We start from the raw sequence: 288,358 nt of genomic DNA, 5'->3' as shown, positions 1-288,358 counted from the left end.
CGCAAGAAGTTTCACCTCAACATGAGGAAGAACCTCTTTACATTGAGGCTGGCAGAGCACTGGCACAGGCTGCCCAGGGAGGTTGTAGAGTCTCCCTCTCAGAGACATTTAAAACCCACGTGGTCGCATTCCTATGTAACCTGCTCTAGGTGACCCTGCTTTGGCAGGGGGGGCTGGACTAGAAAATCTCTAGAGGTCCCTTCTAACTCTAAAAATTCTCTGATTCTAAAAAAATATATGTCTTGTGGAGCTACTCATAGCGATGGATGTACAATCAAAAAGGTGTGGAGACCACTGTCATAGATTGCACACATTTGCAAATGCAAAATAGCAAACCAATGCTTTAAAGTGACCCAATATAATTCAGAGGTAAACAAAAGACAAACTTGCTATTTCACACTGCTTCTACCGTTCTTACAGGATTATTCTTTATACAAGCACAGTCCTAGATAGTCCTTGGGGCTATTTAAAAACAACAGAAAAACTAAGTGTACTCATTTAATCTGAAAGATGTGCTTATTGTTATTAAATGTCTTTTCTACAGGAGTCCAATATAAAATCTATGTGTCATAAAAATTGCAGGGATGTGAAGCTGAGAGGATTTAAAAGGATCTCAGAAGAAATGCAGGAAGTTTAAGAACTATCTGCCTAAGTAGTCAAATTTCCCAAGTCAACATAAACTAGGAACTATACAGACTTGATTCTCAAGAAAGTAAACAGTGGCAAAAGTAATCATATTTCTGCTTAGACAATTTAGTTATATAATTCCATGTTTCAGTAACATCTATTCTTTCTTGAACACAATTTTACCATTGATAAACAGGCAACTACTTTGGGAAATCTGATTCTGAACTTTTATATTATTTGGGGGCCAGGCCCTGAATTCCTTGAAAGCAGTATGAGGAAGAGGTACTCGAATTAGATGAATTTTTTACAAGGACAAAAACTTGAAAAGGGAGTTTTGGAGGAAGTAAGATATTGTAAGAAATGAGATCAAACACAGCAAATATTCTTGGGTAAAAAAACTCAAATATTTTAATATGTTTGATTTCATTATGTCTTCATTATGTCTGGCGATTTAAAATAATGGATTTTTTTTCCAAAAGTGAATAATTTATGTATTAAATACCAAGTTTGGATTGGTTTTATTAGACCCAAGTATACCTAAATTCATATTATTAGAATTCTGCATGATAGCTTAAACCTTATTGCAAATTTCCTGCAAATTCTCAACATGGCCAAAATCACCTCTAATATAAAAAGAGACCCCCTAAAATTAATAATTAATCAGAGAAGTTAAATGGGCTATAAAAAAATTCAGCTTGCTGTTAGTTTTTCTGGGATCATACTCACCCACAAAATTGTTTGAGTGATCTTATGGGGTTGAAAAGAATCCTTCTTAATGAATAGCTGATTTTTGTTGGGATTAGTAATTGTAGAATTTAATGTATTTTATATGGGTTTTGAAAAATTCCTGAACAAAATCAGCCTCTTGAGAAGTTCACATATTAAATATAGAACAAGTTTCAAAAAAAATGAAGAAAGTGCAATTCCTACTTTCAAATGAAATATCTTCTGCCTTTTCTTATCCTTGACCATTTAAAAACCTTGGATTTTCATAGTTTCATGGCACAGATGAATACTACTGTCAGGATAAATGAGTCCTATCAACATAATGGAATTTATGGGAGTCTCAGATGAGTCCTTGAAGAAAAATTTTCTACAAGTGTAGTGGCTTTGAGAAAAGCAATTGCACACTGAGGCACCTTCAGCTACTTTCTCTTACCTGAAGGGCTTCCTGGAAATTCTTCCTTTCAACAATCCATCATACTCCATACATATATGAAACTCTAAAACAGATTTTAGTGATTTTTCTTTCTTCATATACTAGCACACTTTTGAGGGAAGGGGGGTGTTGTGCTGGATAAAGCATCTCAGTAGTTGTTATTAGCAGAATTGTCAAAATATTCATTGTAGTGTAGTTCTAGAGTACTTAACTTGGCCTAAACAGTATTAACCACAATCCTCAGTACAAGTTTGACCTACAAAGCAGCCTGGGGTAAAGAAAATTTGAAATACCCAACATTATCAATATTTTAAACCTACAAGGTATTAATGTTTTAACACATGCTCTAATGCTGTTTTTTTCACATGGACAAAAGCTATTCTGCATCATATATGTACATCACGAGACCTTAATGGTCTCGGGTGGGACCCACATGGAGGAAGGACATATTCCCTTGCAGCTCTTGCTTTTAAGTAAGCACAGAATGGGGACAGAAGCCCAGTATCAGGGAACAGAGAAATCCAGTCAACCATGAGCAAGGTGCCTACACTTATGGAAGCAAGACAGGCTGAGCCTCTCCAAAAGGCACTGCAATATGTCCAGTTTTGGAGAAGATTCTGGTTGTCTGCTGTAGCAGGAGGCAGCAATGGTGGTGGGAAAGAGCCTACAGAATGCAGCTGGATCTGTGGGGCATGAAATCTCACTATACTTACAGAGTATTAGAAGTATTTATTTTGTCTGTGTAAATTGCAAATAAAAGTAATTGAAAATAACAATGCTTAGGTTTTCCATTTAAGTTCATGGAAATCAAGCATGCTTCCAAAGTAAACAAATATCATAATCAGAGAACGTAAGTGGTTATAGGACTGAAGGCTGACCTTAAATGTCCTCTTTGATTTTCATTTATAGTTAAGTGATACAATAGTGATGTTATTCTGTGTAATTAGGAATCTGTTGCAAGAAATTAGGGGTGAAATTTCTAAGGAGTATTCAGTGGGATAAAAATAATCTCAAAATGTATGCTGACAAAAACTTATTGCTCTCTGTTGCAAATTCATTAAATATCTCTAAAGGCACATTAGTAAAAATAGAGAAAAAATGTGTTCAGGAAGGTGATAAAGGAGGATATGGTAGTGGGGGTGAGAAGATCATGCAGTTTCCTTTTTTTGTATTGAATAAGAACATGTAAGAAAAATTTTTCTGAAATCTGTGAAAGTGTAGGGAGGGTCAGAAGGTCAAGGACCACTGTGATAATCCTGAGTCACTTATCAACTCAGATTTCCCAAAGAACCACTGGTTTTCGGCTATCATTAAGTCTGATGTGGTGTCCTATGATTGAGATTTATCTCTCCAAAGTCACAAAGATTTTGTCTTATTTTGCCTATCAATATCAGGATTGTACTATTGGGATTGCATCTAAACATTTTAAAAGTTAGTATGGAGCAAAGTCACAGTCTTTAAAAATGCTACAAGATAATACCTCTACCACAGTCTGGGATGTAGCTCTTCAGAAATGTACTGAAATGACAGAAATAGTTCATCAATATGGAATTAGAAGGCCAGGTTGAGTTGTGTAGGAACGCTATGAAACTGGAGGAATAACAGACACATTAGAAATTAAAAATCATAAAATTGCATAACTGCTTCCATTTGTTTATTTGAAAACAAGTTTTATCAAATATGGCTCATTGTTTTCCATCCATGAAATTAATTTCTACTTGAAAAGAAGACACTTCTGCTTTTTCTATCATGGCTACAGAGTATATTCTCCTCTTGTTTTATATTTAAAAACATTATTAATCTTAACTATGTAAATGTCGTATGACTTCAATGCATCCCTTACTAAAATAATGTATTTTCTCAAAGTGACCTTTACACCTTGAATGAATACTCAGATTTCGGCTATAAGATAAAGTAAGCTACAGAAACAACATGTTCTCTGGAAAAAAATAAATCATGGCCTTAAATACTGACCTTTAATCCTTAGGTAAAACACTTCAGTACAGAAAAAAAACGCAGGCACAACTTAGTACTCCTCTGTCAGGATAAAAGTCAAGAGTAATCAGCAGAATAATATGAATCCTGGGGCTATATAGAAGAGTGGCCTCTAACTGAAATATTAAGTCTAAAAAATATGTTTTATTACACATTTTGGGGCATTTCATTAAAAAGGTGCTAATCAGCTACTTTAGATTGACTCAACTCCACTCCAAACTTTGTCTTGAAAAGCAGAGGAAAATGCTATCTATTCCTCCAGGAGCCCTTCCATTTCGTCATTGACTGTCACCCCAGCCTCCAACATCAAAGTTCAACAAGTACAAAAAATGTGATGCTGACAGATTACATGAAATTGAATAAGTAAAATGGACCAGAAAACAAATAATATACTGACTGCCTTTTCAAAAATCACCTTGACCCATGACTTCTGCCTAATTGAGCCATTAAGCATAGTCATGCCCCTTCCTGTGAAAAGAAAACAAATACTTTACTTAAAATTACTTTTAACTGCATCTTTCTTCAAGTGCAATACACATTAAGTTTTCTTCTACACATGCACAAGAGGGACACTTCACCATATATGTTGCATCAAATATTACCAACAGCCTTCCTTGTCTATTGTAGAAAGATGCAATGGAGCTCATGCTGCAACAATACTGATACAAAATACTCAATTTCACCTAGCCTCATAAAGCAGAAGTGAGTGACACAAAAAAAATTACACTATTACACTGACCACAGGTATTGCATTATGTCCCCAGTCATTAAACACATAGTATGCGTTCCTATTATTGACAAAAAAATTAGTATCTCTATGTATCAGGAAATGGTTCACACACCAGAATTTTATAAAAAAGAAACATTTTTCAGAAAAAGTTTCTCTTATGCAGATATCTCCTCTCCTCAACATGGATTTTACTGGATTATTTTAACAATGCCATCATTTGGTCACTAGAAGTTTCATGCCTTTGAGTGTATCCAAAGAAAATTATCTGAGGAAAACAGGAGAAACCAATGCACTCTTCCACAAGAGCAAGGAGACAAAACTTCAAAATTACAGCTAAATTAAGGATAGTATTGTAACAACAGCTAAACCAATGCAGCAATCTAAGCCAGTTTAAGTGTTCTATTATGCAAAACTACAGCCATTATTAAAGAGAAATCAAAAAATGTTTTTCACACAGTTAAGCTGTGGTTCTGTCATATCAGAAAATAGTGATACATGAGCAGTTTTCAAATTATGTCAGTCAGGTTAATTTAAAGTATCTAGCACTAGGACTGTAGAGACAAAGGCCCTGATCCCAAACTGCTTGACGTATTTCTCAACAGCATCTTTCAGACTCCATTCTATGCACTATGTGCCTGATGCAGCAAAATACCCACTTCATTTCAAACATGTGGCCATCTTCCCTGCAGTCAACAGACTGCTTACTTCACAAGTGCTTTTCTAAATCAGTCCTGGAGGATTGGGCCTTTGCCTGAATGCTCTGAATATTCCCTGAATAGTTTCTTACTAGTCAAGCAAATCTCTGCTCACTTTTGCGGTAAACATTCCACTTACAAAATGGCATAGTATCAAGGATGTAATTTTCACTGCATTGTCTGATTCCATAGCTTTTGTCCTTTGTATCACTGGTCACCTGTACATGCTCTGTAATTATGATAAAATGCTTTTTCATTTGCATATAAGAAAGTAGAATTGTAACCTATATAGTTCATTGCTTTAAGTGAAATGAATATCAGATCTTTAAAATGGAGCAGATTAAATATTTTAAGATTAAAATTTTTGAATTTATACAGTATTTTTCCAATTCTGTTTTCTTTTTAAAAGAAGCAGAAAAACTACTGTGATTTCCCCAATAACTTGAATAATTGCATAAAGATGATTTTGTAGGATATCCAATGTTGAATGCACTGTGAATGGACAAGATGCCTGTCAGAAATGGAGAGCATTGAAAGTACAATCATAACATCTGAATTTCAGTTTTACATTTGTGATTCTTAATTACTTATTTCCTCCATGCAGTTCCTAGTCCTGCCCAACCCCACCCCTTTCTTTACAGTCCAGAAAGGGTTTAAATGTAGTAAAAGGATAAGATAAGAAGACAGTGCTATTTTCTTCTTAGAAATCTTCAGGCATTCTGTAAAGGACAGCTTCCTGATCTTACTGTTTCATCAAATTATTCAAAATTCACATACAGTTTGGAGGCTGGATTCATATATATTATCATTTTATTTAGGGATCAAACTTTGACCATTCCTAAGGTGACCTTCTGGTTTGTGGTATCATGGGCATCAAATAAGACTATGAACCTTCACAGCAGATTACTCTGGAACAAAGACAGTGATACTATGTTTCCTCTTAAGCATGTGTTCTGAAAAGATTGACAATACATGACATCCAAAAAAAAATATCTGTGTCAGACACACAGCAGCTAACAGGGGAACAGCTAACTAAAGCTGAACATTATGAGATGCATAAAAATGAAGCTTATAATTTTATCAATTTTGTCTTTCATCTTTGATGCGCTTAAAGGTTTTATTTTCATCCTGACTCCATGGCATATTAGCATCCAGTCAACATCAAAAAAAAAAAGCTTGTCATTAAATATTAAATTCCTTAAGGGGTAAATCTGTAAGTCTTTAATTTCTTTTTATTTTTTCCAGCTGAAGCTGGCACCACTCAAGGCTGGAGAAGCACTTGGAATCCATAAATTGAGATGAAACTAATGAGAGTTGAAAAATTTGAAAAAGGACTGTTTAAATAAAGCCCTGAGGAAGAAATTGCATGAATATGCCTACATTAGACAACACAGTATTATTCATAATGAACTGGATTTTACACCAGATGAAAATCATAGAAACATATCATGGTTTGGGTTAGAAGGGATCTTCAAAGATCATCTAGTCTAGCCCCACCTGTTATGAGCAGGATCATCTTTCACCAGATTAAAAAACTTTTACTTGGACAGTATTGCAGACATCACTTCATCTGCAGTCTGCCTCATCATGTGCCTATCAATCCATCTGGGAAAATACACTAAACATTTTCAGAACTATTTGAAGGTTGAAACATTTTATAGAGCTTAAGAAAATAGCCCAAGCATCAAGCAATATTGACTGCACAGATGTCATTTTAAAGTTTTGCACTCCAGTGGATTCTTAGCTTTTGAAAAAGACTTTACATGGCTTAAAAGCAAGTTCTTGCCATAGGCCTTTCTTTGCATTATATAGATTGATGTAACTTCTGTGCACAGTGAGCCAGAATGTGACAACTTCTTTCTTTTTTCTTCCTAAGGTACTGGACTACAAGTCTCTTCCCTTATAATACTAGAACACCTTTACTTCAGTTTATTTTAAACACTGTGTCAATGGGGACTAGCCTAATTTTCTCAACATAGCATAATTTCTAGCATAATTTTCTCATTATTTTCTCAATCAATTTTTTCAATATGATAGCTGATCTGGACATCCTTGTAAACAAGGCAGAAAGTAACCTTTTGTGTAACAATTTTTGAAGCAGTTTGTCAGAAATGAGCAGGAGAAAGGCACAGGTTGTAATTACAGCAGTATTTAATGTGATGAGATTGAAAGTTCTCAATAATATTGTAGTGGGTCAATAATTTTGCTACTGGTCATCAATTGCTGTACGAGACCCAAGGATCCTATTTAGTTTCAGCAACAGAGAAGCTGTGCCATCTGGAGACACCTCTGTAACTTTCTGAGTTTCCAATAAACATACTGTATCTAGAAAGTGAGAGTATATGTCACAGAGTGCAGATATCTACTACTGCAGGCAATGAAAAGCAAATTTCCTAGGGTGATGTTATGATGCTTGTATTCCCATACGTGTGTTCTGTTTATGCTGAATATCATGTTCTGTGCCTTCAAGACTGGCTCTGAAGAGTGAATGTTTTGTTTTGGTTTTGCTATCAGCCACTCCCCCACGGCTGGTGGGACACAGAGACAGGGCAGTACATGGTGCTGCTTTTGCTTTTTGCTTGCCTTTTTGCTTTGCTCTTGCTTCTGCTTTGCTCCTGCTTTGCTCTTGCTTTTTGCTTCTGCTCATTAGTTAGTAGCTAAGCAGTCTGAATTTTTTCCTGGACTGTTTCTCCTTTCCCATTTTTTGGACCTACTGGAACCTGCTCCGGACTGGGACCTAGGAACACAGAGAGTTTGCACCCTGTGGCTGCAGCAGCTACCCCAGCACAGGACGGACCAATAACAGAGTGACCACCCCCAAGAGAAACTTTCTGAATTTTTCATCTTTTTCAGAGCGGTGAAAGAGTGTTGTCATCTGGTATTGTTCATTTTGTGTGCTGGGGGGTGCTGTGCTTGTTAAATAAACAGGTTCTTTCCACTTCTCTCTGAGGAATCCTTCCTGAACCGATTGTGGGGAGGGGCTGTGCGGGTTTGCTTTCTGGAGGGGTCCCTTTTGGAGGTTTTCTCCCAAATTTGCCCTAAACCAGGACACTGTTTCATGGTATCTTTTTCAGAAAACACAACCTTTCACAAAGTATGAGGCTGAGAAATACTCATCTACAATCTCATGTAAAGGTATACTCAGGCCCAGGTTAGCAAGCAGCTGCTAAATGAAACAGAAGTATAGTTTTAAAAGGAATCAGACTAAGCTCATGGAATTATTTAAGAGCCAAAGCACAACTAAATGTTGTCAATTATAAGTTTAAACTTCAGTTTTAACACTGAAGTTTACACACCTCCACTGATTTTCACTCTTGTTATCAGTGACTTTTAAAGGGAAGACCAATAGCGCCTTCTAAATAACAATACAATGTAATTTGCATTATATTGTTACAATGCAGTGACAGTGCTTGCATACCATAGCTGAAACATCTCTTTGCAGAGATGAGAGGATTTTGACCAGGACATAGCATTTGAGTTTGTGAAAGGCCTTAAACCAATGTATTTCTAAAAAAATGAGTACCACTAGTGTTTCCAGCATAGAAAAATCTTGAAAAGTCTTGGGATCACCAATTACTTCAGTCCTATAAGGAGAAACAAAAGATGAAGACTAAGGCTTTACTGTCTTCCTATCTGTTGGTAGATAAATCCCACCTATATAACTTAATAAACACATTACAGAAATGCAAAGGTAGATATCATCTTCATGCATTTTAAATGAAAGAGTTGTTGAATAAATAGATAATGACTTAGTGGAAAAAGCAAGGAGAAACCAATTCCTCTTTTGTAGGAAACCACCGGCCAAAAAAAACCCCACTTACTGGCTCAACAGCTTTCTACTTCTTCCACAGCCTTGGTAGAACAAAAGTCTACCTAGTTAAGCTAGACCCAAAACTCTCACCATGCTGCATGAAAATGCAACCACCTCCCCCAAAAATTTGATGCACTGCCTCTCTTTGGCCCTGCTTTTGTATGAAAGTTCTATTTTGCACTAACTCCAAACTTAGTGTTTCTCCAAACTGATCTGAAAACTGGAACCCTTTAAGTATAGTACTGTCAAGAATACTGTACCTAAGTACTTTCCAGATCAAGAATGGGTACAAGCAAGAGCTAGGAATGAGGAAGACTAACACAGCTTCTGTGGACAGCCACAATGAGTGAGTATGAAGGAACCTTGCTGATTAAAATGGAGGCAGTTGCAAAATTAAGAGGAAATTTTGGTAACTTCTGTGCTTAAGGGTTTATACCTAACACTTCCATGTTCATTTGAAAATGCTAGTTAGAGAATTTCAGCCCACAGTATCTCAATTCACTTAGAATTTTCACTGAATTATGTACAGTTACACCAGATGTACTACTATAGGGATAGCATCCTAGTGTATGTACTATAAAAAATTGCCAAGAGTTTCTCTGTTCTACTTTCATCAGAATCTGAAATTTCTTATTCATTTCTCTTTTGACAGATGCTTTTTCTTTTCAGAAAATGCACTGCAAGAATTCAACTTCAAATGGCAGAAAGAGGAAATTGTTACTGGGTAGCAATAGTCATAGCAGTACACTACTAGTAACATCTTTTCTCAATAAATAGATTGCATATATTTAAATGTCCATGCATATCCACACAGTCATACCACTTACATAATTAGTCATGTCTTTGTGTTACTTTTCCTTAAAAATTGCTTTTGATATTGTGTCAATAAGTGACTAATTATTAGTCATAAGTACTCTGTCCGCTCAAGATATTATTGTTTACTAACATGATCATCTTGCTAGGAAGACACAAACCATGGTTTGTATGGTTGGTCATTATATGATAATTGACATTGAAGGTCAAAACTGAACTAAAATTCTAGAGGGTGAAAAGTCTGCCTTGATCATTAATTTAAGATATAATCTGGGAACAGTAAATTATGTTATTTATGCTCAGCTTCCCTATCCGCAAAGCCAGGATACTAACACTGCTAAAACCTGTCAAAGTTCCTCCAATTCATGTTAACAAGGACCTGAAAAGTCAACCATCTGTCAGGAATCAAAAATTTACAACTAATTATGACTTCAGTAATACCATCAACAGCACATAAGTGCTACAAGTAGGTCACACAGATAATAGCCAATGTGGCACAAACTCTCAAAGACTATATGCAGTATAACTCTATTTAAGTTACAAAAGGATTCAGCAAAGAAGCAGATCAAGGCTACACAGTAATGCAGCGATTATAGGCATAAGACCAGCAGTGACAAAACAGGAGCCCACAAGCAGAGCAAGACTGGAGACAGTAAGAGCTTAAGTAAGAGTATAGTAATTGATTGCTGTAATTTCTTCTACATGTTAACTCCAGGATGCAATCAAGAAAAAAAGAAAAAAAAATCTTATCCTTGATATAGACATGCAGCTATTCATAGAAGCATAACCAGAAGGGATTGTTGTAGTCTGAGGATAATAGGAACTAAATTAATATCTCTTTCATGTTAAATGTTCTTGCTGCAGATTTATAAGCTTTCATAAAAAGCTCTAAGCATTGTCTTAAAACATAACAGTGATTAATATGTGATCCAGAAAGCATAAAAATCTAAACATGTGCTGATCACTTTGTAAGCACATTAGCTGTTTTAGTGACATTGTTAATGTTATGATGGCTATGCGCGAGCATCACTTCATGGTCATAACAGGTGATGCATTGAAATAACCGTATACTGTTCCTTCATTATTCTTTCTCCAGTACTCACAAAATCTCTATACCTGGAAAAACCTTTCCAAATTTTCTTCTGCAAAATTATAAATATTTAAGAATCTATTTTTGTCTGTATTCTCTTTTTCACTGATGAAAAATAAAATGTAAAATCTTTTGCGGTGTATGTATAATGAAAAAAAATACAGACATTGGGCATTACTTGGATATTTTCCCTACAAAAATATATATTTTTTCAATGCAGAAGTTTTAATATTAAGAAGATTTTACCATGAAAAAGGTAATTTCTTTTGGAAACTTCTTTCAAAACAAACTTACTGTAGAGTAATTGTTAGGTAGAAATTAGTTGCTAGATTATGTTGGTTTTAGGCCCAGCCAGCCTACATGTGGGAAAACTTAGGAAAAATTAATTGAAAACTCAGAATTATTTTCAGGGTCCTTCCTTCTTTGACAATGTAATAAATACGGAATAGTTTTTAAAAACAGACCTCATTCTTGTATTTTCCATCTCTCTGGAACCTGCTCCCTCCAGCCGGCTGCAGTTGAAGTGTAATTCTGCATGATAGTTTATCACAGATGAACCTCAAAGAAGTTAGGAATTTGGTTCATATAAATTCAGATGCACTGCTGAAAATTCTGATCCAAAAACCAGGTTGATACTGCATTTCCTTCATGAGCTTTACAGCATATCCTGGATTTAAATGGCTTATAAGTTTCTACCAATGTATTTCCCACAGTCCTTGCAGACATGCAGCCTTTGTCCCTACACAGCTCAGGTAGGGTGTTTAGAGGCTGTACACAAAGTTTGAAGTGCACCTGTTGGACCTCAATACAAAAGATTGTGCCCTCCTAGAAGGCAGAAATGCACTTTTAATGAGCTCTGTCTCCAAATAGAATATGACAAAAATAATTTTCCACTGTGATTATTCAAAATTATCAGGTTGTAAAAAGATGAAAAGTTTACTCTTTAGAATAAGCAGTCAGGCCAGTTTTGAGGTCAAGACTTCGGGGAATTTTGGAAAGGGATTCAGCTTCCAAAATCATTGATACCTTCCTTTCTTTGAACTAAGCATTTGCTAAATAGTATAGGAGAGTTATTGTCCACTGGGGAGCATGTTAAGCTTGCCTAATTAATCTCCCTAGTAACCTAAACTAGATCTGGGTCCTTAGAGACACAAGGAAAGCAAAGTCAAACAACATGATTGCTCTCTTTCTTTGTCTCTCCGTATCCTTTTTTAGAGAAATTATTTAAATTATGAGAGACTATTTTAGGTCACTGATGGAAAGCTAAATTTGTTCTTCACGCTTAAGACTCCTTCTGTTAATCCCCTTTACAAAGCGTATTTTTAGCATGCCTCAATAAAAAAAAAGCCTCTAATTGCAAATGTTCTGCACTCTGAATTTGGTACAGATTTTGCTGTTACATGCTGGTCGACTTAAAGCTAGAAGCTTGGTAACTTTGTAAAAGAAAATGTGTTAAACTTTTTAACCTTCCAGTTGTCCTTTTTTTGTTGAGAGTAAAAATTTTTCATAAACAAACATGAAGTTTCCTTTCATCTGGAATTGAATACTGGTATTTCACTGGAAACTAAATCAAGGTTGGTTGTGGGATATTTTTGTTACTAGTGTGATACACTGATCTGTATGAAATACAGAAAAACAAAATTCAGTTAAGACTCTAACATGTTTGTAGCTCAAAACCATCATGTTTATGCTAAAGGCTAGATAATGCATAAAAAAAAAAAAAAAGAAAGAAAAAGAAAAGAAGGCTTTCTTGGACATTTGCAATTCTGCATAGCTGTTTCTATAGGCCCCTGTATTGTCCCAGGCAGATCTACCATCTGGCTGATTTGCCCAGATCAGGAGCAGGGGCACATTATATTCGCTTTGTAGGAAGAGTGGCGTCCCCAGAAAGTGATGCAGATGGAGAGTTGCCTAAGAAGAAGACCAGTTTATACACTGTATGCTTGGCTGCGTGTGCAATTGCAATTTAATTTTACATTAACAGAGAAAGAGATGAAATAGTAAAATTGTGTAATAAAAACTTATTTTGGAAAAATCTCTTGTCTGAACATCCAAGAGGCAATCCAGATGGACAAAGGAGTCCAGGAAAGCTAGTCATGCTTCCAGAAGGAAATCTAAAAGGCTGTCCCCACTTGCTGAAAGATGAGCTGTCAGAGAAGAAGACCAGCCAGGCTGAACAGATGAATTTGACTAGAACTCAGGGAAAGAAGGAGAAAAGAGAAGCCAGGAGGACTACAAAGATCTGTGAGCTATGAAAGGAGAAAACTGCTGCTAAAAAAAAAAAAATTATAAATATATCAGCAACAAAAAAAAAAGAAAGGAAAATGTCCACCCTTTAATGGAAGTGTGGGGAAAAGTAGTAATGAAGGATGAGCAAAAGGCTGATGTACTTAATGCCTTCATTGCCTCAGCCTTTCACAGCAAGACCAGTTGTCCTCAGGGCATCCAGTCTCCTGAGCCAGAAGACAGAAACAGGGAGCAAAATGAGGAACCAATATCCAAGGACAAATGGTCATTGACCTGCTACACCACTCAGACATGCACAGATCTGCAGGGCTGGATGGAGTCCACCCAAGGGTACTGAAGGACCTGACAGAAGAGCTCTGCAAGCCACTTTCACACATTTATCAGCACTCTTGGCTGACTGGGGAGGTCCCAGTAGCCTGGAGGTCAGCAAATGTGACACCCATCTACAAGAAGGCCTGGAAGGAAGATGTGGCAAGCAACTGCACGCCTGTCAGCCTGACCTGGGTGCCAGTGAAGGTTACGGAACAGATCATCTTGAGTGCCATCAAAAGACACTTGCAGACCAGTCAGGCCATCAGGCCCTGCTGGCGTGGGTTTGGGAAAGACAGGTCCTGCTTGACCAGCTTGAGCTTATTCTATGGCAAAGTGATCCATTAGTGGATAAGGGATCTGGACACACTAGATCAAAGTGTTGAGAAAAAGAGGGTGCAGTACAGAGAAGGCAGAGCCTCAGGAGTGTATTGAGAGAGCTGTTATGCTTTGTTGGTCTGAGTTTCATTTGGGGTTGGAAATAGCTAAACATCTGGAAATGGCAACTATTAAAAATGATTAATCAGGCTAGCTTTATTCTATCAATCATACTAATATGCAAAAACAACAATTCATTTTTACATAGCTCTGAGATCTGATTTTAAACATGTTAAAACATAAATTTGTCTCAGATTTCCCTCCAACAAATGGAGTAATTTGAGTTACAATTCTATTATTGGAATCAATAACAAAATTATGTTTCATTAATAATGTGTCAGGGAATTACCTGAGCCACCCTTCCCCATGAAAAGAGAAGACTCCCCTTGAAATCTTACAAATTTCTAGATAAAGTTGTGCTGCTACAAATTTATGAAAGAATTAATGTATACATAATCACTGCAGGTTAAAGCTCTTTTCTGGATCTCTATGAGTCTAAAACCCAAGGATTTTCAACCACAAAAAAAAAAAAAATCAACCTCCCATACAAGGGTCATGGTGCCAGGGGTCATGGACTAGCTGCTCAATGGGAATGAGGAAAAGACTCAAATCTTACCATGTTAGAAAAACTGTACCGGAAAAAATGTACCACAATTCACTAAGGACGAGAGTCTGTCCTCTGCAGGATATATAGCACATCCTCTTCAGAACACATAGCACAAGTTTTTGTGACAGTTCTGTAGCTCTATGGATCTCGTGACTCAGAAAATATGTACATCAACCATAATGAGTCTAGAGTGAACAGGAACAGCTGTGTTTGAGGAATGGCTGTGTATGAGAAAATGCTAGGAAACTGAAACTGTTTAGCCTAGAAGAGGTCTGATAAGTTCTCGAATTCATGCATTAAAGAACTGTAGTTCTTTTAGCCCTCTCCTCCAAAGCAACAGAGAAAAGTGTCATTTTATATGAGTATGGTGAGTAAAAGTGCAAGATGTTCTGATATTATGAAGACAGTTTATAACAGTGCACACAATGAAGCAATGGAATAAGCTCACTGTAGGGAGGGTATCCATCACTGTAGAAAAGCTTGGAAAAAAGTTTTCAGTGAGGAAAAGCTTAAGATACATACCATGATGATATAGGCATGCATTTAGGAAAATGAGTGATGGAGTTAGTAAGTTACCAGTAAACCTGAAGTTGAAAGTCTGAAAAGTCAACGAAAATATCACTGAAACTAACCAATCATCACAGTTTTCCTCAGGCCATCTCCAGACATTTTGTGAAAAGGATAGCTGACTCCTTCTAAATTGTCACTGGTGCTTTTGTAGACTGAGAAATTTCTATGATTTAGAATTTATTTAGGAAGAGTACAATTAGTTAAGATTGTATTTAACACAGAAGTAAATATAATGAAATTGGTGAGAAACTAATCAACACAAATTGAAGGATGAATCATGGCTACAGATACCTGTGGCTGTAAACGCAGCAGATACCGTATTACAATTCACAATTATGAAAGCCATGGCAGAAAGCAGTGAGGAGTCTGCTTATTCACAGATCCTGCACAATTCTCTGTATGACCTGACCTCTGATACCCTCTTCTTTAGTTTAACAACTTCCTTTTTTCAATCTTTTTTCCTGCTTCATGCAAGAATGCCTTAGTGGGCTTGCTATATAAAGATTATTAATTTAAGTAAATCACAGTGTACAGAGTCCTGCAGCTGGCTTCCTCAGAAACCCGACCTACTTAAGACTCATCAATTGTAAAGAGGAAATAATAAATGTGGAATGAAATGAAGAGGCATCTAGATCAAATGTCTGATTTATTGGGTATGAATGTCATATGTCTCTGTTTCTAAAATAATGCAACACTAGCACAGCAGCTTTAATGCCACTGATGGGATATAAAGCTCCATATATAAATATTATTTACCTGAGAATATTTGCATCCACACCTTCTCCATCCCTATTCAATCACTTACCTGATATTGCAAACTGGATTCCTAATTAAAGGCCTTAATCAAGATACCAGGGGACTATCTTTCTTCATTGGTGTTCCTCTCTATTTCACAAAAATATACACATAAAAGATCCTCTGATATATAATTTTGTCTGAAGAAACAGAAAACATTACTTTAAGGGAGTCTTGTACATTTCTAGGTCTACACTAGATGGACCTGGCTCACTTTATTTTGATTTTCTTTCTTTCATTAAATAAATTAAGCTCTCAGGAGCCACTTGTTTTCTCTCATTCTCAATTTAAATTGTCCATCCACATTTTCTCTTAATAAAAGGAGAGACAGCTACCAAGAATATAATTTATAATGTTGTCTTTGGCTGAACCAAGGCAGATTACTTGGTACAGCTGGTGATCCATCTGTACAATTAGTCATACAATATGAAATAAGTGATTAACATTTTAGGGAGAACAATGGTTTTAAGTCTTGCACCAGGATTGTTCTATGTGGAATGCACTCACCATCAGATGAAAAAGATCAAAGATGACAAAGGAAAAGGTTTGTGTGTTTTTCCTACATTCAGAATCTTCCTATGAATGAAAAAGAAACATACCTCATATATAAAGGCAAGAACATATTGCTAGTGTATTTGCAATCTTAGCAGTCCAATGAAATTATTAGTACTGATGGTAATAGCAGTATTGCAGGTCTAGTTATTGCAGGAAGTGAATATAGTCAGTTGTGTTGGCTTTGCACAGCCTGGTTTTGGTAGCAGGAGTCACAGAGGTGACTTCTGTGAGAAGCTGTTAGAAGCTTCCACGTTGTCCAGCAGAGTCGATCCCTGATGGGTCGATTAGAGATGTTGGTAATGCCTCTGTGATAACACATTTAAGAAGAAAATCAAAACAAAGCGGGGCACAGTTTTTTTCTAGTCAGAGAAGAGAAGGTGGTAAGAACATGTGAAGGACACAACATGGAGACACCAAGGTCAGTGAAGAAGGAGGGGGAGGAGGTGCTTCAGGCACTGGGGCCAAGATTCCTCTGGAGGCCATGGTGATTGATGATCATGGTGAAGCAGCTGTGTCCCCGCAGCCCATGGGGATCCACAGGCGATACAGAGATACTCACAGCCTGTGGGGGAGGTGCCCACACTTCCTGGGGAGGCTGTGATCCAGTGGGAGACCCGGTGGAGAGAGGACCCTTGTTTCCAGGCTGGAGCAACCTGTCCTTGGACGACTACAGCCTGTTGAAGAGTGACCCACACTGCAGCAGTTTTGGGAGGACTGCTGCTCATGTGAGAGAACTCACACTGGAGAAGTTTATGGAGAACTGCCTCCTACAGGACAGGAGCTCACAATGTAGCAAGGGAAGGACCCCTCTCCCACAGCAGCAGAAGAACTCAGGTGATGAACTGACCAAAACCCCCATGCCCTGTCTCCCTGTGCTGCTGGTGGGAAGGAGGGAGGGGTTGGGGGAAGAAAAGGTGGTTTTAAAAGCTTATTATTATTTAAAAGCTTCCTATTTTTAGTTCTCATTATCCTTCTCCGATTTTGTTAGTAAGTAACTCATTTTGTACCTTTAAGTTTAGCCTGTTTTGCCCTTGGAGTGTTTTCTCCAGGTCCTTATCTCAACTCATGAACCCCTCATTTAAATTTTTCTCTCCTCTGTCCAGCTGTGGCAGGGGAGGGTGAGTGAGCAACTTTAGTGGGTGCTTGATATTTGGCCAGCATCAAACCATGAGAACAATAATTAACAATATGACTATTCATTAAAATTATTAAAATTTTCAATCATAGTTTCATATCCACATTTAGTGTTTGTCCTTTTATTTAATGCCACTAAAATTAATAATCTGAACATAGCAAAGACTTCCCTGTTTTCTGCTTGCAAAGTCAAGGGCACTGGTCTGAGCAGAGTTGAAAGTGCTGTTTTGGTCTGTCTGAGCAGGGGAAGGGTTCCTCAAGTTGACAGCATGTCAAGTCCTTTGCTGGGGATGCTTATGGCTTCTTATTCCTCAACATAGAGTCTACTTAGGGTTGCTTTGAAATGTTTGGCAGCATGCTCTTACACCTTGCACTTTTTTAATTTGTAAGCTCACATCACACACAAATTTCCAATTCGTTATGCATTTTATGTCTTTTAAATGCCTCCATTCTGTTCTGTTTGGTACCCTTGAAACTGATTTTGCTCAGCTCCAAGTCTGCATTTCTTTCACAGACTACTGGAGACTTGTTTATAGCCATAAAGTTCATGATGTCAGCCTATGTCTCATTTCTTATAACTTCATCTCTGCCCTGCAGCTTGTATGTCTGCCTTTCAAGTCTTCAGCTCTCATACCACATTTCTCTACATTGCATGGTTATTCTAAAATCAATATCTCTGTGGACCTCTACCTCTTTGGGTCTACATTAAGGTTTCTGTGGGATAGGAAATCAGAGTATTTTACCATTTCAGTATTACAGGATAAAGAAAATAGTGATTAATTTAAGTGACAGGAATAATTGTTGCTAGTTTCTGCATTTACTGCAGAAAAATTTCTCTAGTTTCAGAAATAAACTAAATCTTGAGATAAATACAGTATATTCAGGAGTATTTCAGGTAATAATTTTTGATCTTTTGTATGTCTTGCAGAGGTTAACAGAAAGTAAAATGGCTGACTAATTCTTTTGAACAAGTCTGTAAGTGCAAATCCTGCAATAAAAGAAATCATTATTTTACCATTATTTACAAGCAACGTAGCAAATTTCTGCAAGGAAATCTACACAAACTGTCATTTTCAACAAACTTTGTGCAGTCCATTACTGCTAACAGCTTCCTCACAGCTTTTCTGTGTGCTGAATGTATTCAAGAACATATATTATGTCATCCTTTATGCCAGAGGTAAAAAAGGTTGGATTTTTTCTTTCCCTCCAGAACTTTTGAAGAACCAACTGCACAGGCATTTTTAACAAGAAATTTTTTGTTACAGAAGGAGAATCTTACTATGGTATCACCATTTATTTTCTAAAACAATGAGAGAAATATTTTCTATACATCACCTGAATGTCAAATTCATGAAGAAGGTGACTTTTGCACTGCATATATTTTCTACCTGTAAAAACACATCAAACCTCAGGAAAAAAAAAAAAATATTTTAAAAACCTACCTTGACAAATCTGAACATATACGCTCTATTAAAACAAAAACTAATTCTTTATTGCAATAACATACTGCCATTCATATTAGATTAATTGATTGACTTGGGCCCCCAGCAGTGCTGGGATTGGGCAGGATTCTTCTTTATATCGAAAAGGTTAGTCTCATTGTGTTTTAGGGATTTCTTGTAAGTCTAATATTTTCACATGCTTTCACAATTACCTTCACACTTCTCCATCCAAATATACCCTCATGAATATGTATTTATATTTATAAATATTCCAGTTCATGAAAGAAGACTAGGTGGAGGCAAGTTTATAAATAGGGAAAGGCGATAGAGATTTTCTAGAGAGTCCAAGGAGGTAGTCAGAGAACAATCAACTATAGGAATAGGACAACAATTGGAAACCTTGTGTAAAGACAGTAAAACAATTCATTTGTATGCTTACAATGGGAAAATGAAGAAAAATCTCAACTAATAAAAGACAGCAGAGAAGCAAAAAAGAGCAAAACTCCTTGAAAACCATATCTTTCAAAATATATTAAAAATAGAACTTGATTTTTGCCTTGGTGTTTGTCTGGGAACACTGACACAAAAGTTATGCATGCAAAAGATATTTGACTCTGGTATTTCAAATCTGATCATTTAGATGGCTTTCACAGTAAATCTTGATGAAAACATGTATCCTTGAGGCAAATTCATCACTAATACCCATTTTAGCTCACAAAAGTAATTTCATGACATATTGTGTTGCATGCCTGACTAATCCCAGGGGATGAATATTCATGGTGGTTATGAGATAGACTCTTTTAAATTCTTGGAGTTCCACGTTGGCATCAGGCATTATAGCAGCTTCACAGATCATTTTGTTCAGCTAGAAATAATCTGCTGTTATGTCTTCAAAGTAAGGTGGTTTTATTTTTATCACAAGGGTCACCATTCACTCTGTTGAAACCTAGCATTATTGCTCAGATAGAGACATATTTACCAAAGAAGTGCTAGAAATAGCAAAGTGTAACTGAACAAAACAGTCCTACCACTTCAGCTTCTCTGAAAGCCTAAAAACCTCTGTTCTTCAGTGGTGTGTCACTGAGCAGTAACATATTAACCAAGGGAGGATAAATCTATCACCTATAAAGTTTGTAGTCCTACACCAGTAGTATTAGTTTGGAAGTTGCAGTAACTTAAGATAGAATAGGATAAGCAAAATGAAAAACAGTAATTGGGAAGCAAAATAGATTAATTTGAGATTCCTTCACTACGGACCCAGAGGAGTCAGAGGTAGAAGGAGATTGTTAGATTTTGCATTCATTTCCTTCCTATATAACACTCTCTTAATGAATTCTCCAGCCAAAATGTTAATGAATATCCACAACTCTTCTACTTTTTCACATAGACAAAAAAAAATCATAATAGAAATTTTCAGCAGAAAATGGAACTTGTGATGCTGAAAAACTGAGTATATAGAATCAATCTAGGGTCAATTTGTTTATAAACCAAATAAGAGGACTTTCTAGAGCTTCATTCCTAACAATATATCTCAAGATCATCTGGGTACCCCCACAATACATGAAGAATGAAGAAAATATGTAGAAGAAAATGTACATGAAGAAAAATAGCTTTTGAATTTCTGTATCTTTACAAAAATTTACTGCTCTGCCTAGGTCTTACCTAGGTCTGCATCTGCATCTGTTCCTTAAACCAAAAACCACAAAGCAGTCATACCCTAAGTGATGCAACCCACCTAGGAAGTACAGAGAAGGATACAAGGGAATACTGGTATCAAACCTTTACTTTCACATAAAATATAATACATGATGGAAGACAAAAGATTTATAAAAATAAATGCAAGGATATTCTTAAAACCATAACAAGTAGGAGAGAATGGCAAACTGGCAGTCAACAGTCTATGGCAGATCCAATAAAGCCTGAATAGTATAGAAGAAATAAATTAATCTACATAGCATCTGAGAGACCATTACAAGTGACTGGTGAGGTGGAGGAGTGAAGAGAAGACAACAGTAATATATCTTACCTTCCTCAAAAAGCAGCATAGCATCAAGAAACATCAGGAAAGCACTAGAATTAAGAAGAAGGTTTAAGCTCTTCTACGACACTTAGGTTATGGTAGCAGGCATGCTTAATTGGTACATCTTGCAGCTGTTGACAACAAAGTCACTGTTGCTCTGATCATCCCTGAATGTAGCACATATTTCATTGTCAATCTCCATGAAGAGCAAACTACTGAGGAGATCAAATGTATTCCTTCAATACACCAGCTGAACTTGTGAGTGGGAGCACTGTCAATATGTGAGAGCCAAGAATTAAAGATTTTCTCTTCATCTGAGTGTCCTTTGGAAAATTCATAATATGAAGACATTTTTGCTTAAATTTCTTTTAATTTATGCTTCTCTTCATAAGATTAAAGATTTTGTGAAATATTGTAAGAATGATTATCCATTCAAAATAAATTTATTTGAATATTTTTATATTTTAAAACAATATTATGAATGCAAGTAAAAATTATTCAAATGACAACTTTTTAAAACATTTATAACTACAATAAAAGTAAATTTTTCACATTACCAAAATAATTTTTTTTTAATTCTTTTCCAAAAAATTTGTGCTATTCCAATTATTTAGTCAGATCCCTATTGGAAGATCCTGGCCCTGAGAATAGTTTCAATTGTGTAAATCTGATTATCAATATGGACTTTTTAATTTTTAGTTTCTTTTTCCCTTCTGTGTTCAGCAGTTATTCTGTGATTTGTGTGCCACCATCATGTTCTCTTGATCTTTGTAGGTTTGTTAATATTCTGAAAGATAAATATTCCATGTTAAATTTCCAAACACTATTCATAATTGCTAGATTTTCATTGTATTTATTCTTTGATAGGCAACATCAAGTTGCCAGACAAGGTTTTTCCGTTAAAAGAAAATATGCCTTGCACTCCCATTTAGCTTGAATGGTTTGATTCTCTAAAGGAAATCTTTGCCTCTACATTTTTTCACATACATATGGCTGAAATGGATATTTGAAGAACCAGATGTTAAAAACATGCATCTCCCATTAAACTGGCTTGATTCTTCTCTTTAAATTAATCATTAAAAACATATTTCAATTCTCTGTGGCATCTTGCTGTTTTGCATCCTGTTGCTGCAGTTTTCCATCCTGCTATTATCAATCCTTTGAATAATACCTAGCAGGAGTCATGACTGCACCAAGATGCAATGCAGAACATCAAGAATTAGTCTGGGAAATGAAAGATCGTAAATAAGCCTCTAAGCTAAGTTCCCTTTCCCTTGAAATGCTGGACCACGTGATCTTTTGGGGTTCTATCCCGCCTGGGCTGTTCTGTGATTCTATGACTCTATAATTACACAGTGTCTGGCATCATACAAAGCCGAGTTTCAACTGGTGTGCTTCCACTGACTTGCACTGGAGATAATGAGGCAAAGTAACCCCTTTGCGAGTCAGAAAGGCTTCATGTGTGGAGCAACTACAAGATTCTGCTCCATAACTGGACTCCCAGGCCCCAATTTCATGCAGACATGATTCATAGGAATCACTAATATTATTGTCATTATGTGAGAAGGGAGGGAAAATAAAAATGCATGTATGCTGTGAATAAGCATCTTCTTTTTATGTTGCCTGCATACCTTTAACTTATTATATGTTTTTATCATTCTAAAATCATTCAGAGTGCCAATTAGTTAAGTCTCTAGCATGAAGAGTAATTTTAACGCTTCAAAAATTGATTTTACTCATGTTTAAATCCCTGATAAAGCAGTTCTGTATCTATATGCAATTATACTTCCAATTTCTTCCCAATTAATTTTTAGCTGAATTTTGTATCTCCATTCAAACACACATATTTATACAATATAGTTGTCTTTGAATATGTTAATACATATTGAAACTAAAACTGATTGGTTAAACCAAAAAGATAAAGGCAATTTAGTGATTTCTTCCTTTTAAAATTTTCTTTATTTCTCCCTCCCAGTCTCCCCGATAAAGTTGAAGTTTAAAGTAGAACACATAGAAAAGCTTTTGAAAACATGTCAGAGCTTTTCAGATTTGGTTCTAATTTCAAAATAGGATTATGTTTTTAAACAAGGTCTGGTAGAAGTCTCCAGCTCTAAGGAAATCAAAATCACTAGCTTACTTTAAGCAGGAGTCAGCAGAGACTTGAGCAGTTAAAGGTTTAAAGCTCTGAACAAATTAAAATAAGTGCCATCTCACTGCAGAGAGGTATTTTTATTTAAATCATAGTTATTAGATTCAGTTTTCTGCTGTTTTTTCTGATATATGAAACTGGTCCATCTCTTGATAATTTAGAGTCAATAAGCAAGTGCATATCTGGGGGTACATCATTTAACCTACCTGACTAGGAAAAACATTTATTACCCTTAATCTGTTTTCTTCCTAGATAAAGGTGAACAAGTGCCTTGAGTGAGATCACACTGCAGTATTTCTTCTTTTTTTCTTGTCACAGTAACTGACAATTTGCTACAGTGAGTTTGCAGATTATCTAGAAATCGCTCGCTTTCCCTGCCCTCCCCCCTCACCAAATTAAAATTGGTCACATCAATCAAGATTATTTTTATTGGTTGGAATTAAGGCAGTAGCAGGTTAAAGAGCTTAAAAGAGACATAAATAGAAAAGAGTTTGGTGGTTGAAAAATGCTCCTCTCAATTTGGAGAGCGCATAGAAGGTTTTAACATGCGAAAACCCTCATACTGGAGGGTTGCAACATAACAGTTGTCTCAGAGTTCTGTTATTGTGCTCTTCAGAGAAAACACTAATAACTTATGCAAATAACCTAGGATAATATGATTTGGAATGCTCTTTACACTCCAAAATATGAAAATAATTCCAAAATTGATTTACTAGTGTTATTTAATGCCATTAAAATCCATACATCAGCCTAGTTTTATAATAGTCACTTTTCAGAATAGAAAACACTTTTTCATTTGGACTTGGGTTTAGTCTTTTAAAAAAATCTTTCTATATCCTTAATAAGCTTTTGATATTCATATTCATCTGTCATAGTCTTATGAGACGTAGTTGCTCTATTTTTTGCTGGTCTATATTCACTATACTTACTGCAATTTTTTGCCAATGGATGAAGTAAATTTTAGTGCATTATGCTATCATTTTTTTAATCTGATCTATGCTAGAAGTTGCCTAAACCAAAACTATGTTAAGCTGCTATAAGATTAAATAAGTAGACTAAGGGGTCATCAAGAGGTGACAGAAAAAATCTCATTCTTAGCAGTACTGATATGTTGAGCCATCATCCATCATTTTAATTCAGAGTGCTAGAACATGTGATTGTAGTAACTTATGATAAATAAACAGTTTTTTTAAAAATTGTTTTCAAGCCATATCCAATGTCTCTTGCTAATTGCAGCTGTCCAAGCCCCAAATACTTCAATTCATTGTTCCAGATCTCCCTCATACTTCTCTTGCCAACATCTAGTTCTACTGACATGCTTACCCATACCTCACTTCCAAATCACTCTTATCAGCATATTCTGTACTTGCTTCCATGTTAGCAGGAATAACTTTGTCCGTGTGTTACTGTTCAATACTGCAAAGAAAATAATCTAGTATTTTACAAATGTGTAAGCATAAAATTAATAATAATGTGGGAACATGTTTTTTACAAAACATGGGACATTCTTCCCTGTGGGAAAATATTGCGATGTTACGCTCAAAATATCGCGATGTTACACTCAGGCGGAACCCCTCCCCTTTAACCGTTACTTTACCGTTAACCCCTGCTATAAATGACCCAGTTCAACCATTAATAAACGCCATTTCACCATCCACCACATTGGTGTATGCGTGTGCTTGGTCCGTGGGGCAAAAGTGCTGCCACTGAGCCATCCTCCACCCGGGACGCCACGCCCCCAAGCGGTGGCAACACTTCCCTCCCATAAATAAATATTTAAATAAATAAATATCTAACCAAGTACAAAAATTTCACCTAGAAAAAGATGCTCCTTTTCCAACTTATATTGCACTTCAATGAATCAACTAGTATTGTCTCCACACAAGATTTTGGGCCCCATCAGAAACAAAAACCTAATTGTGTCCAAATATTCATAACAAGATGAGTCTAAAAAGAAGCTACTTAACATTAAACATATCATTGTGAAAAGGTATTTCACTTTTTGCTTTGGCTAATTGGCCAACAGCTGATAGAGATGGCAGTTGTCTCCTTTTAGAAGCTAGGTGAGGAAACCCGGTTCTTCCACAACTTGGAACTTATTGCTATAGATTCTGTAAGAGGACCAAAGTTCTAAAAAGACAGTGAGAAGTAATGCAGTAATGGATTCTCATCTGTTCAGTGTATTTCTTTTCTTACTCTTTCATTTGTTTGTTTTTATGGATCACAAAAATCAATGTATTCTTCAGAACCATCATACATAGTATATACTGAAATTTCTTGAAAACAAGGAGGGAAGAGGTTAATACTTGCTGTTGAAGTATGTAAACTTGCTTCTGAGGAGGTAATCTTTCTGAAAAAATCATTGTATCTAATCTAACATTGCCCCCTATCCTCCAGTTTTGATAAAATTTGTTCCTAGCCCACATAATCAATAGACTTGAATCATGAATGAATTCTAGGTATCTTGCCTGTATAACCTTTGAAATTTGAAAAATATGTTGATGTAAATTAGCTAAAAAAGTTCTTTTGCAATGTTGTTAGTTTGAATCATTAGGTGAAGCAGCAGGATGGCATTAAATGGGGGCAAAAAAGCAAAATTAGCACAAGGAAAAAAAAATTAAGACAGTGACAAGAAGAGACAAGCCTTTCCCAACAAGTCTTAAAATATCAATGTCATGTTTAACCAAACAGCACACAAAGGCAAACCAAACTCTCTTGCAAGTAATGCTTTTCTCAAACTTCCTTGTTAATGACTATTAGTCATTAACAGTAGCAATCAAGTAAAAATGCTCCCATTTTGTGAAGTGCAGTTCCTGAGCATCAAATGGATGTGTTTTTACTGCAATAGATAGTAGTATGAGCAGATGCCAGAAATGGAAATTTCAATCATATTTGCCATCAATGGTCACAAGCGAACATACTGAGATAGCTACGTTTCTTATAATAATTCTTCTGTAGTTGCTAACTGGCTTATGCCACAGCATAAATTAATGATTCATTAATATGAATCAGTGTGAGAATAATAAATTAAAAGGAAAACCAGTAAACTTAAAGGCTGCTTATGCAGAGACAGTTAGCCTTGCAGACTTTCTCAGGGCCATAACATGTACAGTTCAAAAGCACAAGAATTTGTGTAAAGGATAAAAAAAGAAATATAAGTTTGATATTACTGGAAAAAGGGAGAGTGGTGCTCTCTATATCCAGCTATATATCTTTTTCATTCAATAAACCATTTCAGCAGGCTCTGGCACAGCTTGCTTTAAGTAGGATTACACACATCTATATCTGCTGAGAACCTAGTTCCACTGGCTCTGAGCCTGCATTTTTATAAACTTTTGCATGTGGTTACTTTCAAAGAACTCATACTCATCTACAGAAGCAGCACTTTTCCAGCTCTCATCACCACCATTATAACTGTCCAACAATTTCCAAGGCTCTCTGAGATGTATTAGATGAGAAGGGACTGTAACATTGTGAAGTCTTACAGATCTGACCAGAGCAGATTAAGTAAAACCCCTTAGAGAACGAGAAAGATCTACTGTGTAATTAAAGGAGCACGATGATCTTATCAGAAGCATAAATGCAATGCCAGCATCTCTCTTGCAAGTGGTTTTTCTCTCTAGGCCCTAAACATTTTACACTGAATGACAGAATTGCCCTCTTTATTTTATACAGTGAGGCATAAAGAAATTACTTGTTCAAAATCAGCCAGCAGACGAATGGTGCGGCCGAGACTTTGAGGGTCACAATCCTTGGTTCAGAGTGATCCCAAAGAGCATTCAGTGAAGAGTAGCTTTGAACAGAAGTGGAAAGAAAGGAGATAGACATACACATCATATATAGACAATATATATTCATATGTATTTCCTACTCCTACATGTATTCCATCCATAGTCTTTGTGAAGTTTGTGTCTCACACCTTAAATATATTTGGTCATACCTTCTGGCAGTGGAGACAGACAATTTCCATTCAGGATTGTAATGAAAAAAATCCCTCAGAAATTAATTCTGAAACTGAGATGACTTAATTTAGCTTACAGAAAAATATTGTCATGACTCAAGACTACTAAAAGTAGTATTTTTTATCACGTATTTTTCTTTTTGGTACTCACTACATTTTGGAGGCAGGGAAGAGGATTCTAAGTGCAAAGACAAAAAGAGGCTGTAGGACAATTCTTTTTCCAGTTAATGGCATACCTATGACATTTTCTCCTGTTTCTCCTACTAGAATAAGAAGAAATAACAAGAAGTCACTTGGTTGTCTCTTCCAAAACATTTCCATATAAGAAAGGAATTATTGTCCACAGAGAAAAAAAGTTTTGGGTCGTTGTTGGTCGAGATCCCAAGGGGTCAGATCCTAGCATTTATTATTAGAATTATCTCATCTCAGTTGGTTCTACCAAAACAAAAGAATGTTTGAAGATAATATTTCTTCAAATATAACCATGGAAAAGGACCCCTTTTTCTTCTTCTAAAATTCCCCCTCTACCTCAAAAAGAAACAATAAAGTCTTCATATTGATAGGAAAACCCATGCATTTTGATGATTATTGGTAAAGATCTCACTGGAGATTTCTCTATGACAAGTTTGATTTCAGCAACTTGTGAAATCCCAAGTCAGGCAATTCCATATACTAGTAGTTAAAAAAATAATACTACTAATGATAAAAACCCCATCACAAATGGAAAACCCAACTAACCACACAAATACATACCCTACCACCAGCATACTGTTTGCAAACTTTTTGTTGCACATTAATCATGCTGCCTGTCTGAACTGTGGACAATTAAGACAGCAGCTCCTACTGTAAAGCAGATCAAATCCTCTTAAAGTTGCATATGGCCCTTTAATCTAAGTGCACTGTACAGAGGACTTAGTTCTAGTGCTCACCGCTCATGAATCAACTCGAACTCTGTAACTGACCTCATTTGGCATCTGTCAGAAACTAAAAGCAATAGCACCCAGCTGTTCACTTTATTAAAACATACAATTGCATAAATAAAATATAAAATCATAAATGAAACTCCAATATTTTGGAAACTCAATGCTACTCAGTGGTAAAAATTCAGTTGTTATTTTTTCTGTGATTTTTATACCTTCTGAACAAAACTTATCCTGTTCCAATTCCTGGCCCCAAGATTTTCTGCTGTGTTTTCTCATTCTGTAATAAGATTCAGTCACGGCACAGAGGATTCTTTTTTACCCTTTCTCAGGGTGAAAGAGCATCAGACAAAGGAACTATTTATTAGTCAATGTTGTTGGGATGTGAAAAAAAAAAAAGTAATTCATCATTGAGAAAAGCATTCAACAAGCTCTTTACCAGTGATTAGAAAAGGGATTTTAGCTTTTTATAGCATTTCTTAAAAGTTGTAGTTTCTCTAACCTCCCTTGCTTCTTACCAAGAACGATTCTCATCTTCATTTATTACCTGAAGCTGTGGTCAAAAAAGGAATTATTTAAGTGTCTACAATTATTTTCCTGCTACTGGATAGCTCACCTTTAGAAGGAGTCTTCATAATTTCAGCGAGTAGTCAGATATTTCCCTCTGTAAATAATGACAGTAGAATACATAATCAAAATTCAAATTTTGAAGCATCGGGAGAGAGGACTTTATCACAAGAAAAGAAAATATTGGGGGGAACATAGGGAGGACTGTAAAGATTATATAGGGGAAAAGAAAATGTAGAATCATTGAATATGCTGATGGAAGGCAATCATCAGGATCATCAAGTCCAGCTTGTGGCCAGGCGCAGGACACCCCAAGAGTCAAACTGTTTGCCTGAGAGCACTGTCCAAAAGCTCCCTGAACTCTGTCATGTTTTGTGCTGTCACCACTTTCCTGGGGAGCCTGTTCTAGTGCCCAGCCATGCTCTGGGATGAAAAACCTTTTCCCTGATATCTATACAAAACTTCCCCTGACTCATCATAACAGTATGATTACTGCTGAGGGAAGTCTGGGCCTTTCTCTGTGATGGCTGCACCTGACTGCTTCTGGCTGCAAAAGAATTACCCTCTCTGGTACCCAGCCAGATCCACAGAAGGAAGCCATGTATTTCTGACACTAGAAGAGGATGAATCATGTTGTACAGACAGGCTGGTGGTAAAAAAAGAAAAATAAGGGAATAGAGATGTGAATTTATGAAGAGGAAGCTACTAGTAAAAGAACAGGAGGAAAGTTACTGCTCCCAGGGGTCAGACACTAAGAGGGCAAGACAAATGATACTGCATGAAGCCAGTTACAAGGAACTGAAGTATTAAAAGAAAAGGAGGAAAATTACCAAAAACTGAAGTTTTAAAAGAAAAGGAGGAAAATTACCAAAGCCCTGAATGACAATTAAGAAGAAGAATAAGAATACACCAAACCTACAAAGTTGACTTTGAAAGGTAGATGGGATGAGGAGGCCAGTAGCAGGACAGAGGAAAGACTGAGGCAGAAAAGCACTTGGGAAGAAATATCAGAACAAATTCTATCCTTAAAAATATATATATATATAATTCATTATTCCCTCTTCAGTGCACAAAAAAAAAAAAATAATCATAAATTCCTCCTTCTAGCCACAGATCTCTCTGAAACCACTGGCAAAGTGTGCCGTTTACTGTTGGTCCCTATAGAGTATTTCTACTAGCTAGTGATAAACTCTTTATACTGAACTCAAGTAGTGAAAAAATTTTTATTCAGTTTAAGGTGCCAAGTCTTCCGAAGAACCATGAAGAAATCTCATCGGCAACATGTAATGGAGAAAGCATAATCTTGGATTGATTTTTTGCATTGTAGAAAATTGTATGCAATGAAAATTATGTACAAACAAGCATGCATCTTAAAGTACATTGAAAGTCCATAATCACAATTGTAGAGGGAAATATTTTTGAAGACTCTAAAATCTCTGTTGGCATTACATCAATACATGTCATATTTTTGCACAACATTCCTGCCATTGTATTGGTTAGAATGGGCTCCCTGACTCTTTGGAGACTGCTGGAATATCTTTTCACATTTAAAAGGTGGGGTCTTATTTTTTTATTTATGGAAATGTAAACACTTTTTTTTGCTAATAAGACAGTGCTACAGAAAAGTACAACATGATAAAATATTTTCTTTCCATATTCCAAGTTACATATACCTACAGCAGAAGCATCTTTGCAAGCAATTTCTGACATTATACACAAGTTTTTATACTTTTCTTCAGTGTCCCATGGGCAAATATCAAACAAAGTTTGGAATTAAATATGTGGGATAAACATAGATTATTTCCCTGGATTTGAATAAAATCAAACATAGAATCAAATTTGCTTGTAACTAAAATAGGAATGTTTTAGTTGTGAAATCCCCCCAAAATAATGAAGATAAATTGACATATTTAGTTTAATTCTGTTTACCTGTCCTGTTTTGATGTGATATTTTTAATGATGATATAGCTAACAAAATACAAAATATTCCATTATAATTGCATCATCAAATGAATTTGCAAAGGAATAGAGACACTGTGAAGATAGACACCCACAGAGTTGTTTCCCTAGAAACAGGAAGAAGGAATGTGCTGATAATTTCCATACCTTCATCAAATTACTGATGGCTCACCAACACAGTTCATATAGGAGATATCTATTGCACTTCAAAAATGGAATAATTTTAACTGTAGCTTATGTTTCTTTCCAGGCATATTTTCCTTCTCAAATCTTTAAGAAAACTTTCTTTGAGAAAGGTTGAATGTCTGGTTGAAGATGCTTCAAGGGGCAAAATATTTCAGAAAAATGCAGTGTTATTTACAGAAAGTTGGACCTTGTCTAAACTTCCAACTTGGCGCTCAAAAGTTATGGAATCACCATACATTTCTCACTGAGGTTCTTCATGGCAGAACACAGACAGATCTGAAAAGACTATACTTTGGCCACAATGGAGAACAAATGCATTTATTGCACAGAGCATGATGCCAAGACTAAAAAATAAAGTATTGTTCTAATATCAAATTTATTTGCTTGTCTTCTGTGACTCTTAAAGACAATTCCATAATTTTAAATCAGAGCTGGCTTGGAAGACACCAGACAGGAAGCCGTCTCACAAAGAAAATAATTTTGGATTTCTAAGGATCTTTTTGAATCATTGCAATGAATTTTCCCCTTTCTTTATATGTGTAAATCCAAAGGGGGAAACACTTCCTTCTGTGTTGATCTGTGGCTATCTATTAATTTACCAGTGTTACCATCACTGTTCCATGGGATGCCTCTCAACATCTCTAAGATCTAGAGAGGTCTTAACCTAAAGAATCTACAGAATCAACACAAAATGGGTATAGAAGCAAAGTACTGATCAGAAACAGCCACCTATAGTCAAACAATTTTGTGCTAGGAATACATAAAACTGACCTGTTGCATCTGCCGTGCATTCACATATATTACTGATTCTAAATGTGAAAAGCAAATTCCTTACAGCAGTATCATCTGAAAAAAACTTCTGCTAATCACTCAAGGATCTTTCCCTGAAACACCAACTGAGACCAAATTAACATGAGCTTTGATTTTGTAAAAACAGATAAAGTTTTGCTATTGGTTCATGAATTTATTACCTTCTACTTGCTGTTATAAAAACAGTTCTTTTAAATTATCACAGATATAAAAGGGAGGAAAGAGTGATGAAGCAAGACTGTTCTAAAACGTGACGTCATAGTTGTAAAGAATAAGCTTCTCTCTCCCTACATGGGCTCTACACTCCAATCTGAATTTGCTCCACCTAGGCTCCAGCATTTAAATCATAAATATTCCTTAGTTTCCTCTGCAATTGGTGGTAAGATGTGATATTCTGGTAATTTGAATTTTAGATGGGCTGAATCATCTTCTGGAGAGGTCTTTCCCTCCAAACCACGAGCAATCTTAGAGAGTGCCTCATATAGGCATATAGGTTCAATAGTTGCCTCCACCATTTCATGCCTTTCTAAACCTCCACAGAGCTAGAAATTAAGTAGCTCACACCATTTATGAAACTGGCAACTGTTGAATTGTTTGTGTTTGTGTCCTTTTCATGAGGGGCAGAAGAGAAAGCAATACAGGAGACAAGAGAACTGAGAATCCAATTTCTGTGTTGGAATCCTAATTTAGGTCTGGAATCTGTTACCTTCAAATTGGAAGCAGGTGGCATTAAAGGCAGTTATCCCATCAACATATTATGTGCTCTGATTTTGACAGGAACACAATGATGGCATTGCATTTGCAGACTGGTCTCAGGATGACAGATGGCGCCTCCATTGCATAGTAATGTCCCCAAAGAGATTTTAAAAACAACTGAGTAGTTTTCAAAGATAATGTTAAAGAATAAAATGCGATGATTGTTCATACAATTTAGACAATGTCCAGCTGCAGCCAATACAGTCAATATTCACTGGAGCTCAATCTCCATCCCTAAAATCCCTGAGGAACACCTTCATTTTAAAGCTGAATGACTGTGAGGAGCACCAGTATCAGTGCAGAAAATATGTGATGGAATAAGACCAGCAAATTGATATGTTTGCTCAGCCCCTTCTGCTCTCCAGGGAATCTGCACTGGCTGAAAGGCTTTTAAAATGTGTAGAAGCAGTATAAAGTATCTGACTCTAAAATTTCACCCACAAAAATATGGAGTATCCCCATCTTGTCTGAATAAATCCATGTATGGCAATTTGATAAATAAGATAAGAAAGATCCACTGAGACCCAACATCATGTTCAACAATTACTAATTGACAGAGTTGAAAAAAGCAATATGAAGGTCGTATAAGGGATCACACATGGAAAACACATAAGACTAAGCATTCTGTCTGCCAATCTAATTGTACTTATCTGTGGTGAAATATTCAGTTGTAATAAATTCTACTTTTTTGATTGTTTTGGTAAAAACTCAGTAAAAATCTTATATAGTAATTTTTTTGAAACTGTGCTGCATATTTCCTATGATTTTGAGCTGTTCCAGCATGATACAGAACACTAATCAACTAAACACAGATAGATAGAGCAGTCAACAACTTTGCCACACTTTTGAATGAAATGAGCTAGCTAGTTATCTCTGGGCAGTTCTGTGAGTATTAGTACACCATGAATTACTTTTTTCACATCTCAACAACATTATAATGACTAATAAATAATTCCTTTGTCTGATGAATACATTTTTAGCATTTTTGCTGAAGAAAATTCTCACCAGCATGAATTAGAGAATCACAATCTTGTCTCTAAAAAGTAAGTTGATTTTTCAGTGCTTTCATTCATTTTTAAATTGTGAGAAAGAAAGATCTAAAAGCAACTTATATCAGGAAAATTAAAGATGAAGTAATATCTTTCTACTTTATCAGCTCTTAAGATTCAATTATATTGGTATTTTAAGCTGCATATTTCCTAAATAACCAACAGGACTTCAATCAAGAAGCAACATTCTCATGTCAGCATCTACTCAGCGGACCTTTAAAGGGTTGGTATCTTTCAATATTGCCTCTCTAATGCTTTAGGAAAAACAGCAAAACATAAGAAAAGCTACTGGAGACACATATCTAAAAAATTATTATTAATTTTTTGAAGGAATTTTAAAAAATGCTTAACTAAACCTCATTGATGCAGAGTATCTACCTCTTTATTAAGCATCCATTCCTCTGTACATTCATGACTCTCCAGAATGAAATTGTCCCCCTTTTGTTCACTCATCCAAATGAGATCTCTTAATTAGAAATAGAGCCTGCTTTGATTCCCTTGACAGCTAGCAGTAAGACATATGCCCTTTGGCTGATACTGGATTTCGTTATTAAAAAACTTCACAAATTTAAAAATGTTTATCACAACCCTGTCTAATATAATTTTCTTAATTGTAAAGTAGCACTGATAATTTAAATTAGTTCAAAGCAACTTCAAAGCATATAATCTGGATTCTATGGACAAAATCCTTCTGTCTTTCAGACCAGCAAGTAATGTTCAATGAATGCAGCTTATACCCAACTCAGTAATGAAATGGAAAATCAGAAAAATTGGAGAACAACTGCATCAAGTTTTCAAATGAGGCAGCAGGGAAGGAATTATAATTCAAAGCAATCTTTTTCATTGATTAAGGAAACAACCTAAGAATACACCTTAACTCAGTCTTCATTTCCCCTCCTTTTTATCTTATTCTTACAAAACCTCACAAACACATCAACTGAATTCTCTGAGGTGCTTTAGCATCCTAGTAGTCAATAAGTGATGTCAAAGCCATTCAGATGAAAGTAGCAATAATCTAATGAAAATACATTTTCCTCGGGACATGATAAAAGTCCCATCCTAAAACTGATGGACTCCCCAAGGGTCTGAAGGAGCTCAACAGTAGGTAGCAGTGAGTACCTAATGAGACACTCACAGGAATGATGCTAAAAAGTATCACTACGGTTCCACAACCAGCTTTGAGTTATACGAATATATAAAAATTTAAAAATCCCATTGCTTCATTTTAGGATTATCCTACATCTCATTGTATTTGACAATATTAATAATGAAAAAAACAGAATGGTGGAAAAGCATCAGAAAACATAGCTGTGCTGTGTTGCTGTATTACTTAAGTATTCTCTGCTGAAGTGGCTATGAAGGCTTGGTGACTTTGAACCTCACCAGATGGGTTCCACAAGCCACCTAACATCCAGTAAAAATAAAATAGGACACATATCAGAGGAAGTGGATGGATGGATGGATGGATGGATGGATGGATGGATGGATGGATGGATGAAAGGATGGATGGAGTGATAACCCCTCTGTGTGTGTATACCTTGCCCATATTCCCAACAGCAGATGTTTCACCTAGAGCATCAAACTCATCTTTTCCCTAGGTTGAACGTCCTGTATTTTTAGACCATGATGATTATGTCTTCCCCATCAACTAAATTGAATACATAGTGAATATACAAAGTCCCATGTGGAGCTATACAAATGAAATTTCATGTGCATATTACTTTAATTCATAAGGTCCTGACATTACTATTTAAGTTCAGTGTACATGTAAATTAAAGGTACAAAAAGGGTTTGTGAAGCAGATCAAAAGAATCAGAGAAAATCAAATTACTTTCCCAGGCCACCTCATACCACAATCACTGCCTGAGAAACAACTAGGAAGATGTACATAATTATAAGTAGTTAGTGGGGTTTAGTGCAAGAGATGAAGACAAGAGGTTTATACAATATAATAAGAGCTGAAGATAAAAAGTAAAATGCTGTAAAAAACCAATGGTGGTCTAAAGACAGATTTTTTGTTTATGCACCTTGCAAAAGCAGGAGTAACACAGACCAGAAGTGATGCTGTTCTCAATCTTTCTTTAAGTCTTTTCAGGTTTTACTGAATTACAAAGAACACTCCTTATTAAAATACTGTGTAACCTTACTGCAATCAGTGGTGAACTGCTGCAGTCCATTTAAAACCACTGTAGAAACGATGGTGCTAGTTTTGCTTAATATTAAAGAGTGGCTGGATATTGTCTTTATTCAGAAAGGATGTAAAGCAGAGTCATTCTTTTTCATTTCAGTTTAAAGGAATGCTAACTGGCTGAGCAAGTATTTTTTAACATAGCATAAAGCCTTCTTTCCTTCCTGCCTCTCTCTCCAAAATATTGCAAAGAGAATAGTGAAATACTCAAATGACAAATGTTGAAATAATTCCTTTTTAAGCCATCTTCATTGAGTTTAACAAAGATTTTTCTCTTTTAAAATTTGGACAATAGCTCTACATTGAAAAATAATAAATTGTTATTAATTAGGATATGCTGTTTTAAGTCAAGCACAGATGAAATGGCCACTCTTACTTCTTTCTTTTAAGGTCTGCACAAGCATTTCTTTCCTGTCTTTTTTCTGGGCTACAAGTTTCCTTGTTTCCTTCCTACAGGTTGCATGATGAAAATCCATAACACCTGAAAATCCATAACACCTGATTTTGCACCAAAGATTTTGCATGTACAAGAGAGAAACGTGAAAATCAGCACATGAAGACCTTATCACATAATGTCTTTGTGGGATGTGCCAGGTGATGGACCTGCTGTATTTGTTTGCACAGTGTATTGTGAGTGAATTGTAAAATATCATTATTCAAAAGAATAGGGCTGAATATTCTCTTCTCTGAACAAGAGAGAAGATAGGTCTTTCTTAATGGTGTTTCAATAGAGTGGGAAGAAAAAACAGATGGCACTTCCTTAGAGAATGTACTCATTTGGAGAAGCATCTACACAGCAGACTGGGGCAGGCAGAAATGGCACATACAGTTTATCCAGGATGAATGCAGCCTGCAACTTTTCTGAGAGGAACAGAGCTTAAGTCTGTGAATGGACAGATATCTGAAACCTCCACCCATGTTTTCACTCGGTGACATGGAGCCCCACCACATGACATCACTGCAAGGCTTGGAGGAACAGGCAGAAGCACATGTGGCAAGTTACAGTCCCTGGCACAGCTCTCTCTCTGTCTCCTTCACGCATAGTGAGGCCTCATTATGTGTGACCTAAATAATAGCCATATTGACCTGGTCTTTAGAAATTGGAGCTACTCCTCTCTTGCCATATAGCTGCAATAGCTTTTACAACCAAAAAATCCCAAAGCCCTTGAGAAACCTGCCAAGCAAGAAAGAAAAACATAAGCTCCACAATGCATCCTTCCTGTCACTGATACCATAGCATGTACTGAAGGCATGGCATCCTTGGCAGGAAACTACCATAAAAAAATCCTCAAACCTGCTTGCACATTACATACAACACCCTTCCAACATGTAAACAATCCCACCAATTAATTTGAAGATGTTTAAATAGATAAACAGTTTAACTATTACCATGATCTTCCCTTATTTGTTACTCTGCTGCTACAAGGCATATGTAAAGACTCAGTAAACAAAGGAAAAGAACAACTCAAATATGTGTCTGATCATGTACATATACACATTCTCTTTAGCATAGTCCCCATTTATCATACACAGCATGACTATTTAACATTTAGCGATTACAAAAAAATGTATGGTTCTTGAAAGTGTTTAACTTTTTGTCACACTGTAGACTCCTCAGATTTATCTGTAACACAGTGGATTTTGGCAAAGTAAGTCAGAAGTAGAGGAAGAGACTGTATGGCTGCTTCATTGCTTTGAAGGGAGATGCAGAATCTACATGCTCCCATAAAAGTGACCTCCACGGCATATTTCAAATACAAGACTAATGCATAACTGCATACCAGACAGTTCATTATCCAAAATTACAGGCGTATCCTTAGAAAATGCATGGTGTTTAGTGTGAATAAGGACTGCATTGTAGAAGGAAATCACCTAATTCCCCCTTACTGTGCTTTGTTTCATATGACAACAGAAGCCCAGAGAGTGTGAATTAAACTGATTCCAGATGAAACCAAACCAGAGTGCATCTTATCATGCCAATGACAGGACATGCTTAGTCATTAGGGCCATATTTGAGTTAATGTGAAATCAAATCATTAAAATACACATAATGTGGATGTCAGATCTACAAGACAAGCTACTCCACATATTCATTCTGATTTTGCCTTACAACTTCTAACTATGTGTCCTGGTTCAGGGCAAATTTTGGAGAGAACCCCCAGAGGGGCTCCTCTAGGAAGGCAGATTCAATTGGCCCCTCCCCTCAACTGGTCCGCAAGAAAATACTTCCTTGGAGAAAAGTAGAAAAAAGCTGTTTATTAAACAATAAAACCTAAACAATAAGAATCAATAAACCCCTTGCTGCTCTAAAAGAGATGACAAACTCAGAAAGTCCCCTCCCCAGGTTGCCTCTCAGCTCACTCAGTCTCTTATCAGTCCCTCTGGCACTGGAAATGCTGCAGCCCAGGCCCAGCCCGGTGGGCCACAGGTGCCGAGCTGCCGGTGCTCCTCTGGGTGTTCAGTCCAGAGCAGGTTTAAACAGGTCCAAAGAAAAGGGAAAAATGAAAAAAAAACCAAAGTCCAGGGAACTTCTTTGCCTCAGATAGCTAAACTAGCTAAAAGCAAATGAGAGCTCTGTCTTGCTGTCTGTTCATCCGCAGACAACATAGTCCAGCAGCAGGAATGTGGAGGAGTGAGTGCAGTGTCTGAAAACAAACTGCACACTTCTTCTCTCCCCTTTCACTCTCTGGAACAAGTCTTAAAGGTGCAAAACTTATTAGTCAGCATAAACAGAACAGATGATTGAGGATAAAAGCATCATAAAGTCAACCTAGGACACCATGACACAGCCACAGATCACAAAGCCAATACTCATATATGGGTGTCATGGACTCATTTATCCATCAGTGTCGGTAGGAGTAGATCAACTTACATTGTAAATTCTGTGGGAGGAGAAACAAATTTGTCAGTCTTATTTCCTTGGTGTTCCAGTCTTTGGGGACCTATAAGCCTTGATGAAATTGTAACAATGAACAAAGATTGCAAGGATGAGCAGCAATAGTGTGAAATCTCCCCAAATAAAATATAGACCTGTTTCAATACACTTCTTCAATAAGACTTTCAAAAGGGATTAAAAACATAAACATGAAAACATTCTTACTTTCCCGGTTGTCCATATCTCTTTAAAGTAGAATTATGTGAAAAAGGCAATGCTACTACATATTCTTGAGACTCTATGGGAAAAAGGTCAGAAGAACAAAAAATATGGAGTTTTTACACTACAATAACAGACTCGTCAATTTCCACTTCCAGAGAAACAACTAGAACAAATCAAAAGTCTGTAGCCATCTTATGGATTGCAAAATGATGAGCAGCAAATTTATATGACTTTGTCAAGTACAATATTTATCATTCCTCCTGTGATAGGAAAAGTAATGTAACTCAAGCATCTTGCCTATTGTTATGGCTCTTAACTAACTTCATAGTACTTTGCATGAACAAAATAATGGAGTATTATAGAGCTTACAAAAGAGTACAAAAGTGGTTGAAAAACCTTACTTATAATGATTACTAGTCTCTATTACACTATAAATCCCTAAACCTGGCATGCCTTAGTATATCTCTTGAAAACTTTAATGATGAGAAAGACACTGTCTTTGTTAAAAGTGAATGGATGCTAAGCTAAGAAGTACTGTCAGGGACCTGAATGACAGGGTTATAAAATTTCATTCATAAACAGCAAAAATAAAAGTTGTGCAAAAAAATGTCTTCATATTCTTAAAATAAAGAACCTATTTTATTGAAAACAGTCAGGTAAAAAAGAGACAGGTGAGAGTTTTTCAGAGAAAAAGGAAGATATTATTTTTAATTGGAAGCTGAATAAGAACTAATCAATAATATATTACAAAATATGCTACAGAGTAAGGACAGTGATAAGTATAAGGATAGCATTTAATTCTTGTCCAGTTTCAAGGTGTTTAAGCCAGAGATTATTAAGGATGGGTTAGAAACTCCCTGTCAAATATGACAAAGATATCTTAGTGAGGTAAATAGTAGATGTTCAAATGGCTTTTCCTTATATAGCTATTATTATATTTCTTGGTTTTCTCCATTACTTGGCTGTTATTGTAAAAAAAACCCAAACTATGAACTTGAATTTTATTGATTTAAAAGCCATCTCTGATAGAAAATACTTTGTATTTTTAATTTGTAGCTAGAATTTTTTTCAGGAACTCATTTCAATATGCTCATTCTATAACTCTCTTTTAACCAACAACCTTTTTTAAATTGTTGCCAAATGTGTTTGGAAAATATCAAATTTATTTGATGTGGTTTCAAGTTATTTCAACTTTTTTCATTTTTTCATGTGACCATGTGTCTAGTATGGGTTTTTTTTTCCCCTGAGAAATATCAGATTTAGAATAAGCAGCAGCTTGATGCTGTCCTGGTATTTTTAAAGTACCATCTGATTTGGATCAGCAGTGATGACCAAAACTATTAGAAAGTTTCAAAACACTGAAAAATTCTAGTGGATTTTCCCCCCTCTCTGCTCATATCTTGATTTTAATGTAAGAACACCAGTTTTTTCTGGATATTAAATTCAACAGAACATTTTCTAGTGAATTCAGTGGGATAGTACAACATTCTACATGTATCTTACAATGCAATACATCCTCTACGAGTAAATTAAATTAAACTAAAAATTTACACAACTGACACAAACAATAACAGGCACAAATCATGAGGAAAGTTCTTAGCCAGAATGAAAGTGGAAAAGAAATTCTGTTTTAGAGAGAGCATGAATCTCTACTCTTGTAAGGTCAATGGAAAACCTTTAGCAGGCTTCAATCAGACCAGGATTAGCCCTCCTTTTTATGTTCTCAAAGGTGTTCTGAGTTCAGCTACCCTGAAGGTATCTTCTCCTCATTCAGTGTAGAAAGAGAAATAGAGCTTTTACTTTTCTATTTTTAATAAACTGAAACCTAAACTTAAATATCTGTCACTCATAAACTTATATTCTGCTGAATATAAACATTCAAATACTAAATTTTTTTCATTGTAGCTGTAGTTAGAAATAAACTCCCATAGTGATAAGATCACTGTGCAAAGCTTGAGTTCAGAGCCAATGCTGGGTTATGTACTTCCTTGGGATAAAAGATTTAAAATGGACATGCCAACAAAACTTTAAACTACTCTATCACTGTGTAACTCTATTGCTATAATAAGGCTTCATTTGATTTTTCTTGAGAGGCATAATAAGATTAAGGCATAATCATCATTTCCCCCATGACAAAAGATTAACTGCTTCTCATTGATCCCTCAGAAACCAGGCCAATCTTTGGATATTAAGTAGTCATTTGCAGCAGCTATAGGTATATTATCATTCCAATAACATACTGTCAATGCCATTCTGATTTTCAGAGACACATACTATAGTGGTCTCTTGAGAAGTCTGATTAAACTCCTGACCCAGACAACAGGGAATAACAAGAATTAACCAGTTGCTTGAAGGATATTTTATGGAACTTGTTTTCATTTGTATTGATTTATATAAACCCTCCCAACAGGCATACTGTTTTTTTTAAGTGGGTACCAAAGCTACATAGATTGGATTGAATGAGAACCTTTTTCTTTCTTCTTTTTTTTTTCCCCCTATTGCTATTGTGACATTTAGAGCAAGGTAAAAGTGCTTCAGGAGTCTTTTGTCATACCTTTCAATAAACTAATTAAATCCTTACTAATGCATTTACTGTACAGGCAGAGTATCTTTATAACTAGATTAGAGGAAAGATGTATAGTTATTATTGAGTATTATTGCTGAATATGCCATTCCAAACTGCCCTTGTCAAGTTGTTAGGATAATTTTTTATGTTTAGATATTGCTATTAAAATTCCAGTGGTGCTATTGAGCACAAATATAAAAACATGCACTACTTGTCAACCCATGTGCCAAGCATCTTATAACTGGAATATTCAGGAAAACAGACGTTTTCGAAGAATTTCTGCCCCCACTTGAGAAGAAAATCACAGTAATTAGCATGGGAAATGATTTAGAAGCAGTTGGTACAACTTCAGCTTTGACATTATTTGCAGTAATTTTTCATCCAAAACAACTTGCTAATGATCATACAGGAAGCTTAAGAAACCACCATAATTAACCACAAATTTTTATATCTCCTGGCAGCACTGTAATGACAAGAACATCTTCCACTGTTCTATCAGATAAGACCATATTCCCATCATAACATCAACTGACTGAGTACAACACCAAGAAACATGTATAATTCTATGAGATTGTATTAAAATTTCAGTGTAACAAAATCATGTGTAATTTCATTACTGTAATTCAAAAACTGACCTGCAAAAAGGCAGCCCTGAAAAGACAAGATTTCTTGGATCCTGCAGCCTTTATGTATTCAGAAGATATTACATACCACAACTTGGTTAAGAAACAGTAGAGATCTGGCTTTTAAATGTCAAACATGATGCTAGTCTTCTCCAAAGCAATCCACATCTAAAATATACAAAAATCACTTTTAAAATTCGTTTCAAAATGAAACTGCCCAGATGTATCAACTTTAAAAAAAAAAGCTTTGATCCAATCAAAATACCTTCTAAGACTAGTAGTAAGTGAATTGTCTGCTAATGGAGGGAAAACACTATCCTAAACACTGTGTGCAAATTATTTTCTTACTTCTTAAGCAGGATTTATTTCTTAAGTCAGATATGAACTCTCTTTAAAAATCTGTATGATGAGATCCACACAGGGAATTCTGTAACCTCTGTGAACCACATGTCCCAGTGCCTGACAAATCACACAGTACATTTTCCCCTTAGGTTTGAATGGAATTTTTTGCAATTCAAACTGTGCACATTGCCCCTTCCCCATCCACTGGATACTACTGAAAAGACCCTGTCTCTGCCTTCTTTACTTCCTCTCACAAGATATCAATCCACACTGATAAAATACCCCTTAAGCCTTCTCCTCTCCTGAAAAGTCCCAGTTCTCTCAGTCTCTCCTCATATTTCAGGTATTCCAGTCCTTTAATAATTTTTGTGGCACTTCAGTCAACTTAGTCCTTTAAGTCCATGTATCTCTGGTACTGTGAAGCCCAGAATTAGGTACAGTGACTTAGATGTGATCTCACCTGAGCTGAGTAATGGGGAAGAATAGTCTTCTTTGGCCAATGTCCTAGGTTGACTATATGATGCTTTTATCCCCAATTGTCTGTTCTGTTTATGCTGGACAATAAGTTTTGCACCCTTAACATTTGTTCCAGAGAGTGAAGGGGGGAGAGAAGCACACAGTTTATTTTCAGACACTGCACTCACTCCTCCACATTCCTGCTCCTAAACTGTTGTTGTTTGCAGATGGACAGACAGCAGGCCAGAGCTCTCCTTTGTTTTAGTTAGTTTTAGCTAGCTGAGGCAAAGTTCCCTAGACTGTAGGGTTTTTCTCCCTTTTCTTTGGACCTGTTTAAACCTGCTCTGGACTGAACACCCAGAAGAGCACTGACAGCTCACACCTGTAGCCCACTGGGTCAGGCCTCGGCCACGGCATTTCCAACACCAAAAAAACTAATATGAACTAAGTAATACAAGCTACAACCCAAAAAGAATACTTTTTACAAGTTTATCATCTCTTCTAAAGAGACAAAAAGTTTTATTATTTAATATTTTTTAAGTTTTATTGTTTAATAAACAATTTTTTTCTGATTTTCTCCAAAAAAGTATTTTTCCTGAACCAATTTTTAAAAAAGCCAAATTAAATCTGCTTTTCTAAAAAAAACTCTTTAAAAGTTCTCTCCCGAATTTGCCCTAAACCAGGACAACCTGCTAGCAGCAGTTTTTAAAGCTCAAGAGACCACTGACCTTCATTGGTGCAAGGGCATGTTACTGGCGGATGTTAAACCTGACATTCACTGAGACACAGTGGGCCTTTGCTGTAAGGCTGCCTTGCAGCATGTCAGTCCCCAGTGTGTGCCAATCTGAAACTATTCTGCCTCAGATACAGAGCTTTGCATTGCCTGTTCTTGAACTTCATGAGGTTACCACTGGACCATTACTTCAGCCTGCTGTGGTTCCTCTGGATGGCAACACAACCAGTGGCATATTGTAGTGTTACCTGATGCATCCCCCCAGGCTGAAAACAACTTATAAACTTGTTCAGGATTCTGTGTCTCCCATCAACCATGGGAGAAGTCATTAATGAAAATGTTAAGACAGCTTAATCCCCTTAATAACCCTGGGGTACACTACTATTGACCTGCCTCCAGACAGCTTGTCACAACCCTTTGAGTCCATTTTTCTCTCCACCTCTCTGCTTACTTACCTAGACAATGCTTTGTCTATGAGTATGTTATGGGATGCAGTGTCAAAAACCTTGCTAAAGTCAGGATAAACAATATCCACTCCTCTTCCCTCATTCATCTAGGTAGTCATTTCCTCATACAAGAGGCTTGAGTTGTTCAAGCACCATTTCACTAAAGCCACAACAACTATGCCCACTCACCTTCTTGTTCTTTATAAATTTGCAAAAGGTTTTTAGGTGTATTTGCTCTACCACTCCCCAGAATAAGGGGATTGAGCAGCCTGTAGTTCCTCAGATCCTCCTCGGTCTTCTTCAAGATAGGAGTCATATTTACTTTCTTCAAGCTCTCAGAAACCTTTCCTGATTGCCATGACCTGTCAAAGACAAATGAAAATGACATTGACCAGCACTCTTCATAACTATAGGTACATAATTATGTGTCCCAAATGTCCAGTTTTTTTAAATTTTCCATAGCTTAATTTTCTTTTACCCAGGCTGTCATATTGTTGCAGGCGCCTAGTATTCCTGAAGACAAATCCTGCTGGTAGAGACTGAGGCAAAGATAGCCTTGAGTAGCACAGTCTTCTCTATATACTCTGTCAGTAGGATTCCCATTGAGTTCAGTGCAGAAGCCATGTTTTCCCTAATGTGCTTTTTGCTGTCGGTGTACTTGTTCAAGCACATCCTATGGTGTGCTGTTCCCCTCCAGATTCAATTCCAGACGTGTTTTGGCTATCTTCACGCCATCTCTTCACACTTGAACAATGTTTCTGTATTTCCTCTCCGCACATTTACCTGAAGCAACTTCAACCTGTGTGTTTCTTCTTCAGTCTGAGTTTAGTTAGGACTTATTTGCTCAGCTACACAGGTCTTCTGCCATTCTACTGCATGTGAGGTTGGACAATTTTTTAATTTAGTAAAGGCTATCCTTGAAAACCTACAAGCTTTCTGAAATTCCTTTTTTCCTCCAGGATTGTCTCCCATGGCATACTTCCAAGTAGGTCCCTGAACAGACCAAGGCTTCTCCCTTGAAGTCAAAGTTTGCGATCCTGGGTTTTGCCTTAATACTTCACCTATGGGTCCTGAACTCCACTCCTGAACTCATAGTCTCTGCAGCCAGGACTTTCCTCAGGCTTCACGTCCCTGGTCAGTTGTTTTTTTTTTTTTTTTTTGCAAGAATAAGATACATCACAGCATCTCCTGCACTACTTCTCAACTTCTTAGTCACATGTGTCAGGAATTCAGCAGCAATGATCTCCAGAAACATCCTGAAATTCTTGTGCTGCCCTTCCATAAGATAATACTTGCTGTCTTCTCCAAGAGAGGAAGTGATTCAAATCTTTATCCTCACATCTTTTGTGGAGCTTTAAGGTAATTAATTATCTTGGAGGTATTTTTCACATCTTTCAAATTTTTTAAATTTCCCAAAGGCTTCATATTTTTAGGGCGAATTAAGGGAGTGACAGAAGTCTTATCTTCTTTTCCTTAAGAGATCAGATGGAAAATATTCTCAAACATGGTCCTATTACCATCACAAAAAATGGTTGCATGCATACGGGGGTTTATCAGTCAGAACAGTATTTTTATTTTTGCTTCCATACTTAACAAAAGGAGGTGTCATTTTGCCCCTAAGTGGTCATCAAAACTTCTTCCACTTCTGGTCTGTAAGCTCAGACCTGAAGAAGTACCCAGCAAGGCATTAGCTGCCTTCAGCAATTCCTTTAACCAGGAAAAAGGTCCAATTTCACTGAATTATCATATTATTATCATAGTGTACTCTAATGAGGTTAAAGGTGTGGAGTCCTTTAGCTCCTGCTAACATCCATCAGCACATGGTAGCCCAGTTGGCTACTGCTGATTGCAGCATCTTAAAATAATATTCCCATTTGCTGTTGAAGCTGAAGTCTGTTTCTCTGAACTGCTGTTGTTCTTTACATCTGAAAATTACAATGATTTTACTGATGGGAGAATCCTATTTGCTATCATACACTAAAAACCCTAGAGACAAAGAGACAAAGGTAGGATATATACAAACACCTGCCAAAGGTACCAAACTTACCTATGTGATAAGGGGCCATCAAGAAGCTATTCTCAAGAAATCATGTCTTTCAGGAATTGTGTTCTTGTTTCAAAATGGCAAAAAAAAAGTGTTCTGTACCAAAGACTGAATGTGTAGCAAAGACTGAGTAAGCATAACACTGACAAGAATTATATTATACACTAGGCATTTTTTTCTCTAAGGTTTCCATGAAAGAAAATACGCTTTCATAGGTTAAGATCTCAGACATTTTTTTTTTCATTTGTGTTAGTGGGAGCCACAAGAACATCTGAATTTGTTCCCAAATTTGGAAAAATATTTCCAATATTTCCCAATATTTCCCTCTTACCTGCTCCTAAGGTCCCTGACAAAAGGGAATATGAGAGAAGGCTTCTGTAACACAAATATTCAAAACATGCCAGGGGCATAACAAATAACTGGAGAATCATCAAACTTCAAAGACTCAAATTATAATTGTGAGCAGTAATGTACTATCTCAAAATTAAGAAAGAATTTCTCCCCCCTCCCTAAAATATGTGAGATCTAATACCTCATCATCTTATTTTAAGTAACACTCACTTTTCACAGTGTAATAAAAAAGGGAAGCACACAGTGTTTCTTCAGATTCTCACAGCTCTCACACCAAAGCTATATTTAAAGATAAGCAGAAAAGCAATTACATAGAAAAGTATGATAAAAAAACCAGACTAAAGTATCAGTTCATCTGGATGCCATGCAAGAGTACAAGAATGGGTCTTATGAAACACAATCAATATATATATTTACATTTGAAACCAGATGGTTTTGAAATTTTTTAATGTACTTTCTCAATGAAAAAAACTCCTGATATTCCTTATGATAGGCAGAGGATACATTTTTAAACTTCTTTGTAATTGCCTAAAAAAAAGAGCTTTGGATTTGATAAATGCGGATTCCCTGCTGTGTGCCTTACCTTGAGAGACAGATTGGAAATAAAACCAGGATCTGCCATGCAAGGCACATCAATCACATTTTTTTTGGGCATAGAACTAGAAAATGTTTTCTGTAGATTTGCCTTAATTTGGATTCAAAGCCATTGTTTTTCTTCAAGTCTCACTTAGAAAATATTAAGTAGTCTACTAACCACAGTTCACTATAGTTCATTTATCTAAAGAAAAAAAATGTAAATAGCTCCAGTATGTGGCTGCATGAAGTATACAATTGATTAAAAATACATTCTAATAAAATGTTTATCAAGATCTCTTCAGAGTTTTCAAGCAGCTTTCAAAGCAGTGGTGTGTGAGAGTTGATTAAATGCCTCTTATGTGCCACATATCCGTAGTATTAAGGTCAATCGAATTCTCCTCAGCAAAAGCTGGCAACTCAGATGAAATTCAGTGGGATTTAAGCAGCAGCTATTCGGGCACTGAAAGCTTACCAAATTCGGCTAGCTTTTTCCCTTGCTACAGGGATGTATAAATAGCAAGACGCAGTAAACAACCTGAACTAAAATCACCAAGCTTAACAGGCTTTAAACAGAAGGAGATGAATATGCAGGACCTATTCCTAAACAATACTTGTTAGGCTGAGATAACCAGTTAAAACCAACTGCATGGTACCAACTAGAGGATGCAATTCAAGCCAATGCAGAAATATACATTCATGTTAAAAAAAAAAATTAAAATCACTATGCACCAGCCTAGCAAGCTTTGTATCTGAGTGATTTTAGCAAGATTTTACAGCTCTGTGCCATTAGCACCTTTTTTCCGCTGCAGAACTCAGCAACGTCTTCTACTGCTCAGTCCCACCAGCCTTGTTGGTGCCAGCAGTCAGACTAGTTTCACTAGTCGCTGTGCTCAATACACATATCCAAAGTTTAGTACTTCTCCAAGGAAAGATTAGAAACACCAGCCTGATCCCTTTAAACAGCAGAGATGAGACTCAGGCCAATAATGGGATTTTTACTGATGAATACTCCTTTCAGCTTCAAAGGAAATGTCTGCTGAGGGGTTGCCAGAGTTTGTCATGATTTTTTCAACAATATAAGACAGACAGTAAGAGTAGAAGTGAATTAAAAATCCACACTGACATCTTGTGGACACAGAGCCAGCAAAGCATTTCAAAACACTTTCAGCACACCCCACTGGGTGTGTTGTTTAATCTAATAGATGAAATTGAATGGTAGGGTAAAAGGGCGATGGTTTCCTGACACTTGTTAAACTGGACTGGTACTGCAATGTACCAAGCTTGTGCAGAATGGTGTTTCATACAATAAATATGAGAACCTGGATATTCATAGAAAAATGTTCAAAACTTCATTTAATATTTTTATTCCCAAGGCTCAAGTTTAAAAATGAAACATAGTTGAAAGGAAAAAAAGAAAGTTAAAAACCCAAACAGCAGAACACTTTACAACATTTATGTGATTATACTAGAATACAAGCAGTGATTTAGATTTTTAATCTCAGCCTTCAGAAAAAGAAATGGTAATTCTCCCATTTCTTCCAGGACCTATCAATGTATCTCATTTTAAACAAGGTGGGCAGAGAATACAGAGATGAAAAGAAATCTTGAGCATGATGTTTTGCATCACACATCCTGAGAGATTTGCCTCAGAGAATTATTAACATAGACACCAGAATAAAGCCGCTAAAGGGAGGAAAACACACCTTGATATAGAATATGCTTCCAAGATAATTTTTAATGGATGGTGCCAAATATTGGGTCCAAAAAGTCCTCTAATATAACTCAGCCTCATAAGAACTGTCTTATTTGATGACTTTAGGGGCAAAAAGATTCTGAAGTAATTATTTTTTGCAGGAGCACATTCCAAGGGGCAACAAATTTTCAGCATCACCAAATGCTTCACTTCAAATGTTACAATTTAATTAACTTTAAGCAAAACATTTTGAAACAGTGTGGTTCCAGTAATATTCTTCTGAATCACATAAGATTGCTTTTTGCCAGATCTGTATCAAATGTAGGACTTGCCTTTTCCTTTTAAAGACACTTTCTCTATCTGGGTATTGCTCAGGAGATCCAAGACAAAACGGAATCACTGCTCATTTGCACCATATTTGGACTATGTTAATCCTGTGCTTTTCAGTTTCCTGCAGCATTCAGAAAGGATTCCTCCTTACAATCTCCCTTCAATGCATAATTTTGAGAATTATGGGGATTTGAAGAGGCTTTTCTGTGGAGATCATTCACAGAGAAAAGATTTTAAATGGTAAATCCATCAGAGACTTAATTGATAGATCAGGCTTATGATCCCAGTGTTGACCACATTTCATATCCAGAGTCTCCAATTTCCTTGCTATCCTATTGAAATCTGACCTTCCTTGTTCTATTTCTCTGGCATATTTCAAGGCTTGCTAGTCTTTCTGCTTGATTTTGAGCATTCTGTAGCTGCATTGTGTGAGGATATGAAGATGGAATGTTCTATGGATCCTACTTTATTAAAGCTCTATTGCTGCTACCAGTGTTCAACCAGAACTGGACTTCAGGTTCCTGTCAGCTCCTTGTGCCTGCATTGATAAGAATCTCATCTCTTCCCTCGATAAGCATCAGTTCACTTAGTGAACATTCCTGTTCACAGATGTGGCTTCTGCTGAAAAAAATTTAAGCCTCATCAAAAAAAACCCCAAACTTTGGGATTTAAACCTGTCAAAAGTGAAGAATGAGAAAAGATTTAGCTATGGGTTATTGAATAACTCATGGGGAAAATAAAATTTTACTATATTAAACATTGTAAACATTCACTCTCCACTGAGGAGAGATAATTTTGCATTTGTCTTCCACATACACCAATTCCACATGACAGGGATCTTCAGTCTGTGTCACATGAAAGGACAGATATAGCTTGCATGTATAAAAAACTACAAATGATTAATGAAGGTCCTAATTTATAAATTGATAAAATCACATTTTTGGTTTATAGCTATATAGAGAAAAATAAGATAACTTAGTTCTGCTTATAGTGATGCTTCTCTACACTTTAAAATGCAATGAAACAAATTTGAATTCAGCTTATCTCAGTTTTCAGTAACTTGAGACCTGTCCTGCAAATAATTAATCTTTTGTCTCAACAGTTTATATACATCAGTCTGGGAAATAATATGAAAGGTTTCCATGACCTTACGACTAAATCTTCACATTAAAATATATATTTATATTATATATTATATAATATAATTATATAATATATATATATATCACAGCTGGTTTTTCAGCCTCAAAAACACTTAATAAGAGATGCTGAGTTTCATATTTTTCCCTTTTGCATTCTGAATGCTCCATTTAAATTTCTAAATTACTTATTGTCTAAGTGCCATCTTGATCCTCTGAAAACATCACCATGCTTAAACTTACAGGACCCATTCCCATGGGGTTACTGCAGTGCTTACAGCTGGGTGTATGCTGAGAAATATATATATGAGAAAATTAATTGAAATTATGGAAACTGAAAGTAGCCATATTGGAAGTTCCAGTTAAACCCAAATATTACTTTCAAAAGCACATGACCAAAAAAAGGGAAGGCAGGACAAGGATAATCCTCAGTATAATATCCCATCTTTCTTCTACTGAAGTTCACTTACAGCATTACCTCCATTTGTTTCACTAGTCCAGGCATTCTAATTGTTTTAGTTCTTAATTTCAAAGGTAATTGTAGAAATGAATAATCTGGTTTCACTTCAGTTTTTAAGCAATCCATTACTGAAAGATAAAAGAATGTGTGCTGCCATCACTAGCTTTTTATGTGGTTTTTTTTTTGTAGTTCAATAAGGATAAACAGATGTATATACAAATTATATCAGAAATTTGGTGTTTCTCTAAATTTTCCTCTCTCCCAATTTTTAAATTTATTTCATAATGTTACATTTTTTCCATATTAAAAGAACCTATCTCCCACAAAGTTCATAGGCAAATACTAAAGCTTGAAATATTAGTTTCACATGTTATAGAAAGTACAAATGTATACTTTTCAAGACCTGCATACACTGAATGCACAGTATCATATCATATTTCTATATGCATATAGATATAATATTTCTATATGCATACTTTGTTATCTATATGTAAAGAAATTCTGCTTCATTCAACCATGATAACTGTGTGAGAGCAGTAAAAGGACACTGTGTTTCAGGTTTCAGAAAAGACCACTGACTGGCAGCCTCAGCCTTTCCCTAAACTTTAGTAGTTCTTTGGTCAAATCTCTTCCTTCACTGTGTTTGATTTTCTAAAGTTTAGATAAGGTTACAGGTTATTTGATAACTTATTTTTTAAAAGCCCTTATTTTAAGGGGATGTAAATCGTCAGAGACAGAGGATTGTATACAAGAAGGTCATGTAAGAAACATCAAGAAAACTGGAGAAGTGGTAGGTTTCCTCTGGCATTTTCAGTGCTCCTCCATTAATAATTGGATATGAAGCATTTCCATTAGAAAGGATATCTGTAAGTGCATAGACTAAAAAAACAGTTTTATCATGTTGCTTCACTAGGGCAACCATCCTACATGCAGAGAAATCCTTTTTTGGCCTGCTTGTGGTGGCAAAACAGCAGCAATGTGCTTCAGTTTGTGCATTTAAACTAAAATTCAGAAGTGATGGAGAACCAGAAGAGTTGCAAGACGTACCTGTAATCAAAGAGACAAGACTGAGGATTTCATTTGCTTAGTTAAGAAAGACTTGCAAAGATAGAAATGAGACCAGCAGCACTGAACTACTTGCTTTTCCCCATTTAAACATTATTTGGGATTTAACTAGCCTAAGGACCTTGGACTTCTGAGACCCTCCATGCCAGCTTTGAAGGCACTCTGCAAATATACTGGCCTACTGTTCCAAAGGTAGCATTTCAAGAGATATCAAAACTTTCAAAAATTAGGTATTCTTCAGTCATGCAGAACTCTGCATACAAGTGAGCAGGCATTTAGGCAGTGTTATCTCTTCTGCCAAAAACAAAACAACCTGTGAATTTCAATATACTTCACAGATTGTTACAAAAATGAATATGAATTATTTACAAAGAACTCCAGAAAGAGTTCTTGAACTCTTGAACTCAAAGAACACAAAGAAAGCTAGCAGATTTGCACACCAAACTGTGATTCTAGCATTACCATTTCAGAGATGACATAAAATGCTAAGATGTGATGTGAGCTGGCCTAACACTAAATCACAAGTCTCTACCTTCTTTGACAAGCAATGCATTGAATTAAATACTGCTACAAAATCAGCCATAAAATTTATACTGAATAAGTGGCAATTTAAGTAGTGGAAAATCTCCAGATACCCAAGTAAATATAAGTGAGCATATGAATACATCTCATCTCAAAAACCATAGACACCAAGGGGAAAAAACAAAAACCAAACAGAAAACACGTAAGAAAGCACCTACAAATTTAAAAGTGAAAAAAATTGTATCTGAGGTGTTATTTTGAAAACACTGAAAAAATCAGATTGAATGAATATTTAACATTGGATCTGTGAGGAGCAGTAATGGGGAAACATAATTTGTAAGGAAAAACTTTATTTTGCAAAATATGGCTTTTTTCTAAACTATGCTTTGGTGAGGAAAAGAAAATCTGTATCCTATTTTTTGCTTTTTATATAGTTTAATTTGGTAAAATTGAAACTGAAATTGAAAAATACGTAATGCAAGTCAGTCTCTCCTTTAAGTTTAAAAGAGAACAGTATGTATTAAAATTATTTCAGTGAGTTTTTACAGCTTATTAAAAGGTTACAATGAACAGTAGAGGCTGATTAGACTGTGAAATAACACGTTGATTTCTTTCAGAAAAGTCTATGTCTTAAACCTTTCCTTTCCTACAACATGTAAAATTTCACTTCAGTGACTTAAGGTAGGAGAAGCCCTGACTGAGATTTTAATGAGCCCTTTTTTTCTTTCAGCCTAATTCTGGTGTGTTTTATTTTTGACACATGCTAAGATATATTAAAGTCTCTCAGGAGTGAAATAGATATTAGCTACAAAAATACCAGGTTCAGCCTCCTGAGAAGAAACATTAAATTTTACATGAAAACATATACACTATAAATTTTATTCTATTGCTCATGTTTAAACTATGTTCATAGTTATTATTGCTGATATTCTCACTTCAAATGAGTCAGATGTTTAAGAACTGTAGAAATAGAACCTACAGGGCACATCCAAATGTGACCAGCAGATCACATTGGACAAATATTAATTTGAGACACATTTTCCAGCCTGTAAAATTATCCAGAGATTGATGTGGGCTAATGTCACTTGATTATTTCCAAAGGTATCTGTGAAAAACAATTTTAATACAATGTATTAATACTGAAGCTTTGGGCAGTGGAGTGTAAAAATCCTTCAATTAGAATATTTACATTCTCATGTCTTTCTGAGGCAAAGATATGCCTAGTGATCTTAGGGACTCCCTTGCCAACTCAGAACACACAGCAGGGTTTGGTGATATGGATTTATCTCCAAATCACCACATTTTTGTTGGGCAATTTTTAAATGTTATGCATACAAAGAGATGAAGTCTTCTGGCTTGGACTCCATTGGAGTGCCACTGTATCCTTTGTTTCCACAGCCCTGCCTCCCCTCTCTCTCATCCCATAAATGCTTTCTACTGCAAATCTGAAATCTGCCTGAAACTATCATAAGCCCTTTCCCTGATTTTCTCCCAGCTGCCCTTTGTCAGATCAGAAATTAAGCTCTTCTAATGCTAGTGTAATTTGCAGTAAGAATATCAGCCTTTCTCATATCTGTAAATAGCCCTTCTTATCCTGGATCCTTTGGTTTTATTCTTTCATCTCAGTACTTTACTTCCAAGACGGAAACACAGCGAGAAAAAGGAAGTGTACTCTAGATCCACATAAACTCTTAAAATAAGATCCTACCAGACATCAAGGTCTTTACTGCAGGAGTATGATCTAAAACACCTTCAGCCATCAGCCACGTAACATACAGTTGGTCCCTCTCCCTCCCTGCCTTCTCTAAGAAAAGAAGGTATTAAGCATTTGTTTCAGGGCATAGCTTAGTAACACAGGAGGAAATTCCTGGGCACAGCTCATCATTTAAGACTCTCTATAGCAGAGGCTTCCAAGACCAGTCTTGAATCAATGATATACAGCCACTCTGTGAAGGAAGAAAAAATTTCCAACAGGAAGCAAAAATCTCTTTAAATGTTTTCAAATTTAAGAAATAAACCAACCATTATTTTTAAAGCAGTCAAACAAGCAGTTATTATTATAATTATTTACTTTAGAAACATGCATTGCAGTTTGCATGTGGCATTAGCAACTTTGGGGGTAGCACACAAAATAAAATCTGTATGTTATCATCGCTTAGATTAAAACACCTAAAGCTCTTTCACTATGGAAGAGGGGAGCCTAGACAGCTACACTGAAGAGATAGCTTCTTATCTCAGAGCCAGGCACCTATTTTGATCTCACAGGCAGCTTTTATTATATTTTTTGCTTTAGCCTCACTTTTACCTTCTTCCTCTGACAAGAGACAATTTGGTCTTTGTTGTATATTGTTTACAGGGAGATCAAAATAGGAGGGGCAGGGGTTGGGAGGAAGGTCAGGAGGAGGGAGATCTTGGCAAAAGGAAAGTTTATGAAGGGTATTTAACTGATGTCCTGTCCTTTATGAATGAAACTAGCAGGGGCACATGCATGCACTCAAGTCTTTGAGACTGTTTTTGATGGAAGGGCATGACATGTGATGTGGATTATCCTACGTTTCATGGGCTGTCTGATGGGGCAGAGTGTGATGCATTGTTATACATACCCTGAAAGCATGAAGAAAACATGCTGGGGGGGGAAGGGGGTGGAGGGGAAGGAAAGGCATAGCTGTAGGTTCCTGTAGTTAAATTTTGTAACAATGGCTTTTCAGGCCATAAATCTCGGAGAAAGGCCAGGTAGGAATTTATGATAGAATTTGTTTTATTTTTAGGGTTGTGTTTTGTTCTAGGGGGGTTGGCAGTTGCATCTAACCCCTCCCCTTACTACGGGGTGCTGGGGCTGGTTGTAGCGGCGGTTGCAGGGTGTGGTTGACTAGTAAGTTTAGAGGTCTCCTTTGTGTCTTTGGTGCTCATTATGGTTTATTTAGAGGGGATGTTGGTAGTGTTTGTTTATTCAGTGTCACTGGCGATGGACCCCTATCCAGAAGCCTGGGGTAATTGGGGTGTTGTTGATTATGGTCTTGGGATAGGGTTGGTTGTGTTGGTGGGGCTTGCCATAGGGAGTTTTATAGAAGATATTTTTGTACAATTTTTTAGTTGAAGATATTTTTGTACAATTTTAATTTGTGTACCCATTGAAAACCTCGTAAGTCTGGACATAATGCCTTTAATAGCTATTATAAAGTAATGCATTGCCCCAGTGACAGACATTTCCCTCTCTCTGAGCTCATGACCAGTCTTCTCGGAGCCACCACTTGCCTGGAGCCACAGGGCTCCAATTTTACTTCATTCACCGGAAGTTTTGTCAAGAGTTTCATTTTTGACAGGTCTATGTTCCTAGACTTTATCTAATATTGAGACAAGTTTAAAGGATCTTGGCCTTACCTCATTATCCTTCACTCACTCATTACCATGCACTTAAGGTTTTACCTCTTCTTCAAATGAAATACTTTATCTGTGTTGAAGGAGGGTAAAATTAATCTAGTTTTCCTTTACATTTAACAGAACAGGACTGTAAGCATGGCCACCTATAGGATCCAATAAGACGGCATCAAAATGCTGACTGAGAGATGATAACTAGCATATGTAAAATGATACTAATCATTTAGTTACAGATTAGATCTATATACAGATCATTTAGTATTTAGTAATCAGATGTAAAATGATCACTAATATTCACCTGGCCATGACTTTATTGACATTGATGGTACGTGCACATTTATGCATGAGACTTTTGTTCCTACAGATTAATAAATCATGTCTATGCATAAGATACTGCCTCAGTGTTAAAGCTGGATAAATTCAAAAATGAGGGGAGTAAGTAAATCTAGGAAAAATCTGAAAGTCAGTCCCATTGCAGGTTAAGCAAGAAGATGATTGCAAAGAAGTTAGCATTTAGGTATAAGTCAATTATTCAGTTCTACAGGGAACAAAAAACAAATTTTAAAAAATGTTACATTTAATTGTGTTATTTTAATTAACTGCTACACATTTCATTAAAATAAATGGGAAAAGGAACACTTCTGTCCTGAGATAGAGGGAGAAGGCTGGAGGTGGGTATTCAAAATGTTCACAATATAGTTTATGCCAGCCTTGTAATTTAATATAAACAGACTTCAACAACTCAAGTAATAGAGCGTAGAAACTCAAACATTTAGTTTTGCTTATGGCTTGCAAAAAGAACACATAAATGAAATCACATACAATTGAAAGTATTCTTTGCAAAGTAAGGAGCTGCACTGCTGAATGATATTCCCTACTATGTGCTTACACCCTCAGGGGTCTAAGACTTCTGAAGGCTGGTTTTCCCTATAAAGACTTCAGTCTTTCCAACATTAACAAAGTGTTCTTGTCCGACCATTTAGGAGCCACTCTGCAAATCAAAATCATGCCACCTAAAAATTTCACTGATGGGACCCAAGCCATTTTGCAGTGGGCAGCTCCAGTGAGCCCATGGGTCCCCACTTGATTCCCACCAGACATCACATGCCCAGAGTCAGACAGGTTTCAAAAATATGTTCCTAGGACAGCTTTCCTGCCCGTGTGTCTACCAATGTGAGATTCTCCATTTGAGCTGTACAGCCCAGTCTGTATTGCCAGGCAGTTGACAGTCAACAGAGAAAAATACACATTTTTAAATTGCAATATTCTGCATCTGGTTTTGAGACATAATATAGTCAGGTGAGATTAACTTCACCTGGAACCAAGTGGTATCCATTAGGCTTAATTACTGTGCATGGGCACTCTGAAAATGTCAAATCACACAATGAAAATCTGTTGGCATTTTCAAGCACTATTGCACCTGCTGACAAGATATTTTCAGTGAAAAATTACATTCTGACTAAGGCCAAGAAAGCACTCTAGAACTGCAGTGCAAAATCACTAATCAATTTAATTTCACACTCTATTAACTTAAAGAAATGTCTTTATAAACTGAATCTGAAGAAGGAAATCTGCTCCATACGGGACACAACACAAGCATTTGTGATTTCTATACAGGAGCATGTTGCTACATCTACAAATAAAGAACTAAACCCTGTAGATCCTATCACCTGTAAGATAACCAAAACAAGAAAGACGGATGTTTCCTGAGGTTTATCTTCCGCATGAAGGTTACCACCGGATGCCAGTCTTACACCAGAGAAATAGTTACAAGAAGTTAACTTTGCCTTTTTTTTTCCAAAGTGGTAAATCTGAAAGCATGATAAACCAAATGTTGAATAAAAATTAGCAAATTATTCCAAAATATTTAAAGATTACTTCAAATGTGGGTTTGGGTTTTTGGTTTTTTCTTTTTACATTTTCTCTATTGCTATTACTCTGAAGGAAAATCTTTATTTAAAATGCATTATTTCTTTTAGTGTGTGTTATTGAACAGAATAAGGATTTTGTGGTTTAACGGCAAGGAAATATCTTAATTTAATCACTGGAATACTCAGAGGAGTTCCCAGTACTCACAAATCAAGTGGTCTGCCTGTGCTTCACAAGGCTCTCTCAAAGTCTCTTTGATTGAGCAGCTCTTGTTTATGCAAGTTGAAAGTCTAAATAGAAGGTATTAAAGACATCTTCCAGAAGATTCAGCTCCTCTTTAAATTTCATCTCCATGGCTCTTAATTCCTTAAAGCTCCATTCTTATGGGTGACTTTAACAAGCTATGATTTATGAAGATTCCTGTTCAATACACCACCAGAAACACTTGTTTTATGCATGTTCACAAAAATATACCATCATATTTATCTGCTTTAAAATAATTTCTTAGTCTCTCCAAACAAATAAAATGTCACAATTTATTGCTTTTCAGTGCTGTAGAGGAGATATTAAAAGGGTCTAGACAGTTAACTAGTCTAAAATCTGGAACAAGTGAAGATAAAGAGCCCAAAGTCTCTAATTTACATAACTGATTAAACTGCCAAAAATTAGGACATCAGATAAAAAAAAACACTATTCAACATCCAACTAAACCATTTAGTCTAAGTTAGTTCTTCTAGATCTGCTGTACGGTCAGGGAAGAAAGGCACCTTGACAGTGTGTTTCTCTTCTAAAATGAAAGACTTAGAAGAGATACATCACTGTGTGCACAGACACATTTTAGAATCACAGGGTCCTCCAATTGTTTGGGTTGGAAGGGATCTTCAAAAACCAGTGCTCCAGATCCCTGATCATCTTCATGGCCCTCCTCTGGATTAATTCCAAAAGTCCATGTTCTTATAGGGTCCTAGAGATGGAAGCAGGTGGTGTCTCATGAGAGCAGAGGGAGAGAGCCACATCCTTCAACCTGCTGGCCACAGTTCTTTTTGACGCAGCCAGGGATATAGTTGGCTTTCTGGGCTGCAAGTGCACATTGCCAGATCATGTCCAATTTACCATTCACCAACATCCTCAAATACTTCTCTACAGGGCTGCTCTCAATCTAGTCATCAACAAATATCATCACCTGTATTGATACTGAGGTTTGTCCTGGTCTAGCTGCAGCTTCTCCTTGTTTAACTTCATGATATTCATATGGAACCGGCCTGGCAAAGTCCCTCTGGATGTCATCCTTCCCTCCAGAGTATCAAGAACACCACTCAGCTGGTGTTGCCTGCAAACTTGCTGAGCTGGCAATCCCACTGTCTATGCTGTTGATAAAACTACTAAATAGTATTAGTTCCAGTACAGAGTCTTGAGGGATGCCACCCATTATTGTTTTTCCACTTGGACACTGACTCCTTGACTACTCCTCTTTGGTTGCAGCCATCCAACCAATTTTTTATCCACTGAATGGTCCATCCACCAAACCTATATTTTCCTGATATAATAACAAGAATGTTATGGGACACCATATCAAAAGACTTAGAGAAGTCTAGGTAGAGGGCATCCAAGCACTTCCCTTGTTGACTGATGTAGTTGTTTCATCACAGAAGGTCACTGGGTTAATCAAGCATGATTTGTATTTAGTGATGCCACGTAGGCTTTTGCTAATCACCTTCCTGTCATACATGTATTTTAACATATATTTCAGGGTGACCTCTTCCATGACTTGTTTCATTTTCCCTTCAATGATGACTGAAGAATTCTTGACATCCAGCCTTTAGGCTTGACATTTTACTTTTAGATGGCTAGAAATATAGCGAATTATTGCTATCAAAGTGTTCATTTAATGCCATGGGCTACTTTGCAACCAAGTGCTGACAAGACACTGAACACAACTTGCTCATCTGTCTAGATCTGAGGACTGAAACTGGTTTTACACAGCAAGAAACCTTTCCCAAATATATTAACAGTGTTCCAAATACATCTGCTTTTACTTTGTATGACCAGATCTCTGCAACATGTGGGATTTCTTTTTTCTTCAGTAGAACAGGGACAAATTTCTAGAAGCTAAAGAGGAATGAGAGGTGGTATCTGGAAGGGATTTGTTCTTACAGGACAGACCAGTGTGTATGAGGGGAAGTGGGGAAACTCTTGTGCCTTCTACATTTCTAGGCCCACCACTGCGTGGTCCCCCTGTTCACTGCAGCGGAACTAGCTATGAGACAAACCCAGCAGGGAGCTTCCCAGTGAGCCCACATCTGAGCTACCTGATTAACTTTTGTTAGTAATATTCTAATGCAGAGAACACCTTTATGTGCATTTAAACAATAATAGAATCAAGCCTACCTGAAATCTTAAAGCACTACATATGTCTAATGAATTTTTAAAGACACTTACTATTAGTTATCTAAATATAGATTTCAGTTAGAGACATACTAGGACACAAGAGCAGAATGTGATACTGGAAATTAACATAACTGAGCTTTGCTTGCAAAGTTGGATGTTTCCAACTTAGACTCCATATGCAGTCAAGAAATGCACAGACAGTTCGTCTGGGAAGCATTGCTTTGCACCCAAGCTTGAGTCAGGCTTCCAAGAATTCTTTGAAGCAGTTTTCCTTTCCTGTTTTTTTTTTTAATTTTTAAATTGTGCATAGAATGCCCAGATGCCTCACTAAAAAACTTTTAAGTTATGTTTGTCAAATGAGGTAATTAATTAAATTTGAATGTGGCTAGAGCAGCCAAAAAAGCCTGACAAACAGACTAGATATCAATTGTGGAATTCAACCACAACTCAATCTCCCTTATGAAGAGATCCATATTCTAGAAACCACATTAAAAAAAACTTAAAAACTTGAAACATGTGGGTTACATATCAGCTAAACACACTGAAACAGCTTTGTAATTGTAATACATTTCCTCCACATTATTCAAAATCTCTTTGCTTTATAAAAAAATATGAATGGTTTTTATGTAACAAAATTTATACAGCTGATATTGGACCCTGATTCATTAGGAAGTTTTGAAATAATCTCATTCAGCATAAAGAAACTGGCACAAAATATGCTGTGTTGTTAACCGGAAGAGTACTTTCACAACTTACTTTTTGAACTATATATTTCTTGTGGATTAATTTATCTCCCTGGGAAATTTAATTTATTATTTTCAAAATTGAAAGAGTTAAACAGATGTTTGTCAGGTCTTTTGGTTTTATTTTTTCATTTTATATGAGAAGTTATTATTTCAGTGAGTGAATTCAATTTTGGAGAAATTTCTAACTAAGAAATATAATATGAAGATGACTAGTGGAAAATGTTCATACAAGAATGTGTGTGGGCATAGCACATTTAATGAAAACTTGTTTGAAAACAGCTTGATACTTGATAGTTACGTGGTATTCTGTTAAATTACACAAACATCAAATGGTATCCATTTTTCTTTCCTCATTAACAAAAGTCATTGTTCTTGTGCCAGTTTCTGCTCAGGGGTCTTTTTTATGCTAACTATATACAGCATAATTATGTGATGTTACTATCAATCTAATTAAAATCAGACCTCATCAAACACACACATAAAAAAGTCCCTCAGACTTAATCCTTTATTTTTCATCAATCCAGTTGACTTATTCTAAGTTCCAAATTTTAATCACAGTTTGCTAGTTCACTCTGTGATGGGAGAGAGACTGTTAGTGTTGTCTTATTCCTGACTATATATATCTAGATATACACCTAAACAGTGATATATTTGAAACTCCTTCTTTAAGTACTAACTTAAACTCCTTCTTTAAGTACTCAACTTGCATAAATTGACCTCCAAGATGTAACAGTGTATGTTTTAAGTGCTAAAGCATAATTACAGAGAGAGAAAATAAATGCCCTCGATGAAGTAATATTTATGGACTTTTTTACCTAAAGTGCTGTTTGGCAGGCTAGCAGTTGTACTCTGTTCCTTTGTATTTTGAAATCACATGGTTATATTGCATGTGACAAGGTACAACACACAACAAATGAATCATAATATGAAAAATACATGCCATTTTGTCCAAAGCAATGTTGGATATTATTAAGTCATGAGTTACACTGAACAAAGCCAGGATATTTAGAGAAGGAAGGGACAAAATTTTAATTCCTTAGTCTTTGATCAACATAACTAGCTGTGTTTTGTGATATGCCTAAATGTTTGCAAATTTAGTCATGTAAAATGCAGTACAGTGAACAGGATTCATGAGTACCACTGATTAATGTAAACATGGTCACATTCTGGAGATTAATTTGACATCGTTCTGGTTGGGGAACAAGCTAGTGGGTAGTAACCTTCAGTAGCCCAGACATTTAATTATTGCTCTGTTTTATGCCTTCTATATTTAGTGATATTTCCAGACACACCACAGAAGCAAAATTTTGTCCAAGCCAAAACCATTCATTTGGGATCACATGTACACACAAATTAAAATTAAAAAAATCTCTAAACATCTAAGCATATTAATTGCACTTAGTATTTTCACCAAGCACTGGGACATTGTAGTATTTATAAAGCTCTAGAACATGCCACAGCTTAAGAACATTTCAAAAGTGGTTGGTGACAGAATTCCTATTGATTGCAGAGTAACCATCATACATAAAGCAACAGCAATCAGCAATAAAATGGAAGCAATTAATTTTGCAATTTTGCAAAAATGAAGAAACAGATACTAGAGGGAGGTATTGCAGTTTGCTTCCACTTAGCTATAACAGGTATAAAACAACCTCAAAAAAACTTATTAAATAATCAAAATATCTCCTGCTGGGAAAAAAATTAAAGAATAGCAAAAAGTCTTGAGCCACTCTAAAGTCACGTGCAATTATTCAGTTTATATTTTCTTTGTTTGTTATTCTATTGTTCAAATTCAATCATTTAGTAGATGAAAATTTTGCTTTTAATGACCAGAAAGAAAAGAAAATTGCAACTCTTCTTATTACGCATGTTAGAGTCAGCTGTAGCACAAGATAATTTGTTTCTCGTAAGCACTGGGGTGAATGGTGATAACTGACTCATATGTGATAATACCCTGAGCTCAGTTCATAATGTCTTGGGTGGCTTTATGTACATCAGTCCCTGCAGGAGCTCACTCTTGCAGACATGTGAACTGAGTCAAGCAAAGCTGCAGCAAGGGCTGGTGTTGCTGCAGTAGCAATGATCCTTCATCCAAAGAGGAACTTCCTTTGTCCTGCCTTTCAGCTTTCACCTTTCCTGCAATACAAATGTAGGTGCAAGAGGACATGAAAGGCCACCATACATATTTCTTAGAATGCTAAAATGAAACCAAAAAGATGTAATACATTATATTCCACAATATTTGGGGAAGGCTTGTATCAGTCCTGAATTGTTCTGTCAAGCTGAATGATCTAGCAGAGTGTTTTTTTGCCCGTAGATACAGATATGCTGTATTTCTCCCATAGCATGTATATTTTATGATCTTTGGTTTATCATTATGTATCTGTTCATTTACACCTACTATTTAACCTATCATTTAATTATTATGAGCACAATGAAAATAATACAAAATACTTAAATTAACCTCCCAGTACATAATATAAAATTCATATATAGTGTCATATTTTTGTTTCATTCTTAGCTGCCAGGGAATATTTCTTCTTTTTTTTTTATTTTTCTAGTAGAAATATTAAACATATAATCCTTTAACCCTGCATATCAATCTGGATTGTATAGGTGGACAACTCCCACGATTTGCCAATATTCAGATAACTAAAATACCCTGCTCTCATATATATCTCATTCTTCAACATTCAAGTTGACAAACAATACCAGGAGCAATACATTAACCTTTCAGAAGGCGATTTGGAATTACTTAATTAGTGACCACTAGAATATTTTATTCTGAAAATCTAAAAATACATGATAGCTGCATAATGCCTAAAGCATGAGACATCATTTCTACTGAAAATGTTCATCCTGTAATACATTGCTATATTAGTTTTGGAGTGCTACTCTATCAGTTTCATTTACACCAAAAATACACTCTAATTGCAACTCTTCCTCATAAGCCCCTTGCTCTTGCATTATACAGAAAGGTTGTGCAAGCTATAGGTCTAATTTTTAATTTTACTTTTATAATTCTAATTTTTAAAATTACTTTGTTTCTATTAATGCAGCTTATGTCCCTTTCAATTTTCCATATGTTACTGAGTGCATAATGGAATGAGATTTTATGGATGTCTAAATTTTGTATAATATGTCTGCTTTATCTTAGATCTTTGCTACATTTGAAGTTTTGAAAAAAGTTACATATTCTCAACTTTTAGCTTTAGCAAAAAAGGTATCTGGTACTCTGTCCAAATTTTACGTGGAAGAACTTCAAATGCTAACTGGGAAAACACAATTCTAATCTTTTTCTGCACCATCTTGGAGTTGAATTGAAGAGGTTTCAATGTAAGAGTGGTATCAAAGAAAACCAGTTCTGTTATAGCTGCCACATAATTCTTCGAGGTACTGATTTTAATAAGGTCTTTTCTTAAAGTTAGATAAATTGCATGTGTGAGGAAATCTTCAAATCTCTTACATCACCTATCTCATTGTATGATGAAAGTTGAACAATCAGTCTGTGCTACAACATTTTTCTCCCCCGAATAAATATTGTCTCTCTCATTAAAATAACCCAACATACTGAGATTTTACTGGAAATTTGTCAGTCTTCTCAGAACTACTTAAAGGAAAATCACTGCTGAGGTTGCTGAAGAACTCATCACCATGTGAATCTGTCATTAGGTCTATAATTGCCTCTTTAAATGGTAACACTGACAGGTCTGTGTCCTTTTCCCCTTCTGGATGCTAGCTGGAGTCAGGCAGAGTGACCCAGAGCACCTCAGATACTACAGCATTCCTGAGAGAAAATAACAGACCAGAACACTTTCTGCTTCTATACCGGTACACACATTTGGAAGCCAAAATGTTCTTATTAGCTTTCCTTTCATTACTTACTCATATTTATTAATAATTATGTCAATTTCATTCTCTTTTCAAGTAAGCTTACAAAAAATGAAAGAATACGTCTCTTTCAGGTAATTTGGTTTACTGCAGCTATTACAAATCTCTTTCTTTTTCCTTTTTTTTTTCCATGTGTTACATTTGAGGTCATTGGGGCTAAAAAATGTTGTGAGTTTTTGTTCCCTGACTTGTGAATATTTACAGTGTAAAAAAGGTAAACTACTTCTTCTTTGATTATAATTTTAATTTCATTAAGGTCATTGACAACATATAAAGTCAAAGGAAAATTTTTCGTCCTCTGCAACAGAGAGACAATATTCGTACTGTCTGATAATGTAAGAACAGATAAACGCTAGTTGGAGTGCAGTTGAAACATATTACTTTTACAAACATTTAAGAATCAAAAGGAAAAATACTAGGAGATGAAAATATTTGATGCCAGTTCATTTGCTAGTAAGTTTACAAATACAAAATACTGATGTGAAACCCACTGAACACAGGTTTTCATATCGGCAAATTCTGTCCTCAGCCTCTTGCAACTTCTAATACTATGAACCTTGAGTTATGTAGTTGTACATTACTCGAGGTTCATAGTATTAGAAGTTGCAAGAGGCTGAGAGCAAAATTTGCCTAACATTAATTGATTTCATTCATAGAGATTCTTTTTTTTTTCAGTAGACAGATCTGTTAATTCCTGTAGGGTAGAGAAAAAGGAGTATTTCCCACAGAAGTCAAAAAGACAGCAGTTCCTTTAAAAAGGCTATATTTATCAGCAGAGGAAAGTCACTGCTATGCAAAATGCAGATTATTTTTTTCTGTGCTCTGCTGGAGAAAGAGGAGATTAAAGCAATCAGAAGGAGAAAATTGAGATTAATTATTTTGAAATAACGGTCACAGACACTAGGTGGGGATAGATGTCAAAACAAAAATATTGCTTCCAAATGTACTTTTGCTGCAAAGAATCTAGGTCATACTATATGTAAGGAATGAGCTGGGGATGCTTCCTTTGATTTCCATTTTCTTTTGATATATGCCTAGAAATAGTCTAATGTGGGCTGGTAAAAAAACTACTTTTTTCCTCTTTTTTTTCAATTTACAGCCTCAATTTCATTCATCTGACACACAAAAGAAGAGGCTAAATAAAATATTCTTAGATTTTCACCAGCAATTCACCATCAAATTTAAACAGATGTCCTCCATTAGCCTTAGTCTTCTTTGCCTAGTACTGATACTTGAGGTTTTTCCTGCCTAGAGACAGTACTGTTCCAGGCCATCCTTTACACTTGAAATTTGAGGAAGTATCTTTAATGAAAGCAAACTAGAAAGCCATTATGGTGGCAGAATGAGACGCTTGCCACATGAAAGTAGGTATCCATTTACCTCTTCTTTTGAGAAATTCAAAGGGTATTTAAGGAAGAACTTTGAAACATGAGAATAGGCCAGCTCCTGTGATGGGGTTCTAGAGGCTTCTTTGTAGATGTTCTCCTTAGCGTCTCTGAAAATTTTGTGTTCACATTCTCACAAACAACCACAGCACAAGACCTGAGAGTTTCCCATTGCCAATGCAGTTCCAGGTGCTGGGGAAATCACCGATATGGCAGAGCTGCATGGTGAAAACGAAAAGAGGTGTCTCCCCATTTGGGAAAGGCCAAAGTGGAAAATTCAGGCACAAAGCACTGTAGAATCTTCCCTTCAGAAAAAAATCTGGACTTTGTGAACTGCAAAAAAAAAAAAAAACCCTTCCCCTCTGAGATCAAGTTTACTAGATTGAGGAAACATCTTTGAAGCCATAGAACTTTGATTTCTCAGCACACATAGTGTAGAAGTAACATCAAGAAAAATCTTGAAAAATCTTGAAAATCTAGGAAAATATACCTATATCCAGGCAGGTAGAATAGCTATCATAACATTAACCATTTGAAATTTAAAGACAATTTTTTCCATGCATTCATTGTGAACATGGTACTGACTAGCATTTGATATCCAATGGTCTGAAACAAAAGCAATGAAGAGAAATGAGCTAATTATTTGGATAAATTAATTCCCTAGTCTGATGTTCAGTACATCAGTGACTGCAATGTTGCCAGTGAGTCCTGACACATCCTATATAGAAAACATTTTGTCTTTTATGGAATGAGAAAAGACAAGACTTGAGGCACGTTAATAATTGCCAGAGTGCTTATTGTCATCTGTGCAGCAGATATTTTTCAGGTCATTGTCTGAAATAAATTCTTGGCAGTGGAAGCAGCCTGTGCAGCCTCTTCTCCCCCACACACCATCCATACTTCTCAGATGTGACAAAAAGCCAAGGTTACACAGAGAAGCTTGTTTAGATTAAAAATCACCTTGAGAAATACCCAGAGATGCTGTATTGCATAAATTAGCACTGTGTTCAAAAAAGTCAACATTTATTAAAGTCTGTGGGAAAAACTCAGGCTATGCTGTTATAAAAGATGTCAAACGTAAACAAAGATCACTAAAAACATTCTGGCACAACCACTTGAACAAAAAAAAAACCTTTAAATGTATTTTGTTGTTAAGAAGAGCAAAAAGACAGAAAAGCTGGCAGCTGCAGAGGCAGCAAAGTAGTTTGCCACAGCAGTATGGCTTAATTTTTCACACAGAAAATTGCAAGAGAGTGTCGACAAATTATTTGTCATAAACAGAGCACATCTAGATCATAGTGTGGAAAACTAGGCAAAAAAGGAGAGAAAGAGAAAGGAATTTTACTCTGTGATATGCCTTATCACTCACATAGCAGATTTCAACTTTTTTCTTATTTCATTCGGCTTGGTTTATTTTAAAGTTTACTTCTGCTTCCCAAGAAGAGATAAACCTCACAGAAAGGTGAAATATGTAAATATAGACTTTAATGGAAAATTAATAATTAAATAATAAAAATATTTAATTTAAAATAATATAAAAGAGAGTCAGTAGAAAGAGTACTCTTGTCTTAACTGTCTATATTAGAAAATGTTTTAACTTTTCCTCTTCATAGTTCTATTCACATTGTCATTCTTCCTATTGTTGCAGTCTAATATATTAATTAATGATTCAAATACATATGAATAGTATTTTTCCTGAATAGATGGATAGTGTTTTTTAAACCTGATAATTATTTTTTATTATTATTTTCTAAGGGAGATGGTATTCTCCATTGGCTGTTGTTAAAAATTACATTTTGACCCTTTGTATATAAATGCATATATGGGGACTGAGGTTGTCACTATGTCTTAAAAGATGGAGAGAATGAGCCGGCATAGAGCGTTAATAAATCCTGTCTGAATCCTACTCCAGGAGAAAAACAGCTAGAATTGTGAATTTATGATCATTCAGCATGAAAAGACTAACTCTTGGAGAGTTTTCATATATAACACTTCAGTTTTTCACAGCTTTAAACATCAACAAAGTAATTGTGACCTCAAATTGAAAGACATGATTTTATATCAAAGAGGAGTTATTGTTTTACTTGGGGCAATTTGCTTCTCCTCCCCCATGGAGGTCAGGATAACACTTGATTTTAATATTGGATATTTATTTTTATATTTTTATTTCTATTATCCAATATTTTCATATTGGATATTTATATTTATTTAATATTTAATATTTTAATCTATAACACTTGCTTAATAAATATTCCCTTTTGTTTGTATTTTTCAAAAGATGTTGGCACCATTGCATCAAGATGGAATGCACACTGGTAACCTCCAGTGACTGCACATGGCTGGAAGCAGCCTGCCATATTTTCAAACTTGTGGCTGATGTTGATTTAACATAGGTTCATTTCTCTGAGATTACAGTTTTCTGAAATCTGTATTTATGTATTTGCTGTTATTGCGAATGAATTAATTTTATCTCAAAAAAACAGACTGGTGTCTAAAACCTGCTCTTACATCCAAAGAACCAAGATATAACATGATTTCTTCCAGTTTCACAGATCTCATCTGATTTAGTCTTTCTTAAGAACAGTTGGCCAAGAAGCTGTTTTCACATTTTGAAACTTGGAGATTACTATTAAAAGAAAAAAAATCCATTCTATATTGAGACAATTTTGAAAACAGGGAAAAGACACAAACCTAGGAAAATCAACCAACCTAAGGATCCTTTTCTCTGATTTTGGACAGTTTCTACTCTAGAGCCAAGAATCCTTTCCTGATGAATATTTAATTACAAGATGGGAAGTTGATTCTAAAGCATTAAGAATAAATTACAGTATGAAAGAGACTCATCAGAGAACTTCTCTATCTAGTTCTCTTCCTAGAGAACTAGGAATATAGAAGTCATTCACTAGCAAATTTCTATTCTCAAATATGCTCACAGATGTCACTGCATCACTGATTTCCTGTCCTGCATTAAAAACCTGTGTTCCTTTGTCCTAAAGTTAATTATCATCACTGGCTACAGCAGCTTCAACAGCTGAACACTAATCAGTGAACAATTTAAATCTTGAGCTAATTTTTTTTTGCATTGCTACTATTCTTTTTTCTGCTTATTTTCTGGACTCCATGAAATGTATCTGTCTATTACACTACATTATAAAATTCTAAATTTTTATTTTTTACATTCAGATTATTTTTTTTTTTTTTTTTTACATCCAGGTGACCTCTCGGGAAGATGAGCACTTATAAATTATCTGACATTTTTGCAACACCAAGTGCAATGGTTGAGAGTATCGTACAAAGTGCCAAAAAAATCCAGGAAGATCATTTAAAATGAGACAGTATGAAGAGGTCTACTTCTTTTTGTGGGCACAGAAGTGGGAGTTGAGAGTAGTGGCAATGACACTCGGACAGTTCATGTAAAACTAATGAAGACTTGTAATCTTGATTTTTGGGTGGAAAAAAAAGCAAATAATAGCCAAGTATTTTGACTATTTTTTTCCAGACATTGTACAATGGCTGTTGTTAAACAGAGGAACAGCACTTCAGTCACAGATACAGACTGATTTGCATCTTGAGGATCTGGCTCAAATCACTCTGTGTATAACACACTGCAATTTTAAGCATTTTGCAGCTGTACTTTTGCTCAGAAAAATCTGACATCAGCTGTTTTCCAGCAGCTTTGGCATCTGCCCTTTACCATTTCCTCTGCCACTGAGGGCCAACTGCTCATAGTTCAAGGGAAAAACATTCAGGATCTAAAATTAGTGCATTTCTCCAAAGACAGCAGAGGCCTTTGAAATTATTTCCCCATAATAAGATGTGATGAAAAAATTATCCCAATTTAATTTGCTCTTCAACATTCATAATATACCATCTGGTATTTACTGCATGCCTTTGTAGAGTTCTTCACTGACTCCCCTGGTGTCTATTTCTATGCCTCCTACCTAGGCTAAGAGATGACTGCTGGCTCCAAACCTAACTCCTAATGTATATTAACAGCAGTTGAGTTACTCTGGGGAACTCTGAGGAACTTCAGCTCTGTTTTTAACCCAAACTGACTATTACTGATGGCTATTTTCTCAAAAACCATGTGGACAGTCTTTACTTCCAACATATTTTTTTTTCCTTAAGAGGCTACACAGGACTTAAGTAGAGAAGCTGGGTTTGTGGGATATTATCCAGATAGACAGGGCATCACAGACACCATGTTTTCCTATCTAAAAGAGATTTTTCCTCCAGAATTCGCAAATCCAGAAACCAGAAAATTATAAACCATAACCTATGAAGACTGCATCAACCAAAAATAAGACTAATAAAAAAATCCTCTGATTTAAAATTGAACAGTATTATTGAAGACAGCAGAACTGCAGATGTTTAAGTGAAAGCAGAACATGAAATTAATTAATTCTTAAAATTAAGAATTTTTGTGTGGAATTTTTTAACTGGGGTTTCTCTGCATTGCATTTGATTAACTGGTATCACATTTTTGTGTACAATCCTTGCAGTGCTTCTATAGAGAGCGATAAGGGGGTTTTTTAGGCTGCATTTGCTATGTGTTAATTAAGTCTGCAATAGCAATTAAAAGTTGTGATTCTGAACTCCTGTACTTTTGGCATTAACAATTATTTAGTAGTATTATTTTAAGTAGTATACTCTTCACTTCTAAATCCATTTTACCACTTCAAAATATTATTCTATAGAAAAATAAGCTCTGCTTCTTAGGAGATAGAAGGTCACAGATAGTGACCTCTATCTGTGTTTTACAGCTCAATACATTGAGGTTCAAAAATGCTAAAGATGTTCAAGGACGAGTCAAATTTTATTACAAGAGTTGACTTCCAAAATGCATAGCATAACAGGCATCATGGGCAATTCTGCAGATTTTCTCATGCTCTGGCACCCCCAGGCTGTAGAGCAGCTGATCACACAATGTTCCTCACTGTCTCACAGAAATGTGGTAGATCAGCACCAGACATGCATGCAGGTACGTCGGTGTGTAGGTATAGCATATGCATAATCCACTGTGTAAATTGGCACCAAGTTTTTGTAACATTACTACACCTGTTTTGCACATAACCATTTGCTTGTCTCAAGGGATATGCAACATTTTAAACCCAAGAGTTCATCTCCAAAACTCCTTTAGTCAGTATAAATCACACCCAATGTTGCCAATGGACTTGGGATTCATGCCCCACACCTCTTTCCAAGAGCCAGCCCTATAGGACCTGCCCCTAATGAAGCCTCAGGTCTCTTCTTCACCCTGATCCCAGTGCTGTCCATGATGGGTCCTAAAGCAGGAGGAAGGCCAGAATATCACACCATGGATGTGAAACAGGAGCCTAACATCAGAGGGCATCAGGTGTCAAAACCATGGGGACTGTGAAGGCAGCTGAGGATCTTTGTTCCTGCAGGCCCCTCCTGCACATTCACAAACCTATTCCCTGCCTGCCAGATTGCTTCTCAGGATATAAGTCAAGCTGCATGAGCAGAAAAGGACCACTTTGTGCTGTGAAGGATCTCTTTACAAAGGAATTGAGATGGTTTAGAGAGGCTCTGTAGGAAAGAAAAAAACAGTTGTTGCCCTAGTGTCCCTATTCTGCAAATATATCTAAGACTTCAAAGTCTACTTCAGTTCCCTGGCACCAATGTAAGGAGATTTTTTTTTTTTTATTTTTAATGAGCAAAACTCCAACCTTAGCAAGGTTGCACGACAGAAAATATGATGTGAATGTGAGACCCACCCCTGGAAACTTATCAATTAACAGAATATTTAAATCTGTCTTGGTTAAAGCTGTGGCACACATCCAAGGGCCTATTTAAAATTTTTTTTTTAAAAGCAACCAAACCCCTAAAAACCCTGAATACAAAGCTACCCCACCCAAAACCCAGATATTTTTCTTAAGCCTGATTCAAGACATTTGTGTTTACAAGTTCTAACAGATGTAAACACACATGCACGGGCAATCTGGATACCACTGCTTTATGTGCAAGGTAAGGACTGGATATGTATATGCTCTTGGTAAGTGAGGGGGGATTATTTCTCTGTCTTTGGCCAATTTCCCAAACACTTCATGTAGTCATAAGCACTGCCAGTGAGTTAAGAGCAAATTGTAGTTGATGAATTCCATACAGTGCAGTAAGTTGTACTGATTCATCTCTACTTCCACTCCATGGGCAATTTTTCACAGGAAGGGAAAGTGCCAGACTTTTTCACTCCCTTAAATGAAATATTAAAATTTTCTCAATTAAATCATCAAAGCATTTCACAGCTGCAGATAACATTTTGTTAGCTTGTTTTGTAAGAGAGCAGAGTAGCTAATCTTGTCTGGTGTTTTCGTTAGGGTTTTTTTTATGACAACCTTACCAGAAGCCACAGCATGTCACAATATGACCTGTTTCTTTTTCTTGGTGTTAAAAAGTAATATAAAGAATTCCATTACTTAAAGAATTAAAGATAGGTGTAGGCATGTGTTAATAAAAATTATTTTACTGCCTGTACATTTTAAATGCATTATGGTTAAGCAGCAAGCTGCTATTAGAAAAGTAAGATTTTCAAATACCATCTATAAAAATATTGATAAAAATCCTAGTCATGTTTATTAAAGAATATCAAGAAAAATCTTACTCGTGATGGCTTCCAATTTTCCAGGGATAATAAATTATAGAATGGTTATATTAACCTAAAACAATAAATTTTTCTCTATTTGGACATTACACAGAATTTATGTATTGCCCAGAACCAGATTTATAAATAGATTTTTAAAAATCCTCAAAAAACCACCAGTACTTAAACTCCTTAGAGATATATTGAAATCAAAATACTTCTGGGAAAAATATGGAGAAGAGAAATGTTAATTTTTTATTAATAGCAGGAAAAAGGGAAGTAAGAAAATATCCTTTCCACCGTATTATTTAGGTACAAATGCAAAAGTATAAATTGACATGCTTTCTATTACAGTATTATATGTGACTTTGACACATTATTTAACTCCTTACAAAAGTAAAAATATTTTTCAAAGATTTTTTCCTATCTAGGCCACAAGATAGTAATGTGTACATATATTACTATTCTGACACACACATAATATTTAGAAAGATAAATATTTGAAATACTGATATTTGATGAGTTGGGAGTACAAAAATGTGTTTATATGTCTGGTTTTGTCTGAAGAATATTCTTCCATGAAAGGGAGAAGTCGAGATCTACCTTTGAAGAGTCATGCTGCAGTCAGGGCAAGTAGCTCTAAGCCCAGAAGAAACAAAGAAATAGTAGTAAGTACATGAATGACTGATATTATAATGATAGCCAAGAGTAAATACAAAGCTGCTATACATCAGCATTCTTTGTTCATTACCTTCAAATTTATTGCCTACATTAGGAATGCAAGAAAATTAACCAAGTTGTAGATTATTCTTCAAGATGAGTAAAAAACGTAATTAAACATACAGGGTGAAAGATCAGCATATTATATTCAAAGGAGGCATTAAAAAGTCCATTCTTTTAGTTCTTTTGTTCTCCTAGATCTTCTGATTCTAATAATCAATTTGAAAAGAAAAAAAAATCTCTTTTTCTAGAAGTTTCTATAAATCAAGCTATTCAGACTCCACTAAAATTATTTCCCAAGACTGTAGAAAGAGTTGTTCCTGAATTCAGGCTGTACACTCAGGAACATCAGGCTTATTGTGGTGAATCTAATTCAATATGCTCAGTTGTAGAAGTTTTTCTTCTTTACTCTTGTGTTGCAAATCCTATGGACTCAATTGTAGAAATTCACTTTCTAGCTCCCCTTTCAACTGTATCAGCATTAATATGAGCATTAATTAATAAATCAACATTTATTGATTCTATCAGATGGAGAAAACAGTGTAATTTCACATTACTTTAAGTTTAAAAAAGTTGATTTACCCATGCTTTTCCAAAATATTTCTCTTTGGGAAAAGACCAGATCACTTTAAAAATGTCTAATGACATAGTAATAGACCCCAACTGCAACATTTTAGTAGTAGGAGTCGTAGCTGAAATTATGAATATTCATTACTAAATGAATGCAAAATTTTATTTTATGAATCCATGTACTCAGAGATCCTTCTGCAAATTATTGAATCTGAAGAAAACAACATTTCAACATCAATAATAAGAAAATTGGACTGAGGAGAAAAATTAATTAAGTTATGGAGTTAGAAATTTAGTTGGTCATATGACCAGGGTAAATACTGTATTCATACATGCAAAATATTGCTTAATGCTCAAGAACCCTAAAACATGCAAATAAGATGTACAATCTTGTGCTATAGCTGTGTATTAAATATGAAAGTGAGATGGGAAATGTTGGTTTTTTTCTTTAAACACCTCTTCAGGAAATCTAGATGAAATGCAGCATTTTGGTCAAGCGTCATTTAATATATGAAGAAAAAACCCAACACAACCCTCCAAACTCCCTGCTAGATATTTTTGATTTCGTTCATCCAGATACTTGTATTTTAAATGAAGAGCATGTATTAAACAAACGTTGAGGTGTGTCTAGATTTCTCACCAGCAAGAACATAAACAGGAAGAATACAAACACCAAGACATTAAACGTATTAATTTCTGCTGAAAGATGACAGAGTATAAAATCTACAAATGCCAACCCATTTCTTTGGAAGTATGGAGAAAAAGTAATAATACATATTAATTGCCTTTAGGTAAAGTTTCAGAAGGCTGAAGTACATTCAAGTTCCAAGAATTGCCAAGATTTAAAAAATAATTGGAAACTTGTAACGAGCACATGTCCTGGTGTTTTCCCCTTGGAAAATGGACCAGCCTTTTATTTTGCTCTTCCATGCAATACATGATATGACACAAGATTGCAAATACAAAAAGTCAGTGCCCTTTCACACTGGCTTATAACTTGGCCTGTGTTTCTCACAAGTCAGATATTCTTTTACTAGGGATAACAGTAGAATGCATTGCCACAGTACACTTATGGACTTACGTGTTTTTCTGAATTCCTCTGAGTGATCAAATGTTTTAAGATATTAACATACTAAAATATTAATTATGACTCAAAATTCACTAAAACACCCAACACATAAGATAATCAAGAATAAAAATTAAGATTCAAATATATTATTACAATTAATTTCACACTGCCAACACTCAAAGACAGCAGCAATAACAAAATCCAGCAATCCAATCTCCCAGCCTAAGTATTAGAACATACACAGTGTTCCAAATAATCAACATACAGTACAAGAGGAGAGATTCTACCAGTGACGGTAGTGTCAGTGTGCTTAGTCTGACAGATTAGATAGTGCTATAAATGTCATTTAATGCAAAGCCATGTTATACTGTCAAGATAAAAGGAAAATTTTGTCTCTACACAAAACAGGAAGTATAATCATGCCTATGATGCACATTAATTCTTATAGCAAATAGTCAATAACCTAGTTCTCACTAATGTTTATTAAAATGATTGCTACTTCTCTATGCAGGAGCGATTCTCTACACACAAAAATACACAGCACGTAGGAAAATACTACAAACAAACAAGTCTTTACTTTTCAAGTCAAGTAATGACAAAAAAGGTTCCAATTATATTTTCTGAACTATCCAACTACCTGTGCAGAAAGACATTGGTGCTTAGGAAATACATGTCCATGCTGGAAGAATTTAAAATGATGGTTTAGTTACTGTGCAACTAGAGTACTGTAATACCCATTCTATTCAAAAAATACATGAATGGGGTGAAAACGTTATCATACCTCTTGAGAAATACCCATGATGTATCTTCCCTGCTATAAGATTATGCAAGTTCCTGTTAGAAAACAATGAACAACATTTCAAGAAACATCAAATTTACACATAAATTGATAGATAGGCATTTCTAAGATTCTTCTGCAGGCCAAACATAATGTGTTATTTTTATTATTTTTGTGAAGTTTTGTGGATGCTCTAGAGGAGGATGTCTAATCTTTCATGATTCTAAAAAGACTTGTAGGCACAGTTTGTGGTAATTGGGAGTGGGGGCTGGGGCCAAGCCTCATCCCTAATGGGCTGTAACTGTTCAGGACAGCTGATCAGCATTGAAAGTAATGAGACATGGAGTGCTGAGGTGTACTGGCCAATGACAAAGGGGTACAAAGGGTGCACAGGTGTAAGCCATGTAAGATGAAGGGTATAAAAAGTTGTACTGAAGAACCATAAAGTGCTGATGCTTGAAGTCTTCTGGTGATACAGTGTTGCCTTGTGTGTCTGGCTGGCTCAACTGCAACAGCCACTCACTTTTCTGTGAGCTGCCTCCTGTGCCTCAAGCACAAAACATTTAAGTACCAACTTCCCCTTCTTGTCGTGTGGATGGAAATGAAAGGTCTAGTCTGAGATGGATCATTATGGTAAGGGAAATACACCACATGTACATTGCTGTCTGAATATATCCAAACTGCTTTAGGTTATGTGAAAACCTGTCCAATCATATAGTCTTTCTAGTCCTATAAACACTGTAACCTAATTTTGGACAACTTTAGTACTGGAAAATATCTTAGGTGTGGCTCTTTGTTCTTTAAAGCTAAAGCACAACATTATAGAAGACGGAGTATAAACAAAACAATTCCTGAGCCTTCCATATGAAGGAACATGTATTTCTGCTCCTGTTCTATCAGTAAGATTAACACAGTCCAACTATATTTTCAGGTAAGATTACAGAAAACTATGTTTCAGAAAGGCTAATTCAGCTTTATTATAATTTCTGAACAATGGCCTGAAGTGATAAAATTTGACTTTGAATAGTTCTCTCCTGAGGCAGGCAATACAGGCAGCTTGGTATTTAAGGACTAAAGTTCCAGGTCTGGGGAGAAGTCACCAGGAAAGTACCTCCTTTTTGGGGATGACAGTCCTGTTGCTTGAAGGAAACAGTGACTGTTACAAGAAGGTCATAGAGCTAGTTATCAATTTGGAAAAGAATAAAGAGGCAAATGTTGTGTTGCCATAGCTGTGATTCATATGTACTTTGTAATATTTCATTCTTTTTAATAACATATAATCTTCTGTGGTTCTGCAACAGTGAAAATTGACAGTCTCTTTTCCTTTCCTCTTTTCCTGTCTTTTTTTTTCCCTTCCTCTTTTCCTTTTCTTTTTCCCTTCCTCTTTTCTTTTCCTCTTTTCTTGGCTTTGAACAGAACCCATCAAAAAAATCTCCAACGGAAAACTGAGGGACAAGCAAAATCAAAATACGCTTTCTAAGCAATGTAAGAATGTTTTGTCTTTATAGATGGCATATATTGCTAAAAAAAAGAGCTGATCATTATAGGCAGACATTAAATTGATGTATACAAATCAAATGCATGGTTAGTGAAAATATTGTTTTCTTTGACATTCTCAAAGAGTGCCTTTTGGCTAGCAGACAATCAACTTTTTCGGTGTCACGGTTTGACGCTGGCACACTGCCAGTGCCCCCATGAAAATATATGCTCCCTGCTGTTTGCTGTGAGATGTGACCAGGAATAGAGCAAAGGGGGCTCCAACTTAGGTATAAAGAAGAAAAAACTTTATTAACCTGCAACTATATATAAAGAGAAACACACACAGAACTCAGAATGAAAATATTCCAAAATAATTCCTCGTCCCCCCAACAAATTTCCAATACATCCACCCCTCTAGATCATCAGCTCTCAGTCCATCGCCACCCTTTAGATAATCAATTCTCAGTTCATCAAGGAGAGAGAAGTCCTTCTTCCCCTGGAAACACAGTTGAGACCTCTTGTGTTTCCATGTCACCCGTGGCACCGCCTGGAGATCATTTGCCATCCTGACATCTTCCTTCCATGCCCAGTGCTCTCACCACTGTGCATGGACCAGAGCTGCTTCTAGGGTTCCCCTTTTAAGGATGCTTTGCCCAGTTCCAAAAAAAAGCACAGTCTCTCACTTTTGGGACACCTGTCCCCCCCAAAATTCACCCCCTGGAGCTGAGGGGTCTCGAGAACAGAGATCTTCTTCTTCTTCCCTGAAGACAGAAGGCACCACCACCCTCCTCACTGAACACCTATTGGTTTGACCACAGCATCCCATAAAACTCACTTCCTTTTCAAACCAGGACAAAAAAAAAAAAAAAAAAACAGTTTGCAAAACCCAAAACAGAAAAAAAATCCACTTTCTCTTGCAAAAGTTAGATAAATTAATTAGCATGTTATACAAATTAAAATAAGACATGGGGACATATTTGTTGAGCAAAATGATCAACCACTCAAACTGCTATCACTAGTAATATGCTGGAACTGAATAATGAGTTGTAGTAGTCCACTGTATACTGTCTTGTATACTCTGCTTTTCTTTCATGTTACGTAACAATAAATAAAGGGTTCAGACTATAACTCTATGATCACATCTATCAAAATCAGAAGAAACCCCATGCTCCCAAACATAATAAAGATAAAATTTAAATCTTCTTATCACGGGTCTTCCCATGGTCCACTGATGTTTGTAACCATCTTGGCATTTTTCCACCCAGAGGGACGTGGATCAACAGCCTATGAATTTGCACCATCTACTCCACTGCCTTCTTTTGAGCTCTCAACTCACTGGTGTGATAAGCACAGATTTTCGAAGAACCATTTAAAGCAAGTATTGTACACTTTGTTTGTCATGTTGTCAAAAGAGCTGAGAGCTCATTCCAAATACAGGATGAGGGAGAGGAGGTGGAAAAGAAAGATAATTGTTTCAGAGACACTTTAATCTAGTCACAAAAAAAAAAAAACCACCAACCCCCCCCCACCCCCAAAAAACCACCAACCAAAAAACAAAGGAAACAAAGGTAGTCACAAGGGATGAGATTAAGCAGACCATGTGTTTTGACGGCTGAAGAAAACTGGTCACAATGCCTATGTTTGATTTTAGCTGGGAGAAATTTGTGCCAGATAGTTTATACCATTGGCAAAACACTCACATGGCCACTGGGAGAGTGATAGTGATTAAATGCAAATAGAAGGTTCACAATAGTTCTACAGTGGCTTCTATTTCTGCATCTTTGACTTTCCTGGAAAGTTAACAGGAAAAAAAATTAAAACCTTGAAAGTCTTTAGCATGCCTCTTGCTATTTCCTCCCAGAGGAAGAAGTATTTGTTGGTTGCGTACAATATATTCTATACTAATGGGATTTTTCTAGGAATGCTATTGTGGGAAGAAGTGCCCTCCTTAAGATTTATTTTCTTGCTTTCTTTTCTTGTGTCTACCCAAAAAGACCAGATTTCTTATTATTTCAAATATAACTCACAATACCAGCACCATCATAGTCTAATTTATTGTTAAGTGTTTCCCCAATAAGCTGGGATATGATTTAAGAGCATATTACATGCTAGTAAACAACATTGCAAGTCCACTCTTTCAGCTCAGATACTGAATATTTGAATCACTATCACCTAAAAAACTGTTGTCCCTGAGTCCATCACCTGTCTTACATTTTATGTCAGAATTCAGTTTATTAGGTTTCCTTAAGGAGAAGCCTCGTCTGCCTGTATTTTCCACAGTCCAGGAACACATCATCAGAAAGAGTTAGGAAGCTAGAGGTTTTTGTATGTATATCCAAGAGTTAAGTCTAAAATACTTTGGCAGTACAATTGTGAGTATTAAAATTAAAGCTAATAATAACAACATTTTGGCTTACAAGTACAAAAATCTCTCAAATTCAGTCTCCTTAGTGGCTTGGTAAATCACCTTTAAAAGAAAATAGATTTTACTTCTTTTTAAAATTCTCTTTAGTGTTATATAGCCATATAATCACAAGAGCATTCTGTAAAATCATCAACACCCTAGTTGTCCATGCATTGCATATGAGCAGCAAAACCTTTAGACCTCTAGAAATCATCAGTTCCAGGATATTACCCTCATTAAAAAAAAAATCTTCATCATGTCCCTTTAATTACAAGATAGATAAGCATGAACTTTTTCCTACTTGAATACAACACTGCATGTTTTTTAATGATTCTGAAGCATTAGAAATGTACATTTTACAATACAGAAGAATGATTCAAATAATCTTGATACTGATTTGATCCAGGAACTTAAGGTTATTTGATAACAGTCCCAGTGTTTTGATGGTGTGTGGACATTAACATGTATAAATCAGTCCCATTGTACCATAGTCAGATGTAGTGTCTTCTTTTATTTTTGAACAAAAAACATTTTTGCGGTTATAATATTTGTATATATTTGCACAAGTGGATCAGAAATGAGGTTATTTCAATTCTGGCAGTAATTATGTGCATAGCTACAAGGCTTGACATACAGAAATTACAGCTCCTCTAAATTCAACTCTGCAATGCAAAGCCAGATGAAGTAAATCAGCTTTGCCTTTATTTGTGTGATGCTAAGCCTTTTTTTTTTTTTTGTCTTTGGGTAAAATGTTTTTGTCTTTGGACAAAAAAAGCTGCAGTTTATAACTTGCAAGTTTTAGTGTCTGTTTTAATCAATTGTGTCAGTTGGTTTCTTGAGGTAACATTCATAAGCATCTAAGATTTTGCTCCAAACATTCTGCTGCTGCTAATATTTGTGTTGAATTTTCATCATGTGGCTTAACCAAAGCACCCAGACCCCATTCTCAATCACTATGACAGATAGTACAAAAGTAGCATAGCACAACAGAAAATCTCCTCAAAACATCACACTCTGCTCTTTCTCCTACACCCCCAAAGTCGTACTCTGGTGGATATCATTATTTTCTGTCTGAAGGAAAAGCAAGACAATTCAAGGATTGCAAGTGATATCTTGGGCCACTTCAGGGTGACCATAACCAGCACCTACATGAGGGATCTGGGCAGATGAATGATCAGAGGTAGCTTGGTAAATGTCAGGATGTTGTTGCTGTTCACAAGACACTGCTGCATGAAGTTATCAATGCAAGGGGAAAGGAAAAAGACCATGACCAAGGCTCTCCTGCACAACACCAGACAGCTCTTTTAATTCATACTTGGTTGTCTGGGTTTTTCTTCCAGCTGTCTAAAACTGGAGTACCCAGCTAGAATGACATACTGTCTCTCTGATCTTTGTATCAACCTCTGGCAGAAAAGTGAGGTCCAAAACCAAAGATCATAACACCTGAATTCAAGAAACCTGGAGTTTCTTTTTCCAAGCCACTTGCCCATGTCTAAGGTCTGCCATTTTATCCTATATGATTAATATTAGTGATAATAAGAAGGAAGACTAAACCTCCCAAATGAGAGCACAGCAAATCAGAAACTCAGTGCAAACCCTGTAGTTCACAATGGGGCTTGATTGTAATGAACTAATGAACTCCACTCAAGGAGTGAAGAAGAAAACAGGAATATGGTTATTTCATTTAAATTTCTTCATTTTTCACGCTATGAGGAAGCTCAGTTCTTTGTTCTCCATGACAATTTAATCCCTCCACTAAACACTCCATTTTACCAAGAGCTCAAGGGCCCTCCAGCCATGTCAACTGAGCTGTATTCTGGACCCCATATTGTTACAAAGCTGAATACTACTGCCTTACAAGCAAGAAACCTTGAATTTCATTTCTTCTCACGGTGTGCTGACTTTGGCTAAATGCATTGGCAGTGCTATTTTCTTCCACTTGTAAAAACATAGAAGTTCTAGATGTTCAGACGCAATAACACTTTGATAGAATTTAGCAGCTGCCATCAGTTCTTTACGTTCATTTATTTGCATTATTATTTACATTTCATTTATTAACGTGTATTGGGTTTGTGTGGCCAGGTTTTGGTAGCAGGGAGGTTACAGTAGTGGCTTCTGTGAGAAACTGCTAAAAGTTTTCCCCGTGTCTGAAAGCCAACATCAACCAGCTCCAAGAGAATCCCACTGTTGGCCAAGGCTGGGCTAACCAGGAATGGCAGTAACACCTCTGTGATAACATATTTAAGAAGGAAAAAAATTTTTTGCACAGATAAAATTGTGGCCAAAGAAGAGCTGGGTGAGAACACATGAGAGGAACAATTCTGCAGACAACAAGGTCAGTAGAGAAGGAAGGAGTGGAGTTGCTTTGGTGCAAGGGAGCTGAGATTCCTGTGCAGTCCATGGCAAGGACCGTGGTGAAGCAGCTGTCCTTTGCAGCCCATGGAGGATCACAGGGATGCAGAGGTCAACCTGAGCCCATGGAGGAGACCCACGCTGGAGCAGGTGGATGCCTGAGAGGGGGTGAGAGGAGGTTGTGAACCTGTGGCAGGCCCATGCTGGAACAGGCTCCTGGCAGGGACCTGCAGTTCTTTGAAGAGAGGAGCTCATACTAGAGCAGGTTTCCTGGTAGGACCTGTAACCTTGTGGAGGCCTCATGCTGGAGCAAGTTGTGCCTGACAGACTGCACCCCATGGAGAAGGATGCACACTGGAGCAGTTAAAGAAGTTCACATCTGGTGGGAAGGACTCATGGTAGAGAAGTTCATGGAGGCTGTCTCCATGAATCCCACACTGGAGCAGGGGAAGGACTCCTATCCCTGAGCAGCAGCAGGAACGTGATGAACTGGCAATAATCCCTGTTCCATGTCTCCCTGTGCCACTGTGGTGAGGAGACAGAGCCTGGGAAGGAGGGAGAGGTGCCAGGCAGGTGTTTTTAAGATTTGTTTTATTTCTCATTATCTGCTTACTATTTATAAAATAAATTCAATTAGTTTCCCCAAGTCAGCTTTGTTTTTCCCATGGCAATAATCAGTGAGTTACCTCTCCCTGTCCTCATCTCAACACATGAACCTTTAATTATATTTTCTCTCCCCTGTCCACCTGTGGAGGGGAGTAATTAAGTGGCTTTGGTGGGTGCCTGACATCCAGCCAGGGTCAACCCACCTCAACATGGCCTTAAGTTTCAAATATATTTTGCTTGTCCCTTCACACACTGCTCCAAAGGAGGCATTACTTTTATAATTCTGTTTCTCATTCCACCCAGTTCATGATGCAGATATCATATCTGTGGGCAACATTCTACTCCTCCTGACTTTTCTAGTGTATTTACACCGCAGAAAATCTTTGACCCATAGAGCTCATTTACAAGGAGATCCTTGAGGGAACATCTTGCAAAAAACCAAACATAAACCTGTATTGTTGTGCTAATTACTGAGTTTAACATGAGAACTGCAGTGAGTGGAAAGCCACAGTGTGGGTGAGCCTCATTAAGATACAGCATTCCTGATTAATTGCTGAATTAATTGAATTTAGATGGAAGTATAGATCAGTTTCTTTGGCATAATTAAGAACTCCTAGGAATAAGTAGATTAAGTGGAAGAAAAATAGCATTAGTAGTTTTTTTACGTTCTGTCCTTATGCCTTTTATTTGTGTGTGCTCTTGGAAGGGCATTCAAGTGAACACTGTGATTAAGAAATTTTTACAGCTCACCAATAATCTGTTCTGCACCTCTCTCATATTAATACTATTATGCAAATCCAGCCAAATAAGAACAAGATTAAGTATAAATCGACACCAATTTTGGAAGTAGCACTTACCATGGACTACACATGAAAATTCAATTGTAAAAGTTTTTTCCTCAACTAACTTGTAGTTATGAACAAGCACAAAGGGTGAGTTGATCATAGACTGTACAAAACAACACAATAAAGATTTTCAATTTTATAAATTTTTGGATAACAGTTCAGTGCCTCACAGTCGAGTAGGATGCCTATGCCCTATAACTGAGAAAGAAACCAACATAATTCCAGTTGGGAGAGCTCTGGAGTAAATGCAATAATGAATAAGCAACATGGTGCCCTGATGGTATGTATTACTAGAGTCCCACTGGTTTTTGCTTTTATATCAACTTGATATAACTACTTCAGATATAAAGTATTAGTCATCTTTTCAACTAAAATTTATATTCAGACTTAGAGCTGAGTTTTCACACTATAGTAATTGAGAGATTTGCTACTAATGCCCATTTTATCCTACTGTAAAATTCAAAGTGCCTCTTCCACTTCAATTTTGATCAATTATAAGAAAATCAAGGACTTGCATTAAACAAAATTTGGAAAGAACACAAATGAGACAGCCAACTTTTCACCAGAATGGACCTGATTTGCTAGGTCAGCTTCTTCCATGAAACATAAAAAGATGTATTTTACCAGCCAACTTCCAATATGGCTTTTGGAATCCAAGGACTAAAAGTTGGAAGAAGGAATAAATACTTAGTGGAAAACAATTTAAATCTTAATGTAGTAGCGGTCTCAGACAAAAGTTATCCAAACCAACAATTCCAAAAGGAACCTTTAATTAAAGGATAGCCTCAAGTTTCGTGGAAGCATCAGAAAGCCACACCACTTAACAGTTTCCTCTCCCTCTTTAGAACCAGGCTGTATTAAGGAGGATGCAGGTTCTAATTCAATTTCCTCATTTCTGCATTATAACCATGTAATACTATCATTTGGAAACAAATTTTGTCTCTCATCTTGCCAGCTATGAAATAGCAAAGTAAGTTCTTTCTCTCAAAGTTTTTAACTCCTTCATAAATAACCAATATAGACCACATCTAATTGTGTTTTCCTTTGGTCTTAAAATATGGATAGTTATACAAGTAAGAAAAATAAGCAAAAACATTTCTGCTCTGTCCAATTCATAGTCTGGGTCTCTAAACATTACTTGGATGGAGTAAATGCTACACTACTTTTCTGGTCTCATAGAGAGTCCAGGAACCTCTTCAACCTCAAAATATAATTTGTATTACAGTCCCAAGAGATGGGACTGTAATACAAATACATAACTTTTGTGTTAGAACCTCTACAGTAATGTGAAGTTTTACACTAAAACAAATGAAAAACCATGTCAATATTCTGACAAGTGAAATTTCCATTTTTGTCACAGGGAGTATCCAAAAATGCTACATGATCTGTGCACCCTGGAAAGAACAAAATCTCTCACTAATTCATTTCACTGATACCACTGTCAGCTGCTTAGATCATGTTCTCAGCACCTCTGTGTTGAAATTCAGAAGATAGCACTGGCTATAGCTATTTGATCACCAGGAGAATCAAGTAGTTACACAATCATCACAAAAAAAACAGTCTGTTTTGCAACTAACTCTAACACTATAAATTCCTGACAAAGCTAAATACACTTTACAAATCTTTGTCAGAAAGGCCAAACTCCTCAAACTGGTTCTCAAATTGATCAGCAGGCCTTAGAAATAGGTGAGCCTCTATGGTGCCATAAACCGGTTCTTTAGAGATGCTGTGCTGTATAGAGACAACAGAAGTAGTCATATTCAAAGATGTTTTGGAATTACTATTATGGGCAAGTCACAACAGTACTGCTAAGAGTGTATGTGATATGTTAAGACACATTTAAGGGACTCCAAATACATTTGAAAAACCATGATTGCAAACGCTAATTGCTGGTCTGAACCTACAGAAACAACCACAAAGGGAGAATATAGATCCAAACCATGTCTCTCCTACTCTCAATTCTACTCAGATTCAGTTTCATGTGTCACCATACAAGACAAAGTAGCACATAGCAATTTTTCTCAGATCCACTTACCAAATTCAGTCAAGTGAGAAATGCAATAGTTAACTTCAAATTAATTTTTTGGGGGGCTGGGGGGGGGGGAGGGGGGGGGGTAAAGATTTTTTTTGCATTTAATGCTACTAGTTTTAATACACAGTTAAAAACTTAATATTTCTGAGTGACTGTAAATTTCAGATAGAAAAACATGACAGAATTAAGCCCCTCTAGCTGAAGTCTGAGTAATTTCACATGTGCATTTAACAATGCAAGAAAACTGATCTTTTAATTTGATTGTTAGGACAGTCATACAGAAGAGAAGAAACAAGTTAAAAATAATTTTTCTTTCTGACCTGACCTGTAGATGTAATTCTATACTTTCAACATCCAAAGTGTAATAATTCATTTCTCAATTGTGCCAAAACTTTTGGAGGGTCTTGATTTCATTCTAAATTCCTAGAATCCATTCTAAATGGCTGCATGTGTTCACTACCAGAACACATGCACCCATTCTGTACTTTTCTTTATCTTTTCTTACCACTTTTTTAGGTGCCAGCATGTAGGAAAATTGGAATATAGGCAAGACAGCGAATTGAATTCCTTCTCTTTGATTTTTTTACCAAAGTTCTGCACAAATAGCAAATTGTACTGCTTAAATGAATTCCACAGAATATTTTTCACTTATAAACAACGGTTTCTCCTGATGGATAAAATTTTCCCATCATCTTTAATGTCTGATTAGATAACAGTATTCTCTACATGACAGTATATTAAAAAGATTAGGCTTTTGCACTTGGCTCAGATATATTACACAAAACTATGCAATGCCTACAAATTGTAAAAGTAACTGCAGAAAATGGGTCACAAGTAAAGAGGAAGGAAAGCTAAGCTTCTCACTTACATTTTAAATGTAAAGTTCACTTCATAAGACAATATTCTAAACCACAAACTACTGCTAAAAACTCACAAGATATTGCACCAATTTAGCAACAAGTGAATGACCAAGAAAAAACAATAACCATAAAAAGAGCCTAAGAATTATATTTAGCTGCTCATTTTTTACAGTGAGATTAATTTCTGGGATTTGTGGCCCTGCAACCACAACATAGAAGGCAAAACCAAATAAACTACATGTAGTTTCTAATTAGGAAGAAGGGCTTTCACTTTTACTACCTCCAAGAAAGTTCAGTTTTATTGTACATGGGAATCTTTAGTTTAAAAAATAACCATTAAGTACTTCACAAATGTTCCATGCTTAAGACCCTACATTAAATTTCTCAATGTTCTTGCTGGTTGTGATAAATTGTTTGTGCTGGTACTGCTTACAGTAGGCCACCTATTTGTTGCTCTTGGCACTTGAAGAATGCAGCACGTATGCCATTTTATTGATCACTGTTTATTATTAGTTAGGAAAATGTACTTATTTATATACATTTTTTCATATCTAAGATGGAGAAATCTTAGAACAGAAGAATTGAATTGAAAGGGACCTACAATGACCTTTGACCCCAACTGCAGAACCACTTCCAGGCTGATCAAAACTTAAAGCACAGCTTAAGGTTGTTGCTCAAATACCTCTTTAACACTGACAGGCTTGGGGCATTGACCACTTCTCCAGGAAGGCTGTTCCTGGGTTTGATGACCATTGGTAAATAACAGTTCCTCAGTTCCTCCAAACTTCCCCTGACAGATACATCTTTGAGCCATTCTCACATGTCCTGGCACTGTGACCAGGGAGAAGAAATCATGACTGGCTTCTCTAACTCCTCTCTTCAGGAAGATGCAGGGAGCAGCGAGGTTGTCTCTCAGCCTCCTTTTCTTACACACTAAACAAGCCCAGTGTCCTCAACCACTCTCACAGGATATGCCTTCCACTCACTTCACCAGATTTGTCACCTTTCTTTGGATGAATTTAAGTATCTTCACGTTCCTTTTAAATGGTAGTGCCCAGAACCACACAAAGTGATGCCACAACAATTGTTAATGAGCAGAATAATCACACCTTTTTCCCAGCTGGTGAAGCTGTGTCTGATGCACTCCAGGATGCAGTTTGCCCTCTGGGTTGCCCAGGCACACTGTCTTGTTTTGAGCCTCCTGTCAGCCAGAACCCCCAGACCACTTCTGCAGGGCTGCTGTCCAGATACTGCTCTTACAGTTTAGATTTGTTCCCACTGTTAATCTGACCCAGATGATAAAACCAGCAGCTGGTCATTTTCAGTTTTGTGCTGTTGATGATTGCCAAGTGCTTCAAGATACAAATATCCCTCTACAAGCCTCTTGTCCCTCAAGAGTCAACAGCATCTCGCAGTTTGGTATCATTAGCAAACTTGGCAATGGTGCATTCAACTCCTGCACTCAGATCACTAATAAATATTTTAAATAGAACTGGCCCTAGAATTCATCCTTGATGAATGCCACTGGTGACTGGCCACCAGCCAGAGGTTGCCCCATTCTCTATAACCCTGGAGCTCTGTCCTTTAGCCAGTTCTTCAGAGAATCACAGAATTATTTATGTTGAAAAAGACCTCTGAGATCACTGAGTCTAATCTTTGATTTATCACCACCTGGTCAACTATATCATGGTACTAAGTTCCACATCCAGTAATTTCTTGAACACCTACAGTGATAGGGACTCTACCACCTCCCTGGGAAGTCTACTTCAATGTTTAACAACCCTTGCCTGAAGAAATTCCTTCTGATGTCCTAACACCATCAAGTTGCTCATGTCACAGCTGGACAACTTGTCCCAAAGGATTAAAACCCAGAAAAACTACATTCAGCAACCATCAGAAACATGACTTTACTGAAGGATCAAATTAGTTAAATAGGAATTTCCCTTTGTGAACTTACATTGACTGTCTGATTACTTCACTGTTCTTTAAAAGTCTTTCAGTAGTTCTCAGCATGATCTTCCCCATTATTCTCCCAGGTACTTCCAGGTGCTTCGCAGAGAGTTGCACACCAGTTTTACACCTCCACAGTAAAGGAACTGTTACAATAAATTAGGTGAGGTCTAATGATTCTGACAGATGTCACGGATCACTGCACTGGGTTTTGTGTTCAGTAGATTGTTTGCCATCATTCAAAATTATTGACCTGAAATCAAAAAACTCTGCTGATAAACAGCAAGCTTTAGTATCCCAGAAAAGCATATATTGGTGAAAACTTTTTTATATAAAGACTCTTTGTATAACAGTGAAATAGTACTTTTATTAAGAAATGCATTTTAGATTATATGAGCAGAGTTACAATCTGTGCTTTCAGTTAGTCTCCATTTATTTGACTAATTGAAATAAACAACATATATCTGTAAATCTAGAATGGAAATTTTTCCCCCAGAGCAGGCAAAGAAATTACCTAATATATCAAGCCTTTATACCCTCTGCTTCAATTGTTGTACTGAGTCATAAATCCTGTTAAGGCAGTAAAATCAGGCATTCAGAGGACAAACAGCATCACATCTTATTCTTACAGATATTCTCCATTTTTTTAGATTATTCTGTGTGATTCCATATGAGAGTGAAATGTGTTGTGTCAGATTAAACTGAAGTTTTGGATGCTAACATTGAATAAATTTTGATTTTTGTAAGTCACAGCTTGTTAGATTTGTAGAGACGCATGTCTCTGAAATCAAAAATTTTAATTTTGCAACCACCCCATTCCATAACTGCAATATATAATCCAACAAAGAAATAGATGAGTTCAATTCTACAGATGAGGAATTGTAAGGAAAAAAATGCTACACACATTTGTACCAAGAAAAATGTAAAGATGAATAAAGAGGATTTTCTTGCTTGAGTACTTAAGGATTACAGATTTTGATTTTCAATACAATTGACATTGATTTCTGTTATAATAGAATAATTTTCAAATTTCCAAATATAATGTAACTGATGCTAGAAAGTTGATGGTTTTCTCTTCCCTTAAGGGCATACAAAATATAGTTTAAACTAGATAAACACAGTTAAAACTAAACAAAACAGATGGAAACAGCTGAGAAATAGATAAACACAGTTCTCTACTACAGACAACACTAACACTCACTACTGCAATATTGATTTGCATTCATTGTCTTTTGCAGTCCCATATGCAAGAAGAATTTGTCCTTAGTGTCCACACCCTATAATGTCAGCAACCTGAAAATATGTCTCATTTTTTTATGGACAATATATTTAAAGAAAATCCAAGAGACGTACAATTTTTAAGACCAATACAGTTAAGCAATCTACTATGCATTATCATACAGGACCACAGCAACCTCTCTAGTAATTAGTAATTAACTAATTATCTGATAATGAAGGTTTTCTTTCATATATTCTTGCTTTATGTTTTCAAAGGAAATGCTGTTCAGTTCTCAGCTCCAGCTAAACTGCAGAGGAAAGGCAAGATCTCTGGATATTTCAAGATAAAGCTCTCAGCTTTGGTTTGTGCAGTGTAATAGTGCAGTGTAATCAACAGTGTCAAAGGAGAGGTTTTCTTTTTCAGAATTGCCGATCTGGTACCAGGAAAACTTCCGCATCTTGTTTAAGTGTAAATAATTAGTAACTCCAAAGTCTCTCTCAACAAGCATTCAGTGTAAAACCTGAGAAACTGAAAGTTAAAAATTGATATCTCATAATTTTCAGAACTTCTTGCAAGAAAACACCTGATCAAAGATGTGATCTTCTGTTCCCTGCAACTTAAAGAACAGAAAATAAGGACAGGCTGGCTTATGTCAATAGAAAGTGAGGGTAGTTTAATATTTATCTCTGGGTGTGCCATGAAGTAGGAGCTATGAGAAACAATGCAAGAGCTAAGCAGATTCAGATTTTTTCTTTTCCAATACAGTTGTCTACCAAATGGCAGCTCAAATGGGTACCAAGAATTAATTTCAGGCACATACATAGGTTTACTTTCTAGTCAGTGGAGTGAAATAAATCACCAAAGCCATACAGTTCACTCATTCCCGAAGTCTATCTTTGATTTTTAAAAAAATCATACTTAAATGAATTGAATAATTTTTCAAAATAATTGAATTTTCAAATGCAATATTGCCCATCTGCTGTGGGAAAGGTCACTGTACCTTTTCTAAGTTCAGTATCTGAATAATTCATTTGATACCCCTAGATTTTGTGCTGTAAAATGGCACCATTCCATGATTTTATACATATTATTATTTATTTTACAGAGTTCAATTTCTACTCCATTTTTACATTTCTTGTAAAATAGTCCTAAGGCATACAATGTCCTTTACAAAATGGAGTATAAACATCAGATCTATAGTACTAAAAATATAGGTGAATTATCAAATTTTTGGAGTGACATAATAACTTTTGCTTTTGTTTACTATTAAATATTAAGAACTGTCAAGAAAGCACATTTTGACTTCCACTGATTTTTAAGCTCATATATCTTCAATACCACAGAAAAAATTTATTATATGAAATGTAAGTTTTTCATATTGCTATTCAAAATAAAAAGCTCTCAAACTGTGGGTCTACTACTGGTGAACATCAGCCACTTTTATTTATATATCTCATTATATAATCTCATTACTTACCAACTAGAATTTTTAATTCTCTCTCAGTCCACCTTCCCAACAAACTATTCAAACAAGACAGCATAATCTTCAGATTTGATGTTGATTTTGCAGTGTGCTGTTAGTGTTTGAGTAGTTTGATAGCATGCAAAACGATTATCGTATCATTATACTCTTGTATACTCATTTGGGCTCTCCTGTTGATTAGAGAGAAATTGTTTGATGATTCCTGGTTGCCTATATTTTCATAGTGTGGGAAAGATAATGGCTCCATTTTTCATGTTTCTTTCTGTCATTAATACGATTTTAAAGTGAGTAATGAAAGAACAAACAGCAGTGATGGATAGTTTCTAAGCTAACTGAAATTGTTGCTTCAAGTGCTCCTTATTAGTTCTCTGAAAGGCTACTGTCAAACAAAAGAAGTAGAAACCAACTCTGAAGGCTGCTCAGAGATGTTTTGCTGTTTAGATCTTTATAAAGTATCCAAGGAGGTCCTGGTGCAACAAGCGAGTCTTGCTCATCCAGAGTGACCTACCAGGTGTGGCAAGGACAATTCTCGTTTCCAGCAATGAGAAATGTCCTGAGCCTACCATTTCCAAATGACACTTCTGTAAATCTGAAGCCAGATACAAGAAAACATTGGATAACAGAACTTTCAGGCTGTCCAAATATGGTCACTCCAAGGCCTACTAAAATATTTTCTGATTGGAAAACCACAACTACAGCTGGTCCAAAACTCAAAGACTAGAAACTCTTAAATTGAAGTCTTCCTGAATGATCATAAAAGTATTATTTCAAGATGGAAAATATAAGGTTGTTTCTTGCAGAGACAAATTCATTGATACATAAACCAGGAAAATAGTTGACCACTGGAGTGCATTAGAGAAGAAATTCAACTGCCTTTAGTGTTACACGAGTGCATTGTTATGGCTTTTAGTCTGGTTTAGAACCCTGCAGGGGAAGAGTCAAATTTTTGTTTAAAGCAGTAATGTTTAATACAGATTTCCACAGAATAAATTTTTAAATAAAGTGTTCCAAAAAGATTTTAAATTTCCACCTCTTCTAAATAGAAGGCATCTACATAATTTTGTTTTATATTCTTGTGAATGATCACAGGTCACACAATTTCATAATATAATTTCATCATATTATATTTATATTTAGCCCAATCAATTAATGAACTTACTTACCTAAAACTTGGCCCCAGAAAGCATCCAGTGTTGATTTGAAGATGTCAACAAAACCGCCAAAAAACTTGCAAGACAAATTCATATCAATTTAAAATTATAAGATAGATATAAATGCTATTTATCTTCTGAGTCACTTATGTGTATTAGGGAATATATTTCATTATGTTTTCTATTTCAAAAACTATTGAAAAAAAATCACATAAACTTGTTCACTCATCAAATTTGAGTTATTACTTGTGGCAAATGCTCAGACTATAGGTATGTTAATCCAGAGAAGGCTTTGAATTGCATATGTAAAACACACAGAAGGACTGTCAGCATCATAAAGTTGCATGCTTGTGCTGATTTTTATGGTGAACAGTTTGAATAAAACATTCAACTTGCCTAGTGGAATTCTTTTACATATTGAGACAGTTTCATTTTGCCTGACTTTTGCTAGTGAATTAGTAGCTTAGAAGTGAGGTAATAAATTAGTTAAGCAATATTTATTCCCATCTTGCCTTCTTCCTCTTACCTATGTTGTGCTTCTTTCTCTTTGATATCTATCTTGTAACTTATTTATTCTGTAACTATGTTTCATTTTTTTTTACATAAAATTTATCCTGATAAGCACAAAAGTTACTGGCACATTTTTCCTGACTATGTTGTCCACCAAAATCAGTCATTCTCATACATAAGGCCTTTTGAAGTTCCTTTTTTTTTTCCTGCTTTGTGACTTAAGACTCTTGTGCTTCAAACTTCTTGTGCTTCATACTACTCGTCGCAGAGAAGCATATGCCCTCAGTATGGCTGTCATTTTTATTAAAATGCATGGACAACATCTTTGCAGTCACCTTTTTTAACTATTCCCCTACTCAGTCATTTTGACATTTTCTTTGTTGTTCCATTCTAGGTCTATGCATCTATAGATGCAGAATAACTTTTAAACAATTACAGCAGTGATTCAGTACCTGCAGAGGTCTCATTACAATGATAAAGATTTCCCAGATGCTCTCAGAGAAAGATAAAAAACACTTTAAGCCACAGAAGCTAATTAGGATCGGAAAAAAAAATGTTGAAAAGTTTGAGTTGAGGCATTTAAGACCAGATTTAGAGTTTCCATAATTTAAAATTATCTCAGAACAAGATTACTGCCTTTTACTGTGGAACCTGTATGTGAATTTAGGTCTTCTAACTAAGCCAAAAAAATCCAATGTCTTATGTCTGCAGCCAAGCCCATTCATAAACAAGGTCTAGATTTAAAATGAGTTCAAGATGGCTCCTAAATTTTATACATATGTCTGAGTCTACAGTTAATCTATCAAAGTTACATCCATTATCTATTAAAAATTTACTTTGTACAAAATAACAAAAACATAGGTTGTTCAATAAAGAACACCTTGGCATCAGTTTAAAGGAAGTTTTCTTACAGAGATTAAAGTTTACAAGTCCAGCTTTAGGTAAAGCTTCAGCACCTTAAGTCTAGACAAAAAATTACCATTTTTATTGTGTTCAAAATACCCGCATGAATGATTGTTCGTGTTTAAGTTGGCTGCAGCTACCCATCTGAGAGCAGGGAGGTGTGTGGACAATTTCACAACTTGGTATTCACTAAATTGGTGTGCTAGTTGTTTAATCCCTAAATCAAGCAGAAATGGAAAAAGCTAAAATTCTCCTTATGTACATTGCCCCTTCATATGCAACATTTCACCTACCTATTCAGTATATCTCCCTATCTTTACATCCTTCAGAAGTATTTGATTTCTTGCCTCTAGGGCCCTCTTAGGAAATTCAGAATCTCATTATTCTGTTCCCAAACTATAATTATCAATGTTTCCTTTATACCCACTTTTCCTCTCCCATTATCAATGTTTAGTTTATAACCATTTTTCCTCATGATCACTCTCTTCCTTGAATTTTCCTCCTCCTGTTGGTTGCTTCCCAGATATATTAACACCCAGCTGTCACATCCTTTCTTCACAGACTTGCCAGACTAAATAACACACGTTCCTTTAGTTTCCCATCTCTTCCTTCATCTGATATTGGAACAGGCCATCTCTGTAAGTCCCCATTTTGCTTCTTTCTTGTTTGGGTCCCACTACAGCCACATGACTATAAACACTGAAAAGCCCCATGAATACACAACCAGAATACATTGCACTAGTATGCTCATGTGAAGCTGTATCAGGTAGAGGAAAATAATTGATCATCTCATTTCAAAAGAAATGCATCTTCTGCACAGATGTTGAAGAGAGAGAAAGGAAAACAGAATCTGATTTCTCTTCCTATTCCCAGAGCTGAAGCTAATGTCAAAATTCGAAATAACTTCATGTATCTAAGATACTGCTGAGGTGAGAACTCATTTCAGTGTGGAACTACACAGAGCTGGGGGATGTCAAGGGTATTCACATCCTAGTTTTGTTGTCTCTGAAAGAGTCCTACAAATATCTATCAGTTTGCACCCAGGACTTCTTTTTTTGTTGCAATTCAAATAGCAGGATTTTTATTCTAACAATTCACTGAAATTAAACTGTCTTCTCAGTGCTCCATCCTAAGTCATACATCAGACTGATGCAAGTGAGTATGAAAGCTGTGTTTTCCTACCTACTTACATTCAAAAAAAGAAACTTTGAGTGTCTTCAATAAAATCAAATTAATTCCTATGCAGAAACATTTTTAATGTCATATTTCCTGGCTGGAATGATTACTCCAGTGACACCAAACATTCTGTTTTCTGTCATAGGTTTTACATAGGTTAGGTTTAGTTCCTTAAATTTGTCCCAGCACTAATTTGCCATACCACTGTGGCACCTCATAAGGCCAGGGCACCTTGCTATAAATTTAAGCTGATTCAGCAGCATCCCTTCCTCCCCCCAGCTCTTGAAATGCTTAAAGGTTTTTGAGAGGGACAATGCCACAGGTGGCAGCAATCCTCCTTTGATATGGAAGCTGGACTAGGTGACCTCCAGAGCTCCCTTTCAAGAAGAATTTCTAACTTTAAATGAACCATTTGCCTCCCTGCACAATATAGCCACTATATAGCCACAATAGTAAGGCCACTCTAAGACGAGTATGTGCTCAAGTAAAGAGGAAAATAACCAAGATACATCTCTTATTAGTGTGTATTTTTCCATCATGGCCAAGAGCATGTCCAGTGTGGGTATAAGGCGGAATGGACAACTGATAGAATTACATCAGACAAGGTGCAACAAATACTCCCAATCTGGCCTGGATATTGCCTTGCAGCTTTCAAGAACCATACCGATGATTTGATGCAAGCTAAAGACATACCAGGGCCCTTCTCATAATTTAATAGTAGGCAGTGGGCCTGCAATAGGTTCTTCTTAGTATAAATGCACCGAGTCCAGATCCTTAAATAAATCTGAATAAATTTGTGCTGAGCTTCAAATATACCTTCTTTTGTACCTTGGGGCCAGAATTTACAATAAGCATAAACAAGTGTTTTATTTGTATTGGGAGTTTTCCTCTGAGCTTCACTGGCCAAATTTGTTTTCCAACCAAGCTGGAGCTATTTCTGTACAGTCCAGCACAATTACTCACAGTATTTTTGTATTCTTTCCCTGTCTCAGTGTGTTTCTTCCTTTGACATTTTCCATCTTCAGCTTGTCCTTAGCCTTCTGGGAAACAGAAGCAAATCATCTCTCTGAACTCAGACCACACAAACAGAAGGCTGAAAGCATTGCAGTGAAACATATCTCTGAGCAAAGGCTATTCAACATAAACATACCGCCATTTGGTTCCAGGCACAAAAACCCATAAATTCTCTTCCTCTTGCTCTTTTTCCTCTGACCTTTCATTCTCTTGGGAAAAAAAAAAGAAACAAACAAAGCAAAAAGAAACCCCAAGTAACACTGTTACTTCTGGGAAAAAACTAAAGAATATGTTTGAGTCCAAGACATAAGAACATGATTTCATCCAAAAGTCCGCACATTTGGGAAATACAAATTACAAATCACATTAGTGAACATAATGGAAATGCACATTCTATCAACATTACTAGTTAGGGACATGCAAACTGTAACACTTGAGTCCTTGTAGCTGAGCATCAACTGGTGTTAATTATCAAAGCTCCACCAGTCCAGTGGAGATCTGCCCACTCACAGCAGTTGAGACACCAGTCCTCAGCCACTGAGCTCCTACGCTGCGCATCCGCAACCTTGGATATGGCACTATAGAACCTACTGACCCTGACTTTGAAGTTACACACTCTTGGCTGATCTATACAGTCATGTGTTCTGGGGAAAGCAGCAAGCAAGGTAGAAGGGATATTGGCACCCAGTGACCTACATACAAATACTAAATTGGTCATAATTATAAGATGTAATTTCCCATAGCAAGATACTGGCCTTTGGAGATCAACTCACCATACTACTTACTCACACAGAATTTATGAGAAACACAGCACTACCACCAATGTGCTTAAACTCATGCAATTATCTTCTTTTCCCAAAGTCAGGAAAGACTTTCAACCAGGAGTTTTCAGAATGGGTCACGAATTTTTCTGCCATCAATCTTGGCTCAAAAATATGGTCTCAGTGCTTGAAGTGCAAACCAAAAATCCATGCTGCTTTGGTGAGCCGGTGGTGGTCAGCTGTTTTCATGCACCACACAATCTTTGTGGGTTATGTAAGTAATAATTACCGAGTAATACTAAGCAGAAAGATGAACTGCAGAAGAATAAACTTAGAGAAGACAAGAGTCTGGGCCATTGTCTGTGAGGGTAATCACCATAGGTGCTGTGCAATGAACCAGCCTTTCTGCAGGCTGAACAGAACAAGCCCAAATGTTCAGCACTTACAAGGGCAGGTTTGCAGTTGTTCTGTACTATCATGCCAGCTTCATCTAAGTGATGAGAACTACCTAGCATAATCTCAAGGATTACTAAAAGAACCCAACAGTTCCCCATTCACCAATCAGAGAGAAGAGAATTAATTTCACATATATCCTCGTCATAAAAATTCTCAAATTGAAGGCAAATACATTTTGAACTAAAATTCATAGGAGGTACCCCAACAGATACTTAAACATCTCCTTTAAATAAATATTTAAATAAACTTTAAATAAATATTTAAAATACTCTCATTTAAAAAAATCTGGCTAAAGGGCAAAATCTAAGAATTTCACTGGTAAACAACCCTCTCTCAATGTTTGTCCTGATACAAGACTTAAGAAACCTGCAGCCACAGGATGGCCACAATGATTCTATTACAATGAATATGGAAACTGCTCAAAATCTGTTATAGGGAAAACTGGCACTCAAAATCATGTCTTATAGGCCAAGAAAGATGAAAGTTGCTAAGGCAGGATGTGACCAGAGAAAAATAATAAGAATAGCCTCCATTCAAGCAGCAAGATTTATGAGAGACTAATGTATTATTGATGCAATACATTACCAATATGAGTATTAGTCATACTGGAACCTGTACAATGCAGAGAAGCAGATTCAAAGAATAAAAATCTTCACTATTAACCTTTTTATTTCCACACATGATCCACAGAATTAGGTTTTGCTTAACTCTATCAAAGGATTATGTACTGCAAACTCAGGTTTGCACACAGGGTACCTATAGTCACATCTCAAATAGCCATGGCATATGGCTACGTGCCAGACACAGTCAGAGCTGCTTCCAAATTGCATGCCTTAATGTATGCACTGAAGCCAGCACTAATCCCGAAGAGAAAAATCCACTTAACTTCTAATTGCTATCAATTCTCATGTTATAGAACTGATTCTTAAAAACACTTAGTTATGAACTCCCAGGTACAGAAGTCATCATACAGTTGATTGAACTTGTGCTGCAAAATATTTGGGGCTGTTTGCATTTTGCATTTTCTGTTTGTTTGTGGACAACTTTCCTCCCTCCTTTGATCTGGCTGTGTATTCCTTTGCCAAATTATTTTCTCTCAGAATAAAGTTCCATTAGTTTTGGTTCACAATCATGATCAAAGCTCTCGCCTTTTAGGAATCATCTGCAATTTTCATCACTTGACAAGACTATCAGATCTTAATATGCTCTTGAAACATTATCCCACATCCTCTGCTGGTATCACAAAGAACTGTATTTTGTTTCTGCACAGAAACCATCTGTCTGTTCTCCTGAATAGGAACTCAGCAGCTCAGTAAATATATGGACTTTGCAACAATGTGTTTATTCTTAAAATAATCTTTATTTATTTGTTTATTCTTATAATAATCTTCTTCTGAAACACTGGAAAATTTCCTTTCACAGATGTAGGTTTATAGTCTGCTGCGTGGTAGCTGACTATATCTAATGAGGTAATAGAGAGCTTGAGAAAGACCACAGGATGCTAATATATTCACCCAAGAAGAAAGAAAAATATTTGAAAAGTTTCTTTCATTGATTTTATTAACAAACCCCACTCTCCAGTATGAGAGTTTTCTATCCTCTTATACCGTGGATAGGATCTACATCATGTATTAGCATTTTAGAATATGGCTTTGAGGCAGAAAGGACAGAACAGTCAAATGTTGCATGTGAAAAGACTCAGGGAAACCTCAGGGAAAACTCAGGGAGTCAAACTAGAGAGTAAAAATGTTCAAATGAATTGGGAATTGGGCACTGATGGCTTGCTTTTCCTCTCAAGTAGTTATTTCACCAGCAGTCTAATGTTACCATGGTTTTGAGGAGTGCTTAGCTGCTCACCAGCCTCATGAATCTCAAAAGCCGCATGTGGGTCATGTCTAGGCTTTAGCACACTCAACATGGAATATTCTAGACTTGAGTAACAAAGAGTTGATATAAAACATGCCATTAAGAATTCCACCAAAAGAAAAGAAAAAAAAAAGAAGAAAAAAAGAAAGCATGCTTTCATCAAAGCTATGAAAACATGGGGTTTAGTCTCTACCTTATTGACAGACAGACAGATTTTAGTGATTCAATTAAGGTTCATGTTCTTACCGTGAAATTTCTCTTAACAGTATTGAAATGTAAAATGAGAGCCAATTTGTTTTCTTTGAAAAAAATCCATAAGACCGAAGAATATATTTAATCTTAAAATATACATGAAAATAAAATCCTGGGAGAAGGATATTGTTTACTTTAAAACCAATTTCTTTTCAAGAAATGCTTTCTGGAACTAATTTCCTAAAACAATGTGACATTCACTCATTTTTTTCCTTCTGGAAAAAAAATTCAAAAAGGAAAAATACGGTTGGCTGAACTAGGCAACAAGACCTGAGGATTAAAAGGACCAATATTCTCCAACATATTTTATGATGTCAAATATTTTCCAAGGCCTAAGACCAAAGTTAACCAAATCCAGTCCTTAGGTCTGTGCAGTAATCTATTGCCTCAAAACAATGATTGCAGAAAATTGAAGGTAGCTGGCTAACAGCTGAGGAAAAAATAATTTTAGTGCAAGCCTTTTGTTTGCCAACATTTCATAGTTTTCAAGCAAAGACACCATGAAAGGTTCATCTCCTTTTTAATAGAAATTAAAATATCTATTACTTTGATTTTAATGTTTTTATTTTAGATTAAAAAACCCAAACCCATAACAATGTAGTAGATTCTAAGCTGCTTCACACATACAGTTCAAGTTCCTCCTCACCCTTGGGATTAAACATTGACTCTTGTCTTCCAGTGTGGATGGTTTTGTTTTGATATTGTTGTGGTTTTTTTTTTCTCTTTGGGAATATGTCAAGACCTTGTCAAGCCTTTTCTGTTAAATTAAAGTTCACTTAAGTTCAAAAATCTCTTGGTGTACACAGATCCAAATATGTATTATTTTTTCTTCTTGACCAAAATAAATTGGGCTATAAGAACTATTTGTCACATGCCAAATTGATCCAGGCATTTTTTCCAGAACCCTTTTCACACTGAAGTATTTTTTGCCTTTTAGCTTCCTGAGATCCATTATGGCAAGACCTACATCTACAGAGATAACATACCTTCTTGTTCCTATTCAATAGCCCCCTTATTAGAACCACTGCTCTCCTTCCCTACAGCATAGTGTTGTTGTGTTTTACTCACTGCCTGAAGACAATTCTAGTGCATCTGGACTACTGGACTACACTACATGGATTTTTACCCTTTACACACAATCTTCATTCTTTTCTGTCCATTCAAGTAAAACTTTTTTTTTTTTTCAAATAGGCTAAATCGATGAAATGTCACAATCAGAATATTCTGTAAAAACACCCAGGTACAGAAGTAATTTCTCAGTATTTTCTGGCCTTTCTGTCTCTGGCAAATTTAACCACCCCTATATACAATTTATTGGCAAGAAAATATGTTAACTGTAAATCCATTTAACCAGTTCCTAATCAACTGATTGCAGTGCTATTTCAGTATCATATGATGTGACATTAAGTGCTCAGGAGAGGGTATCAATTTCTGTATTTCTTTCAAACAACAACAAACAAAATCTTGTTTGCTTGGCATGGTATATTGTCAATGAGTATTTAAATCTTCTATTACCATCCGGCAAGAGTGGGTTAATTAAGTCCCACACTGGCCTTTGTAGGATTTTGACCATTAATTATAATATGTAAAATCATTCTTCAGATCCTCTATTATTCTAAGTTGGCAAATTTCAAAACTGAAAAGTAGTTAATATCTGTAAAATATCAAATCCAATTTATGGGCTAAATTTTGACTTCTGGATTAAATATAACATCCATTTGACTTATTATAGTTACAAACCTTTTAAACTTTACCAACAATCTGAATTAAATTTACTTGATAGTATCAGGTTTCCTTACTGTTCTCAGTGAGAACACAGCTCTTTCTGCTCCTATTTGTAGTTCAGGGATTCCCACGATTCCCATCAAGCTTGCCTGTTAAAAATTGTTAATGAACTAGAATTATTTCGATGGATGGACCTTGTGGACAGAACAACTCTGAATAGCCAGAAAGCCCATTTTTTCCTCATCAGTTTTAGGCTGACATTGTATAACATTTCTTCAAGCATCTCTGAATTTTGAACAAGCCATCACAATTCTGTGATTCTCTAGCCATGTGTTATCATTCTCAATCTGAGACTCTTCCTTATTTTCCTGACTTTTTAAATGCTAACAGATCCCATTTGAAGTGTCATTTTCCCAAAGAACACTTCCTACCTTGCTGCAAGCCCAGGCAGTGCACTTTCATATGTATTCAAAGGTGAGGAACTTCACAAAGCTCTGCTTCATGCAGTGCATAAGTGCTACTTGAGAAATATCACATAAACAAAACAGCTTACATTATAATTTTTCCCCAACCAAAGAAAACAGTCAATGTTAACATAATACTGGATATCAAACACACAAACAAAATATACAGAAGCCACACACTGTTCAGTTTGTCTCAGTAATGTCCTATGTTGACACACAAATGTTTGGAGAATCTCATCATGATCTTCTATTCTGAAGGTCTGCATTATGTCAAGGCTGTCAAAACTAATTTTTCTGGTTAAATACTGGAAGTACTAATCACAACATACATGGTACTTGAGAAAACCATGTCTTCCATATACTCAATGCACATATAAACACACACATTCTTTAAGGCACAACTGACAGATCCCAACAAACACCAGACATACTAGTATCTTAAAGTTTTCTTTTCTTACAAGTAATGATTTCTTCTGCTATCAGTTTAAAGTGCAGGATAGTTCTGTAGCAAATGTCTTGAGTTTAAGTTTACAGCAACAACTCAAACTGAAATAGAAAGTGTGTATATTTTAGTTGTGTTACTGCTGAGCATTTAAAAATTGGTGTTCAAATACAAAAGAAAAAAATTACTATAATGAAAAATTACACAAATGGAAAACCTGAGGCTTAGAGCAGAATCTTGTCTTTTTAAAATAAATTCAGTCTTAGAAAGAGAATAAATAAACAGAAGATTTAATTTGAGGCTCTAAATTAATTGTATGACAAATAGATCATGCTTCATGCTGTGTACCTGAGGTACATAAACTCATATATTTGAGGTACATTGAGGGGAAAATGATGTCAGGAACTGGCAGTCATTTAGCTAAGAACAGGTTTTCCTGACATTTCAATGAAAACGTTATATTTCTGTCCTGATTTTAAAAGTAAGAAAGACTCTACACAACCATTACACCCCTCCAAAATATCTTTTTTTTGGTTAAATTCAAAATAGCAAACTGAAGTCTCAATCAGACAACCTCCAGACAATAAATAAATAAAGAGTCTAACCCTACCTATGAACAAAACTTCACGGAAGACTCCTGCTGTTTTCTTCAAATCAAACTCTTTATTCCACAGGTGAAAGATAAACTAGTTTGAAAACTAGTTAACTGCTCCATAGACACTACAGACCTGTTTGCAACTCCCAATTCGAATACAATTTATGTCCTGCAACTTTTCTTAAATTCAGACACCACTTCCAACTTCGGAGCTATCATGGGCACTGTTGGTAGACTGCAGACAGGTATGTGCAGACCTGCAGTCTGAACCATCTAGCAGTGTGATATAAACATAGTTTGAAGCCCAGAACCTGATCAGGTTCAGCACTGGTCTCAGCAAAAGTGTTCAGCTTTGTGACCTAGCTTCAGTTTGTGTGCCAAATTCCTCATGAGTTACACCTGTCAGCAAGGACTGACTCAGCATATATTTTGCAGGCTCTAAAATGTAGATTTGAACATTTTAAAGATAATTAAATCACCAACCTTTTTTGTATTGTTATAAATTATCAAATCAGTAGCCAAATTTATGAAATATTTAACAAAGATTTATTAGATCGATAACAAAAAATAGAATTTGGAAAAAGAACCACCACAGCCAAGACAGCGTCAGCCCCGGGTGCAGGTGCTGGGTGAACTAGGGTCCACTGACAAAGTGCCAGCATTTCTCCAGGAGTTCACCCCGTGTGCTTCTAGCGGCTAGCTTATATACAGTTTATTCTGACTGAGGCAGAGATGACCACATGTTTCTTTGTGTCTCTTCACATGTAGAGTGGGATCCATACATGTGCAGCAAGAGACAAAGACGAATCCGGAGACTCAGACAAATGTCTGAGTATCCAGGCAGAAGCTGTATTCACATGTAGTAGGGTGATACCAGTTCCTGAGTACCGCAGATGTAATCATACCCAGGTGCAGGTCTTGTGAGTTTCTTGAGACATTCCATTAATCATGGTCCAGGAAGGTCTAGATGCTATCTCCCAGGTACAGATGCCTGGGGAAACCATCTATGATGGTCCAGGACTGTCCCATTCATGTGATAACAGACCTGATATTATCTTAATGCTGTCCGGGAACTGGTTACAATGAGAATGGAACTCTGCTCCCAGCCAGAGTGGTCAAAGGCATAACTTTGGACCCTCACAATATTTTATACACACATATATCTATCTTTATAGTATGAAGTATCTCTACCATATATTACAGTATTGTCCTTAGTGAAACAGTGGTTAGAAAATAAATTTTTATTTTGAAAACAAAAAAGAAGAAAAAACTGACAGACTAGGATTTTAGAGAGAGGAAGATATTAAACATAATAATAATAATAATAATAATAATAATAATAATAATAATAATAATAATAATAATAATAATAATAATAATAATAATAATAATAATAATAATATTTCAGCATGGAAAACATTGATTTTTGACACCATGCATTATGGGAATCAAAACTAACAAATTAAAATTTTATGTAGATACCAACATTCCCAAACAACTGCACATTTCAAAGCATCCTTCTTTTAAGATTCTGATTTTTAAGCTAGGCACCAGTCAATGTAAATCATGCAAAAGGGATCTATAAGTACATTGTTTCTGTTGAAAATTAATTTGACCAGGGAGGATGTTAGAGGCAGCTGTTTTGTAGAGGATATTCTATCTATTGTTTAAAGCAGGTGTTCCTAGATGTCTTTGTTCAGAATATAAACAAAACTGAGACATTTAAAGTTCGCTGAAAACAATAATGAAAACCTGAATAAAATACAGAATGAGAAATGTTGTTTACTTAATGACTCCAAGTGCATACTTACAAACTGGCAAGAACCATTTCATTACATCATCTTGTGCTGGGTTTTCTTTCAATAGGATTCTGAGTTTTTGATAATATTAATTGTGCTTGAGTAGAAAACAAAACCATTCAGTCGCTACTTTGAGTAAAGGTGATTACAGGCACCTAGAAAATTGCAAGTTTCAATTTCATTGCGGTAATTTCATATCAGTATCTTGGTTGAAAGGAATTATTACTGCATAGTGGACTGAGAACAGACTTAGGGGTGTTGATGAACAAGCAATATGATCAGGTAATGTGCACTCACTCTCTCTACTCTGCTCTTGTGAGATCCTGTCTGAAGTGCTTCATCCAGCTTTGGGATCTCCTGCACAGGAAAGCCATGGACCTTTTCCAGCAATTCCAGAGAAGGGCTGCAGAGATGATCAGAGGGCTGGAGCACCTGGTAGTGTTGGGGTTGTTCGGCTTGAAGATGAGAAGTCTGGTGGGAGACCTTACAGTACTTCCAGTACCTAAAGGGGCTGCCAAGAGAGCTGGGTAGGGACCGTTTACAAGAATATGTAAAGGAGGAATGCTTCAAAATGGAAAAGAAAATCTTTAGATTAGGTACCAGGAAGAAATTCTTTGCTGTGAGGGTGATGTGACACTGGCACAGTTTGTTCAGCTCCATCCCTGGATGTGTTTCAGGTCAGGTTGGATGGATCTTTAAGCAACCTAGTCTAATGGAAGGTTTCTCTGCTCATGGCAAGAAGGTTGGGACTAGGTGATCACTAATGTCAATTCCAGCTCAAACCATTCTATGATTCTATGACACATTTTAAAATCTGATAATCACAGTTGATAGCATCTCCTATCATTCTAATCTTCAAGAAATAGAAAGATACTAAGTCAAAACTCATATTTTTCCACAAATAATAAAAAAGTCTGATACTTGCCTATACTTAAACTGTTTGACTAGAAAAAAAATTTACATGTGTATATATAATACCAACCTGCATGACACCTTTCAGTCAAAAAAACTTAAAATTAACCCATTCTTACCCTCAGGCTGAAAATTGCATCACTGGCAAACAATGACAGATACAGAGAAAAGTGTACTCTTATCAATATTATAGTTTTCCTAATTTCACTTACCAGCTTACAAAGTAGAGCAGCAATACAAAATAATTTGTTTCATAAAAAATCCCATAGAACATCCTGTAGCATCACAATGCAATTTAATATGATCTAGTCAAGTTCCTCACTTAGAGCAAGGCCAACTTAGATCTGTTATGAGGGACGTTATCCAAGTCAGTTGGAATTCTCCCAAGGCAGGAAATTTTGCAATCACTCTGGGAAATCTGCTCTAGCAGCTGATCACGCTCATGTTAGAAAAGCATTTTCTTAATATCTAAATATGCTTTCCAATGTTCCACCTTGCATCTGTTGCCTCTCCCCAGTCACTGTGCACCTTCAATAATAGTTTGTCTATTGTATTCCCTCCTAGCAGGAGTTGATGTCAGAAATTAAATCTCCCTTCAAGTCTGATCTAATCCAGTTCTCTCAGTTTCTCCTTATGTACTGTGTCCCCCTGCCCCCGTTTATGCTGGACTTCCTCCAGTATGTCACTGTCTGTCTAGTATGGGGAGTCAGAAACTAGACACAGTGCTCCAGATGTGGTGTTGCCAGTGCCAAACAGATGGGAAGAATCACTTCCTTGGACCTTCTGGCTACTCTATTAGAAACATCCACTGTTGTCTTTTTCTGCTGTCAGGCAACACTACTAGCTTACATTCAACTTGACCACTACAGCCCTGTGTCTTTTTCCCCTGAGAGTTACTTTCCAGCCAGATGGTCCCCAACTTGTTCCACTGCACAGGGTTTTTCCATAACAGCTTTAGGATTTTATTTGAGCCATTTTTGGACTTGATGAAGTTTCCCACAGGCCAGTCTTCAACCATGTTGAGGTTCCTTTGAGTAGCAACCCTGCCCTACATGTACTCAATGCATACTACCATGCAGTATGGGTACTAGAATCCTAAAATGTTCCAAAAAATTACTATTCACAGACATTGATGTACTTTACACACTCTTGCTTAAGGTAAGTAAGGAAGGAGGTAAGTAAGTAAGGTAAGTAAGTAAGAAATCCCACTGAAATGATTTGGTTTTGGTATTGATGCCCATGAGATGAGTATTTGTCTGGAGAATTTTGAACTCCCTGCACACATTGCATTGCAAGTGTGAAGCAGAGGAAGCTTAGGGATAAAAGTCAGATATGACAAATCTGAGAGTTTATTACTTAATAGAGCCAACTGTGCAATCCCAACCAGATATCATCCCTTTTCAGGATGAGGACAACATTCTCTTTCATATTTTATTTCCAATATGCTTTCCACAAGAAGTTGTTTTAGGACAGGCTTTGACAGATCTGAAGATTATATGTGTGTTTTATTCAGCCACCAGCTTTTCAGAACTTGCATGAAATTACAATTCCTTTGCTGAATCAACAAATGAATCATAAAGCAGATACTTTGGACCTTAACAGGGTTCAGATTCATGAAAAAACAAGTAGGTTATAAAATATTTGAAGAGGTTCAGAACTGTTTACAGAATCCTACAGGTCAGGAGGAACTACCTTCAACTCAAAAAGTGCCTGCAGCTTACTCATTTTTGTGTTTGGATAAAAGGTTTATTCTTTTTGGAAAAAGAGCTAAATCTGGCAAAAATAAGGACCAAAATCATTGTTATGATCAACAAATGAGTATCAATTCCTTGAGCATTTGCATGTCTCAAATAACAGTCCTGAATGAGAAAGAATATGCTAATTTCCCCAGTACTCATTAATTTTTAATCAAAAGCTAGATAAATAAATTTACATTTCTCCAGATTCATATCTGAAGAGTTTTTTTAAACAAACAAACAAAAATTGAATATTTATTCAAGCCTCTTTAGCTTGCTCAGAACCTAAAATACAGATATTTTCTATTTTTCTTAAGTGTTTCACTTTTTAAAATTCTAATTCTTTTTTATAAGAGTTCAGTAAAAGATGTTTGGGACAATCAAAAATATTCAATTTTAAAATAAAGGGAAGACCTACAGTTAGTTATCATATAACTAGAAAATTCAGTGCAACACATACAATTCCACAGAAGAGATCTTAGAATGTAAAGGAACTCTTGAAGAGAGAAAAAATATTGGAAATTATATGCCCTCAAAAATTCAAAACCTTAGTAGCAATGACATATTAGCTTCACAAAGAAAAACAAATATCCTAATAACAAACTTACTTCTGAAAAAATAAAATTACTAACATAAGTAGAATAATTAAGAATTAAGATGCCAAAACACCACTACAGATTAAAAACTGTTTAATATATATATATTGTTCTGTTTTGATTTTTATCAAAGAGAAGTTCTGAAATCCTAGTTTCAGTATAGGCGGTTTCATATTTCAACAATCCCATACAAAAGATGCTGAACTTAGTATACTAAGACTTGAGCAAGTGCTCAGCTTGGTCCTCCGGGAAGCATCTTCATCTCTGGGATGGATAAGGTAGATCAGCTTTTTTGGGAGGTCTCTGCAAGGCTGGTGAGCAGGAAAGGTATTACATTTGTAGATCATCAGAGAAGATCTTCCAGTATATTGGTAGAAGATAGTTAATTTCTTCCATTTCAGTTCTGGCTGTTTTGTTTCCATCAGATCAATTCACTGTACCTAATCCAAGTAAGTTAGTCTATCCTAGTTGATTAATAGAGATAAGCCTGCTGCTGTGGTGACAAAGCAAGAACCACATTGTGACAATAACAAGTTTTACAAAATTCTTAACAAAGCAAAATATAAGAGGAAACAGCACTGCTGTCTTGTCCTGGGAGTGAATATGAATGTAAATACAAATATACTGTAAAGACCTAAAGATGCTAAGTCCTTCAAATTCAAATTATCCCTGAATTCAAGATGCAGGGACACAAGATGTGTTCTATTGAGCAATCCTTTGTTCAGAGTTTATATACCATAGACTACATTTTATCTTGCATAGATAATCTAGAAAACTGTGTGCAGTTTATACATAAATTATGCGCAACAACTAGAAAAATGATCACATTTCATAAACTCTCCTGAAATCCCTTTTAATAAAAAATTCCAAATGGTTCACACCCTATCCAAAACAAACAGACAAAACAGAAATATTTCATACCTGTCTTACTATCTGGGCTGGTTTTGCATTGGAGCCACCAAAGAAGTGATTTTTTTGGGGGAGGAGCTGCTGAGAGTTTCCTCTGTGTCTGATAAAACCAATCAGTGACTCGTTTTGAATATTGACACTTTGTTAAACCACTAGAAAGCTGAGCACACCTCTGTGAACACATATATTAAAAACAAAGAAAGGCTGGGAAACACTCTCTTTTCCTTCTGGCCTTGAGCAGGTAACAAGGCTGGCCCAGCCTCCCCTCCTTGGCCGGGCTGGGCCGGGTGGTCCCCGGCATGGGGCTGGGCCCCTTTCTGGGGAGCACACCGGTCCCGTCCTGGCCAGGTCAGGCCCCAGCGGCTGCCAGGAAAAGGGAGGAGAGGCAATTGGCCACAGAGTCCTAGCCTGGCTGCTGAGATCCTGGCCCTCCACCAGCGTTGTCGCCAAAAGAAACCTGGAAGCGGCCCTGCAGCCCGCACATGCAGCCCTATGACTGATCCTGACAAAGCACCCAGTGCAGCTGCTGAAGAAATCTCCATCGTAAAACAGCTCCAGCCACAAGCTACCAAGGGACTGTCCTGGTACAGCAGGAGACTCTGGGACCCCTGAGATTCTGACCAGCTCCCAGTGCAGCCTGAAATCCATCGTGACTGCATTGGCCAGCACCCAGCAAGGATCATGTGACCATCTGCAGGCCCGAGCGAGATACTTTCTTTTTCAGTGCACAGATAAGACTTGTAGACCTTCAATCCTCCCTCAAGTGAGAGAAAAAGACAGAGTGAAGGCACATAGAGGAACATAAAGAACAAGGTCAGTAAAAATGTCAAGTCTCAGATGGGAGGGATGGGGAGATGCCTTTAGTTTTGAAATCCTCTTATAAAGCTATGGAGAAGAATGTAATTGATACATCAGACTCTTTTCCCCTGTAACTCATTGAAATTATGGGAGGATGAAGTGTTCAAATTGTAGATATCAGCAAAAGCCTCTATGGTAAAGTAAGCAAATGCTGAAGTAGCTGTAATCCCATGAAAAGCTTGAACAGAGAAAGAGAGAAGACCCTTTTCCCCAGCGAAAGAAGACCTCTGTTCTCAGAGATGAAGATGATCTCAGAGATTGGTCTTGAACAGCTAATCCTTAAAACAGTACCCCATAAGCTGACATGGCCCATAAACACTGCTGTGAGAAAGCTGCAAGAGATGGGAGGGACTTCATGATTGCAGATACCCAGGCAGCTGTTACTAGTGGAAATTAAAAACCATGAGAAAACTGTTTTCTTGTGGAGAAGTCTCCACAGTTGGAGAAGTCTCCAAATCGACAAGAGGGACTTCTCTCCCTAAGTGGAGAAAGACTATTCCAGAAGTGATAAACTGACTGATTTTTTTCTGTACTTTGTTAGTGGGAAAGAAAAGGTTGTAGGGGTGGAGGAGGAGTGTTCTAAAGGAGGAGTGTTCTACTGTTAATAAAGTTTTTTTTCTACCCTTTTAAAGTTTTGAGCCTGCTTTGGCTTCCTCCTAATTCTATCTCACAGCAGGAAATGAGTGGGCATATTCTAGTGGGTGCACTGGCGTTTAGCCAGCACCGAACCCACCACACTATCTTAGAGGTCACCCACCCACATCAGCAGGAAAAATAAAAATTAAAAAAGGCAACAACTTTTCTGACTGTGCAACTGTAAAAAAACTACTTTGGAAGTCTCTATGCAACCACTCTTTCTAAACAGTAGATGCCAAGCCCAGCAAAACCCACTACAGACCTAACCCTCACAGCCACTACTATGCAGCTTATCAGGACAGTTTTTTGGGCCTTCAGGCCCTCCATTTGGAAGGGCCTCCAGGTCTCTTCCTCATAAGGGATTTAAAAGCACATGATTGAGAAAGAGGATAGGGTATACTTTCTGTGTAATGCTGGTATAGCCACGATTTCTTGCTCTGATATTAATCTTAGTGCAATTTGAGGTTCTCTGCATGCTACAGTATTTATTATCAGACTTGACTAGAGGTAAGATTGCTAGGATTCTGAATCAAAATTAGCCAGTTATGTAGAGATGTCTTCTAGATGCTTATAATTTCTTCATGTCAAGACTGCTGGTTGTCTGAACTAGCACATAGGCAGTGTGGTTGCACGCTGCTATTTAAAGAGATGTCAATGGGAAGAAGTCACCTTTGAAGCACTGGTTCTCAAGATACTCAGTGTGATAATAATTAATTACATATTTATTGTTTATTCAAATCAAGAATTAACTGCACACTATTCTTTAGGCAGGTCCAGTTCTGTGTTTCTGGACTCAGGAAACTATTTCCTCACTAGCAAGCAAAGTGTAATCATTATCAGCAACTACATGTTATAACATAGAACCTGTTTTGGTTTTTTTCCCAGTGCTAAGGGTCCAACCCCTCATAATCCTGAGGTGACAAGAGGATTGACAAAGTCCTTTCGCTTCTGGAAAGGATGTGAGTGTCTCCATTTCTGAAATAATGATACTTTCCTGCTGATGACTCCAGTAAACAGACTATTTCAGCAGCACACATCTGAACTACATGAGAGATAACAGCACAGGACATCATGTTTCATCAGTTCCAGATGTAACTAGTGGTTCTGTACTACTTAAGTTTATTTCAGCAGAACTGGCGATGCAACATTTTGTCCTCTTCTTTTCCCAAATGTATACTGCAAAGTATTCTCATAACACTGTGTCCTTCCATCCATCCCAGGTTTTCCTGGGGAAGGTTGGTTGTCTGGTCTGTTCACTCAGTTTTCACAGCTTTGTGTCATTCTGCAATAGCCATGCTGTCTCTGCAATACCAAAACTCAATTTAAATAAACAATGAACATGTAATTGACTATTATCACAGTGGGTATCTTCAGAATCAGTGCTCCAAAGGTAACTTCTGCCCACTGACATCTCTTTGAAACAGCAGTGTGCAACCACACTGCCTGTGTGCAAGTTCAGACAGCCAGCAGTAGTCTTGACATGTCTGCATCACAGTTCAGAAAAAAGGAAGATAACAAATAAGGGGCTTTCAAATTTCTCTGGTATGTTGATATTATGGGTAAGAGTCCTGTTATGAGCAACTGCTGTACATTAGGCATAAGAAATGAAGAACAAAAAGTACACACTGTAGTAGCACCAATTTCCATAGAAACAGTAGTGAAACATCATACTTTTTCCAGTTTTGGAAAAATATTCCCAGTTTCCTCCCAGTCTGACAATGCCATTAGGAATGACAAAACACTTTCTCTATTTTGGTTTATTTTGTACAAACATTTCTTTTTAATCATAAGCAGATAGTGTCAAGACTGTCCTATTTGACAAGGTTAGTCTTGTGCTTGGCCTGAAGAAGCAAAACATAAAACTGTTTCAAAATTCACTGATCAGACAGACAAGATAAAACGTACTGTCATTCACAGTCCCTGCAACAGGTCATAAGAGACAATCATAACATTTTTTCATGATTTTCACAGACAGCATCTTGAAACTGATTTGTCTTGTTACACTGTACTAAATACATCCATTTGAAATTTTAAAAAGTGAAACTACACATATTATTTCATGTATGTCAAGGTTTAGGACTAGTACTCCCCAGTTTAGTGCTCCCACTGAGACTCCAAACCACATGCCACTCTCCCTCTCCTCATTCTCCCCTGTGAGGGAAAAAATGGAGGTAAAAAAGGGTAAAGATCACAGGCTGAGATAAGAACAATTTACTGGAATGACATAAGAAAACAAATAGTGATGGCAACAATATTATTAGCAAAAGTGTACAAAAGAGGGAGTGATTCTCATACAACATGCTCCCAGAAGAGCTCAACCCAACAGCAGTCACGCCATCTTGACTGCTCCCTCTGGGAATGGAATGGGCATTACCCAATCCCTTCCACAGTCTCAGAATCAGTGCCACCAGAACACTCCCTCCACCATGCTTTCCCAGTTAGAAGGAACCTCTTCTTCCTGGAAGAGACTCCCTTCCCCCTGTCCCCAGCAATGATGAGAGGTGGTGTACAATAACCTCCAGGTCATGGCCATGCCACTTCCTCTGCTTACTGCAGAAATAATTTTCTGTTGTGGCTGGGACCAGCACATTATCCACCCCTTATTCTATATCATCCATATCATGCCCAGATCCTATATATATATATATATACACAGACGAGCAATAAGCATCTTTTCCATAATCAATGGCCTTCCTTCCAAGTTGTCTGCTGAGTTCACTCAGTTCATGACTGTGACTTCCAACTGTTCTAGGTGTCTGCTAGGGCAGAGGGGCTGGTGTGCTGTTGGGCTGATGGGTGGTTGCAAGCTTCATCAGGACCTCATGACTGGTGTATCTGGAGCAGTCCATTCTCACTGTTCAAGGCAGTTATGACATACACTGGCAGTCATTCAGCAGCCAACATTATACAATTTAATATTACTGACTGTTCTCACCCCAAAAACAAATTCCCTTTGAGGTATACATCATGTTTCTCTGTCCCTCTGCTTTGCTCACCAAGTGCACACAGGTCCTTGAACAAAACCCCATGGATGTGTTTGCCTTTGCTTGAGGCAGGACTAATTCAAACTGTCGCTCCTACATATTTCTCATGCTCACCATGGGGACTTTATCCCCTTCTACAGTACATGGAGGATTTGATTGGGCAGGGCCAGCTCAGTTGGTAGAGTTCTAGTGTTAAACTAGCCCAGTGGCCTTCACTATATCCCAATGTTTGAAGGTCCCACCAACCATTGCTTTTAGTCTGTTTTTTCACAGTGCACTGTAATGTTCAGTTTTCCCAGAGGCTGGTGCATGGTACAGAATATGATACACCCACTCAATACTGTGCTCTGTGGCTCAGGTGTCTGTGAGGTTATTTTTGAAATGAGTCCCCTTGTCCTACTCGCTTCATTCTGGGGTGGCATTTCTCCACAGGACTTGCTTTTCAAGGCCCAGGATGCTGCTACAGGCATGGCATAAGGCACAGGGTACATCTCCAGCCATCTAGTGGTTGCCTCTGCCATTGTAAGCATGCTTAGAGATACACCAAAAATGCAGTTATTAATTAAAACTGCATTTAAAATTCACACACATAATAAATAAATCTTGTCATTCTCTGTACTGAAGATGCTGAACACAGGTGATGCTTTCCCAAGTGTTCTGTACCAGCACAACAATTCTGAGACAGGCTGAAAACTCTACTACGGGTCTATAAACAGTGATGGACAACATGTCCTTTGTAAAGCTCTAAATCCTAGAATTTCCTTTCTCACAGGTCTGAATACTACTAGAACTTGGGATGCGTCTATTAGTCAAGAAAATATTATGCAACTACAGTTCATATTTCCTTATTTTGTCTTCATAAGCTGTCTGCTTTTTCCATCTAAAGTTATACTGTTTATATTTTGCATGGGAAAGTTTACTACGCTTACTATAATCTTGACAAAAGTGTCACATTTCTTAGTAAACCAGAAAGAGCAATCTGTCAGGCAAAGAAACTTAGTTTAGTGCTCATTTTAATAAATCAGTATGCAGAGGCGACTCTGTATAATCAGGCTTGGATGAACAGTTTAGAAGTCACACACAGAAAAAAAAGTAATTTTTATGCCTCTTCAAAACTCAGGAATACATTGTTCAATCATGAGAAAGATATTTCCTGTAAAAATCTTTTATGTTTGCCAAGAACCAGAAGTCACACTGGGAATGTACACATGAAAAGCAGAAGTCAAGGGTTTGAGCTATTTTTCTCATTGTACCTGCAGTTAAGGTATACTCATGCTAACTATTTCACAAAAAAAAAATTACTTGTAACTTCTTAAGAGGGAAAAAATGCCTCAAAGATAAATTCTTGTGTGATCATCAAATTAGCTACTAAGCGTCATTATTTTGTTTTTATAAAGAATGGGCAATAAAGCAGAGATTTGAAGACTGTTAAATTGCCTAGACTTTTCATCAGAAATATGAGGTGTGAAAAATTGAATCAAGCTTTTTCAGAAAAAATGGTGTAGCTATGTGTTCTTCTACACTGATCATTGGAAAATTTTTTCAAAGGCAGTTTGAAAAAAGTTTTAACACTTTTGTTTCCTATGCACATAACCAAATAAAAGTAGGATAAAGGGTTCTAAGTCATACTGAACAGAGATTTTTATTCCTGTGGTCCCTATTATAGAAAGGAGAATAAAATCATACAAAAAGATCTCAAACTACAGCCAAAGGGATGCTTCCCTACAACTGGTAGTTGAAAACTGTGGGAAAATGAATAGTCTCCAGACATGGTGCCTTAGCTTATCCTCTTCCACTGTCCTCTCCAGGCTGCTCAACTCCAGAGGAGATTCTGGTCTCTTCAGGTAGTGGGGAAAATTCTAACTTTTGCAGAAATCCTGTGCCATTTCAGCTTTTCTGGACTAAAATATAAAATTAGAGCTACGCAACTGCATTAGAACTTCCTACTCATGAGAGAAGGAGATGTGAGAATGCTTTAAAAAGCACAAGGTATCCATATTTTAACTGAGTCATCTCAGATAAAATTCTTAGTGTAAAGATCTTTTCACGTGAGAAACAGATCTGGAATTTCAAAGCTGACTGTGTGGTTGTCAAAGGATGAGACAATTCAGAATTTTACTAATTTTGCACATTGAATTTACTGTCTAACCAGAGTATAGTTATTGTATAGTTATTCTGATATGAACCAGACTGAGACATCAGTGTACAGTTCTTTTGCTTTAATTTGACAGATTTAATGACCTCCATCCACAGAAGACCCCAGAATCAGCCAGGACCAACACAAAGCATCATGACACACATTCATTTCCCTGTTCTTCAGAAGTGATTTATCTTGAGATTACTGCCCTCTACTCCCCAAAGCACATTGCATGCCATTAATTGAAGTTCAGTATACAGAAGAACTGCAGGATTGATCTTGCCATATATATCCCCAGCTCAAACCCACATTAACATGTATAAACAACTCCAAGCACTATTTTACTTCTTGGTAACCTTTTCTAAGTGAGTTTATGTCTGAGAACAGAAGTTAACAAAGAAATGTGGCCTGCTGTATGTCTAAAGGGAACATTTTAGCACGCAATAACAATAACTTTGGACTTGCTGTCACTATCAATTCACAGCTGACTGTCAAGAGATCTCAAGGTTGCATTCTCCAATTACAACTGTCATTCTCTCAAATCAGCTTGACCAGTGAGAAGATATTCAACCACTAAGTATCACACCTTATTCAAAATTATTATTCAATCACACCTTATTCAAAATTACCGTAACCCATAAATGTCACATCCTGATGACTCCTTGTACAAAAGAGTTATATATTTGTTTATATACCTGTCCTACCAAAGAAACCCGGGGTTCAGTTGACAGCTTTGTATGCATTTTTTTTTTTGCAGGCTTTATTCTTGATTCTTTTCATCTGCATTAAAAGAGCAGCTTAACTCAAAGCACAGTTAAAAAATAAATAAATCTTCCTGTATCACAGTGATTAATTGTATCTTAGGATCTTATGCTAATGTGCTATTTCTCATAAGTTTTCTGAAGAATGTCACACTTCTACACAGGATTTCTCGGTCTGAGATGAGATCTTGTCAAGGTTCCTCCAGTGTTCCCCCTTGGTGTAAATGACCATAAATAAATGAAGGGAGGGGTTCTTCCCTAATGTGGACACTTTTTAATGCAAAACAAAACTCCTTTGAGATAAGTTTTTATTGTTTCACATTCTTTAAAAATAAAAAGTTGCCTTGCAGAGGAATCATAATCAAAACTAGCCACTGACAGCTGTGGCCATTGAAGGAGATTACCACTAAAGGTCCAACATTCATTAAAAATGCAGCACTCTCACACTCACAATGTCTTGACCTCTGTTTCAAAGCCAACAGAGCAACACTGATTAATAGATTACTGCCCATTAAGTTCAACTCCAATGCTTATGGAAGACATTGAAAAAAATTAAAAATGCATTTGGAAGGGAGAAACAGAAAGAAACTTCCATTCCTATTACTTTTATGGGGTAAGTAGAATCAGTCTTGAAAGCTGGCTCAGGCAAGATCAAACAAATTGTTACACAAATTAACATTACAGATATCATTATAGATGTTTTGGTCAGCCCTCAATGGGGAAAAAAAAGAAGTGAAATCTGCTTACTGTTTCACAGTTCACAATAGCTTTTAAAAGCAGGCAGAAATATGTATGAGATAAGCATGTTAATCCTACACTACTATAAATTCACTTAAACAATAAATTCCTTAGTTGTTCACAGCTGCTTGGTTTATGGGACAGTTATACAGGCTGTAAAAGAAAGACATACATAAATTAAGCATTAAGATATTTTCTTTGCTGAAATGTAAAAAAATCAAAACACAAATCCTAAAAAGTCATTTCAATACCCTGTACATGGAATACTGTAAGTACTGGCCCAAAGCACAAAATGTATGAATAGAGCAATTACTTCCAAATCCCATAGGTATTCACCAAGATTCAAAGCTACAAGATACAAGTAAATAGATATATGCTCTGTTATGAATCTCTGTCAGGCTGTAAAGTCTTTCAAGATCCTCAAATTCAGCTCATCTGGTGCAATCATCAGAAAAGTATCTTCACTGTCCTTGCCAGTATTTGGTGATTTTGTACCAAAATACAATGAAAGGTTGATTTTTTACCTGCACTGGGAGAGGCAGCTTCATTAAACCAAATCCTGTATTTTATTGCCTACCTAAAAAGCCTCCTCAATTCCAGCTTGGTTATTCTTCTGTTTTCTAGTTTTTCTTACACTAGATAAGATACTAATTTTTTTTAAACAATGCAAGAAATAAAGCATGCACACACATATTTCAGACAAGCTCCTTCGGCAGTAGAACATGAAAATCTGGATATAATTTAAAAGAAATAATTCTGTTTCCAGTTCATCTCAGAATGATTTTTTCAAGCAATGCAAAATGAAAACTGCATTTTTTTTCTGATAACTGTGTATTATAAAACACAGCACAATGTAAAATACAAGATAAAACATAATCTTTCATTAGTGCACCATCCTTAGGATTCCTTATGTCATCTTGCTTTCCAGGGCACATGTTTCACATTTAACAAGAGCAGACTGGAGTTTAACATATTCTTATCAGCTATTCCACACCTCATTTACCCTTACAAAGAGGCCCATCTTCTATATAAGCCAAACAACTCCTGTCTAACAACAGAATTATAGTCACAGTTATCTTTTGCAAGTATCTTAAAATAGTAAAAAAAACCAGAAAATAATTTCAACATAGCTAGGGTAACAAATATAGAAGCACGTGGCAACAACCAAAATTAGGTAATTATTTCTCATCAACCTTCTTGCCATCAAGTCACTTTCTCAGAATGACACTGCAGAGAGTCTGTAATTATGGCATGAATATTGCCCATAAATGCTCATCTTTTAAACTTTATTGTCATAGAGATTTGGAAAGGATGAAGCTGGGAGGCTGTTTCTGAGGTTTGATCAAATGTGTGGACTTGTAAAAAAAACCCAAAAAACCAAACAAATGCATCATTATGAGAACAAATGAGATACCATGTGTCATATATTCAAAATATTCATTGATGAGAAAATAAAATAGCAAGCATATTTATACTTCTTAATTTCAAGCAATTTGAGCAGCTACAGGGAGGCTCCAATTAAAATTCTTAACTCACACCTTTCAGAATCACTGTGATCACTAGGATTTTGGCTTCATGATGTAGGCAGTTTTAGTCATGCTTTCTGATAGTCAAAATCTAAATCATAAGACAAATTGATAATTTCTTTCAGTGATCATGCTTTCTCAATTACCATAGCCTTGCAAAGGCTATGGTACTTGTTAAACTAGCATCTCTTAGGTAGTATTTTATCACATAATAGTAAATGCAATTTCTTAAATGTGCATCAGACTGTGCACAATCAGAGCTTTGCCATGTAATAGTAGTCCTACAAATTTTGTCCTGTTTGGATAGGAAACATATGAAGCTGTGATTCTGACAAATAAGGCTTCTAGAAGTCATACTAGATGCTTTACAGATAACGTCTAATGTGGTACACGTATTTGCTGCTCGCCTAAAGATTATTTTGAAGTAATTCATGTCAAGGGGTGTAGCAATGGGGAACAAAGTGACACAGACCCCCTTGCCCCCTTGTGCACCCAAAGGAGATCCCTTTATTACAGAAATCGCCCCTTTTTTACACCTATAATCTCTACCTGACATAACTGAAACCAAGCCGAGGCTAAACAGAACTTAACAGAAAGTGGGCACCCATTGGCTGCTCAGCTGCAGTACTGCTGTCAACGCGTCCTGCCATCAATCAGCTTCCTGCTCATGCGCTGTCCACATGTTCCTCCAGCCAATCACAATCTCACTTTCAACTGTCTCCTCACTCCTAAGTACCTCTCAGTCCCAACCAACTCCCAGCCATCCAGCCGGCAGCTGTGCCTTTCCAACAGGGCCTTCTGGTGAGCATAAGCCATAACCATTTTAACAATTGTAACCCCATATCCCACAAAGGGGAATCATTAATACATTTTTATTGCTTGACACATGGAGTTTACTACTCCTAAATTGTCAGGGCCAATTTTCCTCCTGTCTTGAACAGCTTTGCACAGCCCTCGGTGCTCCTTCCCAGCAGCTAAACCTACACACTGCTTGAACCAGCAGGAATGCTCTGATTTGACTGGAACATTAAAAATTTATTATGATTTAGTTTCACAGAATGTTTCTAAACTGATTGTGGCACATAGACCAGTAGAAACTGCACCAAAGGTCTGACTGCCTGGCCAGAGAGTGTTCACTTCCAGCTATTCCTATAGAAGATGCTCACTTCACTGTTCTGGTGCAGGAGAAAAGCCAGTGTCAGGCTTTGTCATAAAACACTTACCAGTCTTTGTCATAACACATTTACCAGTCTCTGGTCAGATGTGCTGATCATGGGTTTAAGTTCTTGTGGAAGCAGTCTCAAAGATCTAGAACACTGATTTCATGCAAAATGCCAATGAAGAAAACCAGAGTAAATGGATGAATATATACATTCACTTTAAATTCTTCTGCGCCCAGAGCAACAGCATGATCTAAGGGGAAAAAACAGCTACTGTCAGAGCCCTCCCCACCACTTTCTTCTCTATTATAATATCAACATTCTGAAAATGTAACAATTTTAGAGCTTTTAAAAAATAAATTTCACATTTTACAACCTCAACCCAGACACTTGAAACATTGCAATTTCCTGAAATCTATTCAATTTAGCATAATATCCAGGCCTTGAAAGTGGCATCACATTTCTTGGCCTCTGTAGACGATTGTAATGCATGGCAGAGCTCTAGGTACTGCATAAGAATATGCAATATTGTCATGTTTTATGAGGTCATAACACAGTAAGCTATGTGGAGTAGTCTGTCCCACCAGGCAATGGGATTAGCGTCTCATAAAAGTTGCAATAATGGTATTACTTTTGTCCTTGTACGGCAAACATTTAAGATGAGGTTATAGTGAACTTTTTTCCTTGGTTAAAATTTTTTGTACTATTTTCCTTCAATATTTTTCTTTTTCAGAAGATTTCACAAAGGTTCTGTAAATGGACAGCTATGCAGGCAACAAGGAAGACAGTGTTCCAAAAGTTCTCTCTCTTGGCTTCACAATATTCTAATGTATATTATGAACCATGGACCTAAATTTCATAAATCTTTATTCATAAAATTCTCCCTAGTAGGGAGACCAGACTTCTAATTTCTGCAGAAGAGCTAAAATTTACCCCTATTTAATATCATATTAATCCCTCACAACTGGATTTGCTTATAGACACATAATTCTGACCCGTAAAAATTAGATGCACATGTTAATACAGTGACTTAGAGACTTAGATTCTTGGTTCTCCAATGCCATTAAACATATTCTGCTAGAAATTTTGACAGCATTTTCCTGTCACACAGTCTATACAAGTTTATTACATTTATCCTCCTCCTGTATTCAGTCAATAATTACTATTCACTGTAGTTATTGCACAATCAGAAGAACGAGTTGCATCAACATTGAGCAGACTCTAGCAAATCAATGAGGCTCAAGTTTTCTAAAGGTGTAGCTACATTATAAACCAGTGTGGTGCAATGAGAAAAGGATATACCTTCACAGTGTGTCTCAGCTGATAGTGAAATCACAGAATGATTGAGGCTGAAAGGGACCTCTGGAGGCCATCTGGTCCAACCCCTTTGCTTGAGAAGGACCACTTAGACCTGGTGGCCCAGGAACATGTCCAGATGGCTTTTAAATATCACAAAAAAGGGAAACTCCACATACTCCAAGGGTATGCTGGTGTTGGCAGAGATAGAGTTAATTTTGTAGTTACTTGTATGAGGCTATGGTTTGGATGGAATGATCCATTTGTTTTTCAGTTAGTGCAGTTCACCTCTTGTCCTGTCACTAGGAATCACCAAAGAGAGCACGGCTCCCTCTTTTTACTTCTGTTTTATACACACTGATAAGATCCATCCCACCAGCACCAAACATTCACTTCTCCAGGCTGAATGGTCCCAGCTCTTTCAGTCCTTGCCCACTGGAGAAATGCTCCAGTCCCTTCATCACCTTTGTGACTCTTCACTGGACTTTCTCCACTATGTCCATGTGTCTCTTGTACTGGGGGCCCAGAATACACTCCATGTGTGGCCTCACGAGGGCTGAGGAGAGGGGAAGGATTGGATCTCTCAGCCTGCTGAGGGACAGAAGGATACCATTAGCCCAGGATAACATTAGCCCAAGATACCATTAGCCTTTTTTGCTGTAACGGCACAATTGGCTCTGGTGTTAGTTGGTCAATACTGCCAAGCTGATTTCAAGCTGGGTGGCACCCAGCATACATTGGTGTATGGTGCTAAATTGCTGGTCCTAGCACCCTAGTGGTGCATAAATTGCTGTCCCTGGGCAGATACCCAGTGGCCTCAGCAGCACACTGCAGCACAACAGCAGCACAGCTCCAGCATACTGCTGGAGGGCTCTCTGTCCAGCCTGATGTGGGCAGCTACAAATGTGCCATGAAATAAAACGTCCGTTTTGGTTTCCAGGTTTTCCTTGGTTTTCTTTTTCCTCCTCCAGCAGGAGGGAAACCACATAAAGTGCCAAAGTGACCAGGCCAAAGGCATAACTGAAGACTCCAGGAAAAGATGCAAGGCAAATTAACAACAGAAAGCAGCTCTTTGGCAATCAAATCTCTAATGCAGGTGCACTACTAGAGCACCTGCATATTTCTCAGGTATAATTGACCTCTTACGGGTTAAGTGAAGATGGCCCATCCACCTCAGCCAAAATCCATAAAATGTTGGCCCAAATTGCTGTCACGCAAGACATTATAACATGATCTCATGATGTTGATGCAAAATTCCCACTGAAGTCCAAGTGCCATGATTGGTGTGGAATGGACTACAGCCAACCATCACCCACACCAGGGTCTGATATTGACACATGTCTCCATCCACTGGGACCAGCGCGGAGCCTTGTGGCAGCGGCACATCCAGGCCTGCCACTGACCAGCACAGAGGAATAAGCCCATTCCTCTGCAAGTCCTGTAAGCCTTGGCAGCACTGCCCTGCAAGCTGCTGTCAGAATGTACCCAGCTTTTCCACCCTATGGATAAAGGGCACTGGCAGCTCATGATGTGAGCACCATCTTTTCACCCAGGATACTATCAATGGGGTGGTGCCTCAACAGGGCAAGAGTCCATATCCTGCACTAAGCAGAGGTCAACTCAGGCACCCAGCAGTACCATGGGGAGTGTGGCCTCTGCAGCTGTGCACAGTTAGCAACACAGGGTCCCATTTTAAGAGAGTCAGATTCACTCTCCTACAGAAGTTCTGAGTATATTCCTGAGACTGACTCAGCAGTGATACTAGTGCTTTCACAGTTGCCTCTGTTCATTAGATGAGTGATTCAGTGCAACAAGAGCATGGCATAAAACAGGAGTTTAGAGATCCAGTTGTCTTTCAAAAAATGAACTATTTTTCCATTCTCACCTTTTCCCATGGGTCTGTGTACTAGTTCAAAGAAAAAAATTGAAGGTGTGATTGAGTTTGCACTACTGTTCAGTTTCCAACTGAGAAAGTCTGATGGCAGCTGTTCACTTCCAAATGATGAATACAAGAGAAAATTGTTTCAACTAAGAAAGCTCAGCATGACAACTAAATATGTACTGTAGCAATTTTAATAGAATCTCCCATTAGGATTTCAGAATGAAACAGAGAAACTTGCATAAAGTTTTCTTTGTCATTCAGTCATCATTCCATCTTCAAAGAATTGTACATAAACAATACATTTGCGTGTTCTGTTACATTTTAAAATCCTCTGTACATGCACCTGTTTATGACTCGTGTCATCTTTTAGCTGAGATGATTATTGACAGGAACAGAGATGCAGATTCTCCTTTGCACATAGAAATATTACTGTGCTGAAATGCCAATCATCTGAAGGCAAAAAACCCAAAAACGTTGTATCTCCAAAAGAGACAAAGGAGTACTAAGAAAGAAAATTTAATGATTTGAACTCTTTCATGTTCATCTTTCTCTAGAATGGAATTTTGTTTTACCCCAGCCTTTGACATCATCAGAAGAGAAACCAAAAAGTGTCTGAAATTCTACAGGGAAATCATCATAGTTCTGAAAATACTCAAGGTTTACAGTGATCTCAATTATTATGCAAAACTAGGTAATTATAATTATTAAACTAGTGCCTGTGTGTGCCAAGTTTAGAAACTTTCAATTTAACAGTACAATCAGAAAAAGGGAAATTAATTTGAAAAACACCTTACATTAAAAATAATCAACATTATTTTAAAATACATTAAAAATAATTTTCTCATTTCAAAATAATTATTGCCCTAGCAATCTAAGCCAAGGCATAAGCTGTCATCACTACTTCCAGCAATTCCAATAGAGAAAGACCTCCAGAGTCCACCACATTTCTGGTTTTATGTTGCAGACATCATCAGCATCATCCAATTACAACCTTACTACCAAATTCCAACCTGCCATATGCATTTGAAGACATGTTTGCAAAAAATTCCTCCATTACCTACATAATGCCCTCTACATTTTTATGACCTTAACAATTCCCCTTCACCCTCCTGCACTTTCTCCTGTTTCATCCTACACCACTAGTCTTCTGACAAGCACTTAAATATAAGGGCAACATACTCAACATAGTCTGACTTGTGGAGGACTCCTTACATTTCAGATAAATAAACAAACCCCAGGGGTTTATGCATTTGTAATGCAGGATTTAGACATCATCCCTGAAGTTCCACAGAAACAACTCTTCTTTTATCAGGAAAACTTTAATGAAACTTTAATTCATATATTCGTAGCACAACTTCTAATTATGTTCTTTCATTTTTTCACTTTATATTCCTCTCACCACTCACCTGAGACAGTTCATTATTTTATTCCTAAATAATGACCTAATCAACACTCTTAGTTAGCTAAAACTTTTCTTGACTGGATAATAGTAAGCCTTCTTGCTAACATCCTACCCTTACATGCCACACACTAAATTAGAGAGGCACCTGAATTCTTCTAAATTAATCTGTTTTAGTTTCCATGCTATAAGATCAGAATGAATACATCCGGGGCTTTTATCATACTACATTACCATAACATCAGGTTGTCTTATTTTTTTTCATTAATCTCAGGGGAAGATAAAGCAGCCTGCTTAGGGTTCAAGAAGACCTAGGTGCACTTTCCTTCCTAATTTACTCTCTGATGAGGATAGGTACTTTAGGATTTGATTCTTTAACAAAAAGTTATTTGGCCAAGATTTAACTTAGAGTAAACTTAAAACCTTGTCCATTTACCTTAGGTTTTGATGAAAAGCAGGTATTAAATATATTTCCTTTCATAATTACAATTTGCCAATATCCTCAAGAAAGTGCAAAATAAAATTGCCTATCTATATTTTATTCAAAGCAAAGTTGTAGCAGCTAATTTTAATGCATCCATTAGGATTGATTTTAGGAACTTGGAAAGCAGCAGAGAGGAAGCATACTGAGTAAGGCTCATTCATCTATTATGAATATCTCATTTTGTAAGGACTCTGTAGAAACAAATTTATGATGTTTTCATGTTCCAAATACCGAAGCAAAAAGTAGTTCTCATTTAAGTTGACCCTCAGGTTAATCACATATCATAGCCATTTTTCATTTCAGTCTCATAAAATTCTTATCAAAAGGATCATTTGATGTGTTATTGAATGGCAGAGAATGCAAAGAAGGCATTCTAAGAAGAAGACTTTATTCACCATTGCTTTCAGGCTGCTGCACCTCAGTTTCCAAACTGCTGCATGTGCAAATTTCAAATGCACAAGGAAATTGGCAGTATGAGGTACAGCTTCTAAAAAAGAAACTGGATATGATGAATATGGATATGAAAAGAAACTGGAAAATTTACCTTGACATTTTTAACTTGTCATAACATGTCAGAAAATAAGACAATTATAAAAAACAGTGGTTCCCAATACTTTCTACTAAAGCCTGAACAATTTAAGGAATCTTAATCATATTATAGACTTGTCAGAAAGTTTTAGTGCAGTGTTTTAAAAATCAAAATTTGTTTAAAAATAAATAAGAGTCAAGATCCAGGATAGCATGTCATCTGACACTATGATTCTTTAATCTGTTTCATGACAGCAAGTTTTTTAGAGTCAGGTGTTGTAAAAGCATAAACCAAAATAGTTCCAGACCTAAATGCAAAAGGCAGGCAGCCTTGCTTTTCTTTACACTTAGAAAAAAATGCCAGGAAAGCTAGGTCAAACTGCTCTAGTTCAAAACTCCTTGGAGAAAAATTCAATAGGCTTGGGTAAAGACAGAGATAATAAGACACTTCTACTATATATTTGAATCAACTGAAAATTAATGCTTATATATGAACCTTAATTTTTTGCATGATCTATAACCTTAACAGTATTGCTGAAAGCAAGATGCAAAAAATACTTATTTGCTATACAGTGCTAATATAGATTAAAAGGATTACAGGATCTACAGATCAAGACACCTTCTTCATCTACCACACTATTCTCCAAAAATTCTTCTCCCTGAGAAAGATAATCACAATATCAATGACAATCTGTAAGGCCATCTTTGCTCTTAGTGCATAGTACTGGCTCACAGTCAACTCAAGACCCCACCACAGCACACAAGTCCTTCTCTGCAAAGCTGTTCTCCAGCTTTTCCACCATGCTGAGGTCAACAGTATAAATGGTAACCTGAATTAATGCTAAATTTGCACCCAATTAAACTATCTTTACAGGGACTAATAATTCACATTATTGACTGTAAGTTATACTCTGAAAAACAATACAGCTCACAGTGAGGGAAGAGAGACCACTCAATCAGAATAGGATTTGACCAGAAATTTCATAAAGGATTTATTTCCTTTTAATTTTGTTTATATACAGGAGTAAAATGACTATGCAAATCTCTAAGACTCAACTCTTTCAATTCTGAAATAGTGTTAGAATGCATCATTGTCTTATTCTTTAATAGGAAAAATTGCCTGTCCAGGACCACATTTTTTAGGTCAAAATAAGTCTTTGTGGTAGATTTTCTTTCCAGTGTATAAAAAAAAGCAGTGAGTTGGGGGTTATGACAAGAGAGGATGTTATGCAGTTTGCATGAGGGAGCCAGAGCCAACATTGCAGGGAGAGAGAAGTTGGCTCTGCTTTCTCCCAGTTGGCTGCATGGGAAGGCAGGTGTGTTAGCTCAGGGAGAGTGGAGATTACCCAACATTCTCTTGACAAGAGAAATCAGTAATTGTCTGTCTGCCTGCAGCAATGCAGCAAATTGAACATGGTCCTGCAACTCAATTGAACAGAAAAAATGGCATCTTCCCAATGTTTGAGGAGTAGAAACATTTACTACAATGTGTAAAAGTACTGTTGCAAGTTCATTAGGGACTTCAGAGGTTCGAAACTAAACTGCTGTTAGGAGCTATATAGTATGAAATATTCCATCTGCTGAAAAAAAAAAATAGGAAGGAAAAGACAAATTTGTGGGAAGTGGCAAAAAAATGCATTTTTGGTCTGTCTGCTTGATAAGTATTAAATGAGCCAGACTTTCAGATATGTTGAATATATATTCTGAAACTACTATAGCTACAATCCTATAGTGCAGTTAAAAAAGAAGACAAGGAGAGATATAATTGTGGTTACTCGCTTGTTTAGACTTTGGCCAGAGTTTCAGGGTCCATAACCATGAATCTGAAGTAAAAGCCAAGCATATCTATTTGAGTGTGTGAAGCAAAGGGAAGTATCTGAGAGCAGATACCAAATCTTGGTTCATCCACACATAAAACTGATTTCAAACTATACCCAGGCTTGCCTTTAATATTGACCCTAATTTATAGCTGATAGGGTCTGGGGTTTTTTCAGGCACTTCCAGGCAGCCCTTTAAGCAACATCCAGAATTCAATATTTATGGTTGTACAGTCTCTCCACAATTAACTGCACATAAGATTGTTACAATTTTCCTCTCTGCTTCTGAGAAAAGTCACATGCCCTGTTCTTTTTCCTTCCCCTTTCTGTATGTAAGAAAACAGTTTTTCTTAGACACAAGTGTTGATAGTTGGAGCTGGTGATAAATTTTAAACACACCAAGCTACAAAAATTTCCCTTCTGCTGGTTAAATAAGCATATAAGAAAATGACACAGGTAAGTTGTCATATTATTTGTTGTACCCAAAAGCAAAAGAGTGTGCGTTGGAACCTGAAATGCAAGGAGCTCTCAGAACTTTGAGCCTATAAGTCAAAGCTTAGAATTAAACACAGGGTTTGATCTGAGACCTTGGAAAAGGCTTCCAAACTTAGGTGCTAGAAGTGAGATTGTGGCTTTATAGTTTAAAGCAGAGACATGTTTAGCTAAGTAAAGGAAAGTTTAGAGTTTTAGAGTTTAAGATATAGAAAAAGTAAAAGTAGCTACAGAGCTAAGCGAGGAGTTTACTGAAAGTTTGTGTGTCATAATATGATTGGCTAAGAAAGCTTACACTGTAGCATTAGTGCATAAGACGAAATATTTAAGGATTAGGTCAAAAACATAAATATCTTTGTTAGCAGTTTTTGATTGGTCAATAACTCCTTAAAAGGAGTAACTAAAGGTCTTGTGACCTTCTGAATCATGCTGTAATGATGTGAGCCACTTCCTACCTATGTAGAAGATAAGAAAAATACACCGCATAATCAAAAACAATTGTGAGGTCCCATCTCAAATTCCTTCCAAAATTCCCCACAAGTGAATTACCACAGTGTAGTTTGTTCCTATAACCCAATTTGGCTGCAAACATCCATGCAATTTAATGCTCTGACAAGTCAGAGAAATCACAGTTATTGCAAATTTTATTTGTACAATAGGACAGACATCGTATGTACTATTTGCCAGAGGGAAAGGGAAGTATGGGTTATAGATACTTCTGAAGATGCTACTTGGGACAGCCTCTATACTACATATGCATAAAGGTATATTTTGTAGAAAGATTTTAGATGCCAGGTAAGGAGCAGCATTTCCATGCATGGAAAACATTTTCTGGATTTTTAATATCCATCACTCTAAGACTGCTATCAGTGACATTCAAACCTCAGTACTTCTGCTGACAAGAGGACGTTATTTTAAACTTCAGCCTAAAAGCACAAATTAATTTATGGAAGATAGAAACAGAATCTGCAAACTATCCCTGTCTTCAGAAAGTCTCTGTGTTAAAATGCTGTTTTTAATTCTTGGAAGGAATTAGTAAGCCATGCAATCTTGGTGGAAAAACATGTATAGTTATGACAGGTATAATGATGTTCTCCTGGTATTTCACTGGATCAACAAGTAGGTGACATACATGGTGTCTCATTCTAAAGTGACTAGAAACTGCTGACAAAGGATTATCTATGACAGAAATAATTAATTACAGAACAGAAATTCATATATAAGTTAAACAAAATAAAACATGATAGTCTAGAAACTAGGTACACCTACAAAAGAAATCTTTGTTGATCTTTTAAGACAGATAAATGTCTTTGCAAGCTCCAACATTACTGTGGTATACAAATCCTGTAATTAAGGTCTTCCTGTTACCTGCAGCCCTCCTCAGGGTGCTGAGGCCAGCAGAATGACTCTGGGTAAATTCACAGGACAGAGAGAGCGCATCAAGAACAGAGGACTCGCTGCCTCAGTGAGAGAAGCTCAGGTTGCCCCAAGCCACGCACAGCCAATTCCAGCAGCCCCAGCACACCCCCTCAGCCCTTGAGCCCTTCAGTACCAAAAGACAAAACCCAGTATTAAAATGCAATCCATACTTGCATTTACCTTCATTAATGAAAATCTGTGGATAAAGATACCAAAAGCAGGTATTCTTTGGCCTATTTTTCTCATAAATCTGGCACTGAAATACTGTCAGAGGCTCTTAGGATGTCAAAGTAGAAAATCCAAAGATAAATATAATACAGAACTAGAATATTATCATATTACTGCACCATAGGTTAATAAGTCTAGCTAAAAATCCATTACATTATGATATTTAGCATTGCTGTTTCAGGAGAAGCTTCTTTGGTAACACCCACTGTGAATTTCTCTTGGTTGACATTTCATCACAGGGAAGAAAATGTCAAGAAATGGTCAATGGAGTAGCACAAATCAGCCTAAGAAAAGTTTGCAGCTAGTGATCTACAAGCAGCAAGAGAATACAATCAGGTAAAGACCTGAGACAGAATAGTACTGAGCAAAACAAGTTGCTCGTTTTCTGGAGGAGAAAAAGTGTTTTTTCTTTTAAACACTGTGTCATTGTTTGTTAATCCTGATAATCATGGCATCCTTTTTTAAAAAGGAAAGAGTGGTAGTGAAAATCTAAATGCAGCTCAACTTTTACAAGCTGTTTGAATTTCAGACCTTATTTCCAAATATTTTTCACCATATTTGGGACATTTAGAATTTTTTTTTTATTATTTTTACAGAAGCATCAGCAATTTTAGAAATTTTAATTCCTAGCAGTGGGAATGCTGCCAAGATGAAAAACAAATTCTTAAGCTGTATTAAGATTTAGAAATACAGCTACTTTTATTAAAGCACTCTGTAAAGCCGGAGCTTTCTGTGTTTCAAGACAAACCCACAAGTCTCAGATCTCTGCAAGGTTTAAAAGTTAAAACTTTGGTGAAATAAAATTGAAGTGATGGTTTGAGAGGATTACTCTCAGGTTAAAATCCTGGGAGAATGCTAGTATAGGAGAATATGCTTTCTAGGCAAGTGAAAAAAGTCACCTATGGTGAAGTCATTGTTTCTCCACAGCATGGGGTCTTACTAGTAAAAACAAAAAATACCAGAATCACAAAAGGGATTCTAGGACAAATAAATTACAAACTTTCTATAAGTAAAAAATGTACTAGAAGGAAAAGTATCAAACTGGAGAAAATCACATCAGCTGAATAATTCAATAGCTTGTTTTGAGATGAATGTTACCTACCATTTTCCCTAACAGCTCTGCCAAAATAAAGGGCAAGAACTAATTATATGCAAGTGAGAAATCACTGATAACACAGAAAAAGACGAGAGCAGTATAAGAATTAAAGGACTTGGAGGAGATGAGTAAGGCATACTGAATGTTCAATTTTATGAAATGCAAACCTTCTTATCAAGAGATTAGTATAAAGAGTCTTGCAAACAGTAACATTCAGGAAATAACTGCAGAGGACACGGATTTGCATTTATTGATAAGCCAAGGTAAAGTATAAGCTACCAGAATAAAGTAGTCATGAGAAAAGCAAATACTTGCTAGAATGCATCAGGTGAGGTTTTACTGCTAGCAGTAGGCATGCATTCACAGCCATAATCAAGGCTCCTCAGTTTTTCTGAAGGATGACTTATTTGGACAATGTCCTCAGGCATATGGTGATAATCTTGGGGTTTTGCTGTGGAGGCAACGGAGTGGACATCAACGATTCCTGTGTTTCCGTTCCAACTCAGGATATTTTATGATTCTATGATTCACTACTGCAGATAACTTCCAAGAAATTTCAGCATGCAACAAAATAAAACAAATATTCCTTGCCTTTTCTCAGAGTGAAAAGAGCATAATTCACTGTGATTTTGTAAAATTATGTGAATATAATTAATATATATCTAATGCCCTACTTTGAAAAAAACAGGAAAAAAATTAATGCCCCTTTTTGGAGAAAGCGGTGACATGCCTCAGGTGAAGCAAAAACCCACAGGCAGAGTTTTGCAGACACATTTATCTGCCCTCCTCTAACCTTTTAACTGTGTTCATCTGCAGTAATTTGCTACTATTTTTGTCATAGTAAAATTCACAAATGCTACAGCTCCTTGAGACCCCACTTTGTTATGCAAATGAAGAGCTCCTGAAACAAAACCATATAATAAAACATGACATGGTTCAGAGATAATCCCAATTTTTTTCTTGGAGTAAACACTTTTCAGCCGTGTCATTTCAGGTTAAAGTTCCTATTTAGAATGAAGCTTTGAGTAGTTTCAAGGCTTATTATCACCTCTAAATCTTAACTGGAGGTGCTCTTTCTACTTGTTAGTCATAAGCCATTTTCTCTGTTCAGGCTCAGAACATTCATTATCCGCTCCCCAAGTCTTATAAACTTTATAAACTTCACAAACAAGGATACCCTCTACTCCATAAATTTGCAGCTAATTTTAGGTCCTGGATTACAAATATATGGTCCCACTTACCATTATTAAAAATAGCACATAATCTGATGTTGTCCTAGAGACAACATGTCTGAAACACCATCTTTTTACACTCTTGCCTGCAATTCTAAAATCAGCATAATAATACATATGGGATTCTTTAGCCAGAAAAAAAGAGGCTTGGGGAGACCTGATCACTCTCTACAATTACTTGAAATGTGACTGTGGACAGGCGGGGGTCACTCTCTTCTCCCAGGCAACAACTGACAGAATGAGAGGACACAGTCTTAAGCTATGCCAGGGGAAGTTTAGGTTAGACATCAGGAAAAAATCCTTCTCTGGAAGAGTAATGGGACACTGGAATCGTCTGCCCAGGGAGGTGGTGGAGTCATCATCCCTGGACATGTTTAGAACAAGACTGGACATGCCACTCAGTGCTGTGGTTTGGTTGATGAGGAGGTGTTAGGTCACAGGTTGGACTAGATGATCTCAAAGGTCTGTTCCAACCTAGATTCCAGCCTCAATTCTGTGACAGCTCAGGGCCTTGACACAGTTTGATTTACAGGGTCCACAGCTTAGAGCAGCAGTTCCCAAAACTGCTCATAGTGCTCTTTCCTCTTGCCACTTTATCACCTCACTGGTCTCCACTCTGGTGGAGTGGTCTTTAAACCACTGCTTGTTCCTTTCTTTACCCAGAGACTGAAGCTTTTTCCTGCTTACTGCCTACACCATCCCTGCCTTCTTGTGCTCCTCCTCAAATGGTAACTCACTTTACCTCCCAGAACAACTTCATGACTGAGAAGTGCTCACGTTACTTAAATTTTATGTACTAGTATAAAACTTATGTATGTTATTCAAGCAACTAGTGACTTTAAACAGCTTTGCACAGCAGAAAAGGTTGTCCTTCATTTTACTTCAGAAGAGAAAAAAAGGAAAAAAAAAAACAAATAAAGCAAAAAAAAACCTAGCAGAGGTAATGCACTACGCTTTTATTCTTTACACTTTTTGTTTATATATCATTTATTTTATTTTATCTGTATATAAAAAGGACCAAGATGTTCTACTGAGTACTTCTACACTAGGATAAGAGATTCTTTTCAAATTAAATAAGTATTTTTCTGTTCCATACAAATGAGAAATGTTCTAAGAACAGATACATGTACAGTTTCTCATGCATGTAACATTTTTAAAGTCATTACTACATACACCATGAGGTATTTGATGCACAAATGTTAAAAATTCATAAAAGCAGAAAAAATATTTTCAGCAGCAGCCTAGTTCTATGATTTTTAACAGATCATGTACAATTACTATGTATTAATAATAGAATAGAAGTAGAATGTAATAACATGTATGCAGCAGCACTGCTAGATATTTTAGGACAGCCCTGAGACACCTCATGAGTAAGTGGAAAATGTGAAGTACTAACAAAATAAAGCAAAATTTAAAAAGAAAAGAAAAGTGTAAAAAAATAAGTTGCATTAAGATTTTCAAGTGGTTGATTGAACCAAAATATTTTCCTACATAATACATGAAATCGTCCTTCAGCTGCAGTCAAAAGGACAACCTGCTCAAAAACATTGCTCTCTTTGATGAGAAACCTGGAAGAAATTATTTCTACTTTTCATATTTCAAAAGAAAAATGCATTAGATCAGCAACAGGACTCTGAAAACTGCCTTCCATATCTTTTTAAGACACTTCTCTCAGCAAGCATACAGGAAGCAGAAAGGCTATTAACCTACAGGTGTATTTGTAAGATCTTGATTTAGCAAGGTGTTCTGCAGGAACAAGAAGCTTCCAAATAGTAGGGTATGTACTGGATAAGCCAGCATCATTAATAAATTCACATTTTTTTTTCCTTTCTGGTTTTGGACAACTGAATAAAGATTGCTTCTCATAGTGCTGAGCTGGCAGGTTAAACATCAAATCTATGCCAAAGGTGTCACAGAATACATTCAGTGCCTGTAGCTCAGTGTGCAGCTGCTGTGTGAGCTGCAGGTTGAGCTCTGGAGAGGCAGGAGCCTAAGCCTGAGGCAAGCGGCCATGACCTTCCAACCCTTTGCATGGGGGGGGCGGGGGGAACAGAGGGCCTGGGAACCTGTTGCCCAGCCAGGAGGCCAGATACAGCAGGTGCTGATGACTTCAGAATTTTAGAGGGTATAAAAGCCCAGGAGTTCCTTTGTGTGGGGTCCCTCCTCAGAGACACACAGCTTGAGCTGTTATTTTGTTATTGCTCCAAGATTTAATTGTTTTAAGGATCAGGATGTCTGAGACTGATAAGGGAAACCTGGAGTTAGCCAGTGAGGAAACCTGGTCTGACAGAGTGAGTGTGGGATGTGTAGCTGTGAAGGGGCCTCAGTCCCAGCTTAGATGGTGCAGGAGTGGCTCCTGGATGGTAGGACAGGGAAGTTTCCCTAACAATGGGAGAGTGGCGCGACTGACGCTACTAAAACTTCAGTATCATCCAGATGCACACTCAAATTAGTAAGATTATAGCTGTAATAGAAAACTTCACTGTAACCAAGTCAGTTACTGATCTGTCTTGTGGCACCATACCGCTTAGACTTTAGTGATGCTAGGGAAACTTGCCTGAATGACACTGGGGAGTCATTCTTGGAGTCCCACCCACACCACCCCAGGTTTACTGCTGGAACCCATGCACCTCTGCAGCAGGCAGCTCCAGTGAGCTACTCTAGTGCCCTGCTTGGTTCCCACTACACATAGTCAGACAAGTTTCCCTCACTGTTTCAGTCACAGATTTCCTGTAGCAGAGTCATAGAGGTCTGGTTCCTTTCAGGAATTTAACTGTGGTACAGCAATATGATTACAAATCAGGCTGGGTGCCTCCAGACTTTTGTACCCTTACAGTCTGAGCACATGATCCTCACACACACTTCATGCCCTTCATGTCCTTATGTTCCAATAGTGATTTTCGGCCTGGGATCTTCTCCTTGTTTATTTGGGTTCTACAGAGTCTCTGGGTGACTGGTTATCCAGCCTCACAAGTCCCTGTGCCCTTTGTTAGGCAAAGGGTTGGTGCCAGGTCACGGCTCATTGCTGGGGGCTCCAGCCATTTCCCCCCACCTCGGGCACAACCTGCAACTTGCACTGCAGCTGCTCATTGACTGAGGAATATGCCTGCACTGGGCATATTCCTCAGCAGTGAGTTCTAGAGATATTGGGTCCATCACATTTTTAAGTCTGAAAAAAAGCAACACAGCTATTTTATCAGAGCATGATAAAAAGCAGCCTTCTTCAACACAACTCATGCCACATTTTCTACTTATGCTCCACAGCTCCATCATTTTTTACCAATCCCAAAATTTGGTCTAAATCTTTCAAGGACTAGTCATAAATTCAGATTATGTGCACGATGCTGAAGTTGTAGTCTACCTTTACTATTTTCCGTTCAGTATAATCTCTAATTTTGTAGCCTAATTAAAATGATTCATGGTTCAAATATTCCTCACTAATTGTTTAATTCTCTAGATAGTTTCAAAAAACACATTATTTGTGACATTAACGTACAGTTTCATATATGATATTTAAACAGCATAAATTTAAAACGGTATTACAGTACTTGTATGTACAGTATACAGTACTTGTATAAGACAAGAATTCTGTAAGAATGACAAATATAGTAAAATAGATAATTTGTGGAGCCTCAAAATGAATTTAAGAAGTTCAGTTTGAATGTTAATCTGTTTGTCGGATTTTTTTCAAGCATATGAGTTTTGTATGATAAGGGATATTGCCTCTCTCCACAATTTGTTCTAATGCCAAGAGATCATGAGAACTCTAATTTAAAATTTTATTGTTTAAATACTCTCACAATTGCATAAAAACACCCATGTTTCAAAGAGATCTAGTTTAAGCAGCACTGGGTCCTGAAGCTTCCCAAACCATGGTTGCAGTGACCTAATTAAACTCTTCTACATTATCTGAGACTCTAAGCCTAGGCATTGGGAAATCTATTCCAGCTCCAATCTTCTACTTACATAACACCAATCTTCTACTTATGTAACAAGAAAATTTCATTGCTTCCAAGCAGGAAGACATGCATCCATTTCTGATAAACCAAACAACATTCTTTATTCCAGACTAAATTATTTTATCCAAATCCAGCATATGTCAAAGGGAAATTTTTCACTCCCTTAAAAAATTCAGAGGCTTCTCAAAATCATGTTCACTGGTGGAAAGCCAAGAGCATCTCACTGTCTGTCATTATAATTGTATATAAAATAAATACCAGCATTTGAAAAATGAAAATTTTGTTATTACTTCTACGAATGTTAGTACAACTAGACAAAGTAGGAGCAATGAGGACTTTCTTTCAAACTCTATCTCACTAACACATTACATGTTCCTGAAAATACTTCATTCATCTGTTAATTTTTATTAGTTATGATTAGGAACAAATGACTCACTTTACTAAATGAAAGCCACCTGCAGTTCCTCCTAGTAACCTCAAGCAATGGGCAGCAGTTTTTTACATTCCCCAAGTTTCATTCTGTTCTGTTTCATTAAAGCTATTTCAGTCCCTTTGCTACCAGAATTCCACAATTCAATAATGAAGGACAGACAAATTTTCTGTGTTTAAGGCCTGGGAAAAACTTATATTAAATAATTTTAAAATAATCTAGGGTAACTATTTCCATAATTTGAAGTATAGATATGAAAAATTGACTATGCAGTTTTAAATTAATGGAAGCCTGCCTTCCTCCTGAAAACTAACATTTTCCACCAAGTCTGTTGCAACATCACAGAAAATTAATGACAGAGTGAATGACACTAAGTTTAGAGTAACACTGTAAAACAAGGGCACTTAGTTCTCAGGGAGGATGTATCCAAGAAAGAACACGGAGTTACACTCAAAAGTATATGATCCATCAGTAGCCAGAAAGAGCTGCAAAGCTCCAGCCTTTTGAAATTGAACACCCATTTATCACAGAAACTGTCTTTACCATTGAACTAGGAAAGTAACCTTTCCTTCTCTTCCATTGCTGAATTCACCAAGAAAACCTCTGAAATGTTTTGCCATTTCTTGGGGTAGGAGTCAAAGGTCAGCAAAAATCTTTTACTCATAAATGTGAGCAAAAAACATTTTACCTCCAGGAAACTACGCTAGCAAGCTGTCAGATAGTGCCAGATGAGAGCATTAAAAATTTCTTATGATGGGATTAATTAATGATTTCTCATGCATTCCCACTGCATGATACAATATAGGAGAGTTAAGCAACAAGGCAAGTCTATCAGAGAGGCTTAGAGATTTCAGAGCACTTATCAATGCTCCTCCACCTGCATAGAACAAAGGAAATTATCAGGACAATCATATCACAGGTGTACTCTCTGTCCTTCCAGCAGTAAGAGTCTCAGACATTACAGCATGTAGATCTGGTGTTTTTCTGCAGTCACAGCACACAAGCACTAGGACTGATTGATGATGTCAAAAATACCATGCAAACTAGTTGCAAACTAGTGCTGGGACATTCTGTCAGGGAAGGGCAACTGTATATCCAAGAGATTCAAAGAAACATTGCAATTCTGCAGACCTCTGAAATTTCCAAGCAGAAACAGGCTTATCAAGTATTTTCTAGTTGCCTGGCAAAAACTGCTCACAATAAGAATTGGCTACCAAGAAAAAAGAATGACACTATGTAGTGTGTTTGTCATCCAAAAAATAAAGAAAAGTTCAAGTGGAACAGTCAGAACATTTGTACTAGTTCAAGATTTTTTCTGTCCCGGTTTTTGTATGTCTACTTCACCATCACCACCTGCCATCTGTCTGGATCTACTCTGGCAGTCCTCTGCTCACACCATAATTATCATCATTTTAGCAATCAGGAGTGCTCAAGATGTTCCCTTTATTTCACACCACCAGCTGGCCATTTTATATCACCTCAAGAAGAAAGCCTATTGTCAGGTTCCAGCCAGGAACGAGTTAATTTTTGTAGAGAGGCAACATGGCTAGGACCCAGAGGTTATTCTATACCACCTTGTATCATCAGCAGGGGCAGGAGAAGGGGTCCCTTCTAGTCCCATAGTGGAAGAAGGAGCCATCCAATATTGCCTATTGTCAGGGGGGTTTCCAGATAAACAGCTTCCTTCTTGTACCATCTGTCATTAGTATTGTTGCTGTATCTGTCATTGTTATTGTTGCTTCTTATCTCATTGCTGTTTCAAGTAAATTGTTCTCATCTCAACCCATGATCTTGGTCTTCTCTGCCTCCAGTTCTCCTCTCCAGCTGCCACAAAGGGGAGGGGCACCAAACAGCATGTGGTTTTAGTGATAGCATTAAATTGGAGAACACCATTCCTAAACCTCATCACCTATAAATTGAGTGGGGGGGCTTTCACTCCCTGAGTTCATGGTATCTATGGGCCAGTATCACTTTAGGGCTGAGGTGTGGAGTGAAGGCAAGAAGGTCTGGGTCCTGCTCATAGACTAGCTTAGTGCGGTAAATGCTGGGAAGCCAGCTTCAGGTAGCTCTAAAAAGAGAAAGGGCAGGCACATGTAAACTTGCAGGTTCTAGATTTTGTAATCCTGATTTAACAGAATCCAAAACGTAAGTGCCAGAGTGCGGGAACTCCAGATCACTGCAGGCTGGTTGCCCATGCAGAGGACACACAAATGAAACCTTAATGTATGAGGTGTCTGCACGAGGCTTTGTGAAAGAGAGCAAGTTCTGAAAGAGACTTGCTGAGAAAGTCCTCATGCCTCTTAATCACAGAGTTCTAATGAGTCCACACAAAGATGTTGAAACAACTGGCTAGCCTAGCTCTTACCTCATTACAAAGGCAAAAATACCCAGCCAAAAACAAGAAGGAAAAACATGAAAGACTTCAAACAGCAGTGGGTGGAACAATTGTTACCAATTTTGAAATTGATTATTATATCCATGTATTTCCATTGCTCTGTTGCTTTCTTTCTTTCTTGAAACATTCTCTCTTCATCCACTTCATGTGCTCACTGCAAATGAGCACAAGTAGAAATACTGGGGACTGGAGAATTTAGCTAATTTTTCCAGCTCTCATGGATTGGAATTTGATTTTTGATTTACTGCTGAGTCTTTCATCTACCTGGAATTAGAGTTCCATGTATGGAAGTCTGAATGTGAGAATTCAGGCTTAGGGTGGAGGTTGTTTTTATTTCTTTTATGTGTATGAGTCTTAAAAAGAAAAAAGTCCTGCTTTAATGTAATGTATTAAAATAGAAATGTGCCTTTCTCCCCCATTGATAAATATGAGGATTACTAGGAAGTTTTTTCTTCTTTTTAGCCTATAGCTAATATTTCTCACTTTTTCTTAATCAGAGGTATTTCTATAGTATTTCTCCCTACATTCAACTTTCATAGATCATGCACAATAAAAATTAGATGTGTTATGTTGCAAGTGAATTTTTACTCTTCATTAATATTAATTGGTTTTGGTATGTGTAAAGCTAGTTAGAGGATTACACTTCTCTTAACATAATTAGACAGCTCTATGATATTTCAGCCACCAACCGGTTCCATCACTGCCTCTGACTTCACTGAAATTTCAAGAAAAAAAGTTAACAGACAGTAATAGAAAAAAATAGAAAAGTATCTTGAAAACATTTTTAATATTTTCATTAATTTTTTGCTTTAAAAAAAAAAAAAAGCCATTCCCTTTTTTGTTAAAAAATAGCACTTTTAATGTTAAGGCAGGAAACTCATTGAAATGCCTTTTTTTCTGCACAAAATCCATGTGGTTGAATATACATTTCCCAATATCATCATCTGCAGGAAAGAAAAATTCTTTCCACATATTCTTTGCAGAGTCCTGTTTAAGTTGGATGACTAAGGAGTCCCAATTCCTTTCACCTTACTAATATAGAGAAACCGCCTGATATTATGACCTTTTTTACTGTTGTTGTCCTTAAGATCCTAACCAGTGTTTTATTGCAGCATCGCAGCTCCTTATGTGCTGAGTATATTTCCTTCAGGCTGCGACATAAGAATCCATTAAGTTTGCTTTGTTTCCTTCATTTTGGGACAGCTTTTGGCAGTAGCTTTAGTTAATAAAATAGCTGTATTTCAAGTGTACAAAAGCACTAGCTGATCAATGTGCATGTCTTCAACCATGTTTTGAAAACTAACAATCAGTGGACATTTTGAGTAACAAACATCCTGCAGCTGTATAAGAAAATGTTACAATTCTTACATCACTATATAGCCTACACCATCTATGAGTTATGTTGCTCAAGCATTTGTTATAAACAGAATCCCAAACTGAATATTTTCACTAGTCTTTCTAAGCTCAGAATATTCATAGGGATTACCCTTGGAGCAATTGTGTGAAGTGGACTTCTTCTGCCTTCATTATTTTCATCAGTCTACAATACAATGTTAATCAGTGTTTGGCAGGAAGCCATTTCTGTGGGCAGAAAAACAGTATTTTGAATCTCTCCCTTTCCAACAGTGAAACTTAACATCTTTTCAATTTTTAAACAAAAGGCAAAGATAACAAATAAAAGAATGGATGAAATTGAGATGTTTGCACACACATGTGGAGTGCTTCTCAGGAAATCATTGGACCTGAGAATGTATCTATCATCAGCATCTGCCTGTTTCGTTATTTCTCTAGATGTCCACCATTGTCAAACAGAATGTAGCACTGGATCTGGTCTCAGAAAAGCACTGTGCTCTGAAACAGTGACTGATAAATAAGCTATGACATTCATATAAGGCTAGCATTGCCGTGCCCAAATCCTACACTTCAAGCTAGTTATTCCACATCTGCAGGAAATGAGTACAAGAGTACTGTCAATTCTGGGACAAGTCTCACTCTTCCCTTTGAGATTGGAATATTACCCTGAGGCTAAGAAGCCACCCATTAGCTGCAACAGAATTAATTTCCCACATAATGTTCCAGTTTCATTGAAAAGTTCCTGTTCAAGTCTAGTGACAATACAACACTAAAGTGTAGTGGATGATGCATGAGTTGTACAGCAATTAGAGGTTCCATTTTTAGTTTATTCTGTTTGTATTTCTTTTCCTCCTCATATAAATTATAAATAATTTACATTTTCATTCAATAGCTTGAGTTAGTGTATTTTGAATATTACCAGCACCTTGGTATCATCTTGGTTCAAGAATCCTCTAACAATTCAGTCTCAAAAATTTGTTTTGTTTCAGGGAATTCTTTATTGGACAATACATACTTCTACTCCAAATGAAGTTAGAATGAAAAAGTAGTTCAAAAATCAACAATTTCCTAAAGTGTAAGAGTTATTAGACAGACATTCAGACAGAAGATTCTTACTGGGTATGTGCCTAATTATTAAAAACAAACAAACAAACAAACAAAAAACCAAAACAAAAAAATATTTTAAACCAAAAGAAGTCCTGTTTGCACTGATTGCTAATGAACACTGAAGCAATATTTGTTCTTTTTATTTATGTTTTTTTAAATGGTTAAGGTAGGATAATTTCACATTGCTTTATTATTGCCATATTGCAGGAAAGACTGTTATTTATATCCTGGTATTGATTTGTTCCAGCCCACTTTGACATCGTTCAAACTGAAACATGATAAGCTTGTTCTTAAGTCATCTGATTTGCTATAGAAAGGCAAAAACTTTTTTAAAAGTTATATGAAATGTGGGCTGTTTGAGAATTAACCTACACTATTGGGGGAAAATGAAGAAAAAACCTTAAGGTGATATTTCACCACTTACTATCACCTCAAGTTTGAAATGGGAAAGAATTGTTCTGCACATATTGCAAAGATAAGTGAAAGAAGATGAAAGGAAGGAGACCTTTCTTTTTAAGAGATGAAAATGCTCAAGACTTAGTTAATGATAAGCATTATCTTAGGTCAAGTGTCTGCAAAATGTCAATCACAGCCAAGATTCACTCAACTCATTGTGTGAGCTGAATTGTGGTTGAACACCTTAGAATACACTGTTTTAATTTTGCATTTGAGTACTCTTTACTCCTATTGTGTTTGAATTGTTTTAAATACATATATTATGAACTGTTTGTTTCCGGCTCCCTTTGACACACTGCATCTTATACTGCATAACCCTAGAAATCCCAGTTATGGAACTATATTCAGATTTTTTAATGTCTGCATGAGCAATTTAAATTACCAAAATGTGGAGTGATTGCAGGGCAGAAATTGCTAATAAACTGGTTGCCTGGAAAGAAATACACTCCTCAAAAGAAGGTGGAGGAAATGCGATGAAAGGCATTTGGGTTTGATTTTGGTACTTTTATTTTGTGCACAACACTATTAAAATCCATTATGAAAACTAGATGAGGCTGGTAGTAAAATGAGGAGAAGCATTCCTTCCCCTGTGTATGCTGGTAAGACAGATGGCCAAAGAGGTGATGGGGTGCAACAAGTCCAGAATTACAGTATAGATCTTGAAGCTGCAGTTCATGCAGAGAAAGGAACAATCTGTTGAATTGGTAAGAAGGTCCCAGACAGGCCTTCGAAAGGTCCAAAGAATAACTTTTTTGTGACTAAAGGAAACTAAGTTTAAGACACTGAATTGGCAGGAGGCAAATTCTGTCTTGCAAAAGCAAAGCCTACATGAAGTATCCCCACTCTCATTTGATAAATTTGGCATTCAGAAGTTTAAAAATCTTTTCTTTGTATCTCAATATAACAGTTCAGATAAAGTAAACTTAAGAGAGCAGACCAGCTTTTAGAAAGCGCATCGTGGGTTTCTTTCATATGCAGTTTATTCCAGTCTACAAACAAATCCTCCAGGCTTGGCTTTTACCACAGGCTAGTTGTTTTGAGCCTCAACTTGGAGTCAGACTGCATATCTGCTGGAGCAGGAAAGCACAAGGGTCCTGCATGCTTATGTGCTATCCTTCTGACATGGCCACAACATGCAGTTGACTGTAGTCCAAGGCATCAGAGACCAATGGACGAGGAGTGGAACTGTAGAGGTTGCCTGCAGGGACACACTTAAACAAGATAGCTCCACTTGTTTCGTATTAATATGAAATTAAATCACTTCTCCAGAGACAGTTGAAGGTGAACTTTAGAAGAAAAGTAAAATGATATTTGGGATGGGAAATTATCGTTTCCTCAGGACTGAATTTAAAAATAAAGGCAGTGAGTAATACGATGCTTAGGCACTGTTTATTTAGAAAATATACTCATGATGGGCATGAACACTGTGGCTAAGAGTTTGAGTGTTCACAAGTGCTTCATAGACAATGATCAAGAGGGTCATGATTCCTTTGCTCAAGCACTATCTTCAGCCAAAATAAACAAGACATCTAACCTTGTCTTTTACAAAGACATTTGCTGTGTCCTTAGGAAGTTCTTTTACTTGTCTACTCACTCATATCTGCTAGTAGGCTTAGTTCTCACTTTTTAAAAAAGCAATGAAAAACTGTGTTTTAGGAGACACAATCTCCCCAAAAGGCAAGTTATTACTACCCAGTACTAAAAAACTCAGAGACATCTGCATGTATTTGAAGAACAATTTGTGGTAACTTTGGTACTCGGCTTACAATACATCAAATTACTCACAGGCTTTAGGATGAGCAAACAAGTCACTTTAGAAGAAGAGGTGATTATAAATCAACATATTTATTCATTCATTCATGTTTGGGTTTTTGAAGCAAATAAATTACTTCATTCAACAAGTAATTCAGACCAAAAAACTTTCCTTCTGCAACTTAAAAATACATCTTTCAACAGACACTCTAAATTTCAACTGAAGCAATGAAGCTCATAAATTATCCCTATAAACAGGAATTCCAGAAGTCTCACTTCTTAGAAACTAGAGTCAATGTCATAGTTTTTCCACCCAAACACTTAGTAGTAAATGCCTATTTTGGATCAAATGCATCAAAACATAATCACAACTTTTTTCTTTTAAAGAGGAGGACAGAGTATCAACAAAATTATATCATGATGGAAGGCATTAAACCAAAATGGTTTAATAATAATGAAAAACTACATAATGAAATATTTTAAGTGCAGAAAACATTTAAATTAAGTCTATTTGAAGCACCTGCTGAAGTGTACAACTTAAGGCAGAACAGAACATGTACAGTTGAAATGAATCTCAAAGTTCACAGAATCATAGGACGCCTTATTAAGAAAAGAAGTTTACATACTTTAAAAAATTCATTATAGTCTTAATTATAGTCTTTATTATAATCTTATTAATTGTAATCTTTTATGAAAAAGTTCATTATAGTGTTGTTATTTTAACTTACAAATAATAGGAATTTTAACTCAGATACCAATAGCTGGAAATGAATAATTAAAATCTTCAAAGTTTTCCTTCAGCAACTCTAAAAATGTTCTAATGGTGCCTTGGATCACCCTAAAGTGAACATAAGCCAACAGCAATATTTTGCTTTTCTTATCTGTTTTTTCTTATCTGTTTTTCAAAAGAAACTCTTGATCCGCATGTAGTTGGTTATCAGCAAGTTGATGGTCAAAGATATTTTTTAAAGTAGAAAGAAATAACAATTTCCCTTCTGAGAAGCAGAACTAAACCCTGACAATAACAAGGTTGGGGTGGGATGAGCAATCTTTTAATAGCTTGTAGTCAAAACTCTTGGATTTTGGTGCAGCATCTGTGTGGGAACTTACAAGAGAAATGCCAAGTGATTCATCCCCATGCCTATGTTTAATTACAGGTAACATAACAAAGGAGATTAAAGAAATTAATACAAATACTTTACTTTTTTACTTTCTATACCTCTCACCAAAGAATGAAAAGGTAGGAATGTCAATTATCCAGTATAATTTAAAAAAAAAATCTAAGGAAAAGGAAAACTACTAACCAGAGTGACAAGATGATATTAAAGAGTTTTATTTATCTGTTTGGACAAGTCCAAATAGATAAATAAAACAAATAAATAATAAAATAAATTAGTACTAAATAAATAAATAAAACAAATGAGTACAAAACCAAATATGCAAACCACAACAGTCATTAGTGTCATGATTACTGATTTGGGAAGGAATTTGGATTAGGTGAAATCGTTACACCTCTGACTAGGAAGTTATAGTGTGATGTTTTCCTACACAAAACAGACACAAAAGACTAGTAAGTTAATTTATTAACAAATTGCCTGGAAAAGCAAGACCTCAGAAGGTTACAATGACTGAAGCATCTAGAGGTTTCTAAGCAGCATTGAGCTTTCTCATGATAATATCAGAATAGCAAACTCCTATAACACACTGATGTATGTCTTATAGTCCTTTATATGTGAGGTTACATTAAATTAAGGATGGCATGCTACAACTAAGTTTTTCAGAAACACCTCTTTTAAAAAATCCTTGGTCTCATTTATTTAAAGACTTGAAAAATGTTTACAACTACACGTTACCCTACCTCTAAACAACAACAATAAAACAAATAGGTGTTGTGTGTATGTTTAGTCCCAATAAATGGGGAATTTCTGAAGTGTACAAATCTACAATACAACTAGATTAAATACTCCTCTCTGCTAAGAAGAAAAAATACCTTGCCTTTTCTGTACCAGATATAAATACATATATTATACTATTTACAGCCCGTTTCTGGCTAAGACTTACACCAATAAGTGATTTAAGAGATAAGGACGCATAGATTAGACTTCACAAGTAAATTCATCTTTCTTCCATCTTTAAATACATTCATACACTCTACAGGAGACATCAATTTTTTGTATTTTTCCAGCTTAGCTGGAGCCTCAGAGGATGTTTTCAGTATGTCAGGGAGGTACATCAACAAGTCACTAGAGTAGTGCAAAAAAAGAAAAAGCTCTGTCTACACCTGTCTCTAGGTGTAAGGCACTAAAATATCAGTTGTGATGCTGTAGCACTTGCTCTAAATGATAACTATAAGATACTGCTTCCTCATGGGCAGTTAAGAGCACAAAAGGAATATTTCACCCATAATTGGTGTGCATCCATTTTAGAAACAAAATGCAACTGCTATTACCATAATAATAGTAATATCTCTATGCAATATCCATCTTTTCACAGGGAAATGAAATGCAAAATCACATTAGCAGAATACCACAGACAAATGTTGCTGAAGAATCACCTCCATTCAGGAAATCACAACGTGCTGCTCAAGCAAGTTAACATGGAACAGCCACACATGGCTTTTATGTCTTTACAAGGCATTAGCTCTTCTGAAATAAATGTCTGTGAAACAGCAGTTTTATTAAATTCAGTCACCAGGGAGTGCTGCTGCCACCACTGAGGGCACACGCAACAGCACAGTACCTTCCAATGCCTAAGTTCAGCAGAAACAAGCATCACTACAGGTACAAAATTCACACCAGAAAAAAGTAGCCCACGGGACTTCACACCAGTAACATGGCAGGGAAAATCTCCTGAGATGAAAAAAATGCACTGAAGGAGCAGTGGTATTTTCAATCCCTCCTTACCTCCTGTGGACGGAGTTGCTTCAGCCACTGCAGATAACAAAACAACCTGGAGGACAAGCTTTCATTCATCTCTGCTAAGGTACTTGGTTCTTTCCAATCTTATTAATTTTACCCTAACTGTACCAGGTTTTTTCCTCAAGCATTCTTTTTTCCATATGGTTGCTAAACATTTACAAGTTGTGTCTTCAAATTGTTGGAAACTGAATAGGAACAAGGCATTAAGATCACCTGAGGAAAAAACTTCTGTGTATCTCTCTCTACTTCTCCCCTACTGAAGTTAAGCCTTTCTAAACAAACTCTAAGAAAAAACAACACTAGTCAAAGGGACTAGCCAAAGGGATGAACAAAGCCTCTGCATAAAGATACATAAGCTTTGAAGTTTTTCAGTAAATATGTATTATGGACAGATTTAATTTTGAATTTCTCATATTCTGTTTCAGTATTCCTTTATTTACTGAAAGGCAGCAAAGAGATTCCAGGAACCACATGGAAATTTTTAGTCTAAATTTATTTCCTCTATCCTAAACTTCATCTAAATTATCATCAATAGCACCTAAAAGACGTGTAATTGTCTACATAAAGAAATATTCCTCCTATTTGCACAGCTGTCATATGACTGCCACTGTTACATACAATAGTTACAGTTGAGATAGAGGTAATTTTCTTCCTACTAACCCTAACCCATAACCAATAACACTTAACCCCAATCCTATCCCACAGTGCTGTGTTTTGAATTCAGTGTCAGACTGATGTAGATAACACACCGGTAGCTCAGCTGTCACTCAGCAATGTTCAGCCTGAACCAGGGGCTTTTCAGGTTCCTGTGCTCTACTAGTGAGGAGCTGCACAAGGACCTGGGAGGGAGCATGGCCAGGACAGCTGACCCAAACTGGCCAAATGGATATTCCAGACCATACAATGCCATGCCCAGCACATAAACTGGGGGGGCGTTGACTGGGAGGGGCTGATTGCTGCTGAGACATTGGCTGGGCATCCATCACTAGGCAGTGAGCAGTGGTAGTGTGCATCACTACTTTCTCTTCAGTTTTATTTCTCTTTCTGCTTTTCATTACAATTATTATTGGTAGTGATGTTTATTATTACTGTTAGTATTATTAGCAGTGGTATTATATTTTACTTTATCTCAACTATTAAACTCTTATCTCAACCCATATGTTTCATCTTTTTTCTGATTCTCCTGCCGAACCCAGTAATGAAGAGAAGGAGTGAACTAGCAGCTGCATGGTACTTAGTGACTGGCTAGGGTTAAAACACAAGTCCTTTATGGATTCATTAAGCATCACTATATGTCTTGGCTGTTAACATTACCAGAGCCTTCAGAAATTACTTCTGTTTTGCAGGCCTAGATGTCTATGATAGACAGGAGGAGGTATCAATCTAACCAGGAAAACAATAAATTATTGGAAATTTGGCAGGACAATGTTTATAGTTTTTGCAGCCCAACAGTTTGCAGAGGCTGGCTTCGCTTGACTTGAGAACTTAATTTGAAATATTTTCTGGATGACAATTGGAAAGCACAGATATAGGTGACACACTAAAGATCAGTAGCTTGGATTTAGGATGTTACAAAAAAGGAAACTTGGAGCTTGTAATATTCAATTGATCAAACAATACAGGCTGCTAAATATAAAGAAAATTTGTGATGATGTTACAAAGAAAGAGACACCATAAAGAGGAGCTTGACTTCCAATCCTGTGTGAAAAGCATTAGTAGAGGCAGATCTCACTGTGTTCTTCTAGGTTTGTATGTAAAAATCTTACTCTTTCCTCTTAGAATTTATTTGCTTTTCAGATGGATAGATTGAGCTATTTACATCCATTCGCAGCAGGGTAGCTAATTTGTTAACATGGCAGGAGGGATGGAGAAAAAATAAACAAAAGCAGAAAACCAGAAGCACTTTTTAAAATAAACAATATTTATTTGTCCTAATAATGCCAGTGTAGTTGCAATAAAATGCATCAAAAGAACTACAACAAACAGAAGAATAGATAACATGACATTCCTTTTCTCATTAAATCCTCAAGGTTACTGTGAATATTTTCAGCTAGATTCTGTTCCATGTTTTATCTGGTTGTCAACTCTCTTCAAGTTAACAGCTGAGTGAGGAGCCACACATAACTACTCTCAACCCAGACCTATAAAACAAGCAAAAAATGGTTGTATTCATCTGCTTTTCTTGCTTTCAGTTCTGGGACCAGCTATTCTGAAAAGACAGAAGCTGCAGAATCAAGGGGAGAAAATCCTCATCCTCCCTGATAGGGAAGCACCCATGGTGGTCAGCAGCCAGTGCATCTGCAGAATAACATCCAAGAGAGGCCAGGAAACAGGAGATGCACAGTGTCGTCCTGCTTGTGGGCTCCTTGCTGCTGGGAGAAGGTTGACTAGATCAGGGCTCTTTGAAGATGATTTCTTGTGAAATTTTTCATCATCTTGAAGTTGCTTCTGTTTTAGAGAACTGAAATTGAGTCTTCTTCCTCCATCATCACAATATTTTAGTTTTTAATCTAGGGAAATTAAAAGGTTTAGTGTTTGTTTTAATAGGAGTGCAATAGTAACAGTTATCAAAACAAAGTCTTTTCCTAGGAAGAGAATATTGTTCCAAAAAACCCTCAAAACCTTCTCCACCAAGGAACAAACTACTGCTACAATAAGATTAGGCAAATGACCATCACCGAGGCAGAGAACCACAGAGCTGCATGTTCTCCCCTTCTCACCATCATAATTGTTTCTCAAACTACCCATCTCTTACCTTCAGCAGCAGGAAAATAACTCAGCCTTAAATTGTTGCATCATATCATTATAGACAGAAACTTTACTGTTAGTGGCATAAATACAGGAGATGCATAGGCAGATCAAATGCAGGCAGTGTACAGACTGCTTCTCAATAACTCAAAGCAAATCTCTTGAGAATGGAGTTATGCAGGCCTGCACTATTCATTGTTTTGATTTGCACAGAGAATGGACAGCCATAGCAACCACCAAACTTGGAAAAATGCCACTTTCAAATATCCTTTACCCCATCTGGACCTCTATTTTGTGCTCTCACATCATCGAAGATCAGGTTTTTTTGTGGAGTACCACTTGCTCTTGAAGTTACTTAACCACAGTATATCCTATCAAAAATCAGCTGTGCATTTTTACAGACTACACAGCAGTTGCATAGTGATGAGATCCACACTATAGTCCTGACAAAGCCAGTATTTTTTAACTAGCAGCCTGGTTAGTTTTCCAAAAGTTTTGTCTGCAAATACACCTTCTCTAATGCAGTACAGGAGTAGTATATCACTGGCTTTTCAGGAAAACTGAAAAGTTAAGACATGATTGCAAACAAAAAATTACAGCTAATGAATTTGAACATCTCTATTTTCATGGGGTGAGAAGAGTCAGGGATAAGCATTCAAAACACATGCTTAGAAATACTGAATAAATAAAATAATTGCTACTGAGTGGCGGCCTCAACTGAGATGAGGGAGAGAAAATAATAGAAAATTTTGACAAAAAGTCAACATATAAGAATTTTTTTATACCCAGATCTGAAATCCAGCAGTGGTTCTTCTCAGATACAGCTCTCTTTCTCAAGTGAAATGTGCTCTTTACAATCAGTGTCAAGGACTTACTGATGAACTCAAATGGGCTACCAAGCTTTGTGGATTCTGAAGCTGCTTAGGCTGTTGAGAAGGGACAATGTAGGAAAATAGTTGCAGGAAGTGTATGAGTCCTGTCCAAGAGCTGCAAACTCTGAAAATCCCACCCACTGGGCAGATGAGACATTAAGACCAAAGTTCACCTGTAAATCCCAGATCTAAGCAGCTCCATGTGAGATAAAAATTCTTTTGGATTCTGTACTAAATCCAAAATTTTCAGTGCTACAAAATTTCCATGACAGATCTTTCCCAGCTGCCCAACTCCCAAAGCAGGAAGGACTAAAGTAAGCTAAGAAGCCAGCTCCCAAGTGAGCCTAGAAAATCTTTGCTCAGAGACAGAGAAATTATACACATAATGCATATTTTGAACCTAGACTGTCTTTCATCAAATAAATCATAAATATATAAAACTAAGATTCCTTCAAAATTTTTGGCATTGCAATTGTGTACCCCTCAAACATTTATAACCATTTTGGGAAAAGATTCCCAACATGCAACCAGAATAAAATACCTCTTGGCTGAAATGAAAAGCTACAATAAACTACTCCCACAAATTCAAAAGTCTGAGAAACAGAGTGGAGAGCAGATACCAATTTTACCATTTAGGAAGGAAAGGAAGGCAGGTTCTGTAGAATATTTGGCTTTTTTCTTCTAAGAAAATAGGCAATGAAATAGTGCACAGAATTTACTTTGTATAGATTCAAAGGGGAATGTCTCACTGGGAGAAGAGGACAAGTGCCACTTCACTAAGCGCAGATCATCATGGTTTTTATATGGACTAAGAAGGTGAGGTTTTTAAAAACAGTCCTAGGGAAAAAACTCCTTAAGGGTGAAACAGGAGAGCCAAAGCCTCTACAGACTTCAGGCTTCAGTGTAAAAAAACACTCTTGCTCAGGAAGACATGCAAAGGACATCTCCAAGATATTTTTCACTGGAGTAACTTGGAGATCTTGCTCACAAACTTGTTGCAATGAAGCAGAAAGGTATGGGAAAACACGGGCCATAGACTGTTTTCAGAACAGAAAATGTCTGTAAAAATGATGTGGTCGCAGCAGCAGGAAAATAACTCTTCATTTAAACAATATTGCAAACTGTGCAAAGAAAGATTTTTCATACATAGCATGAAAATACATTATGTATGCTCATCAATGCATCTCTCCAGCCTGACATAACAAATCCCTTCAGAAGATTCTTGTTGATAGAGATTAATCACAGCCATTACAAGATCTTTAGACACAATCATACTGAAAAAAAAAAAAAAGAAAAAAGAAAATTGTTGTAGATTCCTAATCCTGAATAGACTGAAGATCATGTAGTTCAGCATGTGCACTCTGTTATAGTACCTTGAAGATAAAGAGCAAAGAAACTTATTAAAACACCTTGGGAGGTAAAAAAATTGCAACTATTACAATTTCCTTAGGAAAGCTGGAAGTCTCTTGGTTGCGTAATATTCATAAGTCAAAAGTTCTGTTCCTTGGTATACTGCACTGATGCCCTTTATATTTTCATCTGACTGATTGTGAGCAGCTTTCATATTGTGTGAAATATCAAAGGTCAGATTTTTCTCCTTGTAATTCCCTGTGCACTCTTCACTAACTCCAAGATATTTTCCAAATCACATTTTAAATTGGTAATATCTGATGAATTTAACCAAATACCTAAGTTTAGCTAAAGGGTTTTTCAAAGCAGAAAAACTGATATGGATATTTCTTTTCTGGTGGACGAATTGTGCAGATCTTCAGTTCAATATAGTATGTATCTGAATCTCACTCAACCCATCTGGCACTTGAGAACAAACTCAAGAAATAAGCACAAGCCTCTATTCAGCTGAGTTGGGGCACTGATACTTTATTTCTGCTGACTTGCCTGTGTCCTTGTGCAACTGGAGATCCTTGCAGGGTGAAACCTCAATACCCCAAGAGAAGCAAACACATCCATGTCTCTTTCTCAAGGGATAAATATAATCCAAAGGCTAAGCAAAAGGAATTTAGAAAAAGCAGGAGAGTAACTTTTTGCTCTGCAGAGGACTTTCTACACAAACCTGTACCAGGACATAGAAAAGACAGATTTGCAGAGATGTTTATGGGAGAGATTCAGGTTGCCTATTCCCAGGCATACAGTGCTTTTTGGCACTGCTTAGAGCATCCCAGACACCCACATGGGCTCGCAAATATGTGTGACATAACACTTCCTGGGCATCTGTATCCCTCTGGCTATAGGCCACACAGGCTGCTCCATAGTACCTGAGGTAACATCAGGTAAACAGTTGGGGTCTGAATTTTTGCAGCCTGGTGCTAACCTAGCAATTCTGGATTCCTGAATGATATGAAGATTCTACCTTAAAAATAAAAAGAGGAATACCTCAGAGAGGAATAACAGTAACCTCACCTGAGTGGGAATCTTGCTAGAGCTAACCATAAAATCATAGAAACATTTAGGTTGAAAAAGACCTCTAAGGTCATTGAGTCCAACCGTTAACCTAACAGTGCCGAATCCACCACTAAACCATGTCCCAAAGCACCAAATTGGCACAACCCTTAAATATCTCCAGGGATGGCGACTCAGCTCCTCATATAGTCTGCTCCAGTGTTTCACAATGCTTTCAGTGAACAAATGTTTCCTAATGTGCAATCTAAACCTCCCCTGGTGCAACTTAGAGCCATTTCTTCCTGTTCTGCCCCTGCTTACCTTGCTACACCCTCTTTTAGGCACTTGTAAAAAGCAATAAAGTCCCACCTGAGCCTCCTTTTCTCAAAAGCTAAACACCTCCAGCTCCCTCAACTCGTCCTCATCCAACTTGTTGCTGCAGATCCTTCATCAGATTTGTTTTCCCTTCTCTGGATGTGCTTCAGCACACCAATGTCTTTCTTGTAGTGGGGCAAAAACTGAGCACAGGATTCAAGGTGCAGGCTCACCAGTGCTGCGTACAAGGAGGAGACATCCCTAGTCCCACTAGCAGATATAAATGCATTCCATGGCCATATGTTTAATTTGGTCCTCTCCTGGCACTAGCTCAACAATACTATCTAGGTGTGAGGGAATCTCTAAAGCTCTGCTAAAGATAAGTGCCCCTGGTTTCTGCTTTAAAAGTCATTTTAGTTCACCTAAAAATGCAGCTGAATGAAAGGGGATAATAGTAATACTTCCCTTGGATGGATACCCACTGTGGGACACAGCTACTATCAAACCAAAAAGGGTCAGGAAGAATTTACACTCCATTTCTTCTCATGATCACTTACCCTCTGGAGCCTGACAAACCCTCACTTCTTTCCCAAGCAAAGCTGCAGCCTTGGGCCGAAGTTCTCCTGGCAGCCAGGCTGGGGTCTTGGTGCACAGCCTGCTCCCCAGGCAAGTGTGAAGGTTATAGAGAGAACTAAACCTGAGTCTCTCACATCCTTCAATTTGCAAGTATTTTTACAAAAAGTATGACCTTTACTTCCCTCCTATTGTTTTGAAAAAAAGAGTCAATGAAGGAGAGAGAAGCAGCTGTACCTTGTTCAGAAGAATGCTTTTTGCCTGGGCTCCTCAAGTGACATTTGCCAAGGAACACCATTTCTAAACCCAGATCAGGCTTGGGCATGAACTAGACAAGGAGCAGCTCCCTTTGGTTCCAATTAGGCCTCTGCCTAAACCCAGAGTAACAACTTCTCATTTACAGAGTATACGAAGAGTCAACCCTAAAATACAAGCAGGATATTTCTTGTAAGAAAGGGAGATTGTCACGATCATATTTTGTGATTCAAATAGAACACAGATGCATAGATGGTTTCTGTGTGACTTTTGCTGGAAGCTTTGAAAACAGTTAATTGGGCTAGGTGTCTATCTCATATAAATGAGTCTAAACTTTATCAGATACCTATCTACATCTTTCAACAATTAAATCAGTTATTCTGTCTGTCTTTATTCATTTAAAGAGAAGAAGGAGTAAGAACATAAGTGTGCGTGCCTATATTACTGAAGTGATCCAAGGAAAAACTTATTACAGATTTTAAAAAGCTATATAAATAATATGAATGGTAAGTGAAATTTATTTCCTTATAGAGGATAATCATTCTATATAAGAAATAGGATTATTTAATAATAATGTTAGAAAATCACTTTTAATTGTTAACACTTTCAATCAAAAATTGGCTAAATTAGTCAAGATTCATTAAATCTCTGATAGAAGTTTTGCCGCAGAAAATGCCAACTAGGTTCTTACTGGAAATACTCTTTAAACGTAACAAGAACTTTATACCATCAGTAATAAAAATGAAATATTTAAGTCCTAGCTTTGAACAAGAAGTCAAAGAAAAAGCATGAAATGGGAAGGACTACTATGATCACCCTTCAAAAAGTGACATTCGTGCTTACTAACTTCTCCTCCTGAATTTACAAGACTTTATTATACAGCACAAGCTGTTCCACCCAGGCATATTTGCTGTTATCTTCATGTCAGTCCCTGGCTGGAAATTGTCCAGACCTTGCTTTCCTATAAGCTCACTGGGCTCAGCTGAGCTAAACCAACTGTGACCAATCTCAGTTTAATACAGCAGAATAATAGTTTAAATACTATTATCCCTCTGGTCCATGAAGCTTATGGAGAAAAATGAACCATTTACAGCTCACCTGAGTGCGTGGATTTTTTTTTCTTTTGTTAGTTAAGGAGAGATCCAAAAAGTGAAGTTATTTGGAATGCCTTTGCTCCACCTGAAAATAAACATCTACTCTCTCTGAAAATGAATCTGCATCTTCTCAGGTATTGAACTAAAAAAGCAGACAGAGTGCTAAGAATTAGATAGGACAGACTAAATGCATATATAATGGAGAGAGTCAGATTTCAAGGGTTCTGGATGAAATGTATTTAAGTAAGAACCTGTAAATACTGTGGCTATTAAGAGCTAAATTTTGTATGATAAAAAACTTATGTGGCCCTAGGGTGTAATGTAAGCCAAAATTCCTACCTCCCACCTCCATGCCACTGTTCATTAGCAGAGTATAATTGAACTAAAACTAATTTATTAACAATTAAAATAAAATAAAACCAAGCATTGTTTAGAAAACTGGAAAAATAATCTAGTACCATTCTTTTTTATGAATACAACCACAAATGAGAAACTCAACTATGCTGGCAATTACAATCCTTCAAGTGTAGAATCAAATGCTTAACAGTACTGTAAGCCACAGGGAAAAAAAGCCTTATAAACAGATGAAATAGAACTTCAAGGAATCTGACACTACAAATTATACTAACATATTTTTAAGAATAAATAAAGATAGAACACATCTCTTGATCAAACTGCAATACAAATAGAATAAAAATAGCCTTGAAAGACAAAGTTTAGTAAAAGGGATAACGTTCATGTGTTGCTTGTAACACATTACTGAAAAATTAACTCCAATTAACAATAATACGTTATTTGTTACATGAACTGTAAAAGGCTCACCAGTACTTCAAAGGACTGATAAATCAAACTTTGAGATGCAGATGAAAAATATATGCAGTGTCATAGCTTTTCTTAGCAGACCTTCTATATGTTATGTACATAGTCATAAGAAACAACTCAAATGCACAGGTGGTGATCTACTTTTTGTCATGGACTAGAAACAACGCAAAATGCCTTCAGATACACCTATAAACGGGAAATAACATAAAAGTCAGTTTGGAAACCCTGTGTAGCTTAAAGAAACTGTGTATGTGTGGATAGAGGATGTACCTATTTGGATAATCGTAACAGATACAGCAGTCTATCTCATTTAGGTACTATGAAGATAATGGGGGATCTGAGCTTCTCAGCATAGAGCACAGAAGATGGGAGTTGAAACTCACTGATGACCAAATTCTCAATCATCTATTCACTGCAGCAAGGACAAGATGGCCACTATAATGCTTACTTGGTGTTCAGTACCTGTCCAGGCCTTGTACTGCAGTGTATGCACAACCTTAAACCCTTAAGAACACAGTTTGAGGTCTGAGTTTTAGCACCTGTGGCAGCTGTTATCCTGACAGAACACTCAGCCAGTAGTGCCACTGGCCAACAGAGACTGAAGGGGCTGCCTCTGCCTCCTGCAGGACTGGCCTGAGCCCAGCAGTGCAGGTGTCAGAAGTATCTTCAACACTGAAATCAAAGCCTCATCTCCCAGGCTTCAGAAAAATGTGAGCCCAGACATACATATGTTCTCTTTCTAGCCTGATTCTAGAAGGTATTTATGAATGGAATCTCTTCCTTTCTTCAGCTGAAGCCTACAGTTTCCCAGCCACAAAGTGAGCAGAGAACCAGCAGTGAGCTCCTCTCTCAGCTGAAAAGCAGTAAGCAAAAGCTTGGGTCTACCTAAGAAATGCAGCTTCTTTCTCAGCTAGGATTTCTCAGTCTCGGCTTGATTGTATTCAAACTGGACTTCATTGTAAATCACTGCTAAAGAGCTTCCAAAGTTGCAGACTCAGCTTACGGTTCCACAGTCCTACATCTGGAGTTTCACAGTGATTTAGGATCAAACCTGAGCACTGACATACCACACAATTTTCTCTCAGCTGTGAGTCATCCCCAAAAGACCATTCCCTGGAGGCACAAATAGCTGTTGTACAGCAGTACAGTTCCATTGAGAGGGGGCGCAAGCAATCACTCCACTGGCTCTTGGAGAGGGCCACACTAGAGACCCCACTTTAGAGAGTCCTGCTGTAGAATAATCTAGAATTTCTTTGAGCCTTCTCCTAAGGAGACGATTGTGGCACAAAAATATACGTCTTTATACTGCAGGGAATATGGCATAAACCAATTTCAGAGGAAGGCAGGAGTTAGTGCACTTTATCTCAATTCCCAACATAACAAAACACACTTTCTTTCCCATGAGTGTGGGTAAAGCAAAGAGTGTGGAAGTAAAAAAATCAAGAATTACAAGTCACCAGGGACTATAAAAAGAAAACAATATACCCTGGGACAAGTCCTCCCCACATGACTATAGGCATTGATAATTGTCTGCAATTCTGGGAACATCAATCTTGGAAACATGTTTTTTAATAATTCACTCCACAGAAGCCACAGTCACAAGTATGTAATTTAGAAGTTTCCACACTATACTGCGTGGCACAAATGAGAAACCACGTAATGTAACAGAAAAAAAAAACTTGTCAGCTCTTACTGAAGCCTCTCATTTGGCTCCAATCAAGTTGCAGGATAATCAGATGAAGTAAAAAAAGGAGCCTGAGGATGAGAAGTTCAGAACATCTGTGGCACCCACAACTAAGGAAATCCTGCAGCTTGCTCTTTGCACACCTGTAACAACCATAGTTTTTGCTCTTGAATGACCAAGACAGAGAATTGTTATTTCCTTCTCTGAGCGCAATAACAAAGATCTCTGCCTCCCTTCTACTCTTATCTACCCCCCTATTTAATTTATCTGCTCTGTGCTTTTTTGTTGGGTTTTACATCAAGTTTCTCTTTTCCTTCTTTCTACTATTGCCTCTCACATCTCATTATTCATGCGGCTTCTGAGGTCAAAAAAGAGAGACAATTCCCATGTTAGAAAATTCCATGTGATTTCAACCTTCATTCTGTTAAATTACTATCATCTTTCCCTCTCTCTACATTTCTTGAAGTCTTGACATAGGGATATATCCTGTTGCATAGTACCCTATCCATGCCTATCACATTGCACAGACCTTTTCCAGCGTGATTTCCTTTTTTGGGTCTTCTCATTATTAACTTACCTCAGGTGACCTGTGAAGGCCCTGATTCATCCTCTTATTGTTCTCTGAGTATTCAGCTGTTTTCCATCCTGCAGATACCTCTTTATCACAGATTTACAGCAAACTGCTAATGTATCTTACACCCATTACTCCAATGGTTGATATTTTATGGTTTGACTCACTTTTCAAACTGTTCTGTGATAGTAATTTTCATTCTTTTATCTTAATTCTGTGGGTGTTCCCCAGAACTCTTTTGTCACTTCCCTGCTCTTTTTCTCTTCAGCTTTGGCAACCAGCATTTTTACCTCCATTCACAGTACATGTTATCATTTGTTAGATGACAAACCATTGTATTACTCTTGTAATTTTTTTCCCTTGTGTATCTTTGATTTTATCTTTGCTTTTTTTTCCCCCCTTGTTTTTCCATGGATGAAAAAATGTCTACCATAATTTTATTTACCTTAAAGAATATATTTTCATAATATATTGCCATATGGCACAGAGAAACCTGATCTACCTCTGAACAAGACAGTTCAGAGAGAACAGTAGATGTGTAAATGCAGCTAAATGGTTCCTGATACCCAGCTTAGTTTATTAAGGGCAAGCTACAAGCCTACAAACTGCTGAACTATACATATATATACATATACACACGCACATATATATGAATATACACACATATATATATGAGATGTAAATGTAAGCTGTAGATACTTTCTTCCAGGCTTCTCACATTCCTCATCTGGCTCATATTTCATCACTGGTGACAACTATAGGTTCCGTATCTACCCAAGCTGCTACTAAGGTGATTGATGTAGGGCAGTGAAACAGAAACTTACAGTATTACTGGATTAAATACTTCCCGCAGGCCTCAAAGAAGTGATTTACTAGAGGGAGCAGGTTGTGGTCCCTAATTTTTAGTGAGAGATTCACATGAGCTAGAATGTTATTAAGTAAGGATGACATTGTGAACAGTTTAAACATGAGTCAGACTGCTGGGAAGACCCAGGTGAGCTACTGTGGTCATCCCCAACTTGAGCTTTCTCCAGTGAGAATTAATCCCTGTTCCATTTGGTAGTTAAGGAGACCACACTTTTCAGGCTGGCTTCATGCTTTGTTACAGTAATTTGCTGTTTGTAGAGACTGATCTTGTATCTTTAGCTTACCATACTAGCAACACCAGTTTCCCTTCAGCTTTGCCTTGTTCTTTTTTTAACCATAGTCCAAAACATCTGTGTAATCTTTTCAGTATAGTATGTTTGCCTTCCTGTTTACCTTTTCCCACTTGTTCTGTCTGTTTGTAATGATGAATTATTCCCATGCCATTTGAAATCATTTCCCAAGGGCAAAAACTAGCTCAGAGAAACAGCAGAAGCTTCATCAGGATCTTTTATTTAACAAATGCTAAAAATAATTGCCCAGATTCTTTGCTGTTTATTTTTAATAAAGTATTCATAATTCAGCTAATTTTTAAGACAAGATTAAATTGCCACAGATTATAATCTATTGTTATTTATAACATGCAGAAATATCAATTACACTTAGAAGTCATTTAATACTTTTATTATATACATTATTCACATGTATACATGTACAATTTATAATACACTAATAGCCAACAGAGCTAATGACTCTGAGTGTTGATTACCAGGTTTAATCTATCTAGATACAATTTTCATTGGCAGAAGCTCAGAATCAAAACTCAAATTTGTGTGATTGTGGAACACACAGTACCTGTTGTTTTGCATAATGTTTTAAAGGAAGAAACATTTTCTGAGATTCCTACATAATCCAGTTCTTCTGTGTATAAAATTTTCATTGCTACATGGATTGAAACTGTATTTTTCCTACATTGCAAGGAGAAAAAACAAAAGTAGTGGAACAAAAGAAAAATCTAAATGGATAAAAAGATTACCATCATCCTTAAATATAGTTTTAGTATAAAAGAGAGTTCTGACAAAGAGAAGTTAATTCCAAAAGCACACACTGTTTTTTTTTCAGGATGGTGGGACTGAACTAAATACAATACAGAGTTCCAGCTTTCCTAACGTTAACTTTGCCTTACAGATGCCAATCTGATCTTTTCAGAGTCAGCCAACTTTCTCCCCATTCTCCCTGCACTGTTCTCTGTAAAATAGGGGTTATGCTGATTACTTACATAATAGAGCTAATAGGGATTATGACCTGAATGCTTTGTGCTGACAATATTTTGACCCAAGCACTATATTAAATAATAATAATCAGTACAACTGCCAATATCTCAACTAAGAATTTTTCTGTGCTTTTTCAGAAAGACAGATATCTATCAGATCATATACACAATGCATGCATCAGATGAAAGTCGTGGTGGGCTGCTAAACTTTCTACTGACTGGAAAAGAAAAATATAACACACAAACCTACCCAGAGAACTATAGGCTGGTCAGTCAGTGTAAGGCAAGATCACAGAGCAGATCTCCCTGGAAATTACTCTAAGGCACATGGAAAATAGAGATTGGTGACAGCCAACATGCCTTCACTAAGGGCAAGCCATGGCTAGCAAATTCTGTGACCTTCTACGGTGGGATTACAGTATTGATGGATAAGAGGGAGTGACTGATATAATCTACCTGGACTTGTGCAGAGCGTTCAATACTTTCACACACAACATCCTTGGCTCTAAAATGGAGAAACAAGGATCTGACAGGTAGAGCACTCAGTGGAAAAGGAGTTGTCTAGATCCTCACACTCAGAGAATTCCTGTCAATGACTCAACATCTGGGTGGTAAGCATTAATGAGTGCTGTCCCTCAGTGTCCATACTGGGACCAGTATTAAGGTCTTTGTCAGGGATATGGACAGTGGGATTGAGTGCACCCTCAGCAAGTTTGTTGGTGACACTGAGCTGAGTAGTCTGGTTGATACTACAGAAGGAAAGAATAGAATCTAAAAGGACCTTGACAGGCTTGAGAGGTGGGCCTGTGAAACCTCATGAAGTTCAACAAGGTCAGGTGTAAGCTCCTGCATCTGTGTCAGGGCAATCCCAGGCTGGGCACTCAGGGAATTGAGAGTGGCCTTGTGGAGACAGACTTGGAAAAGCAGGTGAATGAGAAATTGAACATTAGCCAGAAATGCACATTTACAGCCCAGAAATCCAACTGCATTCTGGGCTGCATTACAAGCAGTGTGGCCAGCACGTCTAGGGAGGTGATTCTGCTCCTCTATCTGCTTTGGTGAGACCCCACCCAGAATGCTGCATCCAGCTCTGAGGTCCCCAGCACAGGAAAGACACAGACCTCTCTGGGCAAATCCAGAGAAAGGCTGAGCATCTCTCCTATGAAAATAGGCTAAGAAATTTGGGCTGTTCAGCCTGGAGAAGAGATGACTCCAGGGAGTCCTTATAACTTTCCAGTACCTAAAGAGGACCTACAAGAAAAATGGGAAAGGACTTTCTATCAGAAAGTGTAGTAACAGGACAAGGAGTAATGGTTTTAAATTGGAGAAGGTAGATTTAGATTAGATATTAGGAAGAAATTCTTTACAGTGAGGGTGGTAAGGCACTGCATGAATTTTCCAGAGAAAAATCCCTGTTAGTGGATTTTTAGTGGTTAGTCCCATCCCTGTTAGTGTTCAAGACCAGGTTAAATTGTGTGCTGAACAACCTGGTCTAGTGTAAAGTCTGTCTGCCCACATCACTAGAAGTAGGTGACCATTGAAACTAAGTAAGTTTGCCAATGACACTAGACTGGGAGGAGTTGTCAGCTCCCTCAAGGGCAAGGAAGCCCTGCAGAGAGACCTCAACAAATTAAAGAGATGGGCAATCACCAGCTCTATAAAGTTCAACAAGGGAAGTGCTGGATTCTCACCTGGGATGGAGCAGCTCTGGAGGTATGCATGAACTGGGGAACAAGAGGCTGGAGAGCAGCCCAGCAGTAAGGGACCTGGGGGTCCTGGTTGACAGAAAGCTGAGTGTGAGTCAGCAATGCCCTGGCAGCCAGGAGGGCCAGGCATGTCCTGTGGTGCATCAGGCACAGCATCACCCCCTGGACAAGAGAAGGGATCATCCTGCTCTGCTCTGCATTTGGGCTACCTCACCTCAAGTCCTGGGGACAGTTTTAGGCACCACAAGGTAAGAAAGATATAAAGCTGTTAGAGAGTGTCCAAAGGAGAGCTGTGAAGACAGTGAAGGACATTGAGGGGAAGCTGTGTGAGGAGCAGCTGAAGGCACTTGGTCTGTTCAGCCTGGAGAAGAAGAGACTGAGGGGAGACCCCATCAGAGTCTGCAACTTCCTTGTGAGGGGAAAGCAGGTGCTGATCTCTTCTCTGTGGCGACCAGTGACAGGACTCAAGGAAATGGTGTGAAGCTGTGCCAGAGGAGATTTAGGTGGGATGTCAGGAGAAAGTTTTCACCCAGAGGGTGGCTGGACACTGGAACAGGCTTTCCAGAGAAGTGGTCACAGCACCAAGCCTGACAGAGTTCAAGAACTGTTTGGACAACCCTCTCAAAACACATGATGTGATTCTTGGGGTATCATGTGCAGGGCCAGGAGTTACACTCAATGAGCCTCATGGGTCCCTTCCAACTCAGAATAGTCTATGATTCTATGAAAATGAAAAATAATTTAATTTATCTTTGGTGGATTTGAATCATGAGTTTTTAGGTACTAAAGCTAAAAAAATAGCAAAGTATTTCTGATAAAGATTGGTTCCAATGATAAAGTTCAAATAGTTACTGCTGACTTCTTAAAAGTCAGAGGATTTAAGCATTTTTGATCTGATAGCAGCTCTATCTACCATTTTGTGCAACATTTTCCTTTAATCAGGTGGCAGGTTTGTTACTAAGAACCTCTACCATTTTGCAAAAAGATACATGACAAGAGTTAATTTATTAAATAGTTTGATTGCATAACATAGTCTCATGGTTAACATCAAGTAACACTCACTACTAGTACAATAGAATATTTTTGGCATGAAAACTTTATTCGTGTTTAGTACCACTAGCAGTGAAGACAACAATAGTGGAAAAGAAAATGTGTAGGACCTTAGTCCCTACACAAAGTCATGCTGTGTGACAACATAGCTGTCTGTCTCAGAGTCTTTGAGAGAGCGGGCTCTTTTTGCCGATGCCCTGGAAGGGACTTATGCATAATGCTACTTTTTTATTTAGCAAAAAACCAGTTTACTTTAGGCCTGGCAAGGCCAATTATATTTTTGTGATTTGACATTTATTTACCACAACATTTTCCCTTTTATTTAGGCTAAAAATCATCTGACTCAACAGTTATTTATAGATTAAGATCTCATTCTGGAAATTTATATAGAACTTAATAAAACAAGCTGTGGTCCTTGTCGAGAGTTTAGTTTATCCTAAAAAATGCATCTGGCAAATGGGTTCATTGGATAAGAGAGATATCTGTGTTTTGAAACTATCACATCCACAAGTTAGAAAGTTACTTAACTTGTCTTCCTGCAACTCCTTATTTGCCCAGGCAACAGGACAGAGAAGACAAATGGCATTCCCCAAAGTCTTGCCAACATGACCAGAAAATATCCTTCCTTTTCAGACAGAATATCTCAGACAAAGCAGAACCTCTTTTTGCCACAAGAAATCCATCCTGAACAAATGTTTACATATTTAGCTTTTAAAGTAGAGTAAACCAAGGGGCTAGCTGTGATGTAAGAGCTTTATCTCCAGCAGAGAATGACATCAGTTAAAGCTGCATGCCGGCAGCTTAAAGTTTCACTTCTGCAGCAAAGGGTTAATAACTTGAATTTTTTTGCTATTGGTGAAACTTTGTACAATAACTCAAGAAAATAATCCATAAATAAATTGAAAAGGAATTGTTACCAGTGCACAGTTTATAGACCTGTGTTTAGAATGGTTTATTTTCATGATTGTTGCATCCTGCACATGACCTAGGAGGATATCTGCAGAGGTCAGTCACAGTAAATGTTAGAGATAAAAATGGATCAGTATGCACAGTTCTGACACAGGAACAAAAGGGTAAAAACTGGAAATTTAGGGAGCCTTGAAGTAGACTGAGAGTAGGCTTTGTTTGGGATCACTGATACAGAATATCATAAAACTGTAACAATTTAATTTATAATGCTTTCCTCCATGTTATAGAGAATGGGGATCACTAGACCCATGTGAATTGCAACAATGAGATACCTGACCTCTGTCTTATAAGTATCGACCATCTGAACAACAAAATGAGGCTGGGCATCAGATATTCTGTGGCACAACTGACTTTTGCTTCTACCTGTTGGAAGATGCAAACAGCATAGAACTCACAGAAGGCAAGGCTATAAAGCTATATAAATTGTTTCGGCAGAGGAAAATTGCCAGTCATGATAGGCTTTTACTATTTTAGGTAAAAACCCCAAGTCTATCTTGTAGCTGTGGCTATGCATTCTCAAGCACACAGCCTAGTGTGAGATGGGAGATATAAAATTTCATAATCTCATGGTGATTTCAGTTGTGTGGCATCCTTGAGAATTATTATTTTATTGTCTTCTCCTGCAAGACAACAGTATTTTCCCTGCACATAGACAACACAGCACTTTGGTCCTAGGTACATGTCCTTTTTTCTGGGGTCTACCTCCTGTGCTTTCTCCTGCTTTCAGTACCTACTGAAATTTGTCCATCCTTGACTGAGTTTTTATGGACACTGTTTGGGGATGGGGAGACAAAACTGAACTTTATAAGCTTTCTGTATTTAGAATTGTTTATTTTTAATGACACCTACATCCTGCCTATAAGAGGATAGATCAAAGTGGATCATTATTTTCCAGATTTTTATTTTACAGACACTGGAAGTTGAACTGACTTGTTCCTACTCTTGTGATAACCTGGTTTACAGCTGGAGAATAGTAGATCAGTTTCTGTAAGGTCACCATATGGATTCCTAGCAATCATTACCTTCCTGAATTTTGTATAGCTTGTTGACTAGATAAAATAAACTAAAATTCATCCTTTCCTTTTCACTTTCTGAAATAGCCCTCCTTTCTACATCTTAAAATATTTCTACACATTAGAAATGGAAAGACATTGCAAAGTGTACATTGAAATAATTAGAAATTTTGATATTTTTATCAAAGTCATAATTATGACTGAAAAATGCTGTAATGTTTTCATATACTTTATCTTGTACTAAAACAGTGCTCTAGGGAATGCACCCATGAACATGAATGATGGTGATTTGACTAGAAGTAGTATTTTTTTTGGTCACAAAATATCTAGCTTTTAAGTAATGCATATATAATTTTCCTTTTCAACCTAGAATGCTCTGAGGAAAAATGAAACAACCAAAAACCAACAACAACAACAACAAAAAAAACCCCCAAAAAAACAACCCAACTCCACCAAACAAAAGAACCCAACCAAAATAAGGTTAATTTTCCTCTTTTCTTTTGTGGACAAATAGACATATGCTTTTAAAATTCTTACACCTTCTATATGCTGGATGCACGTAGACATCCTTGGTTCATTTCACATGCCTTGCACAAGCAAGGCAGCCAAAAGGAAATCTTTTAATATAGATACAAGCAACAGGGCAGAACGTACATGTCTTCAAAGATTCTACTCCTGAGTTAACCAGTGCCCCAGAGGTGGAAATAGCATCATCTAAAACATCTATAGCACAAGCAATTCAACCAGCTGGCAGACAGCCCTACTAGCACAATTACCCTTAAACAACACAATATATACTCTGCCAAGAGCAAGACTGAAGCCTAGAGCAGGTGTTAAATGGCTGATTTAGCTAAATCCTCCATCTCAGAGTATCTGTGCTGAAACTACTAAATGTCTTTGATCATCTTTTCTACATCATGTGAAATTTAAGAGACATGAGAATGTACTGCAAATTAAACACAGGGAAGGTTCTGAATCTAAGCACTTCTCTTTCTGACAGTATTTAGACTGAATAGTTCCTTTCTCAGGAACTCAGACAACTGTTGAAAGCTATTTACATATTCATTCAAAATCTTATGCGCTAAAAGAAAATACAATTTATTCTATTAGCTGAAGCTGTCAGAAGAACATCCAGAGGAGAACAGAAACTCTTTTCATTGCCTCCATCTGGCAACATGTACATGCTCATGAGACAAAAGAAGAATTTGGGAGACCACTACCCAAATCCTTAACAACTCTCAGGGACTGAGGAGTGCAGCCACATCTGTTCTGCTCATCACCTTCGAATCTTGTCTCTGTACTTCTGCTGAAACAGCAGGGAGATGCTACAGAAATCACATGTGCCTGAGCAGAGAAAGACAAGAGATGAAGAAGGGACTGAGGAGAGGGAGAGCAGCAGGACCTATAATGGAGAAAGACTGAGATCCCAAAGAAGTCAACATGGTTTTGTGAAACTGAATTGAATCCAAAGCCTCGTGCCACCCCAGCTTCGGCCAAACCTTATTAGGCAGAAAATTATTCCCTGGAGCAATCACCATGTGTTGCTACTGACATCTCAGGGGCAAAAGCCTTCCAGTGATGAAGCTGAGGTTCCCTCATGTTTCATTTGTGAAGCTTCTTCACCTGCCATTCTTCCTTGTATAAACTTGAAATCACTAAAATAGATTGTTCCTTTTATTTTGCTTATTATCATTATTATAATTTGCCTCCCTAATTAATGTTCCTGTGCTGAAATGGATGGTGGCATTCCTGAATAAATCAGCAAAAAATACCTCCTGCTTCACAGCTGCATTTAGATCACATTTCTGAGTTTATGAGAGTGGGTGACTTGGAGAACTATAAAGAAAAATTTAATTGTTTTCAAATTTGAAAATAATGGGAAATTGAATCATCCCTCCGTAAACTGACTTTTTGCTACTTTTTTCCTAACAAATCTGCCAAGTTTTTCAGTGCTGTTTCTTTACAGCATTGAATTTGTTACAAAACAATAAAATTTAATTAAATGACTATAAGCTTTTTCAGTAAAAAAAAATCTTGCTCCAGAATTAAAGTTGTGGTGTTTGTTTTGATCCTTAAATATGCACTTGCACATCTTTTTGTGTACTGCCAAAACAAGCATGAATGCAAATATCATGTGTTGCTAAGCAGAGCACATAGTAATGGAAGCCTACCTCCTCTTTTAAGAGAATCAAATTTCAGAGGTTTCTTCCTAAAAAATTATATGTTGCATGAGGTATTGTTCAAAAAACCATGCCATTAACTGTGTAGTGGTGAGATTGAGTAAGTGTCTCCCCAGCCCTGGTGATGAACTCTGTATTTCTCTCAAAAGTGATGCAGCTACTAGGTGGGACCTGGAAGGAAAGATGGACTCATTTTTATGCTCTTCTATACCTCTTGAACTTGCTCTTCAAGTTACCTTGCAAGACAGGAGGATCATGCTGCACAGTTGGGACAAATAAAGAGTATGCATGGGAAAAATGTTCTCAGCAGGCAGCAGCTGGGAATATAAACCACTGCTCCAACTGATCCTGTAACTGCAGGAAGATAGTACACAAGCAGGACACAAAGCCAATGAAAAGAGGAAACAATAGTATGTTTGAGTTGGCTAGAGTTTTGCTGAAGAGAGGGCTCTCATCCTCCACTTGTTCTCTCATTTCTGAGGCTGATTAAGGAAATCTGTCCTTGGGTGAAAAGAGCAACTCCCTTTGCTCTCAAAGAAACAAATACTGACCAGGCCTTTCCAATCAAGGTTTATGGAAAATACTGAAACTTGATTTATTCCATTTGCAAACTCTGTTCATGAAGTATGTGTTTATGAACCACATTTGAGAGATTTAAATGCATAAATGTCACTATCTTCCTCGCTCTTACTTTCCATATGCTACAAGAACAATACAGAGGTATAACTACACTCTCAATTTACTTAATGCAATTACTAAATAAGTGTTCCTTAGAACTCCAGTGAGACTTCATTTAGGACTGCTGTGACAAAGCCAAGGCAAGAATAATTTTATAGAGGCAATCTGATATACTAAGATCAAGATTCAAAAATGGAGAGAGGAATATTGCAGACAGCTCTAACAATTCATAGCATAAGCAGGCTGTCTACTCAACAGCACCTCCTTAGAACAGATGTTCCTGTACACAATTCACAGAGGTCAAGTTTTTCTCATTACACATTTTCAAGGACAAGGAGGGGTCCTGGCTGCAGACCAAGCTGTAAGAACTCCAACTGCTTATCAACTCTGTTTGATGTGTTTTCTTTCATGTTGCAAAACCCACTAGCCTCCTACACACCCCCAGTATTTACATGGCTGTACCATACAACATTTCAAACACTTATGATATTCACATCATTGGAGCACTCTCTTACAACCAATTATGTGAGATCCCTCTTGTGCTCCGCCCATCTCTCCTGGATATTTCCTTAGCACTTCTAAATTTCAGTGTCTTTGATTCTCTCTCAGTAGAATCTGTGTTCCAATAAAACCGATATCCATGCTTTCTTTGGGCTGAGCCTAATGTAGCTGATTGTCTCATTCTGTGCATTTATATCTATAGTGTGATCAAAGGATTTCTTAGAGTTTTCTGTGTATTGCTCCTTTCTCTTTTTCTCTCTCTCCTGTGCTTCACAACCCTTTCTGTTTTGCCTTCATTCTTTCCTCATTTATCTTCAGGTTCTCACCCAAACCTTCATCCTGGATCATCTGCTTTCCTGGTTACTTTGATTTTGTTTCATTTTCAAACTTCATTGATGTTTATCCCATTCTTACACAATTCTTGATCCCGCTCCATCATGACAGGAGAGTAAACACCTGACAGTACATAAATAAAAGGTAAAAGATTTATCTAGACACAAATTTCATTTCTCTGTCCCTCTTCCCTTCCCTGTGACTTTTGAAAATTTTCCTCATGTTAATGGCAACAAAAAACCTCTTTGAAATTGTTGCAATACATGTCAATGTCAAGGTAACTGATATCAGGAAAGAATTGTAAAATTAGCTCTTGTGTTTCCTAACATCTATTTCCTGACATCTATTAATCGACCTAATTATTTTTGTATCCAAATGTGTTCATAAATCAAGCAAATGACACTTATTAAAGCACTTTCATATGAGGAAGCTATTTACCAAAACACTTTTTTCATATTTCTGCTTTTTGTAATTCCTTTTATTTAGCATCTTAAATGCAAGAATTCCTAATGCCATAAGGAATACATGATTTAAATTGTTTGGCCAAATTCTGAGTGCTTGGTTCTTTCTTAATGACTCTTGACATCCCAGCTACTAAAGGTTATACTAAATACAAAATATCAGAGCACAGCCCAATAGATTGTTCTCAAAGTGTTTGCCCTCTACAGGCTATCATTACTGACCCAAAATAAACATAACCTGTATCTGTCTTGACAGAAAATATATTTAAAGTGTCCTGTTTATATGCTTTGATTTTGAGAACAAAAGAGTGTCCATGTAAATTCCTGTGTTTGTTTAACATACTTCCACGCTAAACAGCCACACTGGTACAAACAGAGCGAGACAGAAAAAAGAAAACAAGAAATATCTAAACAAAGCTGCTTTGTTTTTGAACCTGCATCCTTTTCTCTGTGGTCACAGTCTTCAAAAAGCAAAACACATAACCTGAGGACTTTATCCTTTAGTCCAGTGCTGTATACCACAAGCTGCTTTGAACCATAAGGAGGCAAATGCTAAACCCCTGTCCCTCTCTTCATCCCTGTAAAAATCTATAGAGAGGACAGAAAATGCAGGAAGGGAAGTGACCTTTTACAATGACAAATCATCTAGAAATGCTGATATGGAAATCAATGCTTCATATTTCAGTGAAAAAGCACTTGTGGCTGCAATGCTTGAGACTTCATAGGAGCTAAATTTTGATTCTAAACCACAAAAGCTGTCATTCTCTTTTCCTACCCACTTCCCCAAGACAAGGAAAATCCCTAAAGGCTTCAATTATCTTTTCTCACATCACTGAAAATTCAGATTTTCAATCAACTGGCACCTATACAAACCAGAGTGGGAGATTTTCAGGCATTTAGACACCAAGTAGTTGCCACACTTTATGATAGTCTATTTCTCAGTGAAATACCAGTTGTTGACAGTGTCTATTAGCTAAACTCTTAATATTCTGGATTTCTTGAGCAAAGACTGACAGGTTTTAAAGATTAGTTACACTTTTGCCTTCCTGGTGGGGATTACTATTTTACCTTCCCTGGTAGGTGAACTCACCCAATATCAGCCTTCACTCTAGTTTCACTCTAGTGAAACATCAGTGGCACAGTGTTATTTTAATGACTGTGAGCAGCAAGACCTTCAGTAGATGACACATTTTCTCTCCTGCAAGATGTGTGTGGTTTGATGGGAGCAGATAACTCAGAATAAATGTTACCAACTTTATTCACAAAATGTAAAGTGTCCAAAAACAGTGGTGCTAAGCCAATATAAATTCATTGTCATTGTATCCAAGTTTTTTTTTGTATTTTCAATCATTTATTTTTTTCAATTCATTATTTGTTTTCTGTATTACTGGAGCTTTGAATAAAGAATGCTTAGGTTAATATTTTGTTCCTCTAGGTCTGAGTCTAATGTGGCCTGCGTAATATATGGATACATTTATGTGTATTTTAAGAGTAGTGTGCAATCAAAAAGCAAAAATCAGTGAAAGACTTCATCCAAAGGCACTGCAAAATCAGGAGTTTTCCAAAGTGACCCTTATTTGCCCTCCAAAATTAATGGTAACCCTATTACCATTAATAATTAACTGTATCCTTGCTATACACCATGAAAACTATTTCCACTCACCTTACGGTATTTTTTTTCATTTCTTAATTTAGAAGATGCTAAATATCATTAAGTACAGATGAAAATTTCAGGCATCGCACATCTAGCCTATGTGGCATGAGAAGTGACTGAGAAAAAAAGCAAGTCCCTTGTGACCAAAGCCACACAAAGTAAATGGCTTCCCACAGTCAGAGTTCAAACAAAACAAAAGAATAAAGGTTCCTGGATAGTAACACTGTTTCTGTTGACATCCGTGCTGTACTATTTGACCACTAGAAAGTACCATGGGATTTCCCAGACATAGATCATGTCTTAGTGACAGATCTGATAGTCACTCATTATCTGGCAATGTAAGCTGGAGGTGGTAGGCTGAAGAGAAGCAGACACTGTCACAACTTTCAGGAAGGAAAATACAAAAACTACTTCCTTTGCAGATGAGACTTGGAAAATAAAAAGATTTAGCAGGGAAGTTAACACCGAACTGCTAAAGTTCCTCTGCCAGGTCCTGACTGCTACCCCACTGCTGTCAATTTACTTCAGGAACTATGTGTTCTGTGTTCTGAGAGAGATCAGATGTTCGAAATTAAGTTTAAAAGTTGCTGGCATCCAGTTTGCTCACCAGTGCTGTCAAATAGTAATGAAAATCTTCCCTCCCAGTGGAAAAATAGGTTTTTTTTGTCCATGAAAGTCCTTTATGTCCATGTAATGGACCTCTTTCTTTAAGACCTCTGTCATGGCCAATGTCTCACATTGCACATCTTCACCTTTCCTACTTTGAGCATGAAATTAATACTGTAGTATCCTGTAATAATTAAAGAAGCTGAGAAATCTGCCTTGGGATCTTCAAGTTTACTGTAAAAAATTCCAGACTGGTTGTTTTGTTTGAATTTAAGGATCATAAAAAGGTATCATAAAGGTAAAGGTATCATAAAGGTAAAGTTATCATAAAAAGTATCATCACCTCAGATGCCTCTTAAAAATAAATATTGTTTTACTGTAATATAGCAAAAATATTCCAGACTTTTGGAAAAAATTGAAGATTTCACTGTTTTCTTTATCTAGTTATACATAAAATCATAGGAACATAGAATGGCCTGGGTTGGAAGTTACCTTAAAGATCATCTAGTTCTAATCCCTCTGCCAATTGCAGGGACAACTTTAACTAAACCAGGTTGCTCAGAGCTCCATCGAACCCAGCCTTGATCACCAGGGGCGCATCCACAGTTTCTCTAGGCAATCTGTTCCAGTGCCTCACCACCCTCTTAGCAAAGAATTTCTACCTAATATCTAATCCAAGGCTATTCTCTGTAAATTCAGAGCCATTCCTCCTTTTCCAGCCACTATATGCTCTTCTAAAAAGTCCCTCTATATCTTTCTTGTAGACTTCCTTCAGATACTGGATAGCTGGTTTTGGGGATCCAGAGCTGGATGCACACTGCAGGTGGGATCTCACCAGAGCAGAGTGGGTGAATCACCTCCCTTGCTCTTCTGCCCACACTGCTTTTGATGCAGCCCAGGATGTGATTGGCTTTCTGGGCTGTGAGTGTGTATTACTGGTTCATATTCCATTTTTCATCTGCCAGCAACCCTAAATGCTTCTTGGCAGGGCTGCTCTTGCAGCTTTCTGCTCATCACCCAGTCTCTACTTATAGCAGGGCTTGCCCCAGGTGCAACACCTTGCACTTGGTCTTACAGAGCCTCATGCAATTCCTATGGGCCCACTTCTGAAACATGTCCAGGTCCCTCAGGATGGCATGACATCCCTCAGGTGTGGCAACCACACCACTTAGCTTGGTGTCATCTTCAGACTTGCTGAAGGTACACTCAATTCCATCATCTATACCATTAATGAAGATACTAAATAACTCTGGTCCTAATTTGGATCCCGGAGGGACACCACTGGCACTGATGTCCATTGGGAGTCTGAGGCATTGACCACTACCCTTTGGATGTGACCATACAACTTTCTTATCCATCTCACAGTCCGCTCATCAAATCTGTCTCTCTCCCATTTAGAGAGGGGGGTATTATAGAAAACTCTGCTGAAGGCTTTACAGAAGTCCAGATAAATATCATCCACAGCCCTTCCTTTGCCCATTGATGTAGTCATTCCATCATAGAAGACCACTAGGTTTGAGTTTCTTCCACACTGTAATTAAACTATAATGTTACATAGACAGTTTCAATGGATGATCTTAGGTCAGTTTAGAAATGTTAGGAGGTGATCCAAGTTATGAATTTAATATCTGTAAAAAGGTAGTTCATAGAGATGGTACTGCTGCTTCACGTGCCTCACCAAATCTGCATCTTGCCCGCATCTTCCCACTTGCCCAGCTGTTGCTATTTTCAGTTCTTATCTCCTCTGCACACCTGAAACTGGGTGGAAGATTGGTCATTGCACCTTAGGTCAACTCAGCAGACCATGCAAAATCCAGCCATGTTTACCTCTAATGATGGGATTTTAATCCTGCTTCATCTTGCCTAGAGATAAGGAACAATCTGCTCCCAGTCACTTTATCATGACATTTCATTAATATCAACTGTAGAAATATACAGCTGTCTAGCCTTGCTAGAAACCACAGGTCTGTACAGACCCTGTTACTTGAGCTTCAGGATTGCCATAGCTCAACATTAAGAAGAGACATTTTTATTAAACAAAAGTCTGTCCTCTGCAGGCAAACATTTCCAGAGGAAGGAGCTATTCGTCTTTGCAACTAAAATGTTAACTTCCTTTGCCCTAGGAGTAATTTCATGGTTTTTTTCTACTAGCTTCTGTCTCCATGTTTCCTATTCCCTTAGAAATGAGTTGTCATTGAAAGTGCATATACAATAATTCCATGAAGAACAAAGTAAAATAAGGTATCTTCCTCACCAGTCACTGTTAAAATGAAAATAAGTCAAAACTCAGGTAGCATAAAAATCAAGCTGTTGTTCCCTTTCATTCATTAAACTCCTAATCTGTAAAAAGTGGTAGGGTAAATTTGTTTTCTGAATTCATAGTGACCTAATTAAAATTTCACAAATGATGACTTTGATTATATTGGATATCAACTGAGTATCTCACTCAAGGAAAAAGGTTTTTAAGTGTTACATTGAATGCCACTTCTATTGACCATGAATAAATTGATATTTCTAGCATCAGTTCCAATTATTTAGGAGAACACAGATACTATAGCTAGTTGTTTTGTTCTTAACTTACAGCAACCTAAGGTAAAAGAGAGTCCACTTTAGGCTTATCTTTAAAATTTTATTAGTTATTTCATTGCTCTATTTTTAAAAATAATTAAAATTTGAGAAATCTCACGTTTAATTTTGTTTCCAGCGAAATTAAAACACATCTTTCAATCACAACAGAATCAAAGCGAAATTGATTATTATACTGATTTCCTTTAGAAGCAAGAAACTGTTAAATTTATATCCTTACAAATGAAATGGAAGATCAGGAATTTTATGGGGTTTTTTGTTACACAAATGTGATTAAACAATAAATGTTTGGCAAAACAATGATTATGTGAATAAATAAATGGCCAATTTTAGTTACATACTAAAATGTATGTAGGTTTTTTTCTGATTTCAATGTTTTTGTCATACTATCAAAGAGCAGAAGCAGTGCTGTGAGTTACATGAGCAATCAAAATAATGTGGAACAGCTGGAGTGACTTAAGTGTGCCTGGAAAGTGTTTGTCTTGACTATTGATGGAATACAGCAAACAAATACAGCAGCAAAAACTGTAGCTGGACGTACATTCCAGATCCAGCTGAGCTGCACAAGACAGGACTTGTTCAGAAAAAGATACTCTCTCACATCAAGGCTGGCAGGCAGTCTTGAAAGGGCTCTAACTTTCATCCCACTGGATTAGTAAAGATTACTGGAATGTTTCAGCCAAATGTTCTCCCAATGCTACTCACTTAAAAGAGGTTAGGAATCAGAATATATGTACAGTTCAATCTATTCACCATTGAGTGCTAAGCAAATTCCTTTTATGCACAGCCAATTTGTCTTTCTGGCAAACAATTGAAACAGATACTCTGATTGAAACAGAAATTTTCAATCAGCTCTGCTTACTGCAACAAAAGGAGGGAAATCTCTTCTTATATTCCCAATTGTGCTTTCTTGCCTACAGTGTACATATATATATATACATATATAAAAGATTTTCTCATGGTATATGTATATTATTAACTCCTGTGTATTTTCAGAAACTAGGAATCAAGTACTATTCCCATATTTTATTTAACACCAGAAAAATTGTTCATCTCATAAAGCTCTGCAAATTAATCAAGAAAACAAGTCTTTGATACTGTTGGATACTTCCTCTTATAATTTCATTTCATAGCTGTCTAAAGGGTTTCACTAAATTGGTTCAAGACTAAAAGTCACTCAGATGATGCTCCAATGATCAACCTAATTTGCTAAAGTGTTTTTCAATTTTAAATGCATTTCCAAGTATTGTGCAGAGAAAATTGCAGAATCTTGTTTATGCTCATTCATTCATCAGTAAACACTTCCCTGACTTCCTCTTCAATGACATCAATGTTTTGTTTTTCCTGAAGCACAGCATTTTAGAGTGAAAATTTATTTATTTACTATGAATAATCCTTTATAATTATCTTCTTTTTATATAGCAACAAAATACATATGTTGGATTTTCAGCTCTTTTTCCCTCCAAACATTTTCCAAAGGAGAGAAATGTGTTACTCAACAGGAGCTGAAAGGCTTACTTTTTCACTTTAGACAGTGTCTTCATCTCTTTAGCTGTAACACAAACACCTTTTTTTGTGCTGTAGTGTGCAGTAGCTACCAGGATCCTTCAAATCCAAGTTGGACATGCATCATTCCTAGCTCTGACAGCACCACAATTCTTGCTCTCAGAAAGCCTGGTGGGAAGACTGCCTTCTTGGGGACCACAAAGTCTCATACCAGCCCTATCTCCCAGCTAGCACAGTCACAAAGAAACAAGACAGCATGGTTTCTCAGGTCTAACCTCCTACATCCATAGTCAAAAAGACAAAAAGTCCATTAAAGTAGTCAGTGTGAAAATGCTCTGCTCCTTGATTTCAGATCCCAGGCTGCTGCATTCAGTAAGGAAAACATCAGGGAGACTTTGGCTTTTCTTTAGGTATCGCTAAAGTAGTTGATGTCTGTAAATCAACTTGCACATAGGAAGGGTCCTTATCAAACAAATTGCTAATCAGAATATGTAGAATAATTTTTTATGCTTACTATTCTTCAACTACTCCTTCTTGTAAAAAATCAGTGTCAGATGCCTTCTTCTTGCACTTGTCCCTCTCCAGAAATACTTATGGGCTTCTCAGAAGCAGAAAGCTGCCTCTTCACCTCTGCTGTTAAGCATTTGGAATGTCTTTTCCAAAGTCTATCTCTGAATAGTGCAAATATTATTTTTTTTGTTTAGTCTGAATAGCAAGCCACATTTGTTTGTCCCTCTTCCCCTCCAAGGAGAAAGCAACACAAAGAAAGAAAATAAGTTCACTCATTCAGAGGTTTTTTTTAATGATGTTACTTTCTTGCTATCAGAGATTGTACTAACAGTCATTTCTGAGGTGCTTTGGAGTCACAACAAATATCAAATAAAGAACAAAGCTTGTGAAACAAACAAACAGAAGTTTTTTATTACCTCATCTTCATTGGTGTTACTAGTCATTATCACATATTATGAGAACATACTAGAAAAATAATGTTTTACTGCACTGTTCCTTGCCCACTGCCCTCTACTGTAACTATATTTAACTGTATAAAATAAATACTGAAGCCTACCAATACCTGAGCTGTCCATTCACTGATTTGTTGGAAGTGCTGAACTTGTTTCTGACCTCCATCTATTTAACTTTTCAGTGTAATGTGGGTAGTTTGGAGACATTACCATAACAGAAAGAATAAGCATTCCTGACAAGGGAAATTGCTGGTTCAGAGTTGAGCCTGTTGAGCTAGTGTAGGCTGGTGCTTAGGAATTCATTTCCAAGAACAGACATGTCAACAAAACCTAAGCGCTTAAATAAACAGAGGATGTAAAAATTATACAAATGAGGAATGTAAGTTCATTTACACAAAGGAATAAATATTGCTAGAGTATTTCGCAACTGTTGCTTCTAGTCAACTTTCATCAGAGCTAACACATGTGAAGGAACAAAGTGATGAGAATTAAATTATCGGTTGAACTCTGAACTGAGAAGTCTTTAGTGCTGTCTGCATTTCAGAGGAAGCTTCTTGCACACATTTGGCAAATCTGTTAGAAAAACTTATCACATTCCTTGGACTTCCAAAAAGGTTATGAAAATCAAACTGAAATAATAATAGGAAAAAACACACTCTTCATAGAAACTTCAAAGCAGCAACAATTACAAAGGCTATGATTTTTCATTATGAGAAAATCAGCCATTGGAGTAATCCTCCCCTGGAAGTGATGGATTCTTCAACATTGGAATTTTTTAAGATTGAGCTGGACAAAGTAGTCCCTCTTATCTAGACCATGCATTTTACAAGTTAAGTTGGACCAGATGGTCCTTAATATTTCCTGCCAACCTGGTATTCTGTGGCTCTATGAAATCGGGTATGCATACAAGCTGGAAAACTTAAACTGAATAGTAGTTAAAGCATGTTTTATTGGTGCCATTACATTTCAATACGTTACTCTTGGGTAAGTTCTGACCTCAATCTGATTTTAATATTTTGGAAAAAATCACATAATTAATTATTAAACAAACTGAAACCCAACATACAAAAATAGTCCTTTTAAAAGCCTTGTTTACTACTACACAGCCCATATAGTTAGTAAAATGTTTTTATCTGGTTAAATGATTTTATCTGGTTTTTACTTTTAACAATAAATCAATTATTTTGCTATTTCCACTGTTTAGTACTAGTATGGTCTGTGAAGGAGAACAATATGACAGAATTTATTGTCAAGTTTTCCTATTCAGCTGCCAGAAGCAAAATCAGAAAAGACAGTCACAACTTCTTATAAATGAGAGTTAATTTTTTAGTCCTTTTGCCTAAGTCAATCTCTCCTGGTGTCTCTCTTCATGGATATATTGAAGTGTACTGCCCAGTAACTGCTTTGAAATGTCACTGTTCATTTAGTTACCATAAAACTGCTCTGAAACTTGTGTGAGACCCTGCATCAGGGGTCATCTGGACTCCTTAGTCACAGTGATCTCAAGCTTCATGAACTTCACCCTTTTAATTTTTTTCTTTTAAGCCATTCCATAGGAGGAACTTTTGCTCAACGCTCCTCCCCCCACTCCTTCCCCCTGCAGCAGACCTATAGAGAAATAAAATTTCTTTCAGTCTGATGTCGTACCATAGCAAGACAAGTCTATGCTCTCTGCTTGCAGGCTTATAAATATGCCCTCTGCTTGCAGGCTTATAACACTCTATAAGTGTTAAAGAATGCATGCCTCTGCATGCATTCTTTAACATCTCATCTCAGCAGTTAAGGGGAAATATTTTCCCTGTAGCCAATTATTTATATTATTTCTACATATACACTATAACTAACGGCATGTGTTTGGTCACAAATCTAAAATCAGAACAGCTTAATTTCCCCACAGAGCTCCAATATTGCATTTGTCAGGTAGACTTATGATGCTCCCTTCAATTTACCCATTGTTCCTCATACAGGCCAGATGCATTGAAGGTTCATGTGGTTTCCAAAAAGATCACTGCTCCTTGATCCCAGCCTTCAAATCTAGGCTTCACAGGGTGTTTTAGGAGAGAAAGGCATCAAGACATACTGCAAACACTGCCATCTGTATTTCCCCTCTTGCCCACCTGGTTGGTGATCCAAAGCATACCCCCACTATACAATGATCACAAGGGACATTCCTCCTGCTGCCTCTGCCTTTCCTGACACTCATGTGTTCTTTAGCTCTTCCTACATCATGCTTTCCCATTCTCCCCAATCTCTTCATAATTCAAACAATTTAAAAGTTTGCATTACTTCAGCCTTTTAGCAGCTTGTGCTGGAAGAATAATCTTTGCAATACTTTATGGAGTTCTCATATTTTTTACATTTCCTAATACTTTATCATTCTGCACTCTTAGATCTCAGATGTTTGAGAATGTTAATTCACAAGGCAAACAAAAAGAAAAAGACATAACAAATAGAGCTTCTTCTAGCACCACACCTGGTTAAGATATTTGCACTGGATTTATAAATCCAGATTTCAATAACATCAAGACAAGTGGCAGTGCTTTCCCGAAAGGAGTACCAAATTAATATAACAAGGTGCAGCTAATGTACTCTTCAACCTCTTTATTTACCCAGGTGTTCTCAGTGATCAATCTTACTCACATTCAACCCTTCAGGCAGTGAGAAGCAGCATCATTTTGGAAGACGCTTTCAGTTAAACGGGAACACTGACCCAAACAAACAAGGGTAATAATTTGGCTAGTACTCCTCAGGACATTCAGGGTCACATTTGAAAAAGCCCTTTCTCATTACTGTGCATAACTCTTCTTTCCCTGGCATCCCTACCCAGCATTTGTGGATTACATCAATGTCATCTCTTCCATATATTTTGAAAAAGAGAGAGCTTAAGAAGACTCAATCACAAGGAAAAAGGTGTCATTTATACTATCCTATACGTTGGTCCTGAATTCTACTAGAAGATTAAAACATAAATTATTTATATCTTATCTCTTGCAAATTTAAAAGCATTTAGCCAAGAGTGAAGAAACTACAGGTCAGCCAAAGGCATTATTTTCAGTTGCTTGCCTCTTCCGACCAAGAAGGGAATAGGGAATTCCAGTTTCTCCTCCAATAATAAACCCCACCAAGAGGAATAGGGAATTCCAGTTTCTCAGACTAGATATACCAATATGAAAACCCTTCAAAAGAGAGGGTACTCTGATCTTTTGGGCAAAGCACAGTAAAATACAATGTTAGGAATCAATACCACCCTTGCCTGTTATGATTCTGGGGTCCCCCTCTTCCTTCAGTGATTCCTATTGGTTCAGGCACACAGTAGCCACAGCAAGGCCAACAAAAGGCCTTTCTTTTACACTGCTTTGCTACATCCCATAACAAAGCATGCTGCAGCATACCCTCTCACTGCACTGACAGCAAAGCATTTAGACCAAGAAGACAGTAGCTGAAGTCATCATCAGGTAGAGGAGATGATTTTATTTCGTGACAGAGGGTTATTTAAAATGTTTTTCAGTAAATGTAATTTGATGTCAAGTCAAGACTGTCATTCACCTGGTGGTGATAGTGTGTCTCTATGATAGACAATAGGAGTTCCTCTTTGGGCAAATGGATGTGCAATATGAATTCCTGAGTGCTCCTGAGAACTCCTGAGTCAAATAAATTATTTCAAGATGTCCTTTCAGCCAAAACATATTGCACTGAGTAACAACTCAGATTCCTAACCAGAGTTCTGTTTACACAATCGTCTTGCTCAGGTATAGTTTCATCTCGTTCTTGCCCATCCAACCACTAAGCATTCTTTGAAGCAGTTCTGCAGGCACAGATGTTGAGAATTGTGAAGAAGTATGAGTTTGTCTGTGTACTTTTAAGCTCATTGAAAAAAGACAGCAAAAGAGTAAAAGCTGTGAGACAGCTAAGTAGTTTTAATCTGTCACGGCTTGCCAGAGAGGTACAGATAAACCATTCTAAAGTCTTGGGCTCTTATTCCTGGCAGTACAAGTGTATGCTTCACTCTCCTTCATTAAAGGTTTGGGAATCAAGGAAATAATTTTAAAGAAATCCATTACTAGTAACACTCCTAGTGTAATTTCTGTGTACTCTGCTGCTGACATTATTTGATAGGCTAGTCATGAGTCATGAGAATAAAAATCATCCTCAATGAGAAAAAAAAAAGACTTTCAGCATAAATCTATATAAGGAAAGGGAAATATATTTAAACCTGACTATAATTCATAGCAACATCCAAAAACAGCCATAAAAATAAATTTGTCTTTTCATTGATTGAAAGACTTAGTGAGCACAGTAAGCTGTTAAAGAAGTCTAGAGGCATTTTGTTATGTGCCAAATGTGAATTTTGTTGAACTGAAAGAATGAACTTCCAAAAGAAGCAAAATTTGCTTCTAGCACTGTTTTCACAGTAAATTCCTGTTTTTATGATACACTACCTCTCGTAGATAGGATTTACTAGGTTCCATTCCAATTTAGTGCTCACTTGATGAAATGCAATCCTCTTTTTGTACGTCTTCATTTTTTAATTTTAGTCTATCTTCTTTTTCAATTATTTCATTTATGCTTATTTTTGTCTGCATTGATACTATTTTATTCTGCATTTTTTGTGGACATAAATCAGCTTAGATAAGAGAGTTAAGCCAGCATTATGAGTCAGTTAAAATGCATTCAACCTGACAAGATTTGTATTTGGTAGCCTGCTTTATCTTTCTGCTTAGGAAGGTCATTCAGAGCCTTAGGAGAATGATAAAACTGTTTATTCATTTTGCAGTATATCCCAGGTCAGCATCTGTTCCTGATATATATACCAGCTTTATTGTTTAAGACAGCTATCCAAACACTGCATTGTAAAAATGTAGTTAGAATTTATAGTTGAAATGTGTCATGGCAAGAACACTGATTTTTTTTTCTGTTTCTGAGGGAGTATTATATAAATATTCTTAAATAGTAAAGTTGTCTCAAATGTAACCCAGAATAACACAGGCTTTAAATCCAATGACACATTTGTAGTTTCACTTCTATTTTTATTGCCGCTTGGTGTGACCAAGAGGCAACCTAGTGTTCTCAGACACAAGACTGTTCTGAATTTAGCCATTCTGGGGCAGATCTGTTTTACTATTACACAATCACTGCATTGAAACAGTTTGAAACAGTACGCACATTTTTTGTAAATGTATATTTGAATAATGTCTATGCTTTTGCATTTTCCTCAACAAAGCAGGCAACTGCTCCATTTGATAACTGTTGGCATAACAAGGACAAGAATTTGTTTCAGCAACTTCTCCCTGAAGTGTGAAAGCCAGCACTCACCAGCAGCAGTCCAACAAATGGGTCTGCTCTTGAGCTGTGATCTTGATCTGTGGCTATTAATCCACTGTCTTTTTGGTAATCCCATTCCAAAGGCAAGGAGTCACTGTGCAAAAGGACCAAGTAATCCACAAATCTGTCATGGTCTTTCTAACATATAACCAAGGACAGAGGAAGTGTCTGTCACAGCTTTCAAAGTCCAGACTGAGGAGTCTGGCATTCAAACCTTAGTTTGGGATTCAAAACCTTCCACAAGAAAGAAAATTTCCTTCCCAAAGGAAAAAGGGGAAGAACATGTAATGCATACTTGCAACCCTAAGGAAATAAACTATCCTTACAAAATGTATAACAGATATTTTCTTCTTAAGAAAGGAAACAGAGCATAAAGCGATAGTTCTTCTGAAGATGAGAGCCTGTGAAAGCTCTGAAACTGAAAGAAACCTGATTTGATAGTCAATAGTGTCTCTATTAATTGTCCTTTTTCAAAGATCAGTACCCTCTAATGCTGACCTCAATAAAGTGGCAGATCCACACCTGCACCCAGGAACTATTACTTAAAAAGGTAGCAGTTTTACTCATTAGGTGGACCCAAAGCTAAAAAAAAAAAAGAGAGAAAGAGAGGAGAGGTAGATGTGTATATCCTTACAAAGGAACATCACAAACATACTTACCAAAACCAATTGATTTTGGTGATTTTTGAAGTATCTACAGTCTGTTGTGTTCTTTCTAAACACAGAGTAACCTCAGTCTGCTTCACAGCTTTTCATGCTACTGTCGCACATCCCATTCAGTTACTGTAAATGTTTCTAAAACTCTTATTTTCAAAATGAAAAATATAATAAAATCTCTTCACTTATAGCACCTCCTAAGGGCCATGATGTGTTGTCAGTTTATTTTGGTTGGTCTCAATGTGCAGGACAGAGAGAAGTGTCAGACTAAAAGTTTTGTTTGAACAGCTAAAAGTCTGGGTTGTCCTACAAGGGATTTTAGGTAAAGGACTGGAAATACATTTCATGAAAATATCGATGAATATGTTTTGTATTTGCTACAGTGATGGGCAAAATGGAGAAAACCCAGCCTATGACTTAAAGGGGAAAATCTTATAAATCCTTAACTGGTTACTAATAAAACTTCTTGGTTTAGTGACATCATTATTTCAAAAAATCATGTACAATTTCATAAAGGTATCTTCAATGATAAATACAAATGAATAATTCCTTTAGTAATTAAGCCATTTTTAAAAGAAAATATTCACCAGTGAATAGATTGCTGCCCACTTAGGAGCTTGGTAGACAGAATGAGATTTGTTATATTATCTCAAAACCACTACTAGATAATTTATATTCCTCAATGAGCTCCAGAAATGTTAACAGTATTCAAATATTTTTTTTAAAACAAAGGTTTGTATGATATAATTTATTCAACATTCAGGAATTTCCTTATCTTGTCAAAGGATTATGAACCTAATAGTGATCAGACACTTGTAGATTAACATTACCATCCTTCATGCAGCTTCTTCTCTGATTAAAATAATGCAAATTGTGAAGGGCAGAGGACTACAGTACATACAAATACTCATTAAATTTCTTGACTGTGTTTGAGCTAAAGAAAACAAATATAAAAATGAAATGACATCTTCGAATTTTTTTTATGATATTACATATCCAAGAAGAAGCTGCTATACTTCAAAAAGAGCTTTACACAGGAGATTTTGCAAATTGAGAGTACGAATCTATAAATATCTACATTTGCAGATGTGTGTTTGTATGTTTATAAAATAGCTATAGCTATAGTACTGACACAGCACACTGTTTTGTTCCAAACACTGCCATGAAAGTAAGTCTCCTCCATGAGGGGAAGCTATTTCTGTTCTCCAAAAGCACTTTACTCTTCATCATTTCATCCATGCAATGTGTAATGAATAGCAGTTTGTTAGCACACAGCAGAATATATTGTCTCTGGAACAGTTCCATGCTTGTAAAACATCTATTTTCCTCTCCAATAGCATTAATTCTAGAAATACAAAAACCTAGTTACATGCGCATCTTCCTATTCCACTTTAATGACACACAAAAGAAGAAATAACACTAAATACTAAAAGCTATGACCAAAATTTCTTAGGTGGAAATGTAGTACCCAAACTCTAAAACGGCAAGGAGGATATGATACAGACACTTGTTGAAGAGTCAGACTTCATTCATACTGTTGTGTATAAATACACAAAAAACACATTATCGCAATCAGAAAAATATTCAGTGTTACTTTCAATGACAACTGAGTTACAAGATATTTTCAATTGAAGTGAAAAGCTGCCATATTTAGAGTTTCCTACAAGACAGACTGTTCCTTGCCCTAAGAGCGAACAAACCTGTTTCTGCTAATTGGTTATGTATTTGATACATAGGACTGCTAAAACCAGGAAGACAGGTGATAGGGGTAAGAATAGTCTCATTTTAAAAGCAGTTCAGAGATACTGTCCCCAATTCACAGCAAACACCAAGCTAGCCACTTTCACAATGCTCTTTCAAGCTGGATCACTGGGTGATAACTCTTTATTCTCTAGATTCCCTATTTGTCATTTCTCATCTTCAGGAGTTCTGAGCTCTAAGACCCGACAGTTCTGTAAAAGCTATCCTCTAATAATATGAGTACTGTGAGGCATTCAGAGTGGCTTGAGTTGTCTTAAAATTTCAGCTTTTTCTCTGCAATCTATGTACAAAAGGTGGTGGATGCCCCACGTGTTGGATAAAGCATTTAATTTGCTGTGAGATCTCACAGCAAAACCAGCAAAGAAATTATTAGGATGTGCAGTTCTTGGCTTCATTTCCACATACTAACATTGTGATGACTCCAAAAATCTCCACTCTCTCTCAGATTATTCCATCTCTCCTTTTAATCACTCCTTATTTTCCAGCTACTTTGTCTCTTGTTCTTATCCCAGAGGCCCCTGCTGTCTTGTCATCTTATTAGCTTCTCTATCCTCAACCTTCCATCTCTATTGTTCCTCCTCTGTGTTCTTTTTTTTTCTCCAATTTTAAACTCTCCCATGTCTTCCTGAGATCCTCTAACCTCCTCTTATAGTCCATATCTCTGTCCATGAGTAACCCTGACAGCATGGAGAAGCAGTTCCACTATGTCAGGAGGTCTCCAACAAGTGGAAAAAGGATTCACAAGGGAAGTACTACCCAGGCCCCAAAGCCCAGGGCAGCTGCACACTAAGTTGTGTTGAAGAAAAGATTTGCTTAATGATTGCTGCCGAAGCACCATGGGAGGATGGAAAACATGTGCTGCACACAGACATAACACTGCACTTTTATTTCTGTATGATTTTTAATAAACTGGTCAAATTATTAACAGCTACACCAGGATGATATGATTTTTTTGCCTAAGTCCGAGTTCCTACTCCTACTCTAGTGAACTTAGGTGCTAAAAATTCTCAGATTTATTATCCCTTTCCACATGACAAAGCAAGGCTTGCTTTAGTCCAATCTCAATTTAAGAAACAATTGAGTTAATTCTTCTTGTTCCTCTGTCAGAAGGAGGTCATTTGAGGCAGAGAGTTGCCATGAAAGATTTCAGCTGAAAAACAAGCAGCACACCCAGTGAAAAGACCCAATTTTAGATTAAACATATTTATAACATAAAATGTCTGTCAGTGCACTGAATAATCCACCTTAGACTCTGATTCAATGCAACTAATTAAAATTTCATGTGATACCATCTAAGAAATTAACTTTATTTTTAAGAGAATATTCTGAGCATGCAGTCACTGGGACCTTTTTCCCCACTAACAGTATCACTTTGCTTTCAGTTCTTCCATAAGGTAAAATGATTGTTGTGTTTTTCTTCACCCATTTCCCCTATTAGGTGGATTCTGAAAATACTCAGAGTTCACCCAAACGTATTACACCATTCTTCATAATACAAACATCAGGGCACAATTTCTCCATTCAACAAAGTTAATTTCTTCATGATATAAGCAAATGTAATTCCCTGCAGATTTAATGGATAAATTCAACTTTAGAAAAAGAAGATAAATGAGGACTGCAAAAAGAAAACCATGGAGGGCAAATTGCAAGCAAAGATACTAATTAGTAAGCAATATGGACTGCCATGAATAGAGTGATTTTGTATTTGGTTCAATCATCTTATCATCTGTGATAAACAGTCCAACTCCAGAATAAGTAGATCAGTTCGACTGTTAAGTGGAGTGTAGTGGCAAAGATATTCAGTAGAATCCGAGAGACTTGAAATGATTAACAGCTAGAGCTTCCACTGAAAATTCAGAGAAAATTAAATTTTCCATCAAGAAAGAATAGTTTCCTGAAGTATGTGTAGCTCCAAATTTGGAAAGGTTTTGTTCTGTTTTCCACATCTTCCTGTTACAAACCTTGAGAAACAGGGTACCTTGAGAACAGCAAATCTGACACCTGGAAGGAGGAGAAAACAAAGCCTGTTTGAGAACTAGTGGAAAACTTTTGTATGCTTGGTGAAAGAAATACATATAAATAAAGTTACTGGGGAAAGGGGGAGAAATCAGGAAGCATAAGCTTAAATGCTTTGGTCGCAGTAGGCAGAAAAAATGGAAATTACTTCAGTAATGTACTGAGAAAAAGCCACAAGATACTTGTGGATTTAAAGAGGATTTAAAGAGGGAAAAGTGAAGGTAGTATAGAGTGGTAAAGGTCAGCTTTTCCTCAAAGAATGCTTCCAAGAATTCAGCTAAAAGTTATTTTATTAATATTACTTCTTTGTCTTTTGACAAGAGATGAGGACATGGAAGAGGAGGAACTGAGCTTGGCAACAGCTGCTAATTGCTTTGTGCAAGAAGTTGGGAGACCTTCTGAACTTAGGGAAATTATAGATGATGGAAAGAGAATAAGATGTAGCATTAGCATTCAGTCTTATAATCCTCATGACCAAACATCCTGACAAGTCAGAAAACCCTGATATCACTGGCACAACATACTGAGTTTCTTGACTAACTCTGGAAAGCAAAGAATTCTGAAACCAAGGGTTTTTTTTTCTCATTGTAATGAGTTATGGCTCTGGACAAATCTTCAAATTCAAGTTGCATGCTGCTCAGTCTGCTTATCATCTGAAATAATTCTGGGTCCTTCTTTTCCTTTTTGAATAAATCAGCTGGGCTTAATTAACAAATAAAAATCATCTGTCTGAAGCTTTTATTTGCAATATCCCCACCTCCTGGATTCCTGAACGTTAAAAGCAGGCAGGTAGGTAATTATCCTGTCCAGTTCTTCACAGATGGGCCTACATGCAGAGACCCAGATGTGTTCTATACAGGATCAGTAACAGAAAAACAGAGAAACTTGTACCAAAGCTCTCTCTTTCACTCCACAGATATTCCAGAATAATATCTGGGGTTTGAATCTATATCACTTCCCTTCTGGAGATTGATGGTCAGTGAATAAAAAGTAAGAACAAAGTCAGCCTAGAAAGCCAAAGAGGTTTTTTGTTGTTGTTTTTTTTTTTTTTTTTGCTTTGCAAACAAAACTTTTAAAGTAATAAATTTCATGTGATTTTTAGCCAAGTGTACCCAAGTTAACTTAAAACATTTGTGAACCCTAACAACCCTTTTAACAAAAACAGTTAAGAAACCTTAAAAAGGCAACTTTCACATGATTTTTAGCAGAAGTTTGGCTGAACCTCAAATACAACGTCACGACACACACAGCAGCCGTGACAAAGGCATAAAATATCAGTTTCAAAATAGTCTTATAGCACTCCTTCATTGCTCTGTTTTCCCATTTTTACAAAATCAATAGCAAAATTTAAGTTCTGATCTTTCTTTGGTCTCCAATCTCATCTTCCTTTTATCTTCTTAGTTTCATCACAATAAAATTCCTGAAAATCTCACAAGTCTTATATTTTGAGATTTCTAGACCAGACAAAAAATTTCAACATTTTAAATCACTTAGAGAAGCATCTTTATTGAAACTGACTAGACAGATGGAAGTTCATGCACATTAGTCTTCATTAATTTGTTTTCCCATATTTCTTCTTGCTATTGAATCCGGGAATAATTTCCAGTCACATTTCAAGAATTATTCCAAGCTAGAGGCTTCAAAGTTACCACTGAATCCAATTGTTCAAAATACACACAGGTTTACAAAATATCTATACAGGTACCTATTTTGCTATCAAATATTCCATTTGCATCTGCAAGATATACGTAAGTAGGTGTTTCATGTAGAAATACTGGTAAGAATAATTTTAAAAGTTAATTTCTTACCATGATTTCTGTACCAGACCTCGAGAGTTTCTCATCACCTGTATGATTAAAAATTAAGTATGAGCTATAACTTAGGCCATAAGAAAGACAGATTTTCATTTTGAAAAGATAGACTTTCTATCAATATTAGTTCCTTAGAGTTAATTGTGAGGATTTCTTCACTTTTGTTGTTGAACATAGTGAGATTTCTGACTTTTGAGTGAATATTTTTTAATTTAAAAGCATAGTGTCTTTCCAGTGTTCAAATGGTTCTTTCAAGAAACACTTCAATTCTATTTGAAGGATTACTATTCTCCAGTGATTCAATGTTGCATTTATGTCTCTATAAGCTAGTAAAAAAAAAATTATTACAGTGCAATAAATACTGGGCTGCTTTATGTCTGAAATGCATAAATGCTTTTATTATGCCAATATTATAATACATTGTTTTCAAGTCTTTTGATTAATCATCAGCTTCACTGAAAACATCTGAAACTGTACACCATTTTCAGACAATTTGACAGGCAGATAGTAGCTCTAAGAGAAAACTTCATGAAGAATTTCATTAAGCTGGATGTAGGTCAAAGACACAAAATAGAGGCTGAAGGATGACATTAAAGTGTCCATTTCCTCTAACCAAGCAAAAAGCATGTTGATGCTGTTCCAATAATATTTGGGTTACATAGGGAGTATATAGGATAAAGGATAAAGTTGGAAATTAATATACTGTGAGATGAGGGAGAAACATGTCCCCCTTAAAATATAAATATACTTAATCTGTCCCTTAGATATTGTTTGCTTCTTCAGTCACTCAGCATTGCTTCTACAGTTAGGGGTGATTGCAGATGGGAAGAGTGCCCAGACAGATGGGGGGAAGGAATATGCATTTTTACAGAAAACAAGAGATGAGAGAAAAGAGATAATTGCTTAGATTATTCTAAACAGTAATGTATATGGCCTCAAATTACCAAGATAATAATGTCATGAATTAGTTTTCATGTCATAATTTCAAACTGAAACTTTCCCATTCTTTATCTGTTACATGTATTTGTGTCTGGACTCATGATACATCTGAGATCTTAAAACCACTCAGAATCTTCAGCACCGCCATAATGGAAGAGTGGCTCATACCACATACTGAAAACTTCAGCAAACTGAAACTAAGTAATTTCCTTGAGATTTTGCATGAAGTATTTCTCCCCAAGGCCCAAACGAAGCATTTAAATTGGGAAATAATGCACTCCAATTAAGTTGTTCCATTTATGTCCCTGGAGTTAAGTAGAATAATTTTTAGCCACTGTGAAAATGCCTCATTTTAAATGCCTCATTTAAAATATTCGTACATGTTAAAAAGAGAACAGCCAATCCCATACTCATCCCCTTTGGGACAGCTAGACCTTTGGTTAGCATCCCTCCATCTACCCTGATCATTGGGTCTTGCCGCAGAGCCTATTGCACTGTATGTACAAATGAGATTCTGAAGAGAGCACTGAAGGGTTTTCTTGCTGTCATAGTGAACAAGAAGTTCAGAACTTCAAATCTTTTCTAATTAGATGTTGAATTTTGACTAGAGTTTGTTTGAGCACATTAGCATATTAGCACAGATTTACATTCCTAAAACTTGGCAAAACTTCAGGTAAAAACAAAATACATCCTGAGCAAATGGGCTATTAATACTTTATAGACATTTAAACTGAAGAAATGTTAACAAGCCACTGCTAAAAAATATGCAAAAAAAATATGCAAACATATTCCACTTGAAATCAAACCTTTTACATTTGAAACAGTAGAAACAAGGGAGGGCCTCATGGAAAACCTCTGCTATGGGCTAATAGTATATCTAGGTTTTGTAGAGGTCAGAGAATTAAAACAGTGCCCCTGGAGCAATTACATACAGTAAAGAAGTATTTGCTGTATTTCCCTATTGCTCCTATTTTTTCTTTCTTTTTAGCCACCATCCCTTTGCAGTGTAGCATCATCTCTTTCCCAGCTTGTCTAGCATTTGCCAAAAAGTCACTTCAAATCAGTCATATTTTAAAAATATTTTCTACCTCCCTTTCTGCACCTCCCTTCCCCAGTCTCTATAATTCTTCAAATGTTTCTTCAGTTGATTCTTCGGATAGTTCTTAATTCAAGAAAGTGCTCTTGAATTCTTGAAGACAGTAGACTTTCATGCCTTGAGAAGAGAAGCAATGCCCTGAGGTATTTTCTTCAAGATGAAAAGGAAAAATCTAGTAGCCTAACAAACTCCTGCAGTCACATAGGCAGGGAATGGGCAGTCTCTGGATATGGATTGCTTTTGATCATCAAAACACAGATTTACTGTTTCACTTACCAATTTTAATGAGCAAATTTGTTGAGAAAATCTACAGTCTTTTTACCTAGATTTGTTGACATTACTTTTTGATTCACAAATATCTCACTGTCTTTGCCTTATAAAAACAATCTGCATACTTCCTATGAAATTAATGTCTCAATAGGTATCATGTTTTGCAGATTTGCAACCTGAATGTTCTCCGTAAATATATATATGTATAGGTGTATATGTGTATATCTTTCATTTTTAAAAAATTAAATATGCAGATTTTCCCTGGTTTTATCTAATAGGTTCCCGTAAACCATTCTACTAAATGTTTGAGCGATCATCACTCAGCTCACAATTTGTCTGGTCATCATTCACACACAAAGCCACTGAAAAACAAAATATTACTTCAATTCTTAGCTGTTGATAAACAAATGTAAGGACAGTATACATTACAGAGCTGTTCAATGGGCAAATAAAATATCTTTCTTTTTTTTTCTTTTTTTGTTTTGGTTTGGTTTGTTTTAGTTTAGGTGTTGGGGGGGTTGGTTGGTTTGATTTTGGGTGTTGGGAGGGGTTTTGATTTTGTTTTTGGTTTGGTTTTGTTTTTTGGGTTTTTGGGTTTTTTGGAGTTTTTCAGTTTTTTTGGGTTTTGGGGGGGGGGGAGTTTCCTTGTTTTTTGTTTTGTTGGTTTTGGGTTTTTCTGTTAAAGAGTTATTATTGCTAAGAGAATACTGACTGTTGTGTTAGCAGAAATGAATGGCATAATGATATAGTCCAGTCCAGCAAGCAAAAATCTGGGTGGTAATCACAGTTTACAAAGCACTCTTGCAATTCAAACAACTCTTCTCATCAGATCTTCATAAAAACCTGTATACTTGTTCCACTGTAATTCTGAACTGATTTACAGTTTCTTGCATATGCCAGATATGTTAAGTGAAGGAGGGGGTGGGGCGTGTAAGACAGATGAGCATTTCTTTTACAGGAGTTCCTGGATAGGCGACACCTTCCCTGTCAGAATCTGTTTGCCCTTCCCTAGTCCCTTCATTGTTCTGTTATCATTGGCTGGTCAACTGTACAGGCTGTTGATCTAACAGAAAAATAAATTTCTTTCTGTTGTTCTTGCTCCATTTTACTTATATTTTCTCTATGTCCATACAAGTGCTTGTCCAGCTTGGGGACAAGGGGACAGGTGAAATGTAAACAAAGAACCCAGAAATGGACAGCAGTGATCAAATGTCTACTCATGGTTCAATTATATAGCTTAACTGAATACTTCTTTTCAAGGAATAATACTTGTGAGAAGTGTGTCAAACATCGCAAACTCAAAAATACAGTAGACTGCAGCTTTCATTGTCCATTACGTGTATCATGTGATATTTCCCAAACACAATTTCTAGCCCAAATGGAAAATGCTGCTATTGCTTCTGAAAAACTGTTAAAGACTGTTTCTTATAAAGACAGTTCTCAAAAAAAAAAAATTTTTGTGGGTTTTATTTATTGGTGCCAGATGAGTTCAATGCACTGGAATAACACCTGATGTGCTCAGATATAGCTGTTGGGATTAAGCAGTCCTGTCATTACAGCTTGTAAGAAGCCATCAGACATCACTTGGCTGGACAGAACACACCTGATCTGGAGATTTATTAAACAAAACAGTGGTGGTAGAAAAGCTCTGCAAATGGAGACTTGCAGACCATGCACACAACTTTGATCAGAAATAGGAAGGTAATGACTCCATCATTTAGGCTATATACAAATATTTAAATATATCCAGCCTGTGGAATAAACTGTAGATCTTTTAGAGCTACTGCAAAATGAGGATTCACTTGCATATAGTTGGTGCTTTTTGCCAGGACTTCCATACCTGCAGAGAGGTAAAAGGGGAATGGACAATAGCACACAGTGGATGAAGAAAGAATGCTACTTATAGGCAGGCATACACTGTTGGTGTCATTTTTATGGTCCAAAATAACCACTACTGCCACACAGAGAGGAGTGTAGCTTGTTCCACAGGCCTGCTCTGCTCAGTATCCTGCAGAAGCCTTGTCTCCTGGTGCAGAGACTGCTTGCACTGCTGCATTTACTAGGCCATGGCCACATGTATCAGGTCACGGTGCTTCAGCCCAGGCAGGATGGCCAGCACAGCCAGGAAGAGTACAATTGACAGCCATGGATGGCCTGGGAGAAGTCAGAGAAATGTTTGCTCAGCAGCGCTGGGTGGGAAGTAACATGGAGCAGAAGCTGCCTGGAGCTAGGGACCGGCAGGTGAGGAGGTGAAGGAGGTGTAAGGGAGGTGTGAGGGAGCAAGGGCAGTGCTTGTGAACACTGCAAGGATGGAAGATATGGGCCATTTCACAGAAGCCTTTGGGCACTGGGCTCTACAGGCTTGAAGGGGATGCAGTCCTTGACTGGAGACAACACACAGTCCACCCTACCCAAAGCGCCCTCACAGCCAATCCCTGGCTGCCATCCAAGCAGAGTCTCCCAAGGCCCCATCCCTACCAGGCTACAGTGTCCCATAGAGCATTATCTTAAACAAAGCTTTAAAGGAATGTTTTAACTACCCCTTCAGATTATCAAAGTTAGGGAGAAAAATGAGATTGTATGTGTTCAATGCCAGATGTAGGTGATATCTTTCTCAAGATGGAAGATATTTTTCTCAACTACAAATAGAAAATTCAGCATTTGAGACAATGTTAAGGAGTTAAATTAGGCTAAACAGAAATAAAAAAGAATCATGCATTTTTTGTGACTTTTTTAACTTAGTAGAAATCATATGAGGAACAAACTAGAGAACTCCCCTCCACACAAATCAGAAACCAAACAATTTATCACAAAAAATCTCTGTTCCTAAATATCTGAAAGATATCTTCACTATCAGCCATTGAAAAATTTGGTATGCTTTTGAAATTGTCAAAGAAATATTGTATCACCCTCAAGGAGGTTCTTTTGTCTGCTTAAGGGGTCGTTGGTAACAGCTGTTACACAAGGTCTTATCTGTTCTTCATTTTCAGTGCTCCTTTTCCTTAACAACAGTGATATATCATGAGGAAATAATATGAATGACAGATGTCAAGACCACTCAAAATGGTCTGAAAATAGTGATATGGTAACATTCCTGAGAAAGAGAAACAAAGTAGCTGGAGAGTTTAAAATACAGCTATTTTTCATTTTAGCCTAAAAGAATTTCAAATTGGCAGTGATATTTAAAGTAGAAGTCAATGCAATTTGAGTAAAGGACAGATTTTTTTCACAATTACAAAATGTACTTTACACCACCACTAAACCTCACTGATAATGTGAATAAGCATCAGTAGGAAAGAGTGACAGAAACCAAACCTGGTCCTTGTAAAAGCAACTTCCCACAAAGTTTTTCTGACCGGTTTACTTATCCAGACACCCAAATAAGCCAAAGCTAAGGCTAATATTAGATGGTCCTCAAAGCAATATCCAGTACCACAGTTTTAATGTAAATATATTAATAGAAACAGTGATATTTAAAATATATAGATTTTTTTTCTTTTTCTAATAAACTAAAAGTGTCTGCTTTTTCACATTCCCAGGCTTTTTCACATTCCCAGAGATAAAGTATTGTACAAAGCCCTTATCCTTTTGCCAAACAATACAATGCCATGATAACAACAAAGCTGGGAACTAATCCAGGCTTTCTGAGCCAGAGATATTGCCACCCATTACTAATAGTTGGGCCCATAGCCCTGAGAGAAAAATATGAAAGCACTAATGATATTTTTTCCATAAGGATAGACAAAATTGTCAATTAACACAGGCTCTGAATTTTGTTGGTGGCACTAATAGGGCACTTTTACTATACATATTTAGGAACAGAAAAGCTCCAAGAAAAACTGACAATGAAGCACTCATCTCTGAAGTATGAATATGAAGTGTTCACAATGTCTAGCATTTTCCTGTTCCCTTCAATGTCTTCCTGAACCACTCTGCTTCCCATCTCACTACGCATCACTCATTTCTGCATCACAGTTCTTACCATCTCCATTTACTTTCTCCTTGATCATGTGTTCCTATCCTTCTTCCTTTTTTTCTTCATTCCCCAACATTATCACCCTCTTTCAACACCCCAGTATTTAATCTTTCATTTCTCTTTTCTGAACTTGCCATAATTCTAAATTTATGACAATTTAACACCTCTCTTTTTCTAACACTGATTGCAGGAATCCACTGCCCAAAACAAGATGACAACAGGCAATCATATGATCACAGGGAATTTTAGGTTGGAAAGGTCTCATGTCCATCCCTTTACTCACGGCAGTCTCACATCTGAGATCAGATTGGGTTGCTCCAGGCTCTGTCCACTCGCATCTGGAAAACCTCCAAGCAAAGATTAGGCAACATCTCTGAGCAACCTGTTCCACTGCCTGTTTCTCCTTGTGGGAAAAATAATTTCCTTATCTGTGAAGCTCTCTTCTTTCAACTTATGCCTGTTATTTCACATTCTCCTGCCCTGCAGCACTGTGATCAGCCTGGCTGTATCTACTCCCTGACATCCCCATAGCCCCAGCGGGCTGCTGTCATATTCCATGAAGCTATGCCTTCTCCAGGCTGTACAAGCCCAGGTCCCCCAGCCTCACATGACAGGAAATTTCCTCTGCTCCTTCCAGCCTGGAGACCAGGGTCCTTTCCACAGAGTTGCTCCCTATATAGGCAGTCTTCAGCCTGTAAGGTGACTGAAAGGTGCTCATTCGTACCAGGGACAGGACTTGCCATCTGTCACTGCTGACTTTCAAAATGTTCTTGTCAGTCCGCTCTCTGGCCTGTCCACATGCTGAGGTGGAAGACACTGGTAACAGAAGAAGCAGGAGAAGCAATGGAGAGCAGCCTGCCCAGGGATGAGCTTCATAGTCCAGCCCAGTGTTTAAGATACAGAAATGTACAGTATGTCAAAATTTTTCCTGTACACCTCTAACAATCAAGGACTGAAACTCAAGAAACAAAGACAAAATACCACTACTCAGAGTGATGAGATGGCAGCAGGGTTGCAGCATGCCCTGCAGGATTTGTCAGCACTGAACACTGTCCAGGTTCAGACCTAGTCAAACACATCCAGACCACCAAGGAACACGGGAGTCAATCACTGTCATCCTGCAGGAAATCTCCACATTTCCTAGGAAGATAAAGACATGTAACCAGTTCAGATTTAGAACTCAGTGTATGGCAGTGTCCTGGTTTGAAAAAGAAGTGAGTTTTTTGGGATGCTCTGGTCAAACCAATAGGTGCTCAGATTTGAATATTGGCACCTGGTGTGGCCACTGAGGACATGGATATGCCTCTGAGAACACAGGGGGTTAAAAGCAGGGAACTCCCAGGGGGAAGCTCTCTTGGGTTCTGTCCATGAAAGAGGTCAGACACCAGGGAGAATATATTTTCATGAGGGCACTGGCATTGCGCCAGCATCAAACCATGACAGGCAGGGAAAAAAGGGATGCTGGAAACATTCAAATCTTCATGCAAATATCCAAATCTTTATCTAATTTGAAATATTCATTTGGAATATTCAACTGCAAAACTGGAACTTCTGGAAACTGACATCAGTGCCCTGTTACAAATAAATTATTAACTATGTGGAAAAAAAGGCTAATTTTTAAATGTGTGCAGTAATAGCACCACTGGCAGCTCCTAGGGAGATATCTTGGATGAAAGGCATTCATTAGGCATTTAGAGCCAGAACTTGCGTTAGCACAGCTGACCTGATTGTTCTTTTCCTACGTATGCAGTCTCATCCCTTTGCAGATACAATAATGACTTATTTGTACTTTATTTTGTAATCACAGATTTCAAAATACCATGTAGATGAGGCAGTCATGTAAACATCTTAGAAGGCTCAAAACTGAAAACAAATTTGAAAATCAAACAGAGACAAGATATAATCTTCCATAACTTCAATAACAATTCCAAGCATAATGGCATCTGTTCATGTCAAGATAAGGTTAATTTGATCTTGTGACCAATTTAATCAAAGTTTCATGTGCCAAAATATTTGTATGCATATTTTATTTGCATTTGTCCAATTTCTGTACTTTGTTCATGGAATTGCATCTAGCTTTATTCAGTAATTAATTCACTAGTACTATTATTAATCTATCAGCCATTTAGTGAAGGAAATATTATCAAAGAGAAAGTTGATGTAAATCTTCTCAAGTATTTCTGTAATTTAACAACCTAGATCTGCATTTTCAGGGCCTACTCAGGCATATGTATGCCTTTGAAAATATTGGTAATCACCTAAATTCCACAACATATTTGAACTACTGCATTACTTCTGTTCTCAAAGTTCGTAGAAGCTTCTATACTGTGCATGGTCAGGTTTTCAAAAGCCTTTTAAATGATTAGGAATGCCCATAAAGCACCTAATGAGACTGAGACACATTTAAGTGGAACATGCACTCAACATGCTTTCAAAATTCAACCCTCAAGGGTTTGTTTTTCAAAAGATACAAAGACATTTCTGCCTGAAAGTTGGCCGAAACTCACCCTTAAGCAAGGCAGGGTATTTCTGCCAACTGCTGAAGCACTGTGGCTGTCGGCACTGTTGGATGGGAGGCACTATGCAAAACAATTACTAGTTTTATTCAGCAGGTCCAAGGGCTGTATTTATATGCAGGCAGAAGAGAGACTCTGTAGAAGTTCTGCAGGAAACTTTTTTAATGGACCAAGAAGAATCTGTGAAGTGCTCTATCAAACGCAATAACCATGATGAACATTTTTCTGTGTCGAGCAGACTCTATCCTCATGAGTTTTATTATTGTTGTTGTCATTAGTATTTCACTGTACTGGCCAGAAATAAGGAATTAAGAGATAAAAAAAGAAAAGGTGACAGGAGGAGTGCAGGGAGACCTATTTGTGTCTCCCCTCAACAAAGCAAAGCATAGCAAGGAGAGATTATATTAAATTAACATCATTAGGAAGGTCAGAGGTAGGAAGAGTGCTCTTTTCCTCGTGGGACTCAGATCCCAAGCAGCACCACTCAGCAAGCCATTAACAGCTGCTGGCACTACTGTCCTCAGCTGCACTCTGAAAAAATAGTCCCTCAGACTGATGTGAAGGTCCCAATGCAGTCTCTTGCCACCAACATGGTGCAAAGTTATTTGGGAGCCTATTCATCTGTTTTCCATTGTTTTCTGTTGATGTGACAGCTAACGATCGTGCAGCTTGCAAAAGCTCAAATGAGACTCAAGGCTCTTTTGGGAAGGCAGAAGCTTCTCCTAAGGAAACACCATATTACTGTTTTAGAAATTATTTTGCAGGGGTGATAATTGCTCTCTGATGACTGAGCTGTATAGGTCCAAGCAGCAGAAGTATTGGGGTTTCCTAAATTATTTTCTAGAGAAGTTTCTAGTCTTCCAATCTATCACATAACATTCATATAATTTACGGTCAGAGCTGGTTACATGCCTTACAATCCAAATCTTTCAGTTTCCCTATCAGCAGGAGATAGGAAGAACAGAAATTTCCCTGTTGGATGCTTGAGAAAATCAAAGCAGGACAACTGAAGGAAAATAAGTATTTGTCTTTTTTTCTATTCATATGAGAAGTTTTTAGGAAAAGAAGACTTTAGGAAATTGCATAACATTTTTATATAGTGTTGCATAACACATTTTCCTTGATGCTACATAGATCCTCTTTTACTGTTAGGTCTACTGAATGCTCAAGCCTGAAAATAGAAAAATTATGGAGATCCTGCTTGAATTGTTGAACAGACCTTAGTTTATGAGAGAATATAGTAAAAATGTCTGCTGCCTCACATTGCAATCCTCCAATAGATTCTTTCCAGAAAATAGACTACTCTGATTGGGGGTAAGTTGCAACAGATGACATAAATCATTAATTAAAATAGAAAGTACTTTCATTTTTTCCACAGGGCCCAAAGGTCAATGTGTGAGCTGAAGTGAAGTTCCTGGGCCACTAGGAAGAGGATGTGGATGGGGATTGCAGCAAGGTTGGCCAGGGCCTTAGGACATGTCTGAGTCCTGATAGTTTTCTCAATTTTGGTATTTTCTAACTTATGGTATTTTCATTTCAAGTTAATGTTTCCTTCCACTTTTAATATATGTGGTTATTCTTATTTACTGCCATAATCAAGAAATTATGTAGACTTTCAGTAATAGAAAAAGAATCATTAATTCAGAGTTTAGGAAAATTTAAAAATAAAAGAGAAAATTCTCCTTAATTTCTTTTGGGATGAGAAAAAGGGAAAAAATGACAGTCCTGTGAGCTAGGGGTTAGAACAGTGATCTCTGAAGTGGGGTGTACACATACCCTAGAGTGTGTGCCAGACAAGTCATTGAGGTCTGGGAAGTAAACATTCCTTCTACTTATAATAAGTAAAATAAAATTTACTAAGATACATTTTTTAAATTGTGTTTATTTCATCCTTATCCACTTTACATTTCCATTTTGTGTGTATTTTTAAGGTACAAAATAGGAATAAATAACCACTTTTTGTGATTTGTCTGATAACAATAACCATAGCAAGGCTGACCTGATCTCTGCAAAACCCTTCTGTAACTTATTCTTCTTTTCTTCTCAGAAATAGTAATGCAGGTTAGGATGAAAGTCTGGGACATGTCAGTAAGTCCAAAATAAAATAAATCAGTCTGGGAATGTACAAGTGTCCTGGTTTGAGAGGAAGTGAGTTTTTTGGGATGCTCTGGTCAAACCAATAGGTGCTCAGATTTGAATATTGGCATCTGGTGTGGCCACTGAGGACATGGATACGCCTCTGAGAACACAGGGGGTTAAAAGCAGGGAACTCCCAGGAAAACTTTCTCTCAGGTTCCGGTGGGTGAAATGTTCAGACCTCGTCCCCTACCCGGCTGCTGCAGCTGTGCGGGGGAGGACAAGCCATGCGGCTGGGTGAGGTAGGCCAGACCTTGCAGGATGGAAGGGTGGAGGAGCACCAAGAGGCCTCAGGCAGCCGCCTCCCCCCCCCCCCGCACACCCCAGGGGGGAGAGAGAGAGAGAGAGAGAGCGAGCGCTGGTGTCTGTGCTTGTGCCACCTTGAAATTTGCTAGCACGGCCGGCTGAGAAGGAGAAGGGGGGGTTGCAGCGGGAAGGTGCCCGGCAGGGCAGGGTGGGAGTTCTGGACAGGCAGAGCCTGAGATTTTTAACCCTTTCCTTGGATGATGGAAACCTTACAAATGGTGATCCTCCTGGAGCTCAATAAGAAGAGAGATAGAGATGAGATAAGAGGAAATGGGCCACGAGAGAAGTGGAGAAGAATCTTAGATGGGAGGAGAGGATGGAGTGGCTTTTGGCTGGACTTTTCTTGTATAGCCATGGACAGAACCATTTTTCCTGTGACACAGGGACTGCATTTAGGGGGAGGCAATGGCTCGGAGCCAAGAGAGTGCAGTGATGTTATGTGAAGGAGTGCGTGAACAGAGACGACGGGTAAGGAGGGTGGTGGTGCCCTCGATCTTCAGTGGAGGAGAAGATCTCTGTTCTCGAGACCCCTTGGCCGCAGGGGGTGAATTTGGGGGGACAGGTGTCCTGAAAGTGAGAGACGGTGCTCTTTTTGGAACTGGGCGAAGCGTCCTTAAAAGGAAAACCCAAGAAGCAGCTCTGGTTCATGCGCAGTGGTGAGAGCACTGGGCATGGAAGGAAGATGTCACGATGGCAAATGATCTCGAGGCGGTGCCATGTGTGACACAAGAGGTCTCAACCTCAAACACAAGAGGTCTCAACTGTGTTTCCAGGGGAAGCCTATGGCACAAGAGGGACTTCTCACTCCTTGATGAACTGAGAATTGATTATCTGAAGGGTGGTGGTAGACTGTGAGTTGGTGATGTGAGGGATGGATGTATTGGAAATTTGGTGGGGGGAGGAGGAAATGTTTTTGGAAGGTTTTCATTCTTTCTGTGTGTTTCTTTTTACATATAGTTGTAGGTTAATAAAGTTTTTTCTTCTTTATTTCTAAGTGGGAGCCTGCTTTGCTCTATTCCTGGTCACATCTCACAGCAGACACCAGGGAGAAAGTATTTACATGGGGGCACTGGCATTGTGCCGGCGTCAAACCACGACAACAGGATAGCATTTAACATATGGATGTTCTGAAGCTTATACAAATTTTTACATAAGGAACTATAACTCCAACACTAAGTATAAGAAAACAATCTTGGAAATACAATTTTTGGAAATGGTTGCTTGCATAATTTCTCTTAGGGGTCAGAGAGAAGCTTCCAGCAAAACATCACCACTCCTGAGAACAAACTGCAAAAGTTTTTCTCCCAGTATTTCAACTAAGTCATGAAGTGAAATTGTTTTCACCATTTGCCACTGCATTTTTCCTCATAAGATGGCCTAAGTTATAAGCAGCTCCATGTGAAGGACATTCACTGTTGTCTTTTTCAGAAGGGTGGGGGTGTGTGGAGTGATGTGTTACAACTTGGGGACTGCTCCAAGTTAATCCCCAGCATAAATACTGACAGGACTTTCTGTTGTTCCAGTTCAGATTTTGTCTAAGAATCCAAAATATACCATTTGTTATATATTTTCGTTTTAAAATGGATTCCTGGACAAACACAGATCATCTTCGGTTCTTGTCAGGTCATGACATTGTTCTAGATTTTCTCCCATACCTGTACTTCCTAAAGAAGCTTGAAAAGACCAGTTATTAAAGTCACATGCCATGAAGTTACTGTAAATCAGATGCTGCTGTTGTTACTAATCTATCTGCATCTGACCAATCTAAGAAATGAAACTGCTATATAAAATCTTGCACTTTTTTCAGCTAAAATCTGTATGAACAGATGCCTAATCCAAAACTAAAATGAGTTCAAAGACAATCACTTGAGTTTGAGACCAGATCAAAAATCTTCCCATAAGCTGCCAAGCTACGATAAGAAGTTTTGTGCTATAAAGACTCAAGACTAATAACTTCAGTTGTTCCTTCCAGGGATCACTGGTTTTATTGCTTTTGATCTTCTTGGTCATTTTTGCAGGTTTCGATCTTAGAATAGAGTTCTTAGAAAACAGTTCTTTCCCTCAGAAGACAGCTTGCTTTGCACACTTTTTTTTCACTTTTCTGTGCTGCATTTTTTAGAAGATCTGATGCCTTGGTAGTGTCAGGCAGCACCTGCTGAAGGTGATGATTTCAGCTGACACTGCATGAAGATCTGAGCTCTGACCTCCATATTTGCTTAAAAAGACAGAAATATGGTGATCCATATTTTTAAAATTTGACTGTTTATTTGTATATCCCATCTTTTTCAAAAGCCTGAAATAAATCTGCACCAGTCAGGTGGCCAGAGATTCCCTGGAACTGTAAAAGAACTTCATCACACTCTCCCCCTACACAATTCAGTGTGAAGGTCTTCTGTTCTCCACATCCTTGCTTAGCAGTTGTGAATCCTCAGTTGTGACTTAGCTGGAGAGGTCTTTTCAAGTGAACTAGTCTGCACAATTCTACTAACAATTCAAGGCGAAATAAGGGAGTTTTCCAAAAGAAAGCACTTTCAGCTGAAAGTGCCAATTATCCATTATCTCTGTTCATTTAACTTCTAGAATGTTTTAACTGTTCAATAGATACAATAGAATCAGCAACTTATAAAGTCTTTGGAAAGACTTCCCAAGCAGATTGGGCTTCAGCAGTGTCAGCAAGGCAGTGGATAATACACGAATCCGTCAGTATGAAATGAAACGTTAAATTTGAAAAAATGTCATAACAGCCATGAAAGGGCAGCTGCATTTCAAGAGTGCCCTGAAAGATGAAAGCAGCTGAACAAGGGTTAGGAAAATGCAATCAAGAGATTCAAAAATGTGAAGATTCTATTCTCTTTGACTATTTACTGTCTCTGACAGGCAAGAGATTTCATGTGAAACTGTTAAAAAATTACTAGTGAGTTACAACATCTCACCAAGAAACTTTAGCTTGATTATCAAGCTGGTTTTAATTACCTGCATCGCATTCTTATTAATGACGAGTCCTCCAACTCCCCTCAGTCATTTATTTGTGGCTCTACCATTCTTACAAATAGTTTTTATATCTCCACTTAATCATTAAGAAGTCAACAATCTAAATTCATTCTTTTAATATGCTTCATCAAATAATTGCTCCAACCTTCAGTGATTGCACAAGACTGGATGAGGGAGAGAAAAACTGGTTTTTTGTCCCACAGGAATAAAAAAATCTTCTAGCCCCAATTTGGAATGGGAACCCAAAATCTCGGTAGAAATACTAATAGTGAAATAGCTCTTAAGTGTTATGCTGTGTTTTGATTTCACAAAAATAAACAGTTAAGCTAAGTCTGGCTGTTTAAACCAAAACTTCAGATAAAAGTTATCTGCATGGTCTTTTCCTGTATTTCAACAGTAAACAAACAGTTGTTGAAACTAGCCTTTTCCTACAGGAAATTGACTTCAGCAGCTCAGCAGTTTCATATGAATAAAACCTTTGACAAGCCTGTCTTGGGTCAACATTTGTACTCTAACTGAAACCTCCTTCCTTGGAGCCATGCTGCTGTAGAGACATGAGCATGAAATGATATCAAGAGTCAGTGTCAGTAGATCCCAATAGAGTAGAGCAAACTTTGAGGTCTGAGCAGATAATTTTGGCAGAAACGCATTCAGAAATAATTGAAATAGAATTGGTCACAATACAAACAATGGAAACTTCCTCAAAGACTTCCAGCAGAACTTCTAGCTAAACAGCTAACAAAAAAAAAAACCAAACAACAAAAACCAAGAAACAAAACAAAACAAAACAAAACAACAAAAACAAAAAAACCAAAAACAAACAAACAAACAAAAAATAAAAATCATTGTCATTCTCAATATGAAGACTGCAGAGAGTAATCATAGGAGTCAAATCAAGCTGCTGAAATATATTTAAAGGTCAGAAGACTAGCTTCTGTGTCCTAGAAATGCAATAGGGAGTTTTGCCAACTAAGACAAAGTTTATTTTCTCTCTTCACCTTCCTGTAGAATGGTTCCTTGTGGTGAAAGATATTAAAAACAAAATTCCTAATATCACCTCATGGTGCTGATAGACGATTACACACCATCTCCATCTGTGAAGCTCTGTATGTTATAGTAAATTTGCTTCTGTGATCACCCCTTTATTTGGTGTGCCAGAGTAACCCCTATTACTCCTGTCAGACACGACATATTCCCATCCTCTCTGTTTATTTCCTTTGTTTTTGGCAAGCTGTGTTTCCGTGATGGTCAGGAATCAAGCTTCCTTGCATACCGCTGCACAGCTGGTCTAAGCCCTTGTTTAGTGAGATGTTTAAAGTATGTTTGTAAATGTCAGTTGTGTAATGAGCTTCCCTTTGAAATTTTAAAGCTGTGTCAGTACTCAGAAGTGTTTATGTTTAAGGGATTCATGGAGGATGTTCAGGGAGCTAGTTGGTGGCTTGCTTTACTTTGAAATAACATCAAATCAATGGGATTAACTAATATGACATACTGGTTTAATCTGGTTCCACAAATCATAAATTCTTATATTTTAACAACTTCATCTGATTTATTGATTTTAAACAGAATAAAGACCAAAGAGTTATACATAAACTCACCATGTGAAATGTATTCTAGTGTATTTCAGGCTTTAAAGGGCCAGTTGCAGAAAGCAGGAAAGATCTGGGAGACTCAGCAGAGAGAATTCAAATATTAAAATGGGAATAATCCTAGAGAACCATTCAAAATCATTTCTCTAGCTACACAAATAGCCTGCAAATGAGAAATAGACCATCCCACTCAAGAAACTTAGTTTTGCCTAAGCGTATTCAGAAAAATGGAGGCATTTTTGGTACATTACTAAATGGAAGTGTCAGAATTGAGAATTACGTTAAACAAAGGGTGGAGGTGCACATGAAATGAGTGTTCTGTGATCCAGTCATAGCATGCAATGTCACTTGTATTCCAGCAGTACCAAATTTTACATGATTACTTTAAGGAGGCTTTCTTCAGACAACAAGTCCAAGTATCTCTCATCTAAGAGCTTAAAAATGCTGACATAGTCTCTGAATTACTGTGGTTGATTTTCAAGTTTAGATCATCAGAGGAGCTCAAGAGCCTGGCAGGAAAAATTATGCTGATATATAAAGGAGATAAAAACCTACAAAAGCTGCTCTAGTTACGTGAGCAAGTGATGTGACCTAGTGAATTCTGTATTGTGTGTATTGACTCTCTGCAATTTTATATTAAAATTCATAACTAAGAAGAATATAGATAATAATTACATAACTAATGATATACAGGTTGTATGAGACAAAAACTGAAGAAGACTGATTACACATATGGAGGGAGCAGATGAGACAGATGTACACCCAGAGGACTCTAGCCAGTTGGGAAATTGAATGCAGTCAAGAAAAGATTCCTTTTTCTGAAAAGGATATGTGGCATTTTATGTATGTATAGGAAGGATAAAGGAAATTTTTAGTTAAAAGGAGGCCTCTACATTGGCAACATTACATATTTTGAGTAATGTTTACTGGTTATTTAAATACAAATCATCAGTGTGAAACTGTTGCTGAAAAAGGGATATTTGATACACACAGGGAAAATAATGAGTAGAGACAGAGAACTTCTGCTCCCTTTATTACTTCTGAACTATAATTAGCACTGCAAAATTGTTTTTAAAACAGAAAACATCTATGAGGAAGGAGAAGAATGTTTATAGGTTGAGGAAACCTGCCTTTAGAGAAAGACACAGAAACACATTAAGTGAAGAAGAAAAACATATGGAAGCCTAAATCTCAGTAAGTGGAACACAGATTTGACAGTGTGACACTGCAGCCCAGCACTGACAAAAGCCATGTGGGTGGATGCTTGTCAAGTTCAGATTTTAATTTCATTTTTTCCCAGAAATCTAATGACCAAGGACAGCAAGCTACTGTGGTCTGTTCTGTGCCACCCATCACTCAACATTTAAAATAAATACTAGGCTTTTTTTCTAAAATATATGCCATGGCTAAAAAATAAATTAAAGCTGTAATGATGCAATCATTTGCATCAAGCTATCTAATCCAATGTATCGTGTTATTTTGCAATGAGAATGTATTTCTGGGCTAAGTGCAACATTTTTATCATTGTCACCTGAATATATCTACAGAAAATGTATCCAGTGCAGCCAGAGGGACATATACAAGGATCTTCACATAACATATTTCTGCATCTTAACAAGGCTTTGTTCCAAATGACCCCAAATGCTCGGAACAAAGCTAAGGTTTAGGCTAATGAGGAGAAACTGGTCTTGTGTCAAGAAGTGTCTGTAGTGCCACACACTTTACTGAACAGAAACTATCCTACAAGATAGTTGTAGGATTCATCCACCTTGGTGAATGAAGGTAGATTTCTGAACCTATATGATTAACATTCATTAACTTAACTGTCATTTCCATCACTGACATCAAAGTACTTGTTGATGAAATATCTTCCTACTAGATTATAGGATCACTCAACAAATGTGGATAGATTATGGCAGAACCATGGATGGCATATCTCAAGAGTTTAGTAAACATGAAGATTTTGCCTCTGAAATGTCTTGTTGTCTTCATTTTAAAACTTTTGTGCCATTCTCTCAGCTTGATTGAAAACTGAATGTTTTCTATAGCATGACCCTTTCTGATTAATCACTCAATGCCATTTTCCTCTTCTGAATTGCAATAGCTCGTCAGAGAGATTCATTTTAGCTTCCTTTCTAGCTTGAGGACTAGCTGGCATTAGTTTTGAAATGTTTGTGCCTTTTTTTTCCTGAAGTTGCTTGGTTTTCTCTTTTTTGTTGTTTTTTTGTTTGTTTGTTTGTTTTTTTAATTATCAACTCATTTACCTCAAAAGCAATCAAATGAACATTCACAATATTAATTGGACTATAGAAGCATTCAGGCATTGTTTATTCCTGGTAGTAATATTTTCCCATTTTATTTTACCCATTTAAACAAAAGTGTCATCCTGCAGTACAATTATTGAAAGCTAGAATTCTACAGAAGCGCCATTTCATGCTTTTTTGTTTGCATACTGGAGAACAATGCCTTTGATCATGTTGAAGAATCACAGAATGACTGAGGTTGGAAGGGACCTCAGAAGTCACCTAGTCCCAGACCCCTGATCAACCAGGGTCACCGAGACCCAAGTGCAGAGGACCATCACTTGATGGCTTTTTAATATCTCAAGGGAGGGACACTCAAACACCTCTCTCAGCAACCCGTGACAGTTTTTGGTTACCCTCAGAATGAAAAAGTGTTTCTTGATGTTCAGATGGAACCACCCATGTTTCAGTTCATACATTGCCTCTGTGCAACCACTGGAAAGGGCACAGCTCTCTCTTCTTTACACCCTCCATTCATATATCTATAGTCATTGATGAGATCCCCCAGAGCCTTCTCTTCTCCAGGCTGAACAGTCCCAGTTCTCTCAGCCTTTCCTCATCCAAAAGATGCTCCTGTCTCTTTATCACTTTCATGACACTTCACTAGACTCTCTCCAGCATGTCCACGTCTCTCTTGTACTTCTTGTACTCTCTTGACTCTCTTGTACTCCTGTACCTCAGAACAGGTCATTACACTCCAGGTGTGGCCTCACCCAAGTAGAGGGGAAGGATTACTTCCATAAACCTGCTGGAAATACTTTGCTTAATGCAGCCCAGGATACCAGCAGTCTTCATTGTGGCAAGGGCATATTTCTTGCATATGGTCAACTTGGTCTTTGCAAGGCCTCCTGGGCCCTGTTCTGCCACACTCCTTTCCAGGTGGATGGGTCCTACTGCTTGGGGTAGTTGCTTTCATACAGCAGTACTTTATACTTCTCCTTGTTGAATTTCATGAGGTTTTTGTCAGCCCATTTCTGTAGCACACTGAGGTCATTCCAAATGGCAGCATGACCCTCCGGTGTATCAGCCACCCCTCCAAGTCGTGTGTCAGCAGCAAGATCCCTGGCTTACTTTCGTCACCTATGTACTTAGAGAAGCCCTTTTTGTTGTCTTTGATGTATCTCACCAGATTAAGTCCCAGTAGGGATTTAGCTTTGCTAATCATATCTCTGCATGCTTGTATAGTGTCTTTGTATTCCTTGGTTACCTGTCCCAGTTTTACCCTTTTTATGCTGCCATTTTTGTGTTTAAGTTTGGCCAGGATCTTCTTGTTCATCCACATAGACTTCCCACCATTTGCACCTGACCTTCTACTCACTAGGATGGACTTCTCTTTAAGTTTGGAGAAGGTGATCCCTGAATATTAACCAGCTATCTTGGGCAATTTTTCTCTCCAGGGCATCATCCCAGGAGACTCTTCTAAGCAGACATTTGAAGAGGTCAAAATCTGCTCTCCTGAAGTCTAGCATTGTGACTTTGCTTTCTGCTCTATTCCCTGCCTACAGAATCCTGAACTTCACTATTTCATAGTTTCAAGTTTCTTATCATCCTGAACAAAATCCTCCTTGTTATTGAGTATAAGGTCCAGCAACACCCTCTCCTCACTGGCTCCTCTTTCACATGAGCCACCTCTCATCAGTCCTTTCCAAGACCAATCACTTATGGCCTTCTGTGCTGTCCCCTCAACAGATATTGGTGTGTTTGAAATCCCCTCCAAGAAGAGAATGGAAAGCTGCATCTGGTTCTCTGTTGGAGACTTGTTTCTGATGTCCTAGGTTATAATATAAAAATGTATTCTATTCCCATCCTCAAGAGCTGCTGAAGAAGCCAGGAGGGGCATCATTTTTTCCCTTATCTCCTGTTAATGAGCCCATCAACGTCTTGCCTCCTGACTCAGGGATAACTTCCTTCCGGGAGCCATTTCTGTTTAACAGGTAATCAAGGACCCACCCCATGACTCAGAATGATATTAGCCCATTGTGAGATGCTCTAGCCAGGGAGGAGGAGCTAAGCATCCCCACCTGGATAGAACCTGGGTTTTGGGACATCACAAGCAGTCTTTCCGCTGGGTTCCAGGAGGAACGGCTGCCCTTACCCACTGGTTTCCAGAGGACAAGAGCTACCAGATCTTTTCTACAGGATCACCACTTCAACAAGACCATTTCATCTGGATTGCTACCGCCACCCTAACTAGCAGGATGTCAGGTTGTATTCTGACTCTGTCAGTGGTTTTTCTTTTGTATTATTGCATGTATTTGGGTTTTTTTCCCTTTTCCTAATATATTGTATTTCTGACTTGGAGTCCCTCACTGGTTTTGCTTTCAAACCAAAACACTTGGTCAGGCAGCTCATAGCAGACATCCTCTACATCACCTCCACTGGTCTGCTCTTTCTCCCTTTCTCATATGCTCTCAGATGGGTCATCATCTATTGCCAGTCAGAGCTCTGTGTGCTCCAGTTTCTCTCTCACATGAAGGCAAATTTGCCTCCCTCGCTTTCTCAGGCTGTCTTTCTAAATAGTCTGTATTACCCCCATGCAGGCATGGGAGTCTCTGGACAGCAGGAAAGAAGAGCTGAGCTATTCTCTGCTTCCCAAGATAGCTATAAACTGGGTATCTCAGAGGTAATGACACCTTTTGGCAAGACTGGGGAAAGATGCAGAACAGATGCTGGCTCTCAGGCATCTGTATCAAACCCCTTTTCTCTGAGGCCAGATGACTGATTCCAATAATCAGAGCTACCCAGGGACCGCAATCTCTGAAAAGGTAATGTTTTCATTCACTGCAAAACCTAATTTTGCTCCTTCACTAACTTAAGCCATCCTGGCCTTAATGGTGATAACACTCAGCTTTGCCAGCTGAAGCTTTACCAGTCAGAACCTTGAATCAAATCTATAACTGATTGAAGCCTTATGTCTCTGACCACATTATTCACTGTATCATTTGTATTCTTTTGTTCTCCTAATCCACTGATTGAAAAAAAACTTTTTTGAACAAGCTATAAAAAAGCTATTGAAGGTGCTCTTATGCCTGATACCATAACTGTCGTTAGAGAAGGCTGGAAGCTATCTCCTAAAGCAAGTCAAAAAGAAAACCAAGACAAAGCAATCAAAGCAAGCTGGTACAGTACAGCATGGAATTCAGTAGAGAAAAAAGAAAAGGCTCACACAAAAGTGGCAGGACAGGAGACGTAAGGTGTACAATTTTTTTTACTGTCACTGTAGGGAAACTACTTTTATTTGGTAAGAGTTGAATAATCTCTACCAGTAATGCAATGAAAAAAAATCTGTTATTCTACATAAAAACATTAATTAGGAAATCACAATTTTGCTCAATAAGTTTGCATCTTTTCTCTGTTTTGACATTACCTCAGAAGAAAATATTTCTGAAAAACACCAGCTTTAGTCATGAGTAAAACCAGTGAATGCAAGACATAAATTGCTGCAGCTGTATGTGTTGTAAGAGCTTCCAGATGCTGTGCTTCCATTTGGAACTGAAGGTTTCAAGAACCATGGAGAGATGTGGACTATTGGGTGTAATTGGATATACTCAAGTAGGCAGTAAAATTAGGTTTTGTTTAGTTTAATTAGAGTTAATTAGAATACACGACTGATGTGTATGTTGGCTTGCTCTTCCAGAACAGAAGGAATGTAAGAAATGTCTATCAACATTATATTGCTGCTATCACCAGGGTTCCAAAGTCTCCATCAAGACAATAGTTTTCTAAGGTATTGAATATACTCGCAACTGAGTGACTGAGGTCTAAAAGATTTATTTCAAATTGTCCAGGTATTTGTGGTGCAGCAGACATGTTTCTAACATTCCAGGTTACTGTAACAACTACTAATGTTTTCCTTCTTTTCTGTAATTGCATATTCCATTATTGCTACTGAGATCAGTTCTCCAATCATCAACCTTTCATTTTGATACATGCTCAGAGGAAACGTGCATGATAGAATACTGCTGGGCCTTTCTGAATTATGAAAATGGCATCCAAATACACCTAATAATAGCTAAAATGCTTCTTTTCACTTACAATAAAAAGACCAGTTGCTCACAACTGAAAGAGAAACAAAAAACCAGTAGTCATATTCCAGAGGCATTACAAGCAGATGTAAATTTTTCTACTCTCCTCCCCTCCACAAATTGTTTTTAGAAATTGTCTAGAAAGGAAGCAGCTCTTGGATAAATTTCTTTTCCAACATCTCTTCATACAATTGCATAAATATACACAATACAAACAAGCCTATCATCTGCTATTTTTACATGATAATTTTAAGGAACGTTTGTCACATGAAAGCAGAATTTAAAGATCCTTTCTATTACTTCAAGTGCTTTTTCCTTATGATCTCTCTTACTTAAATTTTTCTGATTTATGACCACTCTGGCCATGCTGTACTCTCCTGATGAAACCTGATCCACCCTCAAGCCTGTAGGGTTTGTAAAATTATTTGGTACTATGCAGAGTTATACTTTTTTGGACATGTAGCAGGTCTGATTACATGCCTACTGGTCTGCAGTGAAACTAACATACAGATAATTCATGCAGATCGTTTCATTTCTAACCCACCTAATAAGTCAGCCTTTGTGGATACATATGCAAACAGTAAGAAAATGCACCACACCCTTTTAAGGGATCCCTTTTGGGAAACAAAAGTTTTCTCTGCTCAAGACAACACCTCTGATATGACTAGGTTCACACAATCCTATTGGAAATGTCTAAGAAAACTGGCCAGTTAGTTCAGGAAATGTAATCAAACTGAAACCAGCAGTGTTCACCCTGTCTTCAGTCTTTCCTCATTTTGATTTAACGAAGGGATTTGCAAGTGCAATGCTTTAATTCCCAGAAGTTTCTAGGGAGCCAGGCAAATGAAAAGGGAAATACACACAATAGAGCTTTTTGTTTGCTGTTTAACTCTTGCTTTGTCAGGCACATCTCAAGAAGAAACAAAAAAACCTAACATGATTTCCAGTTCACCTTGTTTTGCCTGTTGCTTTGTTTTTTGTTTTTTTGTTTTTTTTGTCCATGTATATATGAATAACACTCTTTATACAGGATTAATAACATTTTTTTGATCTACATTCTAATCATTAAAAAGTTAATGCTATTCTACTCAGTTACCACAGAAGCAGTTCTCAGTGTCTCATTTGGAAAGATATTGCAGAACTCTGGTATGTCATACACTTATCTCAGGAGTGTTACACGCCTCCCCAAGGTGCCTGGAATCAGTCTACTGCAAATACCTTTTACAGTAACTTTCATTGGACAGGATGCTGGGCCATTTTGTCTTGACCATGCTTTTGTGAACAAAGGTTGGACCTGATGATCCTTGACATCCTCTTCCAATCTGGTATTCTATGAAATATTGTACAAAAATACGTTCAATCACAAGAACTTGGCAGCTACAAACGTCATCCAATATTTAAATCCTCCAGAGTGTGATACAGAGCCACTTCCTCCCAAAGCCTGTGACTACTAGTAATGGCTCATCCTCACTTCTTGAGGAAAGAAATAAAATTTTAGTCATTGACGGCATGTAACACAGGGATTTTACACTCTTCTTTACAAAGTAAATTGGTAGTGTCAGCTGAGATGTCTTCACAAAGTCAGTGGTATTTTGCCACCTTTTCAGAACAAGGACTGATAACTATGCTGGGACTTTGTCTTGCCCATGGGTAACATGCCTTTCTAAATAGCATACCTCTGTGTGTGTGTCTGTGTGTGTGTGTAAAGAGTATCAGGCTCCATGCACAGAAATGTGTTCAGTAAACATAGAGCTGGACGTATTCCTGGAACATAGAAGAAAGTGGGGAATGTTGTTGCTTCTTGCACAGGCTAGAAGGGAGGTACCAAAGGAGCCTGGCAACTGGAGACTAAAGAAAGGAAGACCTGAGGACCTGTGGGAAGAACACAAAGTGAGGAACTTTAAGAAGGGACATAGAGAAAGTGATCTGACAGCTTGGGAAAGAAGAAAAGTGAAAACCTAACAGCAGTGCTCCCACCCTCCCTCATATCTTGCCTTTCCAAACCACACAATTTTGCATAGCATAACTTTCTTTTTCCCTCTCTATCCACTCCTTGCAGTTTTACCTCCAGTGCTTCCCATATATCTTTTCATTCTAGCGCTCTTTATATAGCTTACCTGCTTCACTCCTTTTCATTTGCTTCCCACAAATATTTATCCTTTCAGATTTACCAATGACCCTGCAGAACCAGAGGACTGTGAATTGAACTGGATTTGGGTGGCCTCACACCCTCTGGAGCAGACTGCCTGCAAGCAAGAGTAACCTTCCATGTGTCTGTCCTTGTTTTGATTGAGGTAGTGTTAATTTTGTTCTTAGTAGCTGCTACAGGGCTGTGCTTTGGATTCAATGTGAGACTGATGTTGATAACACACTGATGGCTCAGTTCTTCCTCAGCAGTGTTTACCCTGAACCAAGGACATTTCAGGTTCCTGTGCTCTGCCAGTGAGGAGCTGCACAAGAACCTGGGAAGGGAGCATGGCCAGGATAGCTGACCCAAATTGGTCAAAGGGATATTCCAGAACATTATATACAGTAATTAAACTGGGGGAGTTGGCTAGGTGCAGGACAAGCTGAGTATCGGTCAGTGTGTGGTGAGCAGCTTGATTGTACATCACTTATTTCTCTAGAGTTTTATTTCTCTTTTTCTCTCCTTTTCATTATTATTGTTATTACCATTAGTATTATTAGTGCTATTATTATGTTTTATTTTGTTTCAATTATTTAACTGTTCTTAGCTCAGTCCATGAGGTACAGCCTTTTACCCTTCAATTTTCCTCCCTGCCAGGGCGGGGAGTGAGCATGCTTCTGCATGGTACTTAATTGTCAGCTGGAGCGAAAAAATTACTGAGCCTTATGCAGTGCGCCATATGCTTTTCTGCCCTGGCTTTCCCAAGTCATTCTCACAGGTTCACTTATGAACATTTCTTAACTCATGGTTTCTATTTCCCCAGTTCCCCAGTTCCTTTCTTCCTCCTTTCAGAGAGTTTTTTTGTCAAATTTACTCCAAAAAAAAGTATGTTAAGACCTTTAATCCTGGATGTATTTGTACTGCTAGTGTTTCCTTATTGGACCTGCAGCTGAAAATCTGGACTTACAGGCACACATGCTGCTTAGGTTTTATTACACACAAACCTCAGTGAGGCTGGTCCCACCATACTGACCCTGCAGGGAGCTTTCTGTCACCTCCATAAAACATGTGCATTGCATTCCAAGCCTGACTGCGTGATTATTTGTCCACTACAAACAGGAGGGACTGTCTCCTTTCTAAATTAAAAAGGCTTTCCTTTGAAAGCATCTTATCTAAAGGGATTTCACCAGCTTTAAAAGAGCTATTTTTAAAGAAAGATTTTTATGTGACAGCAGCCCATTCTGTGCCTAATGAAAGCATTTGCAGTGTTGCAGACCCCACGTTTTAAACTACCACATGAAAAACCTTAGAATATGTGATTTTAAAATAGAGTTTAGCTGACATTCTGTAGTCACATTCTCATTTGCCTGAATTTGTACTCATGGGCTAGAGTAAGACCAGGAAAGCTTTTTCTGTGGAACAGCAGCACCAGTTAGAAACAGTTAGTTTTTTAATTTCTAGGGACTATTAGGTTCTCTTACATTCATATAAGATTACTAGATCTTTAAGTTAGGTGTATTAAAAATAACAAAAACTGGAAATTCTATCCTTTACTCTTGCTGGGCATGTTTTTCCTCTCTCCTCTTTTATGTGAGGAACCCAATAAACCAAGAGGTGACTTCCACCACACTAGGGAAGACATTCTCTTGGGTATTTTTAATCAGCTTGAATGCACAAGGAATCCCCTCCCACCTTGAAGACCACAGTCTTACTCTGTCGCTCCTTCCTCTAGTTGTCATCAAAGCAATTCCAGAGCCTTCTTGAAATCTATTTGTTTTCAAGCTTATTCTCGATACCTTTCTACTCCTTTCTTCCTTTTATCACTATTGGCCCAGCACTTCACAAAGGAAGACCAGAACTTCTTGTTTTCAGCCAACTCTTTTCACACAGTTATTTAAAAATAGCACCTCAAATGTGCTAATATGAACTTTTAGAAACCAGAAGTCCTGAAATAATACTATAATTCTGAAAGCCCTTAACCATGGGGTACCATTTTGAAATTCTCATATGACAAAACAGTCAACAGCAATGTCATCACACATAGGACTTAATTTCAAACAAAAACTTCTGCTTAGGAATTAATTTTCATTTTGGAGCAAGAAAATATGTTGAAAAGTTTCCAGAAAAAAAATCCTTCATATGGCTAGAAATACTTGAATCATTCTATTCTCATTTTTCCTTATTTTCATGATGTTGTAGTCTGTAAAAGTGTGAAAGTAATTTCAGTACAAAAAGAAAAAGAAATTATTTTGATAAAGCTGAAAGGTGGGCTTTTTCCCTAAATATAATGTTGTCACGTTGATATGGAAAATTTATTTTAGAGGAACAGTAGAATAATTTGTAGAAAAACTGTCCATCAGAAATATTCTGACTGCTGCAGAGATCCACCAAACAAGCACACCCTTGCCAGAGTCTCTGGGAATGGTGAGTTAGGTACTGTGTTGTCTGGCTCATTTGGAACACAGGATGAAAACACCCATACTTTAACTAACAATAAAAAACTGTTAATGAGCAGAAAAGCACCATGTTTCTCCTTAGAGAAACTGCACAGAACTGAGGTAATTTTTCAAATTAAAAAAAGCAGGAAGCAAATAATTGAATACAATAAAGGTGCCCAGTACATGGAAGTATGTCAAGGACGGAAGCCTACAGAAAAGAAATTACTCAAAGAAAGAACAAATGTGCAAATACTTGTTATTTGCAAAAACATGTCCACCTGGACTACAAAAGTCCTTGGAGAATTCCACCCCCAAGCTTCCAGATAAGTGTGTTCTTAATTTTACATGGAAATGCAGATTTTCCAGGATATAATTCAAATAAATTGATTTAACCACTTATTTAATTGCTTAGAGGACTACAGCCCAAGTTTGTGATGTTTTGTGAACCCAAGGGATTTGTTAGCTCAAACCCTATTTATGGCTTTGTTATCTTTTAAAAAGTTCATCCTAAATATATACTTAAATTAAAACTCAAGTTCTTTTTGAAACTGAGTTCTAAGTAGGAAGTGTGAGAGGCTGAGAGGTTTCCATACTTTGTTGAAACCTCAAAATCAGACAGCTAAACTCTGTCTCCAGAAATAATGGAAGAATCAGTCTTCCCGTGAGAGCTTTTCACTTGGGAACAGAACCAGGAAATGACAAAGTGGAGGTTTGGAACGACTCAGAAGTGATGCCTGATTTGATCCCATACTCTCTCCAAAAGCATCATGTATTTGGTCACTTCATCTGTGTTTGTCATCTGCCATCGCACCTAAATGCACTTCTTCCATATGCAGGACAGTATTCCCTCTATGTATGTATCCATGCCATTTAAAACATTTTCTTGATACAAACAATTACAAAAATCAGACAACTTGCTAATCTGATTCTACAGTTTGCCAAATATCTACTCAGCTGCCTAATGTGGCTTTTCTCTAAAATTTTGCAAAACCAAACCAAACCAAAGAAACCATCCCCAATAACTAAAAACCTCCACCAGAAACAACAAGAAATCCCACATACAAAAAAAACTCAACAAAAAGCCACAAACAAACAAAAATCCCCCACCACATCAGAGTAATCCTTAATTCCTTTCATTATGGTAACTTTCCTGGCCACAGCCTCTGGTGTCTCCTGCAATGGGTTTTTGCTGTAGTTCCAGAGGACATAATAGGTCTCAGCTGAAACCTTGAACAAGCTATGTCCAGCTACCTGCAACATCATATATCTATTTGAATAAATATTTAGCTCTGACAGAAGAATAATTTCATTAATGAGCCCCCACTGGAATTTCCCCTCTGTCACTTCACTGCTGTGATAAAACAAAATTAATTTTACAAAGCATCCCATCTGGCAACCACACCATTTTAAATTATTTTATTACTATAACATTGAACACTTTAATACCTTAAACTTTGCTTGTGCAAAGTTTAATACAACACACAGCATCTGGAAGATAAACAGGGAGGCTACCAGGAGGTAGCAACTCCTGTGTGCCAACAGCCATGTCTGCCAAGGGTACTCAGCCAGCAGGACACTAAGACAACATCTGTGCTGTTGTTTGGAGTTATGTGGGAAAAAAAGGTGTTTGATTAAGCAAGCTTTTAGCTACACATACCAGAGATGAGGAGTAATATAGAAATATTTATTTAATTTATTTCTGTCCTAAGTTGAAGCCAGTTTTAAAGAATTGCTTAGGTAAATGACACTTTCATTGCATTTGCCCAGTTCTAACTGGGAAGAATCTAGAAGCAGCCAGAAAACTGAAGAAATGCGTGAACTTTTCAGTCAGCTACAGCTATTAAGCTATTTCCTGATGCATTTTAAGTGGGAGAGCAGAACCTGACAAAGATCTCAAGTGACATTTCTGATTGATTTTGTATATGGAGAAAATCAAAGAAATTGTCCTGGAACTGTGCAGTTAGGGAGGCAATTTGCAGCTTGTGTCAACAGTACAGTATAGAAAGTAATAAACAGTGGGAATAGAAAACCCATGGGGAGGGATGGGAAGAGGAGAAACACACCTGACAACATTTGAAAAGGTGTGTCCAAAATGGAATTCCTACAGGGGCCAACCTGCCAGCCAGAACTTTGCCACATCAAGTGGTTTCATTAAGTCTTCTGTCTGCCTGGGTCTAAGCTGCCTGGTCTAGGCTGAACAGCATTAGATGGATAGGGGCTTGATTTCTGCAACTGAGTGAGAGTGTTGTTCAACAGAAATCATTATCTGCTTGCAATACCCACACCTCAAGGAAACTTTCAATTTTATCTGACTCAGTGTTAGTTCTGGTCTTCTGTCTACTCCACCTAAATTCCCTTTACTAACTTCTTCAAAGAAGAAGTTATCATTTTTTCCAGACTATGAGAAATAACAGGCTTAATGGTTAAGTCTGAAAGGCCAACATTCTTTGACAAAGTAACCCCTTAAATCTACAACACGCTTGTTAGATGAAGTAGCTACTGATATTCCTGATAAGGCCAGCTAGAAAATATCTTTTTGCTGGATATTCAATACATACTTCCATCTGCTTTTGCTTTTCTGCCAAAATACTTCTAAAATAGGCTGGGATGGAGAGTTAAGCAATCAGTTTTCCATTCAGATATACTCACTTTTCTATCTTTTTGAAGGAAAAAAGGCCAGATAGTTCTCCCATTTGTCCCACTAGATAGTGCTGCTCAGTCACTGCCACCCAGGTATGATGGTGCATGCACCTCATCTGGGAGGTCATGGCCCAAGATGACTCAAATGTGCTAGGCCTTTGCTGTTTCCATTCAAACTGCATCATTACTGAGGCTCTGTAGCTGATTGACAAAACCTGCCCTACAATTAAACCAAGTTTCCTAGGGAACTCAGGAACCATAAATCAGTTTATAACAGCCTTACAACAGTTTTAGATCTCTTTTTTCAGGTCCATATGTTCCTGTGTTTAATTTTACATGCTTCGGTTGGGTTTGTCACACACATACCCACACGTCCCCCGCAAAAAAACCAAAAACTATTGGAGGAAAAAGAGGCTTTGTTTCCTTAATTTCATGGGAAACCCCACAGCTTCCAGTTCCCAAAATAGTGTAGGCACGACATTGCCTTTGTTGTGTGTTAGTATTCTTACTGGAGTGTAAATCCCAAGGGAGTGAATTCCCCTATTGCGGGGAACCTGGAAGAGCAGCAGAAATTTCAGCTTTTTTCTCACTTTTTTCACAAGTCTGTCCATACTTTGATGTTGTAGTAAAAATGTTGAAGCCCCTTTTGTCAGTATGAAGTACCCTCCCTTATGATGAGGGGACAATAAGACACCATTGTTTATAACCTCAAAAGGTAAATCAGTGTTCTGAAAGCTGTAGCTTTGTATTCTTATCCCTGTATCCACAGAAACAAAACAAGTAGCTCATGAGGCTGGCTTCAAAGCAACAAATATTGCAGGGAATTTATTTCCCATTGTGACTGGTCCATACCAGATGGCAACATTCAACTTGAGTTGTCAAATCTGGGGAGAGGCTTTCTTAGTTTAAGGACCTGGCTTTTCTGTTCATAGTCTTTGCTGTAACTTTTCTTGATGATTCGGATGTGTCCATTTTTTGGTGAAACCTGCATGCAATTTTAAGGGACACATGTAGGACACATTACTCACTTGGCTGTAATTTGCTCACTTGCATATCAAAAAGTTTGTAAGTGACTTGGCTTTACTTTTAGGTGACATTGAGTTTCAAGAAGACAGAGTTTCATTATTAAGAATCTAAAAAGGTCATAATACCAAATCTGTAGAAATAGCAATCAAATAATATCATCAACGGGCAACATCAATAAACCACTTAATTTCAATTAAGTTCTCTTCCCCAAATTCTACATTTAAAAAGACCAAAAAAATCTCATTCTTAAGGCTCATGCTAAATGTTTGATTTTCAGGTAATTGAACTAATCATTCATTGGTTTAGAAAACTATTGTTCAGCCTGGGAATGATAATTTTCACTAGAACACTAACATGATTAGCCAAACAACTTCTGTGTAAAAATACAGCAAGTTTACTCTTCCCAATAAGCACATACACTGAGATTATATTTATACGTTTTGAAATAGTTCTATTCAAGCCAGCAGAGTGGTAGCAACATAAAACTAATGCAATTCAAAGCACTCAGACCTTAGCTGCATTCTAAAAATTGATGTGGATTTCTCCCTAGCCTCACCCTGCTCCTGCAACCTTTTCTTTGGATAGGTACAATGTTGGTCACAGGGGAGGCTACTGAGAACCTCACTCCCTGAGTGACTGTCTGACACCATCTCAATGATAACTTTAGCTACACTTCTAGTTCTGGGCCACCGGTGTGTAGAGAACATTGGATGTTTTCTATAAGCTTTAACACATCTAGAAAAACTCTTTGTCTTCTTAAGTTAAAAGAAAAGAAAGAATTGATTTGCACCATTCATCTTCTAAGTCTTTTAAATAAAAACCTGTTTGGGACATTCCATTACTTCATTTGGAAACCACAAAAGCTTTGCTGGTCTTTTATTTCTGGATACTTCTGTGTAGATGCTGAGATAAAACTAATTCTAGTTCTCTGAAAATTCCCCAACATATCAACTCATCGGTGGGAAAGGTACAATTTAGGTCCTTCATGAGGAACTTCATTGATATTTAGATCTGTTTATATGCTTCCTGCACGCATGGTATCAGTCAAAGAGGTACAGGAATCATGTACAATTCACTCACCTAGGGCAATGAGATGCTTCTCTCCCAAAAAGGCTCTCAAGAGGGGACCTACATTTTATGCAGATCTTCTGCTCAGATATAAACCTCCAGCTACACCAATTAGGATGAAATGTGACTTTCCTGACACTACTTTGAAATTCTCTCTCTCAGAGGAAGTGTCACATAACTGCTTCCTTCTACCCACAAAAGGGACCATTATTGATTGCTTGCAGTGCAATAGCCTAGATAGCACCTACCTGTGTCAGCTTCAGAAAAAAAGACGGTATCTGGCTAGAACAGCTTTGCAAACATACTCATATATTTTATAGCAGAAAGAGAAAAGTCAGATATGTGTAAGAAAAATGGTAAGAGGGATAAAATGGCTTCATATGAGGAGAGACTAAAGGCTCTAATAGAGACTACAGTTTTAGGATGAGATAAATAAGAACAGACAGAGCAGATATAATAGCTAGTATTGGGATGGTAAAGTATTCACTGAGGACCACTCCCTCGTATGCAGTTCAGAGCCAAGACACTCATAGTAAAAGTCAACTTGTAAGGAGAAGGTACTGCACTCTGCATGTTAATTAAGTGAAATGTATTGCCTCAAGATATCACTGTATCTACATTTTGGGAAAGCTTATAAGAAAAGATTAACATTTGGATAAGTCTTATTTAGGTAAATGATGTCAGCATTTGCATTTAGATTTATGTATTTATGTATTTAGATATGTGTTATTAAAAAGACAATAAATCTTTCTTTTCAAAGTCATAAATTAAGCTAATTTCTTCTGTGCTGGTTATTCCCTAACACTGCATATTTCCCTACAGCTAATGTGATGTGTTAACATAATTTACTTCTGATCTTTATACACAGGAAAGCACTTTCATGTTCCCAGAATTCAAATGGTCAAACTATTTAAAAAAAAAAATTATTTGAAGGTGCAATCAGTTCTTGTTCTAATCCATTTTCAAGTAAAATTCTGTAATTGACTGTACAATCACAAACCTTAGACATTTAGGAAGTCTTGTTTTACAGCCCAGTTTCAGATGGCTTTCTGTGGTTATTCAGAGAGATATGCTAAGTTCTAACTAAATTGAATTGTTAATACCCAAAACTTACCTAACATCAAATTTAGATTTGTTTCCTGGTTCTAAGTGTCTGCCTTTGATCAATCATGAACAGAGTCCTAGAGTTTTTTTCCAGCTGTCTTGTGTATGAGTAGTTTCAAACAGTTGAAAACAGCTTTCTGCCTGGTTTTAGCACAGCTTGTTCAAAGCTTCCCAAAGCAATTAATTACTAGTCTTTGATATTTAAAAAGTTCCTCATACAGGATGTGTCATACCTCGCCTCCATAATGTGCTTTCATCCAGGATATGTGATGGATTTTACAGCGTCTGAATCCTCATGCCAGAAGCTGGAAACTATTTTTATCCTCCTTTTCTTCATATTTCATCTAGTTTTGACCAACATTTTACTAGAAAAGCAAAAGGAAATTTGGCAGACATTTTTCTTTTATCAGTCTGAGACATATAAATGGAATACATCTAAAGAATATAGATGCAAAAGAATAAAGGTATTGAAGGCAGAAAATTATACAATTAGTAGTGCTACTTAGGCTACTTGTGAAGCTGGGATTTCTAAGAGCAAGTTTCTTTTAATTTGCCTAGCACTGAGCCACAGAAGATGAAATATTTTTTTCAAAGTTCTTACACAGGATCCACCAAACAAATGCAATACTCAGTGATACCACCTACTTCTGAAAATCCTAGGTGTTAATTGCTGCAGTGTATGTGGCATAGCTATAATTTTTCAGGATTTATAATGTCTTAATTTAGTCATTAACCATTTAATAACTATACTGTTAGTACTTATCAAAAAAAAAGTAGTCATCAGATTTTTATACTAAGGAATTAAAAAATAAGCTAATCCCACACTGAACCTATGCTGGCAATCAATAACCATGGTTATCAGCAAGTCTAAACTGCAGAAGTCTTTACCTAGTTACATAAATAAAAAAAATAAAGATAAATTAAATACAAATGCAAGTGTATTAATAACTTGTTCATGCCAAATGCCAACCCTCTCCATCCACTAAAAAAGTAACACAAATATTAGGAAAACTACATATCTGAAGGTTACAAAGTGTCAAAGAAACAGAAGAATTGTACCAAATAATTAAGTCCCGAAACACAGATTGTCCAGACCAGTGTATCACCAATAAATAGTTGTGCATGTAAATAGAGAATGCTATGAGAAACTGCTAATGAGAAAATGCTAATGGTAACAAAGAAAGGGTACTATATATATATGCTGGTTTTGTCAGTTGCTGTACAGGCTTGAAGAAAATGAAACTTAAAAGAAATGACCAAAGGGGTAGAAGATTATGTTTCAAGAAAATTGTTACAAAACTGCAACACCCACAACTTAATTTACTTATAAGAGTTCTAGCACATTTTAAGGGGCCACTTACATGAGTGCCACATGAAAGTAATTTCAAAAACATGGAGCACATTCTTCCACAGACAAGATGGCATATGGATTGTGTCTTAGAAAAATCTGAAGCCCAGATAGAGGAGCCATAGAATCACAGAATGATTTGGGTTGAAAGGGACTTAAAGATCATCTCATTCCAACCTCCCTGCCATACGCAGGGATACCATGCACTAGACAAGGCTGCTCAGAGTCCCATCCAACCTGGCCTGGGATGGGTCACCTGCAACTTCTCTGGGCAACCTGTGCCTCACCATCCTCCCACTTACAGTTTTTTCTTAATATCTGATCTAAACCTATTCTCTTTTAGCTTCAAGCCATACCTTTTTGTCCTGTCTACTACATAGTCTCGTAGTCTTTCTACATCTTTCTTGTTGGCTCCCTTTAGGTACTGGAAACTCACAGATTGTTTATCATTTCTGTCCTTTCTTTTCTAAAAGTACTAAATGTCAGAGGTTACCTAGTAGTTCAGTGAATCAGAGAGCAGCACCGAGTACAAACTGTTCTGAAGGGTTACATAATGGATATATTTGGTCTCCGTGTATTCACTTCAGTGATTAAAATATTATGTACTCTGCAGACAAGAAGAAAAAAAAACTATGAGAAATTATAACTCCTGGTAAAGGGATGAACTGATGTACTTTGCATAAACAATAAAGAGGTACATGCAAATATACTAGCTAAGTCACCAGCTGTGAACTTGTTCCTTTCTGTAGGCCTCTAGCAACTTGATTTTATCAGATATGGAAAGTCCCATCACATTGCAAGTCTGGATCGGAGGATCTAGTTTTTCAAATTCTGTTCAGTGGAAAAGGGACAGAGAGCGAGATCATTTCCCTCTTTTGCTATTTCAAAGTCAATTTACTATATGCATAACTTTGAGTCAATATCATGTAAACACAGTCAGCTGAACAAAGAGAATCCTTCAAATTCCAAGCAGGCAACAAAATGGAAACAGATGAAATAGGAAAGGTGTAACATTGGAACTTGAGACCCACCAACACCCTCAATCCCTAATCATTAGCAAATTACTCCTTATGAACATTGCAAACCTTCCTGAGACTACATTACAGAGAAGAAAGAAGAGTTCCCATATATGTAAGCAACAGACAGCACAAAACCCCCAGGTTATTAATTTGTTAATCAGTTCAGCGCTGATACTGTAGTGCTATTTCCTTAGCATATTTTTTAATACATCCATTATTCACTTTGTAAGTATATAAGGTCCCACGTTAAACTGCTATTCTTTTTATAATAAGAATAATGAACACTGAAAACTTTTTTGGAAAGGGCGTCCGACATTGGTGAGGGAAACTCTTACTTCTTAACTAACAGATATATAATGTTTCCTCCTCAGTGTGCTCCAAAACAATTCTGAAAAAGACATCTCTATAAGGAGCAGTAGATATGAGGTAAAACATCATGCTTTGCTTTGGGATTTGCTAGGCTTCATATTTTTGAGTTTTTATTTTTATTATTGTCTGTGAATTGCTTGGAAGGAAGCATGGATTGCAAGTGTTTCGAGTTACATAAAACCAAATATGTAAATACACAATTCTAGTATAACCTGAAGATTACAAAGATGTTCTCCAGTTTGGTCTCTCTTGTTATGACTGCAATCTCTTATACACCTAATTAACAAAAATTTCATAAGAATATTTTTTAGCTTTTTATCTATCAAGGTAAAAAAATCTAAGACTTTCACTGTTAGGTGGAAAAGCCACTATAATCTACTGTAGGCAATTCAGCACGCTCAGACAAAGCACTAGCCAAAACAACAGGTGTTGAAAACTCAGCATCACAATTTGGGACAGGTCATCACCAGCTGTAAATCCTTGTAAATAATTTGAATCAGCTAAGATCTGCATTGGAAACATTGTTCAGTTCATGTTTAAAACCTTTCCCTCTGTCCTTGGGTTATGAAGCAAAGCACAAACTAAGCAGCAAAGCAAAATTATGATCAGCAAAGTACCTGTTCTTCACATTATCAGCTACTGATATCAATGGCTTCCATTAGTTTTCATCCAGAAATAAAGCTCAGGATGTGTTCATATGAAACATATCCTCTCATTTGTCAGTCACAATTCCAATGCTCAGGACTACTAGGAATGAAAGGTACACAGTCTATGGGCAGAAAGCTGTGAATTTGCAAAAAAGATGCATGTTCAAAGTTTCATTTGGACATAGTTGTAGACTTAGAAATAAATTGGACTTTCTGAAAAAAGATCCTCTTCATAAGTTGCTTAATGTCTGTAGAACAATTTGAGGTGATAAGACTGCAATATTTTGCAAAAGAATAAAAGCTCTTTCTATCTTCATCATTACTATGAACTTTCCTTCTGAGGCTCTTTGTGTCCTTTAACTGTCTTTGTCTCTCACTGGTTTTGCCTACTTAAGATTGTAACATCTTTAAGACAGGAACCAGTACTTAACCTTCTGCAGCATCATAGCTTAATACTCTGTGGTCCTAACAGCTATCTAGAATCTCAAAGGTTACAGATATTCTATGATGTCAAGAATAATTCTCCAAGTAGTTTCTGTTTAGAATAGATGCAAGGATTATTTTTCAGCTAATATAAAATACTTGCTGGTCTCAATCATGGATACAGAAACAAAATATTTTGCATTAATCTGTAATTGTAAAGCAAATTTTATCTCATGAGTATAACTTACATTTGTCTCAGGGCTCATATTCAGGTAAATTGCTATTAAGTACAGCTAGAGAGACAGGTAGCTTCTATATATGGTGGGAAAAATTGCAGTGTGGCTCTTCTGCTCATTTTGCCATTTACAAAGCTCCAAAAGAATGTGCATATTTAAGAGAAAAGGTACTTTGGACTTAAGCGCTTCCTACTCCAAGACCAGTGGTTACTTCTCCACACTAAATTTTTCTCCCCATAGTAGTGAGAACACTGCATTCAGCTCTTCAGGATGTTTGGACAGGTTTCCATTTCAGCTCTGGCCTTTCCCTTACATGTATCACAGCACACATGCCCCAGTCTCATAGTAGTCCAACAGCCTTCGCTCTGAAATATTTGTCTGCAGACGAATTTTAGCCAGCCTTGCAACTCCTTAGTTTTCTTCCACATTTGCTGTTATATCTCAACACCCATAGGTGCAATGACTTACACCAGCACACCTGCAGGGACTGTCAGGTGCCTTTGAAATACATCTCCCCATCCTTGAGGATTTGTTGACCATGAGTGAACATGATTTTTGAGGACTCTAACTGTGAATACCTCCTGAAAACATTAAAATTAAAATAATCTTTCCCTTTTATGTTTTGAAGTTTTAGCTTTTGGCAGTTTAAGTATTTGAACCAAGCCAGATGTTAAATATTCTCAAAGGGAAATAACCACATTACCTTTGGATCTGGATTTTCTGAGAGAAAACATTTTACTGGACCAAGACCATAAAGAGGGAGTTAAAGCTGAACTTCAAACATGAAATATGCAGTACAGATGCAAATGGTGCTCTAATTCTCAGACAGACTTTGTAATTATGTTAATGATTCAACTCCATTCTTCTAACAAGACTGATCTAACAAGACTGATTCTGGGTTTGTGAGCAATTGCAAGGCATATTTCACTCAATTCTAACACTTCCTAGATAAGAGAAAATTACAGAAATTCTGGCCTTTATTAAATTGTTCCTTGAATAACATACATAGATGTGACTGAGGAGGAAGATATTAGTGAAAGGTCTCCTTACTAGAGGAAAGGAGGTAATTTCTACAAAGTAATAGAAGAGTCAAGCATCTGAAAAAAATCTCAGATGTACAAAATACCTATTTTAGAGGTAGGTAAAGGTATAATGTGACCGTAGTACACATGAACTAGTTTCATAGGTATTCTGTACCAACACAAATTTCTTCAATTATATTTAAGAAGTTTAAGTTTTCTTTTCCTAAATAATCCTTCCTTCCTACATTGTTGATGATCTTTCTTTTTTATAGCACTATAAACAAAGCCTGAAGAAAGATAAAATTAACCAATTAATTTAATTCCAGATTTTTCCTAAAAATCTAATTAGGAGATAGCTATACGATTTTCATATATCTGAATTTAAGTGAAAGCTTACAGTTAAAATGAGTAGAAGCAAAGAATCAGTGCATCACCATGGTTGGAAGGTACCTCTGGATACTCTCTGGTCTAAACTTTTGGTTCAAAACTTGATCAGTATGTAACTGAGGACCAAGTACATAATCAGATTGTTTGATAACTGTTCAGTTGTAGTTACTTGAAAGTCTTGGTTAACAATAGAACAGAATTTACAGCTATAAAGCTGAGCTTTTTTAAAAAGTAAAACCCTGAAATTAAAACATGGATACTGAAAATAGGAATTTGTTTTACTTTTAATAGTCACCACAGTTCTTAAATGGAATACATGAATGTTCAAGAAGTACTAACTGGAAAGCACAAAGTAAATAGTCAAGATTCCTTGCATTTTAAAATTATGTTTCCATATTAAAAACAGCTTTTAATGTGGCTATGATTTTGTTTTACCAAACACATGAGCCAAGCTTCAAGCTACAAACAGGAGAGAATCTATATTTATTTTCATTGCCAGATTATACTAATGCCCGTATATTTGCTGACAATCATAGTAACAGGTAATTCTCACCACAGAGAATTAAGGCTAAATTAAGGCTAAATTAAGGCATCCATAGGCTAAATCAATCTATTAATCCACAACATATTGCTCTTCTTTAATTGGATCGCATTTATACACATTTTCTATGTCAAAAGAAATGTCAAAAAAATGTGTCATTTATACACATTTTCTATGTCAAAAAGAAAAACAACACACTTTATTGTGTTTTGTAGCACATATACCCAGGCTATGGCAATAGCAGGAGTGCTGTACTTGTGCACAGAGCTGCCAACAAGCACTCTTCATGCACTACTGAAAGAGTAAGCATTATTTACAGCAGCGGTTGAATACAGCCATGGAGGAGCAGGAAGACTGTTTCTAATTTTAAAGATGAAATTTGGAGCTATAAACAATAAATGTGACAAATCTAGCCAACTCTTTGATTAGGAGAGACTATGTAATTTAGACAGAACATAGACTTGGATCAGTTGCTACTCAGGAAAAGAGGAGTCATCCTATTCCAATTTATTTCTGTACTAATCTTAAGTAATAACAGCCATCTAAGATCAGATCACAATCTTCCATTCTCTCCAGTGAGCAATGTATGTAGATTCTAAATAATAAGGCCTCAAAATAGCCTTGTTTTGAATGTGCTATATGTTTTGATACAAAAAGCTGACACCATATACTGCTAAAAGAAGGCTAATATGATTTCCAGCACAGCACAAAAGTTCTATCAGGTTGGAGCCACTACAGAGTCTAATGATATTCTGGAACCTCCACATTTCCTGTAAAATCTGTTTTCACCTACAGCAAAATAATTTTATGCTGTCACAGTTCTATTGGAAAAAGGAAAAAAACCAAAAAGGACTGCAAGTGCAGCCATATTAAATCATGCTACTTAGGAAGAAACAGGATGGAAACCTCTAGAGATGTAGCTGGATGTGTAGGGGTTTGTACTGTAAGAAAGTGAATTGAATCTTCTTATACAGCCTGCTCTTCACCTAACTCAGAATAAGTCAGCTTGTTCTGAGGGTCTGGACCAAATTATCAAAATGAAATTTGGTCTTTTGTATACTGTTCTTTGCTGATCACCTCCTGTAAATAAAGTGATCAGCACTTTTCCTTCAGTAAAAAGGAAACACCCTCTCGCCTACAAGTAGTTTCTTTCACTAGTTCTCCCATTCACATTTCACCTCCTGTTTTGCAAGGAGATTGTGTATTTAAAGAAAAAGAGAGACACAGAATACATATGTGTGTGGCATTGCTTTGCTTCCAGCAGTAAAAGCAATAACCATAATTCTCTCTAACATATTGCAGCAGGAGTGTAGTCATTACATCATTACATTATTCCATATCCAGTGGTGTTTGATAAAGAATGATTTTATACACTCTATGATTTAAATATTGATTTAGTTGAGAAGAATTTGTTCTTGTTTGCATGCTTGTTTAAACAGAACAACAGCATGACAATTGTTTATCTTTGCAACATTTGTTCAAAAGAACAATGGTCTTGGAGGTACTGCACGCTCTATCTAAATTGGTTGTACTGCAGGGAGCACTAAAGAAGAAAGTAGTTGTTTGAGTCTGATGAAGGAGATAACATATTGATATAATGTTTCTTTTGTTTCTTTGCTTCCCTGCTAATTCAATTAGAATGTAAACCTTCCCAAGTAATAAACTAGCATAGGCTCCAGTGCCAACAGCAAGTATGGCTTTTTGAAGATACCAGGTTATCAGATGTACAGAAGAACTGAGTATTTCAAACAGGGATTCAATCAAACAGGGTGTTGCTATCCTTATCTGTAGAACTAAAGATACTAAAATGATTCAATTTTGCTGAAGGCTTAATCCCTTTGGAATTAGTTTCATACTGACATAGGGACCTTATTTTTTTCTAATTTAGTGCTAAAAGAAAACACCTAAGTTTGTTACTCACCTAAGAAATATTAATTTTCTTCTGTTTTTGAAAAGTTTCCTTACAACCATAAAGCTGTCCTTTCCATTTTAATAAAACCCATTGGAAATGTTACTCCGGCAATGCTGTTGTACCACTAAACATAAGAATTTTCCTGTGCTAGTGTTCTGCACCTCTGGGATTAATAGGTCAGTTATAAACATTTGTTGTTCAACCCCCACAGTCCCTAAAGTGGCTAAATAACTATAGAATACTGTCTGTTCGTGTGCTGGAGTTCAGTGCAGCACATGAAAGTCTGGAAGGTTGACAATGGGCAAATGTATGAGCATGTCTCCTTTTGGGAACAAAACTAAACAACTCAAGTAGACTCAGGTTCAGAGGGATCAGAGCTCACCACTCTGTATTTACATAACCAGATCAACATCTTTATCATGCAGTAAATATAAAGTATTTTCATACAATCAAGTTCTTCAGTTATTTAAAAGCACTTTTGTCCCTTAGATAAGGGAAATCTGAAGTAGAAACTGTCCTATTTGGGATCATTGTGAGACTATTGTACAATCTTCCTGCAACCTACTAAGCCAATTCTAATTTTATTGACATCGTAAGCTTCTGTAAATTGCAATACTTCACCTTTCTTCTTTACTATATTGTTCCATTGCTTTTACATTGTTGCCATATGGTCTTATACTTCATAATGTGATGGCATGTACTGTGTTCTTTACTACCTCTATAATCCAATGGGTTTTATTTTGGTTTCTGTAGCTGTTTTTAACTTGGGCTGTTTCCACTGCTCTTCTAATATGGCAGTATTCTTTGAATGTGTATTAACTATGATAATTTCATCACTTATACCTATATATTTGCAATGTAACCAAACTTTACCCATTCCTTTTATGTTGTTGAATTGTTTGATTTTGATTAGAAAAATTTATTCTAAAGCAGAGAGACAGGAATTCATGATATATACATATAGGTACATATGTCTGTGGCCTCTTCATCTGTTCTGACTTAATATCTACTCCTCAGGGAACCACAGAGGTAATCAGTTCTAGACTGACCTGCTGAAAGATTAATAGTCATGTAGTAATACAATGAGAAAGCAAAAAGACATCATTCTAGAACACCTAAGTATCACTCAAGTAAAAAAACTCAATGATTTTTATTGACTGATCCATTTAGATACATTTTAATCCTGCAATTACTTGATACTAATGCTTTAGATCTTTCTCCCAACTTTACCCTGTAAAATGCTGTGCTTTAGTAGATGCCAGGTAGTAGAATGTTTTTCTAAAGTCAGATGAAGTTGAGATAACTCATTTGTTCACAGAACTAATCTTTAAGCCAGATCTTACCCTAAACTTATGATTCCTATATTCAGCCTTTGACTGTGAATTTAAAAAATGAAATATTTTCCTGTTTCTGGAAAACCAGGATGTGATTCACAAACAACAAAAGTGCAACATTTCCACTCCCCATGTGATGGCTAAGAACTGCACTTGGGCTCTCCAGTTTCACATGAAATGAACAGAACCCAAAGCCAAACATCATGCTCGGATCCATATACTCAGCAAGCCACTGAAAACCTTTCCAGAATGTAATGTTGTTCCTTGCAGACTCTATGACAAAATTAAAGTTGATCTATACAGCAGTTTTGCTATCCCCATGCAGCAGTTTAAGTACGGGATTTAAAGCTTATTTTACAGCTACTTCTGCCCAGCTATGAACTGAAAAAATCAAACAGCTGTTCTGTAGCATTTTCTAAAAGAGAATGGTTTCCAAAGCAAAGATACTGTAAACTCCCTGAGAACAGTGTGATATAGTCAAATTACATTTGGATTCAGCTTTTCCATTACAAATTCCATAGGAAACTATAGTTTGCAGATGGAAACTAAATGTTTCAATGAGATGTGATCTAAGTGGTCCAGAGAGGGGTATTTTATTTTATGAAATAAAAACCAAAGTTATTATTGATTTTCTCTTCATTCTTGTTTCTCTCTCACACTCATTCAAAATCTTACTCTAATTCACAAAGCAATTATTACTTTCCAGGGATGTTTTAATTACTATTTTACAAAAGAAATACAGTATTTTTTTATTAATGTGATATCCTTCAGACATACCAAATAATGTTTCATTTAATAAACCAAAATCCAGATGTGGGATGAATATTTTTCAAAGATTGCTCTACTGTTGACTTCACAGATTCAGAAAAATCGTATTTTGTTGTTGGAGAATTCATTGCACCAGTTACAGTAGTCAGCCAGGTCATGTGCTAAAATCCCAATTATGTTGTCAAGCACTTACATCAAAAATATATCAGGATTATTTTAAGTGGAAGACCTCAGATCCCTGCAAAGATCTACTTTATTCAAAGTCCTTTAAATGCTTTTGCTCATGAATATCCAAACTTACTTCAGTTTAGTACCACCAGTGATAAGAATGGCAATAACATCTTCACTTTTCTTCACTATTCTCTTCAACTTCATAATTTCTCAAACCATAATCTCACCTTCAATAAGAAATTGTTGTAATATATCTCCAAAATTTCCACACAAGGGCTCTTCTCTGCTAAATCAAGATTTCAAGAAATGTATATATCACTGCCCTGTCTTTGTTCATCAATTAGCTTTTCTTGATTATTGAAGCAATTTCTTGCAGACTAACTATGCACAGGAGAGTAGGGCTCTGTGCCCCCCCTACTTTGGGGGGCATAGAGCAAGTGCATGTTTTTCCATGCAATTACTCATTTTTATAATTCAAGCACCATCCTAGGTATGTAACAAAGATACATTCATGAGCTTTCCAAGGGAAAAAAAAAATAGATCAGGCAGATACGGATAAAGAATTAATCTCAGAAAGTGTTAGACATGACATGTCCTTATTATAGAAAGTCTACTGCCTTGCTTTGGTGCAAGAACAAGCAATTCTGTAACACGGAGTAACCCATCAGTACACAGAATACTATAGTCTCAGTCCCATTACCAGGGTTTATCTGATGCAAGAAAAAGTCACAGTTTGCATCAAGCCAAATAGATTTTTCCAAAGTCCAAATAAATTTTGGATTATATGTCTTTAGTCATGTAGAAGCGGATGATGTCTGTGTCCTTGTCAGGAAAAGGCTTGCAACCCTAAACTCTCCTCCCAGGGAAGACAAAATTCAGTTCTGCTGCAGACTGCAAACTGTGAATATCAGGATTATGCACCACACACAAGTATAAAATGCCAAAGTATGGGTTTCTCAACAGGTAACTAAAATACTGGAAAGAACTGGAACATGAACAAACCTATAAAAATCTTCAGTGTGCAACAGAAGGGGGCATATTGTAGCCTAAAGATTAATACAAGAACGGGATGTATGCCCTGTCAGACTTACATTTTTAATTTTTGACACAAGATACTTTTTCCTTGTACAGTTTGCAACATGAATGTGGATATTAGCAGTTCTGTGTATAGCAATGGAAAATATCCATTGAATTGTCCATCCAAGTCATCATAACTGTTGTTATCTGTACACACCACTTGTCATTAATTATCTGGCACTATTAGCTTGACTTAAGTCAGAAGACTACATTGGTGAGGTAAGACATATCACAGGGTTCTTCCTCATATATGCCTATGGCAAAGAAGACAATGTTTTGTTAAAACCATGAGCATATTACTTTTTTTTCTTTTAATAATGTAGCACTGTTTGTTAACACTCCAAGGGAATTTTTATGTTCCTTAAATAACTGAATCCATACAGCCAACTAGTAAAGTACAGCTGTCCTCATTTGGGGGACCACCTCAGTAGAGAGGCCTACAAAATGACAGTGTGCTCTTTGGGTAAGGAAAGCAGAAGCCAAAAGAGTGTTTCAGTTATTAGACACATAAAGTCAGCGAGAGTCAATTGTCCTAAGTTTATTTGCAAAATAAAATTAGTTTTCCAGTTGAAAACTAATTCACAAGAGGAAGCTAAATTAGAACATAAAGAACGTCTGCATCCAAGAGGGAACGAAAGCATTGGAAGTAGTACAACAGGGTAAAAATTTGCAGAGTTGAAAAATTAATTAGCATACACAATGAACAGCCAAGGGGAGATGCCCCAGGGGACAGGGCACTAGAACTAAGTTCAGAGGGCTTTATTCTACCATTAGCCTTAAAGGACACTGGTTTTAGGAAGTACTAAGTGTCCAGACTCTGAGAGGTTGGCCAGTTTAAGGTAATAGGAAATCAGAAATCACATCAGTTGATTCTGAAAGTTCCCTCTTTGCTTATGAGAACAAAGAATACCCAAGATATAGTTCTGAATTTATTAAAGTATAATGCCTTCCCTTAGCTCTGCTCCATGCACCTCTTTCCCAAGGGATCCTGAAAGATGCAGGAACGTCAACAGCAGTACTGCAAAGCAAATCATTAACTGAGCCATTCAATCCAACCCTCTACACTCTAATGTTTTCTTTTAACTGCTGCCAGGTTTGCACCTTTTACATTCACAGAAAGCATGTTTCTCCACATAACAACTCTGTGAAGAGCAAACTTTATTTACTATATAATTTTTATATTCTGAAAATTTTTTTAAAACCCAAACATAATTCATCACCACTAATCTTTATTTTGGAGTTGCTCAGTCAAATCAGTGGATTTACTGCAGAATAAAACTGGCATATTGTGATGATGAATCAAACTCTTAGCCTTTGATAATTTCAGGTTATTTGTTGCCAATGAAATGGCAACTGCTTACAAAATCACTGTAGCAATCAATTTTTGACCTTGGTTTTCCCTATAATTTGCATCATTATTTAGAAGAAAAATCACAAGGAAATTTAGGCAGGTATTAATCTAATGGGAAATGAGGATCATGTAGATTAAGTTATGTAAGCAAGCCTGTGACCAGGCAGCAAAGAAACAATCCTCACAATTCATGACCAAAAAAAAAAAAAAATCAATTGCCTTACTGAAAAGTTTTGAAAATGGTAAGTAAAAAGCTTAAAAGGAAAGTCAATACCCGATCCACAGTCCTACAGGGTTTGCACTCTTCTAAAGTCCTAAGTATGTTACTTTTGTAAACACTGTCTCACATAACAGAGTATCAGCATAAATATCTTGGGGAATCTGGGAGTCTGTTTAAACCATTGCAGTCCAGGAACATAAATACAAAATCATCAAACTACTTGATTCACAAAAAAAAAAAAAAAAAAAAAAAAAAAAAAAAAAAAAAGCCAGAAAAGACATAGAAACATAGAAACACAGGATGGTTTGGGTTGGAAGGGGCCATCAAAGATCATCTAGTCTCATTCCCCTGCCAGGTGAAGGACTATCTCATACTAAATCCAGTTGCTATAAGCCCCATCCAACTAGACATTGAAAACTTCCAATGATGGGGCATGCACAATTCCTCTGGGCAACCTGTTCCAGGATTCCACCACCCTCACCACAAAAAAATCTCTTCCTTATATTCAATCTAAACCAACTTGCCTTACATATAATTTCAAGTCCTCTCAAAGACCAAAACAGATTTTGTTTGCAGAGAATGAAGGATATTGCTTAATGCAGAAAGTACTTCAGATTTACAGATCTAAGTGAGCAATAGCTACTGGTCACCAGAGCCATCCCATTCCCATTCTAAGGTTGCTGGCACATCACATACACTGCAAACATGTAAAATGTTTCTTGAATTTAGCTCACTTGTAGCCTGCTTGTTCTGTAAAAATAAACATTAAATGTCTGGCAAAGCAGAGTTACACTAAAATACCTCAGCAAGCTACTTCACAGTCACAAGCCAGATGAGGCTTGGAGTGTCCAGATTTTTTTTTTTTTTTTTTTTTTTTTTTACTGTCAGTAGCTTTTCTTTTGGAAAAGCAGGGGAATGTTTTAGGATGTATTTGTTAAGAACTCTTTTCCCCTTTTCTAATCCTTCCTTTCATCCTCACAGAAATCTGCTATGGCCAATGAGCTAAAAGAGCTCCTTTGGGGGAAAATTTCACATCAGTTTCAGATACTTTTCTCTAGACTTAATGACAGTTTATTACTCTCTTCTCCAAGATCACACTCAGGAAAGCTAGTACTTCTCCTTCTTAAATACCTTCTCAATCTCCAGCAGTCAATATATTTATTGAAGAACCCAAATATATTGTGTATTAAAGAGACCAAATGAAAAAAGAACCCAAATATATTACGTATTAAAGAGACCAAATGAAAGTTGAAATTTATACATGAATTACAAGAAGCATTCACACATTTGCTTTGACTTGAAAGTCACTCTCTGCATTATTTTTTTTTTTTTTTGATTTTGTGGCAGAAACCTACTTGGACTCCAAAATTGCCAATGACTCCTGTATGCTTTGGTAACATTAATATTCCTGATTTCCATACAGTCAGACAATTTGGTTTTTGCTGCTACTATCTATCTCAACAAATTCCTGGGCCAATAAGTTCTACAGTTTAATCATATTTTGTGTGAAGAAGCCCACTATATTTGAATTTTGTACCTATTAAACCTATTTAATATTTCCAGAGCCTATGTTACGTACCAGGGAAAATGTGGTTAATAGAAAAAGCTAATCGGAAAACTGAAGACTCTTTGCAGTATCTACTGCATTTCATTCAAAATCTATGCTGTATTCTTTGGCACCACTCTGTAATCAGTGGTTTAAAAAAACTTGGGCAGGAACATGAATGGAGATTTTTTTCTACCAACAATATGAATATACTTCCTTCTAACTGAAAATAACTTTGTTTTGAACAAAATCAAGCAAATTATGACTAATTACTGCCAAATGAACTGTGTGCTTTTGATCCATTCAGCTAAGCTTACTGATCTGTGACGTCCTCATAACTCATAAAGGCTAATTCCCAAAGACTGTGACTATGTAATTCTCATCTTTTGATCACCAATTAACATTCCCCAGGAAAAAAAAAAAAAAAAAACCAAAACCAAAACCAAAACCAAAAACAAAAGAAAAAAAATTTTCTGTGTCATTGTACTGTACCATGTCTGGTAATATTGCTTATGTATTTGGTAAGTGGCAAGTTACTTCTGCTTTATTTTAAAATAATTATCATAGGCACACAAATAATAAATTTATTATTTTAGGAGGTTTTGATGCAAATTTTCATCCCCTTAGAGCTGTGTTTCATTAATGTATTTTCTTAGTTCATCTCAAAATTCTCCAGTATTCAAAACTATGAGATTGTTGCACACACACACATATAGCACAGCAGGACTCTACTACTCTAATTTTTGGCCATGGTATTCAGCTAAATAATAGTAGTTCATGCTTTGCAGTAGCCATGCCAGCTTATACACACGATGTGAAAACAGGTAAGCATGATCAATGTTCTGTGGCCACTTTCTTTCCCTTACGTAAGTAATAATTTTGGAAGAGTATATAACCAGGGATATATACAGTATATATATATAACTGGTTATATATACAGTATATAACCAGTTATCTTCCCAGAGCATCCAAGAGAAATTTGTGTGGCTCTAATAAGATATGTACAGATGCAGGACTCCCACTGCCCAGACCTATAAAGCCAATAGAAAGAGGTAGGCTCCTCTACTGTAATCATTTGCAATGGGTTTATAACCTGTGTGCCATCCCTCACACCCCTCATGTCCTTGATACTGACTGCATTGACAGAGATCCAAAGCATGGTACCTTATAGAGAAAGGATCAAATCACTCCCCTGAACGCAATAGTCATATTACACACCTTAAAGGAAAATGGTTTTCAGGCACCACAGTGAATAAAGGGTCAAGCATATCCACCGAGCTAATCTTCTGTTCGGGTCCACATGGACAAAATGATGCATGGGAAATCTGGAGAGTGCCTGGTTTGCACTCAAACATAATTGCAAACAATCCACACCAAGGAAAGACACATTAAGTATTAGTGGAGTCTCTTATGCATGATACGGTCAGAGTGAACTTGCCTGGGATTCTTCTTCTTCTTTGGAACCTCCCCCAAAATACAAGCCAATTGAAATAAAGTTTTCAATTTTCTTCTGAATTACATTATAAAGTAGCTAAAGTAAAAGTGACCCTATGCCATCATGTAGGCTTCTTATGAACTGCATTGTCCTTGTTAAATGCTTGACTTCTTGTCAATCTAACCCCAGTCTCAAAGAAGGACTATAAATAGAGAGCAGTTACTGCACACTTCCAATCCACTGCAGCAGCCAGGAACCCTGCAGTTTCTTAAGAGAGAAAAACACAACACAAAGCTATAAATATTTCTATTTTCTTTTTTTCTCAGGCACTCTTTTCACCCAGAGAGTGGAAATAAAATTGAGGAAGCTGATCATATGACCCTGGGAGAACTGATATGATTGCTCTGATATGAAGAGTCTTTGGTAGGATCCTAAGGAACAGTATGCACTGGTGACATTATCAGCAGTCATTAACTTTTTGTCTTGATCATCGGTCCCAGGAAATCTGCGGCTTGCAGCATGCCTCATATTTACTGCTGCTGGTCTAATATATGGTTTACCATGACAAGCAATCTTCAATTTTGCGAGGCCTGTGGTTGTCTCAGAAGCATAATGTTTAGTGGGAGAATTTAACAAGAACTTGTATTCAGTTTTCAAGAAAATGGGAAACGTTTGACACAGATTACAGGTGTATTTTCTGTAACATTCTGTAAAGCTGTAAGACAAGATATTGTAAGGGACAATACAGTTTCAGTTAATTTTTTCAGCCCTTTTTTTACTATTACTTTTAAATCTCATGTATTTTTTTCCTTCAAAACCAAAACTTTTTAACAGACTAATGTTTACATAATGACTACCAACACACAGAATAATAATTTCCACAACAACTGATGACTAATGCAAGAAGAAGGTATCTGGTTGAAAGTTCTTCTGTAGCTGGAAATGTTCCCTTGCCTTTTAATTCCCTTCAGTCACCAAAAAGGGCAAAATTTCCTCACAATATCTGGGGCTGAATTTGTGATGGCACTCAAAAGACCAAGTTGGGGTTATTTTGAATCAAAAATTCAACATCAGTCGAAGTCAAACCTTATTTTGGCATTACTCTTTCTTCAGTTTCAGAGCTGGATCCAAATTTTGCTCTATACATGTCATAGTTCTGGCATGATCCAGCCAAAGGCAGGTCAGCAGACCAACTCAACTGACTTCACTGGTGCATGAGTAGATTCTGAAGTCATTTAAGAACAAGTCAGGAAAAAACCATGGAAATGTACAAGCTTACAGGCAATTGAATCCATCAAAGACACTAAAATTTGAGCAAAAATAAACAGCTTCCCAGATCAGGGATTATAGTCCACCCTAGGAGTACTGACTTGTGGATTGCATGTAATATATTGCTCTTTCACGCAAGTTTGCCTTCTGGCTTCTGTTCAATTAAAACATTCCCAGGTTAACCAGGCAATTTAGGTCTACTGCTCTTATTACCATTAACATTGTGACATTTGCCCTGGAGACTGCTCTTATGTTACATGCTGCTAATGCATTCTTTCACTCAGATTTGTAGGGGTTTATTTCATGGAATGGAAGGGGACAGAAGCATCTCACTGTTGTTGGTTATCACAAGCTTGTAAGAACGATGTCATGTCCTTTTGGGGCATGAAAGTGTGTACAATAAGTTAATCAGTGTTTCCCTGGTGTCCAGATGTCAGGGAGCAAGGGCAAGGCAGTGCACCCTCATCCCTGTGGCACATAACAGGATGTGATGGCAGGGACTCACCAGGCTGCAGGGACATGCCTGGACCTGGCTGGCAAGCTATGGTGTCAGGAAAAATCTTCTAGAGAAAACTTTGCTCTTAATGTCATACTTGGTTTTCATCAAGGATATATATTCTCTAGCCTAGCTATCACAGTGAAATGTGATACTTCCCAGAAGTCATACTTTATAAAACGACTTGGAAAACCTAGTGCATGAGTTACAAATCATAACCATCTACTCTAAGAAGCAGATTCATTCTCCATAAAGTGCACTGCACAAGAGCAAAACATAGCCAACTTTTGTTGGTTGCTCATCACACTGTATTGTCTGGCCATTTTCAAATTCCACCAGACAGGCATCAATTCCCTTGCCTATATCCTTGAACACTGAAATAATGCTTCAAAACTGACTCCATGATCTGTATTTTTCTTTTCTTTATTCCAAGACTTTTAGTTTGGATAGTACTTTACTCAAGGGTAATAAATGGTGCATTCCATTTATAACAAACATTAGGAAGAACAACAGCCACATTTTTCCTTTCAACTATGTATTCCCATGAGCACGAATAGCATATATTCAAAACAGAGAATTATGCTCTATTTTTGTCTATGAGCTGGGTGGTCCAATTGGTTAGTGCATTAGCCTTTCTTCTATGCACACTTTGATTTTAATAATAGCTTTGGGCACAACAGAATATGAGTACGACAAATTCATCCTACGTGTCCTGACTTGTTACAAAACCTCTGTACAATATACAATGTACTTTAATATACTAGGGAAATTTAGAAAGAAGGGAAAACTGTCTGTAACTTCTGCATAAATTAATTTTATAAATACAATAAAAATTTAAATGAATACTTACATTGATTATATGATTTTTGACACCACATTTGTTACAGGAACTGTAAAATATATGTCAAGTTTTACATCATCTGGAAACTTCGTCATTTTTCACTCAAGACACTATGTCTGTTGCCTTTTACTTCTCCTTCTATACATCTTTCTAACCTATCTAGAAGTCAAGATAAAGGGGAATAGGTAATATTTTCCATTTGATAACATTTATAAATATCAGCAAGATTTTAAGGGAAACTTGAACACTGCTTGGTGTATTTCTGAAGGGCAAAAAATTTTAAGACTCTGGAGACTGCACTAAGAATGAAAGAATTAAGACACGCACTGGTGGAGATAATGCTTGACTGACATTTGTTTAAAGCCATGGAGCTAAAATGAAGGTTAACCTTATTAAAGGAGACTGTTAAGACAGGCACATGCTGTGGTCCAAAAGGAAAGTTCTTGTTCTTTGAATTCTCTTCTCTTCAAAGGAATTTGAGCCTAAGAGATAGGATGCAGTGCTGTACTTCTTACCACACTTCTCCCTGAAACTTCTCATCATGGCAATTGGAGTGATACTAATTGCAAAGGACATCTAGTGTCTTCAAACAGAGAGCTGACCCTTTTTTGTTACTCCTCAGAGAGCAAGGGAATCCAACTCTGATTTACCATAAAGTTCATTGGCAGAAAATTAGCATGTTTATAACACTCTATAAATACCATACAATTAGAGAATGCAAAATAGAGTTTGGACCCATAAAATTAACCCATCTCTAAGCAAGTGAAATCAAAACTTTCATATTTGCGAGCCTAAAGTGATGAAAAAAGAAAAACTGATGAGCAATGTGGGTTTTTCAATGTAGAATTGAATGCATTTTGGTCTCTGGAATACACACATTACTAAAGTTGCACTGTTTTTTAAATTTTATTGATTAGCGTTGTTTCTTCTCTTAAACTTAATGTTCTTGAAACTTCTGGAACCCAGAACAACTAAGCATAGCAATCCATAGCAGGGCAAAAGCATTTGACAGACTCAAATTAAACACTGTTTACATTTGGGAAACTTCAGTAGCTGATGCAGATCTAGGTCTTTGCTTTTCCAAGCATTCATCTAACTGTATTCCTGCTCATTACTAGGGTTCGGGTTTCATTTTTTAATGAAAGCCTCAACTAACATGATAAACTATCATATTGGACCCTTCATGTAAGCAAATACCATAATGTTGATTTTTCCTCAGTAAAATCCTCCTGCTTAATTAGTACACTTTTGCAGTATTAGAAATATTTGTGACCTATTGCTGCCCTTGATTTGTATTTCTAAAGTGTTACCCTAGAGTATACATTGACAATACCGCATATTACACAAAACACCACGTCTTTAAGTCTTATAATCTACCAAAGTATGCAGACAGAGTCAGAGGCATTTTCCTTCATGTTTAAATAAAATAATTTCATAATTATTTCAGATTATATACAGCATGCAGATGGAGAGGATCCAGTGATCAATTACCACATCTTAAGTCCTGAAATTATGCTTAATGGTTTCTTTTCTTGGAAAGAGCATAAGAAAATCAAAGTGTATGTAGTAGATTTATGAGAGTATTTTGTGTTGAGTATTAAGGCTTTAGTTATTAGAAAGGACTACTAGTTCTGCTAATCTGCTAAAGAAAGTTCTCCTAAATCATGTCATTTTTGCTAGCAAATCCAAATCGTTGAAAGACAGAAAAAAAACAGGTAGCCTGCAGATATTCTGCCAATGTGATTGTCAAATACTGGTGTTTCTCCAAATGTTTTAAACCGTAGTTTTAATGCCTAGAATAATTCCTTAAAAGGGTAAAATTTACTGGCAGAGCTCTTCCCTTTAAAATAAACTGGGACAAATTAGGCATCCAAGAGAACTGGGATTCACTCCCTGCTGACAGGAAAATTCATTGCAACCACCTCAAAAATGTTATACTCTAAGCAAATATCTCTCCTTAGAGACTGAAACTCATGGGAATGCACTTATTCAAAATCCCAGCATGGGGATCCCAGTGCACAGGTCTCTAAGATGCTGATCCTATAAAGTTTCTATAAACTGTAATCTCAATTACTAATAGTTGTCCTTAAAAATTATTCCCTTTATCAAAAGACAGTAAACTCAAGTCTTTCCAAGTGAGGCTTTTCAGTCTGCAGTGTCTCCAGATAGCCCCAAGGAGCACTCTACTACAGTGCCCCACTAGGGTTAAGAAGGTTTCCTTTATAATCTGACTTGGCTATTCCTTCAGGTCTGCTGGCTAAGATGTGACCCTGACAGTATTTTCATCAAAAATAAAACAGAAAGCAAGGCAACAGTTGTCTGTATTAATACCTTCATGTCTTTGAAAAAGTATCCATGCTGACCTTAAAGAAAGTAATGTACTTTTATACAAAGTCAAAATTGCAAACTAAACCAGAGCAATAAAAACAAATAATTTAAATAAATTAGGAAAATTCTTTATATCTCAGAAAAAATTTTTTTTTACTTACTCTTCTCTCTTCATTCAGGTTAAAATTAATGCCAAGGACAGAGACCAACTTAAAAATCAAAGTGCAACTTTGCATGCGTTATTTTATCTATAAGTGAATATTTAGTTTAATTAGCTAAACATTAAGGCTCACTCAAATCCATGCCTCATTACAGTAATTTGAAATAAGAATGACTGAATGTGCAACTGCTTTCAAATTTAGTTCCTATCCAAGTTCCTAACAAAAAAACCTGTTTGTTCAATTCTCATAAAATATGCATCTTTGCTTTTACAACAATTGGCCACAATTGTCTATCAAAATCTGAATATTTTGGTGTTACAGGAGTCTGATCAGACACAGGTATGCTCCAAGGCTGGTATCAGTTGGTCTCCTCAAGTGTCTTGGTTCTAATGAAGCTTGGCACTGTGCTTATATGTGCCTCCAACAGTTTATCATGAACATAAACCAGTGGGATCTCCTCTTTACAGTGACAGGCACCCACATAACATTTTCTGGTTTATAGAGAACTTCTTTATGCATCAAATGTTGAGCAGATACACCACTCACACTCAGTCTCCATAATGTCAACAATATGGTGATTGATCACTGGATCCTCTCCATCTGCATGCTGTGTATAAATATAGCTGGAAAATAGGAGCACATTTCCCTTGCAGTTATGTTACAGTCCAGTTGAAGAGTATGGAGAAATAAGGTACATATTTACATACATAATTAGGTTTTCCCCAGTTATTTTTGAATTACAAACTAAGGTTGTTTTTATGAGGTGAGCAATTAAATGTACCATAATTTCCTAGGATTTAAAGTGATTTTTGTTAGTGGAATTATCTGTGTTCCCACTCTCTCTGCACCTATGCAGCTCCCTGGTGTGCTCTCCAAGAATAGTTCAGTTAGTTTCCAAGTCACTCAACATATTTCACTTTTAAGCAGCTATGTGCTAAAAAGCTTCCACTGTTGTCATTCTGAATCTTTAACGGTATTGAAACTGTCAGGAAAAAATTGCATTCTCCTGCTGTTCTGAGCAGCAGGAGAATGAAGATGACAGAAGAGCCATGTTAATGTTAATCATAGATGAGAAATGCAATGGCATTTTTCAGAAACTTAGGGCTCTGCTTTAACAGGCACAGGCTCCTTATTTCCCCCTTCTAGCCCATTAATTTAAAAAAAGAAAAACTGCAAATAAAAAATTATAACCAAGAAAAACAATTAGCCAAATTGACTGAATCACGAAAATTCTCCCTGCCTGTATTTCCTATTGGTTTTCTAATTGCTGTCATTTTGAATCATTAGATTGTTGTAAGTAGGTTCTACAACTCAATAATCTTTGAGCAACTTGTGATCATTCACCTTCTTATGCTCATAGCATCCTTCTGAAATTATTCCCTACTCAGATGGGGCACTGAAGAACAGAGGTCTAAGGTACCTGTGAGCATGATTAACACCCTCTATAATTTAGATGTCTACCACATTGTAGCTGAAGCTACAGTGAAACTGTCACTAGGATCCATTTAATGGTTCTTTGAGAGCATTTCTGACCATGAATCTCATGAAAACCAAGAGTCTCCCTTAGAGCGTGATGAAAACAAAGTATGAGACCCTGTTCTCATGCAGATATCTACACCCTAGATATGAAAACTAGTAAAGAAAAAAATACCCCACCATGAAGGATTTAGACAGAACTCAACTTATATCAGAATGACAAACCTTAAGGAGTAATTCCAACTATGCTGCTGCCATCCCTGCAAGTTCCGAAAAAAACCCTAGTACCCTGGAAGTCTTGTCTGTATATGCACACTCACAGGAAACTCTACAAAGGCACATCTTCTACAAACTCATTTGAAGCTGTCTCCACTCCAGCAGCCAGGCCATCACATTAGGGATGGTTTCTGCGTAAGGCAAAGAAGGCACATCCCTCAAAGCCGAGTATGGCACCGCGTTGATGGGTCTCCAGACAATTCCAAGCAGAGTCGGCTCTCACAGCCAGCTCTGAGCAGGGCGGCATCTCTATACCACCTGTGACCACCTGGCTCTGCCTCCACTGCCCGAGTGCTTTGGCACAGTTGGTGGTGACAGATTATGCCTATTATTCACCATTACTATTTGTATCCTTTCAAAATGTTCTGCTGAGAGTTCAAAGACAAGGTACTAGCCTCAATGCTCCCCAGATTTCCTACTGTGCAGAAAATTTCCTTTTCTTATCAAATCCACAGAGCTATTTGAGGATCTCAGTTTCTTAATTCAAAATTCTTTTAGAATAGCAGAAACATAGACTCTAACTAAAATTCAATAGCTTTTTCTATGTCCACTTCTGAGTATTAAGACACCACTGCATGTATTTCCGTCAAAGCACATAGGGAGCTCCATAATTCTTGTATTCAGAAGCAATGACAGTCACTAATTGTCCTTATCCTTCCAGACCCATGAGTTAAAAAAATACAAAGTTTTCTTTTCCTCCTATGGAATTCAGACTTTGGAAATACAGCTCAGGACCTTTCATTTTCTGAAATACCCTCATACTTTTGATGATCAAGGCTTAAGCAAAATAATGTCCAGCACTGCTGCATTACATCTTGCTGCCTTGCAAAATTCATACTTTGCTTCAGCTTCCAAAAGAGCCAATGTATTGGAACAGGTGGACATCTGCTGCCAGGATGCACAAATGACATTTAGGCAGGAAGAGACACCACCTACACCAGTCAAAAAAGGGGCACACCTGCTGAGCATTCCTGTAAATTCATCTGGAATCTCAGTCCCTGTAAAAGGGAATTTACACCACATACATACACCACACATTTAATTGTGGGGATGCCAGAAATGAGAGGCTGTTGATTCCCTCTGCATGAACACTGGACAGATGCAGACAGCATGCAGGATTTCCTCACCATTCCCTACCAATGTCCCAAGAGACATTTGCTACTAACCTGCTTATGGTGAGATAATATCCTGGAAGAAGGATATGATCTCACCATAATTTTTTTGTGGACTTTTTTTGTCCACATTTTTTTGTGGACTTGACCATTTTTGTCCTTGCCCTGAAGGAACTCTTCCTCCTTTGGCCTCCTGCTATTTTTCTTGAAAGAGATGACAGCCCTCTCTGCCTTTGCCTTGGTCCTGCTAGTCATCATCTTCTTCTGCTAACTCTTTGCTGAAGCTCTTATACCCCATGGTAATACGCACTTCCACAGTTGCTACTAAATGCAAAAAATCCCATAACTCATAGCAATTAGCAATGTCAGCTAGCTGGCACTTCTCTTTTGGCCTAATATTGCTGGGGATCAACCACAGTTCCAGTTCTAGGAAGGATTCTGAACAAGTTATTTCTTTTTAAATATTGTTATTCCTGAGACTCTGTTGTGCTATCAAATTAATTTGTAATTAATAAATGAGCCAGATTCTTGGTACCAGATGTGATTTTCTTGCCAATGGAAATAGGCTTGGGGGAGACATAAAAAGGTCCTAAAATGCACTAATTCTCATCAACACATAGTACAACCTATGTCAAAAGATTCAACAATTATCATTCTGGGTCTCTATTAATGGACACAACTGTTAAGAACTAACTACTGCAGCTGCATTTTTCTTAAAAACACTATAAACATTTCTCAAATTTAAAACACTGAGACTACACTGAATAATCTGTGTTGTTTCCCATGCACTGTTTCAACTTCCCTGCCCTTCTGCAGCCATATAAAAAGTAATAGAAGATCACACTTGGATGAGGAAGACACACAACAGTGATTAAATTTTCACCTCCAAAGCACAGACTAGTTTCAGCATCCCCTACCCCTACTCTACAGCAGATGAATTAAAATCTACTATTTCTGTTCCTTTGAATCTTATATTTTAAAAGACTCTTTGAACTAGAGATTTTAAATATGGCATTCTTTTAAAGACCACAGTACACATCTGGTGGTAAGAATTCATCATGCTTTCTTCCTCACTTAGTACCCAGGCCAATCCATTTTATAAATTAGGCTTATGAATTAAGCTGACTGATATCTCTCAGCTGACCTGTTCATTAGGTGAACATGATTCCAAATGAGTCAGAAACTGTCCAGAATTTGCCCCAAACATGACAATTAGGTTGAAATGAATGTGGTTTTTTAAAAGTCAAAATTTTTACTATGTGGTTTCCAAAACAAAGTTTTGAAACTTGCCTTGAAGCTTGCTGAAGTTTAAGTAAATGAGAATTAAAATGAAACTCCATGCAGAATATAAAATTGCTTGGTTTGGCCACACAAAATGCTTAACCAAACAATATTTTGGATGAAATGAATGGGTTGGGTGTCTTAACTGACCACTAGTTTTGGTGGTCCGATGCATTTTAATACAGAAAATAAAAATTCAATAGAAAATTAAACAGAATTGCTTAATACATTATTTCATTCTTCTATTTTACAAAGAGCAGCTTCTGCTAGCACCTAGAGAATGACGAAGAGTCTTTGGAAAAACATGCAGGAAACACTTTCAAAATTGAATCATTCCAATATCAGAGTAATGAATAAACAAGTTGGTGCCTTGTGAACAGATGTGAAAACAAACCAGTACAGCTTATAAGGGTTATTTATTTATCTGTACAATGTATGTAGATTAATAATCTAGTAAATTGAGCACTTCTAATTTGATTCAAGCATGGAAATGCTTTTCATAATCATAGACCTAAGTCTCAAATATGGAGCCAGAACCTTACAGGAAAAAAATCTAACTATAAAATATATAAAACACAATTACTCAGCCATTCAACTGTATTTTATTTGTGTGCATAAGGTATGGAAAAATGAAAAGTCACTTGTAACAGACATTGCACAGTCATAGAAGAGCACTGAACTGAAAGGCATGTTGTGAAAAGAAGGTTTGCGACACAGAGAAGTTCTTTTGTTTTGAGCATATGTTCTTTATTTCAACTATTACATAACTTTATAGAATAAGATTTCTTTCCTCCTACTACTATTCCAAGTTTTGATGTTCATACTTTAGTTCCCACACTCTTCACAGGACAAAGAATTATTTATGTACAATACTCTGAAAGGGACCTCAATCAACATGCCACCTTTATTTGTAGTATATCACTTGCACAAATTGGAGTGAGAGTGGGGAATATACAGTGAACACAAGTCATCAAGAATAATAATTATAAAAGAGGAAAAATAAAGAGTCTGGTGCATGAAAAGTCTGGTGTTTCTTCATTACTCCTTAGTGTATTTATAATCAACCAATTTCCTTTCACATTTTCTGGCTCTGTAAAGTAGGACTTACATATCCCCCCAAAGTTTGTTTGTAAGACATACGATTCCAAGCAGCCATGCTTAAAGGAATTTTCTGAACTATTTTATAATGTGGCAGGATAATTTCCCTGTGCAGACAGTCACTGGACACAGAAGTTATTTCTTTGCCAGAACAATACTTCCCAGTTTTGATAATGATGATTTTGACTAGCTTCTAAGAAAAGCTGACACCTGGTTATATCCATAATCAGTTCCTGTGCCAGGGATCTCTCCAAGTCACAGGGTTCCCAGATGAAAACCTTGAGTGTCCTGCACAAAACTTCAAGAGATGTCACTTCCCCCGCAGTAAGTATTACACACATACAGCTTTGCAAAATTTTACCAGCCACCTTTGCCCACAGGAAAGTAATTTTACTCCTTTTGCAGACAAGGGGTCCATTTGCCTGGAAACCCTCCTGTTTCTGGGAGCTGCCTGTGAATTCCATGCTGATGAGGCTTGATGGAAGTAGAGCTTTCCACCAGCAAATACTCATGGTCAAGACAGAAGCAGTGACACAGCAGCAGCAGGCAGCTCTTCATTCACAGGAGCATCTCAGTATCTCACTGGTTCTGTTTCAGCAGATCTGAAATCTTTATGCCATGTTCCTCTCTTCGTCTTCCTTTCTTAGTATTTAGGGAAGAAAGAAATGAAGAAAAAGAAAGCCCAGAGGAAGAACTTACACTAAGATATCACTTCTTTTGCTGCACCATACTACCAGTGTTATCATGGCACATGTCAACAAGACCGGGATCAAGATCAGTGTTATGAGAATTTCATCCGGTGGATCTTCCCAGTGAACCTTTTCTGAAGTACAGTTTGAAAAGAATTGTTTATGAATTCCAGTGATAAAGCCTTCTGCAAGGGGGTTTGGCCAAAAGCAACTTGCATTGTTGGCTTCACGTTCTGTGCACTGGGTAAAGTTGTCATAATACCTGGGAGTAGAAGAAAAATAAGAGAAGTTGAAATAGAATGTATATGCATATTACACTTGGAGAAAGGTATGGAGGGCGCCATAAGAAATCTCTAAGAGTGTGTCTATCATGTAGATTTTCTACTGAAGGACCTCCAATGGAAGCTGTGGCACAGCGAGGCAGAAGGAGAACTGACTCACTTACTAAGGCAACTGAGAGATTTCATGTGAAGTTCTGAGATCCCAGATGGACAATAATCAAACCCCGACTGCAGCCAGGACCTCCTAATGCTACTTAAGTACAAACAGAACTTCCTCACTAGCGATATCTACAAATTCTTTAAAAAACATGCACACAAATGTGCCAAGAATAGGACATGTTGAACAAAGTACGGATATTTCATGCCTCAACTGCCACTAGACATGATGTTGTGAAAATTACGATGTGGCACTAGGACTGAACCACAACATGCAGTGGTGTAAAAATTTTGGTTCTGTTGCACTCTGATGTAAGAAAATAATAGGAAAATAAACACACAGAAAGTTAGCTTTTGACAAAATTCCTCTTCTTTCCAACTCCAGCAAATGCCCAGCAGGGAATAAATAAAGAAATAAATTCTAATTACATGTTTGCTTATGAAAGGCTGGGAATTCCTTGTAATACCTAACATGTGATTTCAATGCTGAATGTGCTAAAATTTACCTGTCCAGGAATAACATATTTATGAGAATTGGCTACCCCTCGGGAAAAAAAAGGCAAAAATAAGCCTAAATGAGTTTTGTGGTGTTATTATAGGCCAAAGAAATTCAGGAAGTGAATGGATATGGGGGAGGAGATCAGAAATTATGAACAGTGTCTGGTCAGTGCATGAATAGGGCAAGAAATAAGGAAGCTGAATTATTGTCTGTTGCATTTATTTTAGTCCTGCGTGACTCAATAAACTCATTTCAAAGGGGAAGTAAAAATAGAAAGGAGAGAGCAAAAACCCACATGACACCTCCAGGGACAATATCCTATTATAGCATCTGAAGACCCTACTCTCCCTTACAGTCCATATCAATATGGACTCCTGATGATTGACTTGTTCTGACATTAAGTCCTATAGGAGACTAATGTTGACTCAATGCTTTGCTGTAAACTAAAGGAGAAGAGATATTCAGCGTTTGGGCCAAGACTGAAGTCTACTGTCTACTGTATGTCTGTCAGAGGAAATGTCTGCCTGCTGTGCTACAACCACACAGATTGGGAGCACAGTCTGCTGAACATCTAAATTCTCAGGGCTGTGTCCACAGAAGAAGAAAAAGCATCACAGAAAGAGCCTTCTGCAAGTTCCTTGTAGTTCTCATTCTCATGGAGTTTGAGCCAATATTGCTTCAAACATAAGCAAACACATTGGACAATCTAACACTAAGCTCCGGCATGAAGATGCATATACACACAATGTACGTGTATTTTAAGCAAAGTGACTAGAAAGGAAGCTTTTGTGACATCAGCAACCACAGGAAAACAACAGGAAATAAGCTAAAAATAAAATACAAATATCAGCTGTTTGCTATTTTAATAGTGTAATTTTTCTGTGTGACCTGGTGGCATCCATTCTTTACGTCCTTGGACTAAATTAGGAGCTGGAGATGTCTAGTTGAATGTGGGAGATGCAGTCCCAGAGGACCTGAAGAGCAACAGGTCTGAAGGCAAGGCTACAAGGTTCAGCAGGCTACAATGCAGAGATGGAGGAGCATCCATCTGCCCAGACAGGTCAGTGCTCCACCTGGCACAGACACTCCAGAATGCTGGACTCTGCTCCAGCCTGCTCTGGGCCATGCTCTCATGGGCACCTTTGTGCCATCAATGGCTGCTGATACAGCTGCCTCAATAAGAAAATCAACAATAAATCCAGGTGATTTCAGCATAGAAGTACCCTAAGCTCAAAGATGTTGATGTAATGTTTTTTTTCCTCTGTGTTTAAAATTCTATAGAAAATTCAGTGTTCTACAAAGAATTCTGTAGATTTTTTTTTAAATGTTAGATGGTGTAAACAAAAATACTTCCACTGATTTTTGATTGTAAATACAACATAGCTAGAAAAAGTTGGTTAAGTGTTGCCAAAAGGCCAGATAAAAATAACTTGGGAGATTAATTGTATTTGAATCCCTACGGGCCAAAGTAGAATAAAATGTTATTGTAATAGTTGGAATACCTTACAATTTTTCCTTAAAACCTTCTCTCATGAATTAAAAAGGGGGGAAAGAAAACTACCTGCATTATAACTCTTAGTTCACACAACTGTGAGAAGGTAGATAAGGAAAATCTCAGCTACTGGGAAATTGCATGTCTGCCAGCAAAGCTGAAATCACTTGAATATTTATGTAGTTTTGTAATTTAGAGTTTATGCACTGCAACAGAAAGTTCATACAAAAAAAAAAAAGATCCTCTCTGCATAGCACTGTGGAACAGCTGCCTCAGAAGGGAGCACCTGCATCCTCATTACTACAGCATGGATGTTTTCATAGTTGATCAACTGGTTTGCAAGTTGGGATTTTTTAAGAGGGAGATGGGGGTTAATAGATACTTAATTTCAGTTCAACTCTCCTATGCCTAATCCTTTCATGTCTTATGTAATTCTCTGCATTCAAATTGTGAAGGTGGGAACAGGAAACCTTTCCATTCTGTATATTAAAATGGCTATGACAAAAGATGTCCTGGCCTCTGGAGATACTTCAAGGAGAAGTGCATTCAAGTTCCATAACTTGTGAAAGGAAGGAACAAGAAATTATAGTTTCTACTTATTCCCCAAAGAAATAACTGGAGAGCACACTGGAGCTCAAGCTCCTTCACTTTTCAGACTATAAGAGGGTGTGGGAACATTCTTTGTGCTGAGACACATTTTCATCTCTTTCAGGCTAGCTACAAGGGACCTAGGTAGTACTCAGGAAAGGGATATTCACAGGGAGCCAGGTCACAAGCTTTGTGACAAATGAGCCAAAAAATTATATGAGTTTCAACTAAGTAGTCCAATACAAAAACCCCAAAATCTAAGCACAGTCTGAGCAGCAAAATTCACAGATGTGCTTTGCCCTGATATGCTCAGGACAACTGTTGGTTCTATTGAGGAACTAACTCCTTCATCAATCTGCACATTATTGAAAATACTTTCAGAGAACACAAAACATAATTTCTTTCAGAGCAATCTCTGAACTATAACACATTTGTCATGAAAGATAATTTTCAATATTCTAGAACAATGCCTCATTTTCAGAGCACACAAACTTTCTCCGGTTCCTTAGGTTTTCACTAAACCAGATAATAACAACTGTGTCACTGAGGTTTTTTTGTTTAAACCTGGCTGTACTTTATTTTTTACTTTATCCATGAGAAAATATATTTTTACATATTACCTATAACTAAGAACCTGGACAGGAAGTTATTATGAGGAATGGTAGTGGACACATGTGCCTTAATGGGACAGTGTTTCATGGAGTGTCCACTGAAACTATTTAAACAGAGAGCTAGGTTTATTACATCTCATCTGTCTTAGGGTACACAGTTGCCTCTCACTCAGGGCACTTCTCAGTCTAAGTGGGGCTTGACTCTCATCTGTGGTTTCCCTCATTTCCAGGGAGGAATGTGGTAAATTCTTGCTCTTTCTTCCTCAATATCCCTTCACAGGAAAACTGCAGAGATGAATGGTTTACAAAAACACAAGTCCCACAATCCCCCCCTCCACATTTTTGTGAGACTAAGAAAACAAATAGATTGTTTAACTAAGAGTTTTAACAAATAAGCATTTTCCAATACCAAACTGTTATTTCAAAGAATCACAAACAATTATCAAAAAGTTGATACAATATATATATTACTTAAGACAAACATTTGAGGGCATTTTCTGACTGCAACCAGTAGACCCACTGTCAGTTCCAATAGAAGAATCTTTCCACCTCTCCAGCATTTATGGACAGACCACCACAGAGACATTCAGCACATGAGCAGTCAGGAATGCTTTGCAGTTGCTTAATGAGGAAGGCCAAGGTTTAAAAAGCAAAACACCACACCTCTACTACCCCATTTTAAATAACTTCATTTCATGCTTCCTGACATGATTATAGAAGGGTAGTACAAGATATATATAATACATTGTGAGTAATTTTTTGTTCTTTTGAGTCCACTAAGTACTCAGAATACAGTGAAAAATCTCTCAGCCATAACTGAGTCTTGATGCAAACTAGGTAACAGATACACCAGGGACACTCACTCCTCCTATTCTACAATCCCAGACAGCAATCTAGAGGCACTGTTCCAGGACACTACAAGTCATGTGGTGTATTTTAATAAAGATGCTTTAAAACTATTTGCGCTCTCCTAGATTATTAAGCCAAAAATTTCTTTATACACAATCACATATTAAATTGAATTATCATCCTTGTAACCTCCACCCAGACTGGAATACAAAACTCTGAAATGTAAAAATATTAACACGAAATATCATATGATGAGAAAGGCTTTTCTTGCAGCATTTCCAGATGAAGGGGAGGCAGGAAGTAGCAAAAAACCTCACAAAAATAAAAAGTCTATTCTTATGTGAGATGCAGCCAGACTGTACAGAACTTCAGGGCATAGCAGCCTGGATGAACTTCAAATAAGGGTCCAAACCTTAAGATGATAATTTCCCGAGGTTTCACAACCATGTTAAAAGGACATCTTTAATTTTATAGAGAGTTAAGAGCCTGTAAATACGATGGAATATTTCCAAGATTTTCTCAATCAACATCTCTCCAAACAATTTGTGTCTGAGTCTCACCATTCCTTTAATCATATATCTTCTGCCAAGATGAGTATCCTCACAGTCACATTTTTACCTCCCTAATCAGATCAGATCTACTGTTGTGCAGTTCCAATACAGAATTCAGCCTCAAGAAAATGATGTGCTACAAAAACACAAGGAAGGAAATTAATGGGGGGTGGGGAAAAACGGGTTTAATGAAAAAATTATAACGTAATTTAAGTTTACTCTCATGCCACGAAATAACAGACATTGTGACAGATTTACTCACTTGGGTTGGAAATAATAAACAGATTCTGGTATTCTTTGAAGTAATTAAAGATCTCCACCCTTAGTTTCACATCAACAGCTGTCTGGAAAGTTCAAAATAAACCGAACTAAAACTCCAGAAATGCACAACTATTACTGAATTGTTGTTAATTCCCTAAAGATAAAGCCAGAAAATGTATATATAAAGAGCAACTACAGATGTAAGCAGTTACTTTATACACCTAAAAGCCATTTCTAATGAGCAGCAGTGTCCTGGTTCAGAGCAAATTTGGGAGAGAACCCCCAAAGAGGCTCCTCTAGGAAAACAGATTCAATTGGCCCCTCCCCCTGATCGGTCCAGGAGAAAATACCTTCTTGGAGAAAAGTGGAAAAAAGCTGTTTATTAAACAATAAAACCTAAACAGTATTAAACAATAAAACCTCTTGCTGCTCCAAAAGAGATGACAAACTCCAAAAGTCCCCTCCCTGGGTTGCAGCTCAGCTCACTCAGTCTCTTATCAGTCCCTCTGGCACTGGAAATGCCGTGGCCCAGGCCCGGCCCGGTGGGCCACAGGTGCCGAGCTGCCGGTGCTCTTCTGGTGTTCAGTCCAGAGCAGGTTTAAAGAGATCCAAAGGAAAAGAAAAACCACAGTCCAGGGAACTTCTTTGCCTCAGCTAGCTAAACTAACTAAAAGCAAAGGAGAACTCTGTCCTGCTGTCTGTCCATCCGCAGACAACACAGTCAGGAGCAGGAATGTGGAGGAGTGAGTGCAGTGTCTGAAAACAAACGGCATGCTTCTTCTGTCCCCCCTTCACTCTCAGAACCAGTCTTAAAGGAGCAAAACTTATTATTCAATATAAACAGAACAAGACAATTGAGGATAAAAGCATCATATAGTCAACCTAGGACAAGCAGAATCTACTACATTAAGCAAATGTAGAACAAGGAGGTAAATGTGGCCTGACATTTGGTACTGCATTATTCAGATCAAATATTTAGTAGCACCAGAATATTAACAAGCCAAAAACTTCAACTGGCAAGCAGGCATTACTTTCCACCACTCCTAACTAGATTTTAATGATTACTTAATTGTACACTCAGCCCATTTTTGGAGAACACCCAGTAAGAGGAGAAGTAGTCTCTGAAGCCATTACTTTATCATGTCTTCAGAAGCCAATCCCATAACTCCCTTGAGTTAGACAAAAGTCAAAAGAGTAAGTGAAGGCAAATCCTAGTCCCACAAACACTTAGGCATACATATCCAACTTCTTATAAGCACAGTATCTCATAAGTAGCCATCACTGATGATATGTGGAAGATGTCCTTAATAGCATGAATATAATCATTACATATCTAGTCCTTACAGTCAAACACATCAGGCTTGTGATTCTGTCAGGGAAATGCAAATTTCAAAACCTCTTCTTTATGGATCAAGTTTCAAAGTTCTTGTTAAGTTGGTCAACTAGTGAAAGCCTTCATTTTTTTTGGGCTTCTCACCAAAGGAGACAGCATGTTTCTGGGGGCAAGCACTGTTTTTGTGTACATCAATATTTGAAATTTTACAGTTAAAATTTTAAACCTTGTACTAGAACATGTGAATGGAAGCAGGAAGCATTCCAAAATTCAGCTCCAAATTATAAGACCATCTTCTGATCTCCAGTAAACACTTCTCAGTGCTGAAAATGGCAGATGCACAATCTCCCCACCTCATCTGCTTTCTCTCTATTATAGTCAGTTTTTTCTCTATTTCATTCAAATTACTTCAGAATGACAGGGCAAAGGCAATACCTGACTAAGATCGGGATTTTTTTCTTTCCTAGCAGCTATGCATCTCCCCTCAGTGTCATTAGGAAAACCATTAGCATTTTCTGGCACATATCCTCTTTCAAAGGCCAAGCATGACAGAGATGAGAGCCATGAAAAGCCAATAACACAATTTGAAGGCACATTCCATATTGTACATGTACAATAGTAGGAATGTCATGTACAATTTCAAATCAAACTTCTGCATACTTCAAAACTATGTTGCCTTTACAGTCAGTCAAAGACTGGAATAATTGTAGGGCATGATGCACAATACAGCTTCTTTGAAGCTTCCCCTGCCAAGGAAGGGAGCCCATGACAACCAGTACTTTGGACAGATGAGTTCCACACCTGTTGTGCCTAGCAAAAAAAAGCCTCATTAAAAAAAAGCAAGCTACTAGAGAATTACACTCAAATCTGCCACTGTAGTGATGGAGAGACATGCAAGCAGCATGTTATCCTTCTATCTATCTCGCTCAACTCCTTCCCAAAAGCATTTCCACCTGAGTCACCACAGATTGGCACAATCCTCACTCCAGTCAGTGTGAATGCAAGTGCTCCCGGTGCAAGTAGGTGTTTGGGTCAGTCACTGACAGCCACCTCCTGAGGTGCTTCTGCTTTCTCCCAAATACATCAGTCACTTTGCTCATTCACCTTGGAAAGTTTGCTGCAATTAACAGTTTATTTGTCTCCACTCTTCTCAGAATGTTCCAACTGCATGATAAAATCATCATTCCAGCACTGCTTCCAAAATTAAATGCTCAGCCAGCTTCAATCCAGTCATCCAACACCTGGGGAGAAGCCAGAGTCAGGAGGGAAGTTGCTAGTCCAGAATTGCTCTGAGCTCATGCCACATTTCAGGAGCTCAAGGCTTTTCTTTCCATCTAGATGAACCAAGCTGACAGGTGAGCAGAGAAAATGTGGCTTGAATTCAGACTTGTGCTCCACAGTTGAGCGTCCACTCAAAACAAGCAACCATGAAGATAATAATTTTTCTGACCAACAGACAAAACTCACAGAGAAAGAAATAACAGAAGGACCCTTCTTTTTCATTCCAGCTTACATCTACAAATAACTGCTTCATATTCCATTTTTATGAGGATATTAAAAAGTATTAAAGTGTCACCTGCTGAGTGGAAGCTGTTATTAGATTCCACTTAGTCCAAAGTAGCACAAGCCTTTTATAATACCACAGCACTATTTTTTCAAGTGGAAAGAGGGGAGAGAAATACCTGTTAATATGCAGCTGTGAAACAGAAATCATCAGTCAATCAGGCTTACATTTTGAGGAAGACCCACTGTAGGATCTCCACAGATGACAATTTTCTTTTTAATTAAAAAAAAAAATCAACAAATAATCTGTTACTAAGTTGAACTTTTCATAGCTAGCCTTACATAATTTTTATGAGCATGTAAAGAATGTACACTTCTCCTGATTATTTATGGAAAATGGGTTTTATATAAACTTTTAAAAATTCCTGTAATTAAAAAAGCCACTTGCTTTGGGAGGAGAGTGGCTGTTGTGTTCTGCTTCAAGCAGAGCACAAATAATGGGAGTTAAAAATCAGTTGACTAATTACAGATCTTAAGCTTCAGATTATGTCAGCTACTGGACTAGTTAAAGAATAAATCCTTTTTGCAGTCTGGCATAATAAATGAATTATGTGAAATCGCAATCTAGGCATGGACAGCTCACAAACAAGACCAAAACTGATGTAAAAGTAACCATAAAATCAGAGGAATGGTAAGAACATTAGAAATTGATTTAAAATTAAGCATAAAGACTGTTAGGGAAGAAGCCTAATATAGAAAGTTCTGCTTATCTACTATTCAAATACATCATTATGATTTAGCATGACTTTGACAGCACAGCATGTTCCCATTGAATGTGGGTTTCTTCCTTTCTTATGTCCTCCCCTCTTACTTGTGGTGGAAAAGACATTCCCTCTCCTTATGTAACTACTTCTTGTGCCTTGTGGCTTCCCAAGACTGTTCCAACATCTCATACACACAACAGAAGCAAATGGTGGACCCAAAGGGCCTTACTCCTTATCCACAACTAGGTATGAAAGATTTGAGTGTTGCAACATTCCCTGGAGTTGCTTAAGGGTAAGCCAGCAACCTCCTAAACAGCTGCAGAAAACATTATGTCAGAGGATTTTCGATAATGTTCACCCAGACTGCTGGTAGATTAGAAGCAGAGGGACCCAGCATCTTGAGACTGTCACCTGGGAAAGGTAGCAGTTTCATAGCTCCTGGATCTGCTAAATTTATTTAACTTTATCTTGGGCCCAGCTAAACTCTACCTCAGTTTGAGGAAGAACAATATAACATGGCACACATCACCAGTGAAATGTCACAAACCCTTGCGGTAAGAAAGCAGTTATGGGGTCTGAAAATATTTAAGCACTGTGAGTAACCAAGTAGTAGGGTATTTTCTGAGGCTTTATCCAATTCCTCTTTGGCTGATGAAAACAATGACTTATTTTCATAGTAATGGTTAAAAAACAGTCTGTTTCCCTGCACAAAACAGGCAACACCAGAAAGAACCTTACATTTTTGCACCTACTTTTTATACGTAGTAATACTAATACCTTACCCCTGCATACTATGAATCAGCCTAGATATATATTTTGCTTCCTGTTGCTCCTCAGTAACAGGAAGCAAAAATCCATTATAGATTACAGTGCAACATGGTTATACATAACATAGAACCGACTTAAGATCACTGTGCTTCTTAAGCCACCTTCCTGCAGATAAAAATTGGACTCAGGACCTCACTGATAACTCCCAGTCCCACAGGCAGATAACTCCCAGTCCCACTTCTAGATGCCAGAATTCTCATTTGAATATTTCTATGTTTATTTTATAATGACACCTTAATATGAAATGGTACATTTTAGCAGTGAAATGTATGAAAGATATTTGTATATCTGAGAGAAATGCAAAACATAAATGTTTTGAGAGCTGCAAAGAGCTGTGCTCATAGTTGTTCATCAATGCACTATTGCCTTGACAACCTTTGATTTCCACTCCTATACTCAGCACTTAGAGAAAATTTTTAATTTTACAAAGCTGCCATATCTATTATTTTTATAAGCACTACAGGCATCTCATACATTGCCTTCAAGTTCGTCACTGCAGCCAGCAACATATGTCTGCCTTTTGTAGATTACACTACAGGCTGAAGAAAGTGACTTATCTTCTTAAGAGTGCAGAAGACTGCATTTCATGTCTTGAAACTACCTTCCAATACATAATTACTACTATTCTGTAAAGATAAATAGAAATGCCAGAGCGTTGGCAATTAACCATGTAAAATACATTTTTTAAAGTATTGTTACATAATAAACTTCTGTAATTGAAACAAGACAATACAAAACATAGTAGTATTAATTCATACCTATTGTGTTGTCAACAGTTAACCACATGACTAATACCACATGTAGCCTGGAGCAAGAAAATCTATTTTTTTTGTCTCTTTGTCTCTGCTGAGTTAATCTCCATTATTGTATTTTCGTGGTTGATGCATTTAGAAAACAAGAATGTAGAAATTGTTTTGCAAACCAGAAGTAACAGAAAAGTTTGTATTAACTTTTCCTTTTCATAATGTATTTATATATTCATTTTAACTGCCTCTAAAAATTTACTGTCCAGTATATTTTCTCTAAAAATTACTGATCTTACCACAATAAAATTCAAAAGGTCATGAAAGGTATTGAAAGTTATATCAGCTGACAGTCCTGAGATTTAACAGCAGAACTGCTTTCTAACATCACCTCTAAGTTACTTACATTATTTTTTCCAAGTGACTTAGAATTATTATATTCTTATATCTTGAATATTTGTTAGTTGACTTGGAAATACCAGCACTGACATACTGATGTCACCTTGTGAGTGTAAGCTACTACCATTAGTCCAAGGCATCTGCTGAAGTACACATCAATTTGACCCACAGCACCCTTGCCAAAATATTGTTACTGGGGTCTTCAGGTGACATTGACTTCAATATTGAAAACTCTTTCAGAACTTCAAGAAAATACTGACATTTATATCACTGATCTCTTGGAAAATGCTAGATTTTACTCCCTTGTTGAAAAAAAAATACTCAGGACAAATAAATGTAACAGGTGTTAAAACTTGCTGAAAAAAAGCTCTTGAAAAACTGAAATCTGACATTAAAAACTAAAAGTTTTCAGCTCTTGATAATGCTTCCTACTTAGCAGCAGGCTCAGAAGATCCTTCTGTTTTTTCATACCAATGGAACATCCACAAAGATTTGCAAAATTATTGATAAATTGAAGAACAGAAAGATTTGAGCCCTTAAAAACCTTGAAAATATGGATAATGGGCTGAAAAGTCACATTATTCTGGCATGATACAGTCATTATATGTTTTTTAATGGAAGACCCAATATCTCCCGTGGTTTAACAAAGAAAGAAACAGTTATCCCTGATGAATAAGAAATTCCAGTTGTTTTCTCTCCTCCCCATTCCACTCCACTGGTATCCTTGAATAGTGGCTTTTGTAGACTGTGATTACAACATGTATTGTGGTATAAATAACAATTATATAGTTTTACTTCACCAAATCTGAGTTCTTGGTAGTGAGTGTATTTAATTCAGCAGCCTCCCAAAATATTGGCAAATTTCTCTTTATCCTCTACAATAAATCCATTTACTGGTTTCAAGTGAGCTCTGCAAAGCAAGGTTTTGTTTGCAAAAAGCAAGATTTTTCAGTGTCTAAAACGAAAACCCAAGAAATCTCATCAGATAAAAACTGAAAAGGCTTTGCTTGTTTGTAGCATAGCTATGTCTATAACGTGCTGCAGAACAAAATCATAGCTTGGAATTTATAAGCAAAGTGGTCTGCAGGTCATCACAGAATTTAGAAATGTCAGTGTTCTTAATATAGCATTAAAATTCAGAAGTCAGAGTAATTCACTAAAACATTCAACATTCATTAATGTTTTTCACCACCCTTCTACATCATGTAAGACAGCCACAGAAAACAGTGTTAGAAAAGCATTGCTGTAATTCTCCACTAAAGAGAGAAAAAGTATTAGAAATGACTATTCAAAGCCTTTCCAATACCTTACCTGGAATTATCAAATACAGACTTTATTTTCACAGCCATGTATTATATAAAATGACTGTGCCTCTCCTTTATAGCAAAGGCGAAAACTATAATGCACTAAAGAACCATATTTCAGCCTCTGCATCTATCAGGTCGAAAGCAGTTATATGGGAATGACATATTCCTGTCTCATGTCGAGCCCTGATGTCTGAATTCAAACTAACCACTTTATTTCTATTCATCAGGACATATTCTTATCTATACAATACAAAATAAAGCAAATACATTTCACATGAAAGTATGATCTGAAATTGAGATCCTATGGAAGATATTCTTTTATAGCCTCATTAAGGGACCCACCGTGTATTTGCATTAACCTCACAGCAACTAGGATGGCTGATCCCAAAACAGCACTTGATTGTACACATTTTCAGCAGAGCCCTGTACCTGAGATTTTATAAACTTTAGGTTTCTTTCATTCCCAATGTTTTAAATAAGAGATGGAAAGCATTATTATTTCTGCAATGAGAAATTGCTATTGTCACCTACCAGCCTGATGGCAACACAAGTGCTCAAATACGATGTTCTTCTCCATTGTTTTACTTCCTCACACCTAACTGATTTATTAGCTGCTTTGCTTTTGTTTTGAAAAGAAAAGCATGAGTCACAGAAGAAAAACAAAATGTTCTTGGGATAACAATTACCAGCCTGGTTTTGCCATTGCTGCCATGAGTTTTTAGATGGCTTTTTTAGTACAAAACTACTGTAAGTTTTGATAGGTAAAGAGGTGAAAGAAATACACAGGTAAAAAAATATTAAATATCAGTATCATCTTCAGCAACTATATCTGTATGAGAAGCTCAAAGGAAGACAATCCTACCAAAGAAGACCAAATGCTGGCATCTACCACACCAGTACTTTTCCTATACCCAACTGAACACTAAATGCTTAATCAGCTACACTGACATGAGGCCACACAAAGTGCAGGTTTACTCAAACTTCAGAACAGAAACATCATTTTTACTCCATCACAGAAACACTGAGATGACAAACAGTATTTTCTTCTACAAAATCTGGACTAACAAATCTGGGAGGACTTGCAGCTGGCTAAATAAGGGATTTCGGTCCCCCTTCTCAGTTAGATCTTCAGGGGAAAAGAAGACATTACTCTTCAGATACATACAGAACTTTAGGCAACAAAATTGCAGAAAATTATCCAGAAACCAGGCAATACAATGGCCTTTTGTTGTGCAAGCACATTTGTTATTTGCAGCATTTTCATCATGACTTTGCTCAAGGTGAACCATAACCAATGTACTTGTCTGTCTACAGGCATATGAATCCCAACACAAATACAGAGCACCCCCTCCTAACATGACACAAATGAGGAAGTGGGACTTCCTTTAATCAGTACTGTTCTGGATCTAAAATTATATGTGCTGGTCACTCAAACATCCAGTTTGCAGCAGCCCCAGGTTGCCTTTCACGTGAGAAAATCACATGCAAAAATCCAGATTCAAGACTTTTCTGATAATATTTAAAAGAATGAACCGAAGGTGTTGGCTTTCTAATTGTGAGACCAATACCATGGGAACATATTAGTTCACACGAATCACTGGCTCACCTCAGCTGCAAAGCAAACCCAGTGGTTTGTCTGAGATTTTCACTAGGGATTGGTACTGAGATTTCATATAAGGGAATATGCCAAGCCTACCTGGAAGGAAACAGAAGAGGTAGTTACCCAGGAAATGAGAAGGCTGAGGTATTCTAATGACCCTTTTGCCTTGGTCTTCACTGGCAAATGCTGCAGTCACTTGCAGAAGGCAAGGCAGGAATTTGGAGAATGAAGAACTACCCACAGTAGGAGAAGATCAGATTCAAAAATATGTAAGGAACCTGAAGGTCCACAGGATCTGATGAGAGGCATTTGAAGGTCCTGAATGAACTGGCAGAGGAGGCGGCTAAGTCATTATCCATCACATTTGAGAAGTCACAGCAGTTTGGTGAAGTTCCAATTGGAAAAGAGGAAACAACCCTCATTTTTAAAAAGGAAAATTAAAAGGAGCACCTCTCCTCTGAAGACAGGCTAAGATATTTAGGGTTGCTAAGCCTGTAGAAGAGGCTTTGTGAAGACCTTACAGCACCTTGCAATACATAAAGGGTGTGGGATCTCAGCACATCGTTCCCAATGTCCAGAGATGCCAGGAGAACCCTTGGGGGTCTCGGAAATCCTGGAATGTTGCCAGAAGTGTCTGGTGGCTTGATTTTGATCCATCCACAGAAATAACAAGAGTTTGAGGACAAGAGAATCACTTTAGAGTAAAAGGTGTAAAAGGGACACATTTAGAAGGTGAAATATAGACTTTAAGGTTTTTGGTACAGGGGGGTTATGGAGACAAGATGGAGGGATCAGGGCGTGTCTTGTCCTTCTTCTTCCTTCTTCTTGTCCTCCATCTCCTGTGGTGATGTTGGCACTTGGGGATTGGTTTATGGTGAAGGTGCACTTGCCAACATGGGTGAAAAGCATTGGGAAATAAAGGTAAATATTATGTACGTAGATATTAGTATAAAAAGACATGACCGCCCCGTGGGTGGGCAGAGAGTGCCTGTGACTGCTTGCAGATCAGACCTCTGTTGGGCAGACAGAAAATTTTGTAGATAAGAAATAATAAACAATCCGAAGACCGAAAAGCTGAAGAGTCCAGACTCGTCCTTTAAAACGCGTGCCACCCAAGAACCACACTACCCGTGTCGGGGCAGAGACAGACAGCCGAACCCGACAAAAGGGGACTAAAGAGAGGCGAGAGGGACAGTAGTGACAAAACAAGGGCAATAGCTTTAAACAGAAAGAGAGTAGGTTTGGATTAGATATTACAAAGAAACTCATTATTGTCTAAAACAGCTTGCCCAGAAAAGCTGTGGATGCTTGTCCTAGGTTGATTATATGATGCTTTTATCCCCAATCGTCTTGATCTGTTTATGCTGAATAATAAGTTTTGCACCTTTAAGACTGTTTCTGAGAGTGAAGGTGGGAGAGAAGAAGCGTGCAGTTTGTTTTCAGACACTGCACTCGCTCCTCCACATTCCTGCTCCTGGACAGTGTTGTCTGCGAATGGACAAGAGAGTGGGACGGAGCTCTCCTTTGTTTTAGCTAGTTTTAGCTAGCTGAGGCAAAGAAGTTCCCTGGACTGTGGGCATTTTTCTGTTTTTTCCCTTTTCTTTGAACCTGTTTAAACCTGCTCTGTGATTACAGCATGGACTGAACACCAGAAGAGCACCAGCAGCTCACACCTGTGGCCCACCGGGCCAGGCCTGGGCCGTGGCATTTCCAGTGCCAGAGGGACTGATAAGAGACTGAGTGAGCTGAGCTGCAACCCAGGGAGGGGACTTTCTGAGTTTGTCATCTCTCTTGGAGCAGCGAGGGGTTTTATTGTTTAATACTGTTTAGGTTTTATTGTTTAATAAACAGCTTTTTTCCACTTTTCTCTAAGGAGTTGTTTTCTCCTGGACTGGTTAGGGGGGAGCAGCAAATTGAATCTGCTTTCCTAGAAGGAGCCTCTTTGGGGGTTCTCTCCAAAATTTCCCCTGAACCAGGACAATACTCCATCTCTGGAAGTGTTCAGGGACAGGTTGGATGAGGCTTTGAGCAATCTGGTGTAGTGGAAGATGTCCCTGTCCACAGCTTGGAACCAAATGATCTTTAAGGTCCCTTCCAACCCAAACTATTCAGCAATTCTATGGTTTTCACAGTACATTCCTCTTCTGTAGAAGTTTTGTCATTAGCAGCTGGATCCAATCGCTGATTGGTGTCTAGATCAGGCTTGGTGCAGCAGTCAGTGGGGAAGATGAAAAAACTTAGATAACCAACCAAGAAAATTACTCAGTTTGAAGGGTTCTTACATACACAGCAGAGGTTCTTAGCTCTGAGCTTTAGGAAGTGTGGGCCTGTCATTTCATTTTGGGCTGCACATGTTTCTTACAGGGTTTGCCTTCCCATTGATCTTAATGTGATCTGGCTTTCTTTCATGTAATATTCTACTAAGTTTCTTTGAAAACCAGGCACTTTTTACAGCTAGCTTAGTTTGGCCAAATTGTAACAGGCAAAACTCTCACTGACTTAAAAATTGCGCAACAGAATTAGCTTTCCAAATTACATCAAATGTAGTCATACAGATTTTTTTCCTTAATTCTTTTTTCAAATCCTTGGCGTCTGTATATAACATGGGTGGACTCCCTCATCATCTTCAATGGGACTGAAACTGTTTATAGAATTAACATTTCATGTGAAGTGTTGTGGGAAAACTACACTAAGGCTGTACAGAAAAAAGAATAGTTATTTACAGTAGGCACAGACCTTGGACCATGCACAGAGTAAAGCAGAGAATTTCATAACGTACACACATACCTGCAACAAATCTGCTTCAGACATACAGTTAAAAAATTTGCCCTCTTCTATTCTGCTATGAACTGAAATTTAAAAAAAATCAGAAAAAATGAGACTTTTAACATCTTCCAGGTACTGTAAAGCAATGTCACAGAGCCACTGTCTCACAGCAAATCAGGGACTTCTATAGCTGTGAAAAGAAATGCAGAGATTGGAGGAAGAAGTTTGTTACAATCCATTCTTTTTCTCAAACACAACATCCAGATCTGACCTGTGTTACATGCACTACTTTGATAGAACCCTCTTCCAAAACACAACTTGCTATTTCACCCTTGGACTCTAAACCCAGTGGCTGGTAAACACAGAATGACTGACTGGGAGCTCCCAAAGTAGCAGGTATGCAACCCTAGCAACCTGTGGGATGAGAGCTGCAATAATAGTATTGGCTTGAAATAAGAGAATGCCTCACTTGTAACAGATGACACAATCTGTTTATAGATGTAATGGATCAGTAGTAATCTTTTAAATGAAGAGTTGATGCCTTTCCATAGTATAGTCACTCTTACAGAGCTTAGAATAATGATTATTGGGCAGATTATGTGGCCTCTATTATGCAACAGTGCAGACATGGCCACAGCCATCTCTCTGGACTCAAAATTACTGAAATGCTGGTAGCTACACTCAGAAGTACTTGGAAAATGGTGATGCAGAAGAGAGAAAACTGGTACTTGGGAGCAGGCCAAAAGCTTAACAAGCCACTGAAAATCTTCTTTAGTACATTTTGGTCTCACATTTCCATAGGGGTTAGGCCTAAGAGACACATACAGATTTGTTTAGAGACTGTTCTAGGTAAATTGTTTCCAGGATCCAGTCAGAAGCATTTGAAAAACTGTTCCATGAGTTAAGAACAGAAAGTAATCTAAGCAATTACAATAAGGAACATTTTTTCAGGTTCATGTAAGACAGCTCTGGGCACTTCTGTCTTCATCTGGCCACTTGCTTCAGAAATTAGTCATATCTGGCCTCTCAACTGTAGTCCTACACCAGGATTTATCACAGCACACAAAAAAAAGTATGACTGTTAATAATGAATTTTGGCATGTGGACAGTAGTTGATTTTACATATTCAGCTGTAATTGCTAAATATTAAGAAGACAATAAGGAAATACAATACATACTTATTATATGTAATGCAGCACTATTAACATAGATGTTACTATAAGTAGGCATAACAGAAATACTACACATGAAAAATAAAAACCTTCCTGCAATTTCCAGTCTTCTGGCAAATGAAAAGTATATTTGCTTTTGTTAATTCCTCATATAGCTTTCACCCACACTTTAGTCTCTGCTTATTCACCTCCCATGTACCATATTTTTGAGTCTTTTAAACAACCTTGTTTATTTTCATCTTCAGAGCTCTCTCTCAATCTAAAGGCCTCAGCAAAACTGCAATAGGCAAACTCCTTCTCTTCTATCAATGAACACCTCTGGCTGTGTATTGAAGGTTTTACCTTTTTTGTAAGCTGTTTGTAGTTAGTCTTCATATTCTGATGTCCAAGCTAGAACCACTGAAATCCACCACGTCTAAATGACTTAAAATATGTTAACATCTCACTGTGATCCATCATTGTATTTAAGCTTTCAAATACTTTTGGACAATTTGACCCAGAGTACTTGTATCCTAACTAACTGTGAATCCTCACAGAAATATGCAAAAATTAATAGGAAAACTTTCATCTAACAGTGCTTCTGTAAAACTTTACCTGAGAATTTACTGTCTATATGTGATCATCTTACATTTCCAGCAAGATCAATATCAGCTGTGGAGGCTAAAACTCTCATATTGGTTTGCAGTACCAGCTGCCACACACAGAAGCCTTGTCTGTTCAAAATCATTGAAAAGGCTGCTTTTTAAAGAACACACGTTTGTTAAGAATGTCAGAGATGTCAGAAAATCTTACAGGTTAATTATGTTACAGCAAACTGGAGTCACTGCAAATTCTCTCACAAATGTTTAGCCAAATGGTGAAGCACTACAGATAATTGCTATTTACAATCCCATAACCAAAGGACAGCCATTTACACTGAAGAGCTAAAACTCCTCCACAAAACAAGGAATTTAGAAAATTAGCAGATTTCCATTAACTGTTACATTTTAATATAAGTTACAAAGATTTATTTCAAAGTGAAAAGTGCCATGTAGAAATTACTGCATGAAGAAACAGTTTCTTTTACATAATACTCACAGTTTTAATCCACTATCTGATCCAGACTGATTGTTACTGCTGGAGGCTAGATGTAAAATCAGCACAAACTAATATTACCACGTTTAAATATCTGAATTTTAAGTGCCCATGGATAGATATATAAGTTTTTTATTAATTTGTCAGATTACTCCAAAGAAAGAAGTATTTCTGTCCCATCTCTCAGGGTCCTTCCAGTGAGCTGGAATAAATTAACTTCTATGTGTCCCTGCTCACAGCAGAGGTGTTGGAACAAGAGGATCTTTACAGTCACTTCAAACCCAGGCCATTCTGTGATTATATATGTTTCTTATAGAATGTATGACACCAAACAACAATGTCTATTCTCAAAAGAGTAAAAATCTTAAAGGTAGATGCACATTTCCTGCCTCTTCAGTGCAATGAACCCTTATGATAAGTTAGTAATCAGACTTCTAATGCTTGATTAATGCTTGATTCAAGAGATAAATTTGAAAACAAATTCTTCCTGCTACTCTCTTCTAAAGTAGAACTTGAAACATCTAAAAAAAGGTTTTTTAGACAATATATATTATGTTAAAAATGTAAAAGATTTTTCTTCTTTAAGAGCCTTGAATTCTTCTGGTACTGCTTTTGAGGAAAAATGAGCAAAGCCTCAGATTGACCAACTTCTTCAGAAAAATTTTCTTGTACAGGGAATGAAAACAACACCAAACAGTGAGCACAACTGGAAAGGATAAAATCAAGGTGGATTCTTAACTCTAATTAAAAGTCAGGAAAACTCAGAGACTTCAGTCACCTATGAACCTTGAAAAATTCTTGCACATAATATGTAAAATCTTGAATAAATTTTAGCAGAAGTCTCTCAAAAAGCTGCCTGTTTTTTCACCTGCATTAATACAGGTACAGTCTAGTATTTTGGCTCCTATAGGTACTTTTCACTGCTGCAAGTAATCCCATTAGTTGAGGTCACTTATTGATTCAAGTAACATATCATAAAAGAAATCTTGTTTTTCTAAAACAATTATAATGAAGATAAAATGGAGCAAAATTATAAATAAAAAATAAATATAAATAAAAATAAATAAATAAAACATCTTGTATACATACACTTCTCTGTCAGATTTGACTGCAATTTCTGCAAGCTGGTTTAGAAGACCTAACCTTCTCTTACTCTTCCCCACAGCTGGAGAGAGCTGCAGAAGTGCATCTTTCACTCCAGTGCCATAAGATTTAAGAATCTACCTTTTAACAGATTGCAAGATTTTAAAGTCAGCAAGGTGTGTGAATAAATGTTCTAAGAAGGAATAGCATCTAAATTGATAATATGATGCCAGATTATGAAACATTATTAACAGGTGGGGCATTTCAACACAGGTGTTGGTGCTAAGGGAGACATGGGGAACTAATGCAACACAGCACTGCAGTCCAACATTTCATTATCCGTCCAGTCTGTTGGTGATCAGCTAGTTATAGTCTACATCACATGACACAACACTAAACAGGACACAAGACCAACGATCCTACCAGAACACATCTGGGGCTCAATGACACTGTAACAGGTGTGGTGACAGCTGGCTTGGGGCTACTCTGCCTCCACAGTCGACTCCAGAAACAACACCAGCACAGCTTCAAATGCAGGAAGTGTTCTGCTTCAGGCTGGCTCATACCATACCAGGTCTAGTTCACTTGAGGCTTGTTTTCTGAAGTGCTGAACACCTGCAGCTTCTTCTAATTTCAGTTGGTATAGAGGGTACTCAGCACTTCCGATAATCAGGCATTATGCATGAGCGGACATGGTCTTAAGAAGCAGATGCTCCACAAAGCCAAAAATGCCACCAATTTCACAAACCCTGTGAGCTTTTTCCAGATCAGAATTTGAAGTGTGCAGCTTTATAAAGAGATGTTTAAATACCTCCCATAACTATGGAACAAGAAAAAAAGATTAGAGAATAATAATGCCACCCTCACTACTGTCAGTCTTGCAGTATTTTAGACATCCAAACAGAATGGGTGGTGCTCACTCTCTCCATGCTAGCTGGCAGGCAAAGAAGTATATGACAGCAGGTTCAATAGGACAAATCACTTTAAAATTGGATAATTTCACATGAGGTGAATTACTGAAACAATGTCATCTTACTGAAGAAAAGGAAATCAGAAGAGGGAACTGCATTCCTGTAAAGAGAACAGCATGATTCTAAAAGCATTATTGCTTTGGTGGTTTCACAGAAAAGAGATTAGTTACAGAACATTTGCTTAAAAGGCACAGAAATATAGATCAAATGTAAACACAACTGTCTGAGGTAATGCAATAGCAGCTAGTATTAAATAGCCCATTGGTTAGCTTTCATTAAAGTAGACTATTTTGCACACTGTTTGAGTTAAGAGCCAGGTGTCTCTGTCTGCAAATGGCCTCACTGCAGGGCTTAAGAGTGACAGCTTAGCCCTCTGCAAGGGGCAACAAAATACAGAAGGTTTTCTATATTCTGGAACATAAATATTTTATATGCATTAGGGGAGAAATATTAATACCAAAACTAACTCTTACATGATAAATTCTGTAAGGTTGCACCACTTTTTTGAGTCCACTTTCTTCATCATCTCTTCAAAGGATTTTCCACAGGCAGGCAACTTTTCTAACATGAGAGATTCATTGCAGAGCTCACTCTGTTGACGTGCACCTAGGAAACATCAGATGCACCGTTAACCACAAACACTGAAATAGAAGCACAAGCACATCACTCAAATTTGTTCACACAGTCCAATATGCCACTTACATTCTCATAGGCTTAACATTTAATTTTCTAAGCACTTTTAGAAAATAAACAAAACACGTATTTACATAAATATGTTAAAAACATAACTTTGTATAAAAAAGTAAAGGTTACCATATATAGTACTGCCTTTTAAATCTAGCATAGAGGAACCTACCTAATCACTTTTCTAATCTTACTTAACTACTTATTACTTAAGTAGTACTACTTATTACTTAACTACTTACTTAACTAATATTAACTCATTACCATCCATTTCCATTTTTAGTTAAAAGCTAACTGGATGTCCCAATCCCACATTTCAGTGTAGAAAGCACTTTTCAAGCTTACACACATGCATCACATTCAACTACCTATATTACTGTGAAATTACTTTAACATTGGAAATATTTGTATGTCTTACCAGCTAAAGGGTGTGAATTTCCACAATCAAAGCTTTTTCTTTAGTATAGCCACTAAAGGAATTGTCTAGAGATCAAGTTTTGTGAGGAGCAGCTGGGATTGTTGGGGACCTTGGGATTGTTAAGTGTGGAGAAGAGGAGGCTCAGGGGAGACCTGATTGCTCTCTACAACTTCCTGAAAGGAGGCTGTAGCCAGGCAGGGTTTGGTCTCTACTCCCAGGTAACAAGCATTAGATCAGCTCGAAGTGCCAATGGAGGTTTAGATTAGATATTACGAAAAATTTCTTCACCAAAAGGGGTGGATTAGGCTACCCAGGGAGGTGGTTGAGCCACCACCCGTGGAGGTATTTAAAGGATGTGTAGATGCAGAACTTAGGGACAAATTTTAGTGGTGGAGTTGAGAGTGTTGGAGTAACAGCTGGACTCAATGACCATAGAGGTCTTGTCCAACATAAACAATTCTATAATTCTAAGAATAATCTGCAATTATCAAGTGCTAAAATTGCAGCATATAGCTACTTGCAAAGAAAGAGTTAACCTTGACTTGAGCAAGCCTGTAACTTTTTCAACCTATAATGGCAACTCCAGTATATTTAATCAGTCAAATGTTTTTCTCACCCAGCACATGCCTGGAGTACAAAGATAATATTTTAATATTTGTTATAAAATTGAAATTTTCAAAAAATTCTCTTCAGACTAATGTGTTTGATTTTGATAAGGCTGAAACATTTTGTTTTGATCAAGCCATTAAAGTCTTGCTTTACCTCTATAGATGCCACCATTTTGACCATGTATAAAAAAAATGCATTAACATTGAAAATTACCTGTAAATATATGTATATTGACATCTTTAATACAAATGCCTAAATTAAATTAGTCAGAAATTTTTTTTTTCCTTCACAGCAGCTCGAATTCTAGAAATGTGTTTACCTGAACAAAACTGCAACCCTAAAACAAACTGGTATATCAGGGAATCCTCCTGAGAATTCTGGAGGAACAGCTTTTTTTAAGAATACAGCCAAGAAGAACAGACCATTTACTCCTAAAAAAAATTTTCACTGAGAACATGTGTACACCAGGGAGAAGAGGTATTTCTTTTGCTTCTATTAGTTACTTTGAAAGTAGGATCCTATCACTGCTGAAAAGAGCCGGTGGTTCTAATTTTGTGTGGTAACAGCCAAACACATTGCCTGAAGACAACTGAGGTCAAAATCAGGCAGGACTTTGCTTGGTAAGAAGAGAAGTCCTCATGGCCCCATTCGTTACTATCTAGTAAAGAAACAGCAAACTCTAAGGCAAGATGACTGGCCTCAAGCTTCACATCATAACCCAGCCATCAGACACTCAGAAGCTTGAGTATCTCCATTAGAAATGAGGCATGTGATTGTGAAACAGGCTTGAGTGAACATCATTTCACACAGGAAGGAGCTGTCTCCTTTGGAGCCTGGGCAGGAGCACCTTGCAATTTCACTCCAGGTATCACAGTTGACTCCTTAGGTGGTGGTCACTCTCTCCGTGATGCTGTATGACAAATCTCATCTGGCCAAATAAACACCTTGCTTTCACATACTCGCCAAGAGCAGCTGGCCCACAACAGGACAGCCTGTGCTGCACCTGAAACCGTAAGTCCACAACTTCCTACAGACAGCACACCTCTCCAGGTGTACGGCTCAGTCATTGGGACCTAATTCTTGCTCCTTCATCATATTGGTCAGTGCTCTTAAAGCTGCCATGAAGCCTTTATCCATGTTGGCAAAAAGTCAGAACTACAATTACTCACCAGTGATAAAAATGGTGAAAATTACCACACAAAGGCAGCATAATTTTATCCATGAGAAGTTAACATGATAACATGGATCCTGCCTACTTAGTGTTCATGTTGATTCATCAGGCAGCTGCAGCAGTTACCTGTTACACTTTCCACAGACAGACTTGCAGGTGAATGCTAAAGCTGTGCAGAATTCAATACCACATATGAAAATTGCACAGTTCACAACTTAAATCCTGCACTGATGCTTTGACAAACATTACGCAAAGCTGCTTTTTCTGGCAGGGTATTCTAAACAGCCAGCTATCATATGATTTATAACCAAATCCAACACAGCTCAACTTTTTCTTCCACTATGTCACGTGTGTTGACAATTTACTCCAGAAGGATGTTTAAATAGATTTTCCATGCCATTGGTATTTCTGCTTGTCTGTATTTAAAATTTCAATATTTTGCTGGGTCATAGAAAAAAAAAACCTCCATCAGAGGCATTTGAGCCCAATCTGATGACAAAAGAGTTTCTGTCTAAATCCATGACCAAAAGAGGTCAAAATCATGGATATTCTGCAAATTAATCATCACTATAAGGCTGCACCTTAAAACAAACATGTTTTAAGAACAATTCTGAAAATCTTGTGTAAATATATTGAGAATGACCTTTATAAAACACTACAACACCCTCTTGCATACAGCCAATGGATAAGACCAGTTGTAAAAAAATGCATGACAATTGACTAATTGAGATGAGATAGGATGGAAGTGTTTCTCAAATGTCAACCATTAGCAAAACAGAAACAAAAGCTTGAATTTTTGAGGTAAGACTCACCCGCGAATCCGAGTGTCATTAGACCATTAACTAGGAAGGGGAAAAAAAAAAGAGATGAGTTAGATACCTCCACACTCTTCTATAAAAGGATTAGTGCAATTAAAGCCAAGTAGAGGATAACTACATTATAATAGAATATTCAAAATGCCTATTCAAATGTTACTTTGTTTTCTTAAAGAATATGTCTGAAAGAAATAATGAACATTTAGAGAACATTATGTTTTTAAATTTCTTTTATCTATCCTTTAAATGGCTGAGTCAGACTTGTTATGGGTCTGTATATACCACTCCTTCCTCTAGTTGCTAATATTAAGGATTACGGACAGGGCAGTTTTTACTTCAAGCTTCTTAAGAAGCTTGGGTGAAAAAGTTCAAGATAACACACACACTCAAAACATAGGTGTACTGCACATTCTAACATGTAGAGAAAAACAAATCCTTTCATTGTTAAGCAAACACAACCATAATTAAGTGTGTACTCTTCTCCTTAAAAGCATGTTGATGTGTTTAACTCTCCAGCTTTTGCACAGTGAAGTCACACATTTTGAAAAACATTACAATCAAAACCTATAAGCTTCTCATGCAGAAGTTAGACTAAAATAGGTATATTGGAAGAGAAACAAAATGGAAACAGACTATACCAACAGAAGAAGCATTCTGATTAGTGATTTTCAGTATATCCAGATGGATTAAATTAACAGAAGCCCACTGTGTTTGCAGAGTTCCAGCCACACCCAGGATTTTGTAATAGCAAAGAGGAACATGGCTTCAATTATTTTTGATGTCCCACTGAAAAATAAAATTGCTGACAAATCTTTATAGTGTTAACCTCACATCAGAAATTAAATTAATTATTTCACACAGATGGGTGCCTCCCTGTTTATACAATACATGGCACCCCAGTAAAACAAATCAAGATATACGTAAGCAGAGTATCAGTACCAATCATTAATCTGGACCATGGTCACTGGGATGTGCCAAGCTGTCAACTGAGTTAACTGAAAATTATTTTGTACATGCATAAGAGAAGAATTTAGATCCTTCTAAGGAACATATTTTTCTTCCAGAAAAGCATTAATCTCTGTCTTAGTTACTAATGAGCCAGAATGTACTGTGAAGAGCAGGAATCCACACATCGGAAAATTGTCATGCGTCCAAACACACAGGGATGAAACTCCATAATACACCCTAATGACTATATCTCTTTCACAAATAGAACACTTTCTTTCCAGGCTATTAGCAGATGGACTAATAAATAGACTTGATTCCCTGTTTTTATTGAATCTTGATTTGAAAATGTGCCTTATTGACTGCATAAGAGTGAAGATCATATTAAAAGTACGTGCTTTACAATGAATTCAAACCCACCCATTCTAGGTAAACAGTGTAGGACGCGCACAGATATCCCAGGTATGCCCTGGCAGATCACAGACTGCACCCCCAATTCTTATTCTATCAATTCGTATCACTGTGCTCTAGATCTTTTATGGTTATGGCTGCAGTAATCCTCACAAGACCACAGCAATACAAGAGAGGGTTTACAACTAGAAAGAACCCAAGCATCAGTGAGGAAAGCTGTGAAAACTCAAATACTGAATAAAGACTTACATGTCAGGGCTCACAAATCCTCCTGCCCCCAAGAAAATGTGCTTTTTGCATTTTTTGATCTGGTCATAACAAAATAAGACAGGATGTTTTTCACCTATTCTCAAACAAAAGATTCCAGATACCTTCAGAGAAGGGTAAAACAGCCATTCAGATTACCACACACCACTCCTCTATTTTCTTTGCTCTGAGATACTCAACAAAGATTTAATCAGGAGACTACGGCATGCTGACCTTGATAGTTTGCACAGAAACTTTCCAGTAGCTCTTTTAAGATGGGGCAAGCTCAGCTTTTTTCTTGAAAGGCTGATGTCATGACGTCTCTCATTAGAAGATTCATAGAAGGAGCAAAATGGGTCAGTGTTGAAAGGTGTTACCAAGACCCCAAAATAAAACAGTTGGCATACACTCCCACCAAAACTAACACTTAGGAAGATAAAAGGAGGTTCAGTTTAACTGTAGTAGCTGCCTGAAGCAGTGCTTATTTTTTTCTCCATAGGTGGTAGCAGCATGTGTGATCATCCTTAGCATCAGCTGAATCAGATGGGAAGGGAACAACCAGGTTAGAGCCAGAGCAAAAGGTGAAGCAAGTATAATCAGATGAAGGATGAGGAAAAGTAGGTTTGAAAGGCTTTTGGAAAGAACATGAGAAGATAAACAAAGTAGGAGAGAGTAATGGAAAATAAGAAAACTGAGGAAAGAAAAACTATTTTTTTAAACACAACCTTCTTCAGGATATTGTATTTGAAAAATCTCATCCTAGCCCTTCACTAGAACCTCTTATTATCTACTCTACTCTCTTTTTACAGCTCTCCTTTTTGTAAAAGGAGAGTAGAGAGCAGATAATAAGAGGTTCTAGTGAAGGGCTAGGATGAGATTTTTCTCCTTTTTTGTCATTCTCACACTAAAAAAGGAGTTCAAATGAGATTCATAGCCATACATAAATTCACAACTGGGATACATGAGAGGGTAACTGTCCTGTAATTTTGTCAAGTATATAAGCTTTTTCTGTGAAATGGAAAAATATTGCTCAATGTTTATTTTTCTTTTATACTGTTACTATTCATTGGTCTTTTCCCCGAAGCTTAAAAGTAGCACTGAATGTCTTTCTTCTAACTACTTCAATAAATCTGAAGCAGCATATGAATTGCTATGTGTTCTCCCTACTCCACCTTTCTTCAAACATGTTTTAAGAACAATTCTGATAATCTTGTGTAAATATATGAGTGAAATGTTACAATTTTCCCTTGTCTGAATGTTTCTTCAAGATGCTGTTACTGACAGCATATAGTAAGATATTTTGAGTGGCTCCCATACTTTCTCAGAATAATTCTTATTTTAACAGATAAAACTACTCTATATGCCTTTTAACCAGCAATTACAACAGTGTAATATAGTACATATTTTTCAAAATTTGTGATGTTTATTCAAAACCTCATTTTTCTCAATCATAATTTTCATAAGCAAAAAAATGTATAAGGACTTTAAGTCCTTATTATACATTATTATTATTATTTTTATATTATTATTATACATTATTATTATACATTATACCTCATGTCAAGAGCTTACCTCTGTATCTCTTTTTAAAGACAATCCTGCCAATTACCATCATCTAATATTTATCTACATCAGGATAGATCTCTATTGGAAGTTATGTAGTAACTAAACAGCTGCCTCCCTGCAGAACTTGAAGTTTCACTGATAGCAGCGCATAACTGTGCAAGAACTGCCCTGACATACAGTTCACAAAAGCAAGTAAAACCAGAGTTTGAGATGGGAATTGCTGCTCTGCAATCATGCACATATGATCTGTTGGAAACATAAGTGAGATGATTACTCTATTATTAATATTATATATATATATATATATATATATATATATATATATATATATATATATATATATATATATTTGTCATACTGATAAAATCTCAATGTCATACTGATAAAATCTCAATACTCACATTTTCTTATAAACCTGATTTGAAATACTGAATAAGTTAATCTTACAGCAGCCTAATGTTTCTCCAGGTGTTTTAATGTTGAATAAAGCTACCTGTTGCACAGCTATGACCAAAGATCATGTTAAATTCAACAATCTTTTATGCAAATCCCAAGCCATACCATTACAGGTGCTCTAGCAGGAATGCAGACACTTCAAAGTATCTAAAGCAAAAGAAATTACCCATGGAAATTACTTCTCCTGTGCTCTCACACAATGTCAAGAGGCATTCTACTACATTAAAAAAATTGGTTACAACTGGCATAGGTTTTCTTTATTATCTGTTTCCTGGATATTCATAATTTTAAGAGATTCATTTCACTAGAGTCTGTCTGAATAAAGGATAAGATGAGCTAGCACAAGCATCACATGGTTGCTTTCCAAAGCCTTTTCTAAAACTCGTCTATTGGGGTCAAGTCAAATGTACATAGACAAAACACGACACACTCTGCAAAGGCTAAGAAATCCTACAACTTGATGGGAAAGCCCAGAGGCCACTACAAAAGTGGAAGGAAAGGAAAAATAATGGTATTGGTACAAAAACTAAATCACCTGTCATTCTTTAAATAACCCTCTGCACAATATACAAGGCTCAGAAGGTCATCTTTTGTTCTCAGCTACCAACTGTCCTTTTGACACTTCATAAGAGGAATGGGATGGGGAGAGAGGAACAGGACACAAGAACAACATCACATAGTGTGAAAGCAACCAAGGAAGTGAGGCAACTGAAGTTCACAGAGACAGGCAATGACAGGAACTCAACACAAAGGAAGGATGCCAGGAATAAACAGAAGCTTGCAATAAATATAGTACTCGAAAGAAGTGTTACACTTGCATTCAAAATTGGCCCAGAAAAAAATGTGTCTCAGTATATGGAGTGGCAGGAGCAAGGTAAATCAGTTGGCAGGGTGCACTGATCTGTCTCCACGTTCAAGTAGTTTTCTTGAGAGCTAGCATAACATGGAACTCAGCTTTGCATTATCTCCAGCTTTGATGCTGAAGCTCTTTTTAACGCTCATTTTATCCCCTTGTGTCAATGGTACAGAAGATGCATATATAGCCATAGAAATATAATATACAAAACTAAAAGGGCAGCTCAATCCTTACTTTATCACAGTCTGAGGCACTACATTATTGTTTTTAAATTGCGAAGGTAATTTCAGACTGTTAACTATTTTGAACATTAGAGTCTTCATCCTGCAGAGCAAGAAAAGCATGAGAGGAAGCAAATGAAGCCTTTTCATCACTAGAAATCAACAGGGAATGCACCAGAGAGTATCAACTGTTCCGACCCATGCTGGTACAGAGTTCCCCAGGTTTCCTGTGACTGCAAGGCAATGCGACCATTATTCTGAACTCACGCTTCAACTGAAAATCTTTCAGCGTAGCAACACAAATTATTGTCCTTTACATTGTTTTTTGAAGTTCTTAAATCACTGCTGGCAGTATATTAAGAATGAGGCACAATTTCTGAACAGTCTGTCTACTTCCAGAAGTGTTGGATGGGTTTTCTACTACTTTGAAACTGGTGTGGTCTATTTAAATAAATATATAACGAGTATTTTAATAATTTTTTTCTTTATTAATAATTAATAATTTATCAAATAAATAATTAAATTAAACATACCAGTTCAATAACTAACTTGTGAAGGGATTTCTCAGCTGTACACTAAGATCTGTATTGTGCTGGAAATTGCATGACTCAACCTGAAATGTAACAATGTTTTCTTCAAGCCTTTTCTGTCCCATTATGTTTTTAATGAAACAGTATGTAACTGAAATGTAAAATACTTTTTTTTATAGCCACTGACTTTCAGACAGTGAATGCACTAAATACTCCAAGAGCAGAAGCAATTGCTTGAAGTAGACTTCTTTCACACTTTTACAAAAGCAGAATACACAAATGTGATCCTTGACTCGAGATCCATCCTTCCAGAAAGCAAAACTGAGAAAGGGTAAGAGGAGTACATTTGTTTTTAGACTAAAAAGAAATCTGTGGCATTAGAAACAGTTTTAAGATGACATTTAGCAACAAGCACAGCATCATCAGCCAGTCCTGGGGGTGATTGTCCCACTCTACTCTGTGCTGCTGTGACCTCACCTCAAGTCCTGTGTGTAGCTTTGGGCACCGCAACATAAAAAATATATTAAGCTATTAGAAAGCATCCAAAGGAGGGCTGAAAAGATCACAGAATCAGCTAGATTGGAAAAGATCTCAGAGATTATTGTGTCCAACCTATGACCTTGTCAACTACACCCGAGCAGTAAGTGCCACATCCAATCTTTCCCTAAACTCTTCCAGGGACAGTGACACCCTGAGCAGCCCATTCCAATATCAAATCACACTTTCTGTGAAAAAATTCTTCCTAACATCCAGAAATTCTAACCTAAACCTCCCTGGTGCAGCTGAAGATTCTGTCCTCTCATCCTGTCACTAGTTGCCTGGGAGAAGGGACCAACCCCCTCTGGCTACACCCTCCTTTCACACAGTTGTGGAAAGTGATAAGGGCTCCCCTGAGCCTCCCCTTCTCCAGGCTAAACACTCCAGCTCCTTCAGCCACTCCTCACAGGAGTCCTCTATACCCTTCATCAGCTCCTGCTCAGTGCTAGAATGAGTCCTGCCGTTCCCTGGACTCATTCTAGCACTTCAATGTCCTTCTTGAAGTGAGAGGCCCAAAACTCACACAGCACTCAAGGTGTGGCCTCAACAGCGAGGAGATACAAGGAGAGAATCAATTCCCTACTCCTGCTGGCCACACTACTTCCAATATAGGCCAGGATTCCATCGACCTTCTCGGCCATGGAATGGCCTGGCTCATGTCCAGCTGCTGACCAGCATCCCAGGTCCTTTTCCGCCAGACAGGTTTCCAACCTCTCTGCCCCCACCCTGCAGCTCTGCATGAGATTGTTGTGGCCAAAGTGTAGGACCTGGCACTTGGCCTTGTTGAACCTCAGACCTATTGATCCAGCCTGTCCAGATCCCTCTGCAGAGGCTTTCTATCCTCCAGCAGATTGACATTTGCATCCAACTCAGCGTCATCCATAAATTCACTAAGTGTAGAGTTGATCCCCTCATCCAGATCATCAATAAAGCTATTAAACTGGGTGAAACACTGATCCCTGGGGAATCCCACTAGAGCCAGACACCAACTGGCTGCAACAACGTTCACCACATCTCTCTTGGCCCAGACATCCAGCCAGTTCTTAACCCAGCAAAGACTGCACCTGTCCAAGCTGTGGGGTGCCAGCTTCTCCAGGAGCATGTTATAGGAATCAGTGTCAAAGGCTTCACTGAAGTCCAGATGGTGAAAGGGGGAAGCCATACAAGGAGCTGCTTAGGTCACTTGGCTTGTTCAGCGAAGAGGAGACTGAGGAGAGACCTCATTGTGGTCTACAACTTCCTCATAAGTGGAAGCGGAAGGCCTGGCACTGATGTCTTTTCTGAGGTGCCCAGTGACAGGACCTGAGAGAATGACCTGAAGCTGTGTTAGGGAAGGTTTAGGTTGGTTATTAGGAAAAGGTTCTTTACCTAGAGGATGCGCACTGAAACAGGCTCCTCCAGGGAGTGGTCACAGCACCAAGCCTAAAGGAGTTCAAAAAGCATTTGGACAATATCTTCAGGTACATGGTGTGATTCTTGGGGCTGTCATGTGGAAGGCCAGGAGTTGGGCTTCAATGATTCTTGTGAGTCCCTTCCAATTCAGGTTATTCTATGATATAAGGTGGAAGGAAGAGAACTCCACATGATTACACACATCAGGAGGTGCCTACAGCCAGCAGAGGCAAGCACAACATTCCCAACAAACCCAAATCCACTGAATTAACTTCTGTGTGTGTCACCTAGGACATAAGGCAAAGACTGTTATTCACCATGTATCTATGGGCCTGCCAAAGGCTTTGTGCTCCTGGTTTCATCTAACCTCTGCTGGCAAGACCTGGTCTTCTAAGTCTCAGCATACAGTAGTTGCCATGTAAGTGCGTAACATCTAGAACAATGAGACCATAGCTCTTCATGATTTATGACTACAGGTAAATACACTTCTCACAAATGGAAGTGGAAAATCTTTTTTTCACCCCCTAAACATCTCTACTTCTTCAGGTTAACTACAGCCTTGTGAGGTACTGAGGTCTCCATTTTACATGAACTGTGGAAATAATGACAGAACTAGTAAGAAGTCTGTCTAAGGTCACAAGCAGAAATCAGCCATCAGTCATAACTACAGTGTGAGCCAGCAGCAGTCTGGTGCCAGTACCCATTTCACCACTATCTCCTCTCAGAAAATGTGACCAAAGCAACTGAAGAACGTCATCTCTCTGTGACAGCCCCTGAAGTTAGCCATCTGCATCCAGGAACACAGTTTGACATTGTATCACGTGATCACCTGGATGCACATATTTGATCTAATGGCTGCTCATTATTGCAATCCAGGTGCCTATCATTAGTCAAAAAGGCAGGAAAACAAACAAGGAAATGTGATGTGATTTAAGGTTTCCCTATAATAAGGAAAAAAAGTCAGCACAATATAGACTTTATTCCATACCTAACACCTGTGAAAGAGTGTGAAACACCAGTCCCTCAAGGCCAATAGACTTCAGTTTGCTCCAGTGAGGTAGCCTGAAAGAGAAGTCCACTTTTTTTTTTAATAACTTTGGGAAGAAAGTTATTTAAAGAAAGAAGCAATCTTTTTTTTTTTTTTTAATAACTTTGGGAAGGGGAAATGACCCATGAAGATTTCACAGACAAGGGTCACTGCACACTCCCTCCTGAGGAAACGTTTAAAACCATGGGATACTTGAAGACATTTAAAGTTCCTTCTTCCCTTGACAGGCAGAATATTTAAATCAAGATACTAGAATCATAGAAGGCCTGGGAAAATTATTTTTTCCTTTTCTGACCAGATGACAAAAATTCCCACCCTGCACATCCCCCTTCTCTTGATGCTGCATGTACTCCTCTCACAGATTCCTAATGCTGTTACATGTTACCATGTTGAGGCATTACATCCAACATGATTCCAGTGAAGTCATGTTTTCTTTCAATTCTATGCCAACTATGAAAAATTAAGTTGGCCTAACCATCCAAATGCAGGCTATTTCTCTTCAGCAGTCTAGCTTGACTACCAGGGTTCCAGAGCTCTGGATAATAACCTACACGATCACAGAATCTTTTAAATTACATGCTGCCATGAAGAACTCCTAAGAACAATGAAACACTAACAAAATTTCTGAGCTTCACATGTCTACTTATACTGCTGTACATGTACCTGCTCCTAGTAGGTGTGAGTGGCTTTTCACAACAAAACCCTCGCTCCAAGGAATAAACACTGAAAACAGATCCTTGCATGGCAGCATGATCCCTCTACATCGTAATTTTTCATAGGTGTATACAGGTATATAGGAAACTGCAAAGCAGCAGATTCTGACATAGGAAATTACTTAGGCCAATCTACTGGAGTAAATCATTCCACCGGGTGCCTATCAAGCCACTCTATTACAGCCCTCCTCAGCTGGACAGGAGGAGACAAAATATAATTAAATGCTCATGGGTCAAGGACAGGAAGAAATCATTTAACAGCTACCATCATGGGCAAGAGACCCAACAGGGTAAAATAAATTTAATTACTGCCAATTAAAATCAGAATGTGTTAATGAGAAATAAAAATCAATTCTTGAAATACCTTGCCCCTACCTCTCTCTTTTTCCCAAGCATAATTTCACTTCTAATTTCTCTACCTCCTCCTGGAGCAGTGCAGGGGGATGGGAAATGAGGGCAGCAGCCAGTTCATCATGCATTGTCTCTGTCACTCCTCCCTCCTCAGGACGACTCCTCATACTCTTTCCCTTCCCCAGTGCTGTATCCCTTCCACAGGAGACAATCCTCCACAAACTTCTCCAACATGAGTCGTCCCAACAGGCTGCAGTTCTTCATGAGCTGCTCCAGGGTGGGTCCTTCTGCTGGGTCTCAGGTCCTGCCAGGAGCCTGCAAACTTCCCACAAGGTCACAGCCTCCTTTGGGAATGGGGCCCTCCAGGGGTTGTAGGTGGATGTCTGCTACCGTGTGATCCTCCATGGGCTGCAGGGGCACAGCTGCCTGACCCTGGTCTTCAGCACAGGCTGCAGGGGAACTTCAGCTCTGTCTCCTGCAATACCTCCTCCCCCTCCTTTAGCACTCCCCAGAGTTGCTTCTCTCACATGTTCTCACTCCACACTTTTATCTGCTGTTCTGCAGCAGTTTTTTTCCCAATCATAACTTTGTAATCCCAGAAGTGTTCCCACTGCCACTGATGGGCTCGGCCTTGGCCAACAGCAGATTCAACTAAACAATATTGGTTATTCTCTATATTCACCTATAAATCAGGGTTTGCTTAGCTCCGACACTATCAGCGGGCCCCTGAAACAGTTTACCTAAATCTGCCTACCTTCACAGTCTTAGAGATGTTCTAAGGTTGAGATTTTCTTTCGCTTTGCTCCCATATGACAGACAAACTTTTTCACCTAAAGCCTGAGGGAAATCCTCCTAAGGATTTTGAAATCATGCAAGAAATACTAGAAAGGAGAATACATGAGTACTCCCTTCCCTCTAGTTTTGCAAATGTGTCAACAATACTTTTACTCATGAAGTTACAAAGAGCTTAATTTATTTATACAGCTGTGGAGTGGTACACTCTGACACCAGAAGGAATCCCTCACATCTTCCAGATCTTTTGTAGAACAAGGTGAAGAAGGTCTTACAATAATTTATAGACTAAGCCTAGAACATCTACTTCAAGACAGATACTCTTCATAAAGATTTCCAGTGTACATTTAAAGACTGCAAGAATCCCTCATTTCCTACAAGAGATGTTTCTTTTACATTGTTCCTACTGACACTTTTTAGTGCTTTGATAAGTTTTTGTTTTCTGAATCACTGCATGATAAAGTATGAAGTAGCTGGGAGGAAAATAAAACCTAAATATTGCACAGGCATATTTGGCATGGAACAGCATGAGCCATATAGCAACAAGCATCCTTATGGTCTTGCAGTACACACTCCACTTGTTTTGTACTGCTCCATTAGGAAGGTAAGACAAAGAACAGTTAGAATCCACCTTAACTAAAACTTACTAAAAATAAGAAGTCTACGATGTCACATTACTTCACAGAGAGAGATTCCTCTCCCAATTTTTAAAAATATTTAAATCCAAGAAAAACTCACTAACATTTCTTTCCAAAAAAATCTTGAAGTACAGAAAGAAAACAAGTATTTTGAGGAGCTTAATTTTCTTTTTTTACTTTACAATGCTCAGACTTTTTTGCTGTTTCTGGTTTATACTGGAGCCAGTTAAATAGAAACTGGACCGATGGCTATTCCAGCAATATTATCTCTACTTCATCGTGCATCACTAAGTGTTTCATGGTAAAAACTTCCCACCCCGAACATAGCCCTGCAATTATGTTCAGCAGCCACATTTACTAATTGCAAAGGTTACCATTCCTGAATGCAAATTTACCTAGGTCCACTGTCAAAAGTAAGAGATTTACATTATTTTTTAACATGATACAGTAAGTTCTGACTTTGTGTGAAATACAGACATAGCTTACAATAAAACTAAATATTGATGTGTTAGCTAAAATAAAAGAGGAATAGAGGCAATTTCACACATAATGAATGACAATTGACAACCCCATGGAAATAAAGGTTTTAAGCATCTCTTCACTGAAAAAGAAAAATTCATTTTTCCTGTTTCTCTTGAAAACATAAGCTTAATGCTTTATCAGTGTTAGTTTACACTACACAGTGTATCAGTGTTAGTTTACAATACACATGGCTAAATACATTTAAAGAAACCTCTTTTAATATTAAATTGAACTAGTTATGTTCTTGGTACATGGAGATCCTTAAGGAGTAAAGCTGGATCAGCTCACGAACTCAAGAGATGTGGAGAGACAGCATTACACTTGCAGTCACTTGCCAAAAACAAGCATATAGAGAAAATCTGTTCCACACCCCCCTGTGGCTACCAGACAGCAAAACCCTGATGTGAAGGCTGAGATCCCCTTCAAGCAAAGGCCACCTCCACCCCAAAGCTGCAGAATGTGTGTCTGGGTAGCCCAGAGACAGCCACAGCTCCTCAGACAACAACTGCAAGCGGCCGCGTGGCCTTTACCTGGCCACATCAGGTAAACAGCCCTGAGGACACTCTCCAGTCACAGAGTGTGAACAAGAGAGAAGATTACAGATCAAACCTTAAGTCCAAGTGCTGAAGTCTCAGAAGAAACCTGAACTTTGTGTCCTATTGATGACCACTTGAATGAGTTCTATAAGGCTCCATTTCCTGTTCCAGTGTCGCCCCATCTCTTCACAACATTTTACAGCTGTGAAATTTCTTCCCCTTTCTGCTGAAGGCAGGAGGCCCACCCGAAGAAAGGCTGCACACCCTGTCAAACCTCAAACTATGTATTTTGACACAATAACAACAATGAAATAATATTTTATAACTATTAGAGTCTCTAGGATGAATCTCTCTGGACACAAAAGGATGCAAAAGTGATCTGTCACTTGTGACTTTTGGAAACAAAATTATTTCACACAGTAAGTGACAGTCATTACAGGGTAATGTTAATTACACTACTTATTCTGATACTGACCACAGATAATGCTCTGCAAAATAAAGGCAAATTAGTCACATTTATTAGAGTGTGAAAATCTTAAGACAGATGCTTTATTGTAGGGCCAAGTGCTTCAGTACAGTCCTTTGCTCACCCAGCTTAACCTGGTTAGATGCAAACAAGATGTACTTTCATCAGCCTGGGGCTCTGCTATGGTCTCAGCAGCACCTACCACATCTTCCTCTTCAGGTGAGTCCCTCTGGCTCAGATCATAGGGGAGCAAGTGACACCCCATCTGCAGAAGGCCATCAATCTGTCTCCATACAGGCAAAATTCTGAATTCCTGGAGACAAAACTGAGGCCAAGGACTGTTATGCAGGCATGCCACTCATCCAAGACAATATGGTAGATCATGTTAAGCTGCTTTGAAGAGAACAAGGAATCCCCTCCACCCTTTGAACCATTTCTAACAGTGCCACTGCATTTTCTTTTGAGGTTTTTAGCAAGGAAAAAAGCTGTCTCCTCTTTTCAGACTGGTTTCAAGGAAGCCAACATATGAAGGGAGATTAAGACTAAAAACTTCTGAAAGGGCACCTTTCTCCTATTCCACTTTGCTACTCCTTTCTTTCCTACTACTTGCACATTTTCACATAAGAGTCCTTCAAGCAGCTTTCAGGTTGCTCTACATATATATTCACATTAAAATAATGCAATTTTTTTCCATTTATATTTTCCAGTTTATTTCAATGAAAGTCTGGCTGTGAAGAGATTCTTCTTTTAGAAAAATACAGGCTGTTTCCATAAAACACAAAATAATACACTTCTAAATTTCTGTTCTGAAATAAAATGGTTCATGTAACAGCTTTTACTAAACTAATAGGGTGTGAATTAAAACAGGTTTCATTATACTTGTGAAAATTAATCTCTCTGAGCCCCAAATGAAAGCACAGTTTGCTTTCTTCAAACGTCTCTCAAGTAGTAATTTCAATAGCCAAGACACAGATGGGAGCAAATGGTGTTTTGTAAGAGACAACTCATTGCATTTTTTTCCTTGGTAAGGCAAACTGGAAACTGATTCATCTGCAACTCAAGCCATGAATCATCTCAGTGACCAGTAGACAGGTGGGAGAAACTGAAACACAAATGGTACAAAAAACTACTGGTGGTGCAATGCTTAAACACAACTCAACTGGCAAAACCTCCCATAGCTCCTGTTGAGCTCAGCTCAAGACCCTTTCCTTCAAATCATGCAGTTTGTGTATACTTGCACCTATAGCAGTACCTGCCTATCTCAGTGTAGAAGTCAATCTCCACTTCATAGTCTCTTGTGATTTGCCTCATAGGCAAAACAAACCTACAGGCAAAGTCCTGAGACGCCAAAGGTATTTAAAACCTTAATGAGGATGTAGATAGCAAGATCTTACTAATTTAAGAGCAAGAGTTTACATTAGCTAAATAGTCTCCAGGATTGGATCTCATTGCAGTAAATCAGGGTTTAAAAGCCTGGAGTTACCTTCAAAAATGGAGTGCCATTCCTCCTGAGGCCTGGGACCGAGCTGGAGCTGGAGATAGCATTCAATGCTCTGTGCTACCACCTGCAGTCCATTTGACATTACAGGGACAGTCCTGCCATTCACCCTCTCAAAGGAACTGGTGTGAACCTGTCCCTTGTTGCACATGTAGATCTTAGGAAAGGATCAACACCTTCCCAAATAAAAGAATTAGGAGACACAAACAGGGTGAAGGGTGGTGGGAAGAATGCCTGGATCCAACAGCAAATTGAAACACAGGCTGCATTTGCACCAGATGCTTGGCTTTCAGGATGGATGTTGGTGGGGTCTGCTGCCTGTCTTCCTGCTTGCCTAGTGTGGAAAATCACATCTTTAGAATATGAAGCATCATTTTGGTAGAGAAGTGTTTTAGTTAGAACTCTGTGGTTGGTCTCAGAATAAGACGTTCCGTTTTGCAAAGGTTTATTTGTTTTACCCACACACACTTGCCTCAGTCTATTAAATTCAGAACTCCTACAATGGTATTCCGTTTCTTTGTTCCACCCTTTGCAGCTGCAGAACAGCATGATATCCATAAGAAAATAATGGGAAAAAAACCCTTGATTTGGTTTTCAAACTTTAACCTGCTAAAATTGTTTCCTGTTGGATATTTTTTTTCCATCATTGGAATCCAAACTCTTTAGGACTTACATATGCCATGTTTCACACAAGGGGAGCTCAGGACCTTAGAGAATTTGGACTTTTATACACAGCTTTTTCATTATTGTTTGCAGATGAGGTATAGTCTTTAAAACAGAAAGTAAAAATATAATTGGGACCAGGCTGTTTCCAACTGTCCAGCTGCTCACCTGTGACCAAAGCACTAAACTTGGCTAACCTCTGTGAAAACAGCATTATGAAATGCAAAAACCTACTATCTTTGAAATCTGCATACAAGAACTGCTCTAGATAAGGGTCACACCAACTCTCTTGATATGGGTTTATACAAATATATTGAGAAAGATTACTCAAGAATTTAAAAAATACCCAGCTTTACTCTGGTAGCATCTTTTAACTCAAATGCTGTGACAGCAGCTCTCTGACCTCAGTGAGCAACAGACTTCCCCAGGCATTTTCCTGGGGAAGGCTGTGAGAAGATCGGAGAAAAGAATGAGAAACAATTCGTACCTCCATGTGCTGCACCTGTTGTGCACGTGTGGAATGTGTTATGGAGATTGTTTACAAAAGGGTGATTTCTTAATCAGCCACTGGTGATGATGTTTGGATGGATAGACCAAGGAGGTCAAAGCTGTATCAGACTGTCTGCAAGGGTTACGAGTTTCTTAATTAGTATAGTATAAGATGATATAGTATGACATAGTAGAATAAAGTGATTGATCAGCCTTCTCGAATCATGGAGTCAATGCTAATTATTACCCGGCTGGAGGCCTGCGGCAACAAAATACAAATAGTACTACTGAAATGAAGGTTTTACATAAAGAATGAAGGAGAAACGTTTGGGCAGGGATTCCAAAACAATGACCTGTGTAAAAAAAACACTTTGCTAAAAGTCCTGGTCAAGCCCTTACGTTTCTTCTTACCTAGTTTCCATACATAGAAGTATAGTAAGAGAGTTTGGTTATGATGGTAAATACAACACTATTTCTTAGATTATTTCTTAGGTTAGTAGGTATCTTCTAAGTATCTACAGCTCTGCTGAGCAAATCAGAGATTTCACCTGACAGCTGGTGTTTCCAGCTCTGCCCCATTCTGGATGCCATTGCACTTCATAGAACTGATGGCATGCCTGTGTCCCAAGTACCTCAGCTGATGCATTGTTTCCCCTCCACACCCAGCAAATCCAACTTCTCCTACAATCACTGCATTTTTTGCCATCCTCTCTAAGGATGGACAACACCACAAGTAGTTATGCATAGAGATAATGTGTCAAGAATCCTAGGCAGAAAGATACAGAAAGTAGTTGCCTGAGGTTACAGAACAGTCCTACACCCTACCCAGACAGGCTTTCCACTGCCTTCAGTGAGCTCAACACTGAGGAATGGTGGTTTCACCTAAATGGCAGAGGTCACAGCTCTCTCCTTAATCAAAAGAAGCCATTATGAATGATCATTAAATTAAAGTAAAAATTCTTCCTAAATAACTAGTCTTAAAACTGTATTTGTATTCCCAAAAAAGAAATTTAGTTTTCTACCACTTTAGGCTGTTCTTATTAAAAACCCTTGATTTCACATCCTAGAACTCTTAAGGTTTTTCCACTAGGAAATCAGTCTCATTTCATTAGTCCTTGATTATATCTACCCTTCCAATTCCAAGCAAAAGTAATGTATTACCAGTTAACAGATATTCTTAAAATATTTTGCGTGTGTGTTATTCTATTAGGAATGGAACTAGCACAGTTAAAAATATCTAGCACAATTGATTTATCTGTGCCTCTCTGGTGAAAAATGTCCTTCTGTAGCTTCCTGAGCCACAGGGACACTGTCCTTCACTCTAGTAAATCTCTGAAAATATATCTCCAGTGGGTAATTCTGCTTTGCAAAAAACACCATAACATCAAAAAGTCTCCCCATACAAAAAGATTATTGCCTAGTTCCCTAAGTTCAAGATTGCATACATTTTTCACATATCAAGACAAGTGTTGGCCATCTCTTTATTCCTTTTCAGCTGAGGAGTAACAGAAATCTGAGCAACTAAGGTAAGATTTTAGAAGTCCTCAAGCCACAGAGAATCAGAAACTTGTGCATGTGACATGTCATTCTTTTGACAGACCAGCTAAGGATGATGCTACTGAACACTGTCAATACTGTCTATTTGTTTGTGGGTTTTTTCATAGAAATACATGCAGTGTTTACCAGGTTTGTACTTTGGAAGGGGTCTAAAATAGCAGACAAAGTCCTGAAGTCCTCAAATACATCTTCTAAAGGTACCAGGCCTGAATTTTTGTCCCTTAAGTGTGACTCACAGGGAATCAACTGTATCTCTTAGTTTAGTGTTGAGTGAAGATGATCAGAGCCGACTTCTGGCAACTTTAGATGACTACAAGACATTAGATCTGAGAGCCCCAAAACAATCTACCTGACAAGGAGCAATAAAATAGTTTTTCTAGCAGCCGAGGCACTCTAAGAGAAAGATCTGAAGGATAACTGCACTTGATAACTACGTGCTTGGAACTCAACTACTCTAACAGAACGAGTCCTTCAGTCTGCAGGAAAAAACCTTCTCCAACAGCCAAACACACCTCCCCAAAACCCAAGTGGGATCCAAGACGAAAAGCCTGACTAAGGCGAGAAGTTTGAGATCGTTTTCCCTGGGGCCTGGACGCCCTGTTCGAGGACTCCCCTCTGCGATGTCGGCGCGATGCTGAAGGGGACCAGCGGCCCTGACGCTGCGCCCGGCCCCGCTGCGCGCCCGGAATGCTCCCACTGCGAAGCCGCCGCTGTGCTCGGAATGGAGAGCCCCGGAGGGAAAGCGATCCCCGCTGCGTCCCGACACTCCGGCAAGGGACGCCCGGAGACCCCCTCCCAAAGCGATGCTCTAGCCACAGTGGGGGCGCTCCCACCTTCCCCGAACTTCAGCCCCACGCCCCGGCTTGAAGCACTGCCCTCGAGGACCGCGCACACGCGAGGATGCCCAGCCGGTACCGCTGCAGCAGTCCCGGGGCGGTAGCGGCGAGCCCCACCGCACGCTGCCGGGACGCCCCCGGCCAGCCCCGCCAGCCACTTACCCCAGAGCAGCAGGACGGGGAGGTGCCGCCGGCGGCTGCCCTGCGCCTCCATCCCGGCGCGGGCGGCAGCGGCGGCGAGCGACCGCGGGGGACGGAGCCCGCATGGGGCGGCCGGTCCGCAGCCGCAGAGGGCCCGAACCCGCCTCAGCCCGCCCGCCGGGGAGGTTCCTCTTCATGCCTCGGCGTCCAGCCCCGGGCGGCGGCGGCAGCGGGGGCGGGCGCGCTGGGGAGCAGCTCCCCCGCCCCTGGGAGCTCCCAGCGCCGGCGGGGCGGACCCGGCGGCCGGGCCGAGCGGGGACGGGCGCGTGTGAGTGAGGTCTGTGTGTGGCCGCAGGAGCGCGGCCGTGCCTCCCGCTCCTCCAACAGCCACGGCAGGAGCGATGCTGCTGCCAACCCATCGGTCTGTGTGGCTGCCTAGGGGAAAGGCACCTACCCTGCACGGGGAAGGTTCTGGTCGTAAGTGTCCGAGGGATTCAGGAACTCTTCACCTCTTGCCTGGGAGCCAGAGCAGCTTCTCTCATCACAGCATCCTGGCGGTGGGGCTGAAGGCATGAGGAGCTGGAGGGCCACCTGTGTTAGTCCACCTGCAGCCCTTGCATGGCACCGACGTGTTGGCGTGCTCAGTATTTACAGCTGAACATGGGCAGTGAGCTGCCCTGACCCCACACAGACCCAGAGCAGCCTGGAGTTCTAAGATGCTAAGTGTATTTTTATGTTGAATTTCATCTTTGCCTGTCTCTTTTCAGAGATGGTACAGCTCCTGGTTTTCATCAATATTTAAAGGCTGTGTTCCTGGAGCTCTCTCTCTAGGAAATTAGCATCTCCATCAAGAAACTCTAGACTGGGAAGCTGCTAAAGGCAACTTTTCTTACCTAA

At 37.4% G+C, this 288,358-nt stretch overlaps 1 protein-coding gene across 2 annotated transcripts; it reads right to left on the bottom strand.

The window, feature by feature from the left end:
* Window positions 1–146,800: 146,800 nt before the first annotated feature.
* On the bottom strand, window positions 146,801–287,748 carry RAMP3 (receptor activity modifying protein 3). 2 transcript variants are annotated; one of them, XM_054516370.1, is made up of 4 exons: window positions 287,483–287,748; window positions 270,049–270,078; window positions 266,828–266,960; window positions 146,801–147,410 (listed from the first exon to the last, which is right to left on the bottom strand). In XM_054516370.1, exons 1-4 carry the CDS (start codon window positions 287,532–287,534, stop codon window positions 147,389–147,391), a joined length of 237 nt encoding a protein of 78 aa, XP_054372345.1. In that variant the 5' UTR covers window positions 287,535–287,748; the 3' UTR covers window positions 146,801–147,388. The 2 variants fall into 2 exon arrangements, with proteins under 2 accessions (XP_054372345.1, XP_036234481.1); XM_036378588.2 differs by lacking the exon at window positions 146,801–147,410 and adding an exon at window positions 244,134–245,785 and having other exon boundaries at window positions 287,483–287,729.
* Between the last annotated feature and the right edge of the window lie 610 nt (window positions 287,749–288,358).

The sequence above is a fragment of the Molothrus ater genome, chromosome 1 (assembly GCF_012460135.2).
Source record: "Molothrus ater isolate BHLD 08-10-18 breed brown headed cowbird chromosome 1, BPBGC_Mater_1.1, whole genome shotgun sequence".
Lineage (NCBI taxonomy): Eukaryota > Metazoa > Chordata > Aves > Passeriformes > Icteridae > Molothrus > Molothrus ater.
Note: the sequence above shows the minus strand (reverse complement) of the source record. Positions and strands in the feature narration are given on the sequence as shown.

Coding starts and splice junctions, on each gene's coding strand:
- RAMP3 (XM_036378588.2), bottom strand. CDS start 287,534: ATGGAGGCGCAGGGCAGCCGCCGGCGGCACCTCCCCGTCCTGCTGCTC. Junction 270,079..287,482: donor CCCCGTCCTGCTGCTCTGGG/GTAAGTGGCTGG, acceptor TCCCCTTCCTAG/TTAATGGTCTAATGACACTC. Junction 266,961..270,048: donor AATGACACTCGGATTCGCGG/GTGAGTCTTACC, acceptor GATGTTTCCTAG/GTGCACGTCAACAGAGTGAG.